The sequence below is a fragment of the Rhamphochromis longiceps genome, linkage group LG1 (genome assembly GCF_057381845.1).
Source record: "Rhamphochromis longiceps isolate RC_006_pf linkage group LG1, R_longiceps_female_GT1.1, whole genome shotgun sequence".
In the NCBI taxonomy this organism is placed as follows: domain Eukaryota; kingdom Metazoa; phylum Chordata; class Actinopteri; order Cichliformes; family Cichlidae; genus Rhamphochromis; species Rhamphochromis longiceps.
The window spans coordinates 6563639-6851996 of record NC_140557.1 but is presented as its reverse complement, the minus strand read 5'-3'; the positions used below and the strand labels follow the sequence as shown (position 1 = coordinate 6851996).

The following is a 288358-nucleotide window of genomic DNA, read 5'->3' as shown; positions in this document are numbered from 1 at the left end:
CGAACACCACTAGGCATGGCCCAGTCCAGCCATTGCCGGCACCTGGCCCCTCTGACCCTGGCCATGAAAAGGTGGAATTAAGCAGCACCACATCCCAGCCACAATACAGGCAGTCGGGAAACTACAGGGGGGGGAGGACATTTCACAGAGGCCAACCTTCCCCCAGTTACTAACGGAGCCTCACACGCCCGATTCACTACAGGGTGGACACAGTCTTGTACACTTGGAAGACAATTTTTCACAAGTCCACTGGAATACCCCACTAAGAACGAAAGTGAACTTCAATGCTTCATCTGTGGATGCTACCCTCGACACGGGTGCTTCCCTCTCGGCTGTACGAACAGATCTCATTCAAGTAAATGACTCTCACCCTAGAAACACAAGTGAGTGGAATGGTCCTGCAGTTAACCTTGCCAATAATGCTCCCTGTATCCCTGACGGTGTTATTTGGCTCAATATTGGATTCATGAACAAGAACTTTTACCAGCGTTTTGCAATAATACCAGATTTGTCCTCTCCTTTCATTCTGGGAATGGATTTTATGGCAAGAGCTTCTGTTTCTATTCACATTCCCACTAGAACCGTCTACATTGAGGACATCCCCTGCCCACTCGCAGACGATGAAGAGGACCTTCAAAATGATTACTCACATTCACCTGGAACACTGATGTCTTTGGACTTGGTTCGCTCAGACTTAACAGCCAAACTGTCTGAAGCAAGTCTCTCAGAGAACAACAAGGATGCTTTACTCAATCTGCTCAGCAAGTTTAGCTCCTTGTTTGATGGTCAACTTGGTCGAACGGCTCTCACTGAGCACGCCATAGAGACTGGCAATGCAACACCTGTCAATCTCCCACCCTATCGCACGTCACCTGCTAAGAAACGTGTGATTGAAGAACAAGTACAACAAATGTTGAAGGACAACATCATTGAACCTTCCACAAGCCCTTGGGCAGCTCCTGTAGTCATTGTAAATAGAGCGGCCACGGAACCAAGGTTTTGTGTGGACTTTCGAGGGCTCAACCAAGTTACCCGAAAAGACTCTTATCCCCTGCCTCGTGTAGATGAGTCTTTGGACTTTCTGGCAAGAGGAAAGTTTGTCTCGACATTGGACTTAGCGCGAGGCTATTGGCAGGTTGCTGTAGCAGAGGACTCGAAGCCTAAAACTGCCTTCATCTCTCACTGCGGTCTCTTCCAGTTTCGGGTGCTGCCCTTTGGGCTCTGCAACGCACCTGCAACTTTTCAGAGACTCATGAACTCTGTGCTTGCTGGCCTCATTTACAAAACGTGCGCAGTCTACCTGGATGACATTGTTATCGCCTCACCTACCTTTGAACAGCACTTAGTGGATCTTGAGGAGGTGCTGGGCAGACTCCAGGCTGCTGGCTTGTCATTGAAGCTCAAAAAGTGCCAATTCTGCCTCGATGAATTCACCTTTCTCGGGTACCGCATCACATCATCAGGTGTTAAGCCCGATCCAGACAAAGTAAAGGCGGTTAAGGAGTTTGATACCCCAACCTCAGTGAAACACGTCCGTCAGTTCCTTGGCTTGACTGGCTATTATCGACGCTTCATTCAGAATTATGCCCGCCATGCCGAACCTCTTCACACCATCACCAGAAAGGACAATGCTTTCCACTGGGACGACAGCTGTCGAAGGGCCATGGACACTTTGAAGGATCATGTCACATCAGCCCCGATCCTGTCATTTCCAGACTTCAACCGTCCCTTTTCCATTCACGCCGATGCATGTGACATTGGTCTTGGGGCAGTGTTGATGCAAAAGGATGACAAGGGTCGTGAGTACGTTGTGGCTTTTGCTAGTCGCTCCCTTCACAAAGCTGAACTCCCCTACTGCACTTCAGAGAAGGAGTGCCTCGCTGTGATATGGGCTCTGGAACACTTCCGCCCGTATGTTGAAGGTGTTCATGTTACTATCTTCACTGACCACAACAGTCTCAGGTGGCTCATGTCTCGTCAAAACCCAACGGGCCGACTCGCCCGCTGGTCACTTCGTTTGCAGGACTTTGATTTCACAATAGTGCACAAACCTGGTGCACAGAACAAAGTTCCCGACGCACTGTCACGCAACCCTTTGCCTCTGACCTGTGACAGGCCGACTGATCTTTTACCAGATCATGCTGTTATGGGCAGCCTGGACATTCGTACTCTGCCCCCCGTCATTCTGGCTGACCGTTCACAATTGAGACAGCTGCAGTTAGACGATCATGTCACAGGTCCACTCCTCAGAGACATTGAAGCAGACTCTCTGAACAGCTCGGACAATGCCACCTTGTTACAGTATGTTGTGTATGACTCTCTTTTGTATCACAGAGAACCCAAGTCCACATGTGCTTTGCACCCTTTGAAAGAGCTGAAACTGTTTGCCCCTACTTCCATTAGAGGCACCTTGCTGGACTATTACCACGACCACCCCACAGCAGGTCACTTGGGTGTTTCTAAGACATTGGCTAGACTGCGTTTTAGGTTTTTCTGGCCCAAAATGGCAGCTGATGTGAAACACTGTGATTTCATGCTCAGTGTGCCAACTCACCAAGCCAAGTCAAAAAAAAGCAGCCGGTCTTATGGTTCCCATTGTCCCCCAGAAACCCTGGGAGTATGTGGGTGTGGATTTTGTTGGGCCACTTCCCCGCACCCCCACTGGTAATGCTTATTTGATCGTGTTTGTTGACTATTTGACTAAATGGGTTGAAGCCAGTGCTGTCAAAGAAGCTACATCTCAGGTAGCAGCTGGTAAATTCGTCACTGACATTTTTGCTAGACATGGTACACCCACTTACCTGATTTCTGACAGAGGGTCTCCTTTTGTGAGTGAGCTTTTTGAACATGTTGTTTCTGCATTAGGCTCGGTGCACAGACTCACTACGGCATATCACCCTCAGACAAATGCTACTGAACGCGTCAACCGGACTCTGAAAACTGCAATCCGCGCTTATGTAGGTGATAAGCACACATCATGGGACAAGTTTCTCCCTCAGATTTGCTTTGCTCTGCGCACCGCCCCTCATGACAGTACAGGTTTGACTCCTGCCATGATGCTTTATGGTCGTGAGTTAGACACCCCGCTTGACCTTATCACTCAGCCTTCTACAGCAGGTGTTGATGAACCGGGTGTGCCTTACCCTGAGACTCTGAGAGCCTCCCTGCAGGAAGCTCACGACCACGCCAAAGCAGCTTTGGACTATAGCCATGACAGACAAAAACATTACTATGACTTGAGACATCGACATGCCACGTTTCGTGTTGGTGACCTTGTGAGAGTTAAGACACACCCCAGGTCAGATGCTCAGTCTAACTTTACTGCTAAACTTGCACCACTGTTTCAGGGACCATTGTGTGTATCTCAGAGACTCAGTGATGTTAATTACAGGCTCACTTGGGTGGACTCCGGTGTGGATGCAGGTGTTTATCATGTTGTGAACATGCAACCGTTCCATACCTGGGACTCTCTCACTTCCAAAGAACATTCTGTTTCATCGCCTGCCGAGAGAGAGACCGCAGAGGGTCTGAACTCTGACTCTCAGGCCCACCCTGGCCCCCCTGCAGACACTGACATTGGCTCTGAGCCATTCCCCTTTGATTTACCGGACATTGACTCTTCTTCTGGTGTGGGCGCTGTTCCAGAGAGTGTTTCACCCAGATCTGTCCAGCACCCAGCTGCTGGTGGACATTACAATCTCAGGCTCAGACGTTGCCCCAGAGTTACGTCTGGCTGGAGCAACAAAAGATGGACTAATGATTTTCACACAACCAGGCTTGATCTGAAGTGAAATGTTCTGGTTAAACCTGTTTGATGCTGTCTTGTTGCATTGCTACTTTGAGTCATGATATGTAGATGTTTCTGTTTGCTCTACTTAATCCAGTTTTATGGCTCTTTAGTGCGTTAAGGTTCATTCTTGGCATTTACTTTAAAAACAAAAAAAAGGAAAAAGTGAAAAAACTAAGAAGACTGATTTTCCACTGTACATGTTCGTCTTATTTTCACCAATTTCATTTTTAAATGGTCTTTTGCCCTGTGTGTGCACTAATCTTAGCTGTAACCTCTATGTATAGGGTACTGTTAGGTGTGGTGTGTGCTTTTCCAGCTGTGTATGGCTGAGGACAGCCTTTTTCTCACCAGGGGGGACTATGTAACAGTTGCTATCGTAATGCAGTGTATCACCACATGGCGGCGCCTCCTGTCTCACGACTGGTGTCACCCCCTTTTTTGTTCTTCTTCGCACTCCTCCTGTAATGGATGCTCCCGTGTGTACGCGGACTAGTGTGCTCTTCAGTAATGTGTGGTAGAGGTAGCACTTATTTTTGATATTGTAAATAAATGAGTACTTTTTGGAAAGTCAGAAGCTGTTGCTCATTCGCTATCCACCTGCACACCTCCGCGGCTGGCTTCATCTCCACCGCACGTTACAGTACCAGTATAACATGAGTACTCATAATATACATTATGGGTGATATGATGCAAACTGTGGTTTGACCGATTCACGGCAAGTAAGTAGTCATAGTGCAAAAAACAAAATAAAAAAAACAAACAGAAAAAACCCGTTCGTGTGCGCACACATGAGAGAGAGAGAGAGAGCGAGCGATTGGACAGGGAGGGAAAGCAGAAAACATAACAGGGAGGATGTGAACTCTTACCCTCTTTAAAGTCAGCTGAACCCCCGCACTGCTGCTCCGAGACCAGCTTCTCCACGCGTTAACTCCGCCCCAAACCCGCGTCACCGATTCACAGCCGGTGACGTGCGGGCGCATCACTCTCCTCCTCCGTCCCGGAGCAAAGCATCGTCAAAATCAACATCCATCACTCCCCCTCTTTGACACTCTCTCTCTCTCTCTCTCTCTCTCTCGCCCTGATGTCTTTTTAATGTAACTTCTTACTGATCGGGAGAGCAGGGAGCGTCTGGAAAGCCTGGTCGCGTGACTCCATCCCTAATGAAGGATCTGCTCGCACGGCATTCTGTTTAAAGCTGGACACACAGAACAGAAAGGATCAGATTGTATATTTTGGGGATAACGTTTCCTCCCTGTGTGGATGGCTCCGTCTTTATTTCCCCCCCTCTGTGGATGCTATAGCGCACTATGACGGTTTGAATGAAGCTGTCTTTTTGGATTTTGTCCGCGCCAGCAGCTGCTTCTGGGTGACTGCTCAATCTTCACTTGTGAACTCGTTTTAATTTTCTGCCGTTATCCTATGAGCTCGCTTTTATTTATTTTATTTGAAATTGTATTTCGTTTCGTCAAACAATGCCGCAGTTTCCCATGACTGTGTATTAGCTATTGATGCCGACAGTACGTGTGAGTTAATTATCGCGTAAAAACGAAGTTGGGCGCAAAAAAAGTTTTGGAGAAAGTCGAAATGGCGATGGTAGCGTGGAGAAACACCGAGGCGGTCGGGGACTCTCAGGGGACTCTTTCCTCCCCGGTGTCTCAGGTTGCACCTCTGTCTCTGCCCGGAGAGCTGACGGGACACATGAACCCGGCGCCTTCTCTGGAAATACCCCAAACAGCAGCTGCACCTCAGGGAGCACCGCCGTCCAATCCGTCCGGCAACACCGTCGCGACCACCACCAACAATAACAACAGCACCTCCTCTTCCTCCTCCTCCTCCTCCTTGTCCATGGACAAACAGCAGAGCCAGCAGATCGAGTGCATCGTGTGCGGGGATAAATCCAGCGGGAAGCACTATGGACAGTTCACATGCGAAGGATGTAAGAGCTTCTTTAAACGCAGCGTCAGGAGAAACCTGACCTACACCTGCAGGGCCAACAGGAACTGTCCCATAGACCAGCACCACCGCAACCAGTGCCAGTACTGTCGCCTCAAGAAATGCCTCAAAGTCGGCATGAGGAGAGAAGGTACGCGCTGGCATCAAACTGTTATTACTGGTACTATCACATCCATAACACTTTCACATGCAGCACTCTTTTATGTTTGAACGCATATCTGCCCCATATCTAGTTGTGTGGATGCTACATATGTGTAGCCTAGCTTATGTTTACATATTTCTTTGTGGACCCAGGAGCCTTACCATCGCCACATGTTGCCTTTGTTTGACACTAGGGATATTTTATTCATTTAATAATGTCTATATTTTTTTTTTAAAAATACGCGGTGTATAATTATTTATTTTGTCTCGGGTACTATAGCTTTATATTGTGTAGACCTCAGTGTGTAATATTACACATTATTACAGATGTTCCCGCTAGCATCCTGTAGCATGTTAGGTGCACTATTGTTGCTCCCCTTCCGCTTTATGTCCATCATCCCCGGTGAGTGTGAGTCTGCAGAAGCTTTAAATGTCAGGAGTTCACATTCGGCAGTAGATATATTTAACTTTAGTTTCAGTGCCTTTTTTTCGTTTAAATTGTAGCCATAAAAATGTAAAATACATTTTTAAATGATGTGCTCGTGCGGACCATGTGTGTCTGCTCTTATTCATTATGCATGCTTTTCATATACAGCACTAGGCCCAGACCGCAGCCTACACTAGTCTACTAAGAGTCTGCTTTGTTGTCTAAATGTGAAAGTTTATTAAAGTTTAGGCTATTAGAGATTTCACAGCCAAAAAATAAATAATTAAGTTACAATAAGCCTACTCACTTGATGATATTAGAGAGCATTAACTGAAAACGGAATCTGGGCTGTGAACTGGAGCAATTATACATTTGAAACAAAAAAAATGCAACGCTACTGAATACCCAGAAACACGCTGAGAAAAAGAAAAGAGGGGGGGAAAGGAAAAAAAATCTCACACGCCATTATCTGCAGGTTGTGCTCTAGATCTCCCAACACCGAGCTGAATGTGACATTTCTTTCCAGGAGCTGTCCACAACACTTATCCATGTCCACTTCTGAAGAGCCAGCCAACCATAAGCTAGCTCACTACTGACATTAGAAAGGAATCCCAGCCTAATCTGACTAAAATAAGCGCGAGGTTTTAATTCACATATGCTGTTGTAAATGACGTCCCGTGCGTGATGTCTAGTTTTAGGGTTCTTTAAATGTCATCTTCGTTGTTTTAATCGCCTTCTAGCGTGATGTGGCATTTCTGCCGTTTCTTTCTTCCAGCTGTCCAGAGAGGCAGAATACCAACCCAGTCATATCACGGCCAGTTTGCTCTGACAAACGGGGATCCTCTGCAGTGCCACTCCTATCTGTCGGGGTACATCTCTCTGCTGCTGCGGGCCGAACCCTACCCGACCTCCAGGTTTGGCTCTCAGTGCCTGCAGAACAACAACATCCTGGGCATTGAGAACATCTGCGAGCTGGCGGCTCGGATGCTCTTCAGCGCTGTGGAGTGGGCCCGCAACATCCCTTTTTTCCCGGACCTGCAGGTGCCGGACCAGGTGGCCCTTCTTCGCCTCACCTGGAGCGAACTGTTCGTCCTGAACGCCGCCCAGTGCTCCATGCCCGTCCACGCCGCCCCGCTACTGGCCGCTGCTGGTCTCCACGCATCCCCAATGTCTGCTGACCGGGTGGTGGCCTTCATGGACCACATCCGGGTCTTCCAGGAGCAGGTGGAGAAGCTGAAGGTGCTGCACGTGGATTCGGCGGAGTACAGCTGCATTAAGGCCATCGTGCTGTTCACCACAGGTAAACTTTACCTTTTCACCCCCACACACGCTGTGGCTGACATTTTAGCGAAATCACGCAAGCTTAAAATCTAAGGAGAATTGTGCCGCCACCATCACGAAGAAAACAACCGCTATCAAAATTAAAATCCTAATTTAATTAAATAAATTATTTTCCAAATGTAGCGAAAACAAAATTAATGCGAGCGGACGAGAACGTTACTTAAAAATCGCCCGAAAAACGTAGGAATAAATATTTCCAAAAAAACGACAGAAAATCTTATAAAAATAATTTTACAGATTTTTTTTTATTACATAATAGTTTGCATAACACTCGGTAACTGTGCGTTCGGGGTTGGGGAGGGGGGCTAAAAAGAAAAATCAATAATTTGTATTAAAACTCTGAAACACCTTAAAAGCAAAATCTATATAAAATAATTCTTTTGCAGATTTTAGTATGATCATAAGTCTGATGATCCTCTGATATCGTTATAAACGGTCATTAAAAAAGGAATACAAATCATATATGTTGGATTTGCTCTAGAAAAGTACTCCCTTTAAACCTGAGCCAGCTGCTTTACCTCTGATAGAATTCATAGTGAACTTAAGTGACCTCATACAGTTGTCAGATCTTGAAGCAACAGTTTATCTGCATTAAAATAATACTGAAGAGGAAGTGTGAGTGAGTGAGTTTGATGGTCTTAAAACGGCATCAAATCCTTACAGCCCTTAAAATATGAAATACTCTGCCTGAATAGGTTATGCAAATGGGTTTGAGTTAAACATTTGACAGCATCTATATTCCACTGCTGCTTCACATAAAAGGTGCCTCAGCAGAGTGATTTATTACATACATACATACACACACATATATATATATATATATATATATATATATATATATATATATATATATATATATATTAATTTCAAGTGAAAAAAACTTGTTTTCAGGCTTAAAATTTAGAGGGTTTTTTTTTTATTTTAAAAAGAAAATTTTTATATTTAAATCTTGCCACTGTTTTAAAAACGATCATAGCATGTAAATGTAACTGCATAATACATTTTATTCTTTAAATCTTTAAATTTGAAAATATCTTCATAAAGAAGCTTTTTTTGTACTGTTCATAAAGCAATGGGAACTATTAGTTGACTTTGCAATGCAAAATGTATGCCAGTTTCTTCACAGCCTTTTAGATGACAGAGGGATGTTTGGTTGTTAGATTGTGAGTGGGTTCAAAAGGACAAGTAGCAGCAGAGTAAAAAAATAAACAAAGAAGGTTTCCTATTGGTCTATTTTAGTCCCCGTGAGCACATGTGAGCATGTGCCTTTTAAACTGGGACAGTCCTGCTTTAACCCCTGTTTCCAGCCGGCCTGCAGTTTTACAGTACAGACAGAAGAGTCTGGTGTGCGTTGAAATGCAAATGACTCAGAGCAATCAATGCTCTTGCCGTGCTTCCTTCCTTTTGTCTGGGCCCTGAGTATTCTTTTTTTTGATTGGATGAGAGCAGTGGCACCATTGTTGATCCCAGATGGCATCAGATTGACAAACCTCAACTATTTGCCTATATGTTTTATTTTCAACCTGCCACTGCGCTCTTACAGTATCCAATTTTACATTTTTAAACCTCTACATTTACCCAACCATGTCTGACTAACTAGTTTATTGGGTGTTCTGTGTTTATGGTTGATGGTTCTGATACCATCTTAGTGAGGTTCACTCAAATCTGTTTACAAAGTAATAAAATATTTAAATGCATCCACTAATATTTGGCATTCTGCTGCCCTGACCTCTTCTTTAATGTCTTACCCAGGGATTTAAATAATATCTGTAAATAGTAATACCTACAGATTTTTGTTTTTTCTGGTGCTTTTTTGACTTTCGATCACTGTAACTTTTCATCTAACTCCACATTCAGACTGTACCATCGCGAGTTTTGGTGATTTTGTATTAACACTGAATAAACGTGAAACTGAAGTATTTTTCAGATGCCCAGTTGAACCACTGGTCCTGACCTCTTCTCTTCTGCCTATTTGTTTCTGTGTTACATTCTCTCTGTAGATGCTTGTGGTCTATCAGATGTGGCCCATGTGGAGGGTCTCCAGGAGAAATCGCAGTGTGCTTTAGAAGAGTATGTGAGGAGCCAGTATCCCAACCAGCCTAACAGGTTTGGGAAGCTGCTGCTTCGCTTGCCTTCCCTCCGCAGCGTCTCTTCTTCTGTCATAGAGCAGCTTTTCTTCGTCCGTCTGGTGGGGAAAACACCCATAGAAACTCTGATAAGGGACATGCTGCTTTCTGGTAGCAGCTTCAACTGGCCTTACATGGCTATTCAATAGAGAATAAAAGCTGCTGTGGTGCTACTAAGGTCAGGAAGGGTCCCACTTTTCAAATCAAGTCATTTCAAATAGTAAAATCTCTGTTGATTTAAACAAGAGAAAAAACTGCCAGTGGAATTAAATTCTCTAAAGTATCTTAAGGGTAAAAATGTAATTTAATTTGCTTTTTTCATCATACCGGAGGTATTAGCTGCCTTATTTTCCATTATGCCACTTTTAGAGGGGTCCATAAAATACAGGAAATCTACCAATGACAAAATGATCTGACCGCACTGGCAGAAATTTTCACTTGTTTAAAGGGAACTAATGTCAGTAAACGAAATGACTGGTTAAGATGGACATCTTTTTGCAGTGTGGTGACCTCTCACAGTCTATGGTTTTTGGGATAACAAACAATATTTATTGGACCTGTGTGTATATTTATCGTGCTTGTAAATTATGTTTTGGATCCTTTTTGTTTTCTTTTTTTTCCCTTTTTCTTTTTTTTTATGTTTTACATATTTTTACCCCAGCTAGTGAGAAAACTGCAGGGATCGTCTTGTGTTGATCTGTTTTTTGTTGTTGTTGTTGTTGTTGTTTTCATACCTTCCAGACATAGCACTTTGGACTAAAGGAACATTTCAGAAAGATTTAATATGATTGTTTGAAACCCGACTTCTTCTGACTTCAACCTTTTTGCTCGGTTGCATAGAGACAGAAAGGTGAGATTGATGCTTTGTTTTAGTTACTTTGTTTTCTTATTCTGGTTTTCTTATTGACATGCAAAGAATGAGAACAGCAAAAACATTTCAGAACTGCACTTCTCATGCTCAGTGTTCGGTTGCGCCAAGCGTTAGTCATTTCTTCGTTATACTTCTTGGCTAATACGATTATTTCCCTTTTGCCATAATGTTCCAGTTAAACTCTTTAAAATCCTATTTCAAAGCAATTTGTCTCTCCCGGATTTTTGTCACACTTCAACTTTTCTGTTTTTTTCCTCATCTGAACTGAGAGGCTAATCATGGCGGTGAGCTGACTGTTGGATAGCTTAATCCAATGTTTTTTATATTTAGAGGGGTTAAAGTCCAAATCATATTCCCGTGACAGGTAAGAAGAACACGAATGACACTACGAGATTAAGGACAAATGCATTACCAAATACTTCTAATGAATTTATGTTTCCTGGACTTTTACACTGACTTCCTCAGAGATTTTAAGAGCACTGGGTCTATAAGAACTACAATCTCTTAATTTCCCAGGCCAAGAAACAAATTTATTTCAGTATAACTCATGCATTAATGAACCCAGGCCACTTAATGGCACAACAGACCACTGCAGGGTATTGCTGAATTTAGAGTGTATGTGCATGTGTGTGTGTGTGTGGGTGTGTGTGTGTGTGAGTGTATTTGTGTTTACTTCTTTTTGACAACCACTCTGATGTACTGTGAAAGCATATTGGTTAACATATTGGTACCGTATTAAATTATAACTCAAGATTTATAAATAAAGTGTATTTGCTTTATTTCGTCATTTCAGCTCAACAGTGTTCATGTTTGTCACCTTCCAACAGGAATCAAGTGTGTTTACACAAGGGAGCGCATCCGTTATAATTTTGATTTTTTTGTACTGCAATGGAGTAAGGAAACGTAAGCCAAGTGGAGTCTGTCTGGTGTTCTGGAGCCCATTTCTTACTATAATATTGTCACTAATTGGGCGTTTTAATCAAACTAATTGCTTCCACTGACAGTGATAGCTTTATGTGAATGTCAGGTTGTATTTACATTTGCCTTATTTAACAACCTGCAGGAAAACAGTTAACTTTTCTCCTGCACTTATCTTATATTGGGCTTGATCACTCAGTTTTAACATCTTTACAACTTAAGAAAACACCTAAAGGGAGGGAACAAAGAGTGTCACGTTACATCCTTTTCTTGTAGCTTGCAGCTTGTAGCCTGTAGCTGTGCTTTTTTTTTTTTTTTTTATAACTTATTAATAGTTTTAAATTAACTATTAAGACAAAACCTAGTATGATCTTGTAGTATGGCTGTATCAGTACATCCACACATGCAAAAGAAAACTGTATGATATAAAAACATTTTCTTTTTAGAATACTACAATAAAAGTCTGTCTTCAAATAAGGTAAAGCTGCTTTTCCAACTTGTCAGTAGCACCCGCTGACAGCTCTTTTTGCTATTAAATCTTCTATTAGTTAAAAAAAAAAAAAAAAGCTGGTTAAACTCTTCATAAGAGAATGAAAATGGAGTTAAAACCGTGACTGTGGTGCCAGATTGAGGAGGACAGAGAAGATTAAATCAGCTTCTTTGCTTCTAATGAACACAGAGCTAATGAGGGGGCCCTGCGTGCTCTGTCACTACAGTTTACCCTGAGGAGGCCGAAGCTGGGTGCCCGTCGGCCCCTGGGTGTTCTGGGCCCAAGGGCCAACATAAAACAATGGAGCATTTTCCCACACACGTACAGCTCCAAAGAGACAATAATGAGAAAAGAGTGTCCAGGCTTTATGTGGTGGTGGAAAAAAGAGTTCAGCCTGAGATCAATACGCGACACTACTCAAATGGACTTTCCTTCGCGGCCACGTTTTTGCCTTTTTTCTTGACCGGAGTAATAAATAAGGGGGGAAACATCTCTCTGCTGTTTTCTACGAGCACAGGAGCTGGATCAGTTATCAAGCAGCGTGGTTTGTACCTAGCCAATCAGCTTTCGAGGATGAAAGCGTGCAGCCAGTCATATCGCTTGAGATCTTTTTTTTTTTAAATATTAATATTCATCGTCAAGTGAGAAGTAGTGAACCATGATGCTCAAGCCCTCAGGAAGCATTACTGTCGGAGTGTTTATAGCTTTTTAAGAAATGCAGCGCAAATGCTTATAAATAGTTTACTGAACAAATGAAATAACACTGACCTACCTGTTGTCCGGGTTCCTGCGCGGTGCTGTGATTAATGTAGTTCACGAAGCTTTTGCGCAGTTCTTCTCGAATAGAAACCTCCTGAAATGCTTGATTAAAAAAAAAAAAAAAAATCAAGATGTGGACGCTGTTAGAAAGTTCTGAAACTGAGTTTATATATATATATATATATATATATATATATATATATATATATATATATATATATATATATATATATATATATATATATATAATGTTAAAAACATGTCTAACCAAATAGTTTCCAGAAAAATAAGATTTAAGAAGCGAAGAAAAATAAATTGCATAACATCTCATGTATTTCCCGTTTGTTGGAATGATCGATAATTCCACATACACGTACATACTGTTTCTTATATGGTACATTTAAACACGCGGTAACTCAATGTGCATAAAATATAAAAAGATTAAAAAACTGTATTGTTGCAAGTTTTCCACCCGCTCTGTGTTATTTAAAGAAAAGACCAAGACTGACTTTTTTTCCTCTCACATTTTATTTATTTATTTATTTATTTTTAGAACGCCTGGTGGACAAAACGGTTGATTTAATAAAAGTACAAAACACAACTCCTGAGAAATTCAGTTGAGTTGCTGGAACGTTGCGCCTTTATTTTCTAAATAAAAGCGCTTTAAATTAATTATCTTTCTAATCAACTATGATTTTGAAGGGATTCTTATTTTAAATTTCACTTTCAAAGCTACCATGTTGTTTTGAATTTTATAAGTTAAACATTTAAATGTATCTCTTAACTTTTATATAATATCGATATATTATTAACATTATAGAAATCCAGAAAATATTTGAAATATTATTTCTTTTAAAGAAAATTTGTCACCTGTGTTTTCTCGCCAGAAACAAACAATTAATATATTCAGTTTTGTATTTTTTCCTCTTCTTCTTTGGTGGCAATGCACCTTTAAAGTGGTTTTACTTTGAAAAACGGAAAGCTGTCAATATATTATGGAATGCGCCTTTCTGTTGGATCCCTAATATTTTTCTTTTGTGTCTCTCTGCGTTGGTTGAATTGAACCGCTTACTGTGGGACTTCAGTGGGTTCTTACGCCGAACGGGAAGAAACTGCGACACTTAAATTAACTATTGGAATGATTTGATAATTCAAATATTTCTTGAAACGGAGCCCAGTTAATAACTGTTATCTCTGTGCATTTAAACATTTTACAGGTGAATGTGTTGACAAGTTTTACAGCACACTTTATATTATATATTTCCTCTACATATTTATGTTAAAATTTCACATCAAAACCTTCAGTTCTCAAATCAACTTCCACCGACTTTTTTAGCCACATAAAAACAAAACAATTTTGACCATTCCTTAAATTTTATTTTAATAATAATGTGAAAATAAAATACAAGACTTTTGAACGTGTCTGCTTAAAATTCTCTTTTGGAAAAATATCCTAATAAAAAAAATTTATTGTGTATTTGTGATAACGCTGTAAACAACAAAGCAAAATACTAGATGAAACGAAAAAGGGAGCAGAAGAAGTTTCAGAGCAGGAAAACAACAAGAAAAATAAAGAAACAAATGCTCCCACAGTGAGGCAGGGTTTATGTGCGAGTAAAGGAAGCTTGGTCTTTTAATCGATCTTTCGATCTTTACTGTATATTTACTTCAGTCGTTCATTTTATTTATTTATGGGCGCCTGAACTTTTTATCTTATTTTCTGTAAGAGATATATCCATTTTCCCCCTAATATTTAGTGTAACTTTGTGCTTTTATTGTGAAGCATTTTAAAGAACTGCAGCCTTGAACTTTGTCCCGTTGAGGAAAGAGTTGTTTTCAGCGTACATACAGTGGCTGCATTTGATACCGCCAAAGAGACTCAGAGTGAAGGTAAACAGTTCCTCTTCTCTGAGGACATTTTTATATTCTACTGAGAGCAAGGTGTTTAATTCTAAATACAAACGTCTTCCCATACAGTGGGCTAACAGAACATAAATGATTGTACAAGTCAGTAAAGAGTCCATTGCTTGGTACAGAGATTAAGTGTGATCGGAAGACTTAAAAGCACGTTTGTTTCCGAAATGGGGCTCCATCTGTCTGGAAACTGGCATTAAAGGGACCTGAAACATCTGAGAACAAGTTTCACATTTTGCGCGGAAAAGCTGTTCAAAAGCGAAGTTTCTGGGACACATTTAACACGGAAGCCCCGTCGGATCAAAGAAACATATTTTTAAATCTTTTGCAAGTGATCAAAAGCAGCAGTTTAGAATTGCTGCTACTTTTGTTTGTAATAAAGTCCCAGAAATACGTTATACTGTGAAAAACGCCTTGTTTCAGATATGTTTGTTCCCTCTGGTCAGTAAATTAGGTCAAACTAAAGCACAGTTTTGACATCATTTTGTGCTTCTACACATGGAAATGGGTGAACTTTGCTTACTGTACTCATTTGTTTATCTGTGGGCAAAGCTAAGCTGTGGGAAGAAGGGGCCAAGTTCTGGCTTTCCTTCTTATTTCCTTTCCTTGTCCCCGAATTGCCCTACTAATCCTGTTCAGACTGACATCATGCCACTCCAGCTCCCTGCTTAGATGCCTTGAAGCTGATGGCAAGATTCAAGAGGTTCCCCTGGATCCATTCAATGACCTTTGACCCCGGTCTGCCCTTTCACCTTATACCAGCTAAAGAGAAGGCAGACATGACAACATCAAACCACCAAACTTTAGCCGTGCAGCCATATCATTTAACACCGTTTGCCAAAACTTATGCCGGCAAAGGTTATTAAGATTCACAGCACAATCATCATTAAAGGAGCATTGGTCTCAAATGCTCACTGAAAAAATTCAATTTCTGTCTTTTTTTTTCACCCTCACTTGAGAAATGCAAATGTAAACCCGTGGAGGTGAAGATACAGCAAGCGCCACGCCTCAGCGAGCCCATCTGACGCTCATGGAAACAAAATCTTAAAAGCACTGAATATGCGAGGAAGCCTGTCTGCTGAGGAGCCCCCCTCGCAAAACATTTCAGCGACCAAGGAGGGAAAAAAAATACACACACACACACACCAATCAACTCAAGGACTGTACAAAGAGCGGTCTGTCGTTGCTAAGAGACAGATGCAGAATAACCTCCATGAGAAACCTGACCATGACCCTTCCGCCTCCTCCTCCTCCCAAACAGTCTCTCCCTCTCCCACCCAATTACTACCAAACATTAAAGCCCACCTCTGTCACATTAAAGCTGAAAAGCAGGGATGTTGAGGGAGGGGCGGGATTCATGGGGTTTGTTTTAATAAGAAGCTGCATAGAAGATTTTGGATTATTCCTTAAAGCAAAAAGAAACCAATTTTCTTTATTTTTACACATGAGACTGAATGTTGTTTGGGAGCAGCAGGCATGGAGGATTGGTGTTGGTGTGTTTTATACAGGCAGGCGGATGGGCGGAGTTTGCGTTGGATAAGAAGAGGATGGGGGTGGGCAGAGGGAAGTCATCAGACAAATGAGATGGTGAAGATTTGACAGAGAGGTGACAGAGAGTTCAGCTTATAGGAAGCCTGTCGATTAGTGCCTGTGTGGCTGACAGGTGGAATCCCAGGGGCGCGTCTGTCACCGCAGTCTGCTGCCAGGCCCAGCCCCAGCACCTCCGCCACCACAGGAAACACCCATGTGCGGGGATATTCTGCAGACACGGCAGCGTCTCATTGGCCCAACCGGCAGCCCTGCCTCACAAGCAGAGCCTAGATTAAAGCTTTATTGTGCACAGAAACCAGGGTGAAAGTCATGTTAATCCTCCACTAATACATTGCTATCAGTGATCTCTTTTTACAACCCGATCCAAACAAGCTTCCTGGAATGGGTTTTAATCTGACTGAGGGCAGAAGAAATTTTAGGGCCATGTGAAATACTACTTTTTTGTTTGTTTTTATTATGTACTGTTGCAGCAGAGCATGGGAAACTGAAAAGCACAGTGCTGAGAGGGCCTCTGCTGTTGCTAAGATCCATTAACATGCAAATCTTCCTTTTAAAAAGTTTTTTTTTCCTTTTTACTGGAAAGGCAACAGGGGCAAAAGAAAAAATCATACTGGGATGAAGAAAGCAGATATTATGGCACAAAGACGAAGCCAAACACAAATGAAAGTCTTAGAGGATTTACATAGGATCAGGAAACTTCAAATATCTCAATTTTGTTTTGTCTCTCAGATTTTTCAGTCTGCATAGTTCAGTCTTGCAAGGTTGTACAGAAGAGATGAAATAAAGATAAAGACGAACTGTTTTACGTCGAGAGTGATGAAGGAAATATTCAGCTACAGCAGTTTTAATTAATAGTGTAAAAAAATGTATGTCAGTGTAAAAATAGTTGCATTAAGCAGATCCTCTGAGCTTTACAAAGCTTTAGTGAGATCATTGGTTTGCTGGCTGGGCTGCAACTTCACTATTTTGGTTAATTGCTTTCTTAGCATCATTTTCAGCTGTTTTCACTGATGTTGGCATTTTGACAAAAAGAGCATTTTTTCATTAATCCAGATTCCATTAAAATTGCGCTGGTACATGCAGAAGGTTGGTGTGGCCGAGGAGGATGCTAGGGATAGGATAAGATGCAGGTAGATGGTCCACTATAGCGATTATTGTTTGAAAATTGTGAAAATTCAAAACAAAGCTGAGAACACTTTTACAGCACTGCACATTTTAGACATATCTACAAGTTGGTCATAGAGGTTTCGATCATTCCTATGGTGATGAGTCAAAAGTGCTTTAACAACTCGCTACTGCTCACACTGTGCACAGTACAGTACCATCAACAATAAGGCACCTGAGTATAAATTCCCCAGTCTACATTCTACATTTGTATGTCATTCAGCATTCTTTAAATGTTATGTACTTCACATATAGCGCTTTGCTGAAAGCTTCAGAAAAAAGTCCATAGATTTTGAGACAAGGCGCTGCCTGATGATTAACTTCTCTATTTTTAACACCTGTCCTAAACGCATTTGCTTCCCCAAGAGGAGTCTAATAATCTTATTATTTCAGTTATTTATTTTTATTTTATTATTCATATTATTATCTGTGTGCCTGACAACTCACTAGCTACATAAAGCTGCGTAATTAAACATTGATAATTTGTGAAATACTACTATACATCCCTCCCATGCTTTTCCTTCTGCCTATTTGTTGTATGGCTGTTAACAAAGATAAGAGGACTTTGATTTCTCTCTTAGCACTTCTTAATCATCATTCACAGGTCACTGGAATATTGTCCGTGTGCTGTGACCTTTGACCTCTTGATCTCCTGACTGCTGTTTGTTTGTAATCTGCTGATCTAGGAAATTGGATGACAGCGGATTATGAAATCATTGGAATTCCTAAAATTTTGCTTGTTTTAATACAAATGTTTTTGCACCCTGCCATGTTCTGTATCCATTGCTCATAAGATTATATGAAGTCTTTATCCAGTTTCAGTTCAATGAAATGTAGACAAAATGTTTTACCACTGGTTTATCATTCACAATTTTGGAAGACAAAACTGTCTGATTGTTGCTGGATTTGTTCCCTATGTTACAGTTATATAACTCAAAAAAGTTATCCATTATTTCAAAGGGTACGAGTCTATAGTGTGTATTAGACATGTCCATATGGGGGATGGGTAGAGAGAAAAAACTTGTAAATGTTAATGTTACAGTACGATTTTCTCATGAAAGTGGCCTCTTGACATAATTATTGGTTTGAATAAACATTGTTTAAACATGGCTTTTTGAGAAACGTGAAAGTAGCTGGTTTCACGAGTAAACACATTAGAGTTGTACACGCACTTGCAGTGTAAGAGAACCCAGAGGGGATAATGGTCACTTGAGTGAGACAGATTAGCTCAAGACTCACATGTTGCATCTTTGCAGTGCCAGTTGATGCATTAGTCCTCTGAGCTGAGCTATGTAATCCCATTACATAGTTAACGTACATTACATTAGCTTGGTATAGGCCTTATTTAATGTGCTATCAGGGTTACTTTAACAACAGTATGCGTTATAGTTAAAACATGACACATAAAGAGTTTAAGTTTAAAAATGTGAAAATGAAAAAAGTTTTAAAAAAGTCAGAAAACTGTAGATTTATTTTGTGTTTGCAAAGTCTTCATTGATCGTTTGTGTTTAAAGTACATTTAGAGATTTAGAGTCCCATAGGTAACTTTTCATTTACAGTGGTTTTCTAGGTATTGCCAACAAAGTCTTAATGTCAAACACACACACAATTTAAATTAATGAATTAAATCTTAATCAATAAACTATCATCAGTTTTGCATGTGACTGCATGCAAAGAGGGTTCTTGCATTTTAGATGTGTTATGCAATGGGGATTGGGGGGGTTATAATCTGTTATATAACAATAGAGAAAGTGAAATGTAACACTCTTAAATTGGAAGATTCCAGCATTTGATTTTTACCTCTGACAGAATTCTTGTTCTTTCCAACATCTGTAAGATTTTGAATATTTAAAACTTGAAATATTGCTTAAATATCGTTAACCTTTGCGCTTGGAATGTGGTTTATACCTAAAGCAAAGGGTGTAGTGGGAATCACTGGGATTGATTGTGCTGGATTTTGATCCATCTCTTTGTTGAAGGAAGGTCTTGTAGAGAAAACAAACTTAAATGTTGGGTTTTTGCAGTCAGGGAATTTAGTCTTGGGATGATTACATTTAAGAAAAAACTGCACTAAATTTTTCCTTCATCATAATGTATAAGCATTTATTACAGACACTTAAAAAGCTAGAGTCTAACCTACTTTGAGAGCTCAATAATTTGATGGAAACATATTTGAAGGGGAAATTTTCTATTTTTTTTAAGTTTGATACTGACAATTATTGATTAACCTGCTGAATTTTTCCTCTTATTTTATAAACCATATACTCAAAAAATTCCTTTAAAACGGCTGATTATATTCCAAAAGTAACATCATGAAACTTCTTGTTCTGTTTAACCAAAAGTCTATAAAAAGCAAAGATATTCAGTTGATTGTAGAAGCTGGACGAAGGCAGCTGCAAGCCCCAAATATGTTAGAATTTTCAAATTAAAAAGGCCTCAAGCTATAGTTCAGTGTTTAGAAATAAACATAACTGGACATAACTATAGCAAACTTTCATGATGTAATACAAACAATATGAAGCTGTTCTAAATGTAAATATAAGCGTGAACAGTTTTACAAAACAGCTCGACACAATGAAGCGAGCTGACAAGATGATGATCATTATATTCAAGCAAAAAAAAAAAAAAAGGAGAAGAGTGGCGAAAGATTCAGAAGGTCCCATACAGCAGATCTGTCAACTCCATTCAAGCAGCAGAACACAAAACAGCATTTCTATCTTACCTGTATGTTGCCCCTATTATGACATTTTGACTTTATCGTCAAGGGAAACGTTTTGAATAAATATTTCTTTTCACCCTGATTGACTGAGGAGTCGTTTCATCTTCATCAGACTGACTCACACTCTGTCATGAATGGTTTGAACTGTTTGGTACACTCTTGATTTCTCGCAGTGGAGGATATTTTTGGCACTCTGCTGTGGCAAACAGAGTGATGCACAGAGAGAGAAAAGAGAGAGAGGCTCACAGGACTCTCTCGGTAGGCAGTGTGTGAGATCTGGGGCCCTGGGGCCCTTTGGATGGCTCACGCTGAATGGGTGCCCTGGAGAGGTGACCAAGCTCATTGAGAACAGGTTACGAGGGGAAGGGAATGCTTTTGCTCTGCGTTTGGCCCCCTGACCCACTGTCCAACGTCTGCCTTGGCAGCTTTGAAACCCAACATATTTATTTGCAACGCTCTGAAGAGAGAGGGTGGAGCAGCTGTCAGAATAAAGTCATCGTCCTGCTGACAGCTTCATCTGCTGTTGAAGGGCAGCTATGACAGGCGCACAATGTCGCTGCGTCGGCCAGCCGTGGGTAAAGGCCTGTCATATGTGGACATGCTGGGAACCTCCCCTCCTTCCCCTCTCTCAAGCTCCCTTGATATGCCAGAATTATTTCTTTGGCCCAGTTAGAGACATTTTTCATCTCAGAGTATAGTACAAAGATGTCAGCTGCGTAACATGTGGGAACACTCCACGTTTATGCTTTACTGAGCCTCGGTTATCATTATGAGACATAAAGCATCAAAGAGGAATACATCTGTAATGCCTGTCCAGATATACAATGTCATGATATTGCAGAATCATCAGTTTCACTTTTAAGTACTCTAAAGATTGATAAAGAATGTAAATTAAATCATTATACTGACCAATTTTTTATTTGTAACTTATTTATTTGGTGACATATAACATATTACACCTTGCTTTTGTCTTAGATTATATGCAGTCGATGTCTATTTTAAAAATTTGGTGGGGGGTGGGGGAGATCTAACCATACCACCATAACACTGCATGACACAATTTTATAGAAACAGATAATAACATCAAAGCTACCTTCGTATGCAGACCATCCACAGGTAATTACATTAGCAATGCTCTGGGTGATGAAAGCAGCAGCAGCAGCACCGCGACCAGCTGGCGTCATGCTAATATGCACAGGGCACCCAGCATCCTTTCCTATCAATAAGTCATTATCTAAGCCATTCCACTGATGGGCGTCCAGCAGCCCTCTCTGCAGTTCCGACAAAGAGGGTGGAGAGGGCACAAGCAGGTTTGAGTGCTGGAATGCTGCCCGTGTATGAGGAGTCATTCATGCCAAAGAAAAGCAGCAAGCAGCACCACTGCAGCCATAAGAGAGCTTGTCAGACTAAAATTAGCACTCCATTTAAAAATGGAATGTGTTGGTGTGTTCTTGCACGCTCTGGTCTGAAGAGGAAGCACGATCCAAGACAAAGGTATAATTTCTAACAGGGATGGGGGACAGGTCCCTCTCATTTTCAAAAGCCTACTTTTGTGCCTTTGCCCACTTTTAAAGCTTCAGTTTTGTTTGCTCAGCCAGATCTCTCTAAACACTGCGACTATAATCAAGAGAAGCTCTGAGTTTATGAAAATGTTGACACACTCGTCTGAGTCACTTTCGGTTATTACTGACAATAAACCTTTATGAGCAGCAGCAAGTGGCTTCTTTCTTTTTCAAAATGAGCTCTCATGCACATGAATGCTCTCTCAGCTTCTTGGTGGAGACTGTTGGCTATATGCACAAGGTAGATATGCAATGTTAAATTTATATCTGGACATGAGATGCAGTCTGCAGGTTTTTGTATATTTTTATAAAGCGTCTTTAATACAAGGTGTCATGTGAATTTAAGTTTCTGGCAGATTTGCAGTTTTGGACTTTGTGAGTGCATAATTTTGGACCAGATCCAACAGGAACCTGTACAAATTCAATAAAAGGAGAAAATAAAGTACAAGCAATCTGGGGAGGGCCTGAACACATCTAAAGAGAAGACACACACAGACTGGAAGCATTGTGATGCACATCATTTAAGATTTTAGTTAATTGTTCTTTCCCACCATGGCATCTCGAACAGCATTGAAGTAACCGGACCTAAAATAATTAGTTTAAAATTAGTATATTAAATTTATAAAATTTGCATTAAAAAAATAAGAAAAATGTAATAATTTTTTAAAATAACCTTCTGAACTAACACAAGGTAATATGAAAGAAGTATGCTCTGGTCTATCCTGATCAACTCCAGTATCGGACATACTGGCAAAATGACCCCAGACCTGCTGCAATTAACGGAGATGCTACTCCACATGGGGCAATTAGTTTTCCCAAGGGGCCACATGAAAAACTAGGACTGTTGTAGAGGGCCACATTAATACATTTATAGAGATAAAAATTAAGTGAGTTTAGCTAATTGGTAATGCCCCTCACAGCAATCCCAGGTTCACATGTGCCTAACTGAGCTGGATGAAATGGACTTTACATGATCTGCTAGAGAAAAGTTGGTCTTGGGATTACTGGTCCATTCCAAATGTACACTAAGGAGGTTCTTGCCTAATAAATCAGCAGGCAAACCCAACAGTTGACCAGCTTTGTTCACTCAAGTTACTGAGTTATTGTTTATTAGGCATTTGTCAATTTTCACAATTCACTTTATTCAAATCTGAAAACAAAGCCTGATATAGATGGATGAGCACAGCACGCGACCCACAGAGGTCCTGGTTTAAATTGATTGTGCTGTGTGCTGTGGGTCTTCCCCTGGTCTCTCTGAGCTTTCCTGTATTCTCAACTGTCCTGTTATAGCAAGGGCTAAAAAAGGCCCCAAAATATTTTGAAAAATCTGACAATATTATCTTCTAACGGAATGTTTTTAATAATGTCCCAGCTGACCGTCCAATTAGATGAACCACAAATATGAATTTTATTGAATATAGTTATGCTACAAAGTATCTCTCTTGTTACAAATTTACCAAGGAAGAACTAAGTGCATGATTCCAGAGGTCAAAGCAGTGTGTGGACCTTAGATAACTGTGGTTATCTACATGGTGCACTGCCTCCAAAAACAGCCAAGACAGGAAGAAAAAAACACTGAGGAATGTTTCTGAGCTCCACATGCTGCCACAAACTAGCTGAACAAAAGATGGACTTTGTTGCGGCACTAATTGCCCCCCATACACCCACAACATCAGCACTAAATCACTCAGCACTGTCTCCACCATCAGCTCAAATTACCATCCACCTCTAATTGATATGAACAATAACAGAAGAAAGCTTGTTAATGGTGAACATAATTGTCCTAGACAAAAAGGCCAAACACCACAAATCACACTTTACAGCAGGAGCGAGCAGAAGGCGACGTCTGGGCTGCAGCCAGTGAGCTGGGAGAGATATTTCACTATAGATATCCATCTACCACCTGAATCACATTTCATTACTGGGTCACCCACTGAGCAGAACCCTGGACGCCAGAAGCTCCACTTAAACCTAATACACAACATGGCATTGTAAGTAGATTTAACGTTTATGAGTGGATATGACATAGGTAACAACTTGACTGTTCGTGTGCATATTGAAAGGGCAACAGTGTGTGTATAACTAAGCGTATAAGTATGCTCTGTAAAATGTATTTGCAGAATATATTTAATTCATAGATAAGTAAGAAATCCATGTTCATTATTTTTAAGGATCGCCTAAGGACTTTCCATTAGTGCGCGTACTTTTGCTTTTATTACATTTGGCACAACAGTAAATAAGTGCAGTCTGTTGGAGATGTTAAATGAGGTAGACAAGGCTTAAATCCTTCACTGTGCTGATAACTGGCACACTACCCTTTCTCTTTCTAACACACTGCTGAGAGGAGGCGGGTTAACCATCAACTATGATGTGTAACTGAAGATCCAACCCCCCGGCTTTACGCCTCACACCCTCCCAACCCCCCCGTCACTGCCGCCACCACTACACCCACCTCCCCCATATCCCAGCCCTCCTCTCCCCTCCCCTCCTAGCTTCCCCTGCTGCTGTTGTTGGGGTGGTCTCTGCTTCTACTGTCACCAAGCTGCTGGTCTTTCAGCTGTCCCGATCGCTTCCCTCCCGGCTTTTTTTTTTGCCGCTCTCTTGCGCGTCACAAGATTACTGAAGCAGTGCTGACATCTCTATCAACCTGACCTAATACTCTGCCCTTTTCCCTCTCCTCCTCCTCCTCCTCCTCCTCCAGCACTCCAGAATCCATCACACACTGGCTTGAGCCAAACATAAAAAAATGAACAATGAGCAGAAAATTAAAAAAGAAAATATATTGCAGAAAACCAGACATTGTATAAACATTTTACTTCCTCCAGCCTTTAAAAGTAATTTAGATAAAACTGCTCTATCACATCTCTGAAAGGCATTTCCAGGAGGTAGGTAGTGGTTTGACTGGCTAAGGTATTATCTACTGTGTAGCCATGATTTTTAAAATTAAATACGTTCATTCTCACTAATCCATCCTTTTTTTTTTCTTTTCTTTTTTTTGTTTCGGCTGTATAGCAAAGCAGCTTTTTGTTCCACTACATTGATTTGAGAACTATGCGATGACACAAATGTATCAGAATTAATCAATAGTATGTACTGGGTGCTTCTGATTTGGAGATTTTAAGATTGCCAAGTGATACTTGATCTTTCTGTGATTACTGGAGTAAAATATTGTATTACTTCTCACTTCTGCAGAGAGGCATTTTCCCCTTGTTTAACACAGGAATCATTAATTCAACAAGATGCAGCGCAGGTCCAAATACAGATATGCTACAGTTCTATGGCTTGAAATTATACCCTACTTTCATAACCTGTGTAAAATACGTGAAAGAAATGAAGGAGAGATACAGTATAAAGAAAGACAATGTTCCTGTGTTTTTAATGCCAAGGATAAAAACACCGATATATCCTGGGCATTGCTTGTAACCACAGACATTACCGAGGGTAATGAGTAAAGCACTCTGCTTATACAGGGAGTGCAGAATTATTAGGCAAATGAGTATTTTGTCCACTTCATCCTCTTCATGCATGTTGTCTTACTCCAAGCTGTATAGGCTCGAAAGCCTACTACCAATTAAGCATATTAGGTGATGTGCATCTCTGTAATGAGAAGGGGTGTGGTCTAATGACATCAACACCCTATATCAGGTGTGCATAATTATTAGGCAACTTCCTTTCCTTTGGCAAAATGGGTCAAAAGAAGGACTTGACAGGCTCAGAAAAGTCAAAAATAGTGAGATATCTTGCAGAGGGATGCAGCCGTCTCAAAATTGCAAAGCTTCTGAAGCGTGATCATCAAACAATCAAGCGTTTCATTCAAAATAGTCAACAGGGTCTCAAGAAGCGTGTGGAAAAACCAAGGCGCAAAATAACTGCCCATGAACTGAGAAAAGTCAAGCGTGCAGCTGCCAGGATGCCACTTGCCACCAGTTTGGCCATATTTCAGAGCTGCAACATCACTGGAGTGCCCAAAAGCACAAGGTGTGCAATACTCAGAGACATGGCCAAGGTAAGAAAGGCTGAAAGACGACCACCACTGAACAAGACACACAAGCTGAAACGTCAAGACTGGGCCAAGAAATATCTCAAGACTGGTTTTTCTAAGGTTTTATGGACTGATGAAATGAGAGTGAGTCTTGATGGGCCAGATGGATGGGCCCGTGGCTGGATTGGTAAAGGGCAGAGAGCTCCAGTCCGACTCAGACGCCAGCAAGGTGGAGGTGGAGTACTGGTTTGGGCTGGTATCATCAAAGATGAGCTTGTGGGGCCTTTTCGGGTTGAGGATGGAGTCAAGCTCAACTCCCAGTCCTACTGCCAGTTTCTGGAAGACACCTTCTTCAAGCAGTGGTACAGGAAGAAGTCTGCATCCTTCAAGAAAAACATGATTTTCATGCAGGACAATGCTCCATCACACGCGTCCAAGTACTCCACAGCGTGGCTGGCAAGAAAGGGTATAAAAGAAGAAAAACTAATGACATGGCCTCCTTGTTCACCTGATCTGAACCCCATTGAGAACCTGTGGTCCATCATCAAATGTGAGATTTACAAGGAGGGAAAACAGTACACATCTCTGAACAGTGTCTGGGAGGCTGTGGTTGCTGCTGCATGCAATGTTGATGGTGAACAGATCAAAACACTAACAGGATCCATGGATGGCAGGCTTTTGAGTGTCCTTGCAAAGGAAGGTGGCTATATTGGTCGCTGATTTGTTTTTGTTTTGTTTTTGAATGTCAGAAATGTATATTTGTGAATGTGGAGATGTTATATTGGTTTCACTGGTAAAAATAAATAATTGAAATGAATATATTTGTTTTTTGTTAAGTTGCCTAATAATTATGCACAGTAATAGTCACCTGCACACACAGATATCCCCCTAAAATAGCTAAAACTAAAAACTACTTCCAAAAACATTCAGCTTTGATATTAATGAGTTTTTTGGGTTCATTGAGAACATGGTTGTTGTTCAATAATAAAATTATTCCTCAAAAATACAACTTGCCTAATAATTCTGCACTCCCTGTACATACTGACATCGACTGGAAAAGTTTGAATGTGCCCGGGGTTGTTTTGGCTACAAATTTGCCCTTCAGATTTAATATAAGTCCCTTTCACCTCACCGCCGCTGAGTGTTAATGATAAGCAGTCTGAAAATCAAACCAAGGACAACTATGTCCACACCTTTGTTAGAATTAGGCAGGACCACTGTGAAAGTTTACTGCCTGTAAAACAAAATCAATATGAAATGTGGACAAGTGTATGAATTGTATTATGTGCAAGTACGTTTAATTGAAATAAAGGTACTCATGTCTCTATTACGCCACTACATCAGCTAACAGAGCGAGGACAGTCATTATAGTGTATCTACAACGTATTCAACTAGTGCCAAAAACAACATCACAAGATCAGTGCAGATACAGGGTGCTATGCATAGTCTTTCATGGCTGAAGTCTAGTATTGTTCTGCATCTTCTTTCTTAGCATGTCTGACACAATTATCACCTGTCTGTATCTCTCTGCTATGGATAAAAAAGGAGTGCCTGTAATTTTAATGTTCTGCTGAATGAAGAGATTCCAATTCTGTTCTCTTTTCACAAGTTATATTGAATTTAATCCACTGAATGCCGTCTTTGCTTGCTGGCTTCATTCATCCAATCACCCCCCCAGTGTTAGCTTTTGAGATTTGAGAGGGGAATGATTTTCATCTGCAAACAAACTGCAGTTCTCGATAGAATTCCTCTGTCGGTCAAAACTGAGTGTTGTTATTAAGCAACTTAAAATGACACAGTCTGCAGAGGGGCCTGCCAGTGGAAAGATGCTGTCCATTAGCTGTCAACAATGACCACTGGGTCTACCCTCCCATGGGACTGGCAAGCAAGGCATCGTCTCATCCTGAGTCTGGCTGAGAGATCACACAGGCTCCATTGTCTCAAGCAGCCTGGGGTCTTATTGTAGCAGCGGCTCTGGGAAAGGACGAGCCTTCACGTACGTGGTCTGTTAAAGAATGGGCTTTCTCCAGGCTAAGGCCATGAAAACTGTAAGGGATGAATTTAGGGGAACACAGAGAGGCTACGGAGTAGATTTGGAATAGGGGCACCCCTCCTTAGAGGAGTTTGGAGTCCCCTTCCAGACCTCCCTCTCCCGGTGCTGACCTCTCTTCTCCACCTCTGTTTAATAATGCCTGGGCCTTGGTCATTATTTTGGGCAGATGGAGACGGGGGCAGGCAGTGAAAGGAGTTGGTGTCACTCCTGAGGAGAGGATGGTAGGGATGACAGAGAAGAAAAAGCGAATCAGAGAAAAGATCAAAAGCAGAAGCTCGCCTTTCACTCGCCTGAAAGCGCTAAAGAGGATAAGGAACGATCAGGCCTGGGGTCTCCTGTCCTCTCTGGCAATTAGACTCAGCTGATGGAGAGAAAGGCGTGAATGGCAGGGTTCAAGGCCCTCTCTAGGACTCACACAACGGGAAGGAGTTTTTTCCCCAACGCCTCCTTTATCTTCCTCTCCTTTCAGAGTGTCAGAAATGCAGCTGAAATATCTCTCCAAAAAGACAGCACAATCCCCAATGCCAAACCTTAATCACGGTGGCTGATGAGATTGAGGGGGGGAGCATTTGAGAGAAAACACACATTCTTTTCACAATTCATCTTTACACTTTATATGAGACCAGGATTCAAGGGCAGTATAGTAGGTTTTTATGCGATAATTAAATAGAACAAATAAGGGTACACATTTTTATGACAAGAAGAGGACATATTAACTACCAATAAATCACGAGATCTGATTATGTTTAAAAAGTTTCTTAAGGGCTGGAGATGTGGACAAAAACTGGACCAAAATCCATTTATTCCACATTCATTTTCAAGCAAAAAATGGATTCCTTAAAAAATAGAAAACCTAAATGTTTAAACCATGATGCAACCATAAAAGAAAGTGAACTCAGTGAGAAAGCTTAACAAATTAGTATTCATGCATCAGTAAATAAATGTAACTTGAGGGGCAGGAATGAAGGGTTTGTACAATGACTTGGTCTGTTTCATACAATTTAGTATTCATTTTTTGACTAGAGAGCTGTCTTGGGCACGGGCACGGCAACATTTCCCACAGGAACCTATTACCATCTTCTACATATGCAAGAGTTTCAATAAGCCGTCTATCATCCTCACAGAGGGACACGCAGCTTTTCCTACAACTTTAACAGCTTGTCATAAAAGGCGCACAGGGGATTTCAATTACTCAGGTCATCAGAGAGTGAAGAAACAGTATTTGGGTCACATGTATTGTATCTGAGCATATACTTTTTGGTAACGGTTCTGAAAAATCCATTTGTAAAACAAGGAAAAATGAAATGGCTAAGGTTAGTGTAGTTAAACAGCACGAAACAAAAAGAAAACATTTGGGGGATTAGATGCTTTTAAAAAGTAGCTTTTTCTTGGGCTCATTCTTTCAGAAGGGTATTTTGGCCTTGCAGTCCAGACCCCAGATCTCTGTAGATACACCTGCAGCGGAGAATAGAAAGGCTCTGGACAGAACTGAGTCAGACATCAATTTTCAGTATGGCCTGCAGACAGAAGATGACTCCCCCTGCCAGTCTGCTGCTCCTACTTGGCCTCTCATAGGCAAATCCTCCCTGGGAGGAAAGCTGAGAAGAGTCCCACACACCATTAGCATCACTGGCAGCATTTCTGTACACCAACAACAGCTCCTGTGAGAATCTGCTTGAAAGAGACCAGCTGCAGTGACTTGGAGGTCATAGAACTGCCTGTGCAGGAAAGCATTCCACAGCTGAACCTGGATTTGCTAGGTCTCTGTCAGAACAGAACAGAGTCAGATGTTTCTTATGCTCTTGGCAGCGAGGGAGGCAGACGGATGCTCCCTCTCAAAGCAGTCAGGGCTGTAGTTCCACTTGCAATCATCCAACATTTTCAGCAAAGGCAGACTGGGAGTGACCCTGTCTACTGCCAGGATCAACTGGATGCACACTGACCCACAGATGGCCTACAACTTCAAACAGGCTAATAACAACCTGAGCACTCCTACGATTAATCCTCCATCATGCATTATGGAAAAGTAGTCTCATTCTTCCAGTACAGAAAGGACTCTATCAATTCCACATCTGACCCCAGTGGCCAGAACAGCCAGATGCAAGACCTAACATGATAATTCTCAACATGCTTTGCACCTGCTTCAAACAATACTTATCATGAGCACTATCAATAATTAACTTTCTGATTCACCAGCCAAAGGAACATATTCATCTGCCAAGTATGATTTTACTAGATAAAATAATGCACTTTGTGTCCCAAACACTTCTTTCAATAACCTGCTCTGATGCAGCAGTTGCTATGGATCCTGTTTGCTTCTTTGCCTAGTTTTCCTTTGCATTTATGCCAGAGGGACATCAAAACAACTTGTGTCTCTTTCTACCATCACCAGATACAAATTATCCAACAACCTACCTGTGTGATGACCTGCTGGAAGCTGCATAATCTCTGCCTGTTGTGGCACAAATTAGGCTTCTAGTCCTTGGTTACACCTGATGCCCATGGCCCCGGGCCTGTGGGAAGGTGATGATCTAAGCAGTGTGCCAGGAAGCGTAAGTTCTGCAAAAAGAGTATTGTTAGGCTAAAACACACACCCTGGCCATCTTTCCCTTTAATATAGAGAGTTTGAGCCATTGTTGCATTTTTTTTTAAATAACTGACTGTGTCAGAAAATACACTCTCCTAGCAGTGCCACATTTTCCTCCTCTCATTTTAGACTGAGCAAAGACTAGGAATAACAGTGACTCATTATTCCATCCTGAGGGTCAAAGTGCCATTACATGGGATATAAGCAAGTGTTAGTATGCAAATGTTAGCACCTATATATTGTAGGTGGTAATTTAGGGTTAGGGTTCATGTTTTTGTCAATTTTTATTTATTAATTCCTTTAAAACAATTCTATATTTTGTTTTGATGAAAATAAAACCTCTAATCTCACAAGATTTAAATCTATAAGATAAATCTGATGATTACAGATTACAGAATTATTATAATCAATAAATTGTGTAAATGCCTTAGACTGGCTTCAGTGAGCACTGACCTATAGCTCACACTCGGTTAGCTTGAAGCTCAGTTTGAGGCGGTGGAAGGTATGATTATCAGCCACAAAATTTGGGGTTGGGGAGGAGATATTGCTCCAAGAGATGGAGGTAACTTGTGGCTTTATTCACAGGTTGGGTGAGGGTGGAGTGGGAGACTGACAACATTTACTGGTGGTGACAAAACAATAAGACTGAGAATACAAGAGGCAGACATTAGCTTTCTCTCAAGGCTGCCTCCGTCCGTCCTTAGATGGGGTGCGGAGCTCAGTCATTCAGGACATATTCAGAATAGAGCCACTTCTCCTTCATATTTAAAGGAGCAAGTTGAGGTGTTTTGTGCATCATCTGGAATGCTTCCCGGACATCTCAAAGGAGACATGTAACAGGCATGTCCAAAAACAAAACCTTGGGACAAAACTGCGACACATCGATGGACAGAAACGATATCTCTTGACTGTTTTGTTAATGACTCGGTATCCTCTTAAGCTGAAGAAGTGGTGGGGGAGAGATAGGGGAGATTATGGCATCTCTGCTTAGTCCACAACCCCCCACAACCTGGACAAGCAAGAGAAAATGGATTGATTGATGTTAAATTGTAACCTTTAACATATAAGAGTTGATTACTTTGAAATTAGGGTTTCATTGTTTAAACCCTTTGAACAGTGTACCAGTGCAGTCGGGTGGGTTCCTCTGGGAAATTCAGCTGACCTTAAGGAGCAGTGGGCAGGCAGCATGCAATACCTGGAGACCAAATCTCCAGTGCTAAAAATCCTTAATCTTAAAAGAGACTTAGGCTGCAGTTAAACGTTTTTTAAAAAAAACTAAAAAGAAAACTACAGGATAACTATTCTAGTATTACAGGGAATTTATGACATACTGAGCAACAATTTAGACATCTGAAGGAAATCTGGAAATAATTTGTACTTCAAATATCATTAACCACTGGGAACATCTTCTGTTATTAAAAGGTACAGCATGGGCATACAACTAGCCAAAAATAGCTTCCAGGAAGATGGTTGATGACTTCTGCTTCACATACAAGTTGTAATGTGATTTTAGTTGCCCATTTGTTGTTCATTTTCAAACTTGGTTGTTTCTTTTAAATTTTAGGCTTCTTAAATAATTATGTCGGTCAACAATGTTGGCCTCAGCTGTTGTTCACCTCACCAACTATGCTGCATGTGGGGGAAATAATTATTTGATCCACTGCTGAATTTATAAGTTTGCTCACTTACAAAGAAATGAACATTCTCTATTTTTTATGGCTAGTTTCATTTTAATGGTGAGAGACAATTCAATTCAATTGTATTTATACAACACCAAATCATAACATCAATCGACTCAAGGCGACAGAAGAGAGAATATCAAACAAATTTTTTAAAAAAAGTTATAAATTGATTTGATTTGAAATGTTTACAGAAATTCCTTTTTTGGCTACTGCTTGGCAACTTAAAGCATCAACTCTTTTCATGGATTTCCTATAGTCTAGAGACTGGGGTATACATGTGACTTCTTGAGCATGGGGGACCTCACGGTTTTGCAAGACTTCAGTTCATTACAGCAGTGTGTTACAAGTAGTGTTCTTTGTGACTGTGGTCCCAACAGCCCAAAACTCCACAGATCGTCCTGTCTAGTTTTGGGCCGATCCACCACCTTTCTCATAATCTTGCCTCACTCTAGGATATCTGTGTCCTAGATGGCTTCTACAACAATAAGGATAAGAAAAATGAATATGACTGAGCAGAAATCAGGATTTGATTACGAAGACTGATTCTCATCCCAGACTTTGCAAAACTGTTGTAAAAGGAAAGAAATGAGGTTGCAATAGCTTACTAAATGTAATTTCTAAACAATTGCAATGCCTCAAAAGAAAGGATAAATTGCTGAAATGGACAAACTGTTAAACGTAATGGCTAAATAAGTGAAATGCCATGCTTCAGCCACAATCAAATGGAACATTGACAGTACTTTTATAGTCACTTGCTGCTGGGAGCCATAGATCTTAGGTTGGCCACTTTAAAGATAATACTAGAAAACATTTTATATGAACTGATTCAAATGGTTGCAAGAGGTTTTCCAACTTTGAAACATAACTAAAGATCTTAATAACAGGCTGCACAAACAACCAATGGGGTCCTTGTTTGGGGAGGTCAGAAACAGGTACTTAAGTGCTGCATCACATGACCAAATGAGTGTTTATCCACATCTAAAAATTGCCTTTAATAAATAAACAATATAGCACAATATAGTTTGAGTGCTGACTACTAAAAATGCCAGTGTCCAGCTATTTCAAGAAATTATTTATTGGTTTAAAATTTAACATCCTGTATTATTTATTTATTTATTTATTGTCATTGTCAAGAACAATGAAATTGCGTTTGGGGCTTCCATACAACCCAAAAAAAAAGAAGAAAATAATAAATACCCCTTAAAACCCAAGTGTACATATTTAACCCAGTGTGACTCCAATGCAATAAGACAATCCTTAGCAATAATGTTCGTAGAAATTCAGACAAAGACCTGAGAAACATGACAAAATACAACAATGCAACCCATTCAATATTATTGTACTGTGAGATATGATATCAGATATGATAGTTATCTATTTAAGAAAGAGGGGGGGGGGGGGGGGGGGGGGGGCAGGAGGGGGAAGAGAATAAAGATATGATGCACCAATGCAGACCAGTTCATTGCTATTAAGAAGTTGGATATGGTTATTGTCCGTGAGAGGGGGGCAGAGAGTTCAGGAGCCTCACAGCCTGTGGATACAGGCTGTTGGCCAGTCTGGATGTTCTGGCCTGTATAGACCTGTACCTTCTCCCTGAGGGCAGCAGATGGAAAAGGTGGCGCGCAGGGTGATGTTGGTCCCGCAGGATACTGTGCACCCTCCTCAGACAGCGAGTGGGGAAGATATTACTGATCTCTGGCAGACTTGTTCCTCAGAAGGAACAAATGCATTTTGCGCCAGGAAAGTCCACAAATACTAAAAGACATTTTTTGGTTTTTATTTGAGATTTGTTTATGACACAAAATATCTTCCCCAACCTTTAATCTTTAAGATAAAACAACAGAAATCTTAACATCTTACTGAGAGTTTAGCATTTCTGAAAGTTTATTTTTATGGCTAAAAAAAAATTCAAATACAAATGTGTTTTGATGTAATTACTTTAAATAATTGCACAATGGAATAGGTGCATCACACACACATCCCAAACATCAATGGATCCTCCCAGTTGAAAAGGAGCAAAAGCTATAGACAAAAATAAACACTTCAGATTTAAATATGGCAACAAAGACAAAAACGCCTCTAAGTGCTTCAATTGAATTCAAATGTTTTGGAGGCCACAACAAGGTCTACTGTCTTGCACAGAACTTTTCTCTGTGGGTCAATACGTACTGTGTATCTTACCTGACAGTGCTGATTTTAACAGAATTTTAGGGGGGAAATCTGTAGTATATTTAGGGAGTATCTGATGCAAAACAACAACAAACACAGACAAAAGGCCAACATAACATCACTGTGTCGTTCTCACAAAAACTATTTTGCATCTCCTCTGTCAATCAGAGCTCTGAGCTGTTCATTGCCCCAGGCTCATTTGGATCAAGGTCTTTGATGTTGGCCTGCTCCGGGACATCACAGTCGAGCCACAGCCTGTGGGCAGCAGCACAGCTAGTGCACACTGCGCCTGTGATTTACCTGGACCCAGACTCCCTGTGGGATTGTAGAAACTACAGGGGGTGGTAGAAGAAGTGTGGTGTGTCCGCATGGTCAAACTCATGCTCATTAATACATACAACTAATGAATGTTGATTGACAAAGGAAAAGAATTGTGAGAAGTAAAAAAAAACAAAAAAAAACTTGCCAAGGTGTTTCTATAAAATGACATTTATATCGAAATGCTTCCTAGTGCTGTAGTACTAACAACACACGTCTTTTTGTGCATTTCTTTGGATGTTCAAAGAGGTTCAGGCTTAACTAACACTTGTCATAATGAATAGCCTTAAAAAGGCTGAAACCTGCTGGTTATTATAATAAAGCTGTTCCCTATTCTGCAAGTGCTGCTGTATCTTCAACCTCTTGTTCTTCTCCATGCACCTTGGAAGTGGGTGAAGTTGTTCTAGAAACCCCCATTCTGTTTCTCTAGATGGCCTCATTGTCTGAGTTGCGAAGCAGTTCTTTGGACATGTACTGAGTACTGATTTAAAAAAAATCTGTTGAATTAAAAACAAAAGTGCAGACAAATCACTTTAAATGCAAAATCAATGCACATATGTCTTACTATTTGACTGATATAGCATACAGCAGGAAAGAAAATTGACTTTTTTTTATTTTGGCTGTTTGTTCGTAGTCTTACCCTTTGGTAATTATTTCTTGTTGTGTTCAGCCACTCACAGATATTTCCGACTTGCTAGATGCTTCATCTCTCCGTGACATTTGAGATTTGTTGCCAGTGTGCCTGACATTCTGAATTTTTGATTCAGACCTTGTGGGCAGAATATGCTTTAAAATGTTAGATTCCTTCTAACGGAGTCTACAGTAATTCACCTTAAAGCTCCTTAAAGTCTTCCAGTATTGGGTTTGCTTCAACAGTGCTACAGATAGCTGTATCTAAACTGCTATCTGAACTAGATTTCCCAAAAATCTAGTGTTTGAACTGTGTGTTCAAACACTAGAACAAAAACCCATTTTTTGTGGTGCCATTCAAAATCATATTTAACTGTCTAATGCAAGTATTCAGTCACCCAAATATATGGCAGCAATGCAGTGTAGACATGGTCAAGATGATCTGCTGAAGTTCAAGTAGTGTTGCTGACCATGCCCACTCCTTTATGATCACAGTGTACCCATTTTCTGATGACAGCTTCCAGCAGGATAACTTGTTACAAATAGGATATAACGTCACAAAGCTAAGATCTTCACAAACTGGTTTCTTGAACATGCCAATAAATTCATTGCACCCAAATGTCCTCCACAGTCATCAGATCTCAGTCCAATGGAGCAACTTTGGGGTGCGGTCGAGAGTAAGCTTCACATCATGGACATACAGCTGACTGTGTGATGCTATCATACCAAAATCTCAGGAATGCTTCCAGCACCTTGTTGAATCTGTGCCACAAAGAATTAAGGCAGTTCTGAAGGTAAAATTGGTTCCAGCACAGTATTGGTAAGTTGTAGCTGATAAAGTGTCCCATGAGTGTAGACCCTCCTGAGAACTAGCCTATTCATTTCTGTCCTCTGTAATAGACATTGGTTTTTGGTCAATATCTTTTAACTTATTTGAGCTACTAAATAGAGGACATCCTAAGCTTTCCACTGATATCTCAATAATAATAATCATGTGTTCGGGTGGCCTCTTTTAGCTCCAAAGAGGAAGTAAATCACAAAAAAGTTCAAGGGGAAGATTCTCTTTTCCTTGGTTCTCAGAATATGAAAACTTCAATTTTACTTGGAGTAACACTGTAAAGCATTGTGTAGCCTTCCATTCATGTCTTCTATGACACGACTTTTGTCTATTACAGTTAAAATAATTGAGCTTAAACTTGGAAATTAATAGATTTTTACAATACTGGCGGTATATTGAAAAAAATAAAACACTGAAATGATACGAAACGTACCCCTAATTACATTACAAATTTTACAAGACATGCTTCAAAAGGCACCATCTCAACAAACACAGTAGAAAAGCTCTATAACTAACTCGAGGTTTGGAAGACTTGCTTTAGAAGTCAGCCTCAAGTTGCAACTCATGGTACTGCCAGAAGGGTTGTTTTTTTTAACCTCACAAAGACCAGTTTGTTTGACAATTGTGATCACAGTGTACTTTGCCAGGGTCTGGTTAAGCATCCCATGACCTGGCCCTCTCAAGGAGGTGGGATGAGGCATGATTCAGTTGAACTTTGGCACATTAGGCATGTAGTGTGATAAATATATCAGGTATGTTAGAAGGCAGAGTGCCACTACTTCCAAAAATTGCCTCAATTAATGGAATCAAAGCACTTTAGTGATGCAATATAGCAGACCTACATCAGGCGTATTCTGGAGCAACGGCTGAGTGTGAATGAATGCGTTTGTGGGTCAGTTGGCGAGGTTCCCCTGACAGAGCTCTTTGGTGTACTAGATAAATGCAAGTCCCTGGTCTTTTTGTGCTTGCTTTTTATAAGACTTTTATAACTTTTGACCAAACGTCATATTCGATGACAGCGGTAAAGAGACATTTCTAGAGCATAGGTGCAAACTATCAATTTAGAGCCATATTAATAATAATAGCCAAATAAATGGGAAATATACCAGGCTTTAAAAAAAAGAAACATTTTTACGTTAACAAAGTGTCTAAAAATCCCTTGAAACTACAAAATCCCAAGATGGTGCTTTGTTTTCTTTGACAATGTGACACACTGTCTGGAGACTGTTATCCAACTGAAATTGATAAGTTTCAACGTGCTGATCTGATTCCCAGCCAGCCTACTTTATCAAAACATATTAGCTGATTAACAGTTGCTGAGAAGAGGTCAACAGCAATGATGGTAACGATAATTATTCTCATCATCAGAACAATTTTGTGATAATTATACATCTCTTGTGATGAGAGGTAATATTTGGAAACAGGAAGACACAGCTGAAAAAATGAACAGATGTGATCACACTATTTTACAAGTAGCTGACTACATGCATTGATCTGAGCTGTGTTTTTATTGGAACCAATAAGATCTCTGCGCAGAGGTAAACACGTTCAACATACTTAAAAAAAACTAACAAACAAAAAACAAACATAGTCATACATATTACTAAAGTTTTGACAGGCAGCCAGAAGTTAAAATAAAATGTCATATGACTTGACATAGGAATTGAGACACAAGCCAAGCAGTCGAGCTTGCTGTGAGTGAAGGTGCAAACAGCTTCCTGCTAAGCAAACGGTCTTGTGCAGTGATGGGAATCATTTAAGTGCCCATTAGATCGTTTCCCACCTACACACACACACACAGACATGCACACAGAGTTCATACTGAATTTAGTTATTAATGACTTAATAAAAACTGTTAAGGATAATATTGCGCATCCACAGCTTCACATGCAGCGCGCCTCTCTGCACACATCCAAACACAGGCACAGCTGAATGTTCTCTGGTCCGATATTGAGTTATGACAAGTCTTTCGAGACCTACTGGCCACAGTATATGTGGTTCATCATAATGCAGGTGCCACGTCACATTAGTCTCCACGTGTGAACCATGATTTTACTTGGTAATTCTGAAGCCTTTCGCTGCCTATACATATTCATGCTGAGCCTATAAGTGTCAAATTGAAATGTCCTTCCAGTGTCCTTGACAGCAGGTTATTAATATTGAATACCCAAATTATAACTAGATGAAGAGATATGCAGGTCATCACCTGCCACAGTCTCCACACCTTCTGTCCTCAGACAGTTGGACAAATCATCAAATTATTGCATATATTGTGTAGCACCGTCCAGGGTATTATATGCATATCGCATTGAGCAGCTATTTGTCAACAGGAAGTTAATAAAACAATACAATGTTAACAAGACTCAATTATACTCAAATGCGATATCTAATGAGGTCAATCCTCAAATAGATTTGTAAAAAAATGTATACAAAAACATTGTTCTTGTATTACTTGAAACCAGGTTTCCTCTAATTTTCCTCATTTCTCATTTAAGAGGCAGCTAACTGAGAGCCCACGCGCTCTGACTTAAAAGCCATAAAACCCAGGGTATTACTCGGAACAGCAACATCTTAACTATTCCAATTCTCCAATCCTTAAATTAGTGAGGCTGTTGTTGCTTGTGGCTGGTTTTAAAATCCACCTCCTGAGCCGTGTGCAGCCCAGTACCAGAGGATTGTCTGGCTGCTGTGCTTGATAGGATGCTGGCTGCAGGCATCTCGTCACAGCAGCTGAGAGGAGGTCAGGCAGGTCCTCCTGCTTGTGGCGACGCCCAAGGGCCATCAACGCAGCGGGGAGCCCGGGCGCCGGTGAGGTCTCGCACGGCTTTGCCTTGCTTCATGAAAGCCTAATGAAGAGAGGGGGCTCTGAAACGGTGCTGTTAGACGCCCACAATCCTGCAGCAAGGGAGTAGGGAGAGGATAGATGATGCTTGCAGATGAATTCAAAGAGATGCAGCACAGAGCTGAGAGAGTAGAGGCAGATAACATACCGCCAAGTGTTTGTGTGCAGATTTATTGCTGTTAGAAATGAAGGACACAAAGTCTTCTTCAGTGATTGCCAATAATAAATAAAGTGTGTACAGAAGTGGCCCCACCCCACTAACAAGCAAAGAGTAAAAACAACAGAGTACAGTCCTCTGTATAGAATGTATGAAAGCAATCTAAAAACTTAATGTAGGCACATATCCTTGCATGTAAAAATAGGCCCATATATCATGCAAAAATAAAATTAGTCACCATTTTATGAGCATATCACTTTATCTATGCTTAAAGATAAAGGAATATGATGCATAATTTGTGGCCAACTTTACATTATCCATTTATATAAACATATAAAAAGGTGCAAGTTAAAATAACTGCGCCTGTAAATCATCACTAACATTTAAAACCAGAGACCTTGCACTTCCAGAAAAATATACCTTTTTTAAGTAACATGTTTAATTCGAAATTTACTGTAAAGATTATTTCTCTTAAATTGCATAAAAGATTTTAAGTATGTTACGTAAATTAAAATATGTACAGGACAAACATGTATAATCATATTACAAACCAATATTACAGTTGAGTTCCAGATGGCACAGCCCGAGGCGAAGAATATAAATTAAAGCAGCTTCTAATTATCAATCTTTAAGAGTAAACTGTACATAGAATGCACAGACATTAGTAAATATTTAAAGTAATCTGTGAAAAGTCCTCAGTAAGGACATCTTTGGCTGAAAGCTGTTTAGGTGCTGGTTGAATGAGGCAGTGAATGAGGATTCGTGCCGGCTGAACAACCTGAAACCAACTCCAAGTGAGAGACCGCAGCGCTCAGACAGTTCCTCCATCCTCCTGAAAGTGTTTTTAGGTGGGAATCCCACACACAGCAGCATCGGGTCCAGTATTCATACAGTCTTCCATCCACAGTGCATTCTACAAGACTTTCTTCTTCCTGCTCCCTCTCAGCTCACTGTACTGAACCTGGAAATCATCACATTTTATAAATTTAAAATATCAAACAAAAGTACCTTAGACAACAACAGACATCACTCAACAGAAGCAAGCAGTTTAAATTCTTCCCATTTATGAAGTGAAAAGCAGCGAGTTCTTAAGGTTCATTACAGGGTACGTACTTTGATATTCTGATAATGGAACGGTATATTATTTTGTACACAGTGGTCAAAAAAAGATTAGTTTAAAAGTTTAGGATACTTTCATCATTAAGTAAAATTAAAATGTGTTTTCTTCACTTGTTGTAATATTTTTTGCAAATGAGAAGAAGAAAGTTCTGTCACTACCAGCACTGAGAGGGAGACCCATAGTCATCGTTCATACACAACAACAACAAAACAGAGATACTGGAAAGTCACCGTTACGCAACCCAGTGGCCCAAGGGCATTGTAGAAGGAGAAGAGACAAACGGGGTCAAACAGCTTAGAGAGACAGGGACTGTGAGGAGCAGAGACGACGGCGGGTAAAAAGAGAGAAGACAGAAAGGAGAGTGCGAAGAAAGAGAGGAGAGGTCAGCACGGAGATCATGTGCAAGAGGAGGAATGAAAAAGAAACTTGTGAATAGTACTCACTTAAAAAAAACAATGTTTATATAGCTTATAGGTGCAAGGTAACCATTTTGAATCTTACTGAATGTAAGATTCAGTAGGACCCCATAACACTCACGACAGCTTTTGAAGCTGAAGTGTTGGTAAGTACGAACAGGAGACACCAGCAGCAGCAGCAGCAGCAGCAGCAGCGTCTCCCGTCTCAGCCTGGGAACAGCCTGCGTTACAAAGCTGCTAAGCAGCAGACCTCCACCAGGGATGTATCGGGACCAAAACACAACCAAAATTATACAGGGCTACATAATTATACAGATGGAGCTAATTATACAGACAAGAGTAAAGAATGCCTGGGAGTTGTTGTAGTAAGATGCAAAGCTAGCTGGCTCTGGGATTTTGGGCTTCCTGGCCGGCTGATCCAGTGGAGCTTACCTTCTGCACATCTGAAGGCACCCTCGACAGGAAATCAAGCACTTCATTGTTGTCAATGCTGTACGGGTTCCGTAATTTCTTGGTGAATTTATTGATACCTAAAACAAAAGTTCACACCAACATATCATTAACACTAGTCTCCTGTGGCTGTGCTCTTTGTTTCCATACAAACAAATACTTGCAGGGGAGACTCATGCTGTCCAAGAAATATTGCTTTGAGTATCCCCAGTATGTGCCTTTTTTGTTGTGTTATTGTCACTTTTTATAGCTGAAAGACTTACACCACTTTACACTCCAGTCATTCAGCCAATAAATTTATCCAGTAAAAGTCTTAACAATAGGATATACATCATAGTCAACATCACTAACATAATAAGTTGCAAATGTTAAAAAGACACAGCCGGAAACATATGGAGCAAATACTCCTTCGGCCTTACATAGCTGCTGGATAATAGAAAGATTCAAACAAAAGAGATAAAATTAAAGTAGAGGAGGGGCTTTTTTCTACGACAAACACTTACAATAGTGGAAAAAGATTTTTGTCATCAACACAAAACAATGAACACAAAAGAAATGAAATAATTACCACATCTACAACTCACCCCATATTAAAACTATGTAGCGTATAGGGATGAAGTATGTGATAATTGCTGCAGTGATGAACACCAACAAAGCCAAGGCTGACAGGAACGGCATGGTCCAGTTGAACATGCTGACAAATAAGAAAACATCAGTCAGAGTCAAGGAAGGATTTTCTTTCTGCATTAATTCAGTGAAAATAAACATAAAGTACAGTACTTATTAGAGCAATATTAAAACATAGAACAACAAAAATAAATGATGCATAATTATTAACACATTTCAGGAAAATGACAAAATTAAAGTCAGTCATAAACATGTCTGATTCTTGAATTGGAAAAATCAAATGGATACAGCTCTGAAATTACAATACATTGTTATCTCTTACTTTTTAATCCTCTCCCCTAAACAAGCGATCCCGTCGAGAAGGTTTTGAACGGTGAGGATGATGTCTTGGACCATGTGGATTTTCTCTATGAGCCCTTTCCTCTCGGACTCCTAAAGCAGCAAGAAAAAAAAAAGACAAAGAAAAATCTGCTTTGGAAAACACTCAAAGGCAACACAGTGGTCATGAAAAAAACTGCAAAAACCCTCAAAAACAACAACAACAACAAAAAAAAAAAAAAGATAAATACAAAGCATCTTCAGTTTTTGCCTAATATGGCCAATTTTATTTGGAGCAAAAATATTTTTAGCAAAAAGAATAAAGCTCTCTCAAAGATGTGAATTTAAAAAAGGTAATGAACAGTAATAGTGTAAACTGTGTTGTTTTAAGTACTAATTAAAAATGAAGGACCGTGTCTTCATGGTTCTAATTAAAGGTTTTGCACCGGTTGACAATATTCCTGCAGTAATAGCTTGTGACAGACTGACAGACGTGCAGCTCATTAAATTACTCTTAATGCTTGCAATCAGCACCAAACAAGCTTTGGTTTTTGCTAAGAGAGTTACTTAGTAAATGTTATGGTGCAATATCCACCACTTTTTGCTCTCCCTTCTAAATATAATAATAATAAATTAAAAATAAAGGCTGAATAAAATAATCTCTTGTATATAGAGTTTGTACTGGACTTCAGTATTATTTATTACACATTTGAAATAAAGTATGGACACTTGAAAGTAGATTAAACAACAAAACTTCTGTGGGAATTTGCAGGCTCGAGTATAAACTAACCCTGCCTGTTCAGCTTTGTTTGCACAGACTGATAGGTACAACATTTCCAAAACCGCAGCTTTGATCAATACCAGGAAACCAAACCCGTAAACACACTCATTCAACTCTGATGAAGAGTGTCTGCAAAATGTGAATGCAAAAACAAAAAAAGAAGGAGAAAAAAAAGCAAGTTAAGATGTGAAAGGACTGGACATCGCATTATGAAAGAGACAGAGTATCGTTCTCAGGCTGCTCCAGATCCCAGGAGGAAAAATGACTTTTAAGTAAACAGAGGAGGCCAGATCCTCTCGAAGATCTCTGGAGTGAGCGCCAGACTTCAGACAGAGACATGGCCACATGTCCACATCAAATGCGTTGAGACTAAAGAAGGGTTATAGGTCCAAAGAGAGGATCTGCGGTATGTGTGGATGGTGGGGGGGCAGCGTTAGTTATTGGGGGACAGGGCAAAAGGATATTCCAGATGCACAGTGACTCAATGTGAAAAACCACATGTGAGGCAAATCTCGCTTCACCTCAGTGAAGTATCCATCACTGCACTAAACCACTTCAGCCATTTAAGGGTCACATTCCCACTGGAACCAGTATGAGAACCACTTTAAATCAGGCCAATGCCGGCCATTCAAAATGTCCACAATAAACTCCTGTCACCCTGAAGAAATATTTCATTGCCTGAAAGCATTTTAACACTTTCAAGATAAACTTTCAAAATGAGCTCTGAAAAAGCATGTCTAAGTGCCGTCATTAGTTCCATATTGATGGTATTATATGGTGTGTTAAGCTGAGGGACTTTCCAAATGCAGCAGAACCCTTTTCCCCACCCCTCTATTTGCATATGAATGTGTTTTGACAAGTGGAAACGGGTTGGTGAGGTCTTCATTAAGCTCAAATGTCTTTTGGTAAGCACAAGTTTACAAAAAAATACAACTGGTGCTTGACAGGAATCAAAATGCATCAGAAGATTTAGTACTGAATAAAAAGCTTAGCAACACAGACCCATAGATCAGAGGGAGATACCTTTTGTCAACATGAACAAAATGAAGCTAAATTCTTTTTTTATTGAGCAGCATACAAAAGTCAGCAAACACCTGGCAGAGGCGCATACCTTCTCATCGTCTTCATCCTCATCCGCCAAATCCAAGTTGGTCTGAAAGAAACAATTGCAACGGAGAGGTGAAATTATGAGAATTTCATTATCAGACTTAATAAAGCTCGTCTCACTGGGACTGTGAGATGACGCTGAGATCAGTCTCCTGAAACACTTTGCAGAAAATCTGACCAACACAGGACACAGTGGACTTTTCAGGAACTAATAGCTAATTAATACCTTTCCATCAGCACCGGATCACAATTGCTTGTATGCGAGAGAAATAGCTCAACAGGTCAAGCCCACTTAGAATGACCCCACTTAGCGGTGCTGTGTGTTTTAGCATGATTCAGCTCATTGTTTCTGTTTCTCCGCTCTTATCTTTACTGTTTTGGTTTCGCACCCCGATCATCTCATCTTAGCCTACTACCTAAAATGAGCATCTAGCTAGTGCAGCATTAAGAAGTCAAACCCCCAGCAGTTGCCTGGCTATTTTCAGGCTACAATGAGCATAAACATGCACATTTTTCCAACTCAAGAAAAAACGCTTCTTGCTATATATCAGTGTTATGTCTAAACCTTGCTTCTGCTGCCCACAACATGGCAAAAAAAAAAAAAAAAAAAATCTTTACTCCAACATTGATCATTTGTTCTGATCTGTAACAGGATGCTGCACTTAAAAAAAATCCATGTAGGTTATTTCACATGATAAATTTGTCAAATTTGTGTGTTTTCAGGTTTGAAATGGACATGATATCAGATATAGTTAAACCCAAATATGCTCAGAGTTTGTATATGATGAGTTTTTGAATGTTTTCTTGTTTATTGACCAAACTTTAACTTTTATTGTTTCATAGTTAGGAATAAAAACTTTAAATCAGTTGCAGAGGGCGTTGCATTGATTTCCAAAGTAAATTCTATAAACCTTTACCCTATGCTTCCTTGTGACAAATGAATCTATGTGCATGATCTGATCAACATGCAGATCTGGTTCTTTGAGGACATATACACTGTATACTTACATATATAGAGCCAATAATGTTTTCTGCAAAACATTTGCCCACTATTTTTAATGTTCTAAATTGTTACTTATTTTGATAATCAACCGATCATTTGACTTATGTATGATTGCATATGCTCTAGTCAAATTAAAAATAATAATAATAATAATAATAATGTTTTACAATTTTCTTACACAGATCACCTGAAAAGTTAATTAATTGGGAACAAAATAGTCAACACATTAACTGAATGTGTATTGTTGTGTGAGCAGAGCTTGGTGTATAAAATTTGCTACCATGTATTCTGTGTTGAACCACCATTAATGCATTCTCTAAACAGACCTTGTGTTTCACATTCAATACTTCTTCAGAGTGTTACATTGGGGGGAAAAAAAAGCAGGGAGCATTGTGACCTTGTGACATTGTAAGAGATAAAAACTTTTTTTCTAATCTGACCAGTCACAACAAGAACAGGGCAGCAGGCCAATTACAGTGAAGCCGAGGACAAAAACTAGAGGAGGAACGGGAAAAAAGAAAACTGCGTTAGTAAAGGACAAGCGCTGTAAATTAGCTTAGGCTATAATGGTCTGTTACATTAGTCTATTCAGTGAGTTTTCAATGCTTATGTATTATGTGTTATTTTATTATTATGTATTATGTAGCCATGTGCGACGGGTTGCTATGGAAACATACCAGCCTTTAATTATGAGAACAAAATGTGGCTTAAGAGGCTGTTTTTCTACAAAATAAAGAAATAAGAAGCGTGAATAAGAGCCAGCAGGTCATTTGGCAGAAAGAGGAGAAGATGGATAAGGCTGACAAAGCTGCTCTCAACTCACCACATCCTGGCTGACCCGTCCAGATTGGATCTGCAGGTAGTTCCACGAGATGAGCAGAACAAAGGAGAGGGGCAGCATATAAAACTCCCAGTACCATACTGTCACCAAAAACACCTGCGGGCAGAGGGTCCAGAAATCAGACATCAATGAAGGCAAAAGGGGAAGCGTTACATTTTAGATCAACCAAACAGGAATTCGATCTGTTATTAAATTGATTGTAAGATAATTGGTCAAGCTAATGAAGGCTGCCCTACCATTATACAAACTCTGCACACTAATTGCAGTTAGACTGCATATGCTGTGCAGGTATAGATGGTATATAAATGGCTAGAGGCTCTAGGTCTAAAAAGTGATGCCAATCTGCTGTTAAAGGGGAAGACTCCTTTGGTTGAAAAATCAAGTTCAATTCCATAAAAAGCTATGACAGAATGACCCAACTTCTTGAATTCAAACCTCAATAAACACTTTGCTGATAAGTTAATAGTCTCAGCCACATGTTAATGCTCTTTGACATGATATCTAACAGAAAATGATCTCCATCAGGTCCTGAATTAGAGTATAATTGATTAGAAGATAAATGGAGAATAAGCATGGCTACCTTGAGATTGGCAAGTAGTTACCCTGTGAGTGTGCAGTGTCCTTGGTTTCTCAGTCAGACCTACTGCTTGTTTTTCATATCCAGTTAAAAACAAAAAAAACCAAACAAACAAAAACGCACCCAAGATGGTGACTGCCAAAAAAACTCAGCTTTAGGATTCAAAAGAGGACTATGCAAACCAACTGGTGACATCATGAGGTCACATCCATCCTGTATATACAGCAAAAGAAAACCATTCTGCTCAGTAGGACTTACACTTACTCCTGACTATGCATTGACATTAACCACATAGCTCTAATTGCTCCATCCCTTTCATCTTCTGTACATTAAAGCTGACCGATTCACTACAGCCTCAGGGAGCTTCTGTGTGAATGTGCAATTAACATCCATAATGGCACTTATGATGCACATTCCACCTGTGTGGCTAAGGTAAAAAGGATAAAGAAACATAGCCTGTGATATCTCAATTGCATGGCTAAATGGAACTATAAAATAATCCTATCAGAGAGGTAGTACAAGCCAAAACGGCAGCGGGCCAAAAGCATTGGGAAGGGTTTACAGGTTTTTATATGCTAATAAAAATAGAAGAGAACATCTGGTGAAGACATCACTCTCCTCTGAGGCACCAACTGACATAAAAGATGGCAGATCAGTGCCGCCCCTCCCACCACCAGCACCACCACCTCCGCCAATATCACCACCACCATCAGCTTTAATGTGCAAAAAGCCAAGCACGCTCTTGCCTGTGTTATCACAAGCCAAAATAGGGCCTGGGAGAGGAGATGAAACCAGTTCCTCACTGGAAGGGTTATGTTTTATTAGTGAGGACTTTGTAATGACTGGGAGAGCGAGGGTAAGGGGAAAGCCAAGTCACGCTTTAGTGGAAATGTATACTCAGCCCATAAAGATTGTGATAATTGTAGCCCATTTCAGCTTGAGAAGCATTACACAGTCTTCAACAGCAAAAGGGGACTTTGGGAATACAATCCACATCACAGGGGGAAAAAAAAAGAAAAGAAAAAGGATATGTTATGCTGGGACAGCTACTGAACTGGAGGCTGGCGCATTTATAGAAAGCAGCAGGATTTCCACACTCATGTTTGGGGGAAGGGTTTGCATGGCACAAAAACCGCTTTGGACCATTCATTGTTTTTTTAGTGCGAACATGTGAGTGAAGAGCACACCTAGTGCACCCACAAGTAACAATTATGGCATAATACTAACAGTTAAAATGTAGTCTAACAGTGGTATAAGTGGAAAAGAGTCATACAGTCGCAAAACTGAACACACACCCAAAATTTAAAACGATTCCCTAACATTAAACATCATAAGCTAATGGCTATGCCAGAATAAGTAAGGATATAGCAGTCAAACCTTGAAGTCTAAGCACAGGTTTTTGGTCTACATATTCATGTGTTATAAACTGAAGAATGAGTGAGAATAAATCTTGTAACACTGAGCGTGTTACCCACTCCCTAAAATACCGCCCAGTGATTAACCATTATAAGAACTGTTACAAATTTAACTTGGCTTTATCTCCAATTATTTCAGCACTTAAAAAGTCACTAGACTGACAGTCACTTACATGGTTTAAAGGATTATGTAGCCTGCTGTAAAGGGGTGAGGAGGGTTAGAGCAATACTGTAAATGCACTGTGGACACGCTCCAAAATCAATCAGTTTTGGATGAACAGACACAATTTATCTTGCCAATGTTAGTGTGTAGTTTATATTGCAAATCTAGTTCAAAACTATATAAATTTCATGTATATATTTTAAAAGGCATTAATGCGACTTAAAAATTATTTAGAGGCACTGTAAGATGCCTGTAGAGCCTCCTTTTAAGAAATAGTTGATACAAAGTTGCCAGAAAATAACACAGAAATCAAAAAGAGGATGAGGTGGATGCACATGTGACCACACTCTTTTCAACATTGTTGCTGCATTTTTTGTGGGGTGACAGATAAGTATATGAAGAAAAAAAAAAGAGTGCTATTTGGAAACAGGCTCAGTGTTTTTTTCCCCCTTGACTCAGAGCACCGACAAGAAATGGTAACCCATAAAAAGAAAAGCTAAACACCAAGTGCTATTTCAGAAATAAAGTAAAGGAGAGGAACAGCGTGTGATCTATTATAGTTCAGTGGTTAGGACAAGACTAACACCTTTGGGATTGGGGCTTCTCACTGAGATAACCACTACCTAACAAGGCACATCTAAAGCATACTGTACTGACGAAAGCTCTTTGTCTAACTGACAATCGGCAGATGGTGCAGGTAGCTCGTCACTGTATCCTGTCATGAGGAGTGAAGCTCTGATTCATTACGCTTATGTGGTGGTATTAAGCAGCCATTTATTTCTTCTCGCTGAGGCTTGAAAAGGCAGCGAGCATTAGTGTGAAAACATGAGTACAGATGGTACTGTCTTTCAAACACCGAGATGCAGTGGGAGGATGTGTGTGTACATTGTGCACTTGTTCCTGCTTGTATGATGTCGCCGTCAGCGTATGTGTGTCTCAGCTGTCAGGTAAAATAATAATATCATTGCTTATAATCAACACAGTATGCGCGCAACATTCTTCATAATTATGTAAATAAGAATCTTCTTATATTGTAATAAAGACCAAATATTGCAAACAGTTTCTTATTAAAGTACGCTGACCCCGACTTCATCCGGGGCGGCACAGCTTAGATCAATGTAATCCCAAGCTGAAAAATGAAATGCACGACTCAGAGCTAAAACACAGAGTGGCTGCTGCTCAGATAACAGCTCTGTGCTGCAGCTCCCATTTTTCACGGCAAATTGAACAAACTGTACCACTGGCTGGCTTACAGTATCTCTTTTAGTCTGTTAAGAAAGTCTAAACGCTTGACATAACTTTATTGCCACCTACAGGCCATGAGCTGCAAAAACAAAAGGAACTTTAGGTGACCTTGATTGCTTGCATAGTTAATGAACAACTTGCTGTATGCCATTTTTATCACGCCAGATCTCTGAAAGAATAATTCCAAAAAGATCAGCACCCACTTTATTTTGTAGTTTAAAGACAGAGGCTGAAAGGCTACTCCCATGTTTCTGTCTTCACATTTGCTTTAACACTTGTCTTCAACAATGACAGGACGGAGAATCAGCCTTATCTCTGAAGAGCCTTTTAATTGAACTTCTGTCTGCATAATGGGGTCTAAATCACACCGAGCACAGACCGGACAGAGGGTTAATGAGTTGTCAGGGAAGCAGAACAAAAATAGACTATCTCGACTCCGGTGGGACTCTACTCTCTCCAGCTGAGGCTTAACTCTACATCCAGGAGACATGCAACACTGAAAGCGTCCACTCCAACACAGAGCCAGGGCCAAGCCTGTGTTTCTGCTGAGCCCAGTGCTGCATTGATTAAGATTCTCTCTAGGAGAGTTCAAGTAGGGGTTGGCCAGACTGCGGTTGTCTTCCGCAGCCTTGGAGGGAAAACAGAGGGAAATGCAGATAGTGTGTTGATAAGCAGTTAAAGCACTTCACCAGGAAGGCTAGCAGGCTCCTCTGAAAACTCTCCCACTGGAAGCAGCTTTTGATGTACTGCAGAGTCGACATGATTGCCCTGTACAATGTCTGAACACGCATCACGTTCCTGGCCAGAGCCTGAAAGACAAACACACAAAGCAGTTAAATACTGCAGTAGCTGTGTTGAAAAAATGGTCATAGTTGATACTGATTTCAGGGTATTTGGATTTAATTCTGTAAGGAGTTCCACCCATACCACACTTCAAAAAAAAAAAAGAAAAAAAGCATCCAGTCAGCTCGAGGAATAGCGAGAGGAGCTGGTATGCCTTGGCATGAGCCACTGTGGTCAGGGGGCAAAAAATGTCAGTAATCTGACCTGATTTCATCAAACAGGTCTTTCAATATTAAAACAGACTGAAAACCTGCACGTTACAAACCAAGTCCACGGTGTGTGTAAGCCAATTTTGGCGTTAGTGAGCAATGTATTGTCTGACAACAATGAGTCTTTGTGGGAAGTACAGACAGTCAGGCACCCTGTCTCGCACCCTGTCTTGCACACTGTATATCAAACTAATGTAGCAGAACAGTGAACAAGAATTCAGTCAAAGTTGGCCTCAATTAAAGCCCAATTCAACTAATTCAAGCAAAGGAAGGTCTGCTTTTGGAGTCATTTTGCTTTCCAGAGAAAAGAAAAGGAAAAAAAAAAAAGTACTTAATTTTTTTATGTCCATTTCTTAAAGAGCTAATTGGTAAAAACATGTTAACATTTGTTCAATTTGTCATGTCTTTTTTTAGTTTCCAAAAAAATTTTTGGGTTGAAGTTGCAGATATTTCAGCATCACAAAAATATCACATTTCTTAAAATCATTTTTATTTTACTTTTTTAACATCTAGCACATTTGTTTAAAAACACATTTTCAACCAGAAAAAACTGAAAGTGGGACTTTTTGCTCACAAAATAATTTTAATTGATTATCAATATAATTGTAGACTCATTTTCTGCCCATTTAAAAAAAATGTTCCAGCTGAGTTTCAGAAGACTTAACCAGTGAAAAAAATAAATAAACAAGCAACTTGAAATTTTAATTTGATGTTATGGAAAGTAAATTTATTTGTTTACTTTTTCCCCATTCATAAATATACTTTGTTAACTATGAATTGTGAATAAATGTAAAAAGATGTATCAAACCTTTTTGGAAAACTTGGGATTGTCCTCCATAAAATATCTCTCCTTCGGCTGGAAGGTTCTAATACTTGCTCTGACCTGATTAAAAAAAAAAAAAAAAAAAAAAAAAAAGTGATAAAGTAATAAGAAGACGACAGAATGAGGCCTGCCTTTCAAAGCCATCGTGTCTTCATTGCAGGGTGAACCTTTACTTACAGGGTTAAAAATAACCTCCAGCTCCAGAGTGATGCTCCCCTTCGACAGCTCGCCTAAGTCCTCTTTCTTCAGCGGGAAGGCAATCTGTTGTCCCCTGCGGATCTGCAGGACAGAAAGGGCATCAGGTGCTGAACTCAGCCATGAACCTGACCATCAGTCACGCTGGATTACATCTTAGCAAGTCTTCAGCCTGCTGGAGTGTTATCGCCCTCTTCACTTTAATTTAGACAGAGTGCAAATAGATTATTGTCTACGTCACAGACTCTTAGTGAGGTTGTACGTACCAAAAGCAGAGGAATGGCAACTTTTCCAAGGAAGTCTGGCGCCTTGTCTCCATCCTCATCAAAGATAGTCACCACCAGAACATCATGAATGTCTTTGACAGGGCTGCAGAGACATAGAACGAGGTCAGATGCCTACAAATCAGCACACCGTATAGCAATATGTCAGGATATTTCAATTTATTTGTAAAACAGTAAAATGGTTCAGTAATGTAAGAAAAGTAATGTTCAATAATATGTTTCAGTTTAAATAACAAAAAGGGTGTGGAAACAGAAACCCAAACTGACAATGTAAAGACTGTATTCCATTCTGGGTTTAGGCTTTTGTAGACCGTGTGGGTTTGTAGTCTGTCGTTCCCCAGTTCCAGCACACAGAAAGGGTCACTCTTGCCTGCAGAACACATCACTCAAAACTTTATAGCAGGGCTCTTGTGTTTCATTTAAATTTGTCATTAAGACGAATCTAAATGCATGAAATACCATTTAAATCAGCAGCCATCAGCTCAGTAGCCTTAATAACTTTGACTTGAAGGAAACCAACGTCACGGAGATTTGTCAGGGACCTTTTTAAACTCTGGAGAGACAGTAAGCAGACAAGAAAAATTAGGTTTGGCAAACCTGCAAAGCATAAATAGAGTGTTTAATTCAGCAGAGAATGCACAAAAATAAGAAATCCTTCAATCTAAAACCAGATTTATGTGACAGCATAAGATGTTACTTCAGGTTCTCCGCAATACTCTTAACCATAAAACCTTTTGAGCCTTACACCTTAAACCTTTTGACGATGCTAGTTGAGGGAGGCATCAACTAAATTTATTTATATTGCAAAACAAAAATTTTCTTTGCAAGTTTTAGGCATCAGCATTTTCCACTAAACCTTAAATACACTATCAAGGCACGTGCTCAAAACAGTCCATACTTGTAACTGGGCTGCCACACAATTGCAAATGAATGCTTACCAAAGTACGTTACACATCACAAACAAGCATCAAGTCACTGCAAGTATTTTCATACTTTTCTGGAATGAAAAGAAACCAGTGGCTGCAAATCTAACATCTATGAACTAGCATAGCACTTAAAGTGAAAGCTTTTGATAACAGCGTTTAAGGCAGACTGCAATGGGGTGGTGTCTCCAAAACAATCTACTATAGGTAGTTATTCCTCTCTGTACATGATCAAGTACAGTTTACCAAATGGCTAAAATCTGGACTTGTTTTCCCTTCTTGGGCTAAATTTATTTCTGTCACGGCATCTCTTTTCATTGCTAGTCTAGCTGCATGATCAGGTTGCATTTCCAGACCTTAAATTTCTTAGATGTACACAGACACATCTGCCTAAAAGTAACTTGTCACGAAAGAATGTCATTTGCTTAACACAGACCTAGCAGTAACCCATTACCAGGCACATACTGCCATCTCTTGGCCCTTAACACAGAGCGCAGAAAGGGCTGTAGGTTTTCAGGATGACTTTGACTTAAATATTTACACTTCAGTTCTTCAAACTTGTATTTTAAGCCCAATTATTAGTTTAGTAAATGCGTGTTTTCAGCCTATGTTAGGGTTAGATGTGATGTTTGCTCTACAGACTGACACAATAAAACAGTTTTTCTTGGCATGTTTACTAGCTTTAATAAACAGAATACAGCCACTCTGAGTTAGCTCACTTAGCTGAAGATTTGCTCTTTTAAAGTCGTGCCAAGGGCGTATTTTCTGAGTTACTGTCGAAGCTAAAGGATGGAGTTGTGGAGGACAAAAAAAAAAAAAAAAAAAAAAAAAAAAAAAAAAAAAAAAAAAATAGAACAAAACCCCAAAACATGGACGTCAAAATGTTTTGTTGTTGTTGTTGTTGTTGTTATTGTTGTTTGTTAATGCACTGGATTATTTAAAAACAAGCTTAATGACAAACATGGTTTACTATACGGAACGTATTCGCAGCATCCCTCTAGACGCTATTAAAATGGTAAATGGCCTGCATTTGTATAGCGCTTTATTCAGTCCCTAAGGACTGAATAAAGACACTACATTCAGTCATCCACCCATTCACACACACACATTCACACACTGGCGATGGCAAGCTACATTGTAGCCACAGCTGCCCTGGGGTGCACTGAGGCGAGGCTGCCGGACACTGGCGCCACCGGGCCCTCTCACCACCACCAGTAGGCAAACATGGGGTTAGTATCTTGCCCAAGGACATTTGGCATGTAGCCAGGAGGCAGCCTGGGATCGAACCACCGACCTTCTGATTAGTGGTTGACCTGCTCTGCCACCTGAGCTACAGCCAGCTATTAGCTAATCATTCAGCAAGTATGGCATAAAATGCACCAAAATATTAGAATTAAATGTACATACTAGCCTAAATGTAAACTGTGGCATTAATACTTTTGTTTTAATTTGCTTCTGTATTACTTTACCTATATTAGTATCATTCCCCCAATGTAAAGACTTTTCCTATTTTAATATTTACATTATAATTTAGACATTTAAAAAAATGTAAACATATACAGTTACACTTGTGTATTATTTTCCACCTGTTTTCAAAATGTGTTGTTGGGCACTGAGCTCAGCTCTCTTAAAGAAATGTTATAAGAAAATATAGAAATAAATAGAAGGGGATAAGATGAAATGTATTCATAAATAAGTGATTCAATTACTTTTAAAACTGACAAAATTAAAAAGTAGCAGGTTTTTGCATGACATATGAATGCTGGAACTTTTTTTATGAAATGATTTAAATTAAATCATTAATTATGTGTGTTTAACAGCACACCATTATATTTATTTTGTTACTAATGTATCAATATTTGATTTTTGTAGTTTCAGCACACTTTTACAATCACGTAGCAGCAGTACCAGCGTTCAGTCCTTCAGATAGATAAATATACACCTCAGGCAATTCAGGTCGGAGAAAAACAGCCAGATAGTTTTAAGGTGGCAAAAAGACAATACACAAACAACATCTTGTGGAGTTGATGCCAATGACAACTAATGATATTCTGAGAGCAGAGAATAGGCTTGTTCAAAATGAAAATGCATTTTAAAGTGTTTATATATTTAAACATGTTGGTGGTAGAGTGCAGTATAAATAGAAGTTAAACGGCAAAAATACTGACATAGTTGTCCAGCTGGTTCTGAAGTTCACGGGGTTCACTGAGTGGTGCGGCACAAAGGTCGGAGATGGAGACGCCACTGCACGTGGTCAGCGTAAGGAGGCAACACACGTGTCCTCCCCCATATTCCATTTCTAGCAATTGCCTTTGATCCAAAGGGATTTTTGACATGTTCACGCAACGCCTGTACACACACAAGTTCCACACATTTGGGCCAGATCAAACACACACACATAAAAAATATGCAAAGAGCTTTCATTTAAATAAATCAATCAATCCAGAAACCACTTTTTATTTTAATTAAAGGGCAAGCACACACAAATAAATACTGTAATAGCTGAACACACTCACTTCCCCAGGGATTCCGCAGCCTTTCGTCCTTCCTTGGATCGGAGCTCCACCTCCAGATATTCTGGACTGTTGAAAAACTGTTTGAAGGTGAACCTCTCTCTCCACTGGGGATTTGGCACTTTGCAGTGATCCTGAATCAAAAAGAAAAAGAAAACTGTTTAAAAGTTGTTTTTAAAAATTCACAACAATTAACAATGACACTGAAATTCACTTTAAAGTGTGAAGAAACATCTTATATAAGTCAGCGTATTTGCAAACTCTTCAAAACACAGACTTGACTGACGTGTTTGTAGATTTCCAGCTGGCCTTTATTTAAAATTCAGAAAAGTATCTGCATCATGTCCAGATGTTAACTTTAATTGTTTTTCTTTTCTAAACAGACTAGTTTTGGGGTTTAGCAGCTTCTGATAGACACATCAGAAATTTCCATCTCACATTAGGAGATGGACAGGAGAACAGATAATTACCGTCACTTTGCACCTGGATATAAGACAAGGAAAAGAAAATCAGCAATGCTGCTCGTTATCACGCTGCTTTGATGTGTAATGCATGATGTTGCACGATCGCGAAATAACCATCAATGACAGTACGCAGCCAACAGCGCATAAAAGTGAGCATCAGCGCCAGACATCATCCAGCTGCCGGGAGAGCTGGATGATGCAGCAGACACTGGCCATGTCATATTACACGCTGCAAAACCATTTTAGATCCCTTCTAGGCCCGTTTCTTTTTTCATGGCTTTGTGGTTTTTTCCCCCATGTGATCTATGGTCACATGAAAGATTATAGGGTTAGGCTTAACATTTGCACTACCAAAGGCATCTTTGTATTGCCTATTTTCCCCATTTTCCTTCGGGATTAATCAAGTATTCTGATTCAGATTCTGATAAACCCAGTATCAGTTAACGGAAACCAAAAATGCTCAATGAAATACTAAGTTTTACAAAGTGAGGTTACTTTGAACAATAATTATTTATTAGTTACCCTCATTTGCGTAAAGTGCAGCAAACAAAAGAAATGTAGACTGTCTCATTTGTTTTTTCCATGTACAATAATCCCAGACGACTGTGAGATCAGGGGGCACACCATCTGTTTCAGGACTCCATGTTTTTGTGGCTGAAGATAATTCTGACTCTGGCTGCATATTTGCGCTCATAGTCACGCTGCACAACAAATTCTGGACCAATCAAAAGTCTCCTTGATGGTATTCAGTCATGGATAAAATTCTGTCTGTACTTGCTAGGACTGAGGAGACCACTATTAATAACCAAGTCCTCAGACCCATCTGTGGAAAATCAAACCTATAAGAACCTCTGCCATGCATCTCTATTGCCTGCAGACACCTAGAGCCATCGCCGACCTTTCTCCAAAGGCAACTCCCTCCCAAATGCTCCAGGTTTGGAACATTTGTTACCTTCTTTTCTCCCCGGTCCTTGTTTTTCTGTACATTCCCAATTTGCTAGCCTTTGCTCATACATTGAACCAAGGAAAGTTTTCCATCAACACTTACTTCTGACAAGTACTTTCTAGTCTGCAAATGGGTTTAACAAGACCCCCCTGATCATTTTTTTGCTCTTTTCCTGGCACTGCTGGAAACTAGCCCTCAGTATTGCCTGGGTCTTTTTGCTTCTGCATAACAGCAGATATTTGAAATAACTTTGAAATATGTTAATGGCAGAAGATAACTGACCTGTCACTTGGATTTTGCACTAAAGCAAATGTGTGATGTTTTTAGATTCTAGCAATGTCATCTTTTTAGCTGTGCTGTCCCTCACCCTGTTTTACCCTGCCTCTGCAGATAATGACTTTAGTTCATCCCACATTTACGCTGCTATTCATAAGAATCGCCTTTAGGTGATTGTTTAATAATGCAGTGGGATTTATGTGTACAAATGTTTCTAGATTTTATAAGTGAAAACTAGTCTGCCAGCATTTTATTTAACAGGAATGTTGGGAAAATTAAAATGTGATAATTCTGTTCATCACTAGACACACAAGATATAAAATAACACTAAGACAAATGCTTTTTTGTTAAAGAGCCTAAGACCTTTGAAAAATATAAAATCTTCTGGAATATGCACCATAAACTATAAATCAATTTGAAATGCAAATCTGTTTACCGATTCAGCTATTACATCAATATTTGGATTTTTTTATGACTTTTGAAAGTCTATTTTCAGTGCAATGGCATTAACCTCATGTGGCCTTTCTGCAAATGTATATTTTAATAAAAGCACTTTAAAGTGATTTGGGCCTAATAATCCTATAGATTGAAGATACATTTTAAGCTGACATGAAAACAAGAACAAAGAATAACCAACCCCATGCATCTTTCAGAAAAAGATTACTAAGGCTTAACATCCACATCTAGTCATATTTTAAATGATTATTTGAGCAAATGATGTCCTTAAGTTGAAAACAGAATAGACTTAAATTTAAGTACACATAATGCAGCTTGTTAGCATCATTTAGCTTGAAAATTCACTTTTCAAATTTCATTTGATTTTGTGGGTTTCAAATTAAGAAATAAGAAAGTGTCCAAGCCAAAGTAACTCATGTCATCATCAGGGGGCATTTTATCCAGAGCAAAGAGCAATATATAACAGTTGGAGTGTTACCTGAAACTAACATCAGATTGATTTATTTTCTTTTAGTTCTACGGGCACACCTATCGAGAATGACGTGGAATACTCACCCCCCCCAAAAAAAAGAGCAAAATGAAGAGAACAACAACTAAATAAATGAATAAATACAATATAAGTCACTGTGAATACTGGAAATCAGCTGAGGTTAGGCTAACATAAAAAATCTACACACTTTAAATTACAAAAGGGAAAAAGGAACAGGGTTAGGAATCACAAAGACACATTAGGAAGAGGAAAAAATTAAGAGCAACAGTCTTCTGTTGAGATATACCTTGCTTTTGTATCGCTGCTCTCCCAGTTTGAAGAGAACGGAGAACTGACCTGCCTGACTGTCCACCGGCAGCTTCTTACCCTCAACCAGAGTCACCAACAAAACAGTTGTCCACAGCTGACTCTTCTTCAGCTCTTCTGACAAACTAATAGGCTGAGAATGCTTTCCAGCCTGCAAAAGTAGGGATACAAAAAAAATAATAATAATAATAATGAGAGGAATGAGAGGTAATGCTTTAAATTAAAAAAAAAAATAAATCAATACATTCAATTTCAGCTTTTTTTAAAGGATACAAAAAAAATATTATATTAAAAAAAAAAAAAAAGAAAATCCAAATTCAGTTTCCTGCAGTTCCACCACCACCATGTTTGAGACATTATAACAATTGCCCATGGAAGACAGGTAAATGAAACATTCTCAGAGATTAGGTAAAGCTTTCATGTATAATTGGAAGCCATGTTTTAAGATAATTAGTTGAGTTTATATAGAGACACAGTGTACCCCTGAGATAACTTTAAGCCAGATTCAATCACTGCAGATCAAGCCAACTTTGTAATGACACATGCAGAAAACGCTTTTTTAATTAACAGCTGCACAGCATGCAGTTGGCAGACTACAAGAAGAATTTGAAGCACATGCACACAGTAGGTACATCTGTTCAACAATGAAAACAACTTCAAACTTATAGGCATGCAGACAGTCAAAAGCTTTTCTAACTAATCCTGCGAATGTGCAATGTTGCCACGTGTATAGCTGTCTAATCTTGCGTAGCATCGCTTCATGCAGTACATAGAATGGACCTGCAGACAATAGCGTGGCAGACAAAAAGAAGCATGCATTCCCCAACTAAACTCTGTGAGTCAAATACCTCATCAGTGAGCAGGCAGAACAACAGCCGGACTTGTTACTGGGAAATGCTGGTAAGCATCTGTGCTTTTTTATGATAATGGTCAAAGGTGATCACAGGATTTTATTTTTATTTTCTTGGAACAATCCTATGGTTATCATCATAGGATAATAAGGTGCCATAATAAGTGTGACCTTGTTATGGGACTTCCACTATAGCCTGTCAGGTCTGGGCTAAAAATAAGAATTTAGGTTTATTTAATTTTTAATGCATATGTTGTAGTCATTGAGTGAAAGCGACAACGTACAAACTCTATATTCGTTTTAGCTGGTCTGCTGCTATCAAGTTAACTGGGATCAGGAATCTTCTGTATTTGGGATCCTTTTATAATTATCACTGAAAATATTGAAACACTTAATTTACCCTGATTTGTATATAGGTTAGTACCAAATAGGAATATGTCCAGTCAGTTAATTAAGGAAACACTGACTAACAACTACTGAAAGAGTTTAGTCTTCAAACCACTGAGTACATCTGTTAAATTTCTTCAAGATACTGCGCCCTGATTTGTGAAATAAAATGATTTGCTGCCCTCTTGTGGAATCAACTGAGGCACAGATAACTGCCAAAACTAAAGGAACTACTGTCAGAATTTTTGTTACATTACCTTTTGTTACCAATTTGAGCTGAATTAGAAAAATCGTGAAACCTGAACATGGTGTGAAAAAAAATTCACCAGACCAATGGGCCTCATTTGTTTTTCTCCTTTTTATATTTGGCAGATATCTGTATAATACTGATTAGAATGAAGGGTCCATGAAGTCTTTCCTATGTGTTCCAGCCACCATGCCTTACCCTACTACTTCGTGTTCGTTTTTGGTGCCATTTCTGCCGCCAGGAGCATGCATTTTAGGTGCAAAACAAAATGACACTAGTTAGTAGGCTTTACACAGAAACAGAGACACAAACACAGACATACGATAAATGCAATGCACGACAAGTCTGCCTTCTGCTTGAAAGCATGGAGCAAATACATGAGGGAGCTTGATATACATTGCTTCTTTTGCTGTCTCCATTTCTGAGTGACAGACTCAAGTCCACCAATACGACGCCCATGTCCTCCTCCAGGCTGTTTGGATCATCCAGGCGCAAAGACATCTCATTGACCCTGAAAACAAAGCGGGTTTTTGATGAGAGATGGGCAGTCATGTGCCATCGAGCATGCCTTTGAATTTATTCAGAACAAGCACCACAGGATGTAAAAATATAAGCATCAGATCACTGAGGAGATGAACTAGAGAAAATGTATTCTATGCATCTAAGACAAAGCTGAACTCACTGCAGCTTTGTCTTAGATGCACCTGGACTCAGTTACTCACTGTAAGGCCATAAACATAAGTGGGAGTGGTTGTGTGTGCACAAACTGGTATAGAACTGAGCTAGATAGAATAACGAGGCATTTGATAACTTGGTGACAATTTCTTGGAGGTTACTTTCATTAAGGTAATTTATTTCAGGTTCAAAGAGGAGTGTAGAAATGTGGAAAAGCACCCACACTATAATCCCAAACTGTTCCCACATTACAGACACACTACACATTCTAAAAATAAATTCTACAGTAAAAGCAGCCACTGCAATGTTAATAATTAATGGGCAAATGCTTTGAAAGTAAAGTTCAACACTCATAAGCTAAATGCAGCTGCGTTGCCAAACCCATAAATGGGTTGAGCCAATGCAGTGCCTGGAAATAGTTTATTTCACATATTGAAGTAAAGCAAGTATTGAACACGTCACCAATTTTATAAGTAGGTATATATAAAGGTGCTATTGAAATGAAATTCTCAACAGATTCTCAATAACCTGAAATTTATTTAAGACTTTAAACAAAAGCCTTTGTTGGTGACGACAGCTTTAAGAAGCCTCCTGTATGGAGAAACTAGTTACATCCATCCTCAGATGTGATTTTGGCTCATTCATCCACACAAACAGCCTTCAAATCCTGAAGGTTCCCTGGGCCCCTTCTGTAAACTTTGGGCTTCAGTTCTTTCAACAAATTTTCAGTTAGATTCAGGTCAGGAGACTGGCAGGGCCATTCTAGCAGCTGTATTTTCTTTCTCTGAAACCAACTGAAAGTTTCCATGTCTGTGTGTTTGGGATCATTGTCTTGCTGAAACATTCACCCTCGTTTCTTCTTCATCTTCCTGGTAGATTTTACAGATTTGTAATTAAGAATGTTTCTGTACAATTTTCCATTCATCCTTCCTTCAATTACATGAAGCGTTCCAGTGCCGTATGCTGAAAACAGCCCCACACCATGATGTTCTCACCTTCAAATTTTACTGCTGGTATGTTCACAGCCTTGTCTAAATGTTGATCAGTAAACTTTAAACATGCTTCAACATATGTTTTCTTCAGAAATGGAGGTAATGAGCGTGCATACAGGTCAAGGTTGCAAAGGTTTTTGAGCCTCCTTCAGGTGTTCAATACTTTTTCCCTGTGTCATTTCTCATTAGAAACACATCATTTATGGACATCTATGGTTTGATTTCTTTGCTTGTGTGGATTAGATGCATTTTTGCCAACATCTAGTGAGAATTTCATTGCATAGTACCTTTAGAAATATATTCATTGAGAAAACTGGTGATTTGTTCAATATTATTTTTCCAATTTTATTATTCCAGGATCACTATAATTCACATGCTACACCCCAACAGAGCTCTGTCCAGCTGCTTCAAGCACTTCCACATCACCATACTCACTTGTCCATCTCCAGACCACTCAGAAGGACACTTGCAGCACCCATAAAGTCATCAGTTGTAAGATCACGGTCATACACCTGTATATCAAACATCAACAGTCCTTTAACACAAGACAGTTCATGTAAGGAGAACTGTGCTGACTGTCCTACTGCAGTATCCTTGAAAACTCATACAGAGTGATAACAGCCGTTTTGTTGGATTTATGAAGGTGCACAGACACTAATCATACATTGATTTTCATAACACTTTGACAAAAAAATGTCACCCTAACTACATAACGAAGGATAGAAAACATGCACTGACATGTACATTTCCACAACAGACTATGACTCTCAGTGTTAAAGCTGCTCATTAAAACTTTCACATTCATTATTTCCCACACTGTTGACATGACCTTTATTAAACTGACCATTAAAAAAAAAAAAGTTACCTTGATGTAAAGCTTCTGATTCAGATCCTTAATGGGCAAAGAGAAGGACTCATTCCACACAGGGTTGAGGTTTTTATAAAGCACTTTACTTTTGTAGAATGTTTTTCCATCCAATTTGAATTTGACGTAGGGGTCGCTGGTACCTGAGAATGAATATTGCAAACCAGTAAATAGAAAACAAACAAACAAATAAACAAACAAACATACTTTTTGGAATGACATCATCAGGGCCCTGTAATATGAAGCAAGATAAATATAAGTAGGGTATTTATTCATTATCTTGATTCACTAAAATCAGCCATCGCTTTTAACAACACACCAAATTAACCCAGGGTTTCCCAGTCAGGCTATGAGAACATTCACACAAAGGGGTGGAATCATGCACTGTTAGCAGAGTGGCTGATTTTACAAAGGAGCACAAAATTATGACCCCAGACATATACGGAGATCTTAAACACATAATACAGACTGAAAGCAACACGTGCTGCAGAGAAATCTGCAATGTGAGAGCAAAAGCACTCTATAGTAATTTAGTATTAGAATCTCTGTATAAGTATGCGAGAACTGTGTGAGTACTTTAAAGATTTTGGTCAATAAGACTGAAAAATGCCAACCAAATCTATAAAGTTTAACCTATTTGAAGGCAGGAAGAAAAGCAAGCAAAAAATGCTGACTGTGGAAGTTAACAGACTTATGACTATTACAAAACTATAATTCATTTAAAATTCTCTTTATTAATAATCCTCACAAAAGGAAAGATAAAGAAAAAAAAGACCCTCCTGATATCTGCACAGACGAGCCTGACGGATTTTCCAGGAATGGTGACACTATTTTCAGAGAACTGGTCAGTAACTGGGGATTTTTTTCCCTTAATGATCTTTAATCTTGAACCCAACCTGCTCCGTGTATGTTAGGTCTGCAGCCTAGGTTAGCATGGCAACACACCTAAATAAGAAGTTACCTAGATAAACCCAAATCCTGCTGTGTAGCCCCAGAATATAAAATTATTTTTTATTTCTGAGTGAAATAAAGTCTATAATGTTTAATAAATTAAAATGACATGATCCTACTTAGTAACATTATAATATTCATCATGAGTTGTAGGACATGTTATTTCAGAACACAAAGCATGATTATTGCAACTTCTCTTTTCCATCTTTCAAAAGCAGCGTTGTCATCATGACTGTCTTTAATAAATACTTGACAACTTGACATTTACTTCTAAATAACACTGACTCCATTGTTTTTCAACTTCTATGTAAATGTACCAATTTGCACTATTACGTAGAAGGTCTGACCTGCTCTGTGTGATCTCTCATTTTTGTATGGAGGATGTGGTCCCAACCGATGTAACCACAACTTCCTGAAACAATAGCCAATCACATTTCAGCTTCCTGTGTGAAAACTAACTGCAACTGAAAACATCACTTTTGCAGGTTTTGTGCGAGTTTCTTTTAAACACTAACATATATAGGCAGGCCCAAAGATTAACACTACAAATTCCACATTGAGTCACTTTTGAAACTTCTAAATCTCACTTTCTGTTGCTGTTCTGTATCATTTTCACTTCAGAGTAAAGGAAGTAGGAGGTGTATCTTTTGAATTGTCTCTCAATCAACCAGGTGAGGGCAGCAGTCTACCAAACACAGCTGTGATCATAGCTTAAACTTCATGAGGAGCTTAGACTGTTCTGTTTCGTTACATTACATGAGCTTGCCCGGTTCTTTGTGGTGTTGCTATTAGAATAGGCTTTATAGACCCTTCACACAAGAAGTCATTAGCAAAACAGCTGCCACCGCATGCTGCGACTGCTGAATGTATAATCTGATCAAAACCAAAAAAATAAAAGCTTGTTCATGCTTTTAAACCACCATGTGGTCTTAACAATGTGGTGAAACCAAATCCGCTTGCCTCTTGTCATCCTCTTTATTTTCCATCTTATCTTTACCTACAGTCTGGTTGTGTCAACATGCAGGCACACTCAAGAGGAAAATATAATCCAAAAGTGAAAGGCTTTCTGTACTGACTGCTGGTCTGGGTGTGGCTCAGACAGGTTCTAAACTGCTGCAAGGAATCCTGCTCGTGTTGCTACAAGAGCTTCACAGCTAACCTGACACTCAGCTGTCTTTTGTGTCCCTGGAGTTAATAACACTGCGTGTAATCAAAACAGACATTCCTGGTTGTCCTTATCAAGTCAAGGCCAAACACACGAGTCAACACTGACACATACAGGGGGGGAAAAAGCGACTATGAGGAATGGCGGAGGGTTTCGTTTTTGGTTTTTTTCCCCTTTGTAGGCCCAAGCATCTGTCCACGTTTACGGGAATTATAATTCATAAAGTTTAAGAGATTTAGCAAGTCAACTCAGATACGTTTCTCAGTATGAGAAGATGACAAAGCAATAACAATAGTAACACTTACTCATTGCCACAGGCATACACAAGAAAATACGTGATGCATGTCATTGTAAGATCTAGTCAGAATTAAGCCACAGCTTCAGAAAAAAAAAAAAAAAAAGAAGTAGGCGTGTAGCTCTAAGGTATAAACATACACCAACAGGTAACTGCATCTTTGCTTTTACAGCACACTGAACTTTCAAGTAAGGTAATCATATGCAGAGGAAAATTTGGGGAAGTTAAAATGATGAAGCTCTAGTCAGACAATGATCCTCGGGTGGGAGGGTAAAGGCATTTTGTTTCATCAGTTGAATAGGATTCCACTGCCACACTTCTCATTTTCCACTGTGCTGAAGTATTACTTGCTTCTGCACTGATCCTGTTTCCTGGATGATAATCAGCATCACAGCGGTGCCTGTTGATCTTCTGTTTTTCTCAGACTGTGTATTTTAATGCTAGTGTTGCTGTACATCACAATAATCTGGAACAAAAAGCTGAGTTGTAGTAGTGCCGATATGAGCTCCTTACCACAGCGGTCCCTGATGACCAAGTTGTGTCCTTCCTTTAAGTTAACGGTGAGCAGGTAGGACCTCTGGGAATCTCTGGCACTCTCAGACATGTTCACAGCCTCATTGTCCATCTCATACTGAATAGAAAAACAAGATTATTACTTTACTACTAGTAGTATTACCAAAGTGCCCCATCTACTTCCGCACAAACTGGGCAGCTTTTTAATCAGGAAGTATCTGATCAGAAAACAGTTTTTTGCCTTTATTATGGGTCACTGCACCATTAATATTTAAACTTCAAATTTATTACCAGTAATGCTATTAACCACAGTATAATAGCTCCACCTCTATTTATGTGAAGAATAACTTTTTAATCTTTAACAACAAAATTATCACAGGACTTCTTTCATTTTACTTTCATGCACTGATTTCAAGTCAGACTGTTGTTCACGTGCAGGAATTTGACGAGACTCTAATACAGCTTTCCTAATTCTTTACTGTTTGGGTTGTATTATTTTTGTCACATTTATACAACTTTAATTAAAAAAAACTAAACAAAGTATACTCACTTACAGGTTTTAAAAGATTGTATTCTGTGCAGTTTTATGCTTCTCGTCTAGGCAGTGGATTATTTAATCACTATTAAGCCTTTCCAGCAAGCCATGAATCTTTCACCCAATAAACCCCAGTACCCTGAAATCACCCCAGCTCAGCTTCCTAACCCTGACCGGCTACAAAAGATGGACAACACACACTGGATGCTGAACCACAAATAGCCTACTGTTCTATCTCATTCTAAACAGAGCACAATAATCTGGAATTAAACTTTGATATAACCACGCGTCGGCCAAAGACCCACACTGCTGTTGGCATGGCATAATGCTGAAAACCACCAGCATAGAGACATGAAAGGGACAATCCGTTGCAAAATTCTACAACCACAAAGATGCAACTTAGGATAAAACTGTCAGACGCAACCCTTTTCTCCTGTCGTGCCTAAAGCTGATTTGCATATTAACCAGTCAACAACAAAAATCATCTTACAAACTACAAATTAGACAGTAGCACTTACATTTTGGTGGTCCCCTTCCTTTATGTGACTGCTATAATCGTTATCATACTGCAGAGACAAAGATGAATATTTTTTTAAACCATGTGACACATGACAAAGACTTTCAAAACATGTAAAATTCCTGTTGATGAAAAAGCTTCACTCAGCTAAAGCTAAAGGCTCAGAACTGCCCTCTCCTTGGTATTTCTACCACCAGCACAAATCCTCTGAGCATTTATTAAAAATTCCTGTGTCCTGGGGACTGAACAGAGGTAACCCAAAAAACATCTACTAGGCAATTTCCACTTTTTTCCCCTAATTTGCTTCTCTTCTTTGGGTTTCAGAGTAACTGCAAACACTGTAACTGTTTACCTAACATAAGGTATTTTGCCATACATACCACTCCTTTCTTTATGAATTCAAATATAGATTGCTGTATTCAGATGTATTCATTATAGTTTCTATACAATTAAAGATAATCTCCCAGAGTTTTTTTTGTAAGTCTATGGACTATTTATACAGCTATGAGGAAGTGTTCAGTTGACAACAACAGTTGCACAATGGGACATGACAAGAATTAAAATAAAAAGCACTTTACTATTCTTGATATTCTTTGATGTGGTTTTAAAACCACCCTGGGGGCCCTGAGAAAACAAACGGTTAGTTTTCACACTGTGCATTGTTGCTTTCACCAAATTCAAAACAGTTTTTTTGACTGATCTGAAACCTCAGTGATGACGGAAAATAAGATGACTAAGAAAGACAGCGGGTCTCTCATTTCTTCTATTTTTCTTATATCAGTTTTCTTACATCAGATCCTGATCCAGATACAGGTAGACCTTAGCTGTTGATCATATCCAGGCAAAACCCACCTCTGGTAAAACTTAATGCAAATCCATTTATAACCAGCAGACATAGAAATAAATGTGCTAGTTGAAATATGGGCTTTGTAATATGCTAATATCAGCATGTATCAGCTTGCGCTTAATCAGCATTCAAGGCTGCATTAGCCTTGAATGCTTAATAGCAATCAAAATGTAAAGCCAGTTGAGGTTTAAACACAAAAGCACAGATTTCTTAATGTTTCTTATGTGCTGTTATTCATTTACGCTTACACCTGACTCAGATCTCAATCAGCTAGTTGTTTTGTTGTGGTGTATCAACCAGGTGTTGCAAAAAGGGAAGTTGCAGAGCACCCTCTGATGGACAAACTATGCAACAGCCACTCTCATAATGTAGTTGAAGGGTGTTTCTTCCATTTCAATTAATTCCATCTTGAATTAATCAGTTAATAATCAGTTCTTATATTTTCCTCACACAACAGACCACCAAATGGCTAATATCAGCAGATAATATCTGCCTGCTGAGAAAATGGTCAGGTTCTAAAGATCAGCATCCTGTGCTGCAAACTACAAAGCGTAAAGATTCGAAATCAAAATCCCACTGGCGGAAACTACAAATATCACCTCAGTCAATCAGATAAATATAAAGAGCATCTATAAAAAACAAAAAACAAAACAAAACACTGATATGTTACTACAACACCAACAGGAAGATGAAACATTTTACTGGGTGATGATTTTTTAGGTCATTTCCTGTTACTTACTTAAAAGTTTCACAACATGTTGATGGTAACGCATTATTCAAAGATTACCATACCAAACTGCAACTTCTTTTTATCAACCCCCCCCCCACACACACACACACACACACGTTTAGGCATGTTTGTGAGAACAGAAAATTAGCATGCCTCTATATTTGTGAGGACCAACAGTCACTTATGGGGACAAAATGCCTGTCCATACGAGTCTGAAGGGATTTCTGAGGCTCAAAACGTGGTTTTAAATGTCAGGGTTACGATTAGGTTATGGTTTTGTTTAGGATAAGGGGTGTGTGTGTGTGTGTGTGTGTGTGTGTGTGTGTGTGTGTGTGTGTGTGTGTGTGTGTGTGTGTAAAACTGTCAGCCAACATGTTATACACCTGTCCTGCTGCCCTCTCTAACCACACTTGTCTAAACCACTGATAGTGAAACCAGGAAGAAAGTATAGCTTAGTGGAAAGAAGTCAAAATGAACATGATTCACAATTAATTTTTACTTTATTTGTTGCTTAAACCATTGAATAAAAAGGTATTTAGTAGCCTATGAACTTCTACAAGAGTAATTCATTTAGCCTGTGTAGCAAACAAGCCTGTCAAAGCTGTAAAAAGAGGCTATGACTTCCTAGTTGTCTGGGTCGTCCTCTGCATGTCAACAAGAACTACAGCATTAATCTGCTTGCACATTCATTGGTGTCCACTTTGCATGACGAAGAAAATAAAGCCAAGGCTACGCCCAATGTTATTGTTCAAATGAAAATTAAACATTCGGAATTTCAAGTCAGCTTGCATTTGTGCGTCATGTCATGTAAAGCATGCAATCTACACAAAACCTGTTGAAAGTCATTCTAACCATGATCTGACAAACAAAGCCTGCCCTTGATTACGAGAAGAATGCAAAGCCTGACATGTTCATAATTTCCCCCAGGGATCAATAAAGTATTCTGATTCTGATTCTGATGATTTGCTGTAAAGGGTTATCTTCAATACATACAATGTTATTTACTAGGGCTGCACGATTTTTTGGCTTAGAATTGAGATCACGATTCTCTCACGATTTTCTTTTCCAGTATAAATATTTATTGCACTTATTAACTGCACATCAACTTCGTAACAGTTGAGACTGAACATAAAAACAACAAATGTCTCACGTTTTGTTGTTGCCGCAAAATGTTGTACTGCTTGAAATTCCGTCTCCACCATTGCTCGACACTGCGTGTATAGAGCAGGTAGTGCAACAATAGAAAAATAGTTGCGGGACGGCATTGTGTAGCGTTTGTCTAGGGTGTTGATCATTTTCCTAAATCCCTCGTTTTGCACAGTGTTGATGGGAGCCATATCTTTGGTCAGGTGATAAGTAATAGCCTCCGTAATTTCTTTGTGCCTGCGGGAGTTCGACGGGTATAGGGAAGCGCTGTATAAGGTTCCTGTTATTAATGTTTGGGTGGTTGACCGGGACGGATTTTCTCCTGTCACTTTCTCGTCATCCCTGACGTGCTCTCCGTTGTTTTTTTACCTGCTAATTTTAGCATCACACGGCACAGCTTCTGTATCACGTGGTATAAGGCTCCGCCCTTGTCATTTGTTGAGCAGGAAGAGTGAGCGCTTGTTTTCATGCAGATTACGTCCCGGATCAAAATGAGGTACAATCGTCGTCTCTCTTTTTCTTTTCTTTTTTAATCGTTGTCATTTGGAAATGAGATCGCACATAAGTATGAATCGAGATCGCGATTTTCTAACGATTAATCGTGCAGCCCTATTATTTACACATCACTGTTATGCTAGAAATGCGAGTAGCAGCTGTACTTGAGAGACGTAGATCAAAAATCCACCTCCGGGTCATTTTAACAGAGAATGGAATGAGGAAGGAGATGAGGTTTACAACTGATTCTATCTGACACCAGGTGCCAGATGTATAAGTGACATTTTTAATTGGCAATAAAAACAGCCAATAGTCTCCTTCTGTAGTGTTTATCCTGATTATAATTACACATCTGAGATAAAACACAAAATAAAGCCACAGTAATATATATGAACTAATATCAATCCAGATCCTTAAAATCATTCACTTCAGTTGGTGGTATTATGACAAAGTGGAAGTGCCTGGGAACGACAGCATTTCAGCCACAAACTGGTACAGTACATAAAATCTCAGAGCCAGATCAGCAAATGTTGAGGAACACAGTGTGCCAACTTTCTGCAGAGTCCATCGCTACAGACCTCCAAACCTCATGTGGCCTTCAGATTAGCTCAAGAACACTGCACAGAGAGCTTTATGGAATACGTTTCCATGGCCAAGCAGCTGCATCCACACCTTACATCAAGAAATGCAATGCAAAGCACTGGATGCTGTGGAGCAAAGACTCAGTGCAGAAGTGTTCTGTAGCGTGACAAATTACATGTTTGTCCCGTGTTTGGCGGTTGCCAGTACAACAGTACTTGACTGCAATGTGCCAGGTGTAAAGGTTGGTGGAGGGGGTATCCAGTCTTTAGGTCTGACGTCATTAGCTGCGTTTGGGCCCAAACTATGCTGCAGGTCCCCAAGTCAAATGATCACTGCGGCATCACTGAGAGTTGAATAACTGTCTAAATTCTTTCATCTGTAATAAAATGATCAGTGTTGCTGCTCTACCAGGTGTGAAAATTAAGTTTAACATCCAGGCATCCATGAAAACAGAATTTATGAAATTTAACAGAGTTAGAAGTTAGCTCGCTAGTTTCCATCTAATATAATATAGCATGTTCTGACTGAGGGATCTCTGAAATAAATTAAGACGTACAGCTCTGTTACTACTTCTGACATAAATTAAGCCAGGAAAGTAAACAGCAGTGAGGTTTTATAGGGTTACTGAAGTTTGGCTAGCTGGTATATAATGTGATTACTAGTAACACAGCTAGTTTTGCTATGTTAGCAAAATATAAACAGTGAAGCAGGAGGATGAACGCTAACATTTTTCCACTTGATAAAAGTTAACGTGAGGGTTCCCGATGGTTAGGAACAAATGCAATCGCATGGCAGGATGCAAACGGACCAAACTACAGTCAGGAGAACAACTGAGATAATCCATCCACAATATGAGGTTAGTCATTAATATACTGCCTGGGCTGTAGTTACAGCGTAAGGTTTTAAAAACTGAGCTTTAAAATGATTAGCGGTAATAAAACCCAGAGGCCAACAGTTATCACTGACTGTTTTTAGGGGATTGTTGAGATTTAATAGAACAAGATGCAAAGCATTAAAACATGTTAAAAACACAACAGCCTTCTTAAACGCAGAGTAGTTTGGGCCCGGAAGCAGGATTCATCACATCATCACAAGACCGGATTATGGTGTATGTTTGTTTTGAGTAGTTAGGTGATTCTCACAAGAAGGCAACAGCAAGGAGAACTTCAGGGTTTCCAATGCTTTCATATATATTTCAGGATGTCAGTTTGAGGTCTTGTTGGTAGAGTTAAGACCACATCTGAGGAGGCACAAAAGTCATTGCGAGGAGACCACTGAACCAGAGTTTAGCTGGGATAAAATTGTGTATTCGGTACTGGTGTGCCAGTTTTGCCCTGTGAAACTACACGGTTGGTGTAAATGAGTCAAAGTTCAAAAAATATTTTAAAATGAACACAAAATATTCGCTTAAATTTTACGCAGTGTGTAAAGGCCTCAGTCTGAGAAAGATTTATAACTTGAACAAATGTAACTTCTATCAATTAGGGCAAATCTCTTTTAATATGAAATCATTGGAGCAATAAACAGGAATGTGTAGCAAGATGGATAGTTCATACCATAAATTACACTTATTTACACTTGTCCCAAAAAGCAAGCAAACAAAAACGTTTAATGTGGAAGACAATTTATAAAATAATTGGTTAAATCTAATCGATCTTGTCTCTTAACTTCAAGAAAGAAAGAAAAAACAAAACAACAAACAATAGTTTTAAATGTGACTCTGTTTGGCACTCACAGCCTACATCCTTGTCTTTTTAACAAAGACGTGAATCCACCAGAAGCAGTGTTTGCACAGTTCTACTGTAGACTATTGATTTAGGATGGACCTCGATTTGCAACCATATCCAGCTCTTCCAAGTTAAACTTTGCAAGTCAAGTGTAAATACACCTGATACCTCAACCCCGCCAATGTACAACATGTTTTTTTTACTGTGTGTTGCAGGGGGGAAAAAAATGCTGACTTGTCAGTTAATTTTGGTGTCAAAGTATTAGATATAACAGGAACTACAAAGTCAAAATATGAGTGAATATTTAAAATAAAAATGCAAGTCGTCAGTGCTAGTGTCCCAGAAGGTTCAATCCTTATGTGAAACATTATATGAATATTCCGTATGTGGAGATGCCCAATCTGCTAGGTTATTTCAAAAGTATTTTCTTTACCTGCGAGCTGTCCAGGGAATCATCCACAGCTGCACTGTCTGGAGTGTAAACAGTCATCATCTCTGGTAGTGCAAGTTCCTCGGGCTCCATGCCTCGTCCAGGTTGGTGTGTCTCCCGGGAAGATGTCTCTTCTCCACAAAGACTGTTAAATGATTCCTGGGAAGAAGAACGGTTTGTGCAGTTTGTAGGCACGCTCAGTCTGTTTTCACTCCTCCCTATTCTTCCACTACCTGCTCTAAGGTTTACACTCCTCCCACCTCCTACAGGACCCGTAGGAGGCCTGTCAAGCGGTGTGGAAGGATCGCTATAACTGGGACTATTGTACTGCTGAAAAGGCACTCTGGAGGAGACGTGGGGGTAATCCTGCTTCACGTTCCTTACGTCAGGAACGGAGGAGCTCATCCGATTGTGGTCAAGCTGGACAGCCAACTTGTTTAAGGGATCCTTGCCCCGCTTGAAATGTGGCAGAATCTTCTGCCGGAGATGCTGCATCATGCCTGGCTTCTTCTCCATGATGGATGCAAGGTTTAGTCTGTGTCTAAGATTTGGACATCACTGGCACCTATTGTGAAAAAAAGAGAATGAGAGGAGTCAGTCATTGAAGCATATCTGTAGCTAAGCTCAAACTGCATTTAGTACATTTCATCAACTACAGGAACAAATAATCACAAGGATTAAAACACATTAAAGAACAAAATGCACAGTGAATTACTGTAATCATTTCTATAAAGATTTGGTGGCGATCTTTAATGTCAAATATTCAAATATACAGCTTTAAGCTTACAGCATCTTGTCTTTAAAATAAAGACAAGATGATAGTTTATTAAATTTTAATGACATTTGCAGATTGTTTCGGTGAAGTTTAATAAACTCCTTGCTATCTAAAATATAACAGGACACCGGAGTATATTCTCGAGCATCTCACACTTCTGATAATCAGCTGTCTGCTTGACGTTTATTCAGCTGTGTAAAAACTATAACTTTAATCTCAGCCAAACCGATTTACTCAGGAACAAATAAAATACTACAAAAAAAAGCCAAACAATAACATTTTTAAGTTATCTAAGTGACTTATATATATTTAACCTGAGTAGCGAAAGACAGCGGTGGGTTTGAAAACAATTTGCGGGGAGTCCGGTGTTCTCACGGGTTCTAGTGAGCCTGGCCCCCGGCTAGCTATCGAGCTAGTGACTAACAGACCTCTTCGAAAACGTCGGAGCGCTTTTGAAAGTATGTGGTGTCTTGATAAACTGAGCCGATATTTGAGGTTTACACAGCTACATTCTCGCCTGAAAATATGTTAAACGTTTATTTTGTGACCCAGAAAGAATAATAAGAGTAATATTAAAACTAACTAGCTGCCGCCATTGTTGACAACTGAGCTGGGCTGCGCTATGAATTCTGGGACAAAGCTCCTTCTTCTTCGGGGTTTAACGGCAGCTGGCATCCTTGTACATGCAGTGCTGCCATCTTCTGTTTCAGTCTGTTATTACACTCTTAAATCCTACTACTTATTCCTGCGTCTTTTGTGATCTTACAAAGCTTCAAACGACGCGTCGACGATTTTGATAGTCGACGTAATCGTGACTAGTCGACTAATCGTGGCAGCCCTAATACACACATTATCTATCAGAGGCCTTTAGTGCCATAAAATATGCTTATAATGGTGACCCAGAAATTAAACAACCTGCAGCAATTATATAACAGAAGAGGAAGCTGGAACAACTGCAATTAATAATGCAAACTCACGTGTGCACTCCAATATAATGTTGACAAAGAGGGGCTTTTTAACACAGAAATTTAGTCTACTCAAATGCTGTGAGTTACAAATAATGTTAATATGTTTTCTTTTGTTCATGGGTGCAGAGACAAGGCACTGCATCTAACAAAAACACATGCAAATAGACACAATACACTGTAGTAACAATACCTTTATAACTTGTGTTCATTTTGCTTACTTCTTTCTTTAATTACTTCATTCATGCATTTATCTGTTCATCGTTTCATTTATTGTGTTGATTTAATTTCCATACTCTCTTGGCTCCCCATTCTAACAATACATTATGAGCAGGTGCACAGAAACAAAGTTGGGCACAGGCACACACACACACACACACTTACTTGTTTGCCTCATCTTTGTCTACATGTCATATTCCATGTGACTTAACGACTTATTTTTTCAGATATCTGTATCTGTTATTTCATTTAAGGGAAATTATAACATTATATTATAATAATGCATTAGGGAAAAAAGAAAGAAGAAAAAAAAAAAAGAAGAAATCATCAAATCATGCAAAGTCAGTTTTGCCAGTAAAATGATTGTTATGAGCTCACTTCCACTGACCAGGTCTCTCTGCTATCAGGAAGAAATCTCTTGGGAAATTAAAAGGTCAAAGGACAATACCTTAACAATACACAAGTCTTTGAACAGAAAGCAGGCATACTTTTTGTGGTGTGCATTTACCGGTAAATTTAGAATTTTGCCACTCCTTTTTTCAGCCTCATGAAAACAATCTAGTCATTAGATTCACTGCAGAAAAAAAAAAGTAGAAAAAACAGTTTACAGATGTAGGTTAATATTGCACGTCAAGATTTTTTAAATGCTTCTCGGAATAAAAGGAAGTAGACAAAAATAATTTCAACTATAAATAAAGCCCCATCTATCATAGTCACACCTCTAACTGAAGACGACAACTATTCTCACCCGGAAGGAGACTATTCTGACAGCTTTACATTACAGCTCGGCTGTATATCTTTTGGAGGGCCGACTTCAGCTACTACATAGTTTTTTTAATAGCTTGTTCCTGTATGAATGAGTGTGTGTGTGTGTCTCATCTGTCATTCATTTACAGGTTAGCCACTGCAAACTTACAGCTTTTTTGAAGAAACAAAGACAGGGAAGACAAAGCACAGAATGCATACTGTGATGTGTCATTCATGCTTAAGCTCTAAATGATCAATTAAATATATAAAAAAAAAGAAACATTACCAGCCCTTTGCTTCTGACAAAACCTGATAATCCTCTTAGCAGCTTCTCACTTTGTATTGTCATCAACTACGGCCAACGACCTGTCATGCTATCAGCAGGTAAAGGGAAGTGTAGGGTGAGAGGCGGAGATGGCAGACGTCATATTATTATGGAGGATGTAATCTCAGGCATCGACAGCAAAGCAAAACATATTCATGGAACATGAATAGAAGATGTTAAATATCATAAGAGGTTATCATTTCCACAAGAATGTTTCCTACTGGTTAGCTGAAGTTGTTTCTCCAGGTATTAGACTACAACAACTCATTTTTATTGTTTGTCACCTGCCTGGCTATGAGAAAATTGAACCAGAAAAGCATGAGTCCTTGATGGCAGCTTGACAGCAGCTGGGACGTATATCTCCCACAGGTAGTAAGCAGAGCGTGATCATAATGGAGGTATGTTTTTGTAGGCCAAAAATATGCATTATGTTTTTGACTTTTACTTTCACCTCTCCCCTTTTCAAACCACACACAAGAGGAAGAAAGCCAACAGACTATTTAAGGAAATGCTCTATAGTTTGTGTAGGGATTCCAAACTTGCTGCTCTTATCAATATACACTAGATCTAACAAAGAACCAAAATATTATGTTTAGAGTTGAAACAGTTGTTCGCACTTACATTCCATATCGCAATCACTCAACACCATAACATCATGTTATCAAAAAGCTTAGCTTCAGATTATTTATGATCATCTAATCTCTAGAATTAAGTCATGCAACTGAAACACTGAGACTGAAACTGCCCAGTCAGTGACTCTTATCCAATTTGTTCTAGACATGTGTGAAATCTGGTTTCTTCCTCCAACTTCAGAAATAACATATTGTGTTTGTGATACGTTCAATAGTTCTACTCCTTGCATTTATAAAAATCAACACAGTATGTTAAAAGGTCTCATGCCATCTTACTTTCCTCTAGCAAATTTGCATGTGTGCGTCTCAATTGTCGGTCAAAAGTCTGCCAGAGGCATCCCCTTGCCTTATGTTCAGCAACACGTATATCACTGAGTGTGCATCTGTTTACTCAACACCAGTGGGCGTATGTTCTCCTCAACTTAGATTATCAGTTTTATTTCCTTCAGTGCAGGAAATAATTATGGGATCCCCTGCTGAATTTAGTTTATGTTCACTTGCAAAGAATTAAACATGCACGACCGTGGGTGACCATGGCTCAGGGGATTGGGAAGCTCATCTGTAACCGGAAGGTTGCCAGTTCGATCCCCCTGTTCTTTCTGTTCTGGTCGTTGTGTCCTTGGGCAAGACAAGGCCAACAGAGGGCCTTGTCAGAGGGGCCGATGGCGCGATATGGCAGCCTCGCTTCTGTCAGTCTACCCCAGGGCAGCTGTGGCTACAACTGTAACTGCCTCCACCAGTGTGTGAATGTGAGAGTGAATGAATAGTGGAATTGTAAAGCACTTTGGGTGCCTAGAAAAGCGCTATATAAATGCAATCCATTATTATTATTATTACTCGTTTTTATGGTAGTTTAAAATTTAGAAAGAGAGATAATCAACTAAAAATACTTCTCCCAAAAAAAACACATTACATAAAAGTTGATTTGCATGTCACTGATAATGACTAAGTATTAGATCCCCAAGCAAAACATGGCTTAGTACTTAGTGGAAAAGCCCTTGTTGGCAAGCACAGCGGTAAGACTGCTCTCGATGCTGGTCACCAGGTTTCCACCCATCTCAGGAAAGATATAACCACTCCTCTTTACAAAAACTCTCAATCTTTAAGGTTTCTTGTCTGCCACTTAGCAACTCTCTCCACAGATTTCCACAGCTACTAGGCCACTGCAGTGACCTTAATTTTCTTCTTTAGCCTCTCCTTTATTGCCATGGTATGTTTTGGGTCATCGTCAAGCTGGAAGACCCACAATAGAGCTTCAGTATTCTGGCTGAATCCAATATTTTACAGTACATGACCCAGTCCATTTGCCCCTCAATGCAGTTAAAGTTGTCATGTAGCCTTAGTAGAAAATTAGGCCGAAAGCATAACATTCTTTGGGTCTTTGATCTTGCCCATTGTGCTGGATAAGTTGGAATGGAAGAAATTGATTCTGTAGACACATAACTAAATGCTATCAGGAGTATTTGGAACTACAGTAACTGACTGATTAATTGTAATCTGTGTCTCACGTGGGCACACACTAGCAAGCACCTGAAGGGACCATATAATGTAAGATTATACCCTACTTTATATTGCACAATGGGAAATCCAAAGTTCAAACAAAGCAGTAAATGAGAAGTGTTTGAAATACATAAAACTGTATTTATCTAATGATAGTCACAGCAAGTTTCATGACGTTGAAGCAAGGTGGTTTTTCATTTGATTAATTTATACACCTAAAGGCGCTGTCACTGTTGACTGTAGTTTGAAGTCTTTGCTTTAGCTACAGATAAACTTAGCTGTGAGTGACAGAAACGCACTGTGAACTAACTCAGTCATTTCAATCTTTTAAGAAGAAAATACACAATATTGACATTGTGGAGGACTATAAATACCTTGGAGTACACATTGACAATAAACTGGACTGGGCTAAAAACACCACAGCACTTTACAGGAAGGGCCAGAGTCGTCTCTATTTTTTGAGGCGACTGAGGTCCTTCAACATCTGCCAGAAAATGCTGAGGATTTTCTATGAGTCTGTGGTGGCCAGTGCGATCCTCTATGCTGTTGCATGCTGGGGGAGCAGGCTGAGGGTCGCAGATGCCAACAGACTTAATAAACTGATCCGTAAGGCCAGCAATGTTGTGGGGATGGAGCTGGACTCCCTCAAGGTGGTGTCGGAGAGGCGGATGCTGTCCAAGATAAAGACAATGTTGGATAACACCTCCCACCCACTCCATGACATGTTGGTCAGTCACAGGAGCTCGTTCAGTGAGAGACTGAGATTACCGAAAAGCACCACTGAACGACACAGGAAATCATTCCTGCCTGTGGCCATCTCCCTGTACAACGCATCCACTTAACACACTGTTTGCTGCTACAGCTACACATGTTTCTTTTCCAAATATTTATTTATAAGTGACTTATGTATGTATGTATGTATATATATGTATATATTGTACTATTCTTAGTTAGCGTATTGTCTGTCTTGTCTTAATGTTGGTTTAAAATGGAGCACTGTAACAAAAAATAATTTCCCCCAGGGATCAATAAAGTATTCTGATTCTGATATGTCAGTTCGTGTTTACAGCTCGTTTCCACTGCCCTCAGGGACCAAAGTTGGGATTATCAGGTCTGATTATCGCCCAAATTTTTGGCCACAGAATGGCACGTAGCAGGAAACAGTCCATTTCAGACACGGCATTACTAGTAGAAATACTCCATTTGGTGAGTGTGCTGCCTGTACAGAATATGAGGAAGGTAGATCACATTATGGCCACTCACTGTGGTAACTTTCCAGTAAATTCACATCATATGGACTTTTCAATCCACTTTTTCAATTCAATTGACATTTTGAATTCACTACATGTATGAAGATTTTTTTTAAATCATAACTTTAAATACTAAATATTCCAGATGGTCCTCTTTCAAAAAACAGGAACCTGGAATGATATATGTCGCATTACTGCTTTATTGGTCATCACAGACCAACCGATTAACGTGCATGACTGCCAACAGGGCTGATAGCCTGCATCACTTTCACGTCACTGCATTTTATTGGCAGGATGTTTCACTACAAAGCCTAAGTTAGAATATCAGCTAATTTCAGGATCAAACTTCATCTCGAGCAAAATTATTAATGGAATCAAAGGAGATTTCAAGAGCGTGATGGGCTTAAAAGAGTAATGGGAGAAAAAGACCATGTGTGCAGAACATTGCAATGTAGGGCATTGATCATGTGATTTGACTCGAAAATGGTGTTAGTGTAACTTAGGGCATGAATTAAGTATAGTTTCAAAAACACAACAACTGCAATGATTTACACAAACCCACTTTTTTCCAAATACACAACAGAATACAACATGTCAAATTTTTAAACAGTAAAAATGCAGGAAGAGAAGAAAAATAAATTATACTTGAGTTTGGCAGCTAACAATCTCCAGAAAGTTTGGAGTTCCCTCTGTAAACATCTTTTTTGTTATACTTGTCCCAACTTTTTTTGAGGTTATATATTGTTGCCATTAAATTCAAAATCACCTTAGTTTGAATAAAAACAGTATATTTTCTCAGGTTTTTCTCAGGTGTAATAAATTTCAGTGTCCCATCTTTTTGGAATTGGGGCTGTAAAGAAGCCCCCAAAAAGCTATAATCATGCTCAACAGAGCAGGATACGACATAGCTTTCAACTGACAGTCCAGCCACTGTTACCACTGGAAAACAGCAAATCATTAGAAATTTTTAAAAAAAAGATGAGGCCCACTTCTTCATTTGGCAAGAATAGACTCTGATGAAAGGCAAGATGCTTCATCAGAATAGGGGGGATTTTTGTACTATGAAAAGTTTCTCAGAAGACTATTGAAGAATTTTTCTTACATTTCACAGCCACCCTGCAGGATCCAGAAGGCTGGTTGGTTGTATGGGCTAAAATACATGTATGTATAACTAAAGTAAGGCTAACCGCATGATGCAAAAAACTAAGGCTCGGTCCTGAATCAATATGCCCTTCCTAAATAAATAAATATATAAATAAATAAAAAGATATTGGATAATGTACTGTACTTTACAGTTCCTAATTTGTGCAGTATAAAGTTCCAACAAAGTAATAAATGAGAAGTGGCTGAAATACATAAACCATTATTTACCTCATGACAGTCATGGTAAGTATCATGACCTTTGAAGTAAGGTGGTTTTGTTATTTGATTCATTTATACAGTATGGGCACTGTCACCGTTGACTGTAGTTTGAAGACCTGATGTCTCATTGATAATTAGCTGCAGATCAGCTCAGCTGTGAGCTCTAAAAACCAACTTGGGAGGAGGGGGGGGGGTTCCTGTTTCCCCACCATCAGAAACATACTGGTCAAGTCTGCAGTCATTGTGCCCTTGATTAATGCTCTGGCAAATCACTAATCCTTCTTTACACATTAGATGGAGCTTACAAAAAGGAGATTTATTTATTTATTAAAAAAATAAATCTAATCAGAGGATTGGAAATTAATTGGAGGACACACCTTCATGAATTTAAAAAAAAAAAAAAAGTCTAGCAAGCACTTTAAGGCACCATATAGTTATACTGCACAAATAAGGAACTCCAAAGTTCAAGCAAAGTAGTACATGTGAAGTGGCTGAAATACATAAACCATTATTTACCTTATGATAGTCACAGTGAAGTGTCATTTCTTTAATTTCACTAGATTTTTATGCTTAAACATGCAAATTCAGTAGTTATTGTATATTCATCTGCATGAATTTCCAACAGACAAAGTATAGCAAATTAAACGCCTAAATGCACATTTTGAACATTTTCTTTTCACTATCCTAAAATGTTACGGAGCAAGTACATGGGAAAAAAATCCACTCTTTCTGCCTGCCATGTCTCACCAAGTTAAAGCTTGTATTGCCTATCCTTGTACAACACATCATTAGAGCCAGAACAGTCAGGGTCCACATGAAGGCTTTTGCACGAAGCCAGCTCAGTTCAAGGACATGCTGAGGCCAACTGTCCATCATACAGATAAACATGTCCCAAAACCTTCCTCACCAGCCTCCTTTTAAGTCACTTTTTTGACTATATTAGATAGCGAGACATTCAGCAAGATTGCTTAAAAAACTGTTCTAGATCGCAATAAACAGGAAATAAACAGGCAATGGTTTAAGGTCGCATTGTTAAACAAACCTGAAAGTGGGTACATGTACGTGAAAGCACTTTTACTGTCCATGAAAAAACCCTTTGCAATATGACTAATGCCAAGGTGTGTATGAAAATCATCCTTTGATACTAGTACGTACTAGAAAGGCATCCTGTCTGATTGGCATGATTTCTTATACAAAAGGGATCACTCAGTGTTAGTACAAAAGCTAAAGCAAGCTCACACATGCATCAGTGGTTGCAAGAAAAGCATGCACAACTGCACACAGTGCATTCTGAAGCCTAAACACAAACCAAATTTCTGACTAATTAACATTATCCTGAGGAAATAATTCAATTCCCCCACTCCACGACACAACTCAATGAATGGTTTGGAGAGTATGACATGAGGAAATCAGATCGTCAGATCTCAATCCATTTTAGCACCTGTGGGAGATTTTGTACTAAAATGACAGTGAAGACACTGTATTGACAGTGTTAATCACAAATACTAGATATACTTTAGAAGAAAGTTGCTCAGTCTTTAAAGCAGAGATCCAGAGACTTGGAACACAAAACCTGCACTAAACCTCTTCCTGCAGAATGTGGTGCCCCTTAGCAAGACACTTTCAGTTTCCCTTAATTTACCACCCCCATTCCCTCTGTGTGTATACGTTCTAAAGTACTGATGCAAGTTACAAAAGGTCACATCCATCAATGCTCTTTGAAGCCTCTAATGCTTTTTTCTTCCCTTCAGCTGATGTGTTGTGTTGAGTAACTGCATCACGGACGTCTCTTGCTGAACAGGACAAGCCATTTCCTGAAACGAGTCTATTTCACAGTTTGTGGTTCCTATGCTTTAATATGAGGCAAGACAGTGACTGCAGAAAATACAGACAAAACGACAAAAAAAAAACATTTACAGATTCAGTAGACTACATTTCAGACATATAATAGTCAACATAAAAGCTGAAAGCTTAAGTATTGTTACTATGTATACTAACCATAAAGATGTATGTCGGTCTACAGCAGTTAAGCCGGTATGAACCTAGTAAGTTTTCGAAATTCAATCAGCGTTGGTAAAATGTCATCAACAACAGTATTCTTCATATAGTGCATTTTATATGCAAGCCTTTACCATGTAGCTCCATGCAAGACACTATGTAACCATCCGTGTCACCCTGACAACATGAGGCTTGTCCAGCAGCGTCTTGCAGGAGCACTGGGAGGTGACCATGATTCATTAAAAGTACCACTGAAACCATTTCTTCCTTGATATCAATGCCGAACTGATGAAAATGTTATCTCTCTATTAAAAATCATTTAAAATGAAATGTAACAACATGTTTCAATTCGTGAGAAAGAACAAACATTTACCGTAATTGTCAGATGCTTGAAAGGAGTTCTCTGTTACCCTTCTTTAAAGACTCATAAACTAAAGATTCCCACGTGGCAAACTGACAGCTCGAAGGTGACTTCTCATCTGACCACCAGGAGTAATGTTGCCGGACAGGAAGAAGGCTCACCTGACTAGCCGCACCTCGAAGACCCCAGCAGGTAACTTTCTGCTTCTCGCCAGGAAAAGAGAATAAAAGGAAAAACAGAAAGTCATATTTACCTGTTTTTCCCCGCCCGCTGCTGGAAACCTCCAAGGTATTTATCCTTATTCAACTCATTTCAGTGTAGCTGGAATTACAAAACAGCAACAGTTGTGCACATCGATTGCAATTTCTGGCTCTGACACACTTCCTCCTCCTCCTCTCCCTTTTAGCATCAAATATCAGCTATGACACAACAAAGCGGCTTATGGGCTCTTCAAAATAAAAGCTCTTCCGAGGACCGCGTGCACTGTCCATCTGCACATTAAAGGAGAATGAAATACATAACCTGAAAAAAATACATGGGTATTTTGAAACATATTTTTACAGAGGTTATCTGCATTTCTGTAAGTTTTAAAGTATTTGTCTTCAGCAGTGAAACATATTGAATGTCATTTTACATTCGTTTTGTTCGTGTCACACACCCCGAAATCACTCAAATAAAATGTGGTTATGGCTGTGGTTAAGTGTGTCAAAACATTTGTTGAAATGCCTTCAGATAACAGCAAAATGTATGTGCAGATATGCTCAGATGAAGATGCATTCATCTTACCGATACAGTAGGCTATAGCCACCATTAAAATTAAAATAATAATTTTTTTTGGCTAGGCAGCTTTTTGTGGATCTTAAACTAATCCTTCCCTCAAACATCTGTTTGCTCTCATAATTCTCATTAACCTTGGCACATTTAATCCGTCCCTCGTCCACCCCCGAGTAACTGAGGTCGTTGCCCATTGTGGATTTCTCTGAGCTAAAAAGAAAAAAAGCTGCACACTTCTCATATGACTACTCTGTTCATTTACTCGTTTCATATTAACTGAATCGTTTTACCTTGTTAAAATCACAGTCATAACAGTCTCACTTTCAACTGCTATTTAATTGGCATAATGTAGTTATTCAACAAAGACGAAATATTAACATTAAGTGGGGGCGATCGTGGCTCAAGAGTTGGCAGTTCGTCCTGTGATCGAAGGTTGCCGGTTCGAGCCCCGGCTCGGACAGTTTCGGTCGTTGTGTTCTTGGGCAAGAACTACTGGTGATGGCCAGAGAGGCCGATGGCGCGATATGGCAGTCTGCCCCAGGGCAGCTGTGGCTACAACTGTAGCTTGCCTCCACCAGTGTGTTAGAGCGAATGAATAGTGGAATTGTATAAGCGCTTTGAGGGTTTCGAAAAGCGCTATATAAATGTAATCCATTATTATTAAGTACTTTACTGCTAATGTTTATGATTTTGCTATGTCTCTTGCTGCCAGCCCTAAATGCTTTTGAGCAGTTTCTTTTTTCTGTATTTTCTGTTTTCACGTCGCTGCTGCATTCCCATCAGCATCACAGCTTCTTTCACAATTGTAATTTACAATTCATTGGCCACGTGAAGCCAGGTACCAGACACATATCGGGGTGGCTGTAGCTCAGGTGGTAGAGCATGTCATCTACTGATCGGAAGGTTGGTGGTTCGACTGGCTTCCCCTAGTCTGTATGCCAAATATCCTTGGGCAAGATACTAACCAAATTGCTCTCCGATGCATCCATCGCAGTATGAATGTGTGTGAATGTTAGCTATGATGCACTAAGAAAAATGTGCTTGTGCGAATGGGTATGCATGGGTGAATGCACAAGTTGTGTAAAGCGCTTTGAGTGCTCAGATGAGTAGAAAAGCGCTATATAAGAACCAGTCCATGTAGCTATTTTATTACTGGTGTCAAAGAAACATAGAAATAGTAACTTGTGTCAAGCCAGCCTCCAATTCGAGACTTGCAGTCAAGCCAGCCTCCAGTTTGTTTTACGTTCCCTGTGTATTCAAAGTATTACGGGAATGGATGTGGAAACCGGATTTCAAAATAAAAGCCAACTTCGAGTGAATTAACAGATATGTTAAGAACATAATAACATATAATTTAGGCTTCTTTTTTTTTTTACAAACTCTAATGTTAGATCTATATGACACAGCCTTGTACCCTAATTGTGCCCTGTCACTATCAAGGCCATCTTATTTTGGATTTCAAAGTAAAAGCCATGTGAATCTTCATTTTTGAACTACTCTTTCAATGACTTAATAATGCTCTTAAAAGCAAAAGTCGTATTTCCAAATACTATTTGAACTTTATATCAACACTTTCCAACCACAGTCTTTTTACAGTGATACCATATCAATATCAAGTCAGTCTGATTTTGCCTTTCATAGTAATGGCCCTTTGAAATTGTCCATAATTGACTTAATCTTCTAACGATTCAAAATGCTCTAAAATGAAAAATTCTTGTTTCCACAGGGTAATTCCACCTTAGATCAACAGTATACAGCCCCACAGTGATACCATATCAATATCAAGTCATTCTGATTATGCCTTCCAAAATAAAAGCCTTTTTCAATTGTCCATAATTGACCTAACTTTCAGTGATTTCAAAATGTTTTAAAATGGAAATTTCCTGTTTCCACAGGGTAATTCCACTCCAGATCAACAGTATACAACCTCACGATGTTACCATATCAATATCAAAACATTCTGATATTGCTTTAAAAAATAAAAGCATTTTCAAACTGCCCATATCTGAGTTGCTCCTGGAACAATTTCAAAATGCTCTAAAATGGCACATTCCTGTTTCCACAGGGTAATTCCACTTTAGATCAACAGTATACAGCCCCACAGTGATACCATATCAATATCAAGTCATTCTGATTTTGCTCTCAAAAATAAAAGCCTTTTCAAATTGTCCATAATTGACCTAACTTTCAGTGATTTCAAAATTCTCTAAAAAGGAAAATTCCTGTTTCCACAGGGTAATTCCACCTTAGATCAACAGTATACAGCCTCACGATGTTACCATATCAATATCAAGTCATTCTGATTATGCCTTCCAAAATAAAAGACTTTTCAAATTGCCAAGATACGACCTACTCTTTTAAAGATTTCAAAATGCTCTAAAAGTGAAAATTGCTGTTTCCACAGGATAATTTCACTTTAGGTCAACAGTATACAACCTCACGATGTTACCACATCAATGTCAAGTCATTCTGATTTTGCTTTCAAAAATAAAAGCATTTTCAAAATGCCCATATCTGACTTGATCCTGGAACAATTTCAAAATGCTCTAAAATGGAAAATTCCTGTTTCCACAGGGTAATTCCACCTTAGATCAACAGTATACAGCCCCACAGTGATACCATATCAATATCAAGTCATTCTGATTATGCCTTCCAAAATAAAAGCCTTTTTAAATTGTCCATAATTGACCTAACTTTCAGTGATTTCAAAATGCTCTAAAATGGAAATTTCCTGTTTCCACAGGGTAATTCCACTTTAGATCAACAGTATACAGCCCCACAGTGATACCATATTAATATCAAGTCATTCTGATTTTGCCTTCCAAAGTAAAAGCCTTTTCAAATTGTCCACAATTGACCTAACTTTCAGTGATTTCAAAATGCTCTAAAATGGAAATTTCGTGTTTCCACAGGATAATTCTACTCCAGATCAACAGTATACAGCCCCACAGTGATACCATATTAATATCAAGTCATTCTGATTTTGCCTTCCAAAATAAAAGACTTTTCAAATTGCCAAGATACGACCTACTCTTTTAAAGATTTCAAAATGCTCTAAAAGTGAAAATTGCTGTTTCCACAGGATAATTTCACTTTAGGTCAACAGTATACAACCTCACGATGTTACCATATCAATTTCAAGTAATTCTGATTATGCCTTCCAAAATAATGGCCTGTTGAAAATGCCCATAATTTACCTAACTTTCAGTGATTTCAGAATGCTCTAAAAAGGAAGATTTCAGTTTCCACAGGGTAATTCCACTTTAGATCAACAGTATACAACCTCACGATGTTACCATGTCAATTTCAAGTCAGTCTGATTTTGCTTTTCAAAATAAAAGCTTTTTCAATTTGCCCATATATGACTTACTCTTGGAGCGAATTCAAAATGCTCTAAGATGGAAAATTGCTGTTTCCACAGCATAATTCCACTTTAGATCAATAGTATCCAACCCCACAGTGATACCATATCAATATCAAATCAGTCTGATGTTGCCTTCCAAAATAAAAGACTTTTCAAATTGCCGATATACGACCTACTCTTTTAAAGAATTCAGAACGCTCTAAAAATGAAACTTGCTCTTTCCACAGGATGAATCCATGTTAGATCAAAAGTGTACATCCACACCATGGTACTACTTCAATTTCAAGTCATTCTGATTTTGCCTTCCAAAATAATGGCCTGTTGAAAATGCCAATAACTTACCTAACTTTCAGTGATTTCGGAATGCTCTAAAAAGGAAATTTTCTGTTTCCACAGAATAATTTCACTTTAAATCAACAGTATACAACCCCACAGAGATACGATGTTAAGATCAAGTCACTCTGATTTTGCCTTCCAAAATAAAAGTATTTTCAAATTGCCCGTAGACGACCTACTCGTTTAACGATTTCAAAATGCTCTTAAATTGAAAGATGCTGTTTCCACAGGATAATTCCACTTTAGATCAACAGTATCCAACCCGACAGTAAAACCATGTAAATTTCATGTGATTTCGCCTTTCAAATTAATGGCCCGTCGAATTTGTCCATATGTGATATACTCTTTCAATTATTTCAGAATGTTTTAAAAATGAAAATTGCTGTTTCAACACATATTGGGTTTTCATTTTGAAAAGCAAAATCAGACTCAATTGATTATGACAGAATTGAATCATAAAGATGATGTAAAAGGAAGCTGAAATTGCCACTAGGTTGTAATTGATAGTACGTTTATATTTTAAGTCTGTGGAAAGATGTCATGGTTGGTTTGCAAGCTGTTTTGTAATTTCTTTATTTAGAATGACATCTTTCCACAGACTTAAAATTTCAAAAAAAAACTTTCACTTTGCTCTTTTTTTGTATCCGTCTTTCATTGCAGAGTCAAAGCTGTTACATTTTCCAGCCATGCTCTCATTCAGTGGAAGCACTGTGGTTAGTCTTTTGCAGCTTTTGCTTCTCACCACATGCGCTACCTTGTACTTACCCACATGTTGCATTTTCTCAGGTTTAATCATCTTCTGCTCAGTCATAAAGTCATTCAGTAAATTCCCATCTCTCTGGAGGTAAGATTTCTCTCAGTACAAGAATTCAATGTGTCTCTTATTGTATGGATTCAGTGCCATTAAAGTAATATTTATATTAACTGTCTTCATCCATGGTTATCTCAGATATATACAACGTATATTTTAAAAAAAAAATCTTAATCTCACAAAGACACATGGCCTTAAGTGTGTAACCATCATTAGGCACAAGTTACTTATTTAATAAAGACCAAAACAGATAAATACTCTATCAAAAGACACTGGTATGGGAGTCAAAGGTACATATATACGATAACAGATTTAAGAACAAATTCCTCTAAAGAGTTCCGCTTTGTTTTCTGATCTATGACATTGTGTTTTATCACCTAACACCATCAGCCAAGCAGGAGTTGATGTGCATGTGTTCAGCAGCTTTTTAAAAAGTTTCAGCAGTTTTATCTTTCTTTATAATGCATCCATTTTCCTAAATCTTTTTTACAGGGATATATATATATATATATATATATATATATATATATATATATATATATATATATATATATATATATATATATATATATATATATATTTATTAACTAATCAATAAACCTTTTCTAGAGAGGAGTTGTCTTCTTCTCACATTTATTTTGGGGGGTTTTGGGCTTTATTTGATAGTTTAACAGTGATGAGTAGACAGGAAAGAGGGGGAGAGGGTGCAAAGGTCTCCAGAGATCCGACTCGAACCCAGGCCACTGCATTTCAGCTGTAAGGCAAACAGACGCCTCCTCGACCAGTAACCTTTTTTTTTTTAAGAATTGTTTCCTAAGCTTTCTTAACAAAGCCAGTTTATCTATTTATCTAAGAAAGGATACAAATGGTTCTGTAGTGTAGGCTTTAACAACTTTGCTTGGCAAGCAAAAGGTTGCTGGTTAAATTCCAGCCAGAGACACAAATCCCCCTTGGGTTTGTACCAGGAAGGGCATCTGGCATAACACTGCCAAGTCAAATATGCAGACCTACCTGCTTTGGCGACCCCTTGTAACAAAGGAGCAGCTGAAAGTAGCTTTATCTAAGAAATTATGGGAGTTTCAGGAGACAAAGTGTGAAGGCAGGCAGATAAAACACACTGACAAAACGCTATAGTTACACCAAAAGTGATATATATTAAAGATACTATGTACAAACAATAGTGACATGTTTTGGTAGTACATATACAAGTGTCCATGGCTTTCGATTTCAAATCTGAATGAAATATTGTATAATTTTGTGCACAATATAAAAACACACACAACATAGAAAACAGTATACTGCTTTGGCTGATATAAATACGTGTTTTTATAAAGAGGAGTAACAGAAATGATGATGTGGAGGGAGTATTGCTTTCACGATGGACTCATTTAATGGTTTTAAACCCTGAGAAGATTAGAAATGAATTGGTTGACACCAAGTAACTTTACCCACTCATGAACTTTGATTTTATGCTTTGTCTCTCTTCCATCCAGCGCCACAGTGCACTGCAAATGGAAATAACTGTACTCTACTGTAACTGTACTGCATTTGGACCCAGATATTTAATCTCCAAAGCTTTAATTGTTTGTAAAAGAAGAAAATAAGATTAAATGAAGTACCACTGTAATTTCAGCTTTATCCAATCAAGAATGCTCAGACGAATGTTGCTCAACCCTTATCAAGAAATTCCGAGTAACCAAAACAACAGCAAAAAAAAAAAAATTAAAGAAAATTCAACAGAACACGTCAATAAAAACCACATTTCATTTGCACAACAGTGTCCTTCCTGTTTTTTGCCCTGGTGCAGCTTCTCGATGTAGCTCCAGGCTCTATGTCACCCAGCTGTCCATTCGGATCCGCTTGACTGTCGGACTCTCCCTGCCCTCTGACCGACTCGCAGGGAGCAAGTGGAAGTCAGGTCGCTGCTGCTCTTCCCGGTCACTGCTGCCCTCGTGAGAGCTGCAGGAGGAGCCAACGCTGTCAGAAGGGGATCGCCCCATCTCTGCTCGAGCTGATGAGGAGGCAGAGGAGTGAAGATGAGGGTGAACATGTGGATGGGTCATGTACCCAGACTGGCTGAGGTGGTCGCGGGGTGGAGAGATTGGCTCAGCTTTGATGTTGATGTTATGATTGGTGCTGATGGAGAGAGTGGAGCTTCCTGACCTACAGACAGAGGAAGAGAAAATTTGAGGCTGTGACTCTGGAGTGAAGATGCCATCTGGTGGTGACATGGCTGTAATCGGCCTGTAAACAGAAACGTTTTCTCTGAAAACTGTGGCTATTGAGTACATTTAATAATAATAATGTATTTAAAGTAAAAAGCGGAGATAACTGCATTTCTGTTTAAAGCTCTTTTAAACATCTACGTTACCACAGATTAAGAGGCCAGTATTGTACTTACAATTTGATTGATTTCATAGCTAGGGTAAAATGTGTCTAATAGACGTAACATATAGCAGATATGTTGATTTATAAAATAGCTTTTTATTACATACATCACCCAAAAGTACATAACTTCATGGTCTTACACAAAAGCAAAAATGTGTGATGTTTGAACCAGAATTATTATTTATTACATATTTTAGGGCAATTATCTATGTCATGGAATCTGTTATCATATATATTATATCTATGTATATATTTATACATATTTGCATTTCTCCAACTCTGTGCACGCTACTTCAGTTTACTGCACACTGTATGATCAGGTAATTTTTAACTTTATGTCAACAACACAGTATGTCTGCACAAAAAAAAAAAACAGTGTAAAGAAATGGTTAAACATTTAATCTGTAAATCATGAAGGGAGACAGTTTAACTGTGTCAGGCTCTTACCCCATGGAGCTCAGCTGCTGTTGCTCCCATGCTGCCATTGAGCTCAGAGAGGGCCCTGCAGCAGAGTTAAAGCCTGATAACTCTCCACTGTTCAGGGAGTAATCTGACAAAGACAGAAGGAGAGAGACTAATAATAATAATAATAATAATAATAATAATGGACTGCATTTATATAGCGTTTTTCGGGACCCCTCAAAGCGCTTTACAATACCACTATTCATTCACTCTCACATTCATACACTACATGCACATCATGCCGATCAAAAAGCATTACACTTCTATAAAAAGTCAAACATTACCTTTTTTAACAACACTTGAATACAGTATAAACGCTGCACCACAACTTCTCTTACATTCTTGTTATGAGCTGCTAAGCTACCTGAAACTATTTCACTTTTAGTAATGTGCTGAAAATTTGTAAAAGTGAAACCAGAACTCACCCACTAGAGCCCTGTATTTGCCCACATGCACGGAGGCCTCTATACTCAGTTTTGTGACACAAGGTAGCTGAGAGGCTTTGAAAGTTGGTATTTTGTTGATGACTGGATTAAATCATTGTGTTTGAAAATACTTATAGTACACAACAACACAGAGAACTCTGTTGTGTAGCATTAGAAAAATATTTCAATACTACATCATTTGGCAACGATCACAGTGTTTTTAGTTAGTTAACTAACTTTAATTAGCTATTTCAGGGTGTTTTTTTTATTAATATAACTGAATACAGACTGGATAGAGTGCTTTGAAAAAAATTTAAATGTTAAAGAAAATTTCAGGCCAGAAAAAAAGTAATTTCCAACTAACAGTGGGATTTCATCTGCCTTGCTAGAAGGCAGGGCTGTTATGTGCTTGGTTGTCTTAAGGGGAATCTTTACACAGTCTGCACCTGGGGCCTTGTCTGGTGTGGTAGACCACAGCATCTATGGATCTTGTACTTAGAGCTTGTTCCTGTGCTGCCATGATTAGTGCCTCTGTGATGTCTTTCAATCCAGCTTTGTCCAGACACTGGTAGGATTTCTGAATGTAAGCCACTCCTTCTATCTGCTGCAAACCGTGCACGGGCCTATCCTCCCATGATGGTTTGTCTCCTTGCACCTCTTCTTTCTCGGGTTTCTGCTGCCTAAGGTATTAACTAAGCACACGGTCAGTTGTGGCCATGTTGTTGTTGATGTTTGTTGTCTCATCCTGGACAGTGGTTTGGTTTATTTCAGAGAGATAGAAGGCAGGAGAATAAACCAGCTATACTCAGTTGAAGGGGATATGGGAGAAAGACACAGCCCATAACGGCAGTGCTCAGTGGCTGACCTTTTGCACTCATGTTGCCATGGATTAGCACACTCACACATCCATGATTCACAGTTACCACTGTGCAGCCAGTGTAGTAGTCCTGGCCAGGTCAATATAAAAAAAAACAAAAACAAAAAAACAACACACACACACACACACACACACACACACACACACACACACACACACACACACACACACACACACACACACACACACACACACACTGTATAAAATCTGATCTAGACTAAAATGGTTTTATTTAACCAGAGAATGTCCTGCCAGTGTTCATAAGACTTCTTTTCATTTTCCTTGGCAAGGTTTAAGGTTGTAGTTTTGTTCCACTTGGCCACAATGAGCAAAAACGCCCCATGTGAAACAATTACCCATCTCTTGTTTGATAGAAGTTGATGCTAACTGCAATTTGTGGATACTCGCGGAGACTTTTGTTGTTGTTAGTAAGGCTTTTCCTTTACATCCAAACACCTGAGTCATTTTCATTTTACCTATATTCGCAGCCTTTACTCTTGTATTCCATCCCATATCGTTATGAAATCTCACAGCTCCAGTTTGTTATTTTTTCAGGGAATTCCTTACAATCAAGAACTATTAGAAACAATTCAGGCTAAAACTAAAACAAAAAAGTTATTATTTTTCAAGCTGCTTAATAAGCTTGAAAACCTTCCAGTGTGACTGAACTAAAGCATTTCTGGATAGAAGAGGGGGTCAAATTGCCACCATGAATGCCAGGCACTGATCTCTAGATATCAAAAGTATGTGGTTGCAGCTACTGCTGCTAAAGCTGGCAGTTTGGCAAGCTATTAGGCCCAGGGAGCAATTCATTTTTTCACATTCACCTTTTCACTTCCATCCAAGTAGCATTTAAATCTAGCATTTTGTATTTTTTCAGGCTGCTGTTGCTTTATGTTTTTTTTAATTTAAAGATCTAACAGTGTTTATGTTAAATGAATGGGATACACACAAAAATAGAGTAAATTCTTTTAAAAATTGCCCTGATACAGTTGGTCATACCATTATAAACTGTCTAAAAGAGCTGAAATTTAACACCACCTAATTACTTCAGCAATTCCATTAACCAATTAAAACAAACCGCAATGTACACTGTTTTCTTATTTGATTTTTTGGGGGGCATACTGTAAAATATTGAGGTCAGCAGGGCTAAGGTAACTACAGAAACACAGCACGAATAGTAAAAAGAACTTGTACCGTTGTAGGCCGAGCCGATGCCAGCATAAACCAGACTCTGATGGGGTAGACTGGGTGTGGTGATAGAGACAACTGGTGTGGAAAGAGGCTGACTGGACTGACTGCTACTCATCCTTTGGTTATTCTGAAAACAAATAATAAACAAAGACATAAAGTCACTAAGTTCACTCATGAAATGTTACTCTTCTCTTAGTTTGTTGCTTTTTGTGCTTAGATCGCAATTATAGTGTTCGCTAGAACTAGACTTGTAATGCTGTGGCAGCTGTGGCTACAACCGTAGCTTGCCTCCACCAGTGTATGAATGTGAGAGTGAATGAATAGTGGCATTGTAAAGCGCTTTGGGTGCCTTGAAAAGCGCTATATAAATCCAATCCATTATTATTATTATTAATGCCCCATTTCAACCACAAGATGTCAGTATAAGCTCACATCCCCTGTTTTAAAAACAAAACAAACAAAAAAACATTAATCAGTTCAAAATATATAGTTTTGAATTTCCTACACTTCCCATAGTGCTAGCAGAAGTTGCACATGAATTGAACAAGGATTTGCATTCTTCTCAACAAAACTGAATGTTTTGTAAAGACAGAAGTCTAACAGAAATCCACTAACTATTCAGAAACTGCAGTTTAGTTTAAAAAATGTACTTTTTGAATGTTTATGTTTAACCCAAGACTTGATAGTCTAATTTATCAGTCAGTTTCCTTTAATGACATGAAATCCTCTTCTTTTCCAAAAAGCGATATCAGTGCAATTTATTCGGCTGTCTGCTTTTAGAAAACACACAACTGAAATATCAACTGAATAGCAGCAGGTAATTCATTCTTAATTATTCATTGTCCTAAAATAGCCTATCGGTTCAGAACAGGTGGCTCATGAACTCAACTTATCACACTGAATTTAGGAGTTGTTTTTCGTTCATCTTTCAATCACGTCACCCTGAACCAGGTCATTCATTGCTCAGCAAACATAAAAACAATGGGTTAACCAACCCATACATGTCTCATTCCCTGTGTTTTCTATGGTGTCCTTGCATTTGTGGACTACAGATAATGCACTGCAGAATCCAAGTTAAAGCTATCATGGTAGTGAGTAGTAGACACAGACATCCTGTTAAGAAATGCAGACCTCCTCAGTTGTTTTTGCTTTGTTGTTTTCGCCTGTTTGTGCAAAACACACTAAACAAAGCATGCCGCTTACACTAACATGTGCACACAGGCATACAGGAGGAAGTGAAAGGCAGTTTCAAAATGATCACACTGAGGAGGAGTTGTGAGACCACAACACAACATCTTTTGCTGGAGTGAATGAAAAGCAGAAAGAAAAATATGAGTGGCTTCTTCTGTTGGTTTAAACAGGGTGGAGGCATTAGCCGTATCATGGTTCGGATTTTATAAGTGTTCCAGCTTCAAACGACTGCAAACCCATTCAGCACAGTTCCTGAAAACTAGACTCTGCCAGATTCTGTTTCCTGCAAACATGACAACAACAAATTATTTGTCACCCAGTCACCGATAATTGACAAACAGATAAGATCAACAGAATGATGAGGAATTATGATTACTTAATGTGGAATGAATGGCTGCTGATTCATCACTTCTCCAAAAGAAATTTAGTCACTCTGAATTTCAGTGACATTAAACATCGCTATTAAAACTTTAAAAGCTACCTCTAATGTGCTCTGAATTTGTAATCTAAATTATATTTAATATAGATTTATTTTACTATTCATTTCTAAATAGTCTGGATATTCTTTTCTTATATCGCACATATGTGAAACTCTTCCTTTTTCTATGAAAAGACCTCGACATTAATTTCTAGAACACCAGAAAATAGAAACTCATATCCTTCTGCAATATGTAAAAATCCCCTGGAAACCACAACCAGTAGAATAATGGAGCTGGTCGGTCACCATAAAAAGAAAAATACAAAGAAAAGAGTGTCCGTTTCCATTGTTTACTAATTGTTACATCATGTCTGAGCACAGTGTGGGAGGCAAGGGCAACAGTAGGAGAGTTAAGGGCAAATCAATAACTTCAGCGACCCGGCACAGCTGCAGAATGTGGAATCTTAAGAAAGGAAAACAGACTCCTTCTACAGTCTTCCAAGTCATCTTACACAACCATGAACTGGTGCTCTGATGTCATGTATATAAGAACCGTAACTGTGTGTACCAGGCAGCTTTTAAAGCACTTTTTTATGCCCAATTTTTCGCACTTGATATTATTTCTGCATTTCTGTTCTACTGGTACTGAGTCTAAACAAGACTTGAGCTTCCATAAAGAATTTGCACTGCCCTCACAAAGAGACATATGACTTGGAAACTTAGTCGAACTGTCGGACTTTTCAGATGAACAGGCTGTTGTTTTCCAAAACTTTTGGGCAAAACTTGAACTAATAAGCTTTTACATTCTTTTTTGTGTTAGTTTAAGCTGCTATTTAGTGTGAATGCCAATTTGGGTCATAGATTTTATGATGAGATATATATGCATTTAGTCAAATGTGTGACAAACTTCAGTCTGGAAACCCTTCAGGCTAGTCTGTTGACTCAGCCTCTGAGTATAATGGCCGATCTTTCACAGCTTCTGGCGTAGCCAGTGGGCTTTCTAAGGTGGCACTCCCCTTTTACTCTCCACACAGACGTTTTACCTAAAGCCTACTGCTACTGGTTAAATCCTAGCGTTTCCAAAAAAAAAAAATCTGACTAGAAGTGGACCACAAACAGAACTTTGCACCTTGCCTATAGATTCTGCACATCCACGTGTGTTTTAAAGAGATTACGGGAACCTTAAATGTAATCAAAAGAGTGTTAGTTCACAATAAGACTGAATCTTGTTGAGTCTACTGGAAGGGACTATAAAGAAGTAGCAGTGAAGTCGGTCAAATGAGGCATGCAAGCTTTTGCCAGTATTGTCCATTCTTCAAAGGAACTATGATTTCATCTGTAAAACCACCAACCATCTGCCCCAAATAGTGTCAAACCAGTTGTTCTCAAAAGTTGTTGGCCCACTCTGTGGTAATCTATGTCATATATTTACCCTGTTCATGCCTGACTCCAGGATCCCACAGGCTTAGAAAACACAATGTACTGTTCTGATTCTTAATAAAATCCAGATCAGGAATCAAAGGTTCATGGTTTTATAGAGCTGTCAGCAGCTAGAGGACTCTTCCTAGTTCCAGTCAAAACTAAAACTACATCACATGTTACAAGCTTGATTGCTGTTCTGTATTGGACCTAAATAAATACATAAAGCTTTAGGTAACATTTTTAAGAATATTACTCATTATAAAGGCTTTTTTGTTTTGGTTATAAATATAAAAGAAAACACACTTACCAGTGTTTGCATCATTCCTTTGGAGTGGGGGATGAGGACCCGGAGGTCTGTCTTGCGGCTGGTAGGGACCATGCTGTTCCCATGAGGTGGAGGAGGAGGAGGAGATTTTGATGGTATGATCTTTCCAAATCCATTCACTAAATACAGACGTGTGGAGGATGTTAAGAAGTGATGGTAATTCAATTCCAACTTTCACTTAAGTGCTGATTCTAGCTACTTTTTGTAAGAATTTTGCAAAGGATATTTTTTTGTTAATGGAAAGCATCATGCATATAGCACAAGTTTTAAATATTTAGAGCTTTGGAATGCACTTGAAAATGGAGTGGAGTATTACAGTCTCATGTATTAGATCCATTAAATCAACATGTCCACAGCCAAGTTCTGCATGCGGACTGGAGAAAGTACAGCTATATATTATACAGGAGATAATCATGAATAATTCATATTTTCTCTCTCTTGGCATTACATAATGGCAGTGTTCCTGAGAAGGAGAGCACGGCCATGGCAGGAGGGGAATTATGCAAAGACAGTTTGTAGAAAGGGTTGTGGACCAAAGCATAAGGGCAGAAGAGCAGCAACAAAAACCAGGAGGGATGAAACTGAGGTGCAGCCAGGCTCCTGGAAGAACACATCCCATATCCACTGGCCTTAGCTGACCAATAGCAAATCCATCACCATCTTACATCAACTCCCACTATTTTAAGAAGCGCTAACAGAACCTCAGAGGAGCCATGAACTAATTATCAGATTATTTCTGTGGAACCTCTTTCTTATATTTCATTCTTTCGTAATTTATTGGCTAATTTTAATCCCTTAAGGCCTCTAGAAAAAAAAAATCAAGAAAACAGATAACTATTTGTTCAAACAGATCACACACAGTTAACACATGCAGCTGCTCACATGGGATCACAAGCAAAACAAGCTTGCAAAGACTGCTCCATATGCAGGGAGTTGTGTTTGTGCGTATGCAGTATACATGTCAGAGCATGTTTGTTAAACTCCTGTTGGATACATACCAGTCGGTCCAGATCCATTTTGCAGAGCCAGCTCGGAACTGCCCTGCAGGCCACCTGAGGATAAACACAACACACTCGTTAGGATTCGTTATTACGTTTTTCTCGCATTTAATGTTCTGCAATCACTAAGAACCACTCTGCATGCATCCATCTTTTTATCTTATTAATAAGATTTTAAATAAGACTGCAGCTTTAAGTAAGATTGCTTTAGATCGTTCACTTTCTATCTGCTCGAATGTATTTTCCCCAGCAGGGCCTTTTTCTGTACAATAACAGTCAAACTGTTGTTTTTATCAGATGCGCTGTCTTCAAATCAATGTTAAGAAATAAATAAATACAATGGAAATCAGTAATTCCTCCTGCGCAGAATGTTTGCATGGCTCATCTCCTGCATCTCCATTAAAAACTACTATACTGTCTAATTAAAATACATAGTTTTCTACATAGTCTCTCTTCTACTCATAATTCTAAGGCTTATCTGGACATCCTTGCACACATTCATTTTCATGTCTCCTCTGAGTTATTGTCATCGGCTCAGTGTGCAGTTTAACAGTAAGTTTAGTTACCAAAGAACAACACAAAGTTCATATTACTCACTTCCAGCACTCGGGGGTCTTTGTGAAGAGTTTATGTTTCTGTGGAGGTGCGAGTGAGGTGAGGTGAGGATACCACCGTCAGCCAAAGCTGCTGTGGCTGCAGCTAGTGCCTGGGAAGTTGCCCCTCCTCCTCCACTGTGACTGTAGGCCATGCTGCCTGGTGCTACATGCATGAAGTGCTGTTGATGCTGCTGCTGCTGGCCTGTGGACTAAGAAGGCAGCAAGAGACAAAAAGAGCCAATCAGCATTAAAATGAAATACATGAACTGGTAAAATGCAATTGTCTTTTATCAGTTGTATTGTCTTCATCTTTGTGTCTGTGAGCATGACCAGACATATTATCACCACAGACTGTGGATGGAGGATAAATGACTGGAAGGTTCTTAATTAATGACCCTACAGAGAAAATGGGGGTGGGAACAGTCACTAAACAAAATGTTGAAAACCAACAAAAAAAACAAACAACGCAACTTACAATTTTATGAGTCTTCATCATGTTGTCAAACTCTTCATTAATCTTCTTGTATTTTTCTTCAGTATTAGGAGTGAGGACATAGGATGCGTCAGCATCAGGGCTGTCGCAGCCTCTGTGTTCCTTCTTGTTAAGGGCCTGTAGGTGACATAGTTATAAAGGAGTAGCATTAAAAAAACAAAAGGGAAAAACAGGTAAGCATTGGTTAAAAAACAAACAAACAAACAAAAGCCTTTCACCACCAGTTCTTTAGTAAAAGGTTAAAATTAGTAAAAACATGCAGTTTAATGAGCATTTCCCCTGATAATCTGATTGTTGAGAGTAGAGACAGAAGAGAAAGAGTATGCATAGTCAGTACATGAATTGATTGTGGAACATTAAAATTGAGGTACTACCAAAAACAGGATGTGTATGGATCTGGTTGCTCCCTGTGTGCAATATGGTTGAAATCAGGAAGGGTAACTGACCACTGAGAACACTAGAAATCAGATTCAAGTCTCGTAACGCTCACTGTACATAGCTGCTTCTCAGACACTGAGAACACATTTGCAAATTTACAGGTTTATAGTCAAAACCTTTTTTTCCCGATGCACCTTTGAGTATGCATAGATAGTGATATTTCTATACAGACTTCTCAGGCAAGGTGTTAGTCGCAGAGGTGGCAAAAGTGCAGACATTCTGTAACTAAGTATAGATATTAGTGTTAAAAATGTTTTCAGTTTTACTTAAGTAAAGAAGTACAGGCTCTGGGTTAATGAGGCAAGTTGTGTAAAGCGCTTTGAGTGTTCAGATAACGTCGGAAAGCGCTGTATAGGAACCAGTCCATTTACTTCACACTAGGCTTTTTTTTTAATGTGTTTCACCTTTTGTACACAGTTTCTTACTCAGTCTACACACATAAAAATAAACCTCATCTCTGAGCTGCACCAATAAAGGTACTTAATCTGCACAATCACTGACAAACAAGATGAAACTATAAAGTGGTCTTAAGCAAGATATTTAAGCACGTCCCTGATTATTTACTGGAAGACACTGATGTGACACTGAACCTCATCAACACCTATTTCAGCTTCAGTTTCTAAGGTGAGAAAATTTTAATGTCTCAGTATATCAGCTCTGGAGCAGTATAGCACCTTGTGGAGACAAATATTATCTGCCTCCATATTTACTGTGAAGACTTTGTGACTTTTGAAGCCGCTGCTCTGTGTAGTTTGCACTTTATGGGTTTTCTTCCTCTAAAGAGAGGCTGCTCCATAAAGCAGACTTGCTGATCTTCTGTAGCAACCTTTTAAACATAATGAACCAGAGCACACACATATGTTTTTTAGAGCATGCTAGAAACAACTTTAAATGTAGTTCGATGGTTTTAGTTATGTATGGCAGACAGACAGGGAAATAAAAGGCAAAGAGTTGACTGTTAATGGATCCCTGATCGTCACTGAGAGTGAGCCATCTAATTAGATTCACAACTCCTGTGTCTGTGGAAGGTTATATTACTACTGGCAGTGTAGCTTAGACAAAGCTCTACAGTGCTGTCAAAGGCAGTGCTGGTAAAGAAAATTGTACTTTGGAATAGGAACTAAATCTTGGGTTGGAATTCCATTCATGGTAAAGGCTAGAGCCCAAGACGAGTATCACAAATCATCAACATTCTTCAATTATTATAGTTATTAAACACTCACTTGCCACTCTTTTAGTTACAAAAGTCATTAAAACAAATATCTGACACTAACAACTAACAACTCACTGCATGTAGTCATGTTAACATCGTCAAAATGACGTGCCAGAGGTCAAAGTAAACATCAGAATGGGGAAGACTGATGACTCAGGTGTCTCTGAACATGGTGCCAGATAGGCTGGTCAGAGTATTGCAAAAACTGATGATCTACTGGGGTTTTTCCAACACAACCATCTCTACATTAAAAAGAGAATGGTCTGAAAAACACAAACTGTTCATTGAGCAGCAGTTCTCTGGAGCTGCTCTCATATTAGTACTTTGATCTCTGCCATGTACTTAAGGACAAACAGTATCTGAATATTCTGTTCACTATGCAGCCCTGTTCATCTTTTTTGATGCTAACTTGTTTAACAAGTACTTCAGACATTTTTTTTTCTGGAAAGACCCGTCTGCTACAGCCTGGGATAAAATAAGACTGACAAACCCTGTAACAACAAAACAATGAGCTAAAAGATGCTGTAATTCCCCAGTGGATTATAGGCCTCCGTAAGCACATTAATAAGTGATGGTACATTTCAAATATTTAACATCAACATGTGTCATGCATTAAAATAGAAGAAGATACGTAATTGCCACTGTACATAAAATCAAGTGAAGCATGGCATTTGCACTGCAAGCTGGTTTTGAATGATTAGGTTTAGATGACTAGTTTGAAATGCAGACCGAGTAACTGATATTTGGTCATTTTCAGCACCTGGCCTTTGGCAGATGAGTCACTCTAATAAATAAATAAACAAAAATCATGCCAATATCATGCAAGCCTGTACAATTACATAATTTCCCTGGTATCCATCACCTCATCTCTGCTCATCTCACGTTATAGCGTGAAATGAAAGGACCATCAGGGCAACACACCACCCAGCTGACTGTTGGCCCAACACATGTGCTTTGCATTCCCAGACACTAGTACTTACTTAAAGCTTTAAAAACACACACAAATCTATTTCCACAACCGCTGACCGCTTAAACAGTCACTCACTCAGTTCCTGTACAATCTGGCTGCTGCATTTCAGTTCTAGTAAATTCAAGCTAAACAGAATAACAAAGGATGCACATATTTCTGTCCATTCAGTTCAACACAAGCTTTAACTAATCCTGTCTGACTGCTTGTTTGTTGGATGCTATTGTTTGACAACTATGTTGTTTTGTCTAATTATGGGAAGAGATATCACGGTATATTATGTGGGTTACCAATTACTTGTAATTATTCAAAGTGACAGCTTTCAAACACAGTAACCATCAGGGATTTAAAAATGCTGTAAATTACAGAAGGAAAAAGGATGCAAAATGCATCCAAATTTGCAGATCTGCTGCAAAACCCTTTGACTATCCACCATCATGCTGTGCATTTTTTCAGGAAACAAATGATGTCCAATACAAAGAGTCTGGTGCAGACATTTGCAAATACATTTGCAAATATTATACATCTGTCTTCTGGCAAGACTACCAAAGGAAAACACTGTGACACATAACCTATATTGAGATAAAGGCATTGGAACGTGTCTCTGTAAACAAGAAGGCCAGGAATGTTGTTTAAAAATTCATCTGTGCTTTCAAAGACTAATGTCTGTCGTGTGAAAGTAAGCTCTGGCACAAAGCCTTGACTTAGCTGCTGATTAAGATCAAATGATCACACTAATATCTATTCTGGTCCAAGTGTCACATTAACAACAGACAAAAAAAGATGCAGGAAAAGCCCCTATCTGCCTGCTTTAAAGCTTTAAAATTCTGGCATTCTAATGTATACGCACTGTAAGTCTTCACAGTACCTTGTAAATATATGTGACACAATACCAGAGCAAAATGTACCATTCCAGCAATGAGATTAAGCATATAATGAATGTGTAATTATTATTAATGATGTGAGGAGACACGAGCTTGACATGAGCTCTTTTAGTTGCTCCGCTCAGAAGTTTATTAGTCTGCAATCATTCTCTGATTCAGGTGAGCCCTGTGCTTGACCTTGCAACAGCTGCTATCAATTATCTAAACACACACTTTCTTTGAATATTACATACTAATTTTAAAGAATTAAACAAACAGCTTTCATTAGAGATGTGACAGTGGATACAGTACCCCACAGTATGTATCTCCACAGATGCTGGTTCACAGCACTACATCATGTCTGGGCACTATCTTAAAGTGGCTGTTAGAGGATATGACAGTGTGTATGTGTGTCCTTATCATCTCAAATGTCAAAGTCGGCTTTAGTAGATCTCCAAAGGCATCTGGATCACTGCCACCATGAGGCACGAGCTGCACCACTAAGCATCTTGACATGTGAGGGTGACGTCTTGTTGCTCTCGGGGCAACATCACAGATAAAATAAGACCCCCTCTTTCTCTGGAGCGAGTCTTTTCCAGTCGGGTGATTGCCCTACAGGCTAAGAATAGGCCAGGCATGGGAGTGCTTGAGGAGTGATCCAATGCATCTCTGGCAGAGAGAAAACGCACAGCTCGCATACTTTGAAAGGCACACTTACATTTCACAGATTGCTTTCACATGAAGCATCCTGTCACACAGAACTAAACCAAATCAGCTGTTGTGCGTTTTGCCACAGTGCCAGGTTTCACTGTGTTGTAGCGTTCTCTTTCTGTTATGCTTTTCATTCATCTCTGGGCTCTGCAGGCTGACAGGGCTGCACACCTTGGACAACTGCTCTGTTGTTGTTGAAACTCAAGTCTGCTGGACACAAACTTGTCTCAATTATTATGACAAAAGTAATCTGTTAGTGATAGTAGCTGAACAGTGAGGACTTTGTAGCTGTTTTAGCTGGCAGGCCGTTATCATTACAGGTTTGCTTGCTTCCACCTCCATTTATGGTTGACATTACATTTTCATCTACACACATGGAGACATTTCAAAAGCCTAGTGCTTGTAACAGTGTATGCTAGTCTATCGCAAACACATTGTTAGGCATGGAGTATAGGGTTTGCAGAATTACTCTGGTTGTGGAATGAACACAATCCATGGAAAAGAAAGTTTCTTTGAAACACCATCAGAACCAAGTACATGGAGAGAAGGCCTTTCCACGGGAATATTTGTACAGTTGTTTTTGTAATTTCAGTGAACTGGTCCTTTAAATAGCTTACAGGAGCCACTTTTTACTTGAATGTGAAGAAATTGTACTTTCATGAAGTATACAGTTAGTAATCCAAGTGATTAATTAGGATTTATGAGCAGAAAACGACCCCTTGTTCTGCTGCCAAAACTGTTTTATTAGTTTAAAATTTCCTGATTTCCTGAACACTAAATTATAACCATGTGTAAGAATTTATCCAACCACAGAAACTTTGGAGATTATAAAATATGCTCTCATTTATACCAGGTTATCTGCTGCCATATTTGACATTTTTACTTTTTAGATGTCAGCCCTGTGTCAAATAATTACTAGTTATTAACGGTTAAGGAAGTTGCTGCTGTTGTGCCATATGGATATATGCACCCAACCCTTGCATACTCTGTGACATTTATGAATAACTGCTGGTGCTTGAATGTGCTTAAAAGTCAAATTTATCCTACGTGCAAAGAAAAAACTGTTTTTTGTAAGGCAGGGACTTCATGGCTTCCTGTTTATTGTGTCGTGAGCTTTACTGACACCATGAGAGTTGGCAAAAAAAAAAAAAAAACCACAAACAAAGATTGGGTTTTGTATGGTAAAAAGTTACCATACAAAAGTATGAATGATATCACTCTTAATTTAATTCAAACACGAAAGGGACTAATACCGTTTCTCTAAATGTTCATCTATTCTTTTAAAGCACTAATAATGGAAGGCTGACTTTATGGTATTGTTGAAAAGGGGAAGTTTATTAATACCCTTAGGTATGATGTTTCCACTTTATGCTTAGTAACGCAACAAGATAATGAAGCCGATAATGCAGCTTGTCAGTTAGTTCATCCAAATCAATGCCATGGATACCCTTTACAAAAAAAATAATGAAAGAGAAATATCTGAAGTATTGCTAAGATTGATCACATACTGAGAAATATTCAAACTTTATATCAAAACATTTACCTACACTTTCTGTTAAACAATGTAAAGGAAGACAAAGTATGCTGGTATTATAGCAGCATCGCTCATGTGCAGATTTCCTGTGTGTGTCAAAACCAGCCGAGCTATTTGTGTGTTGAAGAGATAGACATCAGCAAGCATAATACTCCATCAAACAACGACAATGAATCCAAAGAAGCTTTCCGCTTCTCCTTCCAAACATGGGAAGACTGTTGTAGCCAGTGGGGTACTACTTTACACATAGTCAAATTTCATGCCTAAATGTTGCAAATAGACTGACCGATATGTAAAAGAACACCTCTCACTTTCTAAGCTTTGTTTTAACCAGCTTGTCTGTATGCGTGACATTTGCGGGAATAAACAAATAAAGGCTCAAAGCAGGCAAATCAAGGCCTATTGGCCTAGAGAGCAGTCACAGGTGTCTGCTTGTGGTTAACAGCAGAATAGACAGGGTCATAGTCCTTAGAATCATTATGGGCAACATCAATGATGCATATTAACTGCCTCCACCACCACCACTGTCACCACATCGAAAATTAATTCAGTGTTCGGTGATTGTAGAGTTTGACGAGACTTTCCAGGTCAACAAGCACGTTTCTATTCTGCACTGGCTTATGGTTTTATTTTTCTTTTCAGCACAGTGCCTGTAGTTACCCTTGAAAAACAATGTCACATTTCCCGGGGAAGGTGAAACATTTGAAATAACAGTAAATTTAGAGCACACTGGAAAAAAGACTTGGCCAGACTCTAATGAAACAAACTTAAAAACCAAAGCTCCTCTTTTCCAGTAAGTGGAGCCATTTTGGAAGTAAATACATTCGTTTGGGAAGCTTGAGTTCCTTACAATTAACATTTGGTACAGCACTGCCAGGCGTGTACACGTGGAACCATCTTTATGAGATCACATAAGAGTGATGAAACTGAAGACAGTTTGGTTGCTCTTCAGTTTGATACAGTTCTTTCCTTAAGATTGCAAGTTGAAGACTTGATTAAGGTTCTGGGAAGTCTAACTAAAGTTAGGTTAGGATGACAGTGGTTATGGTTTGAATTAGTGTAAGACCAAAGAAAATGAAAATTAATCCTCTGAAAGGATGGAAACAATACTGAGCGTGTGAGGAAAGAGTGTGGGAGCAGTAAATTCAGGCTTCCGGAGAGAAAAACACGCATTAGAAGCTTACATAAGCAGTTACAAAATGAGTCACAATGACCATTCATTTTTAATGGCAGGGACACCGACTAAATGCCATGAAAACAGAACAGAGCTGCTCAGGGACCAGTCTCAACAGCATCACCACACTGATGACGCTGTGGGACCAAGCAGAACGGTGGACAGCTGGGTCTTATCACTGTGAACAGTCTCAATTGAGCTTTTCTGAGGTCCAGCCTATGTTTCATCATTTTTTTTGTATTTCCTTTTTCACTGTGTGACAAAGTGGGTGAGAGTACCACTTGTCTATATTCTTAGTTAACATTCTTGTTTTGATTTAACCATATTTCACATGTGATCTGCAATAGGCAAACGTCTACTATCTCGGGTTTATGTTTTGCACTTTTACAGATTATATAATATAACATCTTGGTTTAAATCAACTCCTATAAGTTTGTTAAATTGACATGTTCTTTATTTCAACTGTTAATTTGTATTGTTTAGAACTTACCTTACCTACCTGTCTTCCAGAAACAAAAGGAGGAAATGTAGTTTTACTTCCTGCTTTATAGCTTCTGGGTTCTTCTGAGGTCACAGGAAGAGACCAAGTGCGGGAGGGGAAGAACTCTTGTAATTTAATAAAGTTGATTTTAGAGGGTTTATGAAGAAATAGATTTATTGTTGTAATACGTATTGATTACACCACAGAGTTTATGTTGCCAGTAAAGAGTAGCAGTAGAGGTTTGAATATAAATATGTTCATCTTACCTACCGAATGGAATAGTCCAGAGGAGAAATCTTAAGTGAACTATTTAAGCAGAAGAACTCAGGTGTTTGAGAAGAAAGGTTCAGGTCAGTGTAGCTGTGTGCAGTTTGACCTTAATTTCCATTGATTTAAGTTCAGTTATGTTTATTTGAACTGAGTTAATTATAGAGTTGAGTTTCCTATTTGTTTCTTTGTAAATATTGTTTGGGTCACAAAATGGTGAAGAAATCACTTGCTACACTGGACAGCATCAGTCTCCTGCACTTCTTTACCGCTTAATTCAAGTCTTACCACACACTGACACTGAAAAGAAATGATAAGTAGACTAGTATACTAAGTAGATAAGCATAGTAAGGCATTTGTTCTGCTATGTGAAGTGGTTTAGAGTCAGGTGTATATTGAAATGTATTGCTATAGACAGAATTTGTAATCAGAACTCTTTACCTTACGCTCATTCACCACTTTCCACTACTCTTTCCTAATCAGAAGGTTCCAGGTTCAATCCCTGGCTTTTCAGTCTGAGAGCTATTCTTCAAAACCCCAAGTTGCCCCTGATGTATCCGCCGTCTATGAATGTGTATGAATGGCAGTGTATGAATGTGTGTGAATCATAGGTTAAAAGGACTTAGGCATAGAAAAAGGTGCTTGTATTAATGGGTGACTGTGATAGTAATAAAATGCTTTGAGATTAGGAAAGTGCCAGTCCAATTACCACTTTAATGCCACAGTAAACACAGTAACCAGTAGACATTAACATACGGTTAAACGAATATTCTCAATGACAGGCTACATTCATCATCAGCAGAGTTTACAAAGGTGGAATTTATGGCTGCGCAGTTATTTGGATTGAGTTACATGTTACACATGTACCAGTACTTCCTGATGCTCACCAAACAAGTTTTTTAAATTCCCTATATTGAACATTTGGACCAGTTTAGAGACTTTCTTAAATGACCTCTTTAGTTATTTTATTGCCTTCTTTCATAGTGGAACTCAGCCAGTTTTATTTTACCACTTTAAATCTTAATAACCTTTAGAGTTCCTATTATGCAGTAACTGTAGTACTGTACTGTAATCAGCATGAAATGAGCACACTGCTTGAGCACTTTTATTCGTCTAGCATCACCTACATGAATTCTTCTTTTATTTTTGCCTGATCAGTAGGACTATTCTCATTTTTACTTGTGTCGGATGGGGGACAGTTTCCTCACAGAATGCACCAGTGTAAACTAGTAGAAGGAAACAGCTGCATGCCTGTCTGTCTCTCCTGAACCTCAAGTGTTACTCAACCCTTACATCTGGCCTTTACTTTATGAAGATCAGCACTAATGTGTTCAATGAAATAACACATCATAAGCAACGGAAAATCTATTTCTCAATATTTCATAAAGAGGAAGACAATACTGAAGGCAGCACCTAAATCCTCTGGAGTTACACTTTCTAGGAATTCATCTTTCTAAAACACAACTGCAGGCATTTGTTTCCCTAATCTACTGAATGGATGCTGCAAGAGTCGATCAATGCACTTGCGTGCACAATGAAATAATAACTCAGCATTATATTCTTGCTAAAATTTAATTCGTGTTAATTCAAAATCAGCTGCAGCATGCGATGTGTATTTGCATACTACAGTCATTAGTGCTGAGTGATGCAACCTAACAGGTTTCAAGAAATGACCCACCAAAAGACGTCTCTACAAACAGACTATCCAAAGGTCAAAGCAGTGACATGAGTAAAAGGTTAAGAACAGCGTCCTACCACGTACCTCGACGATGTCAGAGTTGGTTCTGCTCTCGTGGGGTTCGTTGTATTCTGTGTACTTCAGCAGGACTTTATCCATGTCGGTACTGGCGTACTGAAACAGCTTGTTGGAGCCATTGAAGATGATGAGGGCAATTTCACAGTCACACAGAACACTTAACTCGTAGGCCTTCTTCATCAGGCCAAACTTTCTCTTCATGAAAGTCACCTGGAAGAACAAAAGCCAGAGATCAGCCTAGAATAGCTAACCTACAACAGGTCAAATAAAGGGTCATACCTGTTGGTTCTTTCTAGATTTTCACAAGCAAGTCAGAGTATTTATAAAATTAAGGCTACACGGCATCCAAAAATATTTTTGAATGTGTTCTGTCTGAAGTAATAAATCACCGTTTGCTTTGTACTCTGTGCTGTGTGTTGAAAATGTTATAAATCTTTCAAAAACAAAAACCCTTTTTACAGTAACAATTAAATGTTTTTGTCTTCATAACCCAATAATATTTAAAAAAAATGTCTTTTAAAGCAGTGAAATCTAAATAGTCCATCTAATGGCTTCTGAACAGGTAATCCGCAGTGCTTTGCCCCGTGGCCTCTGATGTGAATGTATGGTGCAATGATAGCAATAGTAATACAAATCTGCACTAACATAAATGTTTCATTTTAGGTGTTTAAACAACTCTTCCAAAACAAGCGATACATTTGTCAGCTCATCCTACCGCCGTGTTCACTGGCTGATAGTTTTCAGAGAAAAGAGAAGAGAATTAAAATGTGTGTGTAAGTGTCAAACAGGAAGAGACAAGGGGTGGGGGATCTCTAGTTCTCTAGTTCTGCACTTCTGAAAGAACGCAGTAATAATCTGGAAATACTAATTCAGTAACACTGCAGTTTCTAGTGGAATGTTACTGAATGAGTGGAGTGGATGGGAAAGGTAGGTGGGGAAAGAAACTATGTAATGTTTCACCTCCCTTAATGATTACCATCAAGGTGTTCAACTTTATTAGTAAGACAGAGGGCTGTGCATAAACATTTTCGGCAGAAATACAGTCAAACCCCCCTTTAAGCTCATACTGTAGTGTTATATTGCACTATGGCTTATAAAGTAGAACAGTCATTCTTGACACCTCCATATTCCTCCAGAACATAAAGCTAAAACATATTGTTTGGAGTGGACCATTTACAGCTCAGTGTAAACCCACAGGTCACACATGGATCATGCTCTTATCCCTTTATGGTGTGTAGCTCACTCCCTGCAATGAATCATCTGTATTTATCTGGGTATGTCTTACTTCTGTCATAGCTTCTGGGATCCTGACTCATATCTTTTCAGTTCCAGAAGCTTCTGCAGACTCACATCTCAAAGCTTTCTGGCAATGTTGAGTGTCAGGTATATTTCTTTTTACATGGTTATTTCTGTAGTTCAGTTCTTTACACTTTCCTTTACACTTATTGTTCTGAGCACTTTTACAGATCTTACCATACCGCTGTCATGACACTCAAGCATCATTATGGCCAAGAATTATAACAGGAAGTGTCTTGATTATTACCTCTGTAAAATATAATTGGGACTAGAGACAGATTTACAACTTTCAAAACAGCCCAGTTGTACGAAACTGTATACCGACACAGGACACATTATTATTAGAGCTAAATCTAAACTATTCACAGTCAAATAACAAAAATCTTTTTCTCTATTTTTAGCTTTTAGTTGCTTTTCTGCCAAACGATTTATTTAATTGATGGGAATTCTAAATAATACCACTTGAGTGATGGCTTAGTGGTGTTTCAAGAAACTGTGTGCACAGTACCTGTTTAGTAGAAAATATCCACTCCTCTGACATTCTTTTTTACTTTTCCTGTTTTATGCATTCCCGAAGTGAGGAAACCATTTTATATCCTGGTATTATATACAGTATGTCATTGCTTTACATACTACAGTTATAAAGCAGAAATAACACAGACTAACTTTGATCTAACTGCAAGTCCTAAAAAATTCATATCTTTACTGTTACCAAAGTATTTAACTGTATTTGCAGTAAAATAACGTTGTTTTCTTTCATTTATCGACAGCTGACATTGTAAAGCTAGTTTGACTATAGTCTACATGGTAAACCCTCAGATGGGTAAATATGTGGTCTCTGGTTTAAGCCTCATTTGAAGAATTTTACTCAATGCACTGTAGATTGACTTTTCTTTTTTATAGTATAGAACACCAAATATACATTGACTGGGACTGAATTATTTGCACACAAACATTCATAAACATTTTTATTTTCTTCCCATCCGGGCTGCTATAATGTAATGTGTGCCTAGTCGCAATATTTTGTATAGTAATTCTCGCAGAATCGTTTTTGCAAACATGTTACAGTAACAAGATTAAATGATAGTGGTGAACTGAATGACAGTCTTACAGTTTGGGAAATAAACACGTCCTGAATTCGTAAGTGTGCTCACTTGTAAAAAAAAAACCAAAACTGTACAGCTTCAGACAGAACTGAAAAATAAAAATAAAAATAAAAATAAAAACACATGACATAAAAGTTATGAATTGATTAGCATGTCATTGAGTACAATAAGTATTTGATTCCCTTACTTAGTACTTGAGTACTTAGTACTTCGTAGAGACAACCTTGTTGGCAAGCACAGCGGTAAGATGTTTCTTGTTGGTCACCAGATCAGCACACATCTCAGGAGGGAATTTGGCCCACACCTCTTCACAGAAACTCTATAAATTATTTTAGCTTTCTTGGCTCCTGCTTGGCAACTCATTGATGTACTTCTTCTTCAGCCACTCCTTTGTTGCCTTGGCAGTTATTTTGGATCATTGACAGGCTGAAAGGCCCATCCAGGACCGATTTTCAATGTTCAGGTTGAGGGAAGGAGGGGGTTTTTTTTATACATGGGTCTGTCCATTGGCCCCTCACTGCAGTGAAGCCATCCTGTACCCTTAGCAGAAAAACAGCCCCCAAACAGAACGTTTCCACTTCCATGCTTGATTGTGGGGATGATGTTCTTTGGGTTATACTCAGTGTTTCCACAAACACAGCAAATGAATGTTATGCAAAACTTTCATCTAACCACAGTTTTTTTCTCCCAAACCTTCTCTTAATCATTTAGATGTTCACTGATAAACTTAAGATAGGCCTGTACACATGCCTTCTCAAGCGAGGGGATGTTGGGATCATCAATCCATTACAGCATATTGTGTTACTAATGAAGTGCTTGGTGACTGGGATACCAACTGCCTTGAGATCAGTTACAACCTTGTCATGTGTAGTTCTCGCCTAAACCACCAACTTTCTCATTTTTATTCTCACCCCATGAGGCAAGATCTTGCATAGAGCTCAGACTGTGGGTGACTGATGGTCACTTTGTTTTCCATTTTTTAATAATCTTAGCAGAAGTTCACCTTCTCACCAAGCTTTTTGCTGATGGTCTTGTAGCCATTCCAGCAGTCCACAGTCTTGTCCCTGACGTCCTTTGACAACTCTTTGGTCTTGCCCACGGTGGTAGATAGGTGGAAATGGAAGAAACTGATTCTGTATATAAGTGTGTTATATCCACATAATGAGATGAAATCAGGAGCACCTGTAACTGACTGATTGATTGATTGGCTGTGTGCCCATGTGGAACAGGAATTACAATCTATGGGAGCCAGAATTCTGTGGGTTGTAGAGAATCAAATACTTACTTCACCCAATGACATGCAAATCAATGTATAACTATTATTTAATGTTTTCTCTCTGGATCATTGGTTCATATTCTGCCCCTCTCCATTAAAATGAAACCATGAAAATTACAAACTGTTCATTTCTTTGTAAGTGAGCAAACGTGCAAATTCAGCAACATTAAACAATCAGTTTCCAAAGGCATAAGGTCAGTTAACTTGTAAACTGTTGTCTCTGAAAACAAGTTTCAAGTGATACTATTTCTTGAGCATAACTTGCAAATACACGTGAAAAGAGATTACCAAAAACTACACTGTTCCTCTTTTAGAGTGTGTGGCTGCATAAACACCATCTATCACTAGTGCATCTTTCCACTAAAGCCAAGTCATTGCTGTATATTGTGCATGATGTGTGATAGTCTGATACATTAAAAAGAGGAAAAACTGCTGAAAACACTTCATGCACTTGACAGATTAAAAAAAAAAAACACAAACCAACTTCCCAAAATAGAGTACAAGAACCTAAATATACGGCAGACTCAAGTGATAGTGCACGCCACACAACTGAAGCAGTGTCTATCTAAAAATGCTTCAGCCAAGACAACCAAACATCAAATATAAACATTATCCCAGATATTTATTTTCCAGCCACATCCCTATTTCCAGAGTCTGTGCCTTCCTTCCAGACAGGCTGGTATTTGTTGTGCTGTTGGGGGTGATATATATAGAGGAGACAGACAGAGAGGGATTCCAGTGGGCAGCAATGTGGCTGCGTAAGGAGACGGTGAGGAGAGAAGGCCACTGTGTGTCCCTAACACTGACCCACCCTGCTAATGACAGGGTGCTGTCCGGACCCAGCTAACCCCAAATTACTGCCCTCGCCACCAGCTGTGACCACTACACTCTCAAAAGTGAAACAGCTTAAAGAAACCTCTGGGAGCTTCTTAGATTTAAACAAAAGTGTACCAGCAAAAGGTTGGGTGCAGGATGCTTTTACAAAGTGTTAATGAACCTATCAGTACGTGCTCATGTACATAATATGTGTCTTTTTATTAGAAACGGGTACCTGACTAAAATGGCACTTCTACTTTTATGCGGCTCTTTGGGATCGTGGAATCAGCACAGTGAACGTCACATTTTTAGAGTGTGCTCTGAGCAGGAGCGCCACATGGGCCACACATCGACACATGAGATATCACGAAAACGAAACATAACAATGAAATAAATGCTAAAACTAGAAGGTGTTCTCAACAGTTAAAGTACACAGCAGATTTCAGCACTGACATAAAACAACAACGCAAAGATATTTTGCGCAAAAACTAAAGACATTTAAGAAGACAAAGGAAGAAGACACTCACCTGTCGGTTCCTCTCATCAACGATACGGGTGATTTGAATCTTCTTCCTTCCCATTGCTAAAGCAACGTCCACCAACAACCAAAGATGAATATCAGAGGGCTCCAAGTATATAAAAATTTAAAAGACAATCCTCAACACATAGTCCCCCTGTCAGCTCCTGTTAGTCCATCAGCTTAGCATGGCTTTCTGAAAGAGAGCAACAATCAGCGTTAACTTAATCATCAAGTTATGCAAGGAAAGAAGGAACAGAAAGAAGAATGAATAATAAACATACATTAGTCAGGGACACAAAATCCATTTCTACCATTTTGAAATTTTCCTCTGCAGTTTGGCATTTCACATTTTGCTGTCACTGTTGATTGCAGTTTTGTAGAAAGAAGGAGGACATCTTTTCAAAACACCATAAAGAGAGCCATTAAGAGGACACGAAGCGAGACTGACTAAACACGTGCTGGTCCAACAACAAGGATATGATCCCTCACCAGCTTCTCAACTACTACTGCTGGAACACACAATTGAGCCAAAGACTGAACTTTCTGTTTGTTCTAGAGAGCGTTCCTTTCACTCCGGAGCTGAATCTATAATTATAAAGAGACACATGAGCACAGACACTGTAATACATAGAGAATAAGCGTCATACTGTATGTACCATACTTCATCACACGCCTCTGTATACTGTAGCTTGCACCAACCTCTTCTTTATCTGCACCAACCAGGCCAGCTGTCTTTAGTGGCTTCACCTCTGCTTTCTGGCTTTCTCCTCTTGCAGGAGTGACCACCTGCCTTGATGCGTCCCTCCTTTCTTCAACCTCAGTGTTTCTGAGCCCTGCCTTCCCGCAGAGCTCCTTAGCTCTTACCTAATCTCATCTGATCTGGGAGGAGGCAGAGAGTGAGACGAAGCCAGGCTTTATCCTAACCCTCCCTGGATTATTGCAGCATGTGGAGCCCAGCGCTGAGCCACCAAAACCCCCACAGCAGACCCAGTTCACAGGGTTGAGAGATAGAACAAATGCATTTGTCTTTCACCAGAGAAAATGTATTGGTTATTTTTATAGATTTAAATGTAGTGCACATATCTTAAATGGTAATATAGTTAAATACCACTAAAAAAAAAAACCCCACACACACTTAAATTTTCCAAAATACCATTTTAATTCCAAATGTATCTTAGCCCACTTTGTTCTTGTTCCATTTAAATGATTATTTGAAACCCTACATTTTCTGTTTTTGTTTTAACATTTAAAGCAAAGTTATATTTAAACACAATTAATTTGCAAGAAAAGGCACGCTATCACTCTAATGCTTCCTGTTCACCATCGCCGAGATTCCAACTGACCCTTCGGAAGTCACGACAGAATATAAACTGTAACAGACAAAGACTCCTTGTATGTTTGGGATTTAAAGGTCACACGGATTTATCGGTTTTACAATCTGGATGATTTGATGGGAAGACACAAATATTTTAAAAAGAGAGAAAGAAAATCCTTTCCATGATACTCATCCCTGCAAACATCATCATCATGCAGATATTTATTTCAGCCTGTGCTTTTGAGTGTTGAATATTTGCAGTGTTCTAAGTTTCAATCAGATAAACCCTGGTATTGCTCTGGTATTATTAGGATAACAGACTGGACTTTGTACTATCTTAGTCACAGCATTCTGTTGTTAAAACATGATGATCTGCTTAAATCTGCTAAATTTTAACACTTCAGGTCACATTAAGTAAAGTCATAACTAGCCTCTTAGCCGGCCTATCTGAATAAATGGGACTGCCCCGTTAGTTGCTAGTGCCAGAAATTACTTTAGTTTGGTGTAAAATGATTTTAGAAGATCTTAAATGTTAAGAAGGGAAATGTTTATTCTTCCAATTTGGAAGCCTGCTGAATTAGAAACAGCTGAATGTGTTCATTGTTTGCTATTATATATTTATATCAGTATAAATGTGTTCAGTATAAATGCATCTTATGTAATAACATTGAAAACTTACCTGAGATGGTGCTTTTTCATTTTGTAGCAGATTTAAAGTTTGACATTATTGCAAAAATCTTTCAAGAATCTGCTGCTTCACTGGTCATTAATGACCTCTAATCATCTATCCATTTTCATAACGGGCTGGAGTCTGTCCCAGCTGTCACAGGGCAAGAGGCCGAGTATACTCTGGATAGACCACCAGTCTACCATAGAGACAGACAGACAACTATTCATGCTCGCATTCACACCCACGACCAGTTTATAATCACCAATTAATCCAACATGTCTTTGGACTGTGGGAGGGAGCTGGATAACAAGGAAACTTTCGTGTTGTGACAGTGCCGCTGCACCACCATGCTGCCTATGATATGAAAAATATGGTGGCTAAAATCAGTACAATAATTACTTTGAACCAAGCTGCCAACTTGCCAAATTAATAGAAGTGTTGTTGTGGAAGCAATTTGCATCCATATATAACTCAGATTATGTAAGATTTACATTAGAAACCACTAACTACTCCAATACTTTGTACTGAAATTGAGCACTCAAAGTGCTTCTATGCTACAAGCTGCATTTATCCTTCCTATTTCAAGTAAACTCTGATTGATGCATCGGAGGCAGCAGGATTCAGCTTCTTGTCTAAGGAAACTTTGACATGCGGACTGGAGAAGCCAGGAATTGAACCACTGACCCTCCTACTAGGGGACAGCTTGCTGTTTCTCTTACCACAAAATGCATTCTGTGGGAATATTTCCTATCACTTTATTTGCTTCAAAAAGAAAATGTGGAAAAATGTACCAAAAAAAGACAAATGTTAGGTCTGTTTGTCTTTTTTGAATTGCACTAATGCTAACCTTTTTAATGGGATATTTTTATAATTAAAGACAAATTAAAGTTTGTTTTTAAGACCCCTTTACTTATTACACACTAGTGTTAGATTCTGGACTGGATAGTGGACCAGTGCTCTTTTCTAATATATTTAGCAACTCACACATTAAGTGCTTAATAGTAGGAGGACACAGCACAGGACTCTGGGTTCACCTTCTCTTGTGTTTTGTCATTTTTTGGCTACATCAGGGGAAGATTGTGGTTTCCCTGAAATATTAATGCATGTAACATATCGAGTACTTTATCATTAGTTAGCCATCGCTTTGACTTTTTCCCCAAAAAAGGTCCGTCAAGGGCCTAAATATAGTCATAGAAAGGTGAATAATTTGTAGCTGCCATGTGTTAGTATTGTAAGCTAGAAAATCGATGTCAGTGAATAATTTGCAAATAGGTAAATGATGGTAAATATTAAAGATGTGGTTAAGATTTGTTGTTCATGCTGGCAGTTAGGGCTGCCATGATTAGTCGACTAGTCACAATTACGTCGACGACTAATTTAATAGTCGAAGCGTCGTTTGAAGCTTTGTAAGATCCCAAAAGGCGCAGGAATAAGTAGTAGGATTTAAGAGTGTAATAACGGACTGAAACAGAAGATGGCAGCACTGCATGTACAAGGATGCCAGCTGCCGTTAAACCCCGAAGAAGAAGGAGCTTTGTCCCAGAATTCATAGCGCAGCCCAGCTCAGTTGTCAACAATGGCGGCAGCTAGTTAGTTTTAATATTACTCTTATTATTCTTTCTGGGTCACAAAATAAACGTTTAACATATTTGCAGGTGAGAATGTAGCTGTGTAAACCTCAAATATCTGCTCAGTTTATCAAGACACCACATTTTTTCAAAAGCGCTCTGACATTTTCGGAAACGTCTGTTATCCACCAGCTCGATAGCTAGCCAGGGGAAAGGCTCACTAGAGCCGTGAGAACACCGGACTCCCGGCAAATCGTTTTCAAATCCACCGCCGTCTTTCGCTACTCAGGTTAAACGTGATATATAAGTCACTTAGATAACTTAAAATTGATACTGTTTGGCTTTTTCTAGTATTTTATTTGTTCCTGAGTAAATCGGTTTGGCTGAGATTAAAGTTATAGTTTCTACACAGCTGAATAAACGTCAAAGAGACAACTGATTATCAGAAGTGTGAGATGCTCGAGAATATACTCCGGTGTCCTGTTATATTTTAGATAGCAAGGAGCAGACGGCTGAGTTTATTAAACTCCACCGAAACAATCTGCAAATGTCATTAAAATTTAATAAACTATCATCTTGTCTTTATTTTTAGTTAGCACATACCTTAAACACTTAAAGCTGTAAGCTAATGATAGTTATATAAGAGCAGATGCATGCTGGTGCAATAAGCTGTACGTTTACATCCAATGGATGCATGCTCTGATTAGTCGACTAATTGCAAAAATAATCGTTTGTGGCAGCCCTACTGGCAGTAAATGTCTAGTCTCCATGTTTTTCTCTGAATGCTTTATTGCTGACATTTTAAAAAGAATGAAAGATGATGCAACCTTGGATCCAGAAACAATGGAATACTACTGAAACACAAAATTGCCAAATGCTTATGGACACTTTTTCCTCTCTGTAGTAGCAACAATTGCTTTGTTTCAGGCTGCCCATGCTTCAGTGGAGTCTGTTTTACACCGTTCATTCACATGTTTCCCAGACAAGCTGTCCTGATCAATGTTACTATGGCAGAAACTGTCTGGCTGATATGAAAATTAATACAAACAGAGATGACCCAACAGACAACCAGCACTCACAAACACACAAATCATCCATGTACTGTCATATTATTACACCCAAACAAAAAGTCCCATCTATTCTAAAACATTGAGTAACCAGATCACTTTAACAGTTTGCTTTTTTCCATTCTGAGAATTCAAACTAAACAAGAACATCAGCATCTACTATTTGTGCTCCCAATATCTGCAACATACTACCACAAAACCTGACGTCTGCTCCAAATCTTAGTTCTTTTAATTTTAAGTACATTTTTAAATTTGTTTTAAGTTTGATCTTAAAACTGTTTTATTCGCTACTGCTTTGAATTAAGATGAAGAGATGTTCTTTTTCCTTTTGAATATACGTTCTTGGGTATGTACACTAGTGAATGTGATGATGGCTATTGTGGGGATGGTGGTGACGATGGTGGTGGTGATGATGGCAATGATGATGTATGTCTGTGTCATAGGTAACTCACTGTATGCATCCTGTTGACAGTTTCTCGTTATTTTATTTTGTTTTATTTTATATTTGTAATTTCCTTTGCTTTTTTATGTAATGCTCTTGATGTTTGTGTAAAGCACTGAGCACTGCCATGTCTCTATAAATAAACCTGTCTTCCCTTGCCTAAAAGAAAATTACAGTAATTTAGGATGTGTTTCATACACTGGTAACAAATGTGATATTGCTGTGGAATTTCTCCTTTTGTGGTGAAGTAACACACAAATATCAGATCATAATAAAGTGTTAATTATACGGATAAACACCAACATAAAAAATGGGGAAACATCAATTTAAAAAATACATTTGATTTCATCATTTAAACTTGCTCTGACCCTTTCAGCACCTCTCTAACGTTAGAAGATGCTCTCCTCTTGATACATCCTTAAACAGGGAGCGCTAAACCCTAGAGTGAACCTCACAGTCAAAAACCCTCCGCCTTATCTCGCCCATGAAATCCAATTCCTGTGGATATTCGGAAGCGTGACAATGCTTTGTCAGGGTGTGAAACACACTTTTCCAAGGTTGGATTGCGCTGGATTTTAATTTATCTCGTATGTCTCTTCAATGGCAGAATCTCACTTCTTGTTGATTTGGTAAATAAGAGTCAAAGAGCTTCCACCTAACATTGTTTTACAGATAAAGTATGGTGAGTGCCACACAAGAGTACATATGAATGGGGAGTACACACATTGTAACCTCTTTGCAAAAAAAATAGCTGACAGCCAAATACATTTGCTAAAACTTCACATAGTTCTAAGTTGTTAGACAAAGTGACAAAATCTTTGAATAATCACATGGACGTAAAGCAGAAGTAAAGAATATTGAGCTCAGCCAAAGACAAAACTGTGGTCTGTAAAATAAAAAGGAACGCCAAAGAAAGTTTTACCTTTAATAATTATTCTCTGTGCTTTTGTTTGTCAGTTTAAATTTGAATCAAGTTTTAAAAAAATGCAAGTTGTTATTTTTATGATTCAAACAAATGATGTTGCTTAGTGAATGTTAGTGTGGGCGAATGTAGCTGTAGCAGTACTTATTTTTGGAGTTGTTAATAACCAGCACCAAGCTAGTGCTGGGTGACTGAACACTATGGTGCATGAATATATGGGCTGCTTAGGTTTGGCAGAGCCCAGCAGAAGAGCACATCTCTGACTGTTTTTTATTTATTTATGGCTGATTTTGTTTAGATGTTTCAAGAAGTCTTTAAAGCGGAATTGCTGAGTAGTGCCATCCTAAGGCACTAAGCTAGGATGAAGAGTTTTGCACAAACACTGAAACTGCTGTGACAGAGATTCTTATCATGTATTGTAAGCAAATGTAGTGCTGTGGACACCTGGCATTGTAGTGTTGTTGTTAAGATCTTTGGAACAATGCACTAGTCCCTCTCTCTGTGTCTAACACATTACTGAGTTGACGGCAATGCAGTTAACTTGTGGCAGAGCACATAAACATCGGTTAAACTGTAAAGCTTGCAATCACTACTACCACTGCTTTATATTTGCAAATGGCTAAATAAGTCATATGCAGAGCACTGGCCAAGTTCTATCCATGAACATGGCCACCATACGGCTGGCTGTTTAGCTGCTGCATAAACATGACAATGATATCATTAATCTTAGTAAGAAAGTAAAGTATATACCCCAAAATGTTAAACTGTTCCTTTAAAATACTTCCCGGTTGTATACAATTTATAAATATACTAAGCAATAACCTATATCCACTATGAAGAGCTCACTTAAATTTAAGCTCACTTAAAGCTACATTTTCTGACAGTGAAACATCATGACCCATGACTCTACTGAGCAATTCTTATGAATAGTGAAGTGTAGTGTGGGAGTTTGAAACATTGTGTCACCCACGTAGTTCATCAGCAACAGTGTTTCAAACTCATGGCCATTGAAATGTTCCAAGATTAAATGCAGGTTAAGTCATCTAATATTCATCAGTCATTTAAAAATGATTTGGAACTATTACTAGCATTTATTTGTGTGCGTCTCAAAACTTCAACTAAGTCTATATTTAAAAGTATGAAAAAATTATTTACTACCACAGTGATGACAAAAAGGCTGGACATAACTAAACTAGAGTGAAGTAAAACCCCTGCAAGCTGCCAGCTTCCTGTTAGCTCTGTCAACTACAGTACTTCCTGTTTTATGATCAGTCTGTCTGGCAAGGAAGGAGCTTTGAGTAAACCACCCTTCAAAACACTACAAACACACAAACCACCATTAACATTTTCTTATTCCATTGAACATAAATTTATTGCTACATCCGAAGCCAGAAGTCAGGCCAAAAGGTCAAATAGATCAAATTATTTTATGCTAAACTTTATTATAAGTTATTTATCAACAATAAAGTTATTTATCAGTCTGTCTCTGGATTTAAAAAATATATACACACAAACAAACACCAAACAAATTTCTAAGGGCAAAGCGCGTGATCCATACTAGTGGTTGGAGCTGGTTTCCACTGTTCCGAAGGGCCAGTGTCAGGAAAATTAAACCCTATAATTGTCCAGATTTTCCTTCTTCCATATCTGTTACACAAGGGTAAAAACTTCACTCCCCTGGTTTTTCTATTTAAATTACTCATTGTGGTTTAGAAGAAAGCGCTGTCTAGATAGTGGAAAAAGGAAACATTCCACTTATTCCATTTGAATTTACTTGCCATGTTCTCACATCAGTCAACACCACATGGAGAGAGATGGCATGTTAAAGGGCATTCAATGTCCAACTTGTGTTCTCACATGCACCTTTGTTAGATAATTTCTCAAGAAGTTCACGGTTGCAATTCATGTGTGAAAATAGTTAACATTAATTTTGAAAAATACATATCACACTGTCACATATCATAATCACATTAAAACAATTATTGTGATGTCTATGAGCCAATAAGGCAAAAAGCAAGCCTTTGGTCAAAATGAAATATAAAATTGACGACAATTTTTGGTAAGAATTTGTTTTCAAGGACTTTCAACACAGCTACACCCACATGGAACCACGTGGCATTTTTGCAGGGGTGTTGGGGGTGTTGTACAGATTAGCCGAACAAGATCAAATTAGTTACTTAGCTGCTGGTAAGCTGATTGTTTGGGGAGAGACATGATAGCCGTTCCCTCTGTTTCCAAATGTTCTATAGGCACAGCTAACGTAAAGGCTATAAGTTAATATACTGCCTATTGCTTCATAGATGTAATATATAATATAATATAATGCATCTTTGACAATAGCAACACCTGGTCCATTCAATGCCAATAAGAGTCTCTGAGGAACAAAATCGCCTAGTGTTCTTAGACATCAGTAGAGGTGATCGATGTCAGCTGTCAGGAAGATCATAAAGTCTAGTTTTCATGCAGTGAAAAAAACACTGTATCCGTGATGGAATGCACTTCTGCGTTTACTGCACTGCAAAAAGAAAAAGATTAAAATCCACAACAGATGTGCAGCTTTTTTCCTGAAACACTGACTCTCTCTCTCTCAGAATAAAGAAGCTGACAAAGTTGAACTTTTGTGTAGTTGGTCAGCAAGACTGTTTTTGAGCGGAAGGCAAAAAAAGATGATGCCTTTTTCTTCAATCGATAGCAACCTTTGCTACACAAGATTTTTTTGCACAGTATAGTTCATACCACAACTATGTGTCAAATAAATGTTGCTCAAAGTGTATGCAATTGTACATATTTAAAAATTGTAATAGAGTGCACATAGTACCATGCATTTCCTCTTTCAGTATTTACCTTTGACATAAACATGATGGGCCCCATCTAACACTGGACTGTTGACCTCAATATGTCTTACTAAAGGGGCTTTGTAAAAATAGAAAGTTCTACACAGTAGTTCTAACATTATGAGCACTAATTAATGTCCCCTTCACCAGCTCCTCATGTAAAGAATGAGCAGAAGTTAGAGCTGTGGAAGGTTAATCATGCTCTTTCTTAACAGGTTGTTTTCAGTACAAACTGGCAGAGTAATTGGGAACCCTTTCATCACTTCTCCTCATTAAAGAGCATGGGTCCAACTCTAATTGTGTTGACCCCACAGTGACCTCTGCTTCAGTCACTCCAACATTAAATCAATAAGGTTTCAAGCTGTTACTACGCAGCAGGCACCACTTGATAGCCCCCCCAATCTTCTGCTGCCAGCCGAATAAAGAAATCACTGTCTCCGAATATCATTTTGTTCCAGTAGATTATGGAGCTGATCCTAGTAGTCAGTGCAGAAACAACCATGGTGAGATCTGTGGTGATTTGCTAATAGATGAAAGAGTTTCTCTTTCATTACTGTTTGCTAAAGTGTTAAGAACTGATGACAGAGATTGCTTTATTCGTATCTTTACCTTCCCTGCAGCTTTGCTTGTCTCCTTGCTCTCTCCTACTTCGCATTTTGCTCAGTGTCGTCCTTCTTCCTTCTAGCAGCTTATTTGCATGGTATCCACCAGCAAGAGAAGAGAGGATCTTTTGCTCAAGGCAAAATAAGGCAGAAGATTCTCTTTCCCCAGCAAGCCTGGACATTCTTTGAAGTTCTAATAAATGAAGTTTTTTATAAAGGTTCTAGGGGAACAAATGCATCATAAACATTCTATATGGTGGACCTGGTCCCTGAGGGTGCAGGACTTAGATCGGGCTTATTTACTAGCTGAAGTGTTTAACAGTTCCCCGTCTATATTACCACTATCCACACAAGCCCAGATGCGCACATACTTCTTTGATGTAAAGAAAGTGAATGTCAATTTATGTTAAAATATCATTAGACTGAATTAACATTTTGTTATGCAAATCATGCTCTGGCACAATGCACAGTTTTTGAATAAGAATGATAATTTGCATATTACTACCAGCAACAACAGCTGCAAATGAGATTCCTTGTAAACGTGGCCAATGACAAAACCTGACATTCAGTAGAGTCAAAGTCCTCTGAATGTTCCACTTTAGCTTCTCTCCTGTGGCTTAGTGAGACAGGAACACGTCTTTTATAGTGAGTCAGGAGAAAGGAAACCAAATGATGCTGTAGTCTGTTGCCAGGCATGACAGGAACATGCACTGTGATTAATTCATCACCCACAGTCAGACAAGCTAGCCTCTGGTATCAAGCAGCCAGAGTATCGACACTGGCCTATGCTGTTTTGCAGGTCACGAAGCTAATGGGTTTTTTCTTGAAATGTAATAATTAAACTGATCTCCATGCACCAGCAGCATGGCCATTTGAGCTAGGCTGAAGGCCAGGCAGATTAGTTGGCTTAAACTGTCATCTGCCGTACCACCAGACTCCCCAGTTAGCATGTGAAGAAGCTGTGTTATTCTGTTAAGTATGATTCTCTTTAAGGAGGCAAGAATACATAAAAGGCCATGTCAGTGTGTGTATCAAACCATAAGAATAATGCAATAAAAATGTAATAATACTTTTGTGAATTATACATTAAAAAAGCCCGTAGCTTGGAGGCTTCATTTACTGACACCCCATTCTCCTACGCGCCACAATGTTACTCTCAATCTCCCAGCCTTGTAAAAACTCCAAGACAGCAGTCTGCTCGTTTAATTACTGGCACACTGTGATGTCATTTCATTATTGTGTTGCTTTTATGGCAGTGGCAGTGGGCTAAGATTTTCCTGTCTCAACACAGAGACACTGATGTCATGCCTGCAACAAAGATTGAAACACAAGCTGCCTTGTAAAATACGGCCACACTTCCATACCCTCTGTTCCTTTCATTAAAAAGAAAACAAAAAAATGTTAATTGCACTCCAAATTAAGTTTGAATCCTGACAAAATATGTTCTTTTTTTCTGTCTGCCAGTTTCATGTTTTCTTAAAAGGCTGTCAGCTGAGGTTGCGAGGTGAGATGAGCCTGGACTGTGTTTAAGGGTCATTATGTTGGTTATGTGTCTGCTTGAGTTTCCAAATTGTAATCGTACAGTGTAAAATTTCTAACAAGAAAAACAGGCTGAAGGTCTGCTGAGCCAATAACATTTACAAATTACAATCTGAGCTGCTCCCACACAGTTCAGTGTCAAGAATCCCCAATCATATTTTCTATATGGAAACACTACTGCTACAACTTTGAAGCTCATTTAGTATTTGCCTCAAAAACGTCTCACAGAGACACAAATCTACAAATGCTTGTGGGTTATGGAGAGCTGACAAAAATAAAAATTACATTTCTCTGCAGAAATGAATATAGAAAAAGAAGGACTAGAAACTCTAGTCTTCGCTCAATCAGTACTAACCATTTGGCCAAAAGAACAGACTCTCATTCAGTTACTGATGTATAAACTGAAGTGATGCAACTGACTTTATGAGAGAGTTTTGCAAGCCTTACAACCATATAAGTGCTTAGTGTTTAACGTGGATTTATTGGTCCCTTTTTTCAGGCCAATACAAAACAGCAACATTCAGCACACTTTTGAGTAGAAGTAAAACAAGAAGACCACCAAAGTTAGCTGTTACAGCTTCATTTATGAGTTGATCTGAGAAAGGCAATTTTTGCTTATAACTTTTTGAAAAGCAATAGCTGCTGATTTTGTACAGTAAAGCTGGAGAGAGGGGTGATGGGATCGTGCCTTAAAGTATGCCAAATAAGTGATCCACGATTTCACAGTTTTTAAGGTTAAACTGACACGCAACTATTAGCAGTCAGGTAACCAACATAGAAGTTGCATCAATTGTAGTTTGACTGATCAGTTTCCACTCTAAAAAGTCATCACCAACAAGTTATGTGACTGCATGAGTTTCTCACTCAGTCATGACTGAGAGGTAGCCTATCCGAGTGTCTTGTTCATGCACTTATCGACTAGTCACTTTTGGGCTCTGGCGTGGGCTGTGGGAATTGAACATGAGTCTAAAGTTCCCGAAAGGGACGCATTTGGAAAGTTTGCGAACATCACACCATGAATTAGTGCATGTGAGTTTGCCGAGCCACATAGCTCCAAAAATGAGAAATATCTGTAGCCTCAGCCCAATCTTTTGATCTATTAAATGATATTATAATGAATTCTTTAACATTTTGTTTGTTCCTGCTCTCATTGAAATTCTGCGCTTTCAGCAAAGTAATAACTTCCTTTTTATCTTGTGAAGTAATGGTAAGAAGATCTGAGGCCTCCATCTTGAGGTTCCTTTAGGCAATCTCCTATCCCCTACCCAAAACCCCTGCTTACATATACACACATATATTTCACCATTAGCATTTCTGGCTCTTTGAAAATACTGGTTAAACAGTGAGCTCTTTTTTTAGGTTAGCATATGTACTGGACGAGTAGAATGCCTCCACACAAACTGAATTTGTATCGATCTTGCAAAAGTGCCACATAGAGGTAATAGAAAACTATAAAAAGGTGAGTCTCTAAAGCTTTTCAGATCATTAGATTAGTGAGTGTAAATAATAAAACAAAGTCAGACTAAAAAAAGCTGTACACTGAAAAACTGTCTCCTGTTGAATGGAAAGATAAGACGTGGGTGCTTTGAACACAAGAAAATAAGTGCTCAGAAAACGCTGTGCAAACAGATGGACGGTGTAGAGCTGCAGGATGAGTTTATAAGTTTATGCAGATGCTGAAAACTGGCTAGTATTTCAACACATGTTGTAACTGGCCTGATTTCCAAACCTACAGTTTTGCAGTGTTTGAATGAAGGCACTTTGCCTATTTTAATCAGTCTTTCTAATTATAGACATCTAATTACGTGTCAACTCAATATTCTGGATGATAAAACAATAGTAAACCACTTTTTCTTCATGGCATCTTTGTGTGTTTTAGAATTTTTAAGCAGCTGATTCACCCTCAGACCATATGGGTGCCTATGCTAACATTACTTATAATCAGCCTCTAGGTTTACTGTGATTATGAGAAATAATTGCTCAAATCCATGATCCTGGCTTCTCTTAATACCAGCTTCAGTGCTTCAAGCAATGTTATCAACAAACTAGTTTCTTCTTTTTGTTTCCTACATTTTGAATAGCTACTTGCCTAAGCCTACTAAAAAATAAATAAATAACTGAACACAGTATAAGTGAAGTGCATGACCCAAGCCGAGTAATGAAAAGAACCACAACAACCAATCACAGCTAACTGCCTAACCGGCCAAATGATATCACATATAATACAAAACATTTATTTCCTTTAAAAAAAAGATAGTAAGTCGGGCTAATAAAACTAACAGTGACTTGTCACTTGTACCTCATGCCTGAACACTCTGGCTACACTGCACGCAGTGGGTTAGAAATACTGGGAGGTGCACAACAAGCTAAAAGCGTGCCATACAAGCAGTTGAGAGCTCACTGTCTTTTTGCACAGCCATGCAATGAAAACAAAAAACATAAACTCCCTGTTAGTCAGACCAAGCCATGCTAAGAACAGCTGTGAGATGAAGCTGTCCTTGCTAACACCCCAAGAAAGATGGTAAAGCAGTTTATCTGAACAGATTTGCTAACTGCATAACAAACACACCATGCCTTCTTTATTACTTCACAAAAAACTCATGCAAGTTCACCAGAGGAAAACTTTTAGTGCAAAGCAGCAACAGCAGTAATGGTTCAGTCCACTACTATACCAACAGCTACTTTGCAAAACCCTGGCGTGGATGATGCTAATGTAAAGTTAGGTTGATATCTAAATGTAAAAAGAGCAACACAAGAGAAGCTTCAGTCACTTATCCCCTGTTTTTTAAGGCCACAGTACAAATGCACAGCACGACTGCTTGACATACTATAGCACAGTATGGAAAAAACAATCCTACACATATTAGCAGAAAACTCTAAAAGCCAGACACTCGCAATAAAGAATTCTCTTGAACAGTGTGGAAGCTGCTGGTATAACCTAGTCTTCAACTCAGCATGGAGTGACAGTGTCTTCATGTACAGCCAGTATTAATCAAGTGTTGGCACCATTAAGAACAGTGTCAGGACACTGAGCAGACCCAAACCACTCTCTGGTCTGGCTCTCATCCCTACAAATCAACAGTGAGTTTAATTAAGCCAAGCCATGCTGCTATTGATTCAACATTACTGTTTAACCTGGCAGCTCCGCGGGAAATCTATTTACTGTGAGCGACAAAGGCAGACTTATATGATTGCAGGAAAGTAAATTGCAAGGCTAATATTTGGAAATTGTTTTATTTGATTTCTATATTTATTGAGCGTAATTTCTTAGCTCCTCTGCAGCATATTTAGCATCAAACGTGCGGGTGTGTGGGCCTGTGGTCAGACGGCAGGCAGCCAGAGGTTTGGCTGGCTAGGAAGAGTTGGCTCAAACCCGATTACTGGGGTGACCCCGCAGGAAGAGTTCTCAAGTCCAACAGATTAGGAGCTTTTCCAAAAGCCACAGCAAGAGGAAAGCAGAGAAGAGTGGAGTAGGGTAGAGTTGAAGAGAGACGAGATCACTCAAAGCCTTCACTGCTAGAAAGTATTGCTCAACACAATAAACATGATTTCAATATTACCTCCATATATAAATACGCCTAAAACACATTTTATATTTCCCTTGACCCTTCAGCGCTGCCGGAAAGTAATTTGAATCAGGACAAGCAGAGATACATAATCAAATAAGTATTTTAATGTGCTCACCTGTCACAAGCCAGGCTCACTGTAGTTCATTTTAATTAACTAATATCACCATTTCAAACCCTCAACGCCCAAATACATCTTCATAATCATCAGTCACTGCAATACAAGCAAATGAACTGACAGAACCTTTCTGTCAGTTCATTGTTTTAATCAATTTTAAATCATGCTTTTTATTTGTTCTTGTTTCTAATGTCTCTGTAAAGCACTTTGAATCACCTTGTTGTTGAATTGTGCTATACAAATAAACTTGCCTTGCCTTGCCTTGCCTTTCAGTTGCTCAAATGAACAACAGCATCACTAACCTCAAAACATGTGACACAGCCCTCTGATGGCCAAAGTAATTATGACAGGAGCAAACTTAGGAAGCCAGGTCATACGGCAGTGTGGAGGGTGGATGGGTGGATCAACAAAATGTTTCTCAATTGGCGTTTCAAACAGTCAAAGACAAAGAATATTTTTTAGTTTTTTTGTCATCATCCTTACACGACACTACAAGAGTGGCCAGAGTGAATTCTTTGATTTAAGTCTAAAGTGTCAGATAGAAACTAGAAGTGTTTGGTATGGCAAGTGAAAGGAGAAGGAATGGATACAGAGAAGGTGGCACAGTCAAAAGATTTAGAAAGGTTAGGTTTGTGTCACTTTTTTGTTACAATAAGTATTCAATTCATGAACTTCAGAGCTCTACAATGAAATAAGATGTTAGCAGACTAGTAAACGAAGATGTGGAGAGGTCAATAGATGGTGCATTGAAGCTCAAAGTATATTGATTGGATGACAGGAGCTGAAGTGCTGCAATGTGGCACTGCCTTTACTTTGTGTATGGTGCCTCCAATAATAGTGATGCACCTCTTGGTAAAACTGCTGATAGTGACTGTTCAGTTATTGGCTATTACCGGTGTGCTAAATCTAAATAACTACACATATCAATTAATTTATGAAACCATTATTTACATTTTTTTTCTGAATGAATGTCTGCATGCTCAAGTGTCGTTTTGCAAGATACTGAACCTTAAAACTAACCCCAATGTGACAGTGTGTGAATATAATAGGAAAAAATGCTAAATGTGTAGTATAGAAAGCATTGTGCAAATGGGCGAGCTTGGTTTGTAGTGTAAAGTGCTTATTAAAGCTAGACGAGTGCTTTGTAAATGCAGTCCAGTCAGTTTGTTCTGGAGAGGAAATCTTGAGAGCACTTCTCTCATTTAGACTGTTTTTTTTGCTGAAATGGGTCATAACTCTCTGAGAGTTATGAAGTCAATCTGCTGAATGCTTCTACGGCAAGAATTATCAACTAGAGCTTTCATCTTTTCTTCTTTGCGTGATACAAAATTCATAACGTTTAGGGAGTCGTCATCAAGCTCATCAGGTTCAACGCATTTATCCACATTAAAGCTACGTGATTTAGCTTGGATTCACTAAAGCAAGTCATCTAATTGACTAGGAAAGAAAAACTCAAATCAGTCAGTCACGGATAACTTAAAATAGCTTTTCAATAAAACACACACACACACACACACACACACACACACACACACACACACACACACACACACACACACACACATACAAATGCATACAGTGCAGCCTCTATTTCTTCAGCATGTGGTGCAAAAAGAGAAGCCTGTCCCTCAGAAGTGTTGCTATTTCTGTTTACCACAAGGCCCCAAATATTCTATCATTAGAGAAACTAGGAGGGGAAGGAAATACCACTTGGGAACACATGGACTCGGTGCAGCCACACAAAGAAACCTAACTGACAGAGTGGATACAAGATTAAAGATTGTCATGTTATTGCTAACAGGTTTTATATCCACATCTTCATTTACATCAAAATGTCAAAAAAGGATATTTCCTCACTTCTCATGAGAAATCACAGGTTTGTTTAACATTATACTATTAAATGATTTACCCAACGTGTTATACAACCAATATTGGTTTTGTATGCTTCCTGTTGCAAAACTGATTTATAATTCTTCAATTCTTTGGTGTTTTAATCTGATAGAATAGTAAAGGTCGATAGTTTTAAAATGAAATTTAAAGTTTACCTTCAACTGAGAAAGATTTACACCAAAAAAAATAAAATAAAATAAACACAGCATGGTCTAGGGCAGGGGTGGGAAACTCCAGGCCTCAAGGGCCGGTGTCCTGCAGGTTTTAGATATCACCCTTGGTCAACACACCTGAATCAAATGATTAGTTCATTAACAAACCTCTGGAGAACTTCAAGACATGTCAAGGAGGTAATTCAGCCATTTAAATCAGCTGTGTTGGATCAAGGACACAACTAAAATCTGCAAATCTGCAGGACACCGGAGTTCCCCAACCCTGGTCTGTGGTGAGTCACACTGAATACTAGACAATGTGCATGAATGGCCAAGACCTAGCCTGGGAATAATATGAATGTGAAAAGTCACTGTTCCAAGCCTGGTTGGCATTGAGACAACTGTTAATCCAACAAGGGGCGGGTTTGATGAAAATGACATTTTTCCATCCATTAGCAATACATCCCATTTTTTTGCTCTGATTGGTTGTAATCATCCAATTGTTTCCAGAGGTGCTTTGGTCTGTGCCAAGTGATAATGTGTCTTAGAAATCACATGTTATAAACTAATTACATTTGTATAGCAATGCAAGGCTAGCAAATACCATCATGACAGCTGAGTCAAGCAGCATCGTGGTACTGTAGCTAAAAAGTACTTGAAGCTGGAGTACCAGTGATGACAGCTGCATGCCTTTAGATGTAGCTTACATATAACTGTATTTAAAAGCTCTCCCCTCCAAATATTTGAAAACACACATTGTCAGATAAATTAATTTATTTTCTGGGAAATTATGTTTTATATTTTTATCATTGGTTACATACTTACCCTGGGTAGCTCAATGATGAATGTAAAATCAGCAAAATCTGGGACTGTGCCCTGCAAGTGTCACACAGGCTGTATGCACATATTGAATAATATCTAAGTAAATAAATGACTGTTAGGCTTGAACAGTCTTTTGTATTAGGTGTAAATTTATAGAAGCATTGGTATAAATCAAGAAAATACGATGGTGCTGAATTTCTTCTGCATGTACTGGACACACCCTAGTAACATCTTCAGCACCAACTCTTGCATCATTCTTTATAAAACACTTAGATATTTTGGGGGGGTGGGTTCCCATTTTATTTTGGCAGACACAGTAATAATGTCTATCATTTCTGCTAGGATATCCACATGTTCATAGTCTGTTTAATGGGTTTTAGAAGCAGCACTGTGGGCTGCATTAAAGCAAATTTTAAGTTAAACAATGATGAAAGGCAGGGTCCATGTTCTCCAAATGGGCTGACATAAGTATCAAGGGATATTACAGTATATTCTTTTAAACATAAGCACTAGCAACATGTATTTTAATCAGATTTAAAATAATCAGATCAGGATGTGCATGAAACCACTATGCAATGCAACTGGGTGATGAGAACATTCCCGTGTGAAACCCATCATAACATATGATGTGTTTTTAAGAATGCACTACTTCCCATCAAGTCCCAATACACTGCTTTACTTTAAACCCTGGATAACAGCTATTAAGCCATTCAGATAACTTGAACCTGTGCAAAAAAAAAAACAGGGAGCAACTTTAAACTCATGTGGCTGATGTTAAACATTAAGGGTAACTTGGAGTCAAGAAACTGAGGGACACCACATTTTTTGGTCTCTAAGATTTTTTTCAGCTATGATATGATCACCAGCTTCCATCTGGTGTTTAGCAAGTCCTGTACAGTATGCCTTGAAAGCTCTTTGCGGAAAACTGAACGAAACTCTTAGAAGAACCCAAAAAACATTTCAATGCTGAAGAACCATCAGGTAGAGATCTTTTCATGTTCTCTAGTCATCATGGGAAAAGGATTTTGGGTCCCTTCTTTGCAGTCATCTAATCTATCTTTCTCACTTTTTAAAGAAATTGTCTGACTCAACGTCTATGCTACATGGATACAACACTGACATTTGTTCGCTTATGGTCTTTTATTTTTTTGGTATTCTAACATGACTAGTTTTGACCAGGGAGATGCCATCAGAGTTTCAACCATGTTTAATGGAAAGAAAATATATACACTATGTGATACTGCACCAAAATGATGCCAGACAGTATTCGGGTTATATACACTATCAATATCTAGCCTTAACTGACTGAAGATGGTAGAGTTCTTTCATCCCATTTGCTCCCCGTGGTCTCAGCAGTCTGACAGGGTGACAGTGTAACCATGACCTGATTACCTGTCCCCTGAAGCCTGTAATCACTAAAGCCAGCAGACAGGCCCTGCCGGTCCGCTGACAGGGAGGATAATTGAAGCTGATGGTACATGCTGCTCGCCCTGCTAATGAAATATGAAAACAAAGAGCAGGAATGAGGCAGCAGGGACAAGCATGAATGCCTGAACTACAGAGCCAATAACTTCTGTCTATTAACAATCAATGTGTAAAAAATGTGGATTGGTCTTTCTTATGAGCCAACACATTTAAAAAGTTTTTAGGTGTTTCCCACAGACATTATATTATGTCGCTGTTTTTCCCTTCTCATGTTTATCAAAGGAAAAGTGCTGTATTACGAGTTTAGCAATTAAATGCTGATACACTCCACAGTGCTCCTTATAGTGCCACAGTTAGACTATCAAAGAAATGATTAACCCAGCATCAGTGACACCACCCTTAACAAAATCATTCTTTTACCAAGTAGTATTGAACTAAAAACACACCACACTTCAAGTTTAGGTTAGCAAATTAAATAATCTTCATATATCCTTTAAATACAACTTTACAACAAAGTGAGGGAAACAATGTTTTTAAACTTTATGAGTTAGTCAGTACTTATCCCTTATCTCAGCGATAAGCACTGATTTGATGAGCTAACTGTTTTATTAAGTAACAGACACCAATAAAATAACCACAGCCTGTTTAATAGAAATCACACAACTGGAGACTGAACTCTGTCATTCTCTGTCTTCTTGGAGAGACTGATTTAAGTGACATGCTGCTTTCTAAATAGCAGACTGTTTTCTAAAAACCGAAGAAGATTGACTTTGCTTTTGTGCAAATAATAATAATAATAATGGATACTTTATTGATCCCCATGGGGAAATTACTTGTTTTTCTCTGCATTTGACCCATTCACTCAGTGAAGCAGTGGGCAGCCCACTAAGCAGGCGCCCGGGGAGCAGTGTGTAGGGACGGTACCTTGCTCAGGGGTACCTCAGGGTAGCCGTTAAGTGGATTCGAACCGCCGACCTTCCGATCATGGGGCGACCACTTTACCTACTGAGCTATCCCTGCCCCTACAAATGTGTGATGCCTACAGTAAAAATAATTTTTAAAAAAGAGGTTTATTTAAAATATATGAAAATACATATAAAAATGAAAAGTAAGTAAAGTATATATTAATTCGATTAACTTATATAGTGCCAAATCACAACAACAGTTGTCCCAAGGCACTTTATATTGTAAGGGAAAGACCCTACAATAATACAAAGAAAACAAAGAAAACACCAACAATCATATGACCCCCTTTGAGCTTTGAGTGCTTTTAAATGCTTTAGTGACAGTGGGAAGGAAAAACTTCCTTTTTAACAGGAAGAAACCTCGTGCAGAACCAGGCTCGGGGGGGGTCGGCTATCTACTGCAACTGGTTGGGGTGAGAGGAAGAGGACAGGAAATTACTGCCTTGCTAATAAATTCCTCCTAGTGGATAATGTCGGTACTGCAAACAAACGAACAAAAACAGTTCTGTATTATGTCATAACTGTTTATTTCATGACTTTTACTGGTTTCATTATATTGTTTGTTTCCAATTAGAGAGAGAGAGAGAGAGAGAGAGAGAGAGAGAGAGAGAGAGAGAGCTTTTTAAATATTTTAACCCCGCTAAGATCAGACTAACATCTAAAATCTGACAGGCTACAGTCTCACATGACAACACAAATGCATTAGTTTATTTTATTTTTCAAAATTATGATCCGTTTCACTGAATTCTTAGCCATTATTTCACATTGTTGCTTTATTTCCTACATGACATATCCAGTGTTGGGACTAACGCGTTATTAAGTAACGCGTTACAGTAACTACGTTATTATTGTGGTAACGAGCACGGTAACTAGTTATTATGCCAAAATCAGGAACGCGTTAGTCGTTACTGGGATTTAGATAGGGTCGTTACTCGTTACTTCGTGTGGTGGCTATCGCGGAGCTTCCACAGATTCAGTAACATTAGCAAGTGGTGGAGGCCAGCAGGTGGATGAAGGAAAGGGGACGCAGAAGGAAAAGAGACCCGAGGCGGCCGCCGGTCCAAGTGTGAACTGAACTTCAGGTAAGAAGTTATGACCTGCAGTCTCTCTGGGTCAGATATGAACCAAGTTTAGGTGGAGTTTATTTTCGTTATGCTGACTTTTTCCGTACTGCGTGCTAGCTAGCATGACGGAGTTTCTATACAGCTGGGTGGTGCTATGAAGTTAATGATGTTGAACTTTATTTTGTTCATAAGTTATTAGAGTTGCCAACCGTCCCGTCTGGTATTCAGAGAAAATATTACGCGTTTCTTATTGAGGTGAAAAGGAACAGTTTGTCCCGGACTTCAGCTACAATGAAAAAGACACAAAGCTGGAGTTATTCTGTGTCTTTGCTGCACAGCTGCCTCTTCTTCTTTCATTCTCCCCCTCCCTCTCCCGTTTCTACTTCAATCATGAAAACTGATCAATGATCAGCTGATCGGCTCTCTTGTTTGTTTATCGCTCACTTTGCGCCGAAAGAGGAAACCAGCGGATGTCGCGCTAAACAACAGCAGCACTTTTAAGCTTGATCAGCTGTTGTTAGAATTTATTTAATATTACTTTCTACTATCAGCTGATGTTTGCTGGAGCCACAGCTGCAAAAAAGCTGCTGGTCATGATATGGTTTGGTTATCTGGTGAGAGGGAAACATGAAGATGAAACCAGGAGATGTCCTTACTGAATCATCAGAGCTGAACAGGTGATGGAGAAACAGGTTTACCTTTTAGGTGACATGAATGAGTTGAAGGGAAGTTATGAACTGTTTCTGAGAGACAAATAACCCCAGGATCCTTTTTTAGGTAGCTGACAGCTGGTAACTGTGCAGGTGCGGATCTAGCAAAGTTTTGCCAGGGGGGCATGTAGGGCATTAACAGGGAGAGGTGGGCGCAAAGAAATACTTTTCTTTCTTATTCTCATTTCAAATGTCTAGCTTTTAAAAAATAATTATCTGAATCTTACAACAAACGATTGATAGATTGATGCATATATACCATCAGAACAGTGTACATCACTGTCACAATAGTGTTTATTTTCATTCAAAGGCTTTATGATTTTTCCTATAATGGTGGGCCGGTCTCTAGTCAAAATGCCCGGGCCAATTTTCTGTCCCAGTCCAGCCCTGTATGCAGCTCATCTGCAGTCTGGTGTTACCTACATCTTCCTATTCAGAAGGCAGAATTTCCGAGTTCTGAGTACAATCGAAAGCACCACGACTGCAGTTTTTGTGTTGGATGTAAAAGGCGCACATGACGCTGTGACGTAGGCTAGAATCATGGAAGCAGTCAATGACGGTCCAGGCGTGGGATTTCTCTCGTGGAAATATGCACATTATCGTTTCCTTTCTATTGGTAGGTGGCACAGTGCACTGTGGCAAGTAAGCAAGCTAGAAGACTGCAAAGTTATGGAAGAAACACATTAACAAGAGAATTCTGAGTAAAACCAAAGTTACTTTCCCTAGTAACTAGTTACTTTGAAAGTAACGAGTAACTTGAAGTAACTGAGTTACTTTTGAGAGAAGTAACTAGTAATGTAACTAAGTTACTATTTTAAAGTAACTTACCCAACACTGGACATATCTCTAGTTGAAATGATTGCCACACTTCTTCTTTTTTTCAGCTCTGATGAGTTACTCTTGGAATGAATGAAGTAAGACGGAGGTGTTCTAGCACTAGGGTTGTAATAACAGATATATTATTAATAAACCTACTAAGCAACGTAATTTTTCGGTTTTGACTGAAAGCGACAACTTCTCAAATCTGGCAATATGAGAAGGGTCAACATGAGCATGTGCAGTAAAATAAGGATTAAAGCAGCATTTCCCCTTTAGGTAAAATACTTAAGCGTAATGTGTCAGGTTCAGAGAGTCGAAAAACTTAATGTTAAATTTTCTATTTTATTGACATACATCTATGATTTTTGATTGTTGTTCCCCAGCTATGTGTACTGGTCGTCACAGGATCTCCAGCAGGGTGTACTTTGAAATCTTCCAGCAGATATTTTGTGATGAGTTGTAATAACTCTTCAATCATGCCACTGCTTCAACTAGTTTTTAAACAAATTATGGTTTGGACTTCTTCTTCTTTCTTCTTCTTCTTTTTTTTTTTGCTTTAGACTACTGGATAGTTTGGCTTAAAACTATTTAAACTTGTATAATTCACTCCTATTCGATCAGTGATCATGTACACTGATGGGGACTTCCAACATGACTGCTTTGCTGAACCATTGTAAAGGCTAATTTATGGTTATAGTTTTGGGTGTTGTGTACCTGTAGGAAATAACACACGTTGTTCAGGACACCTCAGGTTTTGCGATATTCGAAACGAGATACGCAGAAAAGGCAACGCTTTGTCAAAGATAGTCCAATCCAATCAAAGTTTTATGCAGCTCTCACTCAGACCACTTATCACAACATGTACAGTAGCCTCCGCGTACAGTATTCACAGTAAGCGACACTCAGGCATGAGATCACAACAAGCACGAACCGTTACCAAATATAGCCTAGACAGAGATGAAGCAGTGCAGAAGCAACATTTAAGGCAGTTTTGGAAGAAATTCAAACACTGAAAGAAGATCGCAGCACTTCAAGAAGGGTCGTGGTTCCCCTCCCTTTCAGTCTCCAAAGCACAGAACACAGTCAGCACACTTTCACATACAAAGACACATGTTTGCTCCACTTACCCCCGCTGGCCTCCCGGTGCTTCTGTAAATACGGGCTTTTTATCAAAGTGTCTCCGGCTGAAAGACACGGACAGATCCTGTCCGCTATATTTAGGAAACTGACAAACTCGGAGCTGCGAGAGGTTTGGCTCCTCCCACTGGAGTGTGTGTATAGCAGCGTCTGTACGTGTGTGCTTGGATCTTCCAACACACTCACACTGACAGGCATACACGATTTGTACTGCAGTGTGTACGTGTCTGAAACAGGGCTGTAAATATGAGTTCACATTTATACTTTAAACGTGTCAGTGTAAGTAGCTCGCTAACGAATAAAACAACGCTTCAGAAAACAATCTAGATATTCTTTGGTGGATAAGGGGCACAAAGGGTTAGCTGACCTTCAACTCTGAGACACACTACACCCCACCCAAAAAAACAACAACATTCAAATAAATAAAAAAGACAAAAAATAAAGAGATGATTACTTAAAAATGACAACAACAAAAAAAAAGAAAACACACACACACAAATTGGTACACACCTAAAGCAATCACAAACAGAAACAAAATGGCCACTGTAATGTGAAAAAACACACAAATAACTCCAACAATAAGAGACAAACTATTGCTTTATTACATTAAAGGGCAAAACAACCAAAAGCAGCAACAAATTGGCCACTAAAAATGACAAAAATAACAGCAAAAAAAGATACAGAGGAGATGCAAAATGACTCCAAATGAAGCAAAACTACAGAAATATGGCACAAACTTACAATAAAGGCACAACTACACTAGATATGGCTGCAAAAAGACCAACTCAGTATACAAGACCACACAACCCATGCAAAATATACAAATACTAAAGAAGTATGAAACATCTGCAAAAACATGCAAAACATTCTGTCATCACTTTTTGTCTTCTTCTGTAATTTTGTATGTGTTTTCATTTCAGTGACTCTTCACTGTGGGAGAGCTGGGTGTTCATGTTGGTGCCCAGGCCCCAATATTTCATCTGTACATGGGTGTATTCAATCTAGTACTTTATTAGTTTAAATCACAGATGCAATCTTTCAAAAACAGGAGATCAAGACTTTTTAGGCGGAAAACACAGCATGTGAGTCGGCACTCACCCAAACACAGACCCAGTATAATAATTGATCCATTGATATTTTAATTTAGCCTGTGCCTCAAGGAGGGGTGAGAAAGCTTGTGACTGTGAGGTCACTGGTTTAAATTTCTAAGGCAGCTGAGAAGATCTGCTCGAAGCAGAACATTCAGTGTTACATTCCTCCTTCAACAACACTGCTGGTGAAGCTTTGAGCACCCAGCTGAAATCTTTAGATGCTGCCTGAAGACCACTGGAGATTTCTCTGCATGGAAATTTTTAATTGTTAAGAAACATAAACCAAATCATTCAAACTCCAAGACAGACCTGACTTGCATAAGGGTAAATAAACTGTGAGCATGTCATGCTTCTCTCTTCTATTGTTATATGTTACAAGTTCAGTTTAGTTACATTAAAGCAGCACACAGAAGTCACGCCTGAGGACACACAGCAGGCCTTGTGCTGACTGAGCTGCCACCAGTATATTTTTTCCTTCAGTGCCTTCTGTGCAATTCAACCTTCAGTTTATTCTGCACAAATGTAAAGATAAAAAATTCTTTACATTTGTAGAATACTTTTCTGAAGTACAATACTTGTCCGTATACCTCAAATACTATTTCATTGCTAATCTGATGTTTCAGTTTCTCTCATGCAAGTCGTGATTCTTTACTAGTAAAAGACTGAAGCAAGCTTTACATATGATCAGATAAGACAAGATCCTGGATGCTGCAAACAAAACAAAAGACGATAACAAAAAGAGTTTTGCTGTATAATTTTTATTTATAAACAATTATAATTGACTTCAGATGAATCTAAATACCTGTAGTATTAGAAATAATGACTGTAGAAAACTTTAGAAGAATTCTATACAATCACTGATTAGAAAAAGAAAACCTCTCCTAGTTTCAATAAAATGGCATATTTTCCCATGTAGCTTGGGAAAACCAAATTATTTTTTTAAACCAATATTAATGCAACAACTTGCAATGAATTATTAAGCCCAGTCTAATCTGTTCAGCAGGTGTGGATATTTACAATTAAGTGATGTAAAAAGACTCGTACTGTTTAACTGAACCATACATTATTATATATTTAGAGGCTTGTAGTTTCTCTTCAGAGAGATGAGTTATTTTTAAAGTTCAGTGGGTAAAAGGTAACCTCACAGAGCATTTCTTTGAGAACATGTGTCTGTGCCAAGGGAGGATCAGTCATATTAAAAATGAAACCCAGTCCTTCAAGGATACGAGTATAGAAGCCTGTAGTGCCCTCGTGTGTCCTTACCCCACATGACAGCTGAAGTGCACTTGACTCGAGCTTCTTTCACTGAAGTTTTACTTCTTTATAACCATCTGACCTCTGCTTAATTGAAAGACAAGTTTTGATGACTTTTTATTAATTATAATTTCATTTTTCATACATTTTCCAACAACATACAACTCAAAGTTCCAAATAACCCTCTATTAAAATGAATGATTTTTAAGCTCTTCAATTTTAAGAAAAGGCATCTATTAATATGTGTGGCAGTAAACATTTTGCCCTAGTTTACAGCAGTTTCACCTGCTACACATCCTCTTAATGTGGGTCAGTTTGTGGCACTTTTTAACCAGTTAACAGCTGAAATTTATTTAAAATAAGAAAAAAAAAATTTTATGCACCCATCAAAAGGTTCTTTTAAGGTTCTTGTGAGCTTGTCTGCTACTACATCAACTAATTACGTTTTTAAATTAAACCTAAAAACCTACGTAACTATTAGGTTAGCCCTCACCATGTTTTTTTTTTTTAAGTGAGTTGTCCCTACTTACACAATAGATTTAAAACTTACATTAAAAAAAACTCGTGTTCACTTCTATTTAAAGCCATGAAACATTTAACATGCAATTAAGTAAAAAGTAAAATGCACTATTTATAAAAACTTCGAGGTTGAAAAACAAAAACACATCCTGCTTATCTAAATAGAGAAATAATAAAATACTGATAAGTGAATGTTCATCATTTCTCGCCATTGTGTACCCTCCTCTGCCTTCTTGTCATTTAAAATAGGGCAGCATCATCAGTAGTTATTGGTAATAAACAGAGCAATATTATTTCAGAGACATCAGACAACTGTGTACAGTGCATGTGAATACTAATGGGAAATGCTGTGATGTTTTATACTGTGAAAGTACATTTTAACCTAAACCTGAACCTAATGGTTAACTTGATGATCAAGCTTAAAAAAGCTTTGCTGCTTAAACCTAATAAAACAGAGAACTAAACAAGCAAAAACTAAATAGCAGCCAAGTGTGAGGGACAGGTCGACATACTCCAATATGTTTGTGACTGATCAAAATTATAAAAAGGTTACACTGCCTTTTCATTAACATTAAAATATGTTGTGTAAATGTATTACATTACAGGGATTACTGTGCTTATTTGATATCACAGCTTTACACCAGTTCATCTCTTCATTGTTTTAGAAGCAGCCAGGAGAGAAGAGAACAGAGACTCTGGCCTTTGGTTCAGGACATCTGGGTGGTCCAATTCTGCCACCTGTCAAAGAGAACACTTGGTAAGTTGAGGCTGAAGATCATATACGGATTAATTTTGTCTAACCGTCTTTGTTACCTGTCCATTGTTCATGACTAGAATACGATCTGCATTCATCACTGTGTTGATGCGATGTGCTAGGTGAGCACAGTGCTGTCTTGAAAGGCCTCTTTGACTGTCTTTTGGATCAGAGCATCTGTTTCTGGATCTGTGGAGGCTGTGGCTTCATCCAAAAGAATGATCTATCAGACAATATGAGCCTCTGTTACTGCAGGAAAGTACTGATTTAAGGAGGAGCACATGGAAAGAAACAACTTCTCTCCAGATCTCCTCATCAGTGTACTTATTGAACGGATCCAATTTTTGGGGTATACAGTTGTATCTCTAGAGAGTTGATAAAGATAGATATATGGTCAGATTATAGATATTTTAGAGATTATAAAAACAATCAATGAACACTATACTCGGACAGCACAACTTTTTAAGCTCTTCAGTTTCACCCGATATCTCTCTTCCAATATGAACATAAACCTGCACAAAATGCAGTTATTTTCTAAGTTCTAAGACATCAATAAAAGTTAAAGTAGCTAACAGAGTCATATCATGACAGCTAGATTGAAGGCACAGACACTGTCACACATGGACTTTGAGAAATGTGCCACAATGGTGCACCTGTCCCATAACATCTCCGTTATTCCAAACATTTCTTACATGTGTCTTCATAGTTCACCATGAATTAAATAGTGCATTACAAATCATATAATAATAATAATAATAATAATAATAATAATAATAATAATAATAATAATAATAATAATAATAATAATAATAATTTCATGCTCATGTTTTTTATACCGTTGTTCATCATTCCAACATCTTCACCAGGTCTTAGCTCAGATTCATTCAAGTTGGCAGGATCCAGGGACATCACTTCATCTTCCATCTGCTTCTGAAAAGAGAATAATAACAGTTTCACAGTTAGGTCTGCATACTTAACATAATAAAGCTTACAGAACTCAGTGAATTCAAAGCAACAAAGAACTGATACTAAGGCTTTTGAGCTAACTGAACAGTAAGAGTAACAGAGCTACAAACATTTGTACTGCAGTTTGTGTGAAATCCTTACTTTAGACTCTTCCATCTGGTAGTTGCTGATGAGTTGAGCATAGCGCCCATTTGCATTCATCAGGGCTTGATGGTTTCCAGCCTCCTGAACCTCACCATCCTCCAGAACCAAGATGCCATCACAGAACTCCAAATACTAAAAGACACAAGTTAAGACAGCTGTGAGAAATGCCCCCCCCCCAAACACTCTTGTTGCATCTGAAGTGGAGTGACTTACCAAAATGGTTCACAATTTGTGATTAAAACAATACCATTAAGTTTAAGTTTCAACAATCACAGCACAGTGATTTATTTAGATTATATACCAGGTGTGACCAAGAAGTTCCAAGACTGCCTATAAAAGCAAAGCTAAAACCTAAACAGGTTTATATTTCTATATTTCTTGAAGGTGGCCTTTTCAGGGAAGACTGCACTGCTTCAAGTATGACTGCTTTTAGATTAGTCCCTAGAAGCCCTGCTCTGGCCACCTGAAATTCCCTTTCAGCAGACTCTTTCAATTCCTGATGAAAGCCAATGCACACTATACTTTGCTCATAGGGAACAACCTTCAGTGGACTCTGAAGACTGCTGATGAACAAAGTGTGAGAACAGTTGATCCAGGGAGGGGGACAAAGCAGTCAAAATGTGCAGAATAAATTAAAGTTGAAGGTGAGCGAGAGTGCACTTTTTATATATTACTCCATATGATTTCTGGGAGGTCAAAGTCAACATTGTTTAACCAATATAGTTACTCAAGTCCCCAAAGGTGTAATGTATTTTTATGAAGCTTTGAAGACAGTCCATAAAAAATTCTGGGTAATATAAAGTTTTTACCAATTTTAACAGTAGGTGTGAGCAACCTTGACCCAATTATCACCAAAATTAAATATGCTTAAGCTCTTATTAAGATCTAACATCACACAAAATTTGAAAACGATAAATTTAAAACTGCTAGACTGCTAAGTAACTGACAAACAGAACCCATACACATGCCCTCCCTCTGGGAGGAGGAAAAGCAAGCCTTTACAGTATATCTACCCTTAATCATTTTAGTGACACTCCAGCTTCAATTATCCACTTCACAGACATAAACATAAGAGCAATGCAGTAACTCATGAAGATGAAGATGGCAAAAGTGGTAAAGGCCTGGAAATAAAGAAAAATACAGGAAAATTTCAATTTGTGGTAAACCACATTTAAAATTTGTCATTACTGCTGTACTTCTGTGGTACTCACACTAGCTGCACAAAGTGGCAAGCCTATCACGGGGTGTATAAAGAGGGTCAGAACGGTGGCAAAGGTGGCAGAGATTAGGGTAGTGGTACAATTAGTAGCCTGGATGTAACCCACCAACTTTAGTTGTTCCTTTTTCTTTTTTCTAAATCCTGTGAGAGAAAAAGTTTGCCAGTTCTCTTTACCTTCAATAATATTTTTTGCTCTGACCAATTCTGCTAGAGTTGAACATTCATGTTAAAAATTACAGACAAATAAAGGCATAGTTCCTTATAATGTTTAAAGATGGGGAAAACAATCACACTGAATGCTCTTATGCATGCTTATATACACATAACATAATTCTGTTGGCCAACATACAGCTACTTAACTTACCCTTAATACCAAAGCAGTTGAAAGTGATGAATAACCCCCTCTGCTACTTAACTGACTAGATAAATATCCCAGAGCTTTATCCTAGTTGGCGTTATACTCTAATTATAAAATTCTCCTTCATTTTTTGGAGCAGTGTATTATATATTGTAAGACAGATAACTCACAGGCCCGAGAAATAATGACAATGCCACAAAGACGGAAACAGCAGTCGACCGAATCAGCCTGGTTCTCAGAAAGCGCAGGGCCACACGAACTAGCGAGGCCTTCTCCGGGCCTCTCTTTGCCACTTCTTCCTTCCAGAGTCTCTGAAACCTGTCAGACACTCACACTCAGTGGTCTCATTTAAACAACAAATCAAGTCTTTTTCCATGATTAAAACATCCTACATTTGATGTGGACAGTATAGTCTAATTTTTGATGAATCTTTGGCTCAAATACAAATTTCATAAACTAGGTCTATTATGCATTAGTAATACAGTATATGATAAATGAGTGTAAAGAAATGGGAATCAGAGACCTTTGCGTACCAACGTCAGCAACATCTGAAGGAGATAGTGTGAGGGTCGATATAGTAACTACAGCACAAGTCTTTTAGTGAAAGTAGGCTTTTTTGAATATGTTTAACTCAACTTGCAAGTCTACGCCAGTCATAAGAATCAAGTTTGACATACTGGGTGCATCTTTTTATTGTGTGGCTTCACTTATCCCAATAAGAACACGAGACGCTGGTTATTATAGGTGTTACATCCCCCAGGAGGATGTCTCTTCTCCCTACTAACCCTTTGTTTTGTCTAGGCTCCACCTCCTCTGTCCTGATTGGATGCTGCGCAGAGTCTGGCTAATTGGTAATCAGCAAAGCACTACTTAATGCCTGTGGAGCTGTGCTTCTGTGCCCTCTGGCCATTTTGGTTGCCATACCCGTGCAGGCTTGCATGCCTTTGTAACTTGTATGAACATTGTTGTTTTTCATGTTCAGACTGCTTGTAGGGGAGAGCTGCCTTTTGTTTTGACACTCTGTTTTCTCCTGTTTATGTGTTGTTAGGTAGGTTATGGTTATAGGTTGTATATTTTGTTTCTTTGGAGTTAGGTAAGTTTCTTTTATTTCTACATCAGGGATGTTTTGTTTGTTATGTTGGCCATGGCTCTCCCTGACGTTATACCTCAGTCTGAACCCAAATCTCATCACCAGCATTAAATAGACCTTCTACACTTACCATCTTGGCTCCTCCTTCTCTATCCACCTTTATGTTCGTCCCTTCAACCCCCTAGACTAGCCAGGGGACGTAACAACAGGTTTTTTCCAATCGAGGATGACTGTCAAACGGGGACAGATCCAGAGCTGCATATTTACTGGGAATAACAAGTAAATATGACTTTGGGGTAAATGCCTAATCAGTGACACTGTTATTTCACTTAGGCACGGGAGGAAGTCTCTTGTGCTCTTTTATGATTTTTTTTAATGGTCTAGAGCAGGGGTGCCCAATCCCGGTCCTCGAGAGCTACCGTCCTGCAGCTTTTAGATGCATCCCTACTCCAACACAGCTGATTCAAATGGTTTGATTACCTCTTCAGCATGCCATCGTGTTTGGCAAAGGCCTGATAACAAGCCATTCATTTGATTCAGCTGTGTTGGAGTAGGGATGCATCTAAAAGCTGCAGGACGGTAGCTCTCGAGGACCGGGATTGGGCACCCCTGGTCTAGAGCAAATTAAACTACTTTAAAAATAGTATTTTACTTAGACCTAAATAAAGGAAAAAGTTCTCTCTTCTGATTCGGAATTTTCTCTACTAATCACGCAAATCGTCAGTTTTAGACAGTTTGTTAAAAAGAGATACCTTCTTACCATCTCCACACAGCGGTCCTCGGATTATCTGCTAACACCATCTTTCCTGAGAAATGATTGGTCAGTAGGTGGCGTTTTCAAAGTTTGGGGTATTTATCAGGAACTTGACCTGCTCCCTGAAAAAACAAAAACTCTAGAGAAAATACGCCTATAGAGCCCAGGAGGTGATTAGGAAGAATGAGAAAAGGAAAACTGCTTGACACTAGATGGATGTAGGTAGGTATCACGGGAAGAACATGTTCAAGCTGTCAGGTTAATATTTTCCTTACTTACCACAGGTAGCCAAATTTCACTGCGCAAATATTTCGACATCTGGTTTGCCTGAGACCTTATCAGAGAGGTTGGTCTGTCCTGTGACCCTTATGCCTCAGGACTGGACATCACAGGTGGGTTCAGATGAGGATTTCCTCAAACCAGCCTCCAGTTTTAGAAGCACAGTCAGTGCAGGGGGTGCATGTTTGGAGTTGTGTGTGTCCTAAATATTACGGTAAGAGAACTTAAGGCCCAATTTCAAAATAAAGGTGAAAGTGAAATTCTGGAATAGTCAGTTTATTCGCATTCTCAATTTATACAAAAGCTAGTAAACGACATTTCAAATGGCTATTATTTAAAAAAATCCAAACTAACGCGATATTGAGAACTAATTCTGTGAGCCAGGTCTGGACTAGCTATCTGGCGTACGCCTGTGGGCCTGCCCAGGGCTATCATAATTTACCCCAAAAAGTATATTATAATTTCTTTTGCGACCGCGACGTACCATTGGTTGATTTTCTTGAAAGACATTGGGCTTATCGAACGAAATCTCTCAGCCCTCCTCGGTCTGTCCCTCCCTCCCCTTTTTAACCTAGGTTATCCATTTGGGACGATCTGATTTCCTCGTGTCAGCATTGTTCCCACATCATCATAATTAATGTTGTTCCAGGTTCAACATTGCAAGTGACCAATCACCTTCTTGTGACGTCATTCCTTTGCGACTTCGAAATACCCGCCTTCGATTATTTCGAAATACAAGTGAAGAAGCGAAAAACCGCCATCAATTTGAGCTGGAGAGGAGTGGCATTTGGACAAATGGACAAATTAAAAAAAAAAACAACAACAAAAAAATAAAACGCAATGGGGGTGCAGAAAATTCCGAGAAAAAAAGGGGGGAAAGCCTTCGAGTGAACGCAGCAAAATGTGCAAAACTTACTGATATGTTTGTCACCACAAGTTCTGCTGCCGCAGCTCGTGCGGGCCGGAGGAGGAGGTAGAATTAGCGATTCAGGGATATACGTCGGATGTGGAAGAGGCCAGGTTAGCCGAAATGTTAAAGAAGAGGGACGTTTCATGTAGGGAGTGCAAAGGGATGGTGTGTGTGTGTGTGTGTGAGAGAGCCCTTCTGAGAACAGGGGGGGGTTGCCTACACGTAAGCTTGCAACAGTCGGAGTTAACAACGAAAATGTTTTGGAATGTGTGAAATAATAATAATAGTGAAATAAAACGTAAAAAGGAAACACGTTAGAAGAACTAGAATTTATACAATTTTAGAATGATAAAAACTGATTAGAGACACGTCTTCACTGAATAGTAGCTTGGCCAAAAGTATGCAAATGCTCAACATAGAAAAGTATTACAAGACTTGTTTTATTCAGTCAGACTTAAAACATTCATATATTATTCGTCTAGAGAGTTATGTGTGTGTATGAGAGAGAGAATTGCTTTTACAGCCTTCATTTTTAAATAACGCTATGAGTAGATTTGGTGTCCAACTTACTGATATTTTAGCTTGCCATAAAATTACAGTTTGCAGGTGTTACAGCTTACAGTGAATATTGTCATGTAATATTAGTAAAATTTTGTTCTGGTGAAATGGATGATTTATCATTGGTAGGTTAACCAGAGAATTGTGACACTGTGGCCATCTGTCCAAACATGAATCCCTGAGTAGTGAAAGAGCATATCAATTTTTTAGCATGGTTACTCTCTTCCTTGTAGGCTGCTGCACTTTATTTTAATTTTTGAAATCACACAATGTGCACATATATCCTCTGGTATGTGATGTGCTTTCGCATATGGTATAAATAATCGTAGTGGGCCGCCATTGATGTTTTTAAGGAACCCCTTTTATTGCATGTAATGCACAGACACGCCAACAGAGGGCAGTAATATCCCTTCAACATACATTGTAAAATTACTATTACAACAATCCCACTTAATTTTACCATGGAGTTCACTTACTTGACTGCCATTGCTTATTTCTTTAAAAAAAAAATGCACCTATATCACAGTGTTACTAGAAAATAAACATTTTCTCTTTTGTTTTGAACTCACACAAAAAAGTACTGTGTTAATCTTAGACAAAACTATTATTCTTCATTACAGTTAAATGCTCGCCATCTTAACATAAGCATAGTATAGGCATGTTAAGTATATGATAACCCTTTTAAACTGAACACAGTCCAATCTTCCCTCTGAGATACTCAAACTTTTGTCTAGGCAGTGGTTTGGTTACCAAACTCCTTCTTGTGCAGCTTGGCTCAAAGCAATATACTCAGCCTCTGCAGTTGAAAGTGCAACTGTTGCTTGTTTCTTGCTAAGCCAACTAACTGCACCTCCTGCAAGTAGAAAGATGTTTCCAGTTGTAGAACGTCGATCATCCTGATCACCTGCCCAATCAGCATCTGAATACCCAACCAAGGTTCCTGTTTCTGTTCTTTGATATTTGAGTCCCAGGTTTAGAGTTCCTTTCAAATATCTCAGGATTCTTTTCACAGCTGTAAGGTGTGTAGTGTTTGGGTTTGCATTGAATCTTGACAACACACTCACTGCTTGCGCTATATCTGGTCGTGTGGCTATGGCAGAATACAATAAACTTCCAACCATTGACTGATACATGCTTGGGTTTGCAGGTTTACTGACATCATCACTCTTTCTTAATTTGACATTTGTGTCAGCTGGAGTTGCTACTGGATTGGCACTGTCCACTCCATACTTTTGTAGTATGTTTTCAATATACTGTCTCTGATGAAGCACAACATGGTTTTTGGCCTTGTCTTGGACCACTGAGATGCCCAGAATGTAGGATAGCTCACCCATGTCCTTCATTTTGTAGTGTTTCTTCAGAGTTTCCTTTAAGTTCTTCATGCTCTCTGCTGATTCTGTAATCAAAATCAGATCATCAATAGCCAATATTTCCAACTCCTGACCTGTTCTAACAAACACACACTGATCTGAAGTACTCTGTGTAAAACCAATGCTTTTCATGAACTCTGTAAAAGCTTTGCTCCAGCAACGTGGAGACTGCTTCAGTCCATATATTGACTTGTTTAGTTTGCACACTTGATGTTCCTGCCCAGGTTTGATGTAACCCTCTGGCTTCTCCATGTAGATTTCCTCTTCCAGGTGTCCATTCAAGAATGCAGTCACGACATCCATTTGATGCGCATTTAGATTGTTTTGCACAGCAAATGATAACAATGTACGAATTGAACCAAATCGTACAACTGGAGAGAATGTTTCATCATAGTCTGCACCATAAATCTGTGAATAGCCTTTGGCAACAAGTCTGCACTTGTATCTTTCCACTTGTCCATCACTGTGATGCTTAACTTTAAAGACCCATTTTGATCCAACTGCTTTGCGATCCTTTGGTAGCTCCACTAAATCCCATGTGCCATTTTCCAGCAGTGACTCATATTCCAAATCAGCTGCTTCTTTCCACTCCTTTGCATTTGGACTTGACATAGCCTCTTCCAGTGAATTTGGTTCTGTGACACAACAGATGTTCGCATAATGATTGTTGGAGCCAAGTCCAGGCCAATATTTTACTCAGTTACATCATGCCATAGTTAAGTATTTGTCATGATCTTTAAGTTTCTATTATAATCTTGATCATTTTATGTTATAATGTAATAGGCTGTGCTCCATAAATTAATCCTGCTTTGTTAGTCTGTTGTTGTTGTAAAGTGTTGATAGATGTCGTAAAGGGGGTGTATATTTGGCCCGCATGCGGAGGGGTGTGGGTAAAAGGTTAGGTAAGCAAGCAGGACATGGAGCAACAGTTTTCTGACCATCGCCGTTTTAATGTTATTTTTTGTTGTAACATAAAGGGAATGTAAACGGAGCTCCCACCAGAGGCATTTGTTTTGTACCTGTTAAGGTTCAAAATATTGGGGATGGAGACAAGAGAAAAAACCACAATAACAACACTGGTCCGGCCGGGTTGAGTCAAACGATGATTTAATGATCACACACGTGGGAGATGGACACTGATGCAGACAGCCTCAAAATCTCAAAATGGTGGAGCATTGCTCAAACTTTTATAACCTCTGGTGCCTCCACCTTATCATAAAAAGCCTAAACATTCACATGCTCTCTCTCACCCAGCGCCTAAGCTACGACCTTGGCTCCCTGTTTATCTGCTCCTGCTGAAATGGGGCAGAAAACTCCAGCACACTCTGTTCTCTTCTACTCAGACAAATTAGACAATAACCTTCTGCGAACAGTATTTCTTATAACTCAGCAATATAATGCATCATAAAACAATATCATTCATTCACAACAAGTCAGCAATTTAATGTAATGCAAATCAGTTTAACTAATGCAATAGTTATCAGCTTCTTCTAATTCAGGAGAGTAATGCAAACTAAAACTACATAATAATTCACAATCTTTAATTAGGGGTATAACATGGCATAAAATAATATCATAATTTTACAATTCCCCCTGATGAGGTCATTAGAATAATGACCTCACAAACACCCTGTAGCCCAGTGTGGCCGGGTTCATCTCTTCTCACTCCCGAGGTCCTTTGTCCCCCTGAGGGGCAAACCATATGTAAGATGACCTCTGTGTTTGCGCAAGTCAGGTGCAAGACAAACTATTACTACAAGGATAGCAGGTCCAGATGACACTCCCCTGTTCTCCCACAGCTTTATTTGGTGTTCCCTGATACCATTCAGACGTAGACTAGAACCTCTGTCCGAAGAGCTCTTAACCTTTATTTTATTGCTGCAGCTACCAGTGTCGTCCAGTTGGGTGATCCTCTGCTCTTAATTCCTCAACCTTAGGGGTTAGACAACCCTTCAGTCGTAACACAGATCAGGGGATTATTCTGCTCCGATTTCAAACAACGATCTGTGTATTCTCCAGAAAAAGGAACAGGAAGGTGTCCCCTTTTTGCCCAAAAGCCTCTCGAACTTCGTTGGTCTGGTGTTCCCGGATTTCCGCCAACCCCTTCATGGTTATTGCTGTGTTTATGGGATCCATCCTTTTGTGGTGACTAGCTGGAGCCCAAACGCCATGACCCTTGGACCCAGTTGATGTCTCGGCAGTCACTGTGTCTGACTCTGCTACGGAGGGTCCTCGCATCTCTGTGACCTCGTCTGGTGTCTGTTCCTTTCTCTGTAAGAGACAGAAAACCAAAACACCTCTCTTCCTAACCCTAATAATCTAATGTTATTATCTACTGACCTTCTAGTGATTCAGAATTGGTCTAAAACATTCAGAATGTCCCAGGGACTTATTCTAATCATATCTTATGTGTGTGTAAGCATGTTTGCATTTAGCCCTCCGCACTCAAGGCATTTCTTACACTTTATCAGTCCGGACAGTCACGCCGAACGAAGCTTCTGACCTTCAAAAGGCCGAGTGCCAACTCGTTATAAGCACATTTGCAAGGTGTGTCTGAAAATTATTGAAACCCCTCTTTTTAACAAAAGACAAAAAATTAACAAATCTTCTAAACGCTATTCAGTTCATTTCAATGAGTAATGATTAAACATGAAAGTGATAGTTTATGCTTTTTCACTGATTCTCTAAAAGGTCCGTCTTCTCGGACCGCTATTAGCTTAAGCTTTACCATTCCTAAATTATTAAAGACACAAATGAAGTTATAAAATGTTCAAATAATCCTGGTTTGATGTTAAAGCTCAACCTTCCCCCCCCTTTTTTGACACATTCCAATGTGTCAAATCAACGGAGCTAGAACATTCAAAAAAAAAATTAGGCAGCTACAAAGTTTCCCAGACTCTTAAGGTGATCCGCGTGTAACGTTCTGACTCAGGTATTTAATATTTTAATGAATCTCGTTTAATTAACTGCCACTATTTAAACTAACCTTAAAGACATAATTTAAGAAAAGATCACAAAGAATAACATGATATCAGTGTTTTGTAAGCGCGTGCGGCCCTCCATGCTCGAAGCCTTTCCCCTCAATAGATCAGTCAGACATTCGCGCTGACTGTAGCTTTTAACCCTTATTAACTTGAGCACAACTCTACAATGAGCAACAAGTTGCAATATGTATAAAAATGATCGTGGTTACACCTGCAATGAAAAATTATATCATTATCCTAACACCTGTAAATAGAAGATTCATCAGAAGTTATAACAATCACAGGAACACAGATGTTAGTATAAGGTCAAAAGCTTCAATAAATGATCATCAATGCAATGCTTGTTGCATGATTCTCATACAATAATAATGCTGACATTGAAAATAACAGTATAACACCCCCTTTTGTCCCGTTTCACTTGACACCTAAACGTTTATAAATGCCTCTTTAATTCTTGATTTTATTTCCCCCTTTTCTCCCCTTACTGACCACAGCAGGGGGATCTTAGTTTTGAATCAGCCATGAATCCAGCTCACCTGATTCATCAGTGAGCTCCACCATCACTGGCGTCTGACAGGGTGGCGCTGCATACTCTTCCTTTAATATCACTATTTTCAACCTGTTAATGAGAGTGTTTAAACCTGAAGTCGACTACGTCCACAACAAGTCAATACAGCTGTAAATGTGGCCAATTATCAATCTATTACCAATCAATAACAACAGATAACTTCTATTTTATGCATGCTTTTAATCAACCACTCACCCAGAGGATCTCCAATCCCAGCAAGTTCCTTCTCCTCCTTTAATGAGTCTGTCCTCCTTCCATGCCCTGGTAACCGGTCCATCCAGAGCCATATGATCTCAAATATACATACAACAAGCCAAACCACACCTTGGTCACACCAACCCCTTCCCACCCCCAAGATGTCCAATGCCATCCTAGTATGGACTGTCAAAAGTGGCTTTAACGCTGACTGTCCTGACAATCCATCTCATACTTTTCCTGGTCAGATTTGCCAATCTCTGCACCAGGGTTTTAAACGTTTCGCCATTTTCATTAGGTTTTATTTGTGTTTTGCAAAAGTTAAGTGTAACCAAATCTCAGTTGCATCATATCAGTCATGCTCTTCTAATTATCCTTGGGTGTTGAGACTAATAACTATTAACTCTTGCCGCACCGAGTGGTCCTAATTTTGGTTAAAGTTAATTGATAACCTTTTGAAGGCGATTGTTTCACACCTTTATTTAGATGTCCCAGTCCTGTTATCTCGGGATACATCACGCTGCCTTATCTGGGGTTAGCTGTTTTCGGGGGATGCGGGTTGAGTGGGGGAGCTCTTCAACGAGGGGGAGTGTGCTCCCCCTGATGAGGTCTTCTAGGTAAGCTAGGTTAACCTTCTTGTGTGAGCTTTTCAAGTGCACTTTTAAGGTTTGTGGGATTTTTTGTTTTATAAATGTCCCTCAAGACCCCCTGATGACCCAGTAATTCATTTTTGCGCACTGTAGTACACATTTAGTTTTTTGCTTGTAGCTCTCATACTCTACTTGCCACTCCTCTAAGTCCTGATGTTTCTTAGAGAGGACAACAGAACCTTTAAAATTATATCACATGTGTGGGGGTGTGGCCTTGCCAATTGTTTTTCCCACCTTTTCAAAATGGCTGGCGTGCCCACAAGCACATTTTATGGAAGAAAGAAAGGTAAGCTTGATATTTACAATTAAAATGTTTTGTTAAACTCAGATTTTTATTTTATTCAAAAAATAAACATCTAGTAAATAATTTCAGGGGTCTTTAAGAATTAGGCTCATTTACTTTCACAGGGAACATGACTAATTTATTAATGTGTGCTCTACACATTGGGACTTTATATTTATATTTATTTCACTTTTTCCTAATACCCAACTTTTGACAAAGGCGGAGAGAATTCTTAACACAATTATTAAGGGAGATTCAAACATAGATTTTTCAAAATATGAGAGGGTCAGGACCCACTAAAAGCCACAGAGAAGATTATCGAGATGCAGTGGCAGATGTAATAGAGAAAGACACAGGGCCACCTGAAATCTGTCGTCCTATCTGGTACAAAACCAACATGTAGTAGAATCTGGAATTTTGATTTTGAGTTAAAAATAAAATATGGGTAAAATGCAGAAATCTTTTCCAGTAAAGTAAAAAAAAAATAAGTGTCGCAATTATAGTTGAATCCATAACACCTAATTGTTTCTACGAGATCACGTCGTTGCTGAAAGTTATCAGTGATCTCAATGTGTGAAAAGAACTCACAGTATCTGGAGTTTAAGCTCCTCTTGGCTGAGAAACCTGGGACAAACATGTGAACAAGACCTGAATAATACCAGTAATGAAGACTTCTCTCCAAAGATCAATAAAAGGAAGCCCCAATCTGATGAGAGTCTAGCAAAATATGGTTCACTCCACTTGCCTGAAATGGTTAGCAGTCCAAGGCATTTCAGTTGTAGAATGATTGGGTACAACAATGAAACAGATGTGAGATGAGGGAAGTGCCAAATGTTCCTTTGTGTCTCCAAATAAAATCAGTACTTCCTCAGATATCCTAAATAAATTGACCTTTGTGAAATAGACAGTTCAGTGCCATCACTTATTCCTAAATCAATAGTTTACAGCTAGTGAAGTGTCAGTGACTTCTGGGTTGGTCCCTGATCTTCATCTTATGAGATTGTTATTTTAATAACACTTGATTCATTTAAAAGAAAAAAGAAAAAAAAGAAAAAAGAAAAAACGAAAATACAAGACTCTTGTTATGTCTACAAAACAGTCATATTAAAATCATCCTCAATTCTATTCTGGCGCTGTCTCCCGACTTTTCCTGACCTGATTCTGCGCGTGAACGGAGCAGCAACACAGACAACTCGACTAACGTACTACCTTAATTTCACTATAGGGCACGCACACATCAATGCAACCAAACACATTTTGCTATAAATCTAGTTAATTTTAGTTAGTTTTGTGAACATTCAGTACAGTTTTAGTTAGTATTTCTTTTTTTTTTTGATTTTATTACCGTTAACGCAAATTTTCCACTTCTACTTTTCGTTATTTCATTTGTTGTCTTTAATAATAATAATCTCCTCTGCACCCTGAATAAACACCATTAACATGATCAACCTTTTGCTGCTTGTTATTACACTATGTTATTGAATCAAATACTTCATGCTTATGTGGTTTACGACATTATATGTATCTAAATCTCCACTTTGTGTCTAAATGTTTGAAGGATTTTTGAGGGTCAAATTTCGAGAATTTGACCATAGTGAAAGTTATGGCATTATCACCCCCTTTGGGGATTACCTGTTTCCAGTTTTGATGATATTCCTCCCCGTTCTTTATTTTTGCAAGTACCCCTCTTCGGTGGCGAGAAACTGTTGGCGTGATCAAGCGGGTGCTGTAAAAACAAAAGCTCAGGACAGAACAGTCACCAGTCATGTACTTCATTCAAAATTAACAAATATCAAGCTTCATATTGATCCTCTGAGTGTAATGGTACATTTTAATTTGCACTTCTAAAAACAATATTTTCTTTATTTTACTCTTGTTCTTGTGCAGCACCACCCCTCAGCACATGCCCCTGTTATTTTATCTTACTTTTAAAGTGTTGACTACTTCAAGAGAGCGCCCAAAAGACGGGGACCAGTGTTTATCATTACATATCTCCATTTTGAGTGTGGCTGTCTATCATTCCCCTCTTATTCATAGACCTCGGTGGAGGGTTTTTTGTTTGTTTGTTTTTTCTAAAATTAATTGACTCTCTATAGTGACCCACTATGGTTAATAATAACATGCTCAGTCATGAGTGGGATCAAACCTTTTCTTCACTTTAGCATTTAATATTCCCAACAATATAATGTAATACCTTAATTAAAACACAGCTACTAAAACACAATTTCCTTAATGCAAACATCAGTAGCTCAAAATTAGCAACCAAAGGGTTCAGTCTGCAGTTCACACTGCTGTGAAGCTACAGCTCTTTAGTCTCTGTCATTCTTCTGTTCTTGCAGACAAAACAAAGCAAAACAAAACATCCACCCTTCTTTTACAGGCTGGGTGAATTGTCTGTGGACATTCAATAATCCTAAAATCAGCACCGTTTATGTCTCAGTATCAAGTCAGTTAAACTTTTAGTCGTCAGTCCATGACTTTCAGTCGTCAGTCATATGCATACATCCACACACATTCATACCAAAAGTTGCTGATAATGGAGTCTCACGCGCAGCCTATTCGAGGCTCCATCACCAGCAAGATGACGTCATCATTTTAAAGGAAACAGCTCCTTGTTTGTTTTTCCTTCTTTGGACTGGATTGACTCGCTGCAATCCTTTTAGGCTTCAGGATCAGTGTCCCATATAAGTGAATTTTCTCCCAAGCCCATTATAATCATGGAGAAAAAATACTTTGCGACTGTTTTCAATAAGAATATTTTATAGCGCTTTAAAGTTCAATCTCTCAGGCCTGGATTAAAGAGCTGATTTGTTAAATCAGGAACTCACAAAATACCAAAATATCACCACCGGTGGATCACACCTCTCAGATGTTCTTATCTCAGTGCACTGTAACAAAAGCAAACCCAGACGTAACCAATTAAACACTCATATAATAACAGATACTGGGGCCCATTGCAAACATGTCCAAAGTTCAAACCATCTTTCTCTCTCTTAGAGAAAGAGAACAATCCAAACCTCACTGATAGAATCAACCTAGTATCAAACAAAACCCAAAGATCAACCAAAACTCCTTTTTGCACCAACAAAACATGTTGGATTTACTTGACTCAATAGTGGACACTAGTTACACACCAACTCTTTACCTTGGCAAAAACGTAAACAACTAAGTTGAATCAACACAACCTTTTCATAATCTCTTCGAAATAAAACTCACACCATTCATTCATCATTTTTGCTCTGTACCACTGCTCCTTGTTAGACTGTGTGAAGCACAGTAAACAATTCAGTGGAGGCTTTGAGCCATAAACAGACATCACGCACAGACATTGTTTTCATTATCAAAGTGCTTCAGACCATGTCCTCTAAATCTACACAAATGCCCTCTGCGTGGCATGAAATACATTTAAGCAATAAATAATCAATCAGTTCTTGCTGTTGTAACCAACTCCGTATTTGGATGTTTGTGTGCAGCATTTGTTAGTAAAGCATTCTTCATTGCATCAGCGTGTGTGTGTGTGTGGATCACTTCTCAGTTCATTGAATCAACATTTTAATTTGTGTGTGTGTGTGTGTCATTTCTCCCTCAATCAACGAGTGCATATGTTCATATGTATGTTTCTTTTCACTCTGAGTCGGTGCATGTAGATGTGTGTGTTTGTGTGGGTGTTTGTGTTCATCACTTTCCTGTTGTAGTGTTCTGGGTAAACCACGGCCTGAAGCGTGCCCTGGGTCCTGCCCTCCTCCTTTTCAGTCTGTTTGCATCCATTGGTGCTGCTGCTCAGAGTTCTGTCCATACTGGTTCTGGCCCCAATTGAGGCAGTCCTTTTCTCCAGTGTCCAGCATCTTCTCCTTATTTCGCTCCTCCTTAACTTGACCCTTTTGCTCCGGTCTTCCTTCAGGGTTTTGATACGCAGCTCAATTGTCTGGATGTCCGTTTGTTGCTTGCAGAAGTGCGACTGCTGTCCGTTTGTTTGCAGGTGGAACGGCTGACATCCAGAAGGTGTATAGGAGAGTCTGCAGCTTCCACCTCCCCAGTGGAAGACCTCAATCTTTGTTCTGTTAGTTTCACACAGGCCTCAAGGCTCTCTGGGATCCCTGCTTGCACTTTCAAGCCCACGGCTGAGGTCGTAGTCGTGGTCCCATTCCACGGGAATGGAGTCCATGGTTGTTTGGGTGTCTCGGCCCGAGCGTTCAGTCCAGAGCTGGGCAGCCCAGGACGCTGAGCGATCGGAGGACGGCAGAGGCGACAGGAAGCCATCCCCCAAACGTTCGCTCCATAGCAGACCGGACAAATCACACTGCTCATCTAGCTCCAGGATGCTCCGGCCCGATTTCAAGTCCGGTGTCTAGGACTCCAAGCCTGATGGGTTCGATTTTCAGCTAGCTCCTCCTGGGCCATGCTCAGTTTCTGCTCTGATGCCTCGAGGTCTTATTGAGGGCAGAAACCTCAGAGTCTTTTCCGTAGAAATCAGATTTAAGTCCATTGATGTTTTCCTTGCTTTGCTCCACGGCCTTTTGGTTCCCTGGTGGTTCGATTTGTATGGAGAATAAATGTTTTGCCCCTTTTTTCCTTCGCCTCGTTTTTGCTACCGGAAGGCATCCAAGCGACTTAACAAGAGCACGAGTCAGAAACTTTACGTCCTGCAGAAGCGGCAAAGAAGGACCGAAGGTTGCCGCTACAAGGATCAACTGTAGCTACATCAACAAACTCCTCTAATCCACATCTCTTTGGAGGTCTTCTGATCCGCTGATCTCCTTTTACAGCCTCACTGGTGACAGCCTCCTCAGTACTTGTTTGTCTTTCACCCGTGTGTAGTGTCACCTCATTCCCCAAACAGAGATCATTTTCACTTTGTTTACATTTAAACTCTGTTTCATTGAAGACCACATCTCGTCGAATCAGTATTTTTCCTTTTTCTTCATCCCACAGTCGGTAGCCTTTTGCATTGGTTGCATATCCCAGGAAACGAACTTTCACTGCCTTTTTTCCAGCTTCTTTCTCTCTGTGTCTAGAACATGAGCATAAGCAACACAACCAAATACTTTCATATGGCTAATGTCTGATTTTTTCCATACCATCTCTGATAGGGTGTTTCATTCTTTAAAGCACATGTTGGGAGCCTATTCTGTATGTAAGCTGCAGTAGCAACAGCTTCTGCCCAGAATGTGTTTGGCAACTTTGCATGTGACAGCATACTTCTAGCTGATTCCACTAGAGTTGTTTTTTCTCTCTGCAACAACTACGGAAGAGGATTAGGGCCACTGGGGGAAAAAAGTCTTTCTTTTCTTCTTTTCCTGAATTCTGAGAAAAAAGTCAGAATTCTGGCTTTTTTCTCCGATTTTTTTTTTCCAGTGGCCCTAATCCTCTTCCGTAAATAACAAACAATAAAGTCAGTGCTAAACAATTTAAGAACTATTTTCTTCAAACTATTTTCATGAATGATATTATGCTATCATGACAGCCACCAACACAGCAGTTACCAGTGAGATTTATGAAGGTTGTACTGAATAATTAACCCTTGTATGGTGTTCGGGTCTGTGAGACCCGTGTTCAGTTTTTTTCAAAAGAAAAATTAAACAATTAATTATTTTTTCACGTGTAAATGTGTTGTGTCTTTCCACTCACTCCACTTGATTATAACTGATTTATTTATAACATTTTATATAAAAGAAAAACGAGAAGCACATTAATTCATAAATGTGATCTAACAAAGGTAAAGGGAAAAAATTAACCATGTTTGCTGTTCATATGTCTTGTAATTGGGATGAAGTAAACATCTGTTGAGTAATTTAACATAAAATTGTTTGATAGTGTTAATTTGGAAAGCCAAAACTCTAGCGGGTCCACCAGACCCATGAACACTGGCTGAGTAACAAAAATACGAACACCACACAAGGGTTAATGTCTTCACCTTTTCCGTATCCTGGCATGAAATGGTCTCTTTACTTTAATGTGGAGTCGGAAAGCACAGTATAAATATTTAACCTCTTAACATCAACTGTGTTCTCATCTATCTATTAATATCAAATGTTAATTTGCTTGACAAATCCAAATGGAAACTGTAATGAGCCACTCAGTTAAATGTGTGGCATTTGGAAGTGCTTGCTCACAGGGTGTCATTGGTTCCCTATCTGATATATTATGATTTTTCCCTCATATGTAAAAACATGTTGAGATGACTTAGATAAGTCCACTTTATTGGAAGAAGAGGTATCTTGAATTTTATACCCACTCAACTGAATACCTTGATTTTACAATTTGTAGACTAACTAAACGCTAATATCCTTCAAACATGACACAGTTCCTCCAGCTGTATGAGGCTCCTCCCATGCAAATACATTAATTTTGACATGTAAAACTGATGCAATTCCCCTTTAATCCCACCATATGGCACAGTCAGGAATGTAATATGAAACAACTGGTGGCTGTTTGAGAAGGCACAGAATTTACTGTCCTATCTACCTGCAGATAAATGTTAGTAGTGGTATTATTAGCAAATGATATTTTCTTCTTTTCTTTTCTTCTTTTAGACATCACCAGTCCACACAGAGTCATCAGAAAGAGGGATACCTTGACATAAAAGGTTACCACTGAGCGTGGTTTGTATGTTCACATGGCCGTTTGTTTTGTGAGATTTATCAGAATAGTTGCATGCTTTCCCCAATACATTAAGTTAGAAGACAGAAAAACCTAAAATCTAGATTTTATTTGTTTAATTCGTCAGTGTAAGTTTGATTTAAGGATAATGACACACATATTGGTCTTTATCAGGTAGTTACTTTATAATGACACACTATTATGCATTAATAAGATATTAGGAAGTGCTTAATTCATCATTTATAAAGCATTAGTCGTCCTTAGTCTGTAGCTGTGGCTCAGGAGGTAGAGTAACTCATCTACTTAAAAAAGCGTGCTCGTAAGAATGGGTGAATGAGTCAAGTTTTATAAAGCGCTTTGAGTGCTCAGGTAGAATAGAAGAGCACTACATAAGAACCAGTTCAATCCCCAGATATAAATATTTATTCTCCATTCACAGTCACATGTATAACATCTTCATGGTATCATTTAAAAAGTTTAAGAAAGTGATTAACAAAGTATTTAAATGCGCGCGCACACACACACACACACACACACACACACACACACACACACACACACACACACACACACACACACACACACACGCACGCACACACACGCACACACAGATAATTAAAATGAGTGATGCAAACATAGTCCACTTGAGGTTTGCAGAATACTAAAACATTGGTAGGATGAGAGTCTAAGTCTGTAAGAGGAGTTTAAGAGAGAATGAGCAGTTGGGTAACTGGGTAATATAACGTTTAAGGTTTGTCATTTAAAATAAAATATGAATAAGGTCATGATAAAACATTAGTGAAGATTACTGGGATGTTTGAAAGTTCTTTAGTTCATTCCTGAGGTTCAGTGTTGCTCTGGTTTGTGTTAGTGAGCTTTTAGTGAGATGAGTCAGCATCCAGTCAGGTTCAATTCCAGAGTGCTCCTGAATTAGAAAGAACGGTGTCTGGTGAACACGGCTGAAATAAAAGAAGTATTGGATGGTCTCCTCCTCCTCATTCAGTCAAATTCAATAAAAACTCAGAATGGCACATCATACATCAATTGATGCATCAATTGATGTATAATTTTGAATGCATATGTGCAGTAGACATAATCAGGTGACCTCAATAAGTCACATGGTGAGCTATGGAGATGACATCAAAAGTTCACATGATGACCTATCGAGGTCACCTCACCCAATAACCTCTGCTGATAATGACCCATGCCTTTTTTCACACCTTGCTCCATGATGAGACATCACATGTATATCTGTATTGATACAGACTAAGGAGGAATAATGCTTTATAAATGAATTAAGCACTTACTAATACTTTACTAATGCCCAATAGCGTGTCATTATTATTAAGTGTTACCACTGATTTTAAATGATTTGTCATTGTGACTAAGCTGTCCAGTTAGAACGAAGAATGGCAGTCACCTCTAAACAGGCTAACCTTTGATCTCCATAAAGGTTATGCAAGGCAGAGTAAAATGCTGCTTCACTGACTAGCGGCAGTGTGTCTCCCTTGTTCTCCACACAGAGGTATTGTTCAGATTTTTTTAGATTAATTTAATTCATTCATTCAGACAGGAAAAGTTTCACTGTGTTTACTGTAAATTAGTTTAGCTCAGTTTTGATCTTTTTAGTTTGTGCTTGTATTTTATGATTGTCAGTTTTCATTGATTGTGTTTTATAGTTAACTTCATTTTTAAGAAATCATTACCAAAATAAATTACAGTTACTATTAATATTCTTAATGTTTATTTATTAATAATTTAGTTAGGAATAGTTAGTGGGGTTTTTTTATATGTTATTAGTTAGATGTTTCAAAAACAGCGCTGTAATCTGCATGTGCAGTCTTTAAGTTGATAAGATTTTAAGCTTAAACATATCTAAATGGTATAAATGAACTGATTCAACAACATGCCTCATTCACCCATTCACACACCTATTATGTATTTAAGTACTTTCTATCTAACATTCACACACATTCATACTCTGATGGATGCATCACAAAGCAACTTGGGGTTAGTATCTTGCCCAAGGATATTTGGCATGCAGACTGGAAAAGCCTTGGATCGAACTAATAACCATCTGATTAGTAGAGGACCTGTTGTATTCTGTGCAGATGATTTAGCTGAGAGGCAGGTATGAGGACACTGTTCATTCATTAACACTTTATATTCAGGTGTTAGTTATGGATGAACAGAATTCTTTATTCAGAAAAAAAAACTTGTTTTCTTCAGATTCAATATCGGTCCAAAATTTGGACATACTAACTAGCAGTTAACCATTCATATGACTGGTTAACCATTCATTAACTAAACCTTCAAATGAATGGTTAATTGGTACTGTACAAAACCTTTTAAAATTATGCTTTTTCCAGACCTCACCTCATGTTCTGATGAGTCAGTTTAAGTTTTAAGCAAGATTTAGTTTAACTATATTTAAAATGGGAAATTCTTGAAATGTGTCATCCATTAAAATAGATGTTAATAACTGATGAACTTGTCTTTAGCTGTCTGCTTCTACTGTTCACACATTGTTAGCTCCCCTGAGCCATGTGAGGGATTTTTGAATTTCTTTGTGGAAAAGGTGAATAATGCCAGGGCTCAGATGACACCACCTATTCTTTACCATTCAGCCCTTGTTCTTTGCTCTGTTGCTTTCTACCAGTTTGAGCCTGTAACTTTCTCTCTGTTTGCCATCTGAAGCCCTCAGGTTTCCCTATTGATGTTGCTCCACCTCAATTATTAGAGGTCATTTCTACTCTTGGTCTATCTGTTCTAGCTATTATTAATACCAGTTTTTTATCTGGTACTTTTCCTAAAACCTTTAAGCATGCTACAGCTCAACCTCTGCTTCAGAAAAATAGCCCGCCATTTTATCAAATTTTAGGCCTATTTGCAAGCTTACTCTTTTCTGTAAAATTCTGGAGAAAATTGCTTGTCAGTTGAAAATTTTTTAAATTTAAAAATAATGTCTTTGAGATTGCTTTTAAATCTCTGCATAGCACAGAATCTGCGTTGCATAGGGTTGTTAATGACATCCTCCTGGCTACAGATTCAGGATCATGTGATCTTGGTTCACCTAGACTTAACAGCTGCCTTTGACACAGTCTTTGGCAATATTTTACTATCTCGAATGGAACACTGGATAGGCATTTGTGGTACTGCTCTGCAGTAGTTAGAGAACCTTTGTTTAGACACGTAAGCAGCGAATTACAATAATCCAAGCGTGGCGAAATAAATGCATGTATATCTCAAGTTCAGAGCGAGATAAAATCGGGCTTAGCCTAGCCACATTTCTTAAATTATAAAAACAAGACCGAACCAGAGATTTCACATGCCCATCCAATGTGAGACTCGAGTCAAAGGTGACACCTAAATTCCTGATAGAGGATTTAACATAAAGTGAGAGAGGACCAAGGGCTTTCACTATCTGCGATAGAAACCTATCAGGGGCGCATACGGGGACTTCGGTTTTCCCCTCGTTGAGTTGGAGGAAATTTGCAGCCATCCAACGTTTGATCAAATCTAAGCAATCATTCAGACGCTGAAGCTTAGATAAATCCTCGGGCATAAAAGAAACGTACAACTGAATATCAGCATAACAATGATAAGAAATGTCCTCAAAAGAGCCCATTATATGCTGGAGGGGGAGAAGATAAATTAAAAACAATAAAGGCCCCAAGACTGACCCTTGAGGGACACCATAAGTAAGGGAGGTAGAGGATGACCTAAAATCGGAGACTGCCACAGAAAAGGATCGGTGATGGAGATAAGAGGAGAACCACTCTAATGCACTTCCAAATACACCAACCCATTTTTTCAGCCTTTCAATGATTCTTAAAAGGACATTCTAGCTTCATGGAGGATTTCAGCTGCTTACCAGTTCACAGCCTTTTTTGTTTTATTTTTGTTTCACAACACATTAAATGTTTTGAGTGAGTAACAGGTCTGGACTTAAGGCAGGGCAGTTTAAAACCAGCATTACATGTGTGATGTATTACAGCCTCCTGTTTCTGATTCTGGTAAATAATGCTCTTAAATTAGACATTTCTACTTGAATTATCATGTTGGTTAGTATCATTTCAACTTTGTGGTTTGGTCTCTTTTAACATAGAACAAAATGAAGAAAAAATATTCTCTGGAGGAGAATGGCACTCGAAGACTCCCCTTTGTAAGTACTAAACAAACAGCAAATTTACATGTTGCTTTTACTTCCTGACATCTTTTCCATCATCCACATCCTGCTTTCCTTTTAGATGCTTAGCTAATTTCAGACATTTAGCTATTGACTAAGGCACAACCTCAGTCTTTCATCCACTCTGCTTTTTTTACTGGTTGTCTTATACTTTCTTTTTGCTTTTTTGACTGTTTAGGCAGACGATGGTGTCCAGTGGCGAACTGGATCTGAGATCATCAGTCCAGATGATCCTTGTGTGCACAGCTGTGAAAGGGATCACCCTTCCTCATTTAGAAAATATCAGCAGAGCTTGCAGATGCTCAAGCCCTTGCGTTTTTCCTCACCACAGTCAGTGTCAATATCAAACTTGATCGTTTAGATGAACTTAGATAATATTTGATGGCTAGTTATTTGTTTCCATATAAATACTTTATACTTGGAAATCTATTAATGCCCTCCTTTCACACAACATTTTATGTCTGCTTTATATTTAGGCCCCACCCTGTGGACAATGCAGGTTTCCTGTCCTTCATGACTTTTGCCTGGATGACCCCCTTGATGTGGTCCATTTTTAGGAATAAGCTGGACATCTCCGAGCTAAAGTTGTCTCCTTTTGATATTGCTGACACCAGTGCACAAAGGTCTTTTCTCTTCATATTATATTCAGATTTAAACACAACATATCCAAAAATCAGTCAGGGGGATCACAGTCAAAATCCAAAGACATAGTGACAGTTGGAAAAGTACTTGAAATTTACTAAGTACCTATAATATTTAAAAGAAAAACAGACTGCTGGGTGAGTAGGTCCTGATTGTAAGTGTCTGGCAGGTTTCAGAGACTCTGGGATGAAGAAGTGGCAAAGAGGGGTCTGGAAAAAGCCTCACTGGTTCGTGTGGCCTTTCACTTTCAACGAACCAGGCTGATTGTTTCTGTCATTATTGGTATTCTTGCCATGGTTTCAGCATTTTTGGGCCCGGTGAGTCATCATCTCTGTGTTTCATGTTCTTAGATATTAGAACATGAACAATCCCAGCTGTATACAGTGGAAACCAGTTTTGTCCAAAGGCATTTCTGCCATTTCTAAATGTCGCATCTGAGTAATTTAGAGAGGAACCATCTCATCAAGTCATCTGAAGGTGCACATAAGTAAAAAAAAACAAAGAAACAATGATTTTAATCTCAGATCTTGTGATGAAAGCACATTTTGTTCTGAAAAGTAGTACCTGAAAGTGTAGCAATATATAATAACTAATATGTACATCTGTGGTGAAGTTTACATACACTCATCAAGGGGATGAATGTCACGGTAATTCTGTGCCTCTTTTATCTTCTTTGAACTATTTCATTTTTCAGGGTGGAACTATTGTACAGCACACATCATTAATGACTTTAAAAATTGGGTGCGTAAGTTTGAAAACATTTCAGATTTTTTCAAATCCCCACAGGGTTAAAAGTATACCTACAAGCCTAAAAATATACTTACACTCATTTTTTGTTAAATTTCCCGAGCAATTTGCACCTCAGCTAGATGCTTTTGGTAGCCATCATCAAACTTCAATACTTTTCTTCACAGAACTAGTACAGTTCATTTAAATTGGTTGATTTTCTGGCACAGACCCAGATCATTGTCCTGTTGAAAAAAAACAACTTTGTCCAAGTTTTTACCATGTATCTGTTAAGATGAAGTTGAAAAATTTGGAGATAGTCTGTACATTGTGCAGGGAAACAGCTTCATAGCATTATGCCTCCATTGCCTTGCTTGACAGCTGGTACAGTGTTCTTAGCTTTGAGAGTTTCTGCTTTACTCCTCTAAATGTATCTCTTGTTATTGTGGCCAAATAGCTCAGTCTTGCTCTTGTCTGACCGTGTAATTTGTTCATGGATGGCATTCGACTTGTCCATGTGGGCAGCTGCAAATTTCAGTCGAACCTGAATGTGTCGATTTTGCAGCAGGGTCTTCGTTCTTTCTCTGCACCCTCTCAGTCCATGGTGATATAAAATATGTAATTTGATCTTAAAGATTCATGTTATTTAAGTGTCACTAACCATTTTCTCCCTGTTCTTTCAGGCTGTACTGATCAGCATGATCTTAAATTATATTGAAAACCCAGAGGAGTCCATGTCCAACACAGTGTCCTATGGTGTTGGTTTGTCCATTGGTCTGTTCACCACAGAATGTTGCAAAGCTCTCCTAATATCCTTGCTGTGGTCAATAAACCTGCGCACAGCAGTGAGACTGAAAGGGGCTTTCTCTACAGTGGCTTTTCAGAAAATCATATCGCTGCGGGTATACAGCGGTGTTTCAATGGGAGAGGTAAAGACTAGTTCTCACTTCTATGGCAAATGCAATATAGCCACATTTGTCTGAGAAAGTTTTAATGCTCTTGTAATTGATTCTAAAGTAATTTTATCCACTTGTACAATATTCTTACAGCTGATAGCCTACAGAGGCCAGTGTAACAAAAATATGCTAATGTCTTTTTTAGCAAAGATTTCATTTTTGCTTTAAAAAACTTTGACATTGCTTTCACCCACGCTGTAGTGGAACAAACTTGGATGTGGGGTGCTGTTTGTGTCCATGGTAGACATTAGTGGACCAGATGTAATGTCTGCTATCTGTGAACATGAAAAGCAACCCTTGTTTGTCTTTGTTGCTATATTCTATCTTGAATGAGCATGCTTTATATTTTGACGTGTATACATATGTTTTACATGTTTTTAATATCTCATGTATTCTTCTTTCTATCCCTCCATAATGTATTATAAATTATCTTGTGAGTCAATAGTGCTACAAATAATTTGAACTTGTTTTGACATAAAAGAAATTTGTTTTGATGCAATTCCTAATTAACTTTTCTTCATATCTTTCTGCTGTCTAGATGATTAACATTTTGACCAGTGATGGCCAGAGAATGTTCGAGGCTGTAGTGCTTGGGAGCTTTGTGCTGTCTAGCACAGTGCTCTATGTTTTGTGTATTGTCTACATATGCTACATCCTGGGCTACACCGCACTGACTGGAATCTTCACATACCTGATTTTTGTCCCTGTACAGGTCTGTGTATATTTCACATAAATCTGACATATCTTTACATTAGAAGCTGTGAAAATAAAGTTGGTTCTTATTTTAACTGAAAATAGTGGAAAGTTAGCAAATCCAAATTTTGGAAATTGTATGCTTATATGCTATATTTTCAAATTTGATGTTAGCAACAGAAATGATTTTAACCTTAATGTTGTAAAGAATTTGTATATTCCTGGGAGCTGTTTTGCTCAGGACAATATGTTCTTGTAGAATTTCCCACTACAATTCTGACCCAGGAAAAGGGAAAAACAAGGGCTCAATTAAAAGTCCTAATGTACTGCCTAGGGGAAAGCTTTTGCACCTTGTGCATAGTGATAGTGTAGACAGGCAAAATTACATAAATTACATCATTGTTCAAAAATGTTTGGCCTATTTTGTGGCTAGGGTCCTGGAAGAGGTTCCCTGTGGAGACTCCATAGTTCTTTAGGAAGCTTGATCAGGGGGGAGGTGTTTGCGAGAATGCAAATAGTTTGTTTTTATGCCAGCAACTCTTTTTTGCTAGCATAAAATTCTTAATATCTAAAACTTAATACTGACCAATAATGAAATATAAGTATGTGTTTAATATGAGCTAATGAAAAATAATGGCAAATACTAATGTTGCAAAAACCAGACAAACAAAAATAATCAAAAAAAACAAAACAAAACAAAAAAACTGCACAAATGAGGTTTGTAACAATAATATAATAATAACAATAAGAATAAGAATAAGAATAAGAACAATAAGAACAAAATATTATATCACAAAAAATTGAGGCATATAGAACGGTATGTTTTACCTTTCTATAAACTCATTTCCTTGTTTAGTAAGCTGCTAAGATAGCAAAACTGATTTTTCTGTGTTTTTCTTATATTATCCCAAATATATTACTTTGCTTCTTATTAACTTTAGTCACTTACAATGTATTTTTCTTGATTTTTGTAGATTTTCTTGGCCAAGCTCATAAATAAATTCAGATGGAAGTCCTTATTGATAACTGACAGCAGAGTTCGCACGATGAATGAGATTCTCAACAGTATAAAGCTAATCAAGATGTACGCGTGGGAAGATTCTTTTGAGAAGACGATTACAGGTATGTCAAGCTGTTTCATGTTGATATTTTTTAAATCAGTATGTCAAATATCAAGGAAATATTCATACACACCAATTTGTTTAAAAACAAAATCAGCAAACATATAGTCACAATGGTATGTATGGGCATCCTTATGTACAGTTGTGATCAGAAGTCCAGATGCTTTTGGTCACCATCATCAAGCCTAGCCGCAAGAGGGTTGAGGTTAGGGCTTTAAGCTTCTGGACTGGTCTTCTAAATGTTAGTCTAATTTATCCATTGCAAAACCAATTTTGTGCCAAAGTGGAAGAATTTGGAGGTACCACTGGCCACAAAATAACCCCAGGCAACGATGCTTTACAGCTCGTACTATTATCTTAGGTTTGAAAGCCTCATCTTTACTTCTCTAAGCGTATCTCTTATCACCATGGACAAATAACTCAATCTTTGTCTTGTCTGACCATAAAACCTTTTTTCCAGAGGGCATTTGGCTTTTCCATGTGCAAATTTCAGTCAAGTCTGAAGGTGTCGATTTTGAAGCAGGGGCTTCTTTCTTGGTTGGCAGCCTCTCAGTCCATGAAGCTATAACTCACTTCACTGTGAAAACTGATGTCGATGTTCTTGTACTTAGAATTGTTTGAAATGATGATCTTGGAATCTGCGTCTTGTGTAAATCAATACTTCTCTTTCTGAGATCTTCACTGAGTTCTTTCTCTTCCCCATTGTTCTGAGTATTGGTCCGTCCAATGATTGTTGTTAATGAAATCCTTTTTATGCTGGCAAAAAGAACCTAAAAGTTGCCATTAATCATTATCACTAACGAGATAATAATAGGTTTTGGTCCAGTCAAGTGAAAACACATTGTAGAACCATCAACACCGTCATTACATCCCAAAGACAGAACTGTTTAAAGAAATAGTTAAAGCCCTAAATTACAATGACATTCATGAGTGTATGTGAACTTCTGACCGCAACTACAGATCTATAATGAGTAAGGTGACTTCATGTCTAACTAATCCATACACTTTTATGTACCTCTCACAAGTATATCTATTTGTTAGACTCCCTTCATTACAAGTTGAAGCAGTCATCTGCCTCTAAAACATGCAGTTGTTTGTGAGAACATCTTGAACTCTCACTTACTTTCAATTTACCTTGAACTTTTATGGACATTCATTGGCTTGCTGCCAAATCTGGGGCACGTGTTCTCATTTTCCTATGACAAGTAAAGTGCATGTGGGAATATGATATGCTTTAGTATCTTATGATCTTGTTAACTTTCTTATCAACACTGTGAGGTCTAGGTCTTCAGTCTGTACTCTTGGTAGTTTCTTGTTTAAAAAATGATCATAATGTAGTCATCTGAATGCCTTATTGCTCATTACTAAGGTGCTCACTAAAGAACTACAGTAAAGAAAAAAGGTAAGTCACTAAAGATAAAGTTAACTAATGAAAAACTTTTAATTCTTACAGGCTTAAGGAAAAATGAAAAGAAACAACTACAGAAGGTCAGTTATGTCCAGACTATTAATATAAGCATCGCCAACATCCTACCCTCCATTGCCACTATCCTCACCTTTCTGGTTCACACTTTGTTGGGGTTACCTCTCAGCACTTCTGATGTGAGTACTACAGCAGTATACTAAAACTGTACAGGCGGAAAAACACCTTTAACTAACATGTCAACTTAAAGTAACAAGTCTGAGATTCTGCAGTTCTGAAACTCAGACTGTTTGGATATGAGTCATAAGATAATGAAATAAAGGTTTATTGCATTCCTTTAATTGCGATTGTGCTAAACCAGATTGCTGTGGCCCATTTAATATCAACATGATTTTCTTGCATTCCATAATCATATATAGTGTCTTAACATAATTCTTTGTTTTTACTAGGCTTTTACCACAATTGGCATCTTCAACTGCATGAGGTTCTCCCTCATTGTCCTGCCCCCGTCTGTGAAGGCCACAGCTGAGGCTGTTGTAGCACTAAAACGATTAAGGGTAAATTATTTGTTTTGTGCCCTCTGTAACTGTTAACAATTCATGTAGTGACTCTATTGTGCTTTTTGTGTCTTTTGTCATATATATTCTTACACTGATGCATGCTCATATGAACACACTTTCAAATAATGAAGTCAGCATATGTACAAGCGAGCCAAAACCTCACAATTCAGACGTTTCTAAAATCACAGTTTTATTTTTTTTGTACTGCTGGCTGCCAGTGGCAGATGCTATGCATGATAAGGTCATCTCAGGTACACATCTTTTAAATATAAGATATATTGTCAACCTGCATCACAAATCTGGTTTAACGCTGCTTTGATTCCTGTCTTACTTTAACCCTTGCTTTTGTCACACCTTGTATCTGACTTTCATTCAGAAATATCAACAGAAAAACACAGATAAGCTTGTAAATGCTGTTTGTTGTTATTTCAGAAAATTTTGCTGATCCAGAATCCTGAGCCCTACCTGATGAAAAAGGTAGATAATGACTCGGCTATAGTGATGAAAAATGCTACATTTTCCTGGACCAGACCTGAAAGCCAGTCTTCCCCCCCACCCAGCACAGCCAGCGGAGTGTCAGAACACAAGACAGCTGAGACTGAATCCTCATCAGCATTGAAAAACATCTCCTTCACACTGCCTAAGGTGTGATTCAATTCTGATAATGATATCTCAGGTTATCTGCATTCTATTAAAAGTAAACTGATTGTCTCTGGTATTTCCCGAAGGGCAACCTGCTCGGTGTCTGTGGGAATGTGGGAAGTGGAAAGACATCACTGATTTCCAGCATTTTGGAACAGGTTGCTTTCTCTTTTGTGTTTTTGTCCTTTTCTGTTATTTTGTATCGTTTCTTTATAGTTTTCTTTTATTTATTTTTGTTCACTCTTTCGTTATTTGCATGCGTTGAGAAGATAGAACGAGGACCTTGAGGATTCAGTGAATGTAGACAGTGAGCGAAACAGGAGGACTGTTGGAGGAAAGTTTGTGAATCAGGAAGTGCAGGGGATTAATAAGAAGGTGAGGGCAGCTATGAAGAGGATGAAGACTTGAAAGGCATTTATGACCAGGGCAAGGGTGATGTGCAAAAGTGTAATAACCTTTTTCTTCTTTTTGTTTTGTTAGCTTGAAGACACGTTATTAGGCAAAACTTGTGCTAATGCTACTAGGATTCAGCTAATGTCTGTTATTTAAATGTAGTCGATTAAATAAGTCCTACTACTGGAGTTCATTTGCGAGGTTTATTCTTGCATGAAGGAATTCAGTCAGTACAAGGCATGCAGGATTGAAGTGAGGAATTCTCTGGAACAGGGGAAGCAGACCCCACCTGTATAGGTTGTTACCCTGTTGCAAGACAGAAAACTAGTCACCCTACACAGGTCAAACATAGTTCAACAGGATATATGTAGCAGATAAGCTAAACAAGTCTTATCAATCCAGAGACTAGAAGCAGGGCACTGTCTGAGTTGGGGAAATTCTGCATGCTTGCACTTCTTCTTCATGCAGGGGTCAAGCTGTATCTTAGTATATAACAAAACAATCTTCTACATATCTTATCTGCATAACACTTGTGTAGAAGGAAGCTGTTACAGTTTGTTTGCAAACATAGTAGTAATCTCCAACTTTATCTTCAGAATTATGTAGATGACAGAGAGTGATAAAGTTTTTGAGTCATACCATAAAGCTACAGGAAAAAATTGTTGAAGGTAGGTTAGTAAGAAAGGTGACGATCAGTGAGCAGAACGATGGCTTCATGCCAGGAAAGAGCATTATAGATTTGATGTTTGCTTTGAGATTGTTGACCGAGAAGTAGAGAGAAGGTAAGAAGAAGTTGCACTGTGTCTTTGTGTGAATCTAGAAAAGGTTTATGGTATGGTGTCACAAGACAAACTGTGGTGCTGCTGCACTTCTCTCAGTAGCAGAGAAATATGTTAGGGTGGTGCAAGTTATGTACGAGGACAACGAGACAGTTGTGAGGTTTGTGGTAGGAGTGAAAATGGGATTATATCAATGAGTGGCTCTGAGCCTCTTCTTCTTTGCAGTGGTGATGGATATGCTGATAGAAAAGGTCAGGCAGAAGTCTCTGTGAACTAGGATGTATGCAGATGATACTGTGATCTTTATTAAGAGTGTGGAGCAGGTGGAAAAGAGCCTGGAGAGGTGGAAGTACACACTGGAGAGAAAAGGGATGAAAGTCAATACATATATATGAATAGGGCATACGATCAGCCTTGATAAGGTCTAACAAGAGACGAAGGAGGAGAAAGAAGAAGTTTTTACTATTTCTAACCGTACATAAAATGTCCAGTAAATATAGCTTTTCTGTCTCCTTGATTTTATCTTTTAGATGCACCTTCTTCGGGGCTCCATCACAGCCGATGGGACATTTGCTTACGTCTCCCAGCAGGCCTGGATTTTCCACGGAACTGTTCAAGAAAATATCCTCATGGGGGAACCTTTTGACCAAACCAAGTAATTGATAATTTAACATAAATCAGCGCTTGTCACTATTTTTGAGTAGCTAAGACTTGAATATGAAAAGAACAGGTATTATTATAAAATAAGGAGATTTCATTTGGGGCAATATGATTTTAGTTACTGCACCAACCAAGACTATGAAAATGAGGGCAAGCGTTTTAGATTTGACTATATATTCCCTGTGACTTTACCTTACATGAAAAATGTTTAACTAGGAGAAAGTTCATCTTATCTTTGTGAATTTGCATCTGATAAGAATGTAATAAAGGTGGAGGTCATCTTCATTATCTGACAGGGTTACAATAGGAAGTAGGGATGCACCGATACCACTTTTTTGGAAAACGAGTACGAGTACTTGCATTTCAGTACTCGCCGATACCGATACCAAGTACTTACTCATTGACAAATGCCAGCCATTTGACTTTCTGGTAGTAATAAGGGAAATGTATTTCATATTATATATATTGCATACATTTGTATTTGTGTATTTTAGTTACAAATATATAATATTTCAGATGTAAAATAATCTTACATTTAGTACTGTAGTTTATCATTGAATACCTATAGCACACAGACTTTACCTTGGGTCAAGTATGGTGGAGATGAAGTACAGTGGGTTGGTCTCGACGTCACTGAAGCGCTTCTTGACAGCTGCCTGTAAGGTTGCTTTCATTGCCTTGACGCCGTGGTCCTCATCTGTTTCTCTGTTTAGAAGTCTCACTAGCACAGTCACAGCTGGGATGACATCAGAGGCTAGTGCGTCATAGCTGCTCACTTTTTTAGTTAGTTCCTCAAAGGGGGCGAGGATGGCAACAGTCGTCTCCATAAGAGCCCATTGGTGAGCGGTGAGATAGTCAGGGAGTTCGTGCTCGGACACATACACCTCCAGCACTCGCTTTTGCTCAATGAGGGACTGGAGCATGTAATACGTGCTGTTCCAGCGCGTCTGTAGGTCCTGCTGCAGTCTCTTTATTGGCTGGTTGAGCTGTCCCTGAATGTCCTCGAGGCAGGAGTAGGCTAAGGCGGAATGTTTAAAATGCCCAACTAGTTTCCGTCCCACTGCTATAGCATCAGCTATGCTCCTCTGTGCTAATAAGCATGGGTAAATAAGCGTGGGTAAACTCTTTGTACTTGTTGTCGTGTTGGGGTTTTAGGTGCTTGATTAAATTACTTGTGTTAAATGCGCTACCTTTTGAGCCTCCTCTGGACAATTTCGCTGAGCACAATTTGCAGTCCGCCTTTGTTTTCACGTCTTCGTTCACTTTGAAATAGTTCCACACAGCTGACATGTCTCGCCTTGCCTTCTCCCCGCTCTGAACTGCAGCCGGGGCCTGGGGGCGGGCACTTGGCGCTTGTGATTAACCCCTTACATGCCGCTCAAACATAGACAGGTCTCAGACCGTGGTATCGGTTCCCGGTATCGGGGGACTTTTAATGAGTACGAGTACTTTAGAAAATGTGGTATCGAGGCCAATACCAGATACCGGTATCGGTGCATCCCTAATAGGAAGTTCAATTTAGTGATGGTGAGAAGGGAAACTTGCTGACCTCTGTAGTGTTGACTTAACAGAAAGTGAAAGGGCCCTTTCATAACCTCTCATAAACCACCAGGCACCATATGTCTGAGCAAATTAAAGGAATTCTTTTTCAAAGAAACGTTTTCCAGAGACCAGTGCTTATCCTGATTACATATGTTATTGGACTCATTGGATTTTTAGAATTATTTAAATGGTTCTGTTCGATACACTATATTTCTCTCAATCAGGGCACTATCTTACATTGTCACTCCACAGATATGACAGGGTTGTGGATGTCTGTAGCCTCAGAGCTGACCTGAAGATTCTGCCATTCGGTGACCAAACTGAGGTAGGTGCTCTCTCTTTAACCTCCTAGGACCTGGCGTCCACATATGTGGACATCACATTTTGGGTTATTTAGACCAAAATAGGGCAGCATGGTGGCACAGTGGTTAGCACTGTTGCCGCACAGCAAGAAGGTCCTGAGTTCAATTCCACCATCAGGCCGGGGTCTTTCTGTGTGGGGTTTGCATGTTCTCCCCGTGTTTGCGTGGGTTCCCTCCGGGTACTCCGGCTTCCTCCCACTGCCCAAGCTAGACATGCAGCTTGTGGGGATAGGTTAATTGGATAATCCAAATTGCCACTAGGTGTGAATGGTTGTCTGTCTCTGTGTGTTAGCCCTGCAACAGATTGGCGACCTGTCCAGGGTAGGGATGGGTACCGGTATCGGTTCTGACATAAACGGTAGTAACCAGACCGAAAAGCAGCGCACATTTCGGTGCTTTATTTCGGTGCTTTTCTTTCCTGAGCTGTGATACACTTTAGATTCTAGCCAATCATTTTACGTTTCCGAGGATAGTAGGCGGGTCCAGGTACTTTAGAGCAGAGCAACAGATTAAAAATGCCCAAGGCAAAGCGGTCAAAAGTCTGGCTGTATTTCACAGCAAAAGATGCAAACTCAGCAGCCTGCAACAAATGCTTTAAGGTGATACTGTGCAAAGGAGCTAACACCTCGAATCTGATGAAACACCTGGCGACGCATAGCGTTTTTTTTAAAAAGCAAAGAAATGCACCGTATTTAATGGCAGCAGCAGCCGTTCTTCTCTGCATGAGTAGCTTAATGTTGCTCGTGTGTAATTTACCTTTAGTAGGCTAACCACGTTATTACATTAATGCATGTAAGGTGAACTAGCAAACATCATCATAGCTACATGCGGCTGTCTTCTTGTTTGATGGCAGATACTCCCTTCACCCTGGCCAAAAAGGCTAAAATGACCAAAGAAAAAGTGGAAAACAGTTACTGTAAACATGAGAGGTTTTTGGACAAAGTTTGTGTTTTTTCCATTGTTTAAGCACTGCTTCCAGCCAAGAGCAATACCATATATGCCCCATAGCTGCAGAAAAGGCTAACATTGCTATCTTTTTACAAAAAAACAGCTGAACATGAGAGGTTTTTGGACCAATTTTGTGTTCTCCATTCTTTAAGCACCGGTTTGAGCACCGGTTTGAGCACCGTTTAAGCACCGGCACCGTTTCAAAAGTACCGGTTTGGTACTGGTATCGGATAAAACCTAAACGATACTCATCCCTAGTCCAGGGTGTACCCCGCCTTTCGCCCTATGACAGCTGGGATAGGCTCCAGCGCCCACCGCGACCCTGAAAACGGATAAGCGGAAGCGAATGGATGGATGGATAGACCAAAATACTCAATTTTGCTCTACATGGGCCTGATATCCACTTACGAGGACATTATAATGCTACTGTTCTATCAAAATTTTAAACAAATATCCTCATTTGTGGCTCTTATCTTTCTTAAAAACAAAAATAAGGTTAAAAAAAAAAAAAATCTGGTAATTCTTTGTTTTTACATTCATCGGGTCCCAATCAGCCCAAATATCAAAGAGAAATTAAAAATGCATGTCGTGAAAGAGTTCGGGTCTTAGGAGGTTAAACTGTCAAAGAAATTCATTGAAAGTCCTTATCTGCATAAACAAGTATCTGCTAGATAAGTAGAAAAAAAAGCCTTGTGTCATGTGTCCTAGTCGTTTAAACATACAATTCAACAAAGTCCAAAATAAATAATGAGCTATTTGTCAGTCTGCCCCAGGGCAGCTGTGGCTACAACTGTAGCTGCCTCCACCAGTGTGTGAATGTGTGTGTGAATGGGTGGATGACTGGGTGTGTAAAGCGCTTTGGGGTCCCTAGGGGGGACTAGTAAAAGCGCTATACAAATACAGGCCATTTACCATTTGAAGTTAAACAAACTGTAACAATCATATCTCCCCTCCAGCAACTACTATGTGAAGATAAAGGAGGGTATATTGAGACTAGGGCTGCTCAATTAATCGAATTTTAATCACGATTACGATCTGGGCTTTCAACAATCATTAAAAATGACTGAGCCGATTATTAGCCCCTCCCTCATTTTTCCGCGACACGTTAAAGGCCGGTCCGTGAAAATATTGTCGGGCATAAACCGGTCCATGGCGCAAAAAAGGGTGGAGACCGCTGATTAAGAGGACCCGAGGGAAGCTCGGAAAGCTAAGCAGAAGTTATTTGGAGAGGAGAGTGACTGCCGTTGGTTGAAAAGAGAGGTAAAAAAAACTTCAGTGGTGTTGCACACTATTTTATATTATTTTTTAAAGTCATTATTCAATACGTTGTTATTGTTAACCCTTTAAAGCCGGTCCGAGCTGCACGCTCTGTTTTGTGTAACTATTTTTAAATTCCTGAAGAACCTGAACCGTGTAAGCTAGCGCAATAATTTTTTTTTGCATATGAAACCAGAGGAGTTGTACTTGACATCAGCTTGTCCTCGGTCACGGTTTCGTTCCACATATAGCTTTGCAAAAATTGCATAAAAAGCGCTTGCAGGAACAAAAACATAATATTCCAGAAACACGCTTTGCCGATCCAATTAGCTGTTCGTAACACTTCCCACAGTGAAACAGATGTCAGCGCGAACTATTGCATGTCCGCCATTTCCTGCCCGAAACCGGAAGTGACGTCATTTTCGCGGAAAATTTAGTTTTTTACTTGTAGGCCTTAAAAGCCTATACTGGTGTTTTTATAAGTCATGTTTGACTTTTCTGAATAGTTTCTGTGATGCTTAGAACTCGAATTGCACTGCTGGAAATAGTTTATTTTGATGCACATGCTGTTTTCTTTGCAAATTTGCATCATAGGATTGTTTTTTCGTTTTTCCTGCAGTATATAAAAATTGGTGTATCTCCAAAATAAAACTATGAAGACACTCAAAATAAATTTCCTGTTGTTGTAAACTATTTTTTGCAACTTTTTTGTATTTAAAGTTTTGAGGGATAAACTTCTTAAATTTCTCCAAGTAGAAATATATGTAAAAAAAAACAAAAATGATTTTCAATTTTTTTGTAGTTTATTGCACTTTTTTGCAATTAATGTAGTTACTATGGACTTAATGCATACATATTATTAAAATATGGGCTATAACAGTTGTATAGCAACTTGAAATGCTCCCACAAATGGCACTACAACATGTAAAAAAATAATATAAGCTCTGGCGGACTTGGTTCTATAGTAGGTCGTAAGGGTTAAATAAATATCGTCAAATAATCGAGATCTCAATTTCAGTGAAAATAATCGTGATTATCATTTTTGCCATAATCGAGCAGCCCTAATTGAGACAGAATAATGCCATAGTGTTGTATGGAATAAATGCACTAGTATAATGTAATGAATTACAATATTTAAAATATAATACCATCTCTTCCATAAAGATTGAGTAAATTTCTGGATTATATTAAGTCTTACTGACATTTTGTCAGATTGGGGAGCGGGGGCTTAATCTGTCAGGGGGACAGAAGCAGAGGATCAGCCTGGCCAGAGCAGTCTACTCCAACAAGGACATCTTCCTCCTTGACGACCCACTATCTGCTGTTGACGCTCATGTGGGGAAACATATTTTTGAAGAATGCATAAAGAAGGAACTCCAAGGAAAATCTGTCATACTGGTTACACACCAGCTCCAGGTAAGAACACGGTTTCATTCTTTAGTGCTTTCACTAAAGAATAACACTAAATGACAAGAACAACTGATGTAAGCAGTTAAAAGAAGACTTTCCTGACCATATATATTGTAATTTTACAGTCAGAGGCCATGTCTTACCATGACAGGAAGAATAGAAAAACATCCGTTAATGTTTTATAAAAATCACTATATTCCATTTTGTTAATCTGTATAAAAACCAAAGTGAAAAATTAACCAGGTTACTTGATGGATCATAGCTTGGTCTGAGACTCTGAAATCTGGAAATCAGATTTCATGAATATGAATATACATATTCATGAAATTAATATGCATATTGTCTAAAATTGTATTTTTAAATATGACATTTTGGACCATGTCCCTATTGCCAGTCTTGGCAGCCGGGGGTCAGTCCGCCAGGGCCTCCGCTCCTGGCCGCCACCCGGCACACAATGCACCCGACCCCTATGGCGCCTCCTGCGGGTGGTGGGCCTGCGGGAGGATGGGCCCATGTCTCCTCTTCGGGCTGTGCCCGGCCGGGCCCCATGGACTAAGGCCCGGCCACCAGACGCTCGCCCTCGGGCACCCTCCCCGGGCCTGGCTCCAGGGCGGGGCCCCGGTAACCCTATCCCGGGCAGGGTAAACTGTTCCCTCGCTGTCCTTTTCATAAGGGTCTTCAGAATCGCTCTTTGTCTGGTCCCTCACCCAGGGCCAATTTGCCATGGGAGACCCTACCAGGGGGCAAAAGCCCCCAGACAACATAGCCCCTGGGATCCCTGGGACACACAAACCCCTCCACCACGATAAGGTAGCGATTCAAGGAGGGGCCGGAGATCGACAGACGGATTGGGGCTGCAGCTGCAGTAATGCGGACGCTGCACCGGTCCGTCGTGGTGAAGAGGGAGCTGAGTGTAAAAGCGAAGCTCTCAATTTACCGGTCGATCTACGTCCCTACCCTCACCTATGGCCACGAGCTGTGGGTAGTGACCGAAAGAACGAGATCGCGGATACAAGCGGCAGAAATGAGCTTCCTCCGAAGGGTGGCTGGCCTCTCCCTTAGAGATAGGGTGAGAAGTTCGGCCATCCGGGAGGGGCTCAGAGTAGAGCAGCTGCTGCTCCACATCGAAAGGAGCCAGCTGAGGTGGTTCGGGCATCTGACAAGGATGCCCCCTGGGCGCCTCCTGGGTGAGGTGTTCTATCTCTCGGCTGGCCTGGGAACGCCTTGGTATTCCCCCGGATAAGCTGGAGGAGGTGGCTGGGGAGAGGGAGGTCTGGGCCTCTTTGCTTAGGCTGCTGCCCCCGCGACCCGGCCCCGGATAAAGCGGATGAAGATGGATGGATGGACATTTTGGACCAATTCAGTCAAATCTGAAAAAACCTAGAAGGCATTCTTGGCTAATAGTTTACCTACTAATCATAAGTCACTAATCTGAGGAAGAGTATTTGACTGGTGCTCTTACCCGTGAGTTCTAAGCCATTTCGTAAGTCACGCTACTGGAGATAAGAACATCTGTCAAATGACATAAATATGTACGTACATGTGATTATAGTTTTGAACAGGTCTGTAGATTTTGTTGCCACAGTTGTTCTCACTTATGCTTGCTAGTATTTGGAGTTCTGTGATGACATCCTGGTTCTGGATGACGGGGAGATCAGGGAGGCCGGAAACCACCAAACCTTGATGAACGCCAGCGGACGCTATGCTCAGCTCATCACCAATTACCAGATGGAACAGTCCAAAGTAAGTATACCCTAAATTAAAAGCATGCATCTTGTACCTCTTCTATTTTTATCTTTGATTCTTATTATTATGTTCCTGCAAACCACCTCACCTGTTCTTTATTGTTTTATTATGTCAAAAACAATAAACTTAATGATCAGTTGTAAAACAAGGTACAAATCATTCCATTTGTGGTTATACGTTTGTACGGGCTGTGCTGTAATGCTGTGTTCCTGATATTCTTGCTTGTCAGACTCAGAATGAGGAGGGAGAGGAAGAGGAGGATTTATCATCCCAAGATGCCCCTGAGTTGAAAGAGGTTGAGCTCAGATATCGTGCAGACAGTGGGATGGCAAACCCTGGTAAAAAAAAACTAGGAAGAAAATCATTTTAATAATTTGAACTTTTTGGGTGTTTTTGAATTCATGACAGACTTTACATGTTTTAGTAGTGATTTGATTTGATTTGATTTAGTTGTGCTTTTTTGAATACGGTGGGATTTTTGTTTTTTCACTGTCCAGAGACCAGTGTTCAGGGGGATGACGCTGACACTTTCTAAATGTCGCTGTGCCAATGCATGTGCAGTGTTGACACATCAGTACTTTTGATTGTTAAAGAGCAACTGTATAACCAGGGACAGGTCAAAGTTTTGTAAAGCAAAAACAAGGCCTTGTAAAGTAATAACAGACAGGGCAGCAAACTTGTTGACCTGGCTGTTTTTGCTATATACCCATATTATAAGTTCTTGTGACTTCGTACCAAAAACATGACCTGTGAAGGTCATGACATAACATTACTATCATATTTATATGCATCATTGACCCATCTTCATTGGCCCATCTGTAACCGGAAGGTCGCCGGTTCGATCCCCGGGCTCTCTGTCCTGGTCGTTGTGTCCTTGGGCAAGACACTTTACCCTACCGCCTACTGGTGTTGGCCAGAGAGGCCGATGGTGCGATATGGCAGCCTCGCTTCTGTCAGTCTGCCCCAGGGCAGCTGTGGCTACAACTGTAGCTTGCCTCCAACAGTGTGTGAATGCAAGAGTGAATGAATAGTGGCATTGTAAAGCGCTTTATAAATCCAATCCATTATTATTATTTAAAGTGACTCTTCCCTCTATGGATACAATGTATACAAGTGATCAGTTTCCAGATTTCCTTGCTGTAGGGGTCTGTGGTTCAACTCTTTGCAGTTATGTCTTACAATATGTGGACAATGATAATTTAAGTCAATTTTTGTGATTAGTAGAATGATAAAATTACTTCTATTCTTCCTTTCAGCATTTGACATGTCAGATGAAAAGGATCATGAAACAACAGCTGAGCAAAAGCGTAAGTCTTTAAAGTTCACTTAATTCTGAGTGTCATCCCACCGTTTGTCAGCTGTTTCACTATTACATATTTAGTTGTTATGTGATCCCCTTTTTTACACCAAGCAATACTTTAGATTTTTTAAATATTTTTTATAATGGAAATGCACATGTGATGCATGTCAATGCAAATGGAAGTCACTAATCCTGTTACGACTCTATTAAAATATTTTCCCTGTTTTAAGCTCCTGTCAAGTCTGATGACCAGCTGGTCCATCAAGAGTCCTCCACAGAGGGTGCTGTCTCCTTAAGAATCTACCACCGGTACTGTCAAGCAGCTGGAGGTCTGATATAACACACACATGCATTTACATGATTTTAAGCAATAATGTACCAATATGTACTTAATAGTTGTGCTGCAACTCTTTGCTACAGGCTACATTCTCGTCTTTCTCACTGTCCTGAACATTGTCCTGATGATTGGATCCACAGCCTTCAGCAACTGGTGGCTCAGCTTCTGGCTTGGAAAGGGTAATGGGGTGAGAATCCTCTCTCTCTAGCATTCACACAAAAATAATCTCATCATGCATAAACAGCTTGGGTGAAATGACTATGAGCTCTCAGTCACTGTGTAGCCTAACACAAGTGAATCCAATAAAGATGATTACAAGCACCAGAAGGTACATTGTTTCAAGTAAGATTGCCCGTGTTAGCCAGTCTCTTTAAAATTAGAGGGTTACAATGGACTTAAGGTCAAACCTTGAATTTTTGGCTTTTTCCAGGCTATCTCAGCTTTTAAGTAACCCACAAATACTTACTAGTGATGAGTTCAGGTGGTGGTCAAGTGAGGTCTGTGAGAGTTAGTGCTCTTTGGCCTTGAGCAGTTCTTATTAAGATCAGATTATTGGATGTGCTCATTATACTGCTGCAGTGTGAATCTTTTACAGGGTCCAGCATACCTGTAAAGAACAGAGTGCTAACTGAATGGTCTGGGCAGAACCAATGTGATGAAGAACATAATATTCCAGCTTGCACATTTCTTAGTGGTACACTCTCGTATTATTCCAGCCTATCGGTACACAGAATACTGGCACATCTTAGTCTACTCATTACGCTTGTTTAGCTTGAGCCTAACCCTAACCATGCTCCAACACCATTACTGCTAAAAATTGTTCTTTAACAGTACTTTTGCATGCTGGAGTGTTATGTTCTTTATTTAGCAAATTCTGGATCTGGAAAGAAATTAGTTTCCATGCACTGCTGTATTAGAAAACTGCTCTCTAGCTGTGTCTTGTCACTCAAGATGACAGTTCAAGAAAGACCCACTGAAACGATAGACACGCCAAGTCCACTCTCTCTCCACTAACAAAAGATATTTTGTCCGTTTTATCGAAGTCATCGACTAACCCAGGTTCAGATCCAGGTGACATCTCAAAAAATCCAGACCTGCACTATTACCAAACGATTTATGGTGTGATGATGCTCATCATGGTGGTACTTGCCCTCATCAAATGCTTCTTTTATACTTACGTCACCTTGAGGGCCTCCTGCAAACTCCACAACACAATGTTCAAGAAGGTACCAAGAAATAATCCCCAGTGTTTACCATCCAACATGACCAATTGAAACACAGATTAACTGCTCAATGATTCAAAGAATGATCATTTTTGTTGTTTGTATTTTCCTCTCACAGATTTTTGGCAGTCCAATGAGTTTCTTCGACACAACTCCAACAGGCCGAATTCTAAACCGTTTCTCTAAAGATCAAGAGGAGGTGGACACTATGCTTCCTCTTGTCATGGATTCTTTCCTGCAGTATTGTCTTCTCATCACATTCACAATTATCATCATCGCATCCGTTTTTCCATACATGCTTGTGGCTGTAGTCATCATGGGAGCTTTGTTTACCCTCATTCTGTTGTGAGTTAAGTTTTAAAAATTGTCTTAGTGCGAGAGCAGATAGTTGTTTAAGGTACAGTTTGCTCAACATTTGTTTGAATTTATCTGCAGCCTATTCCAAAGGGGTATTCGTCTTATGAAGAAGATGGAAAATATCAGCCGTTCTCCCTGTATCTCACTAACGACTTCTACACTGCAGGGCCTCAGCACCATCCATGCTTACAACACAAGAAACAGTCACATAGAAATGTAAGACACCAGAACTCTTTCACAGAAACAAATAAAAGTCTCTCTATTACTGGTCGTAATAGTAAATAATGTGATCTTCTGTAAATATCTGTAAATGATGTGGTCTTTGATCGGTGCTCTCAACTCTCATCACGTCGTTGTGTCATATTGTAGGTTCAAGTCCCTGAATGACATCAACTCCAATCACTTTTTATTGTTTCATTCTGGCACCCGGTGGCTTTCTTTCTGGCTGGACTTCATGGCTGCTATTATGACCTTGTTGGTGTCTCTGTTTGTAGTGCTTAGCAGTAATGACTTTATCGCTCCATCCTTGAAAGGCCTGGCCATAACCTATACCATACAGGTAAATAAGGAGAGCAGAGTTATACGTCTAAGTCATGTTGAAATGTGTGTTTGTGTTTTGTTAGAACTTTTGCGTATTGTCCAGTTGACAGGCATGCTTCAATATGTAGTAAGACTGTCAACGGAAGTGGAAGCAAGGTTCAACTCAGTGGAGCGACTGCAGGAATATATCATGGTCAGATTTCTCTCCGGAAACGATCCATCTTTCATTGTTTTGCCAAGACCAAACCCCAAATTCCCTCTGTTTGCCTCACTCAAAAAATAAACTTTTTTATTTGCAGGATTGTAAATCTGAGGCCCCCAGGCATGTTAAAGAGGCTCAGATCCCACAGGACTGGCCTAGCAATGGGGGCGTCTCCTTCAAAGACTATAAGATGAGGTACAGAGAGAATACACCAATCGTCCTAAATGGCCTTGATTTCCACATTCAACCTGGAGAGAAGCTGGGGATCGTGGGAAGGACTGGCTCTGGTAAGGCTCTGGGTTCAGTAGCTGTTTCTCTTGTTGATTTCATCTAGTCTTTGGGTGATGATGATTTACAACAATACACCCTAGAAATGATGATAAATACATGAACTCGTTTTTCAACATCACTCTGAGACAGACAATTTAATCTTAGAGCAGTGGTTCTTAACCTGGGTTCGATCGAACCCTAAATATGTGTTTTGTTAGAACTTTTGCGTTCGGTGAGTCGGTCTCAGGGGTTCGGCAGAGCCTCCGCCATGACATGCATGGCTCATTTTGCACAGTTTCCTTTTTTTGGGAAACAGGGTTGTAATTATTATAGCAGTGAATTCCTAATTATTCCATAGTGCAGATTACAATTTTAATCAGCTCTTCTCAACAGCTATAGTGTAATATTCAGCTACTCTGCTCTGTGCTTTGTGTCTGTAGGGAAATCCTCTTTAGGAGTAGCTCTATTCAGACTAGTAGAGCCTGCAGCAGGAACCATAAAGATAGACGGAGTTGATATTATGTCCATTGGCCTGCAGGATTTGCGCAGCAAGTTGTCCATCATCCCTCAGGACCCTGTGCTGTTCATCGGTACAGTAAGGTAGTGAACCAGAAGTACAGAATCACACACTGATTTTACTCCTGCATGTCAGTCACTAAAGAGCTGTTTTTCCTACAGGTACAACCTAGACCCGTTTAATAACTACACTGATGAGGAGATTTGGGCAGCACTGGAGAAGACCTATATAAAGGACTCAGTATGTTATCAGTATTGTATAGTCTTGTTTGTTTTGCCACTTGCTTTTATCCAAGATTTTGCTTTGACAAAAACTAAAACCCACAACGCGTAAGACTGCAGTCTCTGTGACACGTCTGATATAGCCCTAAAAGAAAATGGAATAGCCCTAGAGCCAAACATATATTTTATGTTCATTTTTTTGACACATCCTATGTTCATGTTGTTCATGACGTTTATTTAGTTTTACTTCTGTTCTTTGTTTCCTTTAATTAGCTATCAGTTATTAGATTTTTAACAATTTTTCTGCCACTGGCCAGTATTGTTTACTCTCTGACGAGTTCTGCATATTTACTTTATCTTTGCATTGAAAATTTGGAATTTGGACTTTTTCCTCCAGTGCCCTACATTTAGTTCACCTTCCTCTGTGTACAATTATAGTACCATCTGTCCAGGCACATGTTTTTCCGCAGAGGAAAACAACTCTCTAGCAGTTATTAATGGCACCACTAATGCTGACTAATGTTGCGCTCATGCCGTGAACCTGGAAGTAATAAACCCTAAAGATTTTTATTACAACAAGTTTGATAAGGTTCTGGCATGTCTAAATGTTTATCACAGAATACACTCAGGAACAGTGTTGGTCAAGTTACTTGAAATAAGTAATCAGTAACTAATTACTGATTACTTCCCCCAAAAGTAATCCCGTTACTTTATTGATTACTTATTTTCAAAAGTTATTAATTACTTAGCTACTTTTTAAAAAACACTATTTACAACCTGAATAGGTAATAAAGCAATAGCTCTTTCAGCCCAAATCTAATTTCTGCATAATCCATCATACAAAATGTAATCAAATGGAAAAGTAAATTTTTTAAACTTGTTTTATCAGTTTTAATCTTTTAACTTTATGCATCAAGCGAAAATTTTATTATATGCACCATTCTCTGACTGGAAGAAATTAGTTTAACATTTAAACCTATTTTCTGCACATTCCAGCACATAAAATAAAATATTTTTTTGTGTTAACACTCACTCTTTCAAATAGATGCAAGTAAAACACAGCAGAAAATAAATAAAGTCAAAGACTAGCAGTCCTTCTGCTCTATTTTCACCTGTAAAGCAGGAGTGGCGTAGGCGGAGGTTTGCCCTGGTGCAGGTGTGCCGCACCAGTCAGTTGAAGAATCCGCGAGTTTCTCTGTGAATTTCCCATTACGTCATAGCGCACTCGGTGCTTGCTTGGAAGTTTAGGGTTTTTTTTTTCGCTGAACACGCACAACAGACACTAATGTTTTTGTCACTTTTTATGGAATCAAACTTAAAGGTCAGTGCTTCCACGCTTTAAACGCTGCACGCTCATACTCTCTCCCGCACTGATCCATTGTTGATCTGCACACAGCTGTTGTCACGAACGTCGCACTCGCTTACGTCACTGTCATGAGACATTCTCGCCAAAAAAAAAAAAATCAAAAAAAAAATCACGGGTTTAGTAACAAGGTAACGCAGCGTTTCTACGGGAAAGTAACGGTAATCTAATTACCAAGTAACGCGTTACTGCCCATCTCTGCTCAGGAATTCCTTTCTGGCAAAAATGAACTGTAGTAGTCCTTAATCCAAGACTAGCATGGGGGTTGCAAGCCAATCTCACTGGCTCTCCAGCCCGAGGCACCGTCCCAGAATCCTTATGCTGCTCCTGTTTAACTGCAGATAGTCTTTCCATATAAGAGTTCAAACTTTTGATTGCCTTGCCTTAGGCAAGGATTATACGACTTTGTAGTTTATTTTGTGGGCTTTTTTGCTGCGAATATCCTCTTTCTGTTAGCCTGAGGGGTATGAATGGCAGTACCAAAATATGATTTTGTTCCATCAGATCTCCAAGCTGGAAGAAAGGCTACAGGCACCAGTGTTGGAAAATGGAGAGAACTTCTCTGTTGGTGAGAGACAACTGATGTGTATGGCTAGGGCTCTACTCCGTAACTCCAAGGTGTGTACACACATAACACCTTCTTGATGATACTAAATTTAATTTGCAAATACAGTTTATTGGCTGGGATACTGCTGCCACATTAGCTTGTGATGCCTCTACCAATATTTCCATTAATTATTTACCATTGTGTGCATTCAAAGTGTATAATAACATAAGCACTGTAAACATTTTTGTATTTTATGACACTTTTGCCATCCACCGCTTTCTTCTTTCTAACCACCATTACGCTGGTTATTTTTTGGCAGATTATTCTTTTAGACGAAGCCACAGCATCCATCGATTCAGAAACAGATGCTCTCATTCAAAACACCATCAAAGAGGCCTTTAAAGACTGCACCATGCTCACCATAGCGCATCGCATCAACACTGTTATGCATGCAGATCGTATTCTGGTCATGGACAATGGACAGGTACCCAAACCCCCCCCCCCAAAAAAAAAAACAAAAAAAAAAAAACCAACCCACAAATGAACACAAATCAAAGATGATTACACAATCTTTAACTTAAACTCACTAAGTGTTCTGTTCGACAGGTGGCAGAATTAGACCATCCAGATGTGCTGAAGCAACGGCCAGACTCTCTGTTCTCATCACTCCTGACAGCTGCTAATACAGTAAACTCCTGAACAGAAGGACAACCAAAAAACTGCTGCATAGTAGTCACTGGGCATGTTCATAACAGTTATCCATATACACAGCCATATCGAAGTCTGTACTGTGATACTACACTCTTTTCTGGTGTGCTTGTATGAGATGTAACTGAGCAGCAGAGATGGAAACTGATAACAGTGCAGGAAAGACAACATAACTATTTACAAAGTTCAAAAACTATGCATTTATCTCTCCTGTCTGCTGATACAAAACAATGAGCACTGTACTTTACTGGGTTTCTCTTCATATTTCGAATGAGATGACTTCTTATGCACGTTATAGTTTAATTATGTTATGTATTTGCCAAGTCTTTCTTTGCTGCTATTAAATGTAATTTAAATCCTGTTTTTTTGTGTGACATTTAAAAAAAAAAAAAACCATGGTAAATTTCATAGTGTAGGTATATACAGATGACCCTGATAAGATCTGTGCTAATAAATTACTTAAATTTGTGTTTCAGTATTAATTGGTATTTTAAAAAAAGAAATTATATATACAGCAAGATTACCTTTATTTTAAACAGGTTGTGGGGCTACGAGGGCACCAGCAACCCTATGCTGGATATGCAGTTAACAAACGTATGGATGAATTGGGGTTACAAGTGTATCTATATGCTGCCACCTGCTGGCTGCATCCTGCTGCATGTCACCAAAGCTGCTGCCCAAAACTCAGCAAATGTAACTAAATAAATTGTAGTTTTGTTTCATGAGTGACAGTTGGTGACATAGGACAGTTAAATAATAAAGCCAACAAATCTCTTATCAGCAGTGTATTTCCAAAGCAGCTGGAAAGAATATATTCTAGGAAGAAATCACGGCTTTCACTGGAGATTTTACAGCATTAACACCACCTGTAGGTGCTGTGAGGAGAGCTAGCATGCTTAACCTTTCAATGTAAATCTATGCCAAATATCTTTATATTAAAAACAAAACAACAATTTCAGATGTTTTACTCCAACTAGTAAATCTAATGTTAGCGATTTTGTTCTTTTTTAACTTCTAAGGCTCGGGATTAAAAGGTGAGGTGGTGGAGGAGACAACACATATACAGGGCACATGACAAAAGAAAAGCAAGCAATTTATCATTGTTAGTGGTTTACAAAACAAATGAAAAACTCAAAGATGTCACAACAAATAAAAATCTGCTAGCGCTAGCATAAATAAAACTCAGTTATTGGCTGAGTGACAGGTCCCGACCTCTTAGTTCCGCCCTTCACACCATCTGATCCTATTGGCTGAGTTCTGAGTCCTATAGCCAATGGATGCACTCCAGGGCATATATAAGCTGACTTTGTAATTGGTTTTAAGAATGTTGGGTGCTTTTGTGTATGCTGCTCTTCTTAGTTTGATCCCTCCCCCCCCAATACAATGATTGTCATTCACGAATCCTCATATTTACTTAATAAATACTTTGTGTGTGTTTCAATAAGGAACCCAAATGACAGTTATTTACTTGCATTTCTGAACAGAAAAATAAAAATGTTTTAGTGGTCAAATTTTATGCTTGACTCATTTCAGACTTCTCAAACAAGTCCAGTCTGCCAGCCCACATTTTGGTAAACAAATCTTTTTAGCCACCACCGCGTCACTGAATGTTTACATTTGATTTAGTGCAGTTGTCCATTAACTGGTGGAATAAATTAAGATGCTATGCAATAACAGATGCATGCAAAAACAAGCAATAGGCTAAAAGCTAATAAGATGGGGATGTGTTTAACTCTTAAATTATGAATAATTTAACTCAACATTTTGTCAGCAACATTAGAATATAACTGCAGTAAGTTGGCAAAACATGGTTTTACAGTTTGTTACAACATTTTATTTACTGTAGATTTTTTAAAAACACAACACATTATAGATACACAATTATAGATTTAAACTTTAAAGACAAAGACAATAAAATAATTAACATTTTTAAATATACAGAATAGTCATTAAAATAGTAATCTAAATACATGTGCCTACTCCACAGATGTTCTTTGGTTTCAAGATTTACTTTGTTTCACAAATTTACAGTGTTTGAAGCAGTCAGCAGTAATGAGAACATAGAGAATGGCTTTTGCTTCAGTGTATTTGGATCATCCAACTCTGCCACCTGTCATATGGAGCAATTAGTAAGCATAAGATGACACAACATTAATCTGTGCATATTTGGGGTTGTTACCTGTCCATTGTCCATGACCAGAATACGATCTGCTTGCATCACAGTGCTGAGCCGATGAGCTATTGTGAGCATAGTGCTATTACGTAAGGCTTCTTGGATGGTGTTTTGGATCAGAGCATCTGTCTCTGCATCTATGGAGGCAGTGGCTTCATCCAAAAGAATGATCTGCTCAAGAAGAGGACAGACCATTAGTATAAGCAAAAACAGTTTTAAAGGAGGACAGCATGTCACAATACATAAAACGCCCATACTTTCTAAATACAAATGTGGCGATTAGCAATCTCATACAAATGAGACATTATAGAATAGTTTGAAGAACAGGTCCATAATAATCATAACCCTTAACCAATTTCAATTTGGCCTCTCATTCATTCACGGTCATGGGGCCCCATGAATTCGCGCCCTGGCTCAGACAGTCTCGGTCATCGTGTCCTTGGGCAAGACACTTCACCCGTTGCCTACTGGCGGTGGTCAGAGGGCCCGGGGGCGGCAGTGTCCGGCAGCCTCGCCTCTGTCAGTGCGCCCCAGGGCAGCTATGGCTACAGTATAGCTTGCCATCACCAGTGTGTGAATGGGTGGATGACTGAATGTGGTGTAAAGCGCTTTGGGGTCCTTAGGGACTAAGTAAAGCGCTATACAAATACAGGCCATTTACCATTCTCATTCACCTCTGGGCCATTTTGAGCATGGCTGCTAATTTTGGATTTCTGAAAAGTGCCATGATAAATCGGAGAAGTCCATAAAAATAATTTTCCTTTGTCTTAAGTTATTTTTTTGTATTTTTTCCAAAGGAAGTTGGCCACAGGGTGGCAGACCTCTCCAACAGATACCGAGTGAAGATTATGTTGCAGTGGCCATGTAAAGAGGAAAAAACAGAAAGAAAATACTGGTGACTGCCAGTGGTGCCACTCAGCCTCCTAGCAGACACACCTATGTACAAATTTCAAAATCTTACATCACCTTGTTCTCAAGTTTTTATATTTATTTTTAGAAATTTGAGATTCAACTCCGTCTGAGATTTTTAGTAAATATGTCTATGGTCTCAATTTGACGCTCCTACGTCACCTCAATCTCAAGTAGCATTCAAACTTAGGTGTACATCCTGTCCATCTGCCCTGCGGAGTGACAACAATACCCTACCAGGCTTTTAAGGCTTAGGGGTACTTCTGAAGAGGAATCTAAACATTGTACTGATGACCTCAAGGGGAAAAAATTTAAATCAGGACAGATTTGCGATGTTTAAGGACAGTGCAGAGCATATTGACAGAGAGTCACAGGAAATTGCTTTGACTGGCATCAGTGAATGCAGTATGTGACAGCATTGTCCCAGCCAGGTGACAAATCATCAAGCCCACCCCCCCCCCCCAAAAAAGTGCACTCTGACCTTGGAGTTACGGAGTAAAGCTCTAGCCATACAGATCAGCTGTCTCTGGCCTACAGAGAAGTTTTCTCCATTCTCCATAACATGTGCTTCAAGCTTCCCCTCCAGCTTTGAGATCTGAGGAAACAAATCACATTACAGCTCCACTCCACTATCCTAATTCATAATGTATACAAACAAAGAGCAGAGAGAGAAAGAAAAAAAAAGGGGCTGTATAGGAATTTTAAATGTACCAACTTTTATGTTGCACTCAAAACATACCGAGTCCTTCATGTAGCTCTTCTCGAGCGCTGCCCAGATCTCCTCATCAGTGTATTTATTAAAGGGGTCCAAGTTGTACCTGCAGGGATGGGGGTCATTAGCCAGTTACTGATCCACAGTGGTCAGACCAATGTGAGATTTATGGGTTGGCCAAGGTTACCTGACTGTACCAACAAATAGCACAGGGTCCTGAGGAATCACAGACAATTTGCTACGCAGGTCTTGCAGGCCAATGGACATGATGTCCACCCCATCTATCAGTATGGTTCCTGCTGCAGGCTCCACAAGTCTAAATAGAGCTACTCCTAAAGATGATTTTCCTACAGATGCAAACCGCAGATTAGAGTAGCTGAATTAACCTAAAACTGTTAAAATTTACATTAAAATGTGCTACATAAAATATCATTTGAAATCAGGAATATGGGAGGATTTAGAGTCAATCACTAAACTTTCAGCACAACCAGGTGTAGGCAGGGGTGCCATCTATCTTAGAGGGTTGGGGTGGGGGAATAATAGCAACAATAACAATTAAAAAAGAAAAAGCCCTCCTACCATTAACTAATCTTCTTTATTAACCAATCTTCATCTTAATTATAATCAGCTTATCTTTATTAACAAGTTATTTACCACGGGCCTTTAATGTGGCAGTAATTAAACCATTATTTAAAAGCCATCACTTGACCCAGCTATCTTAGAGACTGGCCTATAATTGGCTAACTTTATCTCAAAAATTCTTCAAAGTAAAACAGCAGTTTCAGTCAACTTTCAGAGCTCACAGTACAGAAATGGAACAAGTGAAGGTGGCAAATGGTTTTCTTCTGGCCTCTTACAGTCAACTCTTTGTTCTTGACTTGTTAGACCTCAGCGTTTGATGCTGATACAGTTCCACAGAGTTCTGTGTTGGGACCATTTCTGTTTACATTATAAGAGTTTCCCTTAGGCAGTGTTATTATAAATAGCATACATTTTCATTGCCTGATGATACCCAGACTTATGAAGCCTGTTGACACACACCAAGTAATTAAACTACAGGAATCTCTTAAAGAAATTAAAACCTGGATCACCTCTAAGTGCTTCTAAATTCAGAAAAAACTGAGGTTGTTGTGCACTGCCTTATCTTAGAAACATGGCCAGATACCCTGGATGACATTACCTTGGCCTCCAGTAACATTGAGGATATTAAACAAACTATGTAGGACTGCCTTCCTATATTTGCACACTCTAAGATTAAATTGTCTGTCTCAGAGTGATGTTGAAAAACTAGTTCATGTATTTATCATCATTTCTAGGGTGTATTGTTGTAAATCATCATCACCCAAAGACTAGATGAAATCAACAAGAGAAACAGCTACTGAACCCAGAGCCTTACCAGAGCCAGTCCTTCCCACGATCCCCAGCTTCTCTCCAGGTTGAATGTGGAAATCAATACCGTTCAGCACAATTGGTGCATTCTCTCTGTACCTCATCTTATAGTCTACGAAGGTGATGCCCCCACTGCTAGGCCAGTCCTGTGGGATCTGAGTCTCCTTAACATGCCTGGGAGCCTCAGACCTACAATCCTGCAAACACAATTAAAAGTTTACAGGGATCAAGCAGATGGGTGTGTAGCATGTTTAATGAACTCTGGCCTTGGTCTCAGCAAAACAATGACAGGTGAATGATTTCAGGACATGAGTCTGACCGTGACATATTCCTGGAGCCGTTTCGCTGAGTCGAATCTTGCTTCCACTTCTATCGAGAGTCTGGCTACATATTGAAGCATGCCTGTCAACTGAAAATAAGTTTAAAAATTATGTAAATCCATGTCTGAAAAGCAAAATGAACATGGCTTCATGTGCTGTCCAAATATACCTGCAAGGAATAGGATATCGCGAGGCCTTTCAAGGATGGACTGATTAAGTCATTACTGCTGAGCACTACAAAGAGAGCCACAAACAGCGTCGTAGTGTGCCAGCATTAAACATGAAAAGGTATTTGGAGTTGATATCAGTCAAGATATTGAACCTGTAATATAAAACAGGAGTTTTTGAACATCCCACTGTCCACAGTCACCCCGCCCCAAAGAAACATACAATTTACAATGTGTTGTATCAAAAACATTGCAAAAGCAAGAGGTGATAGCCTAGTAACAAATTTCAGAAACTTACTGTTCTATAAGGCTGTCTCTTCTACTATAGGCATGGATGGTGCTGAGGCCATGCAAAGTTGATGTCGTTAGAGAAAACCATGGAGAGCGACTGATGTTTTCTAGATTCTTCATATGACGTATACTCCTCTGGAATACACTGCAGAGAAGGCACAGATATATAGTACCTTAGAGGACCTGTTACTTTCAGTAACTGTGTTTTATAGATTTAACCAGCATAAACTCACAAGACAGTGAAGGCAAGAAAAGCTGCCATAATAACTCCAACTACAAGCATGGCGGGGAAAATAACTGAGATGACAACAACTGTGGATGCGACGAGTAGAGAACACTGTAAGAAAGAGTCCATGACAAGAGGAAGGACAGTTTCCACTTCGTCTTGATCTTTAGAGAAACGATTTAGAAGTCGGCCCGTTGGAGTTGTGTCAAAGAAACTCATTGGACTATCAATAATCTGCAATAGGAAAACAAACAGTTCATCTGTAGCTAGTAAACGTTCCCAGTTTTGGATTCAATACATTTGTGATAAGTAAACCCTTATCCATATTTAAAATGACCATGTGTAATGGTGACTAGCAGAGATTTCTATGGTGCTGAGAATTCACAGTACCTTTTTGAACAGCATGTCATGGAATTTGCAGGAGGCCTTCAAGGTGAAATAAGTGTAGATTATGGATTTCACAATGGAAAGTACAACAATGACAACCACTGTTGCAGCATAAATAACCTGGTAGAAGTGAAGGTGTGGATTTTGAGAGATTTCTCCCTGGACTGCAGTTGTGTTACTGGATGACTTGGAAATAAAAACATAAATTAATTAAAAAAAAGAAAAGTTAGTGAAGTCAGACAAAGTCATTGTATACATAAACGAATGATTAAATATCATTTCCTAAAACTAGAAATAAACAGAATTTGAGGAGTCCGAAACAGTTTTTCGCTTGCTACATCTGCCAGGCTTGGTCTATAATGTGTGGCTCTCTGGATTTTAAATCACGATACTTCTCACTCAAGTTCTTGACACTCAGACATACAAAGTTACCACAGGATTTCATCTCCTGCTTTGTGAGCATCAAATACTTTTCCTCAAGATTTCCTCAAACTGATTTCTTATGGTTCAGGGATGACGCTTACTCAAGTGACAGCTAAAACCCTTGCTGAAATTTTTATACTGTCTTCAAGCTGAAAGATGACCCTCAGGCATTCCAAGTATTTTAAGGGGCAAGTGCATTGAAACTAGAGTGAGTGTGTAATGACCAAAACTAAGTGACAAAACCAACAGAAGATCAAAACATCAAGTTGTTTCAATGAGAAATGCTTGGACTAGGCCAAAATAAACATTTTCAAAAATAACTGGCAATTAGAAAAAAACTTGATTGCTGATGAAGCCAACCTTGAGATATTGGCAGTAGGCGGAGCGTGTAAGTGTGGACCAGCAGGAGAGCTAGAAGACCAATGAGTGATGATGTAACATCAACTCAGCTTTACGTAGCAAAATGTAAATACAGAAAGAGTTTATCTTGCACAACAGCCACAAAAAAGGCATGACTTCTTACCCTCTTGTGAGTTGAAGGCTCACAGAGAACTATTTCAACGTGTGTGACAGTGATAAGGAATGAAATAATTCTCACCCCATCACCACTTGCCATCCAGAAGCTAAACCACCAATTGCTGAAGACTGTGGATCCTGCCAACAGGAACATATTCAGGAGGATAATGAAAGAAACTGTGTAGCCTGTAACAACAATGAGCAGTTTATGCATCACAAGTTTGGCTGTGCATTATTGCTCATAATAATGTATCCACAAGCATATGCAGCATTGGGAAACAGGAGTTAGAGGAAGAATTTACAGTGTACTCAGTGGTAGTTATATGGGGGGGAAAACAAATGAAAGCTACTGATCAATATGTTATGTTGACTTGAATTGTAATATCTGACAGATTCTCTTGTTTGCTCTAAACAACCAAAGTCTGGAGTAGTTCTTGGTCTTACAAATCTATTCTTGTGAAGCGTTGTAGTGGTTTATCTTCTTTGAGACTACAATTCTTGACTTTGCCAAGTTGTTAACAAGTGTCTTGGCAGTTGTGAGGGGATGTTTAGAACCCAGTATATATAGCCAAGCTTGTTTGACACCAGTAAAAAGGCTAATATCGAATCCTTTATTTTAAAGTTAAAAATAAATTAAAAACTGACATGCAATAACTTTCTGTGCATTGATAAAAAAATTTATAAACAAAAAAACATTTAAAATGAAAATATGCAATTTAATTTCATACATAACCCCAACATTCCATGTGTGAATAACAGACCTCCAAGTGCCTGGGAGTATGTGCAGTATGTTCTCCAGGAGATGGCACCTTTTGTAGAGGACTCCTGACTCACTAGCTGATTACCAGCTGGGACAGCGGCTTAAAAAACAAAAACAAACAAACAAACAAACAAACAAACAAACAAACGTATCATTATAGAATGAAAAAGAAAAATACATTTTTATTAGCTGACATCTAATATCTGAATAAATTTATTTATTTATTTATTTTTTTAAACTTGCTCTTCAGGGAAAATATGTCAGTTTAAATCAAATGTTTTTCTTCCATGTTTTCACACCAGGATTCTCAGTGCCAGTGCTTGCACAATGTCTGAGGTCAATCTCTTCCAACTGGCCATCAATAAATGATGCTAGTGCCATGTCCCCAGCTTTCTTTTTCTTGGCCTGACAGAAGAAAAATAAAAATAAATAAATATATATCAAGGACAGTCTTACAGCTCAGTCTGGATAAGCTTAAAACATTGACACTTATGGAACGCACACTTTGTTTTACAGTCAATTTTGTTTCAATAATAAGGACAGTAATAGAACCATGATACATGACACCCTTACTTTGGACTCTTCCATCTGGTAGGTACTGATGAGCTGAGTATAGCGTCCATTGGCTCTCATCAGATCCCTGTGGTTTCCAGACTCCCATACTGTTCCATTGTCCAGAACCAGGATCTCATCACAGAACTCCAAATACTAAAAGCCACAAGGAAGAACAAATTATCAAAACCAGCTCAACTCTGGTTAGAGCTCTAAACAGTTGTGTGCGTTACTGGCATGTGACAAATCCTTATTCTTTGGAAAAATTGCACCTTACAACTCATGAGCAAAATATGTAGGTTTTCCATACGTACTCAGGTATGTTTCTTTAAACCAGAGCTTCCCAAAGTGTGGGGCCCGCCCAATATGAAAAGGGGGGGGGGGGGAAGAAGAAGAAGAAAAGAACGTTTGGACACTGCTAGCATAATGGACAGGTTTTTTGACGGGGCTCTCACACAAACGCAAAGCAGGAGATGAAGCATCGCTGAATATGTTTCCAAACCAACTTCATTCTAAGCCAAAGACTAGAAAATATGGTGAAGCATATCTGCCATTTGGTTTCACCTGCACAAGTGCCGAGGTAGCTCTCCCCTGCAGAATTGGTTTTCCCTGCGTCGGGAGGATGCGCTGGGCTCTCCAAATCAGTATCCCACATTCTTGATTTTTTAGTTCACAAACGCTTGCTGTAATGACTAACTACTCCTGACATTTTGGAGATGTTAGCTCTTTATACAGTAAAGTTACAGCGGGATACAAATAATATCAGGTCGTTCCTGCCACGATTTGTTCTCTCGGTTCAAATCACAGACAAACAGTATCCCACAGTTGTTTATGTTTTTGAACCCATTTTGCACAAAGAGGCATCTTTTGAAAAATGTATTGATAGCAATGTTGAATATTATTACACAGGAAACGGAAACAAGTAAAATAATTACACCGTGACGCCTCTGCCTTTCTAAATGGAGGGACATGTAACTGCAGTAACCTGCAGATAGAGACAAAATACTCTTAATCTGACTATCTTCCATTCTGCAATTCATCTCATGTAAACAATAACGTGGCGCACAGCGTGACGTGAAAAAAGGCACACACCTTTGACATTGTGTGACAAACTCCGTATTCCTCGTTCACATGTAAACGCAAAAAAGGAGTTTAAAAAAAAAAAATCTCAGTTTTCAGTGATTCGAAACCCCGTTTACGTGTGGACAAAAGGCCCAAACGTCCAGAAACAGCTGTGTTTTCAAAAATACCCATGTAGGTGTGGACGTAGCGTACAAGAGTTCGTAGTTTATTTCATTGCTACCTGTAATTTATTGCAGATTACTTGCATTTGCTTAATCGTTTACTAAATGTTTGAGGTGTGAAATAAACCGCAATGAGTTTGGAAACAAAATATGAGTGTGTGTGTGGTTGGAGGATGTGTTTGTGCGGGGGGGAGCAACAGTTTTCTTGTAAAACAAAGGGGGGCCCAGTAAAAAAAGTTTGGGAACCACCACTTTAAACGATAGCCTGTTTTCCCATTAGTACCTACTCTGATTGACTTGCAGTTTTCAGTTAGGCCACAGTACCTGCTTGCCTGGGGTTAATCCGAGCAGGTACTAAAATGTGACGTTGTAACACTGCATGGGACCGATTGGCTGGCAGCAGCAGGTATATTTCTTGCCTTGACATCCATCTTTTTTGTAGCATTCGTGTTGTATATTAATTACGTCACCGGACACTTAGACGCTTTGGTATGACGACAACCACGCATGTAGTACCAGATTACAATGGAAAACCAGTCGATCCGAGGCGAGTCAGAGTAGGTACTAAAGGAAAAGGTGCTTTTGAGCCCAGACAGCCCAGTCTCCACTACATAATAATTGAATACGTTTTCCTACCTGGAGCTCATGTGTAACCAGTATGATGGATTTTCCTCTCAGCTCTTTCTTTATACATTCTTCAAAAATGTGTTTCCCCACATAAGCATCAACAGCAGATAGTGGGTCATCAAGGAGGAAAATGTCCCTGTTGGAATAGACCGCTCTTGCCAGGCTGATTCTCTGCTTCTGTCCCCCTGATAGATTTAGACCCCGCTCTCCAATCTGCCCACAAAAAGGATATTTATAATATTGTGAACTTTTGATTAATACTAAATTACAATTTAATCCTTCCACTTTATTGTAGCATCAATTTGCAAGCTTGAGTTACATCTTAAGTGAGTGGGGTAAATAAATACACTTAAAAACCCCTGTGTCGGTGTGTGACACTCCCCTGTTGGTCTGGAAAGCACTCACTTCAGCTTGGTCACCATATTGCAGGATGCTTAGGTCAGCTCTGAGGCTACAGACATCCACAACTCTGTCATATCTGTTGGGGAGCAGTACAAGGCAACAAACTGGTTAATAGGATGGGAGCTAGTCATTTATTCAGCCAATTATAACTTGTGGGTGACTGCGGCTCAGTTAGCAGAACAAGAGGTCACTGAATTTAACCCGAGTTCCTCGACATACTGAACCCCCAGTTGCCCTTGATGCATCCATCAAAGGGTGAGTGAGTGTCTAAGAATGTTATAAATGAAGAATGTTAAACACTGTATAAATGTGTATGTGATTGGATGTGTGCAAGAACAAAATGCTTTGTGTGCTCACCTGAATAGAAAGGTGTTACAGAAGTTCCAGTCCAATTTACCAATTGCTGACAGTAAAGCATGACCAAAATCATTTAACAAGAAAAAGGATTTCATGCAAAATGTTGCATTAAATGTATCAATTCAGTTATGCTATTTTGACATATTTTAAAGGACTGCTATTAATTTATTCCTAAACCGTTTTCCCCTCAGCAGCAGTTTATGGAAATCTGATTTTGAAACAAAGTGAATTGATAAAGTTTACAGCAAACACTGGTTCCTAGCCAAGCTTTTTACCATCTCTGGCAGTAGAGGTGATACTGTCAGAAAACCAAGAGGACCTCATTTTGGTTGACTATGAACCTTCCACCAACATTTCAGAATGTCAAAATAAAAACCGTTAGAAGTTCCATGGAAGGTATCCAACTTGATTTTTTTGTGCCTCCCAGGGCAGATTGGGGACATGCAGTTCGAAAGGGCCTCGATTAACTATACAGACAAAGTGGTGGTTGACAAGGAGGAGATGGCAGCCATAAATGCAAGAAGATGGATTTAACTTACCTGGCCTGATCAAAAGGTTCCCCCATGAGAATATTTTCTCGAACAGTTCCATGAAAAATCCAGGCCTGCTGGCAAACGTACGCAAATGTCCCATCAGCTGTGATGGAGCCCTGAAGAAGGTACATCTAAAAGGAAAGTGAGCAGGCCAAAAAACTAATGTCACTGTAATGTAAAGTTAGAAATAGTAAAAACATAATGTGAATAAATGCAGACAGATACAAAACAATAGAGCATACAAAAGAAACAAACCTGCTCCAAAATGCTGCAAATCAGTGACGTCTTTCCGCTACCCACATTCCCGCAAACACCAAGCAGTTTTCCCTTCAGGAAATATCACAGAGATAATCATTTCATATCCAGCAGAGTCTTGATAACTTCAGTTATTATTTGATCACACCTTGGGTAGTGTAAAAGAGATGTTTCTGAGGGTTGGTAAGGTCTCAACATTTTCATTCGGAGAAGGCACGTCCATATTGTGTTCCGTCACCTCATTAGCTGCTCTGGGCGGTGACTCTGACTGGCTGCGTTTGGTCCATGAAAGTGTAGCATTTCTCATCACTACAGCAGAATTACTGCCTGCTATCTGCGTCAGGTAAGGCTCAGGATTCTGGATGAGTAAGATTTTCTGAAACAGTCACAGTGCATTTACATCATTCAGGTTTTTACCAATTTTGCTTTTCAGATTTCTAAGATCCATGGCAGTAACAACTTTAACAAAACTAAAAAGATTATGAATTAAAATACTGTACTGCAAGTCCTAAAAGCATCATGATTAATACAAATCCAGCTTGTGATTAGCAGCATGGCCTTTTTCACTGGTTTGTAGAGGACAAGATTTGGAGAGGTTCACATGAGTGTGTGGTGAGTGTAAGACTACTCCTTTACATTTAGTCTGGCATCAATGCAAAAGGAATAATGAAATTCAAAAAGGACACATAATAACTATGACTCTACCTAAAGTCTGTGGCACAGGTATGGTAGGGAAACAAGTCAAAGTGTGGCCACAGGGTAGGTCTGCAGGGCAAACTTAGCTAGGTCAGCAGTTATCTTATCCTATAGACAGGCATTCTACTCTTTTTTACAATGGTAAGCAACATTTTGATGTTTAGTGGTATTGTACCATCCCCTGATCTGACTGGATGAGCTCCATCAGGTCATCTTGACTGTGTCTACATGTCTAAATGAGTTGCTGCCTTGCAAAACCAATTATTTTCCATAGAAATACTTCACAAGTAAGCAATGCTTAAATTGGACTTATATTACAATAGTGATAAAAGTGTGTCTGAAGGTTCTCAGTCATCGTAGTCTAAGGAGCTTGGAAAGAAAAGTGTCTGGACTTCTTTAAGTTGCTTGAACGCGTTTCACCTCTCATCCGAGAAGCTTCTGGGCCAGGATGTAAAGGACAAAGGTCACTCTTTCAAGGATGCCAATGTTCACATTTTGGAAATAGAGGACAGATGTTTGAAAGAGGAGTGAAAGAAGCCATCTATGTCCACTGTGCCCACTCACATCCTGGGCTATTTGACCTCAGGAAATCCCATGATAGGGTGGGGCTAGGTTTCACAATGAGCTCACCCGAAAGGTTCTCAGTCATCCAGGTCATCGTAGTCAAAGGAGCTTGCAAAGAAAAGCGTCTGGACTTCTTTAAGTTCTTTAAGTGGTAGAAACGTTTCGTCACTCATCCAAGTGACTTCTTCAGTCTCAGCTGACTGCAGGTTTCCCCAAGTTTATAAACAGTACATTTGCATAATGACTGAAACCAGCCCACTGAAGGAACAATGGGCTGGGAGGTCAGTTCCTTAATCTTAATTATGCAAATTCTCATGACCATTGATCATTTGGGGGTTTCATTATCCCTCTTGGGGGGGGACACTCCCACAGGGCTTAAATCTGGGACTCTCCACCATTTGACCCTAGAACTGAAGAAGCTTCTCAGATGAGAGGTGAAACGTGTTCAAGAAGTCCAGACACTTTTCTTTCCAAGCTCCTTAGACAGTGATAAAAGTGTATTAAAGAAAACTTAATAATGAACAGAAAGACCATAACAAGTGGAAACGCTACTACTACTACTACTACTACTACTACTACTACTACTACTACTACTACTACTACTACTACTAGAACCAAAAAGAAGAGCTTACCCTAAGTTGTTTTAGTGACACAAAAGCATCAGTGAGGGCCTTCACAGCAATCGGCATGAGAGCAAAGGTGAACCTCATGGAGGTGAAGATGGCAACAACAGTAAAAGCCTGGGAAGAAAATATTGCACTATAATCTCACAACACAACAATCCTCAATTTATATGTTAGACCTTTTCTGTCAGTAGACCAAGCCTTCTTACAAAATTCTCGCAGTTTTCTTCTCAGTTCATCTCTACTCACAACTTCTCCAAATCACCGAGTGGAAATGCTAACAGAGGCTGTGTTACTGCATAATATTGTTACAGAGCTGTGCTACTACTTACATCAGATGTTTTCAGTGGTAACCCCAACAAAGTGTGGATGAGAAAGGTGAAAACAGTGGCAATGGTGCTGATGGCCATGGTCAAGCTGCCATTAATAATCTGGATTTCAAGGATCTTCTGTACTAGTTTCTTTTCAAGTTTCCTCAACTCTGTAAGAAAGAAAGTTTGTTTGCCTAGTCTGTTACTTTCATCATTCTTTGTAGACGCACCCTAACACACATCCATAGCACTCAAACATTTCACATCATCTCTTTTGCATCTAGTAACAAGATTACATGCCTGATTTTGTATCTAAACAAATGGGAGTCTATAAATAATGCGTGTGATATGCGATATTACTAGATAAATGGAAAGTGCTGCCAAATGGGAAACAGCTGCTCGATTTACCTGCAATTTTCATCTCAAAAGATTCTTCCCAGGCGTACATCTTGATTAGCTTAATGCTGTTGAGAATCTCAGTCATTGTATGAACACGTTTGTCTTTTATTACCATTGCTTTTGTCTTGAATACATTTGTGAGATATGCCAAGATACTAGAAAAGAAGAAGAAAAAATGATTAGTCCCCTGATTGCCAAGATTCCAAAAGTAGAAGGTAAGGGTATTCCTCAATGATGACTTAGACCTCACAGCACAGGTTTCAGCATATTAAACTACATGCCCAATATTACGTTTGGGCAAATTCTTTCATAGTTTATCTACATTACAACTTTACATTACAACATTGACTGTAATGCTTACCTCAATCAGAGCCCTTTTTGTATTTATCTATCTCACTTTATTAACTTCATGTACATACCTCAATGGGAATACAGATGACGTAGATGAGGACTCCAATAATTGCAGTGTAGCCCAGAATGTTCCAGGCATAACAAATGCCCGCAACAAAGAGTACAGGGGTGGACATCACAAAGCTCCCATTCACAACTGCCTCAAAAACATTGTGTCCAACATTTGTCAAAATATTAAGAATCTAGATGAAAGAAAAATGAGAAAACGAAACCTTATATTTCACCTGTTTTTCATAATACACCAAATGTGAGAAGATTTACTGAAAAAGTATCTTATTGTCTCATGCATTTCTTTAGGATGAAACAAATCTTAATATTAGACAAAAATTACCAAAATAAATACAAAGTGTTTAAATTGTGCTTTAATTTATGAAGGTGAAGTTCTCCAAATGTACCTGTCCATACATGAAAAAGTGATAGGTGGTTATGCCACCCTTGAGAGGAAGAACCGCAATCAAACATTTGTAATAATGGGAATGAGTCCCGAAGGAATTTTGGCCCACTCTTCTCAACAGAATTGTTGTAATTCAGCCACATTGGAGGATTTTCAAGCATGAAAGACTTACTGATGCCAACACATCTCAGTTAGATTCAAGTCTAGACTTTGACTAGGCCACTTTTCACAGCAGTGCAGGTAAAGTGAATTCTCTGTGTGTGTAAACCAGTCTTTACCTCTCCGTTTGACATGTCGCCAAGTACTCGCAGAGATGTGACTTTCTGGAAGCCCAAAGAGCATAAGGCACCTTTCAGTCTGATGGCCGTACGCAGTGTTAATGCCCACTGCAAGGATATCATGGAAGTTTTGAGAAACTCTGTGGTGAACAAAGCAAAGGCCAAACCAACACCACTGGTTTCTCCTGGGTCACAAACGTAGTCTAAGATCTTATAAACGACGACCGCCTGAAGGGACAGACAAACTGCTTGATACACTTCAGAGAGTAGAAATTCTAAAAAAGCGATTAGAAACTGTTTACAGAGTATGAACCACTATTTCTTGAAGTCAAATTTGATTTATAATAAATAAAACATTTAGGCAAACATCAGAACGTCACAAAGTCTGAAAATACAGATGACGACAACTCACCGGCCCCAAAAAGGCCGCCACCATGGCAAGAATGGAAACGAGGGCGGACAGAATCAGTCTAGTTCTTTGAAAACGAAGAGTCACCCGAATCAGTGAGGCATTCTCCAAGCCTCTCCTTGCCACTTCTTCATTCCATAGCCTCTGGAGCCTGCAAAACACTCACAATCAAATCATGTACACTAAAAATTGTCTAGCATTTAATTTTGACAAGTCAGCCTCATTCCTTTGACTTATCTTCAAGGTGCAAATTTCAGCAGCTACATTAATGGTGCGTCATGTCCCAAGCAGACCTACTTTGGGTTTCTGTCTATTCCTCTTAATATTTCTAATAAAGCCCTTTCTTTGTTCCTCGTTGTGCATCATCTCTTTCGTCTGAGGTTTCTTTCCCACATGCTTGTTTACCCCCTTTGTAAACAAAATGCATCATCCATTGAAATGTTAGATTCTGCGAATGCCTTAAACAACAACCGAAAAATGTGAATCTGCAAAGAGAGACCTTTTTGCGCTAATGTCTGCTACATCAAAAGGAGACAGGTGTAGGTCGGATGTATCCAGCCCATTCTTGAACATGGCCCACATTTTGGGGATCATCCACAGAAAGACTGAAGATGATATTAAACCTGCATTATCTACAGCGTGGGACCTGGACAAGACAAAAAAAGCAAAAGCAAATGAGTACTGTACAAGGAAGACATTCTATATCAAAGAAAGTAACTTATTTGGCAGACAGGTTACATTTAGCAATTTCTCTTTCATCAATGAAACTGACTCTGGTGAGGAACAGCGGAAGGGTATAAGGGTCTCCAAGCTCCGTCGGTATTTTCCAAATGGGCAAGGATGGGGTATTTCCCTGTTGTCATTATCTGTATCTTCTGAGGCAAGAGACACAGGTCCCAATTCTTCTCCCTAAAGAGGCAGAAAAACAAAGACAGACAGAAAGGTGTATAAGCTCAGTCCAAGTAACAAATCTGGAAACAAAATGAAAAAAAAGACATCTAAACTAACTAACAATTAATTGTACTTCCTAATTACAATTTTAGTAGATATGGAAACATGTTCAGAAAACATAAAACTAACTACCTCGTCATGTCCTAAACAACCAAAATTAATCAAACTGACACAAGTGAAATTATTTAAACATTTTCCAAGCAGAGAAAAAAGTGAACACCTATTTTTATTTATACTACATGCAAATCAAACAGCTCTTCATCGTGTTATTACGCCATGCTCTCCTTTTCTTTGATTTAATTTTTGTCCCTTTATTTATTTATTCATTTCTTTATTTATTTAAATGCAAGCAGCCCTTCCCCGGCGACGTAAGCAAAACCCAGAGAACTGGGCTGCTCAGGTCGATGACACGTATCCCATACGGAAGCAGCCACTTACTGACTAACACTGCACAACAGAATTGTTAAAGTATTAATTTTAATTTCAATTCAGGTTAGATTTTTTTTGTGCGCAACGCAGATTTTCTGTGCGCAGAGACCGTGCCAGCAGTGCGCAATTGCGCAGCTTAGAGGGAACATTACTGGTGTTTAGTTTTTGGTTTGTGTGAGTATGGCCCCATCTACATCGCTCAGCTCGGTGTTGTGCCAAAACACCGGGCCTGTTCTAAAAACAAAGCTCAGCGCTCCCAAAGCGTCTTGTCATTACGCGGCTTCACTAAAACCACCAACTTTCAGGAAGCTGGTTCACGACTAGGGATGGGTATCGTTTAGGTTTTATCCGATACCGGTGCCAAATCGGTACTTTTGAAACGGTGCCGGTGCTTAAACGGTGCTCGAACCGGTGCTTAAAGAATGGAGAACACAAACTTTGTCCAAAAACCTCTCATGTTCAGCTGGTTTTTTTTGTAAAAATATAACAATGTTAGCCTTTTCTGCAGCTATGTGGCATATATGGCATCACTCTTGGCTGGAAGCAGTGCTTAAACAATGGAAAAAACACAAACTTTGTCCAAAAACCTCTCATGTTCAGCTGGTTTTTTTTGTAAAAATATAACAATGTTAGCCTTTTCTGCAGCTATGGGGCATATATGGTATCACTCTTGGCTGGAAGCAGTGCTTAAACAATGGAAAAAACACAAACTTTGTCCAAAAACCTCTCATGTTTAACTGTTTCCCACTTTTTCTTTGGTCATTTTAGCCTTTTTGTCCAGGGTGAAGGGAGTATCTGCCATCAAACAAGAAGACAGCCGCATGTAGCTATGATGATGTTTGCTAGTTCACCTTACATGCATTAATCGTAATCACGTGGTTAGCCTACTCAACGTAAATTACACAGGAACAGCTACTCATGCAGAGAAGAACGGCTGCTGCTGCATCATCATCCTCATCATCATTTCTGCTACACTGGCAGGGCTAGGGGCCAGGACTCTATTCTTCGGGTTTTTGGGGGATGTTGCTCCGGGTCCGATAACTGGCAACCCACCCAACGTGCACGGTGTGAGGTCTCGCAGCAAGCTATCAAATACAGCGCATTTCTCGGCTTTTAAAAAAAAACCGCGATGCGTCGCCAGCTGTTTAATCGGATTCTTGGTGTTACCTCCTTTGACAGTATCACAGTATCAGCTTAAAGCACTTGTTGCAGGCTGCTGAGTTTGCATATTTTGCTGTGAAGTACAGCCAGACTTTTGACCGCTTCGCCTTGGACATTTTTAATCTGTAGCTCTGCTCTAAAAGAACGTACGTACCTGGCCCCGCCTACTATCCTCGGAAACGTAAAATGATTGGCTAGAAGTGTATCACAGCTCAGGAAAAAAAAGCACCGAAATAAAGCACCGAATTGTGCGCTGCTTTTCGGTCTGGTTACTACCGTTTATGTCAGAACCGGTGCCATCATGGCACCGGACACCGGTACCCATCCCTATTCACGACTCAGCAAATCAACGGTTGGTTTTCCCAATTTAGCCACGAACACGTTCACACAAAGGGGGGTCGCTGCTGGCAGGATATAACCAATCACGAACAGGATCAGAGAACTTTCAGAAAATTAGAATTGCAGGCCCGCAGATTAAAAGCACTAGTTGCTGCAAAAAAAAAAAAAAAACAACAACAAAACTATTTCGACATAGTCACATAAGAAATAAATCAGAGTACACCCCGATCATGCACATTCCCAGCGATTTTAAATACCATTAAGGAGCTTCTCGAAGCCGCTGTCCTGGCAATAAAGCACTAGTAAGTGTAATTACAGGAACAACTCCATTATTTATATTTATTCTTGCAATTTTTCCTTATGCAATGGATGTTTAGTTTCAATATTCCAACAAAGAAATTCTTCAAACTGCGGCCTTTCTGTTGTAAACAACAGGTTGTCTACAAGACTTCAGTGCGCTTTTAGGGTCATGCTCGTGCAAAAATCAAAGGGATAACACGGTCTCTCAAGACCTCTTACCCCCCACACAACCAAGTCCGCAGGATGCTCCACACGTGCCGACGCCATCTTCCGTGAGAGGTGATTGGTCTGTAGGCGGCGCTTTTATACTAATCGATCGATCTGCAGAGGAGGTTTGGTAATAAGGCTACCTTATCTGTGAGCTACATGGTCTTTAAAGCTATGTAGTCTTTTGCAACAGACAAGTGACTTTGGGAGGGATGTATCATCAGCTTGTTATATTTGCCAGTTTTGTTGATATTAGGCAGGAGAATCGTCAGATTTTTAAAACATAGTAACTAGTAAGGAAAAAGGATTATTCTAAATTTGGATTGACTGATCAGGATAGAATAATCCCTGAGGACTGCTCATGGATGGATGCCATCAAATGAAACATAGATGTGAGACGACAAGTGCGGCTTACCATGACTCAAGTCCAGCCATAAAGAAAAGAAATAACTTCTTTATTAATAACATGGTATCTGAAGGGTCAGTACATTGCTGTTTGTGTAATGAAAATACAACTGCAAGTCCAAAACAAGGTCTGTAAAAAGTCTGTAAATAACCGCGTATATATGCACAATTCTACATGAAAAAAAATTGTGCCCTTTTGTCGTTTTAATTTTGTGGGATTCAAACAGTGTTAGGAAAGCGTTTCTCATTCATTGTATAAAATGTAGACCCGCAAATACATGACAGTAAAAAATGCTGTTACTACATTTGTCCAGCAGATGGCAACCTTCGCTTAGCAACAAAAAAAGTAATAACCACAGAGTGCCACTTGCAACTCTTCACTATCCTGTATGGCACTATACTTTGCATGTTTTATAAAACCCTGAGAATAATAATTTAAAAAATACAAATATATGCTAAAATATACAAAAGTCATTCACTTCTAGAAATAAAAGTTATCCAAGATGCTTTTCTTTCCATCACTAGTGCCCAAGCCAAGTCTTCCTCACCAGCTTGACTGTGTTAAGTGAATACTGTTTCTGTCCATGTATTGCAAATATTTCCATCCACCAGACAGATTTCAGGTATCACTCAGATAGAACAACAAACTGACACAAAGGCAAGCTGCTGGATGTCTGCAGGCTGACATGATGACTATAACAAGTTGACAGTTATCTGAGCAGTCTATTTTGAGCAGACAGGCACACCTGCAGGTTATTGCTCTAGGTATTTCAGCAATAGAAATCCAGCCCATGCTTGTGCTGCTGCTGCTGGGAGGATGTAGTGATCTCATCTGGAGCATGAGCAGGCCAACTGTGGAGGTCCCCAGTGAGTTTGGAATCCAAAAGAGTCTCCCTCATCTGTTGGTTCTCCCTTGTTGCTGCCTCCCACACCACCTCCAGCTCTTCCTCTATCTCCCTGCAGGTGCGAAGAGAGGAGACAAGAAAATGAGTCAGACGATCCATTTGTCCATCATTCTACATATTTGATAAGTTACAGTATTGTGAAATAGCAATAAAGTTACACAATACCAACTGGACCTGTGTAAACTGAATTTACACCCCTTGGCAGCTAAAGTGGGCACACAGGTCTGATCACTCCCACCCCTGCTCAATCAAATCATCACCATTTTTAGAAACATGGATTTGGTTTACATTTGTCAGGAGCAGGAGGAATCTGAATTTTGTCAGAACACACCTAGATGATCTTCAGATTTTCATAGTTGAACTGTTTGGATGACAATGGTCAGGATTTTCTATGAGTCGTGTTGTGGCGAGTGCCATACTTTATGCTGTTTCATGCTGGGGCAGCAGGTTGAGGATCGCAGATGCCAACAGACTCAATAAACCGATCAGTTACTGGCCAGTAACACTGTGGGGGTGGAGCTGGCGTCAGAGAAGCGGATGTTGTCCTTGATAAGGACAATGCTGGACAATACCTCCAACCCACTCCATGACGTACTGGCCAGTCACAGGAGCACAATCAGTGAGAGACTGAGATTAGTCAAATGCACCACTGAATGACACAGGAAATCATTCCTGCCTGAGGTCATCTCTCTGTACAGTTCCTCTATCTAAAGCCCAAGTACACACTGCAATCGTTGCACACCATTAATATCGCATCCTCTACAGCAATAATAAAAAGTCAAAATGATAAGAGGGGCACCTCAGTGTCAACTGTATACATTTAATTTTAGTATAATAGCATATAATAGTATAGTAGTGTAATATACTGGGAGATTTGTAATTAGAGCTTTTTTGCTATATTTTGTATTATTTTATTTAACTTAGTTAGGTACTGTTCTTAGTGTCATGGAGCGACTGTGACAACATAATGTCCTCCGGGATTAATAAAATATTCTGATTTTGAATGTTGGGCTGCTTTGCTCCTTTTGCTATGACTTTCCGTAACTTTAAGGCACGAAAAGAAAAAGCACGCTCTCCAATTGTCTTTTTTCTGTCTCTAGGAACCTTTAGAAGGCCAGAGTGCTGAGATCGTAGAGCACGGGATGGAACGCAAAGGTGTAAAAGGTCGGAGAGGTATGAAGGTGCCAATCCATTTGAAGCCTTGTAGGTGAGCAGCAGGACCTTAAAATCTGCTCAAACCTGACAAGGTAGCCAATGAAGAGATCTCAGTACAGGGGTAATGTATTTCCCGGTTCTTGTTATAATGCGAGCAGCTGCATTCTGCACCATCTGTAGACCTCTAAAATTTTCTTTGGTAGCCCAGAAAGAAGAGCATTCATGGACAAGAACCTCTGCAGTGTCGCTTGACAAAACCTGTCTGATTTTGGCTATGTTCCTCAAATCATAAAAGGTGGTCTTTGTTATCTCTTTTACATGAGACTTGAAGGAGAGCACCACGTCAAACCACACGCCCAAGTTTTTTACCTTGTCCCTGCAATTTATGACATTGTCTCAATTTTCAAGATGAAATTTTGCAACAAGTGCTGAAATTTTTGTGGTCATTGAAGGCCATTGATGGTCACTCTTTTTTCTTCGTGTTAAAACTCTGGTAGCGACATTTTGAATGACATGCATTCTGTGTATGCTAAAGCCTGAATAAAGTCCACTATGGTAATCAAGTCTGAAACAAATAAGAGGATGGATGACCTATTCTAAATCGGACTGTGACAGGAATGGCTGAATTTTTTACATGTGTCTAAGAAGAATTAAACAGAAATGCATGATATTAGATGCCTGTATATTAAACAAGAGCTCAGAGTCTTTTCGGTTTTGAGCCTCTTTGCAAACACAAAGCTCAGACTAGAAGAGAGTTCAATACTATTTCTGTTGGAGGAAGGTGTAATTATGATTATTTCAGTTCTGGAGTCATTCAGCTTAAAAAAACAACAACCAGATTCAGAAAGAACTTTGAATCTCTGTGAGATCAGCACGAAATAAAGTCAAAAAGCATAAAAAACAGAAAGAATGTCAAACAGTTTTTCAGTTTTGCAGCATCAGTTTTCAATAAAATAATGGCTAATCAAGTGAAGTGGAGTTGGCATTAAAGCAAGAAACTGAAGAATGAAGGAAAATGTTTAAATACAGTGAATAATGGCACGTTTGTATATAATAATAAGCGAGGAAGGGGCTTTTCTTTTCGAAAACACTATCCAAAACAGACTGTAGGTTTCTACCGTAAACCTGTCATCACCATCGCAGATAATGGGGATGCAATGGCTGCGGCAACAGTCCTCTGCTGTCCTTACATCACTCTGGGTTGCTGGGAAGTGCATGCTTCATCTTCTTTCTCAATTATATCTAAAGCAGCACCAGAGGCATTGTATATTATGATTGAAAAAGAGAAGCACACATAGCACCCCATCAGAATGTAATAGAACAGAAATGTAGTTGTTGGTTTGGGTGAATTTCACAGTGCAGGCACTCCAAAATGAAGAGTATACTGTGCAAATAGGAGTATGCATTAAGATAGATTGAGAATGTGTGGAAAATCAGTGCTTTGTAATAGAAAGGTTAGCTAAAAAGGTATTGTTATAAATAAACATAAAGCAATACAAACTGCAGCTACTGAAAAGCTCATTAAGTTAAATGGACACCTCTCCATATTAGATAGAAAATGAAACATTACGATCTCTATAAACACAAGATTCACTGTGGGGCTTTTAGTCAAGAACTAATTGAAAAAAATCCATCAGTCGTGTGTTTATGCATGTGTGTGTGAATGTATAAGCCTGAAGGTTAATGCCAGCAGTCATATCAGCAAGGGTTTAACATTCAGCTGATCACAACATTAACTGCTTACAATCCAAACAAACATGGGTATAATCTGAGGACTAAATGTCTTCCTGATCCATTAATGACAGCAACTGCAATCGATTGCACTGACAGTTTAAATAAGACTTTGATCCTTTTTAAAAATATATATTCTACACACGAATGCCCAATTATTTATTCATGTGAGTCTAGCCTGCCATCTGATGTGCATTCTTAATGTCAGCAACAAGCCAGCAGTCAAATTAGAAACGTTACACAAACAACAGGTGATGTATTTGGTATATTGAGAGTGATCCTGGATCTTTTCTAATGGAAAGAACTTATAGCAGGAAAAGAAAACCTGAGTTAAAAGATAACAAGATGTGAATCAAATTTTCTGAACATGTAACAGATATTTTTTTTAAAACCCATAAAAACAAAAAAATACTAGTTGCTGACCAGATGCATTTTTCTGTTGCTATACAAATATACATTAACTAGAGCAAACGCTTTTTAAAGGCTCAATACTGCAGTGACTGAGCATCAGGCTTTACGGCACTATAACTCTCTTCCTTCTGCGATTCAGTAGCAAAAGTTTATAACCAGATTGACCTATGATGTGTTTAATAAACAGCCTCTGGTTGAATAGTCAGTTAATTAGACTGTGCTGATAATCAGGGGCTTTCGACAAACAAGCACGAGTGTTATAAACTTCATCACTTTCTGTGGCATCTGGCCGGACTTGGATTAGACATCACAAATCTCACAAGCACACAGAGAGCTACCTTCCTCAATTAGAGATTATAAATAAAACATAAAGCTTTTAAAATCAGTCTCCCTGAAGGCTTTAAATCGCATTGACCACAACACTTACCTCCATGTCAGTAGGGATTTTTTTTTTTTTTTTTTTAGTTGGAGCAGACGAGCACTTCCTCATGAAATTAACTCACCAGGCACAATGCAGGAAAAAGTGGAGTGTTTCTAAATAAAGCAGCAATCACTCTGCTCGGCCAGGGTGTTATATTGCATTTAGATGATATGGGAATAACTGTCAGAGGGAGATGATTGTTGACGGCTCAGATGTGGCAACATTCACGCATTCAACACCGAAACAAAACCATAAAATTTGACTTTTCTGAAGTATTTTTCCAACTTTTAAACACTCAAAGTGAAGATGACTTGTTTGCCTCATTAGCTCAGTGTGAGATGTGGTGACATTTGAGTTTGGTCACAGCACGGGTACAAAATGAGCAGTGCCAGTCCAAAAATGTAGATGTGGTCTGCCTGTAGTGAGGAAAAAAACCCATCTGAGTTCATTTCCCACTAACTGAGTTTATTTTCTGTGCCCAGGGAAGTTACTCGGTTCAGCCTTTCATATGTAGCTGTCAGGCTTCTTAGAAGAACCTACTCTAAATTGTTCTGCCTAACCATGATGTGAACAACAAAAATAAATAACCTCAATATTTCTTTAGCTGTTGGTTTGCTCTGCCAAGCAGGACAGCTGTTTATGATTTGATTGATTGATTTAAGATAAGATACCTTTATTAGTCCCACAAGGGGAAATTTCATGTTAATGCTGCCGACCTATTGCACGCAATGGCGGCGCCATCTTACCCTCCGACCATACATACATTACACAAAAACATCACATGGGGAAGACAGGTCAGAGAGGTATAACAATGCAAAATGCACCACATGAGGAAAGATAAGGAGAAAAAAAAATAACTCCCCCCAGACTGAGCTTCAATAGGGAGATCAGTTTGAGAACAGAAAAAAAAACACCTCTGCACATAGCACATGAAAAAACTCTTAATACACCAAAGAAACACATGACAAGCAACAGGGGTGGGTAAAGGGTGAGAGACAGCCAATGTAGACAGTACATCCGGGCCTGCAGCATCGGAGGGGAATAAGCGTTGAAGGCGTTTGGAGGGGTGAGTGTACATCTGCATGTGTATATATATATATGTCTGTGTGCGTGTGTGTGTGTGTGTGTATGTGTCCAGATTTGATACAACATTTATTAAAGAAAATAAATACTGTCTTTATGAACCTTTACTTTCTTTAGATTTTGTTCATGTTATGCGATATTGTTGAAAATATGCACTTTAGATGCACCGATTAGACTCCTTTGTGCATTAGCTGTATTATGTTTAGATCTCTGTTTGAGCTTTAGGCAGGACTGTGGGGAAGCACTTTAACCTTAGCAAATGATCATAATTTCTAACAATCTCAACGGGGAAAAAAAAGTCAAACTAATACAAAGCAACTCAAGGTCTGCATCAGCAAATGAGTCAGTGTGTCTGGTTAAAAGTTGTAAAGCAGGTGTGTATGGTCTCACGTTGTTTGTATCTTTTGCACTCTGACACTTTTCCAGTTGATGCTGTGTCTGACTATACTGTGCACATGATGTCAGTCTGACAACCTTAATTTGCTTGTGAGGACCATATAAGGTGCAGCAAAGCTTCAGAAATAAGCCTAAGTAGAAGTTACTACTGGTACTCTGGGTTAGCTCCAAGTGTACATCAGAACATCTCTCTGAAGTCCACCACTGAAGTCTGGTTGCCTTATGTTTACCTGTAAACAATCTTTTGTCATTGTAACTGTTTTATCTAAGGAGCTTGTAGAGAAAAGTGTTTGGACTTCTATTCTAAGAAGTCCAGATGCTTTTCTTTACAAGCTCCTTAGACTACGATGACCTGGATGACTGACAACCTTCACAGACATAACTGTTTTATCATATAGTTTCCGTTCCAGCTCTCACTAGAGTGTCTTTGCATAATTAACACCTCAAGGATCTTATCTTATATCTGGTCTCATATTAGGCCTTTGATTAGCAACTCAATCAATTTTCTGCCTGAAACAAGCTCATTTAGCTATTCTCCCTTGAAGGCCACCCTCCCTTTAAGCCTGCTTTTTTCTGATAGGCTGCTCCTGACCAAAAAGAAGGTTTGAACTGTAAGTGGGTGGGGTTTCTGTGTTTCTGGGACATGGATATCTCTTTCACTGACAGACAAGAGTAGACCAAAACTGCTGAAACAGCACAACAATTATAAAGTTATCTGCCTGTCTGATTGTGAGTGATGGAAAATTAAAAAAAGAAAGAAAGAAAGAAAAGAAAGTGCAATAGATCCCTTTAAATCTTGTTTCAGGCTTCTTCTTTTTTTTTTTTAAATTCCCAGCTGTGTGAGTTTCCTACTGATTGGTGACTTCTTACTTCTAGATGACTACAGTTCTGGACAAATCTATGATCCTGGCGGTTCATCAAAAGCCTATATATTATAAAAGGCACACATAAAATTTTTATAATGACCAATTTTCCCTGCAATTTTAAAGGCAGGAAAAAAAAACCCTCCAGACTGTAAATTTATCTTGAGAACATTAACTTGACTGTGAAGAAAAAAAATGATCTCATTCCTAATTAACAATGTTCCTCGGAATGAATGACTTTTGCTAAAAAACACTTTGTCCTTTGCCTTCGGTGAGTAAAGACTCACACGTCTGCTAATTACCTCCAACCCAAACAGTTACCTGGGGCAACAGCTCTCACCGCTGCTTCCTATGAGGCTACTCACTACTCACACAGAATACAAAGATTAATCTTGGTGCTACAACAGATGGAAAATTCAATAGGAGTGTGTATGTTTGGTGGGATAGCTGCAGGAGCCAAAAGCCACACAGATGCAGTCTGACCTATTGTATTTAGCAAGGCTTAGCAGTAGCTCTGCCATCCCAGAAAACCTCCATTACAATAATAGCTTCAGTAAGCTGTCGCTATATCAGGATTTGGTCTGTTGCTCTGCAGCAGAACATCTCACTCCTTACCTCCCCCATCCTGTCTCAGTCAGCGAAGACACTAACATCATTCTGAGTTATTCTGAGCTGTTGGGGATCATAAGGCAAATAAGGCAGAAAGACAGCTACAGGGAAAAACACTAGCATCTCTCCTTAATTATGACTTTAAGCAAGTATTTTGTCCTTAACTAAAGAGAAGTTAGTCACAGCAATACAAATACATATTTACAAAATTTTACTCATCCAGATAGATATAAGTTTTAATTTTTCATTGATCATTAAAAATAAAATCAACCTATTATAACAAACACTGCAAACCAATTTAAAATTTACATTATTTTGTAACTGAAAACCAAAAAAACCCCTGAAGAAATGGCATCTTGGTGTTGAGTTGGGTTGGGTTGAGGTCTACAAAAGGTTATGGATTTTCTATGTCAGCTACATGTACAGTTTGGACTACAAAAGTATCACTGCTGTGTGTCAGTAACAGTCCTCTTTCACTTCATGCTTTAGGCTGGAAAACAAATTGCAAGGAAAAGAAACTAGATTTAACATAGGTTCCACCATAACAGCGGTCTCGAACTCCAGGCCTCGAGGGCCGGTGTCCTGCAGGTTTTAGATGTGTCCTTGATCCAACACAGCTGATTTAAATGGCTAATTTACCTCCTCAACATGTCTTGAAGTTCTCCAGAGGCCTGGTAATGAACTAATCATTTGAATCAGGTGTGTTGACCCAGGGTGAGATCTAAAATCTGCAGGACACCGGCCCTCGAGGCCTGCAGTTCAAGACCCCTGCTCTATAACGTTCAACCACCTGATGAGCCACTAAAAGCATAAACATCTTGGTCACTACATGATCCTCCTGAAATACACCACACCTTTGTGCCCAGAACCATGTAACTCAAGAGGAACAGAGAACCAGCTATTATCCCCTCTGGTCCTTTACTCTGCTGGATAAAGCAGATTCAGAACCACTCGTGAACCTGATAATTAACTACTGCTAAAAAATATGTTTATCCACATTCTTGGACATAGGCATTAATTATGCATGAGTCTCCAAGTGTGCACAATATTAACATAAAATAATGTCAGCAATTTACACTTCTCATTTTCCCACGAGTGAAAACAGGAGAGATTAATGCTGCATCAGACAAAAAGTCGAACCGACTTTAGATTAGCTGTTGTAGTTCACCTGAACCTAAAGCTAAAACGATGCTTAAACTCAATTCAAAACGGAATCTATGGCTATTTTACAACATAGCATATGACAACAAACTCAGTGTAAACCCATTCTCAGGCAGTTCTTAATCTATTGCATCATTTCCAAACAATTATTCATCACTGAGCTCAAATCCACCCACTCAAAATCCTGAAAAACATGCTAAAAATATGTTTTATCAACAAACACCAAACAGTGAGAGCAGATTATGCATTCAGGTCTTAGCTAGAAGGCTGCAGAAAGAAATCAAACAAAAGCTGAAATGTTTGTTGGGAGGAAGCTAGCTCTATAAGGACTGCTCTTCTATGTTCTGCTTTTTTGTGGCTGGATATGGCGAAGACAGGACTGCATTTAGAGGGGAAAAAAGTGATCTGAAGACTCAAACCCCTCCTGAGCTCCTGGAAGTCTCAGGCAATGCAGCTTCCCTGGAGGCTACGCAGAACTCAGCATGCAGGCGGTAATCACAACTTATCAGCATCTCTGCTGCTGTATCATGGGCAGAATACAAAGCAGTGGATCAGAGAGAAACGAATGAAGCAGAGATAGATTTTCTTCTGTTCAGTTCTGAGAAGTTTGTCTTCACCCTAGTCAATTCTCATTTAAATCGTCTCGTAACGCTCAAATGGAGAAGAAGGTACTTCTGGTTTTTTAAATCACCAAGATTTTACTCACCATCAGCTATTGCCACAATAACACATTTTATTCTGTGCCACCATTTGGAGGTCAGTCATAGATTCATTCACATGCACTCTGATGACTGGGTAAAGCTGACTCAAGGGTATCTGCAGTTACTCAAAGGCAGTGGTGCAGCGGTTTGTGGTGTGGTAAAGCCAGTAGGTTAGTAATGTCTGTGGTAATGTGTACAATTTGTCATTAAGATGCCCTCAGGGCAGACCAGGACAGGATCTTCTAACAATCTGATTAGCTTGCTTTCATTTGATAGCAGCAGGCAGCTGGCTCAGAGACTGAGCTAAAAACAGACTAACAGGGGAATAAAGGGGAAGCGGTAGATTGTTTCAGGAGCATCAGAGTACAAAGACTCAGTGTTCACTGGGTGTCGTACTACAATAGTCTAAAAAGAACCAAGAATATACGATCAACTACTGTATACACGAAATATTTACTAAATACATAACGTAAAGTATGTGCTGACATGTTCTCAATCAAATAATATCATATTTACTGAAAATATATTGCTTCAGGCAGTATTCATGTGAATCCTGTTAAGAATCAGGTGCAGTTTTTCCACCCTAAGCAGTCCAGCGTCTGTGAGCACTGTGTACAACTGTGGGGTTGGTGGTAACGTTGGAAGAAATTGCTGATCCTGGGGAGGGAGGGAGGGCTAACTCATTTTATGTGAAGGGAGGATTTTAGAACAGAGCTGTGTGATCTGCTGTTTCCACCACTTTACAGAATGTCAGCATGTATGTCCTGAACCCAGTGATGAAAGAGAAAAATGCACTGTACACATACATACACTGGACAGAACACACAGATATACAATGACATAGGACACTGACGAGATGTTTTAAAAAAGTGATATTTAAAACCTTTTTTGGCTGCTTGTGTTTACAGCTTGCTGTGAAGTTGATACTATTTACTCTAGGTAGGGTAGGAGCGTGAGCAATTATCTTAGCAAAGAGATACAAACATCAGCAAAGGTATCAGCTTTAAATGGTCATATCAACAAAATCACTGTAATGTAAACATTTACTGTCTTACTTTATCTTCTGAGGGGAATAGTTTTGGCTCTAAATGCTTCATTATACTTGCAAGAGAGCTAATAATGGTGTCTGAGGGCCATGTGGCACTGAGCAGGCATCATAACGCGGGTCCACATGTTCTTAAACTACTGAGACCAAACTAAAATTAAAGATATATGGGGTCCAGAGAGTAATGGTAAATGGCCTTTATTTGTATAGCGCTTTTACTAGTCCCCCCTAGGGACCCCAAAGCGCTTTACACACCCAGTCATCCACCCATTCACACACTGGTGGAGGCAAGCTACAGTTGTAGCCACAGCTGCCGTGGGGCAGACTGACAGAAGCGAGGCTGCCATATCGCGCCTGGTGTTGGCCATATTCTGGCCAACACCAGTAGGCGAAGTGTCTTGCCCAAGGACACAACGACCGAGACTGTCCGAGCTGGGGCTCGAACCGGCAACCTTCCGATTACAAGGCAAACTCCCAACTCTTGAATCACGATCGCCCAAGATGTGGCTGTAGGAATTGCCCAATGTGGATCTGTGGACAAGGAATGTCTCAGTTATGGGTAATGACTTTTTTTTTTTGGATGGAATACTTTTAATTGTGGACAGACCTACTGTCTGCACAAACATGCATGAGGAGACATGGCTGGCCCATAAAATTATGGCTACATTATGGAAGCAGAAGAGTCAACAGTGAGGTAATGAACCTAGCAGAATGAAGCCTGGTTACAACCGTTTATTGTCTTGAGTGGAAGAAGCACAGACAATTGAGTAATATAACTGGGTGTTCAATGCAGCGTCACCTATTCACATTGTAACATTATGTACACACCCCCAGAACAAAAAGCTATACAATAAATCAGTATTGCACTAAACAGTGTTTGCATCTTGCTCCATTTCCACACGTCAGTGTTTTTTCAGTGTACTGATAAGCCCTATTGCGACTTAAGAAATGATATTGCTTCTTTTCTTCAAATTTTCATGTGAATATTGTGTATGTCTGTGCTGTTATTCAGTGCTTTCTAATAAACGATTAAGATGTTTGATCTCGCACGACTGAGCGAATACAGATTTTGACTCGATTAATAACAGGGACACAGGGCCCGATGGGCGTCGTCACCACCTCACACACACACCGTCACTGCCTCTGCTCTTCGTGTTGCTGCCATTTCACAGATCGGGAGGGCTGACACACACACACACACACACACACACACACACACACACACACACACACACACACACACACACACACACACACACACACCATGAAACTTTACCAATACTTTTGGCATCTTCAGTTTAATAATTTAGGACTGAGTTAGGAGGAATATGTATTGAACAAAGAATTTCACAGTTGAGGAATAAACCTGTTGATGTAACTGCTAAATAAACTCAAAGAAAACCTTTCACATTTCTGTATGGCAATTCCTTCTTTTTTATAGCCTAGGCTACGTGAATACTTGAAAAACTTAAAAGTGATCTGTTTGCCTACACACGTCTTCTCCTTCTGCCTCTACGAGCACCTGCACACACACTTATGCCTCTCCCTGTCTTCACTCTTTTTTCCAAACCACGGATACACACAAATCATCTTTTCCTCCTCCTCGTCCTCCTCCTTCTCCTCCCATTCATGCCTTCTCTCCCTTTCCTCCTCCCTTTTCCTGCCCTTTTGCCTTCTAACATTTCTCCTCCTCCTCCCCCCCCTCTCCCTTCTCCTCACACCCCTCCTACCGTTTGGACTGCAGCAGTTTCTCCTCTGCCTCCTGTCTTTCTCTCAGCAGCGTCTGCAGGTGAAGGATCTCCGTCTGGTAAGACACTGTCCTCCCCTCCACCGCCTCCTCCAACGCTGCCAGTCTGGTTGACGCCTGGCTCCGGTACACCTGCACATACACATTAGCAGCACACAGACACGGAGGAATGAGATGTGGAGTGTTGCTATGAGAGGGGTGGATTTACATGAAGGACAGCGCAGCAGAAACAAGTGGAGTGGAGGAGGGGGAGTCTCACACACTGGGACAAGGTGAGAAACAACAACAACAGCACACAAACACAAACATGCACACACACAGATCAGTAGATTTTGTGGAAAGGATGGTGTGAATCCCTCTGTATTTCTTCTGCATGTGGTGTTTATTTGTCTGGTGGGCGTGTACTTGTCTTTGTGTCTGTGTATGTCTGTGTCAAGGAAATAGCAGTTTGTTATAAAGTTATACTTCAGTCATTGTGTCTACAGATGAGCAGCTGTTAGGCTGCTGACAGTTCATAACAACTGCTCGTAGTGCAGCACACACACTTCTACAAGTGGAAACAGGTGAGGGTTTTTTTGTTTTTTTTTTACTGTGCCCTGCTTTACTTCTGATAAAGTCAAGTAACAATCTACAAAAACTAGACTATAAGAAAAACTGTGTGGCAGAGAAAAATACAGATGCACAAAAAGACACAATGACAGTAGCTATAACACATGCTGCTGTTCTGGGCACTGCAGTCAGAGACAACTTAGAACTGAGGAAAACAAGGTCTGAATAAGGACAGATAGTGTGTGTGTGGGGGTAGTAGCCATCTCTCAGCCTGTGTATTTGTGTGCGTGTGCAGTGGGAAAATTACAATGTCTGCCTCGGAAAGAGTAAAACGAACATGCTTTTTTTTACTCTTTTACTTTACGGATTAATTGCTTACTAAATAACTGGCTTCCCTGTATTTTATTATACGACATTCTTCACAGAGGCAGCTAGGCAAACTGCTTAATGTTTGAATACTGACGATGAATTTGATGCTCGTTTTTCTATCCACAAGGCTATGTCCCACCGTTTCCTTTCAAATCTAGCAATTACGATACCCGATTAGAAGACTGTTGGGTTATAATTATCCAAACATGAGGCATTCACCCAAATTATGTTTTGACCCTAACTGCTCCTGGTTATTGTAGACTGAGGCAGAAGTGAAAACTCCTTCAAATAAAGCCTCTCTTCAAATATTTTCAGAGAAGCAACACCAGATGTTAAATGCTTTTTCCTTAGGCTAACTGTGGTCTTGTCACAGCAAAAGTATGAATGAACCACCTGTTAAATAAGTGTTGGAATTACATGGACAGCTTTGCTTCCTCTGTGACCTCAAAGCAATAATTTCTATAATTTTATATGCATGTGGCATACAGTTTTATCATTTCCAAGAAATTTAAATTGAGAAACGATTTTTTGCTCCAGCTAAAAAATGTCCTGACAGATAAATAGGTGAAGCAATGTGATTCTTTTTTATTAAATGTGACTAATAATCCCACTATTTATTTTAACCAATTATGAGTTCATACTACATTATGACCAGAGCTTAAATCTGTGACAAAACAAACAAGAAATTAAAATAAAATTAACAGAAATCAACAGCTTGCTGTGACATGATTATTGGCCGTGTTAATTATGTACCTATAACACATATGTGAACTAGTACTATACCTTATCATACTGCCTGTGATAATTCCAATATTGATTTTTATTTGGCATATAGCGTCATATCACAACATCAGTGATAAAGTGATGCTATGCATTTCCATTTGCTAGCATATACAACAACGATTCAAGCCCAGACATGTCTGAGAACGAGGGCAGCGTGTCAGCCTCCAGTTACCACCAACAAAGCACAGTACTTTGCAAAATATGCAAGAAAACTATTTTCTCTAAAAGTGGAAATAAAAAACATGTTTCACTGTTTATTGATGTGGTTACACGGTGTGAAAGTAGAGCTTTAAGCAGCTGGTTAAATGCTTGAACCAACAAGATACAGCATTGTGAGCACAAGATAGGATTCAATTTCAAGATTCAATTTCATTTTTTTTTTATATGACACAGTGGTGCAGGCTCTTTCAAAGCAAATCACTACCTAGGCTACCTTGTGCTTACATTTGACTTGCACTCTGTTAGATGTCAAATGTGTAATATTATGCCGCCACTATTTCACTATAATTCCGGGTGGAAATAAATTCAGACTTTGAATTAAGTAGTCTGCCATTAGTGACAGACTACTACTACGGAAAACGAAGCCCTTTGTTTTGTTTGCACTAAGAAACGCTGCTGCCTGTGAGCTGCACATATTGTTCAGTATTTATTTTTTCATTTATTTATGATATTATCATCGATAATATTGGGACATAATTTCAAGGCTATATTGTCTACTCCTAAAGTGCCCATTATAGCAGTTGCATGCCAACAGTAACATCACCATAGCTCTGTACCATTTGTACCAGCAACATACAAGAAAATGAAAACCTTCAATAGCATATTATATGTATAGAAAAATGTATACATATATAACATTATCTTGAACATGAACTGAAATAATTCCCTGCATCAGAGTTAACATGACATATACATATATTTTTCATGTTTACAAAAAAGATTATCCAGCATTCTACACTGAAATGTGTCCATTTCAGTGTAGAAATGTGTCCATTTCTACACATTTCTACACATTTCTAGAAATGGACATTCTATTTAGTTTTATGGATGTACACTGGCAACATTAAACCAAATATAAGCTTTTATATTTTCTCTGATCATACAGTTGACACAATTCTCATCAGAAGTCTGTCATACTATACTGCTAGTAGAACCAAAATATATATCTTTTGATTTACAACTTGAATCTTAGGACAAATCATGACTTATTGAATTGAAGACATTTTTGCCTTACCAAGATAAACATGTTATAATCCATCCATCCAGCCAGCCGTTTTCTTCAGCGATTCCAATTCAGGGTTGTTATAAAACCAAATCTAAATCATTTTGGTTTTCTTATTAAGATTGGTTCACTATGATAAGTCAGCCATAATTACACTGTGACAACAATAATCATTTATTGTGGGATACCAGCCTTGGTGTTTCAATGCGAGACAGTTATGTTCAGATGACAGCAACTCTTGCACATTAAATATTTGCACTTTTGGGTTCATTTTTCTCTTTGGCATGCACACAATGGTAGTTTTAAGGAATACATATATTTAGTGCATTATCTGCAGAGCAACTCTAAAGATTCACAGGTGTTTTTCACTCAAACAGCTTCAATGTATCTGTTAGCCTTGCTATCTGCAAGATGCACTGAAAAGGCTGCTCTGATTCTATAAAGGTGTGTATACAAGAGGCCACAGATTGCAAATAGCGTGATAGCAAGACAGAGAACATGCTGCAAGAAATGTATCTGACTGATTAAACGTAGGACCAGTTTTATTTACTAACACCTTATAAGCAAAGAGAGTGAGTTTTAAGTGCAGTCTATGTGTGTGGCTGTGATTGTGTTTTTTGTAATAGCAAGAGAAAGAAAAAGAACAATGTAAGAATGACTAACAGTGCTATGGAATATACAACCACAGAGATGAAGCATAATTAATAATAACAATCTAAATGTAGCTAAAACAAAATAAATGAAGATTATTACATATGTGTAGCCTGTCTGTTCAATTTTACACAGGCTTCATCTGTAATATAACCATAGGCCACATCTCCCACTTAATCCAACAAAGGTGACTGCTCTCTGGAGGAGAGCATCTATGTGGTTATTAGGGGGTAGCATATGTCACCATCCGCCACCCTGTAGTTGTGTGATGTATTTAATGCTCTGACAAAGGGACAGCCTGTTTTGCATTACTTCTCATGGACCAGGAATGACAAATTCTAAAAAAAAAATAAAAAAATAGGATTCTCCTTACAAAAATACTCATAAAAAACAATTCTTCTCTTAATGTCTTGAAAACCACACAGAACCTAATTAAACCCCAATGAAAAACAACCAATAAATGAGCTGACTTAAGATGCATTGACTAAAACTGTCATTATGTCCTAAGACAACCAAAATAAATAACATAACACCATTTTTAATGCATTCTTGTATTGGTCTTAGTTTATAAAAGAAAATAGAAAAACAAAGGAGTGGAGTCCATGGGGTATAATAGTGCACACTCAGAGAGAAGTCAAACACATGCAAACATGTTTGATAAAAAGCAGAACATGCCAGAAATATTCAAGATGTATTTAACAAATGTTGAAAGCACAAAAGCAGCAGGGCACCGACCTTCACTCAGCAGGGTGGCTCCAAAGCCCCACCTGACAAGCAGAATCTAAATATTAATCTGAAACTTATCTGACGCCTGTCTTGCCTCCTCACATGCTGGCCGCTTAACCATTTAGGAGTCTCAACCTTGAATATGGCCTCTGTCTCTGCCCAGCTGGCATGCTAATTCCCAGCTGAGCTCAGTGATGAATGGAATCGGTATTATATGTTGTCAAATCAAAATGTCTCCAACTCTCCAGGGAGTTGAACTGGTGACATTTAGCCCTCACAACAAGCTGAGCTGAGCAACACAAAGCCAATATAGCCCCCATTCTAGCTGCATCCCAGGGGCTGCTGACCTTCTCCACACAGTAACAACAAAAATACAAAATAAATCCAGTATATTTTCTTCGCATAAGTATAATTTAAGACAGATTAGAGTTGGAGTAAGGGTGGTTTGGGCTAGCAAATGATTTATTTTATTACCATTCTGACATTGAGAAAGAAATGGATTAACTCCTGAAAATCTCAAAAGAATGTATTAATTGAAGGTATGGTATAAAGAGCTCTACTCTGCAGAAGGACTTTTGCATAACAATACTTTAACCCCACATTAAATTACAACAAACAGCCCCAACATGAATATGAATTACATCAACTGTTATTGTAACTTGGTGTGTAAGATCAGATCACTGAGTGTCCACTTTAATCAGTCTAATAACATGTTGTCGGGTCAATGTGGTCAGGTGTTCTTCCATTTTGAAATAACCTATTTTGCTGCTGAGTCAGGAGCGCATCCCATATAGCTGGATACTGCTGATCAGCATGACCAATGGACAGTCAGACATTTCCCGCAGGAGATGGTCACAGAGGGGTTGAAGGAATAGCACAATGATCATGGAGCACATTGTGCAGAATGCAGAGAACGAGATTCGATTTGCTATCACTCTGAGCCTTGTTTGCAAGCTAGACTACTTTGTTTCTGTAAGAAGAGGACAGAAGCTGCTGTTAAATGGTGTGCTTAGCGATCATGCTTGAAATTACTAAATATACTTTTCAGCTCAGGTTAAACAACTTTTCATGTGAGTTTGAAAACATTAACTTCCAGCTTGAGCAGCCAAGGCTATGTACAGATTCTCTAGCATGCCCATCACTGTTTGTACCCATTAAAAACTAGCTAAAGTTCATCCTTTTAGTCTTACCACCTGCTCAAAGCCAACCATGTATCTGCGCTGCCATATTTCCATGTGTGCACAGGGAAATGTGAGAAGGTCTCAGGAAAGAACCATACTGCCAAATATATTTTAATATACATAAACGTTGATGGAAATAGTTTTCCTTTGACTATAGTGGTCTTGACTGAACTATATTGACAGTACAGGCCTCATTGTATGAACTTTTTTCAGTCGCTCTTTGCTGGAGGGATGGTGCTGCTCTATGTAATGCAAGAAAACCTTCTCTTTAAAATACCCCAAAGGATTTTTGCACTGGATTAGTAGGGAAACATCTAGACTATATTTGTCTTTAGACATTCTTGTGCAATAGTGCTTTGGATTGTTATCCCTCTTCAGTCAGATTTCTGTAGACTGGTAGCATTTAATTATATTTACAGGCCTCCATGGTGTGAAAAGCCCCAACACCTTTGGTATTGCAGCTCTAAATCATCGCACTATGCTGCCTTGGTACATAACATTCACCATCACAACAAACATGCTGGACCCCATCTGAGCCAAGCAAATTCATGCTGGTCTCATCTGACCATAGAATCATTTTGCAATGTTCATCAGATTCAGAGCAAGGTTTATTCCTGGGATGCCAGCCATAAAGGGTGACCTTACACAATGTCCTTGCACTGCTTTAACCTCCACAGAAACTCAGATTACCATTGATAACCACTTTGTGAAGTAGTTCCAGTGAACCACAGAGCACTGGATAAATAACTATATAAACATAAATATATAAAAATACAAATATACAAACATATAGTTGTTAGGAGCTTTATAGTTTTTAAAATTTCTTTACAACTACACTGATTGTTTTTCATTTGTGGATTTAAAATTCTGATGGTAAATACCAATTGCCACATCAAACCTACATGAAAACAGGATGAATACGCAAACACCACATGTAAACGTAAACTTGCCCAGGTAAAACCTAGGCCATCACCTTAAAATGAATATTATTGAATAGTTTCTACTTTTTGGCAACTATGGCTGACTCGGAAACTGGACTACAGGACAGAATGACAAACCCTAGGAGTCAAAATGTTGTCATGTGCAGCAGATTACAACCCAAATACAAGGCATACCGAGACAAAGTTCAAAAACAAAAACAGAGTGAGAAGTTTATTTGGTTTAGGGTTAAATGCAAAAAAAAAGAGGGGGGGGGGGGGGGAGGAAATCTAAAAAAATTCAAGAAGCCCAGAAAGAACACACAACAACACTGACTACAGATGTGAAACGTGACTGACTACACACAGACATAAGACCCTAACATCCGTAAACTCTATGAAGAAAGACACAGGTGTAAAGCCTAGGAAAAGGAACACATTGAGTTATACTAACCAGGATACTAAAGCAAAAAAACAACAACAAAAAAAAGATATAAAGGAAGATGAAACTCAAATATGAACACTAAACAAACTAAGAACCAAATGGAACATTAAACAATAAACGGGAATTAAAAGTAGGTCAAGGACCGAGGACCAGACACTGTGCTGACTTCTTCCAGTGAAATGTATTTGTTGTCACAAAGGTTGTGTCCAAATGCTGCGCTATGATAAAATGCTATTGGGGCTAAACTTCCCTGGACGGCTAAATTATTTTTACTTTCCCTTTTAAAAATCGTATAATAGCATGAACCAGAGGCCAGAGGCCAGAAGTCTGTTAATATTATCTAGTAAAGTACTCACTGTGACAGTTCTGTTATCAGGAATAAAACTGTTCAAACCTAAATGCTAATGGTAATGCTCATACAATAATCCACAGTAGACTTACAGAGCTGTTCTCCAAATCAGTTGCTTGACTTCATTCTGAAGCATAAATCCCGTTTTTCTCTCTTCAGTAACTGTGAGAGATGCCACATGTGTGATATGTTTAAATGTGCCACCATGCAGTTTCCTGTAGTTTCATACATACAGCATACAACTTGTTTAGTAACTTCAGTTTTTTGAAAACTTTGTAACCAGCTTCCCTGTGTTTTGTTAAATCCCTGTTTACTCATTTTTGTTAGTACTATCTGAGGTACAGATTATAGCATAAGTGGGTGTTCTTCTCTACAGTTACACTCTCCTGTGTAACTGCACAAGATGGCAGTGAGCTTGGAGACTTAAGCCACATTCCCATCCATACATAATTGCTGCTTATGATGAAATACACTTTGACAACTGTTCCTAACAGAATACTGTTTGTGCCAGATGTCTTATTTAAAAGACACAATTTTGTCATTGCCTCAGCTGCATATAAAAGAAAATGCCTGAATGCCAGTTTAAATAACTTTAAATAACTTTAAATAAATAGCTGTAAAACGTTATGTAAAATGGTTTGTAGTAGTGCTACTATGTTTGTCTGGTTGCATAATTGTTTCTGTATTCATTAGACTCAATCAGGTATTTATATGGTGGTTGCTGATTTAATGGTTGAACAAATGCCTAAATATTGTGCATTTTCAAATGTGTCATATAGGAGTACAACATATGTGACTAAATGAACATGCAGTTAAATATGTGCCCAATATTGACACCAAGCACACAAGCAGTAATGATAATTTATCAGTATTTAAGAACTCCCAAGAAGAGAAAATCTTCAAAAGTACCTTATTAGAATTGACTAGAATCACTAGACTATATTGTATGTATAAAGCTGTGGTACAATTTATTACCACAGGCACACATAGAACTGTTAATGCTTTTAATGTTTTTTAAACAATCTAGTTTTTAAAAAAATCAAAGAAAGTTTGCCTTTCTTTGTTTTTCACACCTAATTGTTATAAACAAGCATGAAAGCTCTGGCAGCAGCATGGCCATAATCCTTTGGATCAATGGCATAATTCAGACAAGCATCACCAAGCGGATATTCTGACAACAAAGGTCAAAGCTATCATCAACAATCCACAGTGAAATGAAGAAGGTAGGGGACAGGAGAATAATGACACAGGAAGGTGAGGGCAAATGGTCCACTTGCTGTAAACTAAGGGAGTATCAGAAGCCACTGGACAAAATTTCTGTGTCCAGCAGCAGACTTTAGGAAAGCAACATACATTAAGGTCTTTTTCGCACGATATCTTACACATCCTGCAAGTCTGTCTATGAAAAACTTGCTAAGTCTTTTACAGAATGTTTGGAATATGGCAAGAAACCTAAGGTAAAATCTGATGTCTTCAATGACATTGGACAAAGTCAGACTGTACATTAATTAAAACCCGAACTGGTAACCAAGAAGTACCTGCCAGTGAAAAACAAATGCAAATGGTGTTCTTAGTACAATTACATTTTTAATATGGTTGTCATATTCAAAATTTTTATATGCTTTTTATTTTCTATTTTAAATATAACATGGCTTTTCAAGATTTACAAAACAATTGCAGTATGTTTAATATACAATTACAACTTCTTCTTTTTTTGGAACACTAGTGCTATAAATGCAGGTAAACCGCGTTTGATCTGGTTTTGTCAGGATCTATACAAAGTATTGACCTGCATAACTCTGGGTGTGAAGGCGCAGGTCAAAGCGTCTGGAGCTCAGTATTTCAAAGATGTCTGTAGCTGTGATAACACAGCTTAGACTTTGCTTTTATCTTGCTGATTAAAGTCTTTTCCATTATGTCATGAAACGTGTTCCTCAAAGCATTTTTTTTGCTATTAAAAAGATGGACTTGTTACTGGCTTGAAATCCCAGGATGAGCCACTAAACACCATGAATGCAGGATACAAAGGCAGGCGTGTTTATCAAGGTTATAAGAACACTTTGTTCGGCAAATGGGAGACAGAAAGTGGTCCAGTGTTTTAAAACCCAGTGTAATACTGAAAAAAACCATCTCTTCTCTGCACAAACAAAAAGACAAAAGAGGCTATAGTGTGCGTGTTGTTATGGGTCTCATGCTGAAATGACTGATTCTAGCATTTTTCTTGGTAAACCAAAATGGCTGTAATTTCTAGTGTGAAATTACCATCTGACTCAATAAGGGCCTAATTATTCAGTAAAAATGCGCCAGAACGGTAGACTGGCTCACACACAGTAACTAGTCCAACAGATGCTTAAATGTGAAGTCGACTTCAGTGTTAAGAAACCCAGTGCCTGCTGCTGTACATGTGAAGGCTAAAGACTTTTTGCTAGTAGCATAAAAGTCTGTCATTTTCATTTCTACTATTAACTAATAGTTCCCTTAACTTGAATAATGCTTTTGTTGCTCATTCACTATCCTTTTGTTTCTATTATCAATTGCATCTTTTAACCAGTGTGTATTAAAGGCTTTCTCTTTAGTTAAATGAATTCTAAGGGTTATAGGGCAGGCATACCCATTCAACAGTCTATAACAGTAAAAGGAACCCCATCAATGCTTGAAACCTGTATGAGTACATTTGTTTACTTTGGGCAACATATAAGGTTTTCAATGACAGTCATAATGTGCAAAAACATATCAAAAGTACCTGGGATTATATTCAATGTGTATCTTAGAATTTAATGTTTCCACTTTCTCTCACATGTTACGCTACCTCTTGAACTACACATTAAATAACATATGTTTATGAAGTGGTTAGTAACCTGGTCTACAACAACCTTTCTCAGGGACATATCAAAGCATGTTTCTGGGTAAACAGTAGCCTCCCTAATTATTACAAGACTATTTACAGTATCTCAAAATTCAGATATAAAGAGAGTGACTCTCCACAGTAAAGTGCAATTAGATCCCAGTGAATTAACTACTCAGTCACAATGACTAAGGTGTGATTTTTCTATATTTAGTCATGAAATTTAACTACTACAGTAGGCAAGAGTGGTTGATTTATTTTAGAGTGACACTATGGCTAAAAAGAAACTCTTTCTTTATTTTTGGAATCTCTTCAATATGGGCACTAATTTGTCCTGCTATCTAACCTCAAGTAACTAATCTTATCCAAAGGGTACCTTTTATTATTATTTTTTTTTTTACCATCACTCTGTTCACAGTGACTATTAACAACTAATAACGTCACCTGCTTGATAATTTTGCAACAGCATCCACATTATGAAGCAGTTTCTCATTAGGAGAGAGATCACAGTAGCATTTTCAACACGTGAAGCTGACTTTAGCCGGCAGTGTTTCTGTATTTGCAGCATGTATCAGAAGACATGCTTTCTGCATGGACTACAAAAAAATCTATGTCCTGTTTCTGTAAAAACTGAGACAAGTCTAATATCACCAGCTAAGCTCATAATTTATCTTTAATTGAATGCAATAACACATGCATACCCTGTCTTCTATTAGTTGAAAACAATACACTTGAAAAAAAGAGAATCTGACAGCACGTACAGAAAGAAAAAAAACCTGGCAGGTCTTGGACCAGAATAGATCAATGCAAATGTGTGTTGCTCCAGATGACAGCACCGCTGGATGGCTCTGGACAATTCATCTGGTTGGACTGCAAAGTGATGAGATACGCAATATTGCAAAGTGCAAGATGGTGATGAAGGCTGTGGTGATTAATAGCTTAGCACGTAAAGTAGGGATATTCTCCTTACAGACCAGGAACCTGACAACAACACACTCAGCAAATTCTTTCAATTAAACCACAGCTCAACCAACAAAAGCAATTTTTCCCCCCAGAAATGTTTAATATACATATTATGGTGGCTGTAAGTTCATATGGTAGATTTGAAAGTGTGGCATAAAGTATATCTCCAAAGTGGATACAAATTTCTGGCAGTAAACGGCCAGTTAATGCATAATGACAGGGAGTAGTGATAAAAAAGTACTAAGGTAGTACAATGATTGCAAAAGAAGAAAACACTGATGTGAATAATATCATTAATGTTTCAAGCATTGCAAAAGGTTAATGACTGTTAATGGTCTGTTAGGTCTTAGTAATACAGGCTTTGTGGGGAAAACAAATGAAAGTTTGTTTACAATGTAAGCTCTCTGGGATACTTAAAAAAATTATAACCCCAACTCTCAAATTCCTTTTGCAAACTGGGCTCTTTCATGAGTTATGAGCAACGATCCCCCTCTTTACAACCTTTTATTTTTTTTTTTGGGGGGGGGGGGGGGGGGGGGGGGGGGGACTTTTGTGGAAAATCAGGCAGTTCTGCTTACATGATTGATCTAGCAAGAACATCTCCGTCTTTCTGACATCTTTCAGAAGGCTTTTTAACTCAACAGACAGGCTTAAATATTTAACAGTCAGTAAGTCACAGAGAGTACTATTGGGCAATTGCCAGTGCAAAATCCACCTATTCAATCTATATTTCATGGTCATGAATGAGTGAAAGACTGGCCATTCTTTATATAACACTTTCATGATGGGAGGGGGACTTGCTAATGTCCATATACAGAAGTAAAGTAAGCCGTATCAAGAGGAATGAACTGTGCCATGGCTCTCAAAAGCAATTTCTGAGGTTTTACTAAACCTTTCGTAACCTTTCTAAACCTCACTGATTTAATTTGAATTGAACTAAATAAACTTAGAGCTGAACAAAGACTGGACTACCATCTCCAGACACTGCTGTTTCCTATGCTAACTGCCACATTTAGAGAGAGCTACACATCTTTCATTCTGAATGATGGTGAAACAGTACTGATTAAACTGATTATATCCCATTGACTAGTTGGTATCTAATCAATTTTCACACACGCACTTTTGCAGGATATTGAGGTTAGAGTATTTTACACAGTTATTCTTACAGTACATGTAAGAGGTAGCATGTTAAGTAACCAGCTTTACCTTGTCTTTCAGTTTACACATGTCACTACACAGAAAAAGTGTATTAAAATTCATCATATGAACCAACTATCTTTAGGGAAATGTAGCCATAATATAGGCTCCAAGAAGATGCTGCGCAAAAAATACAATACGCAGGAAGTACAGCGTGATCTGTGGTATTTTCAGGTGAGGGCACTACCTGTAATGGAGGGGCCCTCAAGGACAAATACCTATCAGAAGTAATGTCCCAGAGGACAATCTCAAGCACTTTTCTAAAAAGGACGAAAAATGTCAATGTGTTACTACACCTTATACAGCAACTGTGTCTGGCCTCAACATGCCATTTAAGTTGCGTGGCCGTAGCGCAAATCCTAGTGCCAAGAATTCAAGACTAAAAAACGTTGATTTTGTAAGAGAATGGATGTGTTTTCCACACAAGTAGCCTCATCGGAACCACTTTACTTTTGTATGCTAGAGGCAAGAGAAATATTCCCAAAACGTTAAATCTACTAGCTGAGCACTATGTGTCATAGCCTATAGCTAACTAAGAACAACATCTTTACATATTATTTGACATAACACAATGGGTGCATGAGTTTATGCACAGTATTAAGTATTAGGTCTGTTGATTTGGCTGCAGAGACAGTAGCTGCTCATTTGCTCCTTTGCTGTCAGTTGCTCTTGGCACAACTGACAGCAAAACAAACCTAAACTGTGGACTTCTGTGCACACACGCACACACACACAAGCAGTGCCATGCAGGCATATCCAAATACGACAGGAAAATTGAAAAAATTGAAAATTAGACGGTTAAAAGAGCTACTGATTATTTCTTCACCTGAAGAAAACTGAGTTTCATATTTCATTTTTTTCTCAAGGCTAAATTTCAAGAGAACAGAGCATAAAAGAATAATGCTGTTCTAAATCTGCAGAAGCAAGGGAAACCTATAAAAAAATCCCATGTCTGATATTGAGAATTTTCTACCTTATCCAGTTTTAATAAACAGAACATATACACAGTATGGATAAAATGATTTTGATATTTATTTGCTTCAGAAATGACAGACCTCCTGCTAAGTATTTAGTCTCTTTTGTATGATCGCACATATTTCTCAGCCCTCAGGGACATTCAAAGAAATCCACAGTGTGGTAGTTTTGCTAAAAAAGAAGAAGTGTTTCAGGCTGTAGACGAGTTACCAGAAACCTCATCACGACTCGAATGTGTTTTGTAATATGCAAAAACAAATGTGACAGTAACAACTGGAGCTGATGTTCAGTAGTTTTTGTATCACAGCTCAATGTCTGTGGAATTAGATTACAACAGTCCTTCGGTATCATTTCCAGTTGCATCAGTATATGCTGAATTAACAACCAGAGCAATTGTCAGTAAGTTCCTTATCATGTCATGTTTGCATTGTTTTCAGGGCTTACAACCCATTTCCAAAAAAGGTTTGAATGGTGTGTATAATGTAAACAAGAGCAAAAGTCTCTGTTCTGGAAATCATTAAAGGCTCCCCAAATTATGAGTATATATATATATATATATATATTTTTTTAAATCTAAGCTTCAGTATTGGTCATCTTAATATTATAAAGAATTAAATACAGGGTCTGACTGATTTGCAAATCAGGGCATTATTTTTTTACCTACATTTTACACAATGTTACAACCCTTTTTTTCTTCGGAAAGGAGGGCCGTATGGATTGATGGATGGTTAAAAACGAGCTATCAATTTTGTTGGACACACACAGATTTAAATTTAAAATTAAAATTGTTTACAAATATGAACCATGAATCAGGAATATCTTGAAACATGATCAGGAACAGCAACAATGGAGTATGCAGCTACAAAGAGGGGTCCTCCTAAATGAAGGTCTGGAGCAAAGTCCATGTAGTGTGGGGTCTGAAGCCTTCCTCATATGTCTTCAGAGGGAATTTTTGTAGGTACATGACAATTATGACTAATATAGCTAGGTGTTGCTGTTAAATTTTTGTGGGGATGGAAATTGTAAGACTGTAAAACTTCTGTCTAGTATGACAGTAATGAAGCACCTTTAGGTAACTGCAAACATCCTGACATATAGGTAGACTGGTCAAAAATTTCAGCATATCCTAGCCAATAATGGCCATCATGTTCAGTAAACTAATAAATTCAAGTAATGATTAACTTGCTGGTTTTTGAATGTCCATGGTTGGCTGGGCCTTTCTGCCTGTTTTCCATGTGCCTTTGTGGGTTTCCTCTGCGTGATCTAGTTTTCTCCCACAGTCTAAAGACATGTATGTTAGGTGTCTTTGGTGATTCTAAACTGGATGTGAGGGTGATTGTGTGATTGTCTGTCTCTCTCTGGAAGCACTGTGATGAACTGATGACCTGGGTGTACCCTATACCCCTCCCTATGACAGCTGTGATAGGCATTATCCCCACCATGACCCTGCGCTCAATAAACGGTTACGAAAACGAATGCCCTGATGACTAACTCAGCAAACACATTTAATGCCCAATAAAAGAAATCAGTTTGTTCAGGGAGAACAATGAGAGTCTTTCAATGAATGACAATGCTCTACTATCCAATGCCCTAACTGAATAAATTAAATGCCAAGAAGGACTTTATATAATCCAATGGATAATGAATAAATACATTAAAAAATAATTTAAGTAACAATCAAACCATTTTAAGAACTGCATCAACACTAATGAATCAATGAAAAATGTTCAGGGAGCAGCTCCCTGTACCATCTCTCCCTGATTATCAATAGCACTACTGGCTCTTACTTTGCCACAAAAGGGCACTAGTATAATACCCTGATTCAACTCCCAAATCATAAATCTTTCATCACCAGAAGGTACACAAAGTCAAAGCAGTCAGAGAGGAGCTTTGACCTTTTCCTGCTGGGCAGAGAGATGCAAGACACTGTAGTGACAAACATGCTCTGGTTTTTTGTTCCTTCCTTCTTCCTTCTTCTTTTATTACTTCCTTTGCATACTAGTTAAAGTCACATGTGATGTTCTGTTTTTATTTCACCCTGTCTCTATATGTTTCCCTAGAACATGACTTGAAGATGAGCTGTCCTCAGACTGAGTTTGAGGAGAAGGAAAGTCCTCCTCCGGAGGAGTTAGAGTGTAAAATCTGTTATCAGCGTTACAATGTCCACCACCGGAAGCCTAAAATCCTGGACTGCCTTCACCGGGTCTGTGCCCGTTGTCTCGTTAAAATCCTGGATATTGCTGACAGTGCAGGCTGCATCTCCTGCCCCTTTTGCCGACACCAAACTGAGATCACTGAGCAGGAGATTTCAGCCCTGCCTGATGATGTTAACATCATGTCCCACTTGGTGATGCGAGACAAATCCTGGAATTCCGACCAAAACAGGGAGGTGGTCTTGACTCCAAAGAGTTTCTCCTCCTCCAGTCCATCTCGTGACTCATCCAACTGCCTGGTAATCACTATAATGGAGGTGCAGAGGGACTCACAACACTCTCCAAGCCAAAATGGCAGCTCAGATGTTTATGCTGAGCAAAGCCTGGACTCAGTATCTATAGGCTCTAATGGGCCAGCAGATCAGGATGCCTTGTCCAAGTTCTGTAATCATGTCCCACGCATCCTGGTCTGGCTTCTGGGTTTCTTATACTTTGGCTCACTTCCTCTTGGAATCTACTTGCTGGTGATTCAGAGAGTGACTCTGGGTATTGTATGCGTTAGCTTAGTACCATCAAGCCTGACAGTTTGCCTGGTCTATGGATTCTGCCAGTGCCTTTGTCAAGGCATGTGTGACTGCTCTTCCAGAGGATGATGGGATCCTGAAAACTGGTTGTCCTAGGATAGGAAAGAGTCAGCCTGTGGGAGTACAGGCCTCCAGGTAAAGATGATATCCTCTCCTGCACAGGCATAACAAGCTGAGCAGTCAGTCACCTTCATGCAAATAAAAGGCCAGTGAGACAAAATAAGTCAGTTTTCAGTGATGTGCTGTGCTTTTGTTAGACGTACTGCTTCAACGGAGATACCAGCTTGGTCAAGAGAAACAGAGCCAATGGCATGGTCTGTCAGCAGCCTATACCGACTTTTCTGTGATGCATTTTTGTGACCTTTATTTGTTATGTGTTGTGTGTTGACCTAGTCTAACATAGCATTTGACAACAAACCTTTAATCCTCGACTTGCATAAAAACAACACTGACAGGAGTCCTGTGCCCTCAATTATCAACATTGTTTATGTACAAAAATCCGGGATGCAAACCTTTTTAAATTAAATTTGGGATTGTGTGAACTGACATGAATGTGAATACAGTTTTCAAAGCATTATAATGGTTTACAAGAAAGGTCTGTTTACTTACTCGTTTTTCAAACTCGTTTTAATTACTGCAATTGACAGCTGCCAACAACAAAAAGAAAAATAATTGGGTGTGATTTAGGTCGGTGGTTATCTATGGTTTATTATGAACTAGGCTGCTGATGAGCCTGCTGATCGTGCATTTTTGTTACAACAGTTTAATATCCTACTTGAAACACCGTTCCTCAAAGTGAGTGTGAAGGACAGGTCATAATGTGAGAACTGCAAACACAGTGACTTGACATTTTGTATGTTATCCATCTGGCTCGATTTTTCAGCCTTCCTCACTTTCGAAAAAAACTGTCTGCATGCAAAGCATGTTTTTTTGCCATGACAAAATACAAAACACCAATAAAAACCTGTGACATGGCCATAATTTAATTGTTACACAAGTAGCACACAGGCAGAGGTGTGACGAGGTTCTTGCTGTTAGTGAATATGCATTTCTGCACCTCTAGCTCTCACGTCATTCGGGCTACTGTGCAAGGAAACAGTGCATGTGAGGCATAAACTAGGCTCATACCTCAGGGTTTTTGATACTTCCTGTCAAACAACACATCCTCCATTCAGTTTGTCCTTTGGCTTTAGCAACTCTGCTATTCTTGATTTTTTGGTACAGGTAACGTGCTTGTTTTGCTCAAAGATACTAATGAGTGTCGTGGTAGAAGCCAAATTTGCACATGTGTTGCAACAGCTGTCTTAATTGTCTGCTGCATGTTTAAAAAAAGGCTCTTCTTACATGTACCACCAGGAAATACTGACTCAACAAATTGTGTTTTAATTCGGTTTTATAAAAATGAAAGAAAGAAAGAAAGTCCAGAATTTTAAATGCTATTTTTGATCAAGTCTTTTCCTTTGTGTTGCAGAAAGAAATTGCCCTTAAAGCTTTGTTTTGTTGTAGCAGAAATTTCTCTTCTGCGACACGTTTAATTGTATCCAGCAGTGCCTGACATTTCCAGAACCAGTTAAAATAGTTTTACCATTTAACTGCTTTATAGGGGCATTTCATTCTGTAAATCAAACTAAATCAAACAAAGTTCATGAGCAGGAGAGTATAGTATGACCTTTGTTGAATTTAAAAGTAGGCTTTATTTTAGTCTTCGGAGAACATTTAGAGTCTTTTCTGTTAAAATGTTGATAACTGAGGGGCCTAGAACTACTATTTTTCATATATCCAGTGACTGAAGTCGGGTAATGGTACATTTCATCAAATGCAGATGTAGCATTTACAATTCATTTGAGTGATAAACTTTTTCTCTGTTCTGTATGTCCTGATGATTTTCTGTCATTTGTGCTCTATATTTTTATTTCTTGGATTTCCTTTGTCAACTGCTCTATCTGTTGCTGTACATTTTATCTTTTATGATTTCCTGTATTTCTGCTTATGATACAGTGACTGCAGCTTAGCACTATGCTACCGAGTACAGACGCTACTAGGCAATTAAATAAATTGAACTATTTTCTTCTATAGGTTGCTCGTGTGCATACTTTCCCTCCTGCTACCTCCTGTCTGATTTTTGTGAAATTTTTCATAGGTAGTGTTTTTAAGCTTAGAGATACAAGATGCCGTCAAACCAATAAAATCATAAAGGCAAGAGATTATATGTGATATCACAAAACACCGCTGTGTTCGTAGAAGTGGGATTTTTAATCTTTAGAAGATTTCTAGAGACTCTAAACTCAATTTTTGACATGATTATCTCCAAACCTTCCAAAGCTTGATGAGACTCAATATTACTGCCAGGTGTGAGGATAAGAAAAAAGGATAACAATTTAATTCTCTTTTGAATAATGGCAACTGAGAATTACTACTTTGACAAAGATCTTTCATTTTTTAGTGGCATACTATTGTGCAATATTATTTTCACCAAAGATACACAGTAAATATGCCACAATGAGCTTAGACTTGATGAGGAAAAATGATCTGAACAGACATAAGAAGAAGAAACGATTCTTAGAAGAGATATTAGTTATGACAGATATCAGCAGCAGGTCAGAAAAGAGGAACAGAGTTATTATTTTTGCTCTATTTGGTAAGATCTGTTACAAAGACTTCGTGTCAGTCAAGTGTTTGTCCTGCTTGTTGTACAATACAACATCTAAAGGACCCTGCCTTTCATCTTCCTGAGTTGAGTGACAGCTTCCATTAAAAAAAAAACCCAGTCTCCCTCCTTACATCTGAAAAGACAAATATGAAATTGGTCCACATATAGGACAGCCTTGAGTATGACAAACCTCTGTGTGGGTAATTCAATGAGCTCACTGTCATTATTTTCCTTAGCAACCGTTTCTCTTGCTTTGAAAATGGTACTAATTAGCATAGTCTGTGGTTTATGGTTTTCAGCTGTCAAACACAATTAGCCAAATTGACTCACTCAGGCCATTCTTGAACAGTAGGCACAAAGAAGGAGGGTCAAAGGTCAGCACACCAGGAGGGTAGCACAAATAAATATCCTATGTGATCCTATTATTTAGAGTAATAACTTCTGTAAATGTTCATATAAATGCGATGATGGGGGGGAAAGTGGAGGAGAATATTATAGAGTGGAGGAGAATATTAAAGCGGAAAAAAGTCATCCCACACTGACGTCAAGCAGCAGAATGGGTCAAACCTGTGACCTGGCTATATTTATACATGCACTCACTAAAATATTTAACATTTTCAGGTGTATCCAGGAGATGGAGGAGCATGAATTTTAATTACATATGAATAATGTAGTCACAATCTGTTTCTCTTTATAGCACACACTTAATGCACAATCCCTATTTTTTCAACTCATTAGGTGGCAACACATATTACAATCACCGCAGGCTGACAGTAATCACCAAGAGCAAGAGCTGTTCATTAAAAAGAAAGCAACTGTTAGTACCTGCTAGTATTTCACGTTTGTATTAAAACGGAACCTGTGATAGAAAACCTCTGATCTCAATCAGTTATCATCTATTTAAGTAACTGAGCTTTTAGAGCAAGTCCACATAAGCTGCAATGAGAGAAAGAACAAAAAGGACTTTAGCAGGTGTGAAGATAAGGGGACAAGAATAACCTTCACAATTCCATTTTGATGCTTTTCATTGAGTTGCCTGGGTTGAGGTCGGGTACTAAAGGTTCCTGCCTGGTAATTCAACACTCAAGTCTAATCTTTCCTGAGGATAAAATTCATTCATTCATTCATTCTCACAAAGAGTGAAAAAGCTTACTTCCCTATTGCTGTTATTGTATACTTCTCTGCTGTTACAAATGTTTGCCTTGATTTGCCCTCGATGTTTTCCAATTCTAAAAACTTGTGACTTGTTTATGTTTATGTGCACCAAATCCTGTTATCATGTGGCCTAGACAACTTCAAAGATTGGTTTATCTGGTCATTTTAACATTAGTGGGTTTTTACCCCTTTGATGGCTTTGAAATTTCTTCATCACAACTATCAGGAATTTATCAGACTATCATTTACTATTCCATTTACTCATTTTTGTTTTTTAATTAACAAAAATAAAAACATTTTGCTATTTAAATTGAAATTGAAGCCAAAATATGAGTGGGGTATAAACTAGCATTTAAGTCTTTTTTCATGCTTTTCATATGTGGATGCTTTTTTTCTTTCAGAAATAACAGTCATAAATGTTCATAGCTCTTTGAAGAATACGAAGTCTGCAGACCACTGACATGACAAAAGCTTTACTATCATCTTTGGGCTTCAAATCAGCAGGTTTCAGCTGATCTTTGTTACTGGGGATTTCTTCCTTCAATCTTCTTTTCATCTAGAAAAAAAAAGGCTCAACAGGCTTTAAATCTGGTGACTGGCTTGGCTGTCACTGATAAAGCGTTGGCTGCACAGGCAATGTGCTTAATGCCACTGTATTTTTGGAAGGCCTGTTAAATGAGACAGGGGAATTGCTTCATGCATAGACAAACTAAATGTTTGTGTATACTTTTGAAATGATTCTATTATAGCAGGGATGGACAATTAATTTTCCCAAGGGTCCACAGGAGAAACTGGGACTGTCGTGGAGGACTTCACCAACAAGCTTATAAAGAGATCAAATTAATACTAAGCAGAACTGAGTTCAGCTTGTTAAAATCAATTGCCCATCCCTGTTTTACTGCCACACAGAACATGCCCATAACATTTTATTAGCTCCTTCATATTTGATGAGGTTTGAATCACATGTATTCTTCAGTCTTTCTTTCACTTTCACTTTGAGAAATTTTGGTTTCATTAGTTCATTAAACATTTGCTCCAAACATGCATAATTCCAATCTAGTGGTATGCCATAAGAGGTATGAATCTCTGTTATTCCCTACAGTAAGTTTTCTTTGAACTGCAGATTGTGATGCTATCCACTCTCAAACTGTTGGTGATATCAGTGATGGTTAAGGGTTGTTGTTTGTTTTTTTCACAGCTCTCCAGATTTTTCTGTTATCAGCTGCAGTTTTTCTCCGTAGAGGGACCTGCCCTGTGTTCCCTTTTTTTGTTTTGTTTTCTATAAAATTGTCCACAATGCTGTGCTAAATAGATCAATTTCCTCTGCTATCATTCCCAGTGACTGTTATTCCTCCTTATCAAAGAGGTGTCTTTTTTTGTCCTAGTCAGTTTTCCAGGTCTTTATGTCTAAGCCCTATAGAGCCACTAAATCCATTTTCAACTGAAGAAAAGCCTGAGAAAAAAAGACTGGATAGCCACTACACTTCTGTGCACTACAAACAAAGAAAATGCAAAAAATGAAACATCTCACAATCATTACTGGCATAACTTAACTAACTTAACTAACTAATAACTAACTGCTGTACAACTGAAAGTGGAGCAATGAATGCACTTTTTTCTGTGAAACAGTAAAGTACACAAACGAATTATCATAGTTGCTGTTTTTATCCAAATATTTCAGTTAAAATATAACAGAAGCATAATATTTTTCTTAACATACTTTTAGAGTATGTATTTCCCTTCCACCCTCCTTTCGTGGTATTTTATATTGTGAAACTGGGTTACTGGCTATTTGTGATAATGCATTATTTACTGTAACAGGCTAAGCCACACTAATTATTTCCATTATTTAATTTCTCCACAATTGAGGCTTTTGAAAAAGAATGATGTAAGTAGTGCAGTACAGACAAGAACAATAACATGTATGCAGTCCTGTTATAAATAGAAATGAGTAAAAACAGCAACCACTGATATTAACCTACCATTGCATCATATTTGCTTAAGTAAACTCTAAATACTTTAAACACTGATTAGGTGAGAAATAAAAAAGACAACACAGGGATATTTATCTGCTCTAGCTGGTGTGAATGTCCTCAAAAATGTGAACTGGGATACACCAGTCTGAAATGGGTTTGTATATTTTTTCCTGTACAATCCAGGTGTTTGGTACAGAAGGGAGCAGGTTACAGAAAGGCAACATAGCTGTGACTCACAGAGCAAATAAGAGAATGTAAACACTCAGTGACTCGTTTAATTAATCTATGAACTCATCTTAATTAAATTATGTGTATGGTTTCTTTATATAATACAATGTGATGACGCAAATGCCGACCATATTACGTTATGGTTGGCTTACAACAACGTGATGTGTGACAAATACAAGGTAAAAACCAAGACTCTTTAACCCTACACTAAAAGGGATCAAAACATTTTGGAGGAATAATGTTCCATCCATCCAGCAGAGTTTCAGAGACTTTCAGAATCAGTGCCAATGTGTGTTCGGGCTATTCTTGCAGCAGGCAGTGGTCAAACAATAAGTGCTGATACTCTATCAGGACTTCAATTTGGTTCTTATTTCATTTTAAAATTGTGTTGAAGACAATTCCTAAGCCATAATGCTTTTGTGAAACCACTACAAACCTTAAAGTCCACCTTTATGTCAGATTTTTTTTTTGTGTTACTATTAGGAAAAGAGGGGAAAATGTTTTTTACCACAACATTTACAGCTCTCCTTTTTTCATGGTCTGATCACCAACTATGAGATTTGCATTCACACACGTACACACACATACACTTCTCTCTCTCTCTCTCTCTCTCTCCCTATGAGCTGTTGCTATAGAGACCCTAATAAAATTGTTAAACCCACTGAGATGTTTTTCCTTGCTCTGGTTTGAGTGACAAGAGCTACTGACAGAACACACATACCACTGGCTGCTGAGCAAGGCACTATAGCTAGTGTCATGTTTTTTTCATCATAATAAACAATTACAAAAGAAGAATGCACAACTGTACAGTAGCTGATGGTGTACAACAACTGTCAACCACAGTGGAAAGATTCATATCAGCAGAAAAGGCTACCATGGTGATTTACTATAATAGGCTTCATTTTATTTCTGTGGGAATGGTGGGATCAATGTGGTCTTGCCAAAGAATGAACAAGGAAGAAAGAGGCTCTGTGTTCTAATCTACAATTACCTATGCTCATGCATGTGTCTGGTACTGACAACTACATGCAAGTGCAATACTGTACACGAGGGATGAGATTTCATGGCATAATAGTTTAATTTAAACTCTAATTAATTTGAATTCATGTATAATTATAAGTCAACTGAAAACAAAATTAAATGAAAGTAATCTAAAACTGAACTAAAGAACCCATGGCCTGGTGGGGATTGAATCAGGATTTTTAGAAAGGGACAAACATAAAGGAAAAGTGCTGACAGGCAAAGTGAGAAAATGCATGTAAAATAGCACATAACAGCAGTATGTTCTCTATGACCACAGTCATAGAGCACAAACGGCACCCCTTTATAACCTCTGATCATTATCATTATACTGGTGCTTTCTTTACATGAAACATGCTTACAATGTATGGTCCTAATTGCATGAGCTCTTAAAAATGAGAAGATTATCTAAGATACTTGACTTGAGTCACTCAAGTCAGCATAAGAGAAAGCAATCTGCAAGACACAAGTGTTCATCAATTTATTCGTTGCGAGTAGTGGAGGCTGACAAGCAGATGGTTTATCAATTCCAGTAGAGTGGGCTGATCAATAGACACCAGACATGAGGACTGAAACTGGAACGTTATGTTTCAGCCTGATCAGTTGAGGCACCAGATGAACCAAATGTGTTGTTCAAAAGCTTGCCAAGCATCAGAGGTTAAGATCAAATTAACCTGCCTGCCACGTAGCAGTGCAGCTTCTGGGAATACATTAAGAGAGTTCTGGCTCCTTAATCATATGTGCAGACATTATTAAGACAAACCAAACCCACTGTAGCCAGTGAGCCAGATTTGACTTTTTAAAACCACTGATGTATGATTCTTGTGTGAAAAAAAAAGTGTTTACAGGGGAGGTGACTGTATTCTGAAAGTGATGTTTTAATAAACAAACTTACTTTGACTTCTTCTTGTAGTTTTCCAAATCGAACTGTGCCACTGAGAATCCTGCTGATGAATCTCTGCTTTTCCTGCTGAAGAGATGATGCCTAGGGAGGCAGACAGGGAAGATGGCGGGTTACTGAGCTAAAAAAGGAACACAGAGGGAGGGTTAAACACACAATTGGATAAAGGAAGTGAGGGATTATGGGAGAATTGGATAAAGGAAATGAATGAAAGACGTCAAACTGTTGCCAATTTACAGAAATCCTGTGCAGCCAAATGGGTGAGGCACAAAAGCTGTCTAACTTCAGGACAGTATAACCAATCTGCAGACTTGTACTAGGTTGGATAAGGATGGATAAGAAAATACTCACTCATTATTACCTACTAAGTAACTGTGTGAATCAAGATTTCATAAAAAGTCAAAGTCAGCTAAGGCTCCCCCATGCCAGTCATTCTCAGATTATTGGTCATGACTCTTTAGAACTCCAAAAACACAAAAAGTAACCGTGAGTCTTCTTTAACTCTGCAATAATCATAGTGCTTTATAGGCAACTATGTATAAATTAAAAAAAAAATAAAATGTTTTCAGCATTTAAAACATTTCTACTGCTTACATAACATACATAATCACAATGCTTAAAAAAAACCCAGATAATATATACCCAGTTATATAATGCCAGAGGTGGAAAATCAGACAGTTCGGTTCCTGTACGCCTTACACACTTTTTGGTCTGATTTATACAATTGCTTTGACTGAAAAAACCTTTACGTTATCTTCTCTGTGCGTGTACCTTGTCTGAATAATGAAAGTATACAACAGAGATATACACAGAGATATGCATACATGTGAGGATCATTTGTGAGGATCATTTTAACAATAGAAGACTGGAAAACTGCTGCCTGTCTGTGGGGTCACAATTTTGGGTAAAAAATATGGAAACATGGATCCATCCTGTCTTGTATCAAAAACAAGGTGCCAGTGGTGGAGGTGCTATAATGGTATGGGGGATATTTTCTTGACACACTTTGGGTTCCTCAGTACATCACTGGGCATAATTTAAATTCCGCACCCTGCACAAGTATTGTCGCTGACCATGTTCATCATCTCTCATCACCACACTGTACCCAGCTTCTCATGGCTGCTTCTAGCAAAATAATGCATCATGTCACAAAGTTCCAATAATCTCAAACTGTTTTTTTAACATGACACTGAATCAAATGCACACTTTTGTCACCTATCCTCAGGGGCACCTCCTCCAAAAAAATTTCTTAGGGGTGGCTATATGGGAGCCACTAAAAATACTGGGCTGGCACTCCAAAAACAGAATTTCCAGTTTTATTACACTGTTATCAAATACTACTTGAAAAATATGGCAAAAAAGAGAGAAAGAATAGTATTATATGGCTAGTTAATTTTCTGCTATTAAATTATTAAATTTGCTATCTCTGAAAACAGGTGCATGTGAAAACCAAATAAGATTTTGGAATCATTAATAATTCAGTTTTAATTGATCAGTTGACTGATTATCTGGAAGTCCTAACCATCAATTTAATGATTCTCAGCAGAGCTGAGGAGAAGGAGCTTAAGATTCTTTCTCCTAGAATGGAGTTAATTTTAAGAGCAAACTTGTTCAGGAAATACAAATAAGCATTAGATAATGTCAGTGAATGTGAGTGTGAGTGGTTGCCTGTCTATGTTGGCCCTGAGATGTACCAGTAATCTATCCAGGGACTGGTCCCAGGTTTTCTGCAACCTTATGACATTATTACCAACAAATTTTGAGGGGTAGCCAGTCTGATTTGCATCTGCCAGCAGTTTTTGGGTGCCTATTAGTTTTTCTGTGACTATTTTTAAAATCCAAAATCCTACCTGCCTCCAGACCTGTTGCAACCCTTATGAAATACCTTTACACCTTAACTACTGAATTTTGTTGTCATTTCGGATCAATTGTCTGTAAACAGCAACCAAAGCTGGCATTACTACAAACAGCTTAATTAGTAAGTGAATGAATTGATACTTAATATTCAGTATATTTAGACCTTTTTTTTTATCAAAGGAAAGTTTCAAGACCCTCATGTTTGTGCATCTATTCAGTGTCACATGTGGTACAAAATCTTTTTACAGTAGCATCAGTAGTACCATGTGTAATAGTTGGTCTCTCTCCTGGGAAATGTGTTCTGCCACAGAAATGACAGCTCCCAGGTAGTGCCGTGTCTTTTCCTCCTTTAACACACACTCTTCCTTTTGTTGCTTCAACATACTCATTCTTCTTTCAGCCTTCCTAATTGATGGAAAGATAGGCGAGTGAGGAAGGGAATTGATTAAAGAGTATTAAAAGAGGACCAAAAACACAGAAAAGAGAGAAAGAGAAAGTATGGGGGCACGAGAATGGAGTGCGAAAGGGAGGTTTGGTGAAAACATGGTAAAGAAAAATAAGCAGGGGTTAAGAAAAGGGAAAGCAGCAGATAGAAGGGTTGAATAAGAAGAAGGACAATAGGTTAGCTGGATGATACTTGAGATCATGCCATCTGCACAAGGTGGGGGGAAATGTTGGTTATTAAACACCTTTTGACAGACTTCACACTTCATATTGAAAGAGTTCACATTAATCTCAGCACAAATCTACTGGGAAACGAAGGCTCCAGACCAGAACATATTTAAGTACAGCTGCAATCCCTTGCAATCCCTACAGTTAATTAATTATAATTATACTAGGTGTCAAAATATTAGACAAACAGGACAAAAGAATGAATCACCAGCTACAATGTTGGACAGAAATCTAGAAAAGAAAAAAATAAATTAATAATAATTAAATTAATAAAGTGATTATATGAAAATAGAAAGTTCTCCTGTCTCCCATCAGACGAGCTTGTTGGCACTGATCCTCACATAGGATATGAACCACATTTTCCCACATGAAAGTCATGTGCATAACACTTACTAAGTGGACTTCTTCCATATTACTTTATATAGGTTGGATTTTTTTTATTTAAAAAAACCTTAACACAGAGCTCAGTGGATGTGCAGGAGTCTAGCACATTATCAGACTGCTTCAATTTCAAGTTATCATGAGTGTTTGTTTTTTTAAAAGCAAGCTGTCCCAATTATAAACAATAAATAGTTTACACTGATTTTACTCTTGTTAAACATCCATGTACCAGTTTTTATGGCAGTTTGTTTCTCAACATATCCAGATGCTGCATATTCTTTGCACAAAATATTTTAATATATTGAAAATGGAATTGGTTCCACATGCTGTTATAGTAATCATAACATTCTTTTGTTTTAATGGCTCAAGCAATGCTGAAAACCTTCCAAGAACTGTGTCTCACTGCTGTATACCAGGTTTCATGTATGTGATAACAGCAAACAAAGAACACTAAATATTTACTACCTGTTGGATTGCCTGGAGAGCTCCAGCTCAGCCTCCATTGCCCTTGTTTTTGCAGTTAGCTGGGCTTTGTCCAGAGCTAGAATCCTGTTCTCCTCCTGGAGGTTAGATACTCTCAGAAGCAGTTTGTCAATTTCACCCTTACTTCTGCTCTCATGCTGCTCCAGTTGTCTGAGAGTGAAGAGAAGAGTTCATAGAATTATGTCACAGCACGTGTCACAATCTGCAATTAAAACTCCAAAATATAGCCTACTGATATTTGTTTTAAATGTAATAGTCCTGTTATTTCATGCTTATGCAATTTATTTTTGATTCATTTGTGTAAACATGAGTTGTATTTTAAATCCCAGGGGCTATGACAATACCTGACCACGTACATTTATTCATTAAATCCCATTTGACTTTTCTGTTGCACTTAAAACTGCAGTGCTTCAGGTGCTACTCTTGTTGTAGTTCTTGTTTTGTCTACTTATCTGTGCTACAAATCAACTGAAATAATAATAAACAAAGCTTTCTCAACACCCTTACCCAACATAGAGCAAGAATGGTCAATGCTTGTGAAGATAAATTGTTCAGTCTACAGTTTCTTGTTTTCTCTTTGAAATAACAGAGCAGCTTTAATACTTAAGTATTCAGTTTTGTTTAATAACGTGAGATTAGAAGGGTACCTTCTCAGTTTTCCAGCAATGCTGCAGTGTTCGTCCCAGGTGACTGCATCCTTTAGGCGGGCCTGCAGAACTTGAAGCTCCTTCTTATTTTTCTGCACCTCCCTCCTGCTTTCTTCCAGGTCCCCTTCCAAACGCTGGTTTTCCACTTCTAATAACATCAGTTTCTTAGACACTTTTGCCACTAAAGAAACAAGAAAGAGATAAGAAAAAAAGAGAGTATTAAACAGAAGAAAATGAATAAAAAGGAAAATAAAAAAACGAAATAGGGAAGCGAGCCCAGTAAATGTACATTAGGCTAAATGCCTTTAGTGCTCAAAATGTATTTTCATGTTTTCTTGTATGTATTCTCCTTGTATGTCACTTGAGTCTTTTTGAGTAATCTTTTCTGAATTTAACATGTTTACAAAAAAGGCCGTGAAATTGCAAGTGTGTACGTTTTTAAGTTGCATATTCTTGAGGTGGGGCTCACCCGAAATGGAAAATGAAGATCTGTTAACGTTGTGAAAGACTTTTAAAAAGTGATCTTTCCCTATGTTTAACAATGGGTCTTTGTGTTTCTTTGTTGGCTAGATCACGGGGCCAACAGAAAGGAAAGTATGTATTATGAAACCAAAAATAATATGGAAAAAACCTTAGGTATCACCCAGTAGGTGAAAACAACTCAAAATGAAGTTTAATGGTATCCTATTTATAAAAATGCGTTGAGCATCAACACGTATGACTACTACTCAATAAATCACATCCATATTAGACTGAGACACATGACGAGATGTATATTCTTAGGGCGGGGCTCATTCTGGCAACGATTTGTTACATTGTTAATGTTGTGAAAGGCTCTTTTAAACAAGCTGTTGCTTTTTTTAAGCTTTTCCTATGTCTAACAATGCATCTTTGTGTTAGCTAGGTCAAAGAGCCAACAAAAATGAAAGTTTGCATTATATACCTGAATCCAAGAAGAAACATCTACTGCGTTAACGTTCGAATCTACGACCTTCAAAGGGACACGGCCAACACTAAAAGTAGACATTTAGACTTTTTCTGCGTATTCTGTGTTATATTCTGTATTTCCTCATTTATCCCTATCAAAAAAGACCTAAAAACATTTTTTTAAACAAAAAAAACAGACGTAATTCTGAAATGCATGCATCATTTTAAAGATTTTAGTGTAAATGCTTGTGGAAGAATTTATTTCATCTTTTTAATTTTTTTTTAGGTCTTTCAGTGTTTCAGAAAATACCTTCAGTGTTATGTCTGCTGTGAGTGGCCTTGGCCTCAGCATGCTGCTCCTCGAGTTGATTGATGAGATCCTGGTTCTCCTGCAAAACCAGAACGGCCTGTTGTTGAATTTGATAACTGCAGAAAGAAAGAAAGCAGGAGAGTGAGATATTATCAATGCTAAATCAGCACATCACAAAACTTGCTAATTTAACAAACAGACACAAAAATACTATAAATAGCTTTGCTACATGCTACATTAGCCTTTACAGAGATTAAGCTATCTTTCCAAGAAACAAATCTTACATAAATTCTGTAATCCTTGTAAGATAACATATACTTTTCTACTCCTGCAAGTTAGTCTTTCTAAGAAGAAACATATTAACAACTTGATGAGTCTACTGAATACAAATAAATGAGTTAATATGATTGCCTACAAGTGTTGGCCTTTGAATGAATTGGACATCTAGTATCATGAAGTATTTATACTTTTCACAAGAGCACTTGAAATAAAGACTAAGTCTATACGTATACAAATGTACTGAGCATCAACATGTATTCCTAGTACTTAAGTAATCCCTTATATATTAGATTGAGATACATGAAGAGGTTAACAACTCTAAAATCCCTGATAGTTTACATAAAGGCAGTGCAATTATCTAACTTCTCAGAGTTAGTTTCAGTCAGTGTCAGCAGCATTCTATGCTAGAATGATTATGAAAGACAGAATACCAGCAGCAGGGGTGTACCAAAGGAAACAAAGGTTTAGCTTCTTTCATTTTCTTAATTGCATCTATCATCTAGCAATGGATAAAGAAAAAAGACATTTAATTTTCATTACAAGATCAGATGAATGAATGATGACGGCAAATCAAGTTCATACAGTGTTGAAATAACCCACATACACAAAGCCGTGCATTTTTTCTTACCAGTCTTTCTGATTGACCGCTCCGGTCTTGGTAATTTCATCATGGAGTTTCTCATTTTCTTTAATGACTTCCTCTAATTGAAAATGCAACTTTTTCATGTTTTCCTGTAGCAGACAAATACACAAAAACTAATGATTTCAAGGCCATAAAGAAAAACACAAAATAAATGCATCTTCTGCTCTACTACCACCTCTAAGCCAAGGCTTAAAGGTCCCCCTGGGGAGATACCATCCTTCACTGAGACTGCCTGAGCACACCAGCTGTCCTGTTAGTGTTATACCCACTAAGTCTGGTCTCACCTCCCCCTGTGAAACTGTTCCAAGTCCTTTTATGCTGGAACTGGATCGCCTCAGGACACAGAAACCTGCTCAATCGCAACCTTTTGCAGCATATTAAACAGAATGTTTTTACTTTTTACTTGTTTATTAATTCCAAAGGAAGGATGTATTATATAGCTACCTTTAAAAGACCCAAATATTTATTAAAAAGACAATAATTACCACTAGAACAAAATATGATTTTATTTTGACTTCTGTTGTTTGCATGACTAAATGTTTACCTCATCTAATAAGATCCTGGGAGCACCTTGACTAATGCATTCTATCTACTGAGTGTACTGCAGGTTTTCAACCCATGAACCACATAAATACAAGTTGGCACATCAAATAGTACTTAACAACCCCCACCTCTGAAATAACCTCACCAATTCTCCAAAAAGAAAATATGAAAGATGATTCATTAAAACTCACACAAATTTCACCACTTTACCTCAGTGGTTTGCAGAATGGCATCTTTCTCATTCATTCTGTCTTCATAAGCCAGCAGTAGAGGAGATAAATACTTCATGTCGACCTACATAAAGGGGACAAAGAGAAATAGTTTAAACTAGACATAACATGAGTGCCATGAATCTTTTGCCTTGCTAGAGATTACGCCACACAGGAAAAGTTTGTTTTCAATCAGACAGTGACAGTAATAATACCTGGTGCAAATGGGCTTTATGATCTTGTTAGGGTGGACAGATACTGGACAATGTGGCATTCAGATATACTCATTTAAAAGAAAATGCCCAGTCTCTTACCTGTGCAAATTTTAGTGAGCTTTGGTTGTGATTAACCGTGCTACCAGACCAACTGTCAGCAGACTGAAAATCTGCAATTTCACATTTTTCTTCAATTTCATGGGATACTGAAAAAATCAACCATAGTAATCGATTGACCAGTCAATTTATTTTACGAAATGACTTGCCTATTAGATTAGCCAGCGACACTATATGTATTGATTAGTGACATCAGATTATTAACTTGCTAAAAGGTCAGCCTACAGTCAAGCCAGAAATGTACTGTAGTGTTATATATTTATACTTACCAGCCATGGAGGAGGAGACCCCGTGTTTGGTAAGCCACTGACTTTGGAGTGCTAGATGAGTAAGGAGTGACATAGAAAGAAAGAAAATGAAGTTGGGCTTTTATCCCATCACTACAGTTTAGTCCTTTACATGGATAAGTTGAATATATCAAAATGGGCCAATAGAGTGTTGGAATCTAGTGTAGCATCAATAACTACACAAGAGTAGTTACTCTGACTAAGAGCTAAGCTGCTCCAATAGAGGAATGGAACACCATTCTTCCAAAGATGTCCCTTTATTTGGTGTTTTAAAGATGGACCTGTTTCCATGACACTCTAAAATTTAATTTAGGTGTTCATTTGGCTCATACACATCAAATCATTGAGTGTTACCTCATGCCCTTTGAATGGTGGCAATGTCTTGCTGGAAGAACACTCATCAGTTAGGACATGTTATAGGATAAAGATAATCAATCAGAGCAACTTTGTATTGATCTGTACTGATCCTATGAACTTCTAACTTACCAGCAAAATGCCTCCTACAGCAAAAAAGAGGAGACCCACTCAAGGTTTGCTATAGATTATTTAATATGGAAGCAGATCCTTTTAACTGAACCAATTAAACTGATTATGACTCATCCAATCTCTTATAACTGTGTTACTTCACTGTAAAATGCATTTTCCTTTATCTCTTTCTTTCCAGCCACACTTCACTTGTTAGTAATGAGCCTTTGCAGAGACATGCAGCCACAGAGGCAGTGATGAGAGCAGGAGATCCCCTGGTGTGAAAACACAGCATGAGGTAGTCATGATTAAAACCAAAGGCTGGCTTTCTCCTGCAGCGCTAAACCTACAATAATCTGGACAGACTGTACCAGAGAGACCGCCACAGACAGTAACAAAAAACTCTTTTGGTTCAACAAATCAGAGGGAAGGACTGACAAAAATAAAACCTTACTTCACTCAGCAGGGTTTTGGATCAAAGGTGGATGTGTATCTTAAAAGCTCAGTTATGAAGCTTTGAAAATAAGGAGATGTACTGCCATTAGATTTTCTACAGAATCTAAGAAAATAAGTCTAAGAGTAAATGAAGATAATACAGGAGAACACTGTTAGAGTGAATTGTTAAATGTTGTCATTTTTATGCTTACCATCTCTACATTGTTTTAACTCTGTTAAGAAAGGAATTCTTTTATCCCCCTCCCCAACCTCTCGAGGTTCTGGGGGGGATGTAGTGTTTTTTTGCAGATACATCCTATCTGGAAGATCTGTTTCTTGTGATGTTGCTTCCTGCTTTTATGACCCTTTTGGTCAGCAGGAGGCCACACACACACACATTCTCACATGCATACAGATGTTTACACATACACACGCATAGTGCCTTGTCGTTGTAACCATTTGGGGGTTTTACGTGGGTGGTGCTTTTGCTGTGATGTGTATTATATGAACTGTTTTCCCAATAAAAGGGGTCATTTTGTGGCAGATAACAATGAGGCCTCCCTTGAAAGTAAATCGATCGATCGCTGACTGTCTTGTTTTCTTCATGATGAATAAGTCTCTAAACCAGCGGGGCTTGTGGAAACACAGACCCAACAAACACATATACCTGATTTAAGTTAAATTTGGTAAGGTAGGAGTGAGACAGACTGAATTTTTTTCTCTGTACAACTCCCTAATAGGAACAGCTGTTCGTAACTGAGCTTATTGGTAATATTCACAATACAATTTCTCAAATTTCTTTCAAGCAAACCCTGAGGTTGCATTGCATCTTATTCATGAAAAGTTTAAACTGACCCATATATATATATTTTTTAGAAATACCTATAGTTCATTAATTCTCAATTAGCCCCTTATCCTTCACTGAAGTAGTCTCTTGTCATATTCATGTCTTGAGCTTGTTATACCTCTTCTTTGGACAGTGGTCTGAACCGCGCCTGGTAGTGGCTCAGCTCCACATTCAGACGGTGAACTGTCAGTTTGAGGGCATCGTTTTCATCAACCAGCTCCTGAGCATGTTGCCTCAAATTCTGCAGCTCTGCTTGGCTGCCTGCAAACAAAGCATATCAGGTTACAAATAATTTTCCAGATTAATAAGTAGTTTTAAGCCAGTTTCCACATGCCAAAGCATTGAATTAAAGCAAAAAATGTGAAATGTGAGGGCTTGTGATTTTTACAAAATCAGGACAATAATTTGTATCTTTCAGGAGTGTGCAACTATGCAACACTACAATGCAACACAGCCCATTCAGGTCATTCCTCAACATGGGTTTTGACTCTACAGTACATGTGGTCTGCCTAAAGATCAGCAAAGTGCTTTCATGTTTCTTTTCATTACTCCCTCTTCTTCTCTTCATGCTGAGGACATGCTGTGGAGTCCAACGATCAGTGCCATTTCTACCCTTAGTACTATCTCCAGCTCCCTCTTTTGACACTTGTAAATTCCTCCATCCGCTGTAACTCTCTGCTTACTTTTCCTTTCTGCCTCATTTGCATCTGTTTTACTTCCACTGTTACTTCTATATACTTTCCCTACTTCCCTTCATTCAATTTCTCCACATTGTTCCTCTGTACAGTATCTCTCCAGCGGTTCCTCTACTCTACCTGCAGAGGACCTCTGGTTTGAGAAGGCTTTGCTGTCACTAATCTCCCGTTCCAGGCGCTGCAGTCTCTCCTCTAGTAGCTTTTCTTTGTCTACCATCCTTGTGTTCTTTTCCCGACGGTCCCTCACTACCTTCTTCCGCAGTTCACTGTATGTATTGCTGGGTTCTGGAGGAAGCTCACGGAGGTCTTTGGGGCTTTTGGCTTGGCTTGCTTGCCTGGGGTGACCAGCAGTGAAAATGGTCGGTGTTGCTGAAACAGGCAACAAAAATACTTTTCAAAAATAGAATAAAATGTATAAATGAACAGAAAGTATGTACTGTATTGAAAATACAAATTTAGTGCTGCTTTTTGTTACAGCAGAGATAGAAAACATGGACACAAACAGAAAAAAATCCTAAAACTGTAACATAACTATATGAGTTATGTTACTATCATTTATCTAGTAACATATCTAGGCATCTAGGCAGCAGGCAGCCTGCTATAACCATTTCAAAATACATTTCTCATTTGAGGTGGGAACTCTTGTTACATGAATAAAAAAAACAACAACAAAACAGCAATGTCATGGAGAGAATGATGTAGAGAAGAAATAGTACTTTTACATGGCATGTTGCATTTCACATCGAGTTCTACTAAAGCCATTTATCAGAACACAATGTGCACTGATGACCACAAATATCATTATAGAACATTATCTACAATACTATGTTAAATATACATACATAAAATGCATGCAACTTAAAATATTTCATTGTTAACATGTTTATTTCACCTGACCAATTGAATGGTTTGTTTTTACTCTGATATTTTTTTTTACAGTTAATATTAACATTAACATGTTAACTTACAGATATTGGAATGCCTTCACCCTTTATTGGGTAGATTACAGGACATGAAGAGAAAGGCAAACAGTGGGGTGACCCTTTAATGCTTAATATACATACATTTATTAATTTTTAAATTAAAAATCTATATGTAAAAATGCCAAGCAGACACACACAGGCTACTTTAGTATTTACACCTACTTGGAACATCATCTTTCCAATTTTCAAGAGTCTTCCTCACAGACATTTTCTTCTCTTTGGGTTCTGGGGATTGGCCACTGGTCTCCTCAGTGAAATCTGTGTGATGTGAACAAATTCATTGAATGAATTCAAAACCGAGAGGAGCGCTGATTTCTAAGGGTTTTATTATAGTAAAATCCCTTTTTACCACAATCAGCTAATGGTTATGTAAAAATGTAATTTCTGCAAAGCCTGAAAGTGTTACCTTGCGAATCAGACAGATATTATGTCTGCACTTTAGTTATTAAGGTAGGAGCATTTTAGGAACAGACAGAACATTTTAATTTACCACCACCAAAAGCCTGAGGGTAGCACTGCTAATAACAATTCTAACGAGGCTTTCCATTTAGCTCTAATGATATGAGGTTACCTTATGGCTGTTATGAAACTAAATGTCAGTTGAATAAGAGCTGTACTTTTCTAACATAGAGTCAAGAGTGTGGTGTACCGGTAATTTGGCTATGTGATGGAGAAGATTTTAATATCAGGTTGCATGGCTTTAATTGTTTTACTAGTGCTTTTCATAGAAAAGACTCCAAAAGCCAATAGTCTTGAATTTCTATTACACGTTGTTTTGGAAGAGCACCAACAATACACAAAAGCAATAACAGAACTTTATGTTTAGTTACATGTTGTTGGAGAGATTTTCAGATTTGCTGTTCATAATTAGAGTCATTCCAATTACTCGATAGACCTATTACTGTCAATGTTACCACCTGTCTTTCACATCAGTGATCACAACCAGCTGTTTTATATCAGCTAAAATGTTTGAAATTTGTGGGCATGTGCGTTTGCTATTTGCTACCTATATACAAAAATCTGTTTATAAAAATACACACAGTTTTATTTTCAAGCATTTATGTGTTGGATGTGTGAAAATGTACTAGAAGAAAGCTAACTGGAAATCAGTGCTGATTTTTGATCTTTTTCAGTGGGCTCTACAATATACAGGCCATATTTTAAATACATAGGTCAATTTTTACCACAGATCAATTCTTTCATGAGCATTGTCCTTCGTATTATCATTATCATTATTACTACTACTACGATGTTCTTCTCCTTATGAAATATGTTAACCCATCTGTCATTATTGTAAAATCAGTACCTGGTGAAGACTCTCTTCTGCCAGAAGTCTGAGTTGGCAGGGGTGTAGAGGACTTGAAGACAGACTGTCAAAATAAATAAAGAGGGAGTCAGTATAGTAAGTCTTTTCAAACAAATATATAAATCCCTGCAGCCTGGAGGAGTTTATTTATGGTCTTTGCCAAAACGTATCCGATAATATCTTATCAGTGTATTTATTAAATTGTACAGTTTGAAAGAGCCTACAAAACAACATGAATGAATTACATTTGTCAGTTCAGTGTAGAGAAGACATATAGCTGAAACAGAATTATGAGGAAAAATTGGAAGACAATTTATTTTTAACACCTTAACCATGATAAAAATTCAATAAATTCCACAATTGTTGATGGAAAAAAAATATACTGCATTTCTATATTTAGAAACAAGCACAATGTCCTCACAGTGACCTTTACTCTCACCCTGAGTCATAAAAAAAGCAGAAAGTGAAGACCATCCTGTAGATTTATGTGGGTTCGGGCTGATGTTTTTTTGGACCTAGAGGTGGTACACCATTGTGTAAAACTACTATATCATATGAGTCACCATACTAGGTCTGTTGGCCTTAGATTATGACACAATAGATCCATGATGTCCTATATCACTTTGACTTGTGGCTGTCATAACTGAGAGATTCAGACACTGCCATAGCCTGGAAAGATAGTTGACAGGGAGAGACCATTGGGACCTTTACAGGTTAGCTATCCAAGTAGAAGAACAACAACATAATATAACATTTTCTCAGGGATCTATAAAAGGAGACATTTGGCATAGTGCCACGGACCAAATTAAGAAGAGAACTCACAAGGCAATTTTACAGATAAACTGTACACCACAGAATAGAATTAACTGTGTGCAGATAAAGCAAGACTGTGAAAAACTTCCCATTACTAATGTACTGTGATCAGTGACTACCATAAATCACAATAACAGCTTTTTAAGGCAATTTTCAGGCAATTTGCAGAAGTGCAAGAACTCACCACCTGGATTGTAAGAGCACCACAGACAAACACGGTAACATTTTGTAGTGGAGAAAAAAGGGGGGATTCAGGATTTAACCATGTAGATACATAAATTAAATGCCAAATGTACAACAGAGAAAACTGTTTGATAGAAGGAAACAAAAACAAAAAAACCACCAACATTTACTAAGAAAAACTGAAAGGATATCTGCAGATGCTATAAGCCAAGTCCGTATATATGGCTACTGAGCTGAATCACAGCTGATAGTTTTAGTGACAACCATAGCACAGCATTAAAAAGAAACAAAGTATCGATTCTGAGTACAACTGTGCCTCCTACTGGATCAGACTGGGATTACAATACCAAAATACCACAGACTCAAGGAAAACCTATTTAGGAGTAGTAACACTCATTAAATACATGCCAACACTCCAACCTCCCATTAAATAAACCTCATGGGCTGACCCTTTAGATGCACAAAATAATAAGCAATTACCAGTCAACTGTTACATGGTGACCAGCCAAGACTGAAAATTGCTGTCATAATTGGCATCATGTTGGAGATTTATAAATGTCTCAGTGAGAATGACTGTAGTGATCCTGAAGGTGAACTAAATGGAGTTTAAAGTGAGGTTTTGGATACATTTTGAAGATTGTTTAAATGTGTTTTGACAACACTTAATGTTGAAATATTTAAACATTTCCAAATTACAGAGCTGGGAAAATTGGGCAAAATTTGCATGTAAAAAATAAATAAATAAATAAATAAATAAATCCAATCTAAGAACTCTTATTCAGCTGTTACAGATTAAGACAGACGTCAGATAACTGATGAATAAATATATCGAAATAATTATTGTAATATATGTAGAGATATCGGCTGGATTTTAGTTTGATCATCTTTAGAAAAATATGAATGAGTAATCAACAAAATAACCAAAATAATAAATAAAAATAAAGCTTACTTATTTCTTTCATCACTCACCATTTAAAGATAAATGTCATATTTTGCATTGGCACACATATTCATAACTACTCTGCGTTAAAATGGAGGCTCTGCTCTATTTAACCTGTTGCCATAGTGAATCATGACATCTGATGCTGGCTTTTTTTTTTATTACACAGACATATTTAGCTCTGCAAATATTCTCAGCGGTGGCTGAACTTATTCTGATTAGATGCTCTGGAACCGAGAAGTTTCCCATTTTAGGATGAATCAAGATTAAAGTTATTCTGAGAGTTCTTGTCTTCTGGAAGAGACACCTGGAACTGCCTCACCTAAATGTAACACATGCCACTATTAGGGTTACACCTAATAAATACACAGCCACCCATTTAGCCTCTAGTCTTATAACCACTAATCACCTCTTACAGGTATTTTATGCGATCTGTATTAGAAGCATGGAACAATCTACTGAGAAACCTTCATGCACATAATACAAGCTCTTTCTGCAGCTCCTCACCTTAGTTTTTAGTGGCAGAGCATAGACAGATTCGGTGAGTGAAGAATTCTGCCTTCGGTCCAGAGTGTGGTAGACATGTTCCTCCCCATCCTCTTCATCCACCACTTCCTGTTCCTTGTCTTCCAACTCCCCCTCTGACTGGTCAGGAGAGGACAGACGTGGCCGGCTAACCAAATCTTCTGACCATCTGTCTCTGAGGAAGTTAAGCATGTAAGATAACAGCAGAAGACAATTAGATGTATCTTAGTAGAGGCACAAACTAATACAGCCACTTTTATGAACAGTTTTTTTCTCTTAAAACTCCTGCCAGAGAAAATGAATTTTATTTTTCTGACACACTGGTGATGACACAAATCTTGACATAATACTGTTGCCTTTCCCATATGATGGCTACCTTGTGTAAAGTGCTGTGCTGATGTTTGGCTCAGATGTGAAGGATTCTGATTGACCACTCTCGGATAAAGACATCAGCCGGGCAGGAGGTATGGCCCATGTCTGTCCAGTGAGTGAGGATGATAAAATGGCTGCTGCTAAAGCTGACCTGTAGATAGAAACACATACTTTATGAGACACTATGTGTAACAGAAAAGTAAATGAAATGCATGGAAAGCATCGCATGCAAATTTGAAGTCACTCTACAATTTTTGACTTTATTTATAGAGTTTGGATGATGACAATTATCAATAAATGCATCATTTATGACAACAACAACGGCACAAGCAGAGCAGATCATTAACCAAAGCCAGTGCTCTAGTTTTCAATTTAATTAAAATGACTTGGACCTGCACTAAAATTTAATGTTTTTTTCTTTACACATGATCTATTGCTACACAAAGTCTCATGATATTTTGCTTGTTAACGTTCTTTGTAATAACAGATAGAAAAACAAATAAAGCCCAGCTTGCGGAAGGACAGAACATAACCTCAAATACGGTGGAAATAATCAACATTTCGATAAATAGCCTCTAACAAGCTCATAGCAAACATGAAAGTGTGGATTAAATGACAGTTTAGTAGAAACATGAAACATGAAAGGCTGTTGGAGGTTATGGGCGATAAACAGAAAGTGTTAGGTACCTGGGTCTCTCAGGTGAAGGGTTTGGGCTGCGAGGGGGAGGGGTACGAGGTACGGCTGGTTTGGGAGCAATGGAGGCAGCAGGGATCAAACCATGAGCTATATGCTTCTACGCAACACAGAGAGAAGAGTTAGAGGGACATACAGACACAACGCTTCAGGAGGGTTTATATAAAATGACACCAAATTGAGGGGGGGGGACAAACAAAAACAAAACAACACAGATGTTGTGCAGGGTGAACAGCAGGGGAAGGGTAAAGGGATTTATTACAGAATCACAGTATGACCACCTGACGACCAGTGATGAGCGTAATGAAGGCACAACAGCACCAATATTTATCCTCAAATTTTACTAAGTAATGCTAGAGCAATCGCTAGTGCACAAAAAACCCTCAATTCACCATTTATACAAACTCTAGCTTAAAAAATAGGCAATACCACCAATTAAATACTCATTACCAAGAGTTAGCGGAAGTATTTTTGAAAACAAAGAACTCCTACTATTATTAATTAACCATAAGTAAAGCCTTAAAAAACACAAAAATAATAAGACAAACTGCAAAAGGTTAATATCTATCATAAAAGAATGGAAACTTACAAACTCCTTGTCTTTCTCCCTCCTAAAGCTAAATCTTAACATACTGGAAATACGTTTTACAGTTGCCGTCTACTATATAGGTTAATGTTATTTAATGCTTTTGCGAAGTATTCTTTCAATAAAACAGTTTTACAATTAAATCAGAAATTATAATTCGCCGAGAAAGGAAAATGCGTAAGCTAACTAAATTCAACAAGGATGGCTGCTTGCAGTTTCCTTGTATCTAGACGCTTCACAACAAGAAGGAACCGTGCTCCAAACGTAACGCTGATTGGCTAAGTTTGAAGGCAAAAGCCAATCAGAGACTGCTTTGATCCACCTAGCAACGACTTGCTTACCAACTCGCAGCCTGGCCAACAGGGGACGATGTTGGCCCATTTAAATAACACCGTTTGTCCCCGAAAAAACTTTTCTTTTTCTTCTTTCACTGCTGGTGACTTTTAATTTGAAGAACAGGGCCCTATTTCAGGAAGCCGGTTTAGAAAACTCAGAGTGAAAAACGATACTCAGGGTTGAGTAACCCCGAACTGTCCAACTCGGAATATTCGGTTTCAGAAAGGCTGATAACAATTAGTTCAGTCAACGCGGAGTTGCTTTAACCCCAAGTTAAACGCGCACACGAGGATACATAAAGCCCTGATTAGTGGAGCACAGATTAAGCGAGTCACCATGGAGACGGAGGGAAAGAAGGCGCGGTCAATGTATTTTACAGCGCTTGAGGCCGAAATTCTGATGGCAGCATATGCCGATAACATGCAAATTCCGCGGAAAAAAGTAACACAGCCACAGCTGCAAAAGAAAGGGAGCATGCATGGCAAAACATAGCCGACAGAGTCAATGCGTGAGTGTTAATTTAAACATTGATCTAGGGATTTCCACCCATTTAACACGTTATTTTATTACATTTTATTTTTTATTTCATACATTTTATTTTGTGATGTGATGTGAGCGCAGGTGCAACCCAACAGGCCCCAAACGTTCCTGGCAGCAAGTAAAAATGAAATATAAAAATATAGTCCAAACAGGTAAGGTGTAATTGTATTATGAGCCATAGTGCTTGGTCTGTTTGTAAACCAATTGCAGTTAGAGGCTACATTAATTTCCCCTCTGTAAGCACTTATTGAAATTATCTGAGCACATTACAAGTACATATTTGCTTACTCTGTGTGCTCAAATGTGACCCGTTATAGCCAATAGAAAAAAAAGCGGAGGCCCGAAAAACAGGTGGAGGTCGTCCACCACCACCACTCACAGAGGCTGAGCAGTTGGCTTCCACATTTGTGATAATGTTGGCAGCATCACATATGATCTTCACAGTGCAGAGAACACAAATTAGCATCCATTACTATAATGAAATAATTTGTTAGTTTGAAATGCTACAGGGAACTATGTACCTGCACATTAATGCTGTGGAAAGACTTCCTGTTCACATAGTCTCCTTCATTTACTGAAGGAGCAATGATTGGAATGTGAGTGCCATCTATACAGCCAATCACGCCTGGGAACCGTGAGAATAAATGTAAAATTTAAGTAGTAGTTCAAATATCACCACATCATGAATTAAGTTTTGTTCATCCTGATACCTGCAATTTTGTGGCATCCCTCTTTGATAAATCTTGTGGGTCTATGACCGGGGAACACCACAAACGAGTACAGGAGACGTTTCAGTGCAACTGTAACATTCCTGACTGCCCGACAGACGGTAGCCTTGGAAACGTGCTCAGCGTCACCAATATTATACAGAAAGCTCCCGTTTGCAAAAAACCGAAGTGCAATACAAATAATATGTACAGAACTGAGAGAATGTCCGCGATGTGTCACATGAGCAATATTAGGCCTGAGGATGTTATTCAAATAAATTATAGATTGTGCTGAAAAACGGTAACGTTCACACAGGAAATCATCAGGAAATGATAAAATGTCCGAACGCGCTCTAATCACTCTCTCCCAGCGGAGAGCTCTGCGGAGAATTTGGGCTTCAACATCTACTGGCTCTTCAAGGAAGGAGCACGCCATGTCTGACACTTCCTACAGTCAGGTTTCCGACAAAGAGGCGGAGAAAGTCAGGGTTAGTTGAAGTAAACCTGCTAGGGGGCAGGTTAGCTTCACGGAGTGTGTCGTCATAGTAACTCACTCAGGATTAATCTAAACTCGCTTTGTGAAACCGAAAACCCAGAGTTTTCGTTAACTCAGGGTATACTTACTCAAAGTTTGCACTAAACCGGCTTCCTGAAATAGGGCCCAGGGCTTTTTTCAAGTAGGAATAAGTAGATAAAACGTCATTCTCCCACCTGTATTAGCCGCCTATCTGAAGGCCTGCTGTGTTTGTTCTGTCTAAATTCCCAAACTATTTATCTACTATATTATAACAGTGGCTACGTTTATAGGTATCCCAATTGCAATCTTTACAGTTCCTCACCAATAGGAAATACGTCAAACTATAAAATCCACCCAATCAACACAAAACCAAATACAGAAGACAACCATAAAGCCATTAAATAACTGAGACGTTCCTCAATAAAATACAGCTATGTGTGAGTCAGATCTTTAGCCTGTTTTTTGTCATTTGAAACATAAAGGAACAGCTTTAGAAAAGCATTGTATAAGTATAATTTTAACCTTTTTATTACTTTCCAACATGAAAAACAGAGTTATTGTAATAAATGGGGGAAAAGTGTAATCTTTGTTTTGTTCTGCTTCTTAGTTTAAAAAAAGCAAACAAAACAACTTTGCCTTAGGAAATGTAGACAAATAGTGACTAAAGTCAACACATTGGTTCCTGCAATATCTACTTTTCTGATTAACATAAAGCTGGAGAGAATTTTATCTTTCCAGGGCTATGTTGGAACTAAAATCACAGAGATGAAGAAAATCTGTGAATAAAATTTAACCACATGGTATTTCTTTTCAGTTTCTGTGGATTAGGATGTCATATGATCCTGGGCTAGACGTTCAATAGTTAAAAGCACGAGTCTTGACTTGGCGTGTATGTGGTCAAGACTCATTCCACGCATTCCCGACCTGATTGGTAACTGGAACCACAGACAGAATTAAAGAATTTTATCTTTCCATGTGTTTTATTCCTTTTTATTGTCATTTGAACTCATACAAAGACTTATCAACACAGAGCTATGCAGGACCAAGCACAGAAAGGAACAAAGGCAACCTGAAAGCTTTAGAAAAACCAGGTACCATAAACCTCTGCAGATACACTAAGGCATTTAGAATTATTAGGCACTGTAACATGAACACAAAGATGTAAAAAAGATGATCCTCTGCATCTGTTAGTACACTTAACAAAATATGAAGCATTCACTGCACAGACTTGTTACACACTCGGTGAGGCATTTTCCTTCATGATTTAGCATAAATGGCACTTAAAAGAAAGTAACAGGTAAACAGTAAAGAATGTTACGTCTTCTCAGTGAAACTGCTTAAAAACATTTAGAATTTAAAACATTGAAATGCAGCAATATATAAGTTCGCTAATGGATTAAGCAAGGCTAGTAAAATACATTCATTCAAGAAACAAACCAAGGACTCTCGCGTGCAAAACAACATTCACAACTTGACCATTCACAAAGTAGCTCTACAACCTACAGCTTACAGGTAAATATATATTTGTGTTTTTTATTACATAAATAATTTGATTATCAAATGTGTATAAGAATCTACTTTGTAGATAAAGAGAAAGTCCAACACGGCAAAGTGTCAGTAAAATAGGGACTGTGACTAAGATAAAGACAGGTAGATAAAGAGTAGAAACCCAAATGTGGGATTCGATCAGAGTCACTGTAGGGTGACTGGCTGTCCAAGTGATGCAGGAAAGTCATCAGTCTGCCCACATTCTTCCCTTCTACAGACATAATAAACTTTAACTACATCAAAATTCACATCAATAAAACACAGGTCATGCTCTTCTTAGGGAAGCGGGTAGGATGAATCACAAGGGTAAATGATACATCCTTGTATTTCTGGAACTTGGAGGCATATTGGTCTGTGGCATAACTGGTACATTAAGCAAATTTAAAATACCAATATTTGTGCATTTAAAACTGTGTCCCAGGAACGGCACTCAGCAGAAACAACAGTCCTCAAAGACTGTCTCACAAATACAAATGACAGTAATACATAGCCATGGTACACATGATTTTTTTTTAGCAGCTTATAGAATATTGCATTCATCACACCCCTCTTCCCAGACATAAAAAAACCCTCCACTATACAATTAGCATTCCCTCAATCACTGTTTAACATACTGCAACATAGTTTATTAAATTTACATCCATAAAATCCATGAATTTTAAATCCCGAAACTGATCAGCAGCCACTGATTTCTACAAAACTGTGGCAATAAGAGGATTCCTTCCCACATACAGTATGCACAGCTATGCTCACTGTGTACAGCTCTGTACACAATGGCACTAACAAGGGAGTGCTTAACCCACAATCAAATCACTGCCTTTCAGTCAAGCAGAAACTGGGGCTGGGTGTGTTTGCACCACTTTGTTTTCTTCTTCGATTCGTCTGGAGCATGTTTTTCAGAAAAAACAAAAACAAAACACTGAAATCGCAGCTTAACTAAGAAGCCAGTCTCAGTGATCTGTGCGTGTGTGTGTGTGCGTGTGTATACGTTTTAGTTTTTCCGACAGTGCAGTTTTACTGTGCTGTACATATACTGGAATGGCACTAAATGCTTTTTTATTGTGTCTGACGTACAGTGCAACTTGCATCAGATACAGAACTGTGCTGGGAAAGCACCCACATACCATCACGTCCACCAATATACAGTATTTGGCACAGCCACTTTCCAAAGCAACATACTACATACACTGCTGCTTAGTATTCCAGTGGAAACACCAAAGGTCACTGATAGTACACAAAACAGGTCCAGTATAGGTACAGCACAGTACTGTATACTGGGCTCAATATGCGTACTGCAGACAGTAACAGCTGCAGTTAGCTCAGTAGAGGCCACTGTCATTGTTGTAGGAGCTGGAGCTGGGGAAGGTGGGACAAGGTTTATTCCAGGGCAGAGCGCCGGCCTTGTCTGCTGTGGGAAGGCTGAGGGTGCTGGCACTCTTCATCTTGTTCTTTAAACCCCAGCTGAGGAATGATGACTTCTTGGCTACTTTGCGAGACTTGGAGTTCTTGTCATCTTCATTATAGGCCAGACAAATCATGGAGTAGGTCTTAGGCAAGTTTCCACAGAAGGTTGCACTCTTGGTAGGCTATGGTACAGACAATGAAAATGACATTTAGTAAAAAAAAAAAAAAAAAAAAAAAAAAAAAAAAAAAAAAAAAAGTGTCAGTCAGGATTTTGCAGAGTTATTATTTATTTTTTTTTTACACTGCATACCAAACAGTCCTAATTATTTCATCAGTCAATGAGTTATTGATCAGTTGTTAATATCCGAAATCATGAAAAAAAAAAACTATTGCGAATAGTTATGAGGGGTTGCAAAACAAGTACAGAATAAATACATAACCTAATGAAGTTTACCACCTTTTAAATACTTGTAGAAGTGCATTACTTTTTAACATACTTTCATATAGTTTCTTAATTTCACTGAGGCACTGTTTCTTTCCAAATCATGCCACACTGTGGATGAGTTTAAACCTCAATGATTTTAGCTCTTTGTCCACATGTTTAGGCTACTTGGCTGGTGAACTCACACAGCAGTAATTTGTTTTAAACACACACGTAGGTCATAGTCAAGGTCCTGTTTCTCATGGGAAATGATATAAACCATTTACACTGATACCTCCAAGGAGAAATCTAAAACTCTGGACCGAGCAATCACTTTGCACAAAGACCAATTCTGCCGTCACCATTTGTTAATCAAACAAACCTGCTGATAACCTTTCCCTAAACACATTGGACAAAACGAGGGCCTTGCATACCATGGCAGTGCTGTTGTCCATCATGCTGACCACCTGGATATCAATCCCCTCCTCATCCATGTCCTTCAGAAGTCGCATCATGTCACTCACGCTCATCCACTTGCACTCTGTGTCACCCACAGCAACAATGTAGTCACCTTCTTTGAGGCCATCAGCCTGGGAAAAAACATGACAAAGAAAATTGAGTTACAGGGTGAAATGTCCTGATATTGTAGAAGAGTAAACATTTACAAGTCATGTTGAACTACTTTCCTTCGACTCCCTTGAGGCAGCTACAATCAGCCGAAAAACAACTGAAGTTTAGTCTAAAGTGGGGGTTATTTGGGGGGGTGGGGTTTTTACGCCTTATTTTTTTCAGAAGGCATAACTCATCATTAGCGTGCTGCAGAGCACTCCACTAACATGATTTCACATGTGTCTACCTTATAATGTGATCCATGTCCACCTAAGATAGGTCAAACACTAATGACCCAGCAAGTTCTAAATAAAAATCCTATTTAATGCAGTATTTAAAGTTATGAATAGTCTGACCTAGTTATCTTATGCAAGACTACTAATCTGTTTCTCTACATAGCTTGCAGGGCCTAATAAAAGTCTGCTCTTTGTCAGCACCTCTTAATGAGCTGTCAGACTGCTGGCTTGTAGAGAGTAAATACTCCCTGATTCTTAATTAAATTAGTAGTCAGAGTAGCTGACAAACAGGAGGAGGGGAAGGCCTCCAAACATTCTTTGAGGCTGAAATCCTGTTTAGGCTTCCAAGAGTGACTTTATTTAATCAAAGGCTCATTGAGTAGATAAGATCGAAACGTATTTGATATTCTGCATGGAAGCACAACTGAAAATTCAAGCTGTTAGATTTTCCACAGCAAACAAAGCTACGTCATGATTGTAATTAATATCGAGAAACCTATGCATCTGATTTTTAATCAAATCTGCCAAGAGCACCAAAAGTGGCCAAAAGATATCTCTCCTGTGCTCTAAAAACAATGTACCTTGTAAAATTAAGATGAGAACAGATATGCCAACCAGTGCGTGATCATAATTTAACAGAGTAATTTCAAAAAAGGAACTTCCAAAGGACTAATGCATTAATTATGAATTACATAGAAAGTTAATAAACCATGTAATGTTGATTGTTACATAGGACCACACTGACAGTCACCTAAAATCCTGTATATCTACTCCTGTTCATTCAGTGGTAGGAAATAGAGTTTAACTCACAGCAGCTGCACAGAGAGGGTCCAGTGAAACCACCTGAACCGGTGAGTCTCCTTTCAGTGTGAAACCCAGGTCTCTGTCATCTGAGCGAACCCGTATTGTCCGTGGGGCAGTCCACCGCTGCTTGGCAGAGAAGACTGACTGCGGGCCCTGTGCGGAGACAGAATGTGGATGCTGGGATTAATAAGGCTACAGGTATTCTTGACTTAAGAAGATAATATCCTGTTGAGTTTGATTTCAGTGAATGCTGCGGGGGAAACTGAAAATCCAATATAATGTCTTGGCTTGAGCCCTTAATACTCACATATTTGAGCTATATTACTGTAGCAGTAAATGCCAGGTAAAGGGCCAGAACGGTGGCTACAGTCTTGTGTATTACCACTTCAATTCAGAGGAGCTGGAAGTCATATGACTGAAGAATTAATGGTACCTTTCACACAACTGAAATTTTTTTAGCAAGGATGTCATTTTTCTGTATGATTAGGCAAAAAAGGCAGTGAATCCTTTGAACAAACTGACACTCATGGAAAACCTTCTCAAAATGCTGTAGGTGTTATGCATCCATCCTTGAAAGTTGATATTTCCAATAATACTTTCCATTTAGGCTGCCCGTCTCTAACACACTTGTTATCTGCTGGGAAAATCTCTCCTCCATTGAATCCTGACACTCAGTTGTACCTAGTACCAAGACGACTCTTATCGCACTGGCTTTAGTAATCACCAGAGTGATTGTTCAGCGAGATGGTGCCAGATTAAGCTTTTCAGTCCCACATTCCTCTTCATATCTCTGGGAATATGTTCTTGCTGCTGTGACTGCTTTTGTAACTGGCACCAGACAGGTACTTATTCACCTACTACTGGAAATGTCAGCTGTGACCCAGGCCCCCCTTATGAATGATTTCAGCTTTTTTAAACATCCCTTTCAAACAAAGTGAACAGAAGATTCCAGGGTTAGAGAGAGAAAATTTGTTAGTCACCCATCCCCCCTACCTCTCACCACCACCATTTATGAAAGGTACAGGAACATTACTCAATGCATTTAGCATGAAAGACTCCGCACTTGGAATGCGAAAAGTTTGGGAGTTACAGGAAAATGAAGTCAACCTTCAATCTCAAGGTAAATTCACCAACTTCAGTAGAGATTTTTCCTTCAACAGAAGCAGTGAACTGTAAAAAGTTCTATTTTCTCATCTCCCTTTAAAATACCACATTAACCATGAGCAGACTTAAAGCAAGGACCAGCACCTTTGTCCATGTTTAGTGTTAGTTTTGCATGAGTCCAGAAAGGTTTGGACACATCAGAGGAGTTTTCATGTGCCAAAGCTTCCAGAAGACTCATCCTTGGTTGGGTGTATTCAGAAACAACAAAAAATACACTCTGGGTGTTAAAATAAAATAAATAAATGAAACTTTTTAGGACAAAACACAAATCCAGAGGCATTTAATGTCCTTTAATGAATAGACCAGACCAACAACCATGTATGAAATGTGCGAGTAAATCGTTAGTAACCCACGTACCAGCCTCTGGAAAAAGTCGATGACTTTCACCTTTGCAGCTGCGGGAAATTCCATCTCTGCTTTGTGTTCTGTTTTAGCTATAAAAAGAGAGTAACAAAAATAAATTTATCACTCTATAATGTTTACCGTCACAACCACATTTCAACTGTTAAGAGAGATGGACAGGGAGTTGGCAGTATAAACATTACATCATCTCTACTTGGAAATAAATGCCACTTATCAAAGCTAACTGCAGCAGGTGTGGCAGACAATGCAGCTCCCTTTTTATGAGCAGTTTCCTGAGAGACAGTCCTCCCAAATCAACACAGTGTTTTTGCTTCGCTTTAGTGCCTTTTGTTAGTGTTAAGTGTTAGCTGTGGTGACACTAAGGTGACTGTTCGGTTTCTGTGATTACCAGAGGATGAATAGCTTTCACCTCAGTGACATTTATTGGAGACTCATTGACTTTAAAATCATTGACAAACTTGTGTTTCCTTGCATATATTTTAACTCTTATTATTATAAATTATTTAAAAACTAAACAAAAACAACTCACAGATGATTTTTGGGGCCTCCAAATAATCAGTGAACTCTTCTTCATTTTCATTTTCACTCTGCTTGTTGACTGAGCGCTGGTGACTGGCTTTTAAAATTTCCTGCAGGACCTCCAAGTTGTTGGTATTCTTACACAATCCATAAATCCTCAAAGCCTCCTCATGACCGAAGATGGCACGACGGATGTGAGCTTTACCTGCAGAGGAGGAGAAAAATTCATCAAGAAAAGTGAAGAAGACAATAAAAAGGAAAGGAGGGACTGAGATGAATAGGCAGAGCTATTTTGTTCCGCTTATTTTACCAATCCGCTGACGTTCATCTTTGTTCTTTAAGATGTCCAGAGCAGTGCATCCCTCAGGAAGGCTATCATACACCTGTGACAAGGTCTTCTCCTGCTTGTCCTCATCATCGCCCGGACCCACTGAACACACAGAGAGCAAAAGAAAAAAAGAAAAAAATTAAGCAACTGGAAAACTGTTTTATATCTCTCGTTTTAAAGCATAAAATACAAGCAGAACTATTGATAATGCTTTTGATTATTATGTGGGGTCTGCATGCTCTCTATCAGTACTCCAGCTTTGCTCCACAGTCCAAAGATCAAAGTCAAAAGTTGACAGTAGGTGTGAATGTGAGTGTGAATGGTTATCGTTCTCTATGTGTTAATCCTGTGAAAGACTGGTGACCTGTCCAAGGTATATTCTGCCTCTCACCCTATGACAGCTTAGATAGGTTCCCTGCCCCCAATCCTGAATTGGACAAGCAAATGAATGTTTTAAAAGAAGTTTTGAAATGCAATCTTTGTTCATATATTCCATAATTCAATCTTCCTTTTCTGGTTCACTGGATTTTAAAGTTTTAATTAAATCTATTAAACCAAAAGCATCCGGAAATATCTTTTAGCTTCCTGAGTTTTCTGCTTAGCAGAGACAGTATAGAGAATTTATTTGGAATCGTTTGTGATTAATCTGTTTACTACAGCAATCTCAATTCAGCCCTGCTCTGTAGTCAAGGCCTCTCTACAGTCCAGTGGTTAATTGCTCTATTCTCCGTGTTCACACAGGAATCTGTTAATGAGCTGCCAAACCCAAAGCTGCTTCGTTTCGTTGTTTCCTTTATTCAGTCTCGTCCCACTCTCAGAACCATAGCCACCCACTCTGCTCTATTTTGTTTTTGATTTATTCATTTCCAAATGTACATGTAAAGTACAAAAGGAAAAGAATAAAAACATACAGCGAAACAGTGCACATCAGTAGAAAATTGCATTATGGAGTTGACATAAAGCTGGAGATAAGAAAATCACCTTTCCTTTCCCTCACACTCTCTCACTTGGTCCCATCTATTTATGTAAAGAGCAGTAAGAGTCTACATAACTGTTAATCCTGCAGAAGTATACAGCACTTACACTCAAGTTGGGGTTTTTTTGTTTGTTTTTTTTTATTTTTAAATCACCTCAGCTGTCTTTCTTTCCCTTCTCATCATGACCTCTTTTGCTGTCTTTTTTGGGACTCTTTACAATCGTGTGTATCTCTGTGCATGTGCATGTATGTGTGTGTGTTTGCAAGCATGGATCTCTTTGTGTGTCAGACAATTTGTGAGTATCCCCAAAGAGGCATTATATAAAAGCATCCAAGATGGCTGTGGTACAGGGACGTAATCTGACATGACCAACCCAATGGCCCATACAGCACTTTAAGAGATCAGATATTCCAGAGAGCTCAAGAGGCAGCCCAAATCCTGTTACATCCAGCCTTGAACTGCTGTACACATTAACAACCAAGAGCCAAATATCTACTACACACAACCCGCATGAAAACTTACTAAAGGAGAAATGTATTAACAGTCTTTTAACATAAACAGTTTTTTCAGGTAAAGAATACATTTGTGTTGTCTAAGCAGAACAACACAACAGCATTTTTTTTATATGTATCTATGAAGAAATAAAAACTTCCTCCCAAATCCCACTGAATCAAAAATTTGAATCTCTTCTTACACTGGTGGTCCAGCAGTGCTGAAGCTACAAAGTAGTGTGCCATGGAGCGGTAGTGGTTGGTTTTAATTTGTGACATGGTGGACCAGAAAAATGGCACATTGTCTTTTACTGGTGTCTGGATCATGCACTGATGGACTTGATCGTAGATTTCTGAGACCTGGCAGGAAGAGGATGATAGAGTTACATTTAAAAGTGCATTAAAAGCACCAAGACAGGTACAAAAAATAAAAAGAACTGTGGCGACATTATCACTTTACATTCACTTTAAGTACAGTAGATCTTTGTAAGTCTGGAGCAAGAACAAGAGTATTACTTGTATATAATGTGAGGACTATGTGTGGCTTTTCTGAAGTTTACCTTTGCAGCCTCTTGTGCAACTTTCATCAGAGAGTAAAACTGGTTTCGGATGCCAGGCAGTGCAATCTTCTCAAACAAGCACTCCTGAGCCTGAGCAAGCATCAGCCGAATCAGCATACTGAGCATGGCTGGACTCATGTCGTAGCTGGGAGTGTGGGTGAAAGTCTCCTTAAGGTTATTCAAGACACCTGGACAGGAAAGAGCAGTCGGCACAAGTCGAAATCTAATTAGTCCAAGGAAACTACAATTAGTGCTAGTTATTTAAATCATCAGAGACTTAACTGAGAAAATAAGAAGAAGAAAGAAAAAAAAAAAAAACTAAATTACTCCTACACTACATGGAAAATTTCCAGTTTTGGGTTCTATTTTGAAGCCTGCAGGGAGAAAGCCTGCTTTCTCTTTTCCAGCCTCAAGTCTGGGTCAGCTACATAACAAAAGCCACTTTCATGTAATCTAAGTCGTCATGTAATTCCAAGGCTATAATGGTAATTTCAGAATAGAACCTCTCGTTTGGGATTTGGTTGACATGAGCTATATCTGGAACATGAGTATTTATGTATCATGGCTAGCCCACATTTGACTTCTACTGTCAAAAATTTACTGTCAAAGTTTGATATTATAGTTAATAGATTGGGCATCCGCCATCTCTCTCTCTTTTTTTATCAATTACTTAATTAAAAGAAAGCATATATTTTGCTAGTCCACAAAACAACAGATGTGGTTCTGCTGGTACTTTAACCCCAAGTACTGACACCCTTTTAGACAGATGTTTTAAAAGGTGCACAGGTAGACCAGTGCCTTTTTGCTGTTAATATTATTTCAGCAAGATTAACTATATCTGTGTCTGTCTGTTAAACACTGAGCAAAGAAATAAACATTAAATTAATTCAATTCAGTTTTATTTATATAGCGCCAAATCACAACAACAGTCGCCTCAAGGCGCTTTACACTGTACAGTAGATCGTACAATAATAGATACAAGTTACTTTGGAAGAAATAAGGCCATGTCCACTCCAGCTAAGAATTTATGCCTACTGTTTGCCAGATAAAAACCTGGCAACAGTGAGTTGCAGACAGCTTAATAACAGAGCAATGCCTCAGTACAATTCGCATAAAGACTTGGCAACTCCTACAGTAGCTGGCTTCTCTCATTCACATCACCTTTTGCATCCTTGGCTAAAGAGCCCTGCAGCAGTTGCGCTACACCTAGCTTTCCTGCCTGTAAACTCCCAGCTTGGATTACTACAGGTTCTTGGTCACAATGTTCTTCATAATAACATAATTGTTTTCCTTCACACAAGCCTAAATTAAAGCCATCAAAGCAACATAGTTGAAGCAATATCCAGAGCTATAATTATAGAGCAATACTGCCGACACTGCAAAGTAAATCTATCACGAAACATTCTGAAACCTTTGAGGGTTGGACAGTCTCTTCATGTTTTTGGTGCTTCCTGGAGCTCAGCCACATGACAAGAAACATCTACATTCATTCTCCGTCACGGAACAGAAGTCAGGGTGGAAGCTGGCCAATATTCTAAAAACAAAAATGTACTGCAGTGGTAATACTTTTCTGAGAACTGTGTTATCAGAGAAGCACTGCACGAGGGTGAAAAAAAAAAAGTCTTTAGCTTTGAATGAAACCCTGTGCCTGGCGCTTTTTCAGCAGTTAAAAGAAGTTCTTGCTGTCACTATTTATTTATTTTTTCATCTTGGCTTTCTTTTCTTTTCTTTTTTTTTTTAATATCTGCTCCTTTTACTCAAAGATTCAGCTTTCGGTAGCAGTGTTTCAGACTATAGAGGAACAAAGATAAACATAACTTTAAGAAACAAAAGTCTGACTGTTGGCCTTAACACAGGCTGAAAAGAGAGAATTAATATGACTGCAGATCATCAGTTCATCACGTCTCTGCATACCTGCAGCTTTCTGGAAGGAAGAAACAGCCTCCTCCAGGCCAGTTAGTGTCTGTCGATTAGCACGGGTACCGAACTGAGAGTAGAGGGCGGCCATGTTGAAAAGGATACTGGCCTTCTCTAGTGACAGGTTTTGTTGACATAGTGGCACTCCTGTGAAGGAGTCATACCTAAAGGAAAGTAAACACAACATTAATGTGTTAAAAAAAAAAAAAAAAAAAAAAAAAAACTCATGAAGATAAACAGTCCAAAGAATATGAAGTGAAAAATATTTTTAGCAGCAATATAACAGCCTTTATGTCACACTTTGTGTGTTGTTACATTTTAATGTAACAGCATGTATATCATATTCTTGTCTATATCACTTGTTTGAAATGCTTCAAATTTGCTTCACAGCTAAAGCTCTTTAAAGTCTTTGAGCTCTTTATCTGTGCATTTATCTTTGCTAGAATTTTCAATTTAATTCAGTAGCAATGACTAACATAAGTAGCATGACTAACACGCAATAAAACCTCTCTGAAAAGAATGCTTGCACTTCATTGAGACTCCTTTGTGACTCTTGAGTGTGGAATTCTTATAAAATCCAAGACAGGATTTGTCATCTGATATCACTGATAAGTTAATATGTCTCTCAAGCCGTCTACTGTTTTGCTTTCTAAACAGGATTTCTCTTCCAGGCTTGATACATGACGAAAAAGCAGCAGGAGGGGAAAAAAACCCCCAAAAACTGCTGTCAAATGTTTCCTTTTTATTTATTTCATAAGGAAGTTTCCAGTCGAGTCACACCAGCTGACATGGTTTCAGGAAAGCACAGGTGTTCATGGCACCTCTTTGCTTACTTTGAAGTCACTGGATATAGTCTCACCTGTTTCCTTTCTGTCAGAGGTTAGAAAGACAAGGTGACATTTGCACTGCTTGCTTTGTCCGTTTTGCTAATTAGGAAATGACTGCAGTGTACCATGTGAAGAAGATGCCCGTCTGTCTGGTTGGGGAGAAGAATCGGCTCTCTATCAGAGGAAGATGGCTGTAGTATTTTGCAAGCAGCTCCACCCCGGCCTCACTTCGACTTGGTGTTCTGCATGCCTAGGATATGTAAGACAAAAGCACATGTTCACAAGTGGTGAACGAACACAAAAGACCATCTGTTTTCTGTGCTACTCAATCATTATCATCTCCAGTGTATTTGGTAGGTGGCAGAAATGTCAAGAATGATCTCTCACTCTACCTGTAAACTAAAATGAAGTGAACTCCGCAGCTAACTGCACAGGAAATATGTTTTTGTAGTTGACCCAGCCCATAAAAGTTCAAGTCAAAGGATTTCATGGTTTTTTCCGTGACAGACATGAATAATGGGTATATTAAACACACCTGTCGCAGGTCCATGAAGTCAGCAATCTCATCTTCAAAAGTCTTCCCGTCTTCACTATAGTGCTCCAAGATAAAGTCCTATAAAAGACAGAAAGACAAAAATAAATAACTAAATAAATAAATAAATCAGCATGTAAATACAAGTTCTTTTTAGCATTTAGGAGCTTAAGTTAAGCATTCAATCTGTTGGTTACACAGTGGTTTTTCTCATACCATCACTAAATAGTACAAAGAAGACAACCCTGTGTTGTGTATGCTGGAGAGAATTTCTTTTCTCTCTGAGCCAGCCACATGTAGGAGAGGCTCCATCAAATTTAAAGCCATATTGTGAATACCCCCATTAAGGAGGATTAACTGGAAAATGTTTATATGGATGAATAACCTTTATCTTTACTGGAATACACCCTTTACTGTCAGGAGAACTTAGGTTTCTTAGAATTTATTCATGAGAGCAACTCTTTGTACTTGGAAGCTTTTTGAATAAGGCCGCAGGTCATGAAAACTGAGGCACGATTTCAGTCAAGAAGTAGAGCAGAATTAACGTGCTCGGAGATCTTTGTCAGAAAACGTCTCACATGCCCGTCAACAATCCGAAACAGGATGCGACACAACATAAACGTGCCAACTATGACATTTACAAGCGGGCTTACCCCGTTTACGAGAGTTCAACTTGTCTTTATAACTAGTGACCCACTTTTAGCTTTTTCCTGATCAGGTGATGTCCTGGTCCTAAATGAACATTCAGTGACATGACATAGTAACGTAACACATACATGCGACAGACAATATGACTGAAATACGTAATTCAAGGATACTTAGTTTCAAGGATATATATGTAAACATGCAAACTGAAAATACTGCCTACAAATATCAGTTTTTTTTTAATTATTATTATTTGTAGCTCCATACCTATATTCCTGTTTTGACAGAAATTATAATACAATTTTGTTTAACTGATGATCAAAAGTGGTGTTTTGCATGTACTCAAGTATGCATTTCTGAAAGCACAACACAGTTTAAGAATGCCAAGTAGAAACTTTTGAGGTTTCTTTTGTACCTTGAATGGAGTAGAGAAGTCAACTTCTTTTGTTTCCTTCAGGCCCAAAGCAATGAGGGGAATGTTGGCAGAATCTCTGAAGGCAACAAAGACAAATATGTAGCTGATCTGTGTAATCCATATGATATAAATTCCCAACAAAGCAAACACATGATAGCAGGACAGCAGGACCTTTCATTTTTTTTAAAAAGGGACAAAATATTCAATACAAGTAAGGACAAATAGAAAATATACCAGTGCAACAGATTGATGGTTAAAATCTTAGCTCAAACGGCTGCAAAACCTGTTTGCCCAGCACGGGGATATTGAGTTCTATAAGATAAAGCCATAAACATGTTTGTCTGAGTCTTCTATCAAAAGTTACAGCGATTTATATGAAGTTGTACAAAAACGCTTTCTTTCGCCAAGACAGTGTGTTTCTCACTGTTACATGCATTTGAATGGGAAACTCACCCGAGACAAAGTATAGGTTTTCATTATGTGAATAATTTTAAAATCTTAGCTCAAACGGCTGCAAAACCTGTTAGCCCAGCACGGGGATATTGAGTTCTATAAGATAAAGCCATAAACATGTTTGTCTGAGTCTTCTATCAAAAGTTACAGCGATTTATATGAAGTGGTTGAAAAACGCTTTCTTTCGCCAAGACAGTGTGTTTCTCACTGTTACATGCATTTGAATGGGAAACTCACCCGAGACAAAGTATAGGTTTTCATTATGTGAATAATTTTAAAAAGACGTCTCTATGGTTTGTGTGAATATATATATCCAGGAAACACCCTTTGAAAGCACACCAAGCCTTAGTGGGTATATGAGGTCAACACAGTTAGATTAGTAAATATTAAATCACACTGGTCCCATTAGTGACAGCTTTGTTGTTGAGAAAGTTTAGTTTCATAGGAGGTACTGTACAAAAGGATTAGGCAGATGGTGTTGTGAAAAATCTGTTAGGATTTAAAGGTGAATGAGGCCTCCCATGTCCCTCACTGTTGATTAATTATTCAGGAGTTGCAGCTTTGCTTCAGTCTGTCTTTCTTCTAGCTACTAGCAGGTTTTAACCTCCGATTATTGCAGCCTGGCAAATAGTAAACAGAGGCTGCCATAAAACACACTGTTTTGATGTCAGCTACAACCTTAATGGTTTGGAAATTTTCTGGTTTTATGGGGGTCCTTGTTAGTGACAGATGGAAAGCAAGTTCAGCTTGTTATCAGCGCTGAGGGACTATAACCTGACAGAAACCTGCTGCTAATCACAGAGGCATCATTAAAAACAAAAAACTAAACTCTCTCTTTTCCTCAAAGCAAAATAATGAGCTGTTATTAAAAATTGTATTTAAAAAAAAAAACAACAACAAAAAACACCCGCTTCTGGAATTGCCTGATACAAACTTCAGGCTCAAAACCATTTATGTTTAAAAGGATTAATTAACAATCTCAGACCTCATAAGAGACATGATTTTCTCTAAATTCACATCAAAGGGAGTGGAGGTGAACTACTGTGCACTGTTATTGCAAAATACTGTTCTTTACACGAGATGTTCAACACTCAGTGATAAGACAGCATTCCTCTGGCATGCTGACGTGCCAGAGGAAAACCTCATTCATCAGTAACACTGGCAGAGAGAGAGAGAGAGGCTGCAGTGTAATCCATTAGTCCTTGTAGATGAGATCACTCTGGACTTTTCTCTGGCTTGGCAGAGATGGGTCCATGGGGGTTGAGTGCATCTGTTTCACAGGGAATCTGGAGGGAAAATTTTACAAGCCTCTCAGAGACTCGCTCCTCACACACACGCGGGAAACGGACAACAAGTAGTCAAGGGAAGCTGTGGGTTTAGCTACACAGAGCCAAGCACTTCTTAAACCGTTTAAAGCAAAAGGTTTCAGGCTGTTGCAATCTGTTCTGACTTCTTAGTATACACCGACTAAGAAGACCTCTTAACCCGTTTAACTAGAACATGTCAATGAGGCTAAGAAGTCAGTGTGTACTCAGTTTGGATATGTTGTTAGCAACCGGATGATGTTAATGAATACTAATCTTCCCTTAAGGAGGGACAGATGAAAACGTATATTAAAATAATGTTATAAAACTAAAAACGTGTGATTTTATGTGTTCAGAAGTGTTAACTTCATAAAATGATGTTATTAATATTAACTAAATTTATCTGAAGTTCTAAAACTCTGATGATATTTATTACTGAATTATTAAAGTATTTGCAATTGGTGTCAGAGGTCACAGCTGAGCTGAGCATCTGATATCTTTGTGTATTCTGGACAATAGACAAGAGCAAATTAGTCTCTCTTACTCAGCAAAAATGAATACGGTGACCTGCAATGCTGACATATTATCTTACTGTTTTCATTAGTAATCATTTTAATTCTGCTGATTCAGAAATGTTCTAGGAAAGTTCATGAACTTTGCACAAAGGAACTGGACAAATCAGCAACACTTTGGTAGTGTGACGAATCATTTACACTCATACATTGAAATAATGAGCAGTGCTAGTGAGTCAGTTTCATTTTTACTTCATAATCTATCAGTGATGAGCCAGATTTTTTTTTTTTCCTCAATAGGGCAATTCAGAGAACAGAACAAACAAATGTACATTACATGTACTGCCATCAGGCCACAGACTGTATGGCACTTTGTGTTATGCATTGCCTCATGCCACAAAGGAGCTGAATCTAAGAAATAACCACAGAAAGACACTATACAAAGGACAGTGGACTAGTGGGAAAGACTGTTGGAGACAGGTGTTGTGTTTCTGTACTTAAGAGTGAGGTTGTATTTCAGGCTGAGAGGAGGAGGCTAACTCTCCATTGTGGCTGTACAGCGTCATCCCTATGAGACACCTGCTAGGCAATGACACGAAAGGACTTTCTCAACATATCTAATATTCTCCAGTTTAGGCTTCCCACACACCTGTGCATAAGGCGCTTGTTGACGATGAGAACACTATGGACCTAAATGGGTTTTATTTTAAGCAGACCCACAATGACAGTTTCAGAGGTTTCCTATTGTGTGTGCCGTGAGCAGGTGCTTCTCTAATAGTCTGATAAGGAGACTGAAGAGAGGCTGTTTGTTCCAGCACTAATGAATCTGATCCCATGAGACTGATCACGCTGGGACTAACAATTATACTGAGAGGCAGCTGGTGAATTTGGAGGATCTAAATAATCTTAGTGGCTGATGCGTGAGGTTTTCTTGATGTTCACAAAGAGAAGGGTTTTTTTTTTGCATTTAAGCAAGATACAAACTACCACAAGCAACACAAGTGTAAAACACATAATACACTCAATATTTGCCTCCCTAGATTCCTAAGAGCAAAGTTCATTGTCCTCCCTGCCTGGTACCCTGCAGACAGGAAACCAAATTTATTACAACCAGGTTGAAGGCTCCTGGTGCTTACAGCACTGAGACTCTGCAGACCAAACAAACTAATCTGGGCTTACTGTGGAGCCAATATGAGTTGGCATTTTAGGTTTTATAAGGTCATCTGCAGATTTATGTCAGAAATTACAACACTGCACTAACTAGGTCTTTAGCTCAACAAATCGTTACAACAGTTTTTAGAATAGGAAATACACAGTTGGATATTAGAAGCATTACACCTTGTCACCTCAACAACCCTGTTAATTTGCTCAGTATTTTGTTGGGCAAGGATGGAAGGACATAGAGCTAACCCTAATAACAAATCATATGTAGCATAGACTACTCTACCTCTACTGGGTGTGCATTCTTTTCTTATTTTATTTTAGTTATGTTTTTTTTTGTTTGTTGTTTTGTTTGTTTGTTTGGGGGGTTGTTGTCTTTACACACAGAGTTGTGTACCATGAATTTACCTCCAGGCACTGACAGTAACGTCTTGAGAGATCCTAATAAGACACCCAAATATTCTGATACCATCAACCCTACCAGCCACACTGTTCTTTGAGAATGAGCATGTATCACTGATCACCACACATAAGTGGTCAGAATGGAGTGGGCAAGGTACTGGGTGAGCTAAAAACAATGCCACCGAAGCTTCCGATGGAACAAACTCATCAGTCAAAATTAAATCAGTTATGTGTTTTTGTTTTTTAATAATGATTACACTTCATATTTTCAAAATGGAAGACTCCACAGTTGTTTAATTTCTTTCTGGAATAAAACCTACCCCATGATTACTTTCAGTCACCCAATTAATATTCTTTACCCACAACTGGCTTAAACTTGTTTGGTTACTTCGTAGCCACGAGGAAGTGTACTATTTGCAGCACAAACAGATGCATCTTCAAATAAAAATCTGTCACCACTTCCTCATCAAGTCCTTTGTGTCTTGCCAAAGTTTCATTTACACGTGAGTGAGAGAATGATAACATGCATCAACTTCTTTTATCCAAACCTTATAAATATGGCAGGTGCATTTGGAAAGAAAATACTAGAATCTTTCACTGTCACACACCCATACAACACACACCTGACCGTCACACTGAGTGAGAGAATGCTTTTTGCCAGATGATCATCTTGGCTTGCATACAAATTCAACTCAGTGTTTCCTTGTTGTTCTGTGCATTGTGCAAAACCTGATATTCCAGTTTAACAACAACACCACTGTCACCACTTTTCCTCCTCTGTCATCAAGAGGCTTTCGTTTGAAAGCGTGCCAGAGCCATCTGTCTCTTGTAGGTTGTGAATGTGTGTCTGTTGTCTTACATCTCTATTTTAATAGTAATTCATAATTTTTCTTCGCGAGGTTGGATCAGTGGTCACCTCACCACAAGAAAACTGGGACCAAAATCCTTTGCGTTGAGCTCCTGGAGATGTGTGGACATTTTAGCATGATATCTATTTCACAGCCTCCTTACATGCACTTAATGTAAAACTACAATTATTCTGAAAATTGTAAGCAATTATAGCCTATTGCCAGCAGCTGAATTGCTACTCACAAGAATACTACCATCTAATGTGAGGTCATAAGAATAATAAGGTCATAAGTTCACAATTCCTTCATTCTAAAACCCTTGAACTGGAGCAGTAGAAAAGAGAGGAGAAACATTTGTACTTACTGGTTGTTCTGGTAAACCTCCACAGAGCTGTTGAGACCTTCCAACTCGCTCATCAGAAGCTGAAGGTTTGAGTTAACGTAGCTCAACTCCAAGAGAACCATTTCTTTCACCTTGCTATTGGATGTAGCCCTGCAAACAGGTGATTGTAGAGAGAGAAAGATTGAAGGGGAAAATGGAGAAGGAAAAAAAAAACAGATCAGCCTTGTTATTATCCATTCTGGCTCAGCCAAACCTCACTGCAGCTGATTATTAAAACAAGCGTGTCTCTTCTGGTATTCTGGACCACAGATCTGCGTCACTGCGGCCCACTGTACACTTGCTCTACTCTTCGGCACGCATGCTTGACAGATGTCTCAGACTATGTACATGTCACTACTGTAATAGGACTGCACAGAGGTCACCTAGGATCTGGTCAAGGACACGTGTGTGTAAACGTTAGTCTCAGATTTCCCTGCTTTTAAAGCCTAACCATTCTGAATGAAATACGCCTAGAAAGGAGACCCCTTTTGAATCCCACTAGTCATCAACTTCCATGTCACCATCTGCTTCTGCAACAATTATCATTACTTACACACATTTAAATGTTTAAAATGTAGTTCGCATTTTTTTAAGTTAGAAGGATCAGTGCACTAAATGTTCCATTTGCATACAGCTTTGTATACGTGTGTTCATGCAGGAAGTCTGGAACAAACAAATGGATAAGGTGTGAGCATTTGCTGCATAGCAGAGATAACCCTGCACCAATACCGCTGCATGTTTGTTAATGCTAACATGCATGCACAGAGTGGATGGAACCTTTGTTATGTAGAATTTATGTTACGTTGTCAGTATGTGAAAACAACCTGCAATTAACGTGCATTCATGGAGACACAAGATAACACACACACATACACTATGTTTATCTACGTTTTACAGTGGATCCTAACGAGTTACCCGTCAGTCATAATTAATGGGACACTCACACATACCCATCGTCACCTACAACCTGTCAGTCTCGAGACTGTTTAGAACGTATCTGTCACCTGATCTCCTTCTACCCTGTAATTACAGAGGATTGCATTTTTTAGACATGAAAGGTCACAAGTAATGAAGTCCTACAAGGCAGGGGTTGGAGGGGAAAAAAAAACCTGCTTAACCTAAGGGTAAAAAAGCAGGTACAAAATAACCACCCACCAGAATTAACCACAGTCAGGTTCAGTGGATTCCCTTTGTATGACATGAAGCTAATAATATCCAGCAGTCTGGATTTTGTTCAGGCACATTGTAAAAAGGTCACCACATGCTGGATTTTAAATCCACACTTTATACTCTACCACAGCCTGCATCACTTCCTGTTGGCCTGCTGAAGGGCTTCTGAGGAGTTTGGTCTGGGGAACAGATCATGGTAGTGGAGGAAGAGATCCTATGGTTTGGACAGAACAGATGTCTGCTAGCCCAGAGGCTATTATTAATATGTCATTTAAATATCTAATATCATCCTGCAGTGTGTGGGAATCCAACTGTATGCCAGCATCTGTGGTTGTCTCTATCCACTTCTTTGGAAAAGCTTTTTTACACTTTTGGCAGATTGGCAGTGTGCTGTATTTTAACCTTAGGGGCAGCTAGCTGGTGGAGTTTTATAACTAAACGCTTTAAAGGGCGACTCCACCAATTTTACATATACATTTTCATTTTAGTACAATAAGGGCTGCTATGATTGCCATCTGCAACTATAAAGCAAATGTGAAAACACTTTCAAATAAAAAAAATAACCTTAAACCCCTTGTTCCAAGTGGCCTGTATAGCAGGTTAATATACCTTTATCCTGCTAGTTTACAGTTGCTTCATTCAGTACTGACCAGGCAGGATGGTCTGTAAAGTTCCAATATTGGAAATTTAGATTTTTTTTTTTATCTTGTCTTGGTCTCTGCTGTTTTAATTTTGAGAAGAGAAGAGAGACAAGAATAGAAGAAAACCAGTCTGACCAGACTGACTTTTGCTGAAAGGGAGGAATGCAGAGCAAAGCAGAAGAAAAGAAAGCAGGCAGAGCATATAATGGGTGTCCTAGTGGGATAAGATTGCCAGGATATGCACACTCTCACACACTGAGATGGAAGAGCAGAGGTAGACCTTGGGTTAGATTGCATATGATTTAAGATCTTTAAAAAAAATAGAGCAGAGAGAATACCTATAACTCAGAAGTAAATCCATGCCGTTCTCTGGGCTGCAGGTGGGTTGGCAGAGGGAGAGACACATACAGACACACACATTTTCCTCCGACCTTGCCTGGTCAGAATATGTCAAGTACTAAAGGAATGTGCAGACTTCAGAGGCTGACGGCAGGCTTAGACAGACCTAAAGACCATGCAATAACTGTGGTATCCATGTACAGCAGTATTATCAGACAAAAGGAAAGATCTCTTATCTTGTGCCATCACAGTCATGAGCACAGTGATGAAAGACAATGATTCACTCTTCTAGAGAAAAGCAACCTTTCATCACAAGGTGCTTTCTGACATTCATACCACTAAACAACATCCTGGCTGTCAGAGTTGTAAACTCAGCTGGGGAAAGTTTTAGGCTTAATTTCTCACATCTTGCTCTCTTGATTTCTTATAATCACTATAATAAAATGGATAAAAGTAAAGCATAAAGTAAAGAGTTCAGTAGACCCTCCTTAATCACATGTCACTGAAGCTCTTTGTTTTCAGATTACAAGGAATGCTCCTCTGCGAGATTGTTATCTCTGACTACCATTTACCCTGTGTCATTTCAATTCTTACCAGTATAAATTCACAACAGCTCATGACAGAAAGACAAAAGTGAGGCCAGACATATCAACAGCAACAGTTCCCTGCAATGCAGTGACAAAGGCTAGCTACAATGATGTAACATATGCAAAACTACATGTGTGCTTGGATTCTTAAACCCATCATAGACTTTGCTCTCCTCTTTAAATATTTCCACTTTAGAATGAATCAACTATTACTTAAAAAAACATATCTACTTCAAGCACACACACACATGCACACAGTAAACCCATATATTAAGTTGGATGCATGTATCACTTTGCTCTTACTTGAGCAGATTCTCAGCTCCAGCCCTCATCCTCATCTGTTTGATAATCTGCTGGTTAAGACTGGCTCGTGTGTTCTGCAGTTTGCTTCGTCCAGTCTGTGCGAATGGGTTGCAACCCTGAAACACAGGAAGGAAAAATGAGTCAGCAAGAAAAAACCCCCCAACAAAAAACCCATCTTCTAAAAATGTAACAAACAGAAAAACATAATGCAACAATAGAACAGTTTTACATATTAGAGAGAAACATTGTTGGATGCCAACAGTAGCTTCCCTCTTTGCTCTTCTGTAAAAATTGGACAACTACAAAGCTTCTGATACCAAAAAATTTGTGCCTTCCCAGCAGATTCTGCACGTTCAAAACTTCAGCTTCAATTTACTATAAAAGATCTATTATATTATTACTTATTCAATGTGATAAAATACTTGACACTCTTAAGGTTTCAACATTTTTCTTTCTGTTAAAATTTTAGGGCTTTTACATCATTTTTAGTTTTTGACGTAAGAAAAAAAGCTTCACCTTATTATGTAATTACGTGTATCAATTAAGGTACCTGATGTCATTTTCCATGACTACACATAATGGACCCACATGAACTATAGCGGTACTACGTATCCTTGACTTTATCACAAACTTACCAATCTAAATAAGTTAAAAGGTTGTCATTCACAGCAGCTCACATAAACTGGCACCAGGAATTCATTCTCACTGACTCACTGGAGAGCAGAGGTGTGGTCTGTGGTTTATTTTGGTTAGTGAAAACAACGTGATGTGAAGAGACCAGTCAGCACAGTAAAACTAGTTAGATTACAGTGATCAGCATGGGACATCTAAGCTGAAATGATCTGACTCACTCTGAGGTCAGCAAAAGAATGAGCTTTAGTTTCTTTTGTAATAAGTAATAAATGGATAATATGTTTAATTTCTCTGTCCCGTTTTAAATGTCAACAATGAGGCACAAGTTTCGATTATTTAATTTTTTTCCATAACAGGGAGGATTCCCACAATCATGGTCAGCAGGGGAGAAAACAGTCTGAGTAAATTTTACCAAAAATTTCAGAGTAATGTTTAAATTACTGTTACACTGTACAATACAAATGAACATATCTACATAACAGCTGAAGATGATCTGTGCCCTGTACCTCTGATTAAGGTTTTGAATCTAACAGCCAAACTCCTCAAAAAACTAAATTAGTTACACCTGAGATGTGTAGTATCACCATAGCAACAACAGCATAATACCAAAGTTAAAATATTAATATAAACTTAGGAGTAAAAATACTTTTTGTAATGTAGTAAAGCTTTGAATGCAGTCACCATCTCTTCACTGATAATGTGACAGTCTCTCACTGCCTTCCCACTACCTAAACTGACTTAATTCACCTTATAAGATGTTGAGCAAAAGTTATATTTTGTAACAAAAACAGAACCCACACTTTAATTAGTTCACAAGACTGTCCGGAAATTAGATGTTTTGTTATGTCTGCCACAAAAACAGCTTAAATATTCTTATTCATTACAGTTTCTCCAAGTAAGGCTATAGATGTACGTGCTTCTCTGTCACACCTGCCAGATATTTTACAGATAACTAAGTCTCACGTCAATGTTGATCTCAGAGACTTCCTGTAAAATGAGTAAGCAAAGGTATTTGTCTTGAGAACAAATTTCAGCACTGCAGGTCAAGTGGCTTCAACAATAGTCACATTTAGCATAATATTTTAGTCACAGTATAATGTACTCTCGAAACCAGCCTGCCATAGTTATTTGGTTCATCCTGTTCAAACAGTTGAACCACCTGAGGGCGTAATGATTAACCAAGTCATGTTAACTACACAATAGAAGAGTACTGAAACTATCAAGGGTGTGGCAAAACACAACAGATAATTGTAGAATGACGGCAGGCTGAAGACGTTTTGTCCGGTCACGTCAATCGTGACATCACCAGCAGCAGTATGTACCAGGACAAAGGAGTGGCTCAAGTATGATAGCAACCATAGCAGGACATTTTTCTATGTATACTTTGTTACTATGCTACAAAACTTTTTGACATCCTATTAAGTGACACATGGAACTAAACCACTTGGCTGCTTATGCTGCTGCTGCCCTTACTAACCCACTGATCCGCACACTGAAGTGAGCCCCTCCTACCCACTGGCACACTTGAACAGAACAGTCTTTCTCTACAAGTGTTCAAAACACTTCATTAGAGCAAAACACAAAGGCAGCGCAGTCCATTACCATATCCATCAAACAGCAAATCAATCTGGTATTATATAACTGATTCTTCATAAAGAACATGTGGAGCATTAATTCATGGGATAGTTGGTTTATACAAGTGCTGATTAGGACTGGCAACGAGCCAGGGAGAGGCTTCAGCCATGACCCAGTTCTGGTAGCAACAGACTCACAGCTCCTGCTCGGTATCATTTAATGATGACATGAATAATGACAAGTTGAAAACTTGTATTTTCCCTAAATGACTCTTCACTCTGAATCCATTCCAAGTGTGCATACTGCTGTCAAACAATGTGTTCTTGTTTCAATTCAAAGACATGCATTTATTTCAGGGGAACTACTGCATGAGTAAATATTTGTTTATGGCTTGATCTCATTTGTCGTTTTCCAATACAAAAGTCTACTGAGGAAATCTAAGTGTGCCTCCAAGTCAGCTGAGCTTGTCTGGTTTGTGAACCAGGACACATGTTGTCAATTTGTGTCTGTGGTCTGGCTGAAGGACACCCTCAGGCCAGATGCTACGTCAATCCTCTCACTGGCCAAGGAGGATAAGGAGAAGAAACATGCCTATTCGGCTTTTTGTTCTGCCATCTTTCCATTCTGCAGCCCAAACAGTCGGACACCAGCCAGCTGGAGGTGAAACGGTGGAAGGCTAGGACGGAAGCCCCGAACCACAACAGCTCCCTGGAGCATCCACTGGAGCCGGTGAGGCCTTGTAAATCATTACACTCATTTTCACTCAAGAGTGAGAGAGAAGCTCAAAAATGGAGGCAAAGATCGACTCGACTTCACTTAGTTAAAATTTGACCCAAAGTTTCCAAATTGCAAATCTCTTCAGCGTGACAAAATGAGGGCACAGAACTCATTGTGTGGTTTTAGCAAATGTGCAAGCATTTTTATGGCAAGGCCATGAAAGTAAAACACATGAATGTTCAATACAGAAATACACCGAACTAAAAGAAAGAACTTAAAATGAAATAGGTGCTTGTAATATCTGAAATGCCTTATAATAATAATAATAATAATAATAATAATAATAATAATAATAATAATATTTTGGAGGCTCTATAGTCTCCCATCATGTCTTGTGGCAGTGCCAGACCCCAGCTCCCACTGACCTTTTTATAGACAGAGGAAGTGCAACACAGAGCCTAAATCCAGACAGCGTTCAGAAGGGGATTTGGTGGGATTGAAAGAAACAAAGGCTGTGTTCAGATGTCCATCTAAACAAGCTTTTTCTATAAAAACACATTTCAGTTGTGGATACCAGTGTAAATGTAGAAGAATGAGACACAGACCACAGCATGGCAGTCAGGCAAGCCAATAAAAACACATTAGATAATCACTCTCTCACTGCCAGCTGCCTTTCTCATGACCTCAAACTGGACAGACTAGGCGCTCTGGAAAATGCTACAACCCCAGGTACTTGAAAAGGTGAAACCAGTTGGAGAGGTTTCTCTGCTGGTCCTCATGCAGGGTTTGTCAATTATTGTGCCATGACAATTCACAAGCCTATTTACAGCATGAAACTGTCTCAGTTACACTACAAGGGGTGCATTTTTAACCAAGTCCAATTTAAATATGTATCTTTTACATCACTCTGCTGATGAGGTTATTCAGATTACCTCCCAGGAACTGTGAGATACAATCATTATAAAGACCAAAGGTTTGCGCTTTACTTGGCTATCAATTTCTCTTAAATACAATGATCTTCTTTTTTTTTTTTCTTCAAACAAACCCAACCTGTTTCATGCCTCGGCAGTAAGGCTAAACTGACCAAAGTCCACCAGGAATGTCAACAAATTCTTTTAACTATCAATCATCCTCACACCTCCCTAACAACAAACAGGGAGTTGATTATGTTGATTGTGGGATATTTGGCCGCGGCTCCCAGTATCAACAAGTGCACGAAGTACAGCTATTCTGGGTGTAACACACACACACACACACACACACACACACACACACACACACACACACACACACACACACACACGGACACCTGAAGCTGACAATGCTGTGGTTTCTGCTGCGGCTGTTGGTGACAGATAAGGAGCAGCTTTTTGTACTCGAAAGACTGAAATCAAGCATCAACCTATCGATTTTTATTACATCTAATACACCAAAGAATAATTTACCATGATTAGTTGGTTTCTTTGGAAAAAATTAAAATGGAAGAAAAATAAAATAGCAACTAATTGCTCTTTAAATGGGAAGCGGAAACAATAAGTTGGATATAAAAAGGGGAGTTCATTGGGAAATGTTAATTGTCTTTAACATTAGCACAGGCCTTATTAAACGTTCGGTTTAATAAGTTAAAACAGTAGCACGTCAACAACAAGCCTAACCTTAAGTCACCATTTTTCCAGGTTAAACTTAACAGTATACGCTGGATACATTACTGTGGGGATACGTGTCCTGCTTTTGTTCTCAAAGTGGAAGGACGAGAGACAAAAACTCACCTTTTTGAAATAATTTTTGTCTCCGCCGCCGTCGTTGATGCCATTTGGTAAAAGAGCGTCCGTCATCCTGAAGGCACGCACTCCGAGAACCTCAAGAGGAGAAAAAAATGTTTTCTTTTTTTCTTTTTTTTAATTAACAGCTTTTAACAACAGGTGAGAACCTCTCTACACCACCAATATGCCTGCTGTTCTAACTTCTCTTCACTCAGTCAGAGATTTTTCCAGTAGGAAACCAGAAGCTCCGCCCACACAAACAGAATGGGTGGTGCTTTCACGGCCCAAAAGAAGCTCAGCGGAAGACACCTGTTTAGTTCAGGCTCTACGGAGTGCGTTATGTGAGACGGCTAGATATAAGATGAAATGCTGTTATGTAAGCGTGTAATAGTGAAAAGAAAAAAAAGAAAATATATCGGTCTTTTAACTCTTGTATTGATCTCAAAGTCATATTTATATTCTATTAATACCTGTGCCACCCTCATCTAAATTTCCCAGATCTGTCTGACCAAAGAAAATCAAATGTTGAGCTAATACAAAAGTATTACATTAACACATTAAGTATTAAAGTACTGTAACACTGTAAAATACTAGCAGTAGTAGTTCAACATAACAGTCGTTCGTTTTTCAGTTTCTATTTTTATTCTAAACCAATGGTTTGCAAAGTGACAGTTATCTATGTAAAACTATGCAAAATAGTTCCTTCAACATAAACCAATACGGAAATGTGACTTTGGCAACAGATCTGTTGTTCAAAATGTCCTACACACCAACACCGGACAAGGATATAATAATGTGTGAGAAAACACGTAAACAAAAAAACTAACAAACCTGAACCCCTGCGTACTACAGTGAGGACATCCCATGGTTATGCTATGTTTTGTTGAGCCATATGAGTTATTTATCCTCATAGAGGGAATGATTACTAAAAATTACAAAGCTGCTGTCAT

General features: G+C 38.9%; 9 protein-coding genes and 1 pseudogene across 20 annotated transcripts; 3 read left to right on the top strand and 7 right to left on the bottom strand.

The window, feature by feature from the left end:
- The first annotated feature begins 4279 nt into the window (after positions 1–4279).
- Positions 4280–10433, top strand: LOC146678197 (COUP transcription factor 2-like). 2 transcript variants are annotated; one of them, XM_085416862.1, is made up of 3 exons: positions 4280–5873; positions 7087–7611; positions 9653–10433. In XM_085416862.1, exons 1-3 carry the CDS (start codon positions 5375–5377, stop codon positions 9925–9927), a joined length of 1299 nt encoding a protein of 432 aa, XP_085272988.1. In that variant the 5' UTR covers positions 4280–5374; the 3' UTR covers positions 9928–10433. The 2 variants fall into 2 exon arrangements, with proteins under 2 accessions (XP_085272988.1, XP_085272907.1); XM_085416781.1 differs by having other exon boundaries at positions 4280–5903.
- Positions 10434–37485: 27052 nt separating this feature from the next.
- Positions 37486–82269, bottom strand: mctp2b (multiple C2 domains, transmembrane 2b). 3 transcript variants are annotated; one of them, XM_085416483.1, is made up of 23 exons: positions 82112–82269; positions 71728–72289; positions 65769–65816; positions 64716–64833; positions 61792–61934; positions 61362–61438; positions 59656–59770; positions 59458–59490; positions 57756–57926; positions 54841–54971; positions 54493–54673; positions 51861–51954; positions 51669–51771; positions 51384–51486; positions 51100–51201; positions 50908–50982; positions 49737–49856; positions 45630–45743; positions 43808–43849; positions 41920–42029; positions 41555–41664; positions 40953–41050; positions 37486–39945 (listed from the first exon to the last, which is right to left on the bottom strand). In XM_085416483.1, exons 2-23 carry the CDS (start codon positions 72238–72240, stop codon positions 39898–39900), a joined length of 2649 nt encoding a protein of 882 aa, XP_085272609.1. In that variant the 5' UTR covers positions 72241–72289; positions 82112–82269; the 3' UTR covers positions 37486–39897. The 3 variants fall into 3 exon arrangements, with proteins under 3 accessions (XP_085272609.1, XP_085272695.1, XP_085272782.1); XM_085416569.1 differs by lacking the exon at positions 59458–59490; XM_085416656.1 differs by lacking the exon at positions 65769–65816.
- A 5645-nt stretch (positions 82270–87914) lies between these two features.
- LOC146678195 (myocyte-specific enhancer factor 2A-like) lies at positions 87915–136090 on the bottom strand. 2 transcript variants are annotated; one of them, XM_085416116.1, is made up of 10 exons: positions 135968–136090; positions 112358–112543; positions 107343–107546; positions 97915–98049; positions 97441–97648; positions 96844–96897; positions 95828–95964; positions 92493–92616; positions 89979–90081; positions 87915–89306 (listed from the first exon to the last, which is right to left on the bottom strand). In XM_085416116.1, exons 2-10 carry the CDS (start codon positions 112409–112411, stop codon positions 88973–88975), a joined length of 1353 nt encoding a protein of 450 aa, XP_085272242.1. In that variant the 5' UTR covers positions 112412–112543; positions 135968–136090; the 3' UTR covers positions 87915–88972. The 2 variants fall into 2 exon arrangements, with proteins under 2 accessions (XP_085272242.1, XP_085272320.1); XM_085416194.1 differs by lacking the exon at positions 135968–136090 and adding an exon at positions 113050–113157.
- Positions 136091–138836: 2746 nt separating this feature from the next.
- Positions 138837–145441, bottom strand: LOC146678194 (uncharacterized). 2 transcript variants are annotated; one of them, XR_014913045.1, is made up of 6 exons: positions 144133–145434; positions 142453–142600; positions 140703–140837; positions 140432–140525; positions 139655–139818; positions 138837–139579 (listed from the first exon to the last, which is right to left on the bottom strand). XR_014913045.1 is itself a non-coding variant. In XM_085416311.1 (6 exons), exons 2-6 carry the CDS (start codon positions 144171–144173, stop codon positions 139920–139922), a joined length of 459 nt encoding a protein of 152 aa, XP_085272437.1. In that variant the 5' UTR covers positions 144174–144248; positions 144406–145441; the 3' UTR covers positions 139891–139919. The 2 variants fall into 2 exon arrangements, 1 of the variants encoding a protein (XP_085272437.1); XM_085416311.1 differs by lacking the exons at positions 138837–139579; positions 139655–139818 and adding an exon at positions 139891–139960 and having other exon boundaries at positions 144133–144248; positions 144406–145441.
- Positions 145442–146914: 1473 nt separating this feature from the next.
- Positions 146915–172627, bottom strand: LOC146678193 (zinc finger BED domain-containing protein 4-like). 2 transcript variants are annotated; one of them, XM_085415986.1, is made up of 2 exons: positions 171890–172627; positions 146915–147269 (listed from the first exon to the last, which is right to left on the bottom strand). In XM_085415986.1, exons 1-2 carry the CDS (start codon positions 172228–172230, stop codon positions 147200–147202), a joined length of 411 nt encoding a protein of 136 aa, XP_085272112.1. In that variant the 5' UTR covers positions 172231–172627; the 3' UTR covers positions 146915–147199. The 2 variants fall into 2 exon arrangements, with proteins under 2 accessions (XP_085272112.1, XP_085272029.1); XM_085415903.1 differs by lacking the exon at positions 146915–147269 and adding an exon at positions 150069–150846 and having other exon boundaries at positions 171890–172576.
- abcc12 (ATP-binding cassette, sub-family C (CFTR/MRP), member 12) lies at positions 160009–187089 on the top strand. Of its 2 annotated transcripts, XM_085415773.1 has the most exons (31): positions 160009–160048; positions 162632–162688; positions 162891–163042; positions 163189–163335; positions 163524–163671; positions 164764–165009; positions 165575–165748; positions 166704–166851; positions 168304–168452; positions 168723–168830; positions 169266–169478; positions 169562–169633; positions 171178–171302; positions 173102–173174; positions 176629–176832; positions 178435–178569; positions 178802–178910; positions 179829–179879; positions 180103–180201; positions 180293–180396; positions 181253–181435; positions 181551–181777; positions 181868–182005; positions 182159–182348; positions 182433–182522; positions 182629–182818; positions 183242–183401; positions 183480–183558; positions 185407–185520; positions 185769–185933; positions 186056–187089. In XM_085415773.1, the coding sequence occupies exons 2-31, from the start codon at positions 162638–162640 to the stop codon at positions 186146–186148; spliced, it is 4137 nt and encodes a 1378-aa protein (XP_085271899.1). In that variant the 5' UTR covers positions 160009–160048; positions 162632–162637; the 3' UTR covers positions 186149–187089. The 2 variants fall into 2 exon arrangements, with proteins under 2 accessions (XP_085271899.1, XP_085271818.1); XM_085415692.1 differs by having other exon boundaries at positions 182159–182522.
- A 793-nt stretch (positions 187090–187882) lies between these two features.
- On the bottom strand, positions 187883–206052 carry LOC146678191 (ATP-binding cassette sub-family C member 12-like; annotated as a pseudogene). Its single transcript, XR_014912977.1, has 30 exons — positions 205885–206052; positions 203258–203394; positions 202985–203131; positions 202489–202636; positions 202077–202304; positions 201413–201586; positions 201321–201322; positions 201003–201148; positions 200616–200764; positions 200293–200400; positions 198549–198776; positions 198401–198472; positions 198152–198276; positions 197259–197331; positions 196863–197066; positions 195004–195138; positions 194730–194835; positions 194432–194530; positions 193753–193856; positions 192735–192917; positions 192352–192578; positions 192126–192263; positions 191830–191982; positions 191660–191749; positions 191348–191537; positions 190139–190298; positions 189979–190057; positions 189721–189834; positions 188337–188501; positions 187883–188267 (listed from the first exon to the last, which is right to left on the bottom strand). The product of XR_014912977.1 is annotated as an ATP-binding cassette sub-family C member 12-like (transcript).
- Positions 206053–206310: 258 nt separating this feature from the next.
- Positions 206311–259660, bottom strand: cep89 (centrosomal protein 89). 3 transcript variants are annotated; one of them, XM_085415306.1, is made up of 18 exons: positions 259100–259660; positions 258166–258272; positions 257483–257629; positions 257089–257281; positions 254646–254709; positions 253502–253597; positions 252477–252725; positions 251780–251922; positions 249897–249947; positions 249297–249380; positions 248529–248632; positions 247622–247737; positions 246385–246565; positions 245720–245887; positions 244465–244606; positions 242339–242428; positions 218489–218637; positions 206311–207234 (listed from the first exon to the last, which is right to left on the bottom strand). In XM_085415306.1, exons 3-18 carry the CDS (start codon positions 257554–257556, stop codon positions 207048–207050), a joined length of 2091 nt encoding a protein of 696 aa, XP_085271432.1. In that variant the 5' UTR covers positions 257557–257629; positions 258166–258272; positions 259100–259660; the 3' UTR covers positions 206311–207047. The 3 variants fall into 3 exon arrangements, with proteins under 3 accessions (XP_085271432.1, XP_085271366.1, XP_085271498.1); XM_085415240.1 differs by lacking the exon at positions 259100–259660 and adding an exon at positions 258762–258979; XM_085415372.1 differs by lacking the exons at positions 258166–258272; positions 259100–259660 and adding an exon at positions 258762–258979.
- On the top strand, positions 218583–236464 carry LOC146678190 (E3 ubiquitin-protein ligase RNF182). The gene is made up of 2 exons (XM_085415477.1): positions 218583–218777; positions 233738–236464. The coding sequence occupies exons 1-2, from the start codon at positions 218714–218716 to the stop codon at positions 234481–234483; spliced, it is 810 nt and encodes a 269-aa protein (XP_085271603.1). The 5' UTR covers positions 218583–218713; the 3' UTR covers positions 234484–236464.
- A 2174-nt stretch (positions 259661–261834) lies between the features above and the next one.
- rhpn2 (rhophilin, Rho GTPase binding protein 2) lies at positions 261835–287607 on the bottom strand. Of its 2 annotated transcripts, none has more exons than XM_085415142.1 (15): positions 287415–287607; positions 282721–282836; positions 279663–279791; positions 274619–274694; positions 273562–273639; positions 273152–273276; positions 272197–272363; positions 270283–270470; positions 269926–270082; positions 268237–268356; positions 267937–268131; positions 267402–267478; positions 265887–266033; positions 264666–264821; positions 261835–263992 (listed from the first exon to the last, which is right to left on the bottom strand). In XM_085415142.1, exons 1-15 carry the CDS (start codon positions 287478–287480, stop codon positions 263726–263728), a joined length of 2064 nt encoding a protein of 687 aa, XP_085271268.1. In that variant the 5' UTR covers positions 287481–287607; the 3' UTR covers positions 261835–263725. The 2 variants fall into 2 exon arrangements, with proteins under 2 accessions (XP_085271268.1, XP_085271294.1); XM_085415168.1 differs by having other exon boundaries at positions 267432–267478.
- Positions 287608–288358: the final 751 nt, after the last annotated feature.

What these genes read in the sequence shown, in the direction of transcription:
- LOC146678195 (XM_085416116.1), bottom strand. Translation starts at nt 112,411, where the DNA reads ATGGGAAGGAAGAAGATTCAAATCACCCGTATCGTTGATGAGAGGAAC. An exon ending in CATCGGCTCGGCCTACAACG is followed by an intron (nt 90,082 to 92,492) that starts GTACAAGTTCTT and finishes TGTCTTTGTCAG; the next exon opens with ATTACTCCCTGAACAGTGGA. An exon ending in CAGCAGCTGAGCTCCATGGG is followed by an intron (nt 89,307 to 89,978) that starts GTAAGAGCCTGA and finishes CTCTGTCTGTAG; the next exon opens with GTCAGGAAGCTCCACTCTCT.
- LOC146678193 (XM_085415903.1), bottom strand. Translation starts at nt 172,230, where the DNA reads ATGCTCCAGTCCCTCATTGAGCAAAAGCGAGTGCTGGAGGTGTATGTG. An exon ending in TCCACCATACTTGACCCAAG is followed by an intron (nt 150,847 to 171,889) that starts GTAAAGTCTGTG and finishes TCTCATTAACAG; the next exon opens with GTTGAAAATAGTGATATTAA.
- LOC146678194 (XM_085416311.1), bottom strand. Translation starts at nt 144,173, where the DNA reads ATGGTGTTAGCAGATAATCCGAGGACCGCTGTGTGGAGATG. An exon ending in TGTCATTATTTCTCGGGCCT is followed by an intron (nt 140,838 to 142,452) that starts GTGAGTTATCTG and finishes TGTGTCTTTTAG; the next exon opens with TATTTGGAGTTCTGTGATGG. An exon ending in ACCAGATGGAAGAGTCTAAA is followed by an intron (nt 140,526 to 140,702) that starts GTAAGGATTTCA and finishes TTCTCTTTTCAG; the next exon opens with AAGCAGATGGAAGATGAAGT.
- cep89 (XM_085415240.1), bottom strand. Translation starts at nt 258,803, where the DNA reads ATGTTAAGATTTAGCTTTAGGAGGGAGAAAGACAAGGAGTTT. An exon ending in CTCTCCAGGCAATCCAACAG is followed by an intron (nt 244,607 to 245,719) that starts GTAGTAAATATT and finishes TCCATCAATTAG; the next exon opens with GAAGGCTGAAAGAAGAATGA. An exon ending in AACTACAAGAAGAAGTCAAA is followed by an intron (nt 218,638 to 242,338) that starts GTAAGTTTGTTT and finishes GTGTATGTGCAG; the next exon opens with GTGTACCGGAGCCAGGCGTC.
- mctp2b (XM_085416483.1), bottom strand. Translation starts at nt 72,240, where the DNA reads ATGGAGAAGAAGCCAGGCATGATGCAGCATCTCCGGCAGAAGATTCTG. An exon ending in TTGCCATTCCTCTGCTTTTG is followed by an intron (nt 51,202 to 51,383) that starts GTACGTACAACC and finishes TCTGTCCTGCAG; the next exon opens with ATCCGCAGGGGACAACAGAT. An exon ending in TGCCTTCAGATGTGCAGAAG is followed by an intron (nt 39,946 to 40,952) that starts GTAAGCTCCACT and finishes GATGATTTCCAG; the next exon opens with GTTCAGTACAGTGAGCTGAG.
- rhpn2 (XM_085415142.1), bottom strand. Translation starts at nt 287,480, where the DNA reads ATGACGGACGCTCTTTTACCAAATGGCATCAACGACGGCGGCGGAGAC. An exon ending in TTGCACAAGAGGCTGCAAAG is followed by an intron (nt 270,083 to 270,282) that starts GTAAACTTCAGA and finishes TCTTCCTGCCAG; the next exon opens with GTCTCAGAAATCTACGATCA. An exon ending in ACCCTCTCTGTGCAGCTGCT is followed by an intron (nt 264,822 to 265,886) that starts GTGAGTTAAACT and finishes GTTTTTTCCCAG; the next exon opens with GCTGATGGCCTCAAAGAAGG.
- abcc12 (XM_085415692.1), top strand. Translation starts at nt 162,638, where the DNA reads ATGAAGAAAAAATATTCTCTGGAGGAGAATGGCACTCGAAGACTCCCC. An exon ending in TGGTTACACACCAGCTCCAG is followed by an intron (nt 176,833 to 178,434) that starts GTAAGAACACGG and finishes TATGCTTGCTAG; the next exon opens with TATTTGGAGTTCTGTGATGA. An exon ending in AGACCTATATAAAGGACTCA is followed by an intron (nt 183,559 to 185,406) that starts GTATGTTATCAG and finishes TTGTTCCATCAG; the next exon opens with ATCTCCAAGCTGGAAGAAAG.
- LOC146678197 (XM_085416781.1), top strand. Translation starts at nt 5,375, where the DNA reads ATGGCGATGGTAGCGTGGAGAAACACCGAGGCGGTCGGGGACTCTCAG. An exon ending in GCATCAAACTGTTATTACTG is followed by an intron (nt 5,904 to 7,086) that starts GTACTATCACAT and finishes TCTTTCTTCCAG; the next exon opens with CTGTCCAGAGAGGCAGAATA. An exon ending in CATCGTGCTGTTCACCACAG is followed by an intron (nt 7,612 to 9,652) that starts GTAAACTTTACC and finishes TTCTCTCTGTAG; the next exon opens with ATGCTTGTGGTCTATCAGAT.
- LOC146678190 (XM_085415477.1), top strand. Translation starts at nt 218,714, where the DNA reads ATGAAGGACAGCGCAGCAGAAACAAGTGGAGTGGAGGAGGGGGAGTCT. An exon ending in GTCTCACACACTGGGACAAG is followed by an intron (nt 218,778 to 233,737) that starts GTGAGAAACAAC and finishes ATGTTTCCCTAG; the next exon opens with AACATGACTTGAAGATGAGC.